Source organism: Esox lucius, chromosome 6 (assembly GCF_011004845.1).
Source record: "Esox lucius isolate fEsoLuc1 chromosome 6, fEsoLuc1.pri, whole genome shotgun sequence".
NCBI lineage: Eukaryota > Metazoa > Chordata > Actinopteri > Esociformes > Esocidae > Esox > Esox lucius.
In genome coordinates, this window is record NC_047574.1 from 15,999,665 (window position 1) to 16,263,905 (window position 264,241).

General features: G+C 38.8%; 5 protein-coding genes across 17 annotated transcripts; 1 reads left to right on the plus strand and 4 right to left on the minus strand.

Moving 5' to 3' along the window:
- Positions 1 to 3,434: 3,434 nt before the first annotated feature.
- LOC105010548 (protein bicaudal C homolog 1-A) lies at positions 3,435 to 78,808 on the minus strand. Of its 10 annotated transcripts, none has more exons than XM_020047678.3 (21): positions 78,268 to 78,808; positions 60,333 to 60,379; positions 49,163 to 49,232; positions 42,051 to 42,130; positions 41,169 to 41,327; positions 39,846 to 39,899; positions 35,437 to 35,619; positions 34,202 to 34,453; positions 31,680 to 31,811; positions 29,399 to 29,591; positions 28,111 to 28,272; positions 26,193 to 26,380; positions 25,944 to 26,085; positions 15,159 to 15,309; positions 14,512 to 14,671; positions 14,353 to 14,392; positions 12,314 to 12,468; positions 10,854 to 11,016; positions 9,705 to 9,862; positions 9,310 to 9,409; positions 3,435 to 6,914 (listed from the first exon to the last, which is right to left on the minus strand). In XM_020047678.3, the coding sequence occupies exons 1-21, from the start codon at positions 78,458 to 78,460 to the stop codon at positions 6,787 to 6,789; spliced, it is 2,910 nt and encodes a 969-aa protein (XP_019903237.2). In that variant the 5' UTR covers positions 78,461 to 78,808; the 3' UTR covers positions 3,435 to 6,786. The 10 variants fall into 10 exon arrangements, with proteins under 10 accessions (XP_019903237.2, XP_010868201.2, XP_010868200.2 ...); XM_010869899.4 differs by having other exon boundaries at positions 9,705 to 9,868; XM_010869898.4 differs by having other exon boundaries at positions 9,295 to 9,409; positions 9,705 to 9,868; positions 78,268 to 78,807.
- An 8,197-nt stretch (positions 78,809 to 87,005) lies between these two features.
- On the minus strand, positions 87,006 to 93,129 carry LOC105010549 (ubiquitin-conjugating enzyme E2 D4-like). 2 transcript variants are annotated; one of them, NM_001303918.1, is made up of 7 exons: positions 91,745 to 91,886; positions 90,697 to 90,760; positions 89,275 to 89,306; positions 88,988 to 89,065; positions 87,932 to 88,037; positions 87,617 to 87,710; positions 87,006 to 87,434 (listed from the first exon to the last, which is right to left on the minus strand). In NM_001303918.1, the coding sequence occupies exons 1-7, from the start codon at positions 91,766 to 91,768 to the stop codon at positions 87,389 to 87,391; spliced, it is 444 nt and encodes a 147-aa protein (NP_001290847.1). In that variant the 5' UTR covers positions 91,769 to 91,886; the 3' UTR covers positions 87,006 to 87,388. The 2 variants fall into 2 exon arrangements, with proteins under 2 accessions (NP_001290847.1, XP_010868203.1); XM_010869901.3 differs by lacking the exon at positions 91,745 to 91,886 and adding an exon at positions 93,064 to 93,129 and having other exon boundaries at positions 87,011 to 87,434.
- Positions 93,130 to 94,932: 1,803 nt separating this feature from the next.
- LOC105010551 (gremlin-2-like) lies at positions 94,933 to 101,404 on the plus strand. Its single transcript, XM_010869903.4, has 2 exons — positions 94,933 to 95,649; positions 100,841 to 101,404. The coding sequence occupies exon 2, from the start codon at positions 100,842 to 100,844 to the stop codon at positions 101,394 to 101,396; it is 555 nt and encodes a 184-aa protein (XP_010868205.1). The 5' UTR covers positions 94,933 to 95,649; position 100,841; the 3' UTR covers positions 101,397 to 101,404.
- On the minus strand, positions 100,359 to 149,395 carry LOC105010587 (formin-2). Its single transcript, XM_010869976.4, has 18 exons — positions 149,350 to 149,395; positions 144,597 to 146,548; positions 141,822 to 141,988; positions 138,479 to 138,595; positions 136,049 to 136,851; positions 134,804 to 134,948; positions 130,471 to 130,558; positions 129,333 to 129,394; positions 122,201 to 122,292; positions 121,970 to 122,099; positions 121,571 to 121,717; positions 121,270 to 121,329; positions 120,485 to 120,605; positions 118,822 to 118,914; positions 109,078 to 109,129; positions 108,412 to 108,561; positions 104,768 to 104,849; positions 100,359 to 104,541 (listed from the first exon to the last, which is right to left on the minus strand). Exons 1-18 carry the CDS (start codon positions 149,379 to 149,381, stop codon positions 104,515 to 104,517), a joined length of 4,320 nt encoding a protein of 1,439 aa, XP_010868278.3. The 5' UTR covers positions 149,382 to 149,395; the 3' UTR covers positions 100,359 to 104,514.
- A 13,009-nt stretch (positions 149,396 to 162,404) lies between these two features.
- chrm3a (cholinergic receptor, muscarinic 3a) lies at positions 162,405 to 243,886 on the minus strand. 3 transcript variants are annotated; one of them, XM_010869978.3, is made up of 3 exons: positions 243,620 to 243,886; positions 212,025 to 212,132; positions 162,405 to 164,677 (listed from the first exon to the last, which is right to left on the minus strand). In XM_010869978.3, the coding sequence occupies exon 3, from the start codon at positions 164,659 to 164,661 to the stop codon at positions 162,811 to 162,813; it is 1,851 nt and encodes a 616-aa protein (XP_010868280.2). In that variant the 5' UTR covers positions 164,662 to 164,677; positions 212,025 to 212,132; positions 243,620 to 243,886; the 3' UTR covers positions 162,405 to 162,810. The 3 variants fall into 3 exon arrangements, with proteins under 3 accessions (XP_010868280.2, XP_034148846.1, XP_019902620.1); XM_034292955.1 differs by lacking the exon at positions 212,025 to 212,132; XM_020047061.2 differs by lacking the exons at positions 212,025 to 212,132; positions 243,620 to 243,886 and adding an exon at positions 166,990 to 167,143.
- Between the last annotated feature and the right edge of the window lie 20,355 nt (positions 243,887 to 264,241).

Here is a 264,241-nt window from a genome sequence, read left to right on the forward strand (position 1 = left end):
TTATTTTATTATTAGGGATATCTATAGGGCTTTTCAAGTACATATTTAGTTTGAACTTTTCGATTGAACCTTTTTTGTACAGCTAAGTCCTTGGTCTGGGTCTCTTTTACATTTGAAGGAAAATAATAGAAATGAAGCACACGTTAAGAAAAATACCCAGAGATATTAATGTTAAGGAAGGACAGGAGGATCATTGGCAGCGTTGTAGGCCTTTTTAAGATCCGGAAAGCTAGCACTGACTATGCTACCTACATGTGGTTTGATATAATGCACTCCATAATAGAGCAATTTGTTTAGGTTGAGTGGTTAGTTTTGAACTGAAACAGCATTTGATGTATTTTTGGCCTGTAATATATCGGTATTGGGGAAGAATCCATATTCCATGGGCAGATGAATCAGATGTATCACCTCAACTAACAGAAATATAAAATATATTCTTTATAACATGTTTGTTACCTCTATCATGTTTCTTGACAATTTCAGCCTTCTAAATCCCTCTCTTGCTTTACTGTCAAATAGAGCTGTGCTCAGCTGGTTCTGGGGAGGAGGAATTTGAGGATAAATGATTCTGCAGCTCTCCAACCTGTGCTCCCTCCCTCCCCCCATCCCTTCTCCCCTATCTATGCTCACCCAAAGGGGAGTCAGGCCGCTTAAACATCAGAGCCGGCTGCAAGAAGGGATCCTCCTGCACGTTTCACTGCCAGTCCCTCTCTCCCCACCTTCTTTGCCAAGGTTCTTACTATGCAGACATGCCTGTGTGTGTGTGTTGTTGTTCATACTGTATTGGCAGTCTCACCGTATAGTTCATTCTGATGCAATTGATTGTAAAAGCTCTATGTGTGGGTGTGTGTTTCTCGGCAGCCTGTTCAGATTTTTCTCTTTTTTGTATTTCTTCATATGTTTTTGTCACTGAATGAATTTTGATCTGATGTTTTTCTTGCCAGCCATAACAGGAACCATGCTGCTAACAAAACTCAATCCACATTTGCCAAAACCCCCCATGAAGCACAAGGCAAGACTTGGCAAGAGTCTCAAATGAATGTTCTATGTACAAATGTGTGAGTGGAGCTTTTTGGACGACATGTCTGGTAAACACTATATTCCACAGGACCGAATCTTTGATATCAAAGGTCAAACAAGGTGATGGTAGTCTGTTTTAGGGATGCATTGGCTTATAAAGATTTGGAAGATTTGCTATCGTAGAAGGAACCATCAATTCTAGAATTCATGAATTCTAAGAAAAGAAGGTCCATACGGGTCAGTTGAATTGGAAAGCACCTTGGTCATGGAGATAGAAAATAATCCTTAACACATAAGCAAAAAAAAACTATAAATGTGCTGTTTTATGTGAATATCCATTATTTTTGGCACTACCTGCTTTGCAACAGGGTCTAAAATGGAAACTGGAACAGAAACTGGAAAACATGCACAAAATCACATTAAAGGGGAATTATGTCAAACATCAAAAATTTGTCTAGGTTTACAAATCCCTTTAAGATATTGTGGGACACCCAAAGTGTGCAGCTCTCTCACTCCAGGGCTCTCCTGGTGTTGAGCTAGTTACACCACAAGTTTATATTGATCCACCCACATCGAACTGACTGAAACAAAGTTTACACCGATATTTACTGGGACCACTCAGCCCACAGAGGTAACACTAAATGAATAAGGATTCTGCAGACCCAGTACAGGTTAGAACCTGTATTCACTTGTAGCCAATGTCATGAATATTGGTGATCTTCAATGTGAAAATGTGAGGAGCCTTATACATTCACTCTCGCTCAACCTCTCTCTTCCTTGGTACAAAAGGTGCATGCCTAAACTTAAAGGGTTCATGTTTTCCGTATATGCTCTTTTCCCCCTAACACTTATCTTACTAATGTCTGTCTCCCCAGGCTGAAAACCTGGCATGTAATGGGGTCACAGTCACCATGGGCCGATGTGTTGTGACAGGGCATAATGGTTTACCAACACACTTGTTCCCTTGGGTGGTAATGTGTTCATGTGTTTGTGTGTGTCTGGGTGAAATGGAGCTTGTAACTGATTTGCGGTGAGGTCAACGTGGGCTGTGTTATTAGGTTAATGTTAAGGTTAAGGTAAGAGAAAAGGAGCTCCTGTGTGACGCAATGGTCCAAGGCCATAATCTCAAATCGGACATCATGAAATTTGGAGGAAAAAAACCAGAGCCTTTTTATCAAGGCTTGGCTATTTCATTGTCAAAAACTGTTGTAAGTGAAAAGTGTAGAAGGGCGGGTGTTTCTGAGGTACTGGAACCAGAGGGCCGGGCACTGAAGATCATACCATGCTCAGAATTGTTTAGGTCTCTTGTTTTGTTCATTCTAGTGTTCATTCATACTAAAACTGGCCACTGAGTGTGTGTGTGTGTGTAGTAGATTTAAACAAAGTGTTACTTTGTGTAACATTAACATACAGGGATTCGGCTTTCTCTCCCCAGAAGTGATCCGATTTAAACAATGATGCTCTATGAGTGGATGCTTTAGAAAACAGTTAAATACAGCCAGTTTCAGCTGTGAAAAAAAATTTGCATCTATATTTGCATTTGAACAAAGCGTTCTAATTCAGAGAGCATAAATCTATTTTGGGAAAGAAAAAAACTAATGAATTTAGAAGATTCCTTACTTCTTATAAATATGAAGACAACAAAGTATGTGAAGTTCAGAGAAAATAAAATTGTTGTAAAATGTGTTGAATCTACTGCAACAACACTGTAAATACTTTACAGAATATCAAATACATTTGAATTTACCATCAACTATAATTAACCCTGAACCTCATCCTATCTCCAAACTTAACCTTTTCGCTAATCTTCACACTAACTCTTTTCATTCTAATCGTAGCAAACATGTATGTCGTTTTTGATAGTTTGTTGATTGTATGAATCTGTGTTCTGTAGTGCATCCACACAAGGTACTACAAGGTCATTTTGACTATTCAAATAAAGAGTCACCTAAAATGTTATTATTTATTAAGTGTACGTAATCTATATGTTGGAGTAAAACATTTTGAATTAGTTATTCAAAATGACTCAAAGTCCAGGTCTCATTAACTACTTTAAGATTTATTTGGCACATTTCTAAAAACGTATTTTTTGCTTTGTCATTATGGGGTATTGTGTGTAAATTAATTGCATGAATATAAATGTAATCAAATATAAATTAAGTTCATAACAACACCGTGGAAAAAGTAAAGAGGTCTGTATATCATACAAGGCACTGTATATCCTGTTTTAAATACTGTAGACCTAGTAGCCTAGTAGCATACTATTCAAGAATCTGCATTTCCTAAAAACAATTGAATGTAAAAACCTAATCAATGTTACTTTACTGCCCCCTGGATGAGATTATTTTTTATTTACAATAGCTTAATTCACAAAGGTAGACACATTTTGGTTTTTGTTTCACAACTTTTTAATTAACGAAAAGTAACTATTAGTGAAAATACACTCCACACATCTCCCATGGAGAGAACAAAGGAGATAACGGCAATTGTCATGCGGTAAAACAAAGGATAAAAAGAAACCAAAATACCACAATAGGGATGTAGGACCTTATTGCTTTATATTATGAATTGAACATGTAGCTACTCTTAATCCACAGCTGGGGCATCTCTGCCTCCCTTCTGCTGCTCTACAGGCCATCTTAGTTAAGATAAAGAACAAATACATCACCCTTGTTAATCAGTGTGTTGAATGATGATGTCAGGATGCTGGGTAGGCCAGTGGGTTTCCCAGTGCTCTGTCTACGGAGTGGATTCATTCTCTTGGATTAGATGGATATAGCCTCTGAGGATTAGTGGGCATCTCAGCTCTGGCATCATTCGGACACATCCAGACCCGGATTTATTTTCCAGATTATGTAAGTGTAGGTCTCAAATAAAAATGTATCAGATTTTTTTGGTAATAATCTTCTATTACTTTCACTCTCTTCACTTGTCATATTTTTGTTCTATATCTTTTCTCACTGTAATAAGTCAAATGTTCAGTATGTGCTACAAACAAAAAACAAAGGAAACATCTTACTGAATACATTTATTAACTTTGCAGTATCACTTATCAAATGTTTTTGCTTATTTCCTCCCAAACAACTTCTATCTGTACTATATTTACAGATATAAAAGGGCTAAAACCATGTCCTGCTCAACAATTGTTTTAACAAAAGCAACAGCAAAGAGCTTAGGCAAGAGGCATTGTCACTCCTTAAATTCGTCTGTGGTGTACCATCCTCAAAACCAGAAATATATACTGCTAACAAGCACTGATGCACATGATACAAAAACAACGCAATACATAACATCCTTTGTGGTTTACATTCATTATAAATGTACCATTTGGTCCAACTCAAAGTTGACCCTTTCAAATGTATCCCTTTAGGAATAACAGGTAAAAAACATTAAAAAGAAAAATTGCATAACAGTTTGGAAAAGAATCGAGGAACAAGAGGCTGGTGGTAAACTTAGATTACAAATGACTCCCCTCATCAAAGAAGATAAAAGGCATCAATAATTCTGACAACATTCACTTGATAGACAACATCTTGATTGCTCTCCAGGCTGACAAATGACAGCAGGCTTAACTTTACAGAAGCAAAACAAACATTGTCTTGTCTGCTGGGTAGATACATTGACTAACATAACTGCACTAACATAATCAATGCTGAACAGCTTCAAAATAGTACCATGATGAAGGATCGAACATATCCCACATTTCTTTGTGAAATAACAAATCCCTTTTTATATCCTGTCTCTTTAAGATTTCAAACATACATCACACTATTGGTCGGTAATGACAACCATGTCAGGATTTCTTAGTGATACAACAATTACATTGAGAATGGCTCAAATCAGTTAGGAAAGTGGTATAGTAAACAAATAATACAACAGATCTTCAAGACAAAGCATGCACAAAGAAAAAGACTTTCACTCTGTGTTTACAGAATGGTCAATGTTAACACTGTAGTCAGTGTTGTTGCTGTTGTGGCAACTACACATTTTAGAAATGTTTCGGCATGTAAGATGCATTGAGTTGTTCTCCCTACAGGTAATTCCACATGCTGTATTTACGTAAATTTAAACTCAAGATTTCATTTTACGGAATAGCCTCACAAACTGGACTCTACATTCAGATCACTGCACTGACACTGAAATACTGTACCATCTACCAATACACTTAGCACATGAAGATGTTGAGTACTTTAAACAGTCTATGACAGAATGCACTAAGACTGCAAATAAGACTGCAAATAACGCACAAATCAACTTCCAAGCTTAATCTTGGGGTTCAATCTATAGCAGTTACAGCAAGAAAAGACACATTTCAGAGCCAAAGATAACCAAAAGGGTTATGGAATACTGTGTTATTACATGAACATAATACACAGCTCAGAATAAGACGGTCCTCTGATAAGCAGCACCACTGCACACATAATCCTGTTACTTCCATCGTATGTAGTTACATCGTAAAAATCCCGGGTCAGATTGCACAACTGATGCTCAATATTATGTGTTTTCGCTTAACTACAATAAATGTTGTGAAGACTTTCATGAGGACACAGTTTTGGTAAATTTAGAAGAAACGTGTCTAGAATAGGCATCTGAAACCAGGTGAAGTTTATGCAGATGGTGGTGTCATGTCTGTCCTAAAATGGAAACTAAAAGTAGCAAAGGCATTGTATACACTAATAGTGGGGAGACCTTCTGTACTGTAGTAGAGTGGAGGCATGCTACATTCTGATTGGTTGCGCTAAAAGCAGTGAAAGTTAATGAAAAATACAACTGACATGACTACAGAGAGAAAAAAAAGACAAGTGACATGACACAGGCTAAGAAAACCACAGGAGGCCAAACAGAATCAGAGGGAGGCCTACTGTTTTGACAGAATGACCAATGTTTTTCTCTCTGCTACTATCTTATGGCACTTGAACTTTCCACAGAGAACGGGCAAAAAAAGACTAACAAAAAAATTACTAACCAATGAAAATAATTATTTCAAAACATACATGTAAACTGATTATCATTTGCAACCCCCACAAACAAAAAGAAAGAAACATTATAATGTCAAGAAAAAAAATAAAAAAGACAAAATATGACAGACTACAGCGTAACTATTGCAGCTGCTGGTGGACACAATCTGATCTTTGTGGTATGTCAATCAATCAAAGCACTGAGGGGTCAAAGGTCCTTCTAGATTCTTTGTTAGGTTGACAAAGTCACTTTGGCACTTAGATATTTAAACTTCATTAACTTCCATACCCCGTCTCACTAAGTGCACTTTTGGCTTGGTACAAATACATTTGTGCTTCGAGTTAATACAAAATGCATAGATATTCCAATATGAGCAATCTGGCAATAACAGGCAAAAGTCTAGTATTGTTAAAGTGCATGTCATTGATACAACAGCATACTACGAATGCAAATGGTATCAATATTATTATTTTGTACTAATCATTCGGCCTGTTCCCTTCAACAAAAATGAACTACTAGACAGTACCTTTCCTTCATAACTAGTAAAATACCCTTCATGCACCACAGATATTGTAGCATTGAACACTGGACTTTTTATAGAGATTTTCCATTGAGATGGATCTCTTTTGGCACATCTTTAACTATGGCTTTTTGTTATGGCCTTTAAAAAAAGGTGAACAATTGTTCAGTGTCAGCTGAAGGATGGAACACAGGGACCCAGAGAGGCTGGAGACTGGGCTACATCAGCCCAGACATAGACACTGCAGGCTGGGTCCCTGTCATGTTTGGTCGTATGCGAGTGGAGCTTTACCACCGGCCACTGACACTGGCCATGTCAGCATGGAACTGACGAGACAAGCGCCCGCTGGCGCCCCCTTCCAAGAACGAGGACCTGATAGGCGGCTCGAACAGCTTCCTTCGGTTCTTGTTTAGTTCTATAAAAGACAAAATAACGGAACAACATCAATTTCCATTCTTACAGGTTTAAATGTTAAAGAACAGAGTGCCTAGTCAATCTCACACAGCAGTCTTAAAGTAATAAAAAAAATATTTTGTTATTATTTTTCTATAGAAGGTTTTGACAAACTTTCCTAATTTGGATTTATGCTTGTGTCAAGGTTGAGATGATTTGGGGCCATGCTTTTGAACATTAGAAAAGGTTTGTTTCAGCATCAGCTAGGGCTGCACGATAATGGTTTACATGTGCAATTACTTTGTGCAATTACTTCATATTTCTAGATTACTTTAATACCTGGACCTGTAATTTAGTTATAATACTTTCAATGTTAGTTTGAGTTCACACAACTGCTGGCAACGAAGTCCGCTTTAAGCAAGCGAGTGGGACCAAGATATTGTACCATAGACACAACAGCATTTTTATCAAGAGTTTTGGTTTCAATATGGGTGCCTGAAAACATACATAATATGTAAGAAAATTCCCCTCAAGTGTTTACAAAGTTTCCCTTCAATGTACACTTCAATGTTTTGACACAGGCTGTACCTTCAAATCCATAATGTGTTAAATGTTTCAAAAGCACGTAACTAACTAACTTTTTTATTCAATTTATTAGCACATTATGTAGGCAATTAGCTCTATTTTGAAGTGAGACCATCTACCCAGTTTGGAAATTGTAAATCAATTGTAATAATAAATCATAATCGTAATAAATCATAATCCGGATAGCAATATTTTATACAAATCGCATCCTTAGCATCAGCCAAAAAATACTGACATTTTCAGATCCTAGAATGCTACAGTGTATCTGGTCTCATCAGATATAACCTGCACAAAGTAGCCCTTTGCTAACCAAATGGAATGTAGGGAGAACATTTTCAATTAAAACTGTTCAACAGCCTATCAAAGAGCAAAATGTTTTGCCCACAAACCAATACAAATTTAAAAAGTAAATTTGTCAACTTGTTTCAACATATTCCACAAGTTAAATGGGAGGACAATGCAACCCAACAGTTTATTGGAGTTTTGAAACAGATAACATTTAATTAACAATGACAAGAAAGATTTGCTTTAAATACCCAAAAGTATTAGACAACAAAACCTATCTTTGTGAGCTACAGTATTGGTTTGCTGGCCCAACTAATGTTTCACAATATGCCAATAAAACAGTTGAACCTCTAAATGATTAATTTAATGCCGGAATAATTATTCCTTCCAGCAAAAACCTGATATGACCATTTGAGACTGGTTACTCCAAAGTTGCTTTGTTTACTGGCTCAAATACAAGAACAGTTGGAGTTGCCTCACTGAGAACAGAGAACGCAATATTGTAATTGTTCAATTATGACAGCTGTGTGAGCTTGGCCGTTGCATAAAAAGGCCATGCACAATTTTTTTTCTGCAAGTACTATGAGTTGGTAAACCAAATTAAAGGGTTCATACTGCCACCTAGAGAGTTGTTTGAACAGATATAAAGCCAGTATTGCTTATCTACTGCCACCTGCAGTTAAGGGACATTTGTATAATGAATTGTCTGGTTCTCTCCTCTCTTTGTAAAGCCCTTCAGCAGAGATGAGAGTTGATCAGAGCATGGACATGGAGCGCAGCAGTCCAAATAACTTTAGCCTTGAGTCTTTCCCTTAACAACAGAACACAAACAAACAGCCCCAAAAGACATTTTGTGCTAGGAATGTTCAACAAATGAGACCAAATGTCTAATTTAAAAATGAATAGAGGCATGTTTTGTAGCAATTATTGTAGCCTTTCAGTTTTGCCGATTGCATGATCACACTAGTGGCGGCAGATAGGTTTGTCCTTGTCCAATGAAGCCATTGGATTTGGATTTCTATTGGCCACGGCATTACAGGTTAACCAGGTGGATATTTTCTCTGGCTTTGTAAAGACTACTGCCTGACAGGAGCATTGTTCCCACCCTCAAAGGTAAACTTTTCAAAACAGGGATGGTACTAGTTTTTTGCTAGCTAACTAGTCTCATTTTGAGATTGCGATTAAAATTACAGAGGATGTGCTTAAACAGCTTCCATGCACATCACTACAGTACCTGCCATTAGTTGTGCCATTTCCTATTAGCTGGCTAGCTATCAGACTGAATGCCATTCGGGCATGTGACATAGCCACAAAAACAGAGGCTAAATGAAAAGCACAGATGCCAATACTTAACACGGCCTCTAATTAAAATAGCTTCTCGAGCATCACTCAAGACCCGCCTTAACTCTTTCTACAGAATTATTATTGGCCCTAATCTGCCAGTATGGCCCAGTAGGATAAGCCTGGGCTTCCACAACATGACACTGGGTTCACAAACACATACACAAATACACACAATGTTTGTACATTACCATAGTCATTCACACCTGAGATGGCAAGCAGCATTTTCCTGCGTGCCCCAAATGTGGTGATGCCCAGCTCTTTCAGGTCTTGGTCCGTCAGAGTGAGGAAGGTCTGGAGATCAATCTGAAAGGAGTGCATATTCACCGTCAATATACTTTAATCACACTATACTATATTTTCTTTGGGGGGGGGGGGGGGTCTATTCCACCTTTGCAACCTGAAGCCTATCACACAATGACATGTTTGCAGCTTGTGTGCTCTGCCTCTGGTTTCAGTACTGGTAAGTATCAGTTTGACATAAATATACTTATAGTGGCATATCTCTCAGATTTAGTAAGCCAATCAGCAGGGATAGATGGAGGCTCCTGCTCACATGTCCATATGGCTAAGCCAAGCTATGGCACCTATAGGTCAGTACCTCCTGTTGTTGGAACACGTCAGTGTATTTTCCCAGGCCAAGCTTGCTGAACAGCTCTGGCAAGTCCGATCCTTTCAGAGAGGACTGGACACTACAGCCGTTGCTCCCGGTGACCGAGGAGATGCAGTCCATGTAGTTACTGCTACTGAGATAGTGATCTGCAGCTGTCAATCAAAAGCATTCACAAGAAGAATTCACTGAAATATTGTTTTGACAAAAGTGTGTTTCTCTAAAGCATCAGGAATGGGGACTCTCTTTGATATACAACATTGTGAAAAGGGTAAGAACACACGGTGGAAACTAGAAAACATTAAGAATAGTAAATGAGATGTGTTCATGTGTATGACTGAAGTGAGATAGCTAAGCAATGTGAAACAATGTTGATTTGGTCACTTTAGCTTGGACGGTTCAAGGTCTCATTAATTAATTCCAATTATGCAAATGCTTTTAATTAGTATAGTCGATGACAGTTTCTACATTTGGATACCCAAGACACCTGATACAAAGGTGGTTTGGTCTTTATAACTTAACTAAATAAAAATTAACTAAGTATATTTCTCTTATCACAATGGTATAGAATTTCAAGGTAGTATAGCCTTAAAGCTTTAAACTTGGTATTATAGCACGACTGGCCATGACCATTTTCAATTAAAACCTCTTTGTTTCTAAACCCATGTTAACTTATGCTTGTCTGAACGCATTAACAATGTTGGTTTGAGTTGATCGCTTGGATTTTGTAGGAGGAAAAACATCTAGAATGTCAGGATTTGTATTCAAGCTTATGGTACTTTTTGTTCTGTTAAAATGCATTGGGAGCTCATTTAAATTGTTATAAAAATTATAAATGACATAGAAAAATATTTTAAAACAAGTTCCAAAAGCAAGCACAACTAAGTATCTGAAACTGGTCTTTTGAACTTTGCAGACATTAATGAAGAAGAAGGAACATTAATGACACATCTACTCTGATTCCAACATTATAACTAATTAAGTTATCTTCTCGCAGCTTCTGCAGTTAAAGGTTATATTTATTCATCACAACATTTTAATCAAAACTTTTGCTGGGAGTGTGTTAATCTAGCCTTTTTGCCTTTCTCTTTCTTTGATATCATACATTTTGATTAGATGTGTATCTGCTAGGTTGCTCACCGGATTTGTTCTGCTTCCTCTTAGGACTGCTAACAGATGCTGGGAATTCAGTGTGGCTGGGAAGACCATTCCCAACCCCATTCCTGTCTCTCCAGTTGTCAGAGTCACTGCCATTGGCCACACCTTCTCTACTGCCAGAGCGGGACAGGGACAGAGGGGAGCCCTGGGGGTGAGATGAAGACATCACGTCAAACGGAAACATGCACGGCTGTTTTAACCTCTCATCAGATCAGACTGAAACATGGACTTCTGTTTTAACCTCTCATCAGATCATATTGAAACATGGACTGCTGTTTTAACATCTCATCAGATCAAACTGAAACATGGGCTGCTGTTTTAACCTCTCATCAGATCATACTGAAACATGGACTGCTGTTTTAACATCTCATCAGATCAAACTGAAACATGGGCTGCTGTTTTAACCTCTCATCAGATCATACTGAAACATGGACTGCTGTTTTAACATCTCATCAGATCAAACTGAAACATGGGCTGCTGTTTTAACCTCTCATCAGATCATACTGAAACATGGGCTGCTGTTTTAACCTCTCATCAGATCAGACTGAAACATGGGCTGCTGTTTTAACATCTCATCAGATCAGACTGAAACATGGGCTGCTGTTTTAACCTCTCATCAGATCATATTGAAACATGGACTGCTGTTTTAACATCTCATCAGATCAAACTGAAACATGGGCTGCTGTTTTAACCTCTCATCAGATCATACTGAAACATGGACTGCTGTTTTAACATCTCATCAGATCAAACTGAAACATGGGCTGCTGTTTTAACCTCTCATCAGATCATACTGAAACATGGGCTGCTGTTTTAACCTCTCATCAGATCAGACTGAAACATGGGCTGCTGTTTTAACATCTCATCAAATCAGACTGAAACATGGGCTGCTGTTTTAACCTCTCATCAGATCATATTGAAACATGGACTGCTGTTTTAACATCTCATCAGATCAAACTGAAACATGGGCTGCTGTTTTAACCTCTCATCAGATCATACTGAAACATGGACTGCTGTTTTAACATCTCATCAGATCAAACTGAAACATGGGCTGCTGTTTTAACCTCTCATCAGATCATACTGAAACATGGGCTGCTGTTTTAACCTCTCATCAGATCAGACTGAAACATGGGCTGCTGTTTTAACCTCTCATCAGATCATACTGAAACATGGGCTGCTGTTTTAACCTCTCATCAGATCATACTGAAACATGGGCTGCTGTTTTAACCTCTCATCAGATCATACTGAAACATGGACTTCTGTTTTAACCTCTCATCAAATCATACTGAAACATGATATGATTTAAGTTCAGAGTAGAATTTAACATACTTTTCTGCTTGTTGTTTTTATTCAACCCATAATTATGGGCATTACTCTTTGCATATTTGGAATGTCAACAGTAGAAATGCTGTTCCATTGGTGTTTACCTCATAGTCAGAGTTTACCTCGTAGGTGGTACTCATGCTGGGTTTGTAGGGCACATGATTAGCCCTGCGAAGCTCCTTAATGGTCTCTGCTGGCATGGATTTGGAGAAACCAAGACCACTCCATGTGTTAGTAGGGGTCCGCACCTCAGTCACAACAGGCTTCTTCAACATGGCTGAAAAGAGAGAAATAAAATTGTTTACGTCTATTGCCCCTAGGTTTGCCTTTGGTACTAGGTAGCTAAATTGCTTCCCATCAACTGGATGCATGCAAACCAGTCCAATCAGCTTCATACCATCCGACTATCAAAAACTCCTTCCGCACTAGTTTAGCAAGGGGAAGACGCACTTGGTTACTCTAAGCTCATCCTCAGGATTTTTCCTGCATATAAAACCCAGAGGCGGCCACCTTCCCAAAATCTTACATGGCCTCTGTGTGTCGGCATGGTAAAACATAATTTTGCGCTCATACGCTAAATAGGCTACCAAAGAAACACTTCAGCAAATGCTGATTGGTAGGTTTCCCCATAATTGGGCTGTTTGATGGGTCTGGGCGGATCAATATACAGACATGGTTGTATTAAAATTTCTCGGTTTACTGTCAATGATCTGGCAACCTTGCATACATGACCTAACAAGTCCTGACATCGCGGAGATGAGTAAAGTCGAAATAACAAGTGGAAAGGAAGGTTTTGAGTGAGGAACCGAAGGGTTAAAATTAAGAGACCACTGCAAATTGAACGCTTCTGTTCCTCACTCAAAACTTTTGGAAAGGAAAGAAAAAGGTGCAGTGGTCTCTTAATTTTGTCCAGAGATGTATACAGCTCATTTGCATTTTTAATGCAAGTCAAATTAACAGGAACATAGTATAACAACGGAAATAGACAACAATAATATTAACTGTGATGAATTATAAAGCTTGATGAGTGATAACAAATTTTTATGCGATTCCTAAATCTTCCAATGAACCTAGTTTAAATGCTCAGTGGGAAAATGTTTTCCGGTGGCCCAGACAAAATGAAGAGAGAATGATATGCTCTGTAAGCTAGACGCATTGTGGAGCCAATGTGTTTGGGGGCTTAGGAAAACAACCAGGCAGAAACTACAGACTGGATGTACTTAAATCCAATAAAATGTCTACTAGTCCTGGACAGGCAGAGGAGAACAAAAAACCTACATACGTAAAATCAAATAGGTAACATGTTAATATGTAAAGAATAGATACATTGTTTGTATTTTGCTTAGGGAAGGATAATATAGTGTGCATTAGCTGCCCTACTAGTCATTGACAACAGGGCAGATTTAACACAGTAATAGTTTTATTGTTTTAAGTGTGTATCCAGATATTATATCAAGTATATCAGCGGGGTGTCTGGTGGAGCGTGGGGTAGCGGGGGTTGCCTAATTCTGAACCTTTGCCTAATTCTGAGCCAGGAAAAACCCTGATCCTTGAATCTGAGAAAAAATGGGAGACACTGGTTTGGCTGAAGCTGGAAACAAGTGGCAGGAAAAATCTGATGAACCTCTACTGCTTTTGCAGAGAGAGAAGAAGGCAAGCGATCCTTTCCAAACAGATTCTCTGTCTGAATAAGCGCCATTAAAAGGGCCCATTTCTTTCATTCCTCAAGTTACCACTATCCGGAAACAAAGCTGAATCTCTAAAATGTAACAGGGCACATTTGGTGATGAAGGAAACAGAAGCATGAACCAAGACGAGACCCAACAGGCAATCTAGCAAGAAATCCATTGAGAGAAATAGTTGAAACAGCATGGCAAAAGACCTGGTTTGGAACGCAAACCCTGCTTTGTACCCTCGTTCCAGCTGGATTGGACCCATTGTCGGAGGCTAACCTGAATACAAGAATGAGCAACATTTCTAGTAAAACACCATACTGTCAGAGCCCCTAGTGACATTACAATGCAGGGTAAGAACACCTTCCCTAAGTGGACAGTTAGCAGACAGAGCAAAGCAGGTTGTAAAGAAAGCTTGTTCTTCAGAAGAGCTTCAGAACATCTGCTCAGGACAATGAAGAGCAAGAGCTGAAAAGAATGACACTTACCTTTGGTTGCTAACAGCTTTTTCTGTTCATATTCAAGTGCCTGAAATTGAAAAGGACAAGGTCAATGTTTTTCTGTCTTTCTATCAGTCAAATTCAAATGATTCTATTGACGTAAGTGGGTGAGAGAGAAAAGTGGAATTGGAATACCTCAAGCTGTACCTGCATGTTGGCAAAGGAAGAATGTGGTGCCAAACGGATCCTGTCCCTCTCATTCTGCTGTGCTGCCCTCTCTGCTGCCCGCTCACTGCCAGGTGCCCTTTTATCAGTCACTGGGCTGTCTGAAGCACTCGACTCGGGGTCTGACAGAAGGCAGTCGGAGCTGTGGGAGGACAACAGAGGAACATTAGACAGACAACATGGTACAAACCCCATTACAACCCAGAAGCCTACAGCTCAGCTCAAAGACAGCACCTTAGGATGTGGCATATCATAATGTTATGACACAGCATGACAGAATGCAGAGTCCCTTGCCATGTCCCCTAATAGCTCATAACCCCAAGCCTCTTTTCAGACTGAAAAAATTGAGTAACTGTATCCTATTCTTGTACAGAGTCATACCAATGGACAAGAGTTATTTATTTGTCAACATTCCTATCCTTTAGGCATGAAAATTGATTACTAACAATACTACATTTTCTTTATATAACAAATAACAAAGACAATTTCAAAGATGCTTTAAAAAAAACTACAATGAATTTAGAGTTCTGGAGACGTCTTGACCTGGTAATGGGCTTCCACAGCAGAGTTAGGACATAACTGAACTCTGTAAGATGTAAATGTCTTACAGCAGCTCTGGACAGACATACTGGAGATGGGAGTTTTTGGTCCCCTGCAGGAGCTCCACTGCCTGCCGTTTCCCTGATGTTTTACAGGAAGCCAGCATTTGCTTCAGCTCGTTGCCGTTGGCTGAGTGAGACGGGCTTCTGGGCATGCCCACTTCCACAAATGTGTCAGAGCCTGGCAGAAAGAAAGTAAAATAGCATTTGTTCAAAACTATTAACAGGTGGGACATAATATTCCTGCATTCACAATGTGATGGTTTTGTTCTAAGTTACACTTAGAATGTGACGTTCATTCAGTCTTTATAATGAGTGTGAGATTCTAATTGGATTACATACTCTGACTGCTATCTTTCGATTACTACTTTTATGCAAATATTGGAACTCTACTATCATTTCATTCTTAACAGAACACATTAGTATCAGTGTCTGAGCAAACATTCCTGGTTGTTGAAGACTAGAGTTGCCATGTTCGGTTTTCAGGCAAAATTCGTCTCCTTTGAAAACAATGCGGGAAACATTTGTTGTGGGTGTTAAGTCTTTGGGCTACTACTACGATTTAACCATGAATGTAATGACATTAAAAGGTATTAATTTCCATTTTCAAATAATTGTTACTGAACTTAGCAAAAAGGTTTTATTGGGCCGTGGTGGGTGTGTGTGTGTAACTGTGTGTGTGTGTTGAAAAAGTGCTGCAGGCAGCTATGCACCAGATTGCGTGCACATCATGACAAGCGACATGGGAATGAAAAACAGATCCATTGAATATGTGCTTTGAATGTAAACATTAGACTGCAGTTTGTTAACATCCTCTGCTCTAAAAAGTTGTTGAAAAAGTAGTTGCATCATTTAAAAAGATCAAAATGCATATTCTGATATAACGGACTGAGTTATATCAGAATATATGGCTTAAACACACAAAAGAAGAATATGTTTCACGATTTACTGTGACCTATTTTGAAAATGAAACACCTAATTTGCAAAAAAAAAGTTTCAATAGTCAATTAATACAAGCCAGGTCCCAAACATTTTTGTCATGTCAACATACTTTTTATTTAAAAACACATTTAGACACCATGTTTTGATGTTACTCAGTAAAGTCACTCCAAATAAATAATATGGTCATGCCTACTACGGCTAACTAATGGTTTATGTTCAACGCTACGATGCGTTGTTGCACAATAGCCAGGGGTGAAGGTTCTTTCAGTATGATTTACTGCCTGGTCTTATCCACTCAGTTTTAAGTGGTTAGTAAGAAAACATAAGACACGCCTGTTCCTAAGAGTCCTATCCACCAGGAATGGAATGAAAATATTTTATTGAGCCCCATTAGGAAGAAAACAGAAACTGCTGTTTATTTCAACCATATCTCTCGTCCATCTGAGGTTTTCTTGTGTAATTCCCACTCAACACCACATGGGGACGTGACCACTACTTTGGAAAATGCTGATGTAGGCATGGGCACACTGAATATTATACATTGTTGATAAAACAATAACCAAAGGAGAAATATACATTTTATAGATGCATTTAGGATGGTAGGGTAGGGAATTACCCCAAGTAAAGGAGTTCAAGTATCTCAGGGGTCTTGTTCGCGAGTGAGGGGACAATGGAGCGGGAGATTGGCCGGAGAATCGGAGCAGCAGGGGCGGTATTGCATTCGCTTTACCGCACCGTTGTGCCGAAAAGGGAGCTGAGCCGGAAGGCAAAGCTCTCGATATACCAGTAAATTTTCCTTCCTACCCTCACCTATGGTCATGAAGGCTGGGTCATGACCGAAAGAAAAAGGTCACGAGTACAAGCAGCTGAAATGGGTTTTCTCAGAAGGGTGGCTGGCTTCTCCCTTAGGGATAGGGTGAGAAGCTCAGCCATCCATGAGGAACTCGGAGTAGAGCCGTTGCTCCTTTGCGTCGAAAGGAGCCAGTTGAGGTGGTTCAGGCATCTGGTAAGGATGCCCCCAGGACGTCTCCCTAGGGAGGTGTTCCAGGCGCGTCCAGCTGGGAGGAAACTTCGGGGTAGGCCCAGGACTAGGTGGAGAGATTATATTTCGACACTGGCCTGGGAACGCCTCGGGATCCCCCAGTCAGAGCTGGCAAATGTGGCTCGTGAAATGGAAGTTTGGGGTCCCCTGCTGGAACTGCTGCCCCCGCGACCCGATACGGATAAGCGGATGAAGATGAGATGAGATTTAGGATGGTAACGATTAGATGAATGTGTGTATTGAGCTAGTTTTCTGGCATTTGGGCTTCTTTTTTGCAATCAGATGTTTTTATTGTATACTCAATCATAACACAAATCATAAATGTATCATTATAGCATCCCCATGACTGAAATAACCAGGAAACTGATTCAGCCATCGAACCAGGTGCTGTGGTATACAGCTCCTGGTTCGAGTGCAGTCTCCCGGCTTTAATTATAAATGTGAAGGTATTCAAATCCATATTGGAGGAAGGGTTTAGGAATCACAGCACTTTAATATGTAGCCCCCTCTTTTTCAAGGGACCAAAAGTAATTGGACAATTGACTCAAAAGCTGTTTCATGGACAGGTGTGGGTTATTCCTTCGTTGTTTCTTCATCAATTAAGCAGGTAAAAGATCTGGAGTTGATTAAAAAACCCCTTCACAACATCCAGCCAATTGAAAAACACTCTCAAGGAGGTAGGCATATCATTATCCATGTCTACCATAAAAAGAAGGACTTCATGAGAGCAAGAGGATGCAGAGGGTTCACCACAAGGTGCAAAACATTCATAAGCCTCAAGAATAAAAAGGCCAGATTAGACCAAAAAACACCTAAAAACAATCCAGCCCAGTTCTGGACCAGCATTCTTTAGACAGATGAAACTAAGATCAACCTGTACCAGAATGATGGAAAGAAAAAAGTATGGAGAAGGCTTGGAACGGCTCATGATCTGAAGCATACCACCTCATCTGTAAAACACGGTGGAGGCAGGTTGATGGCATGGGCATGCATGGCTTCCAATGGCACTGGGTCACTAGTGTTTATTGATGATGTGACAGAAGACAGAAGCAGCCAGATTAATTCTGAAGTGTGTAGGGATATATTGTCTGCTAAGATTCAGCCAAATTCATCAAAGGTGATTGCACTTCACTTTATAGATGGACAATGACCCAAAACATACTGCGAAAGCAATCCAGGAGTTTTTCAAGGCAAAGAAGTGGAATATTCTGCAATGGCCGAGTCTACCACCTGATCTCAACCCGATTGAGCATGCATTTCACTTGCTGAAGACAAAACTTTAGGCAGAAAGACACACAAACAAACATCAACTGAAGACAGCTGCAGTTAAGGCCTAGAAAAGCATCACAAAGGAGGAAACCCAGTGTTTGGTGATGTCCATGCGTTCCAGACATCAAGCGGGCATTGCCTGCAAAGGAATCTCGACAAAGTATTAAAAATGAACATTTTATTTATGATTGTGTTAATTTGACCAACATTTGAGCCCCTGAAATAAGGGGACAGTGTATGAAAATGGTTGCAATTCCTAAACGTTTCATACAATATTTTTGTTCAACCCCAAGAATTAAAGTTGAAAGTCTGCACTTTAATTGCATCTCAGTTGTTTCATTTGAAATTCATTATGGTGGCGTACAGAGCCAAAATTATGAAAATTGCGTCAGTGTCCAAATATTTCTAGACTTACTGTATATATCTACTATTAACCACTACCTATAACAAAGACTTTACATTTTCCACATTTCTTAGCTGCAGTTAAACCAGCTAGCCAAAGCTTTTTTGTTTTGACATAGACAATTATGTGCTATCATTCAGCAATAACGCATCTGGAGAGCAAGGGATATCAAAACCTAATATTTGTGACAAGGATACTGTAATTTCTTTCCAAAAAGTTATAACCTGAGGACAATTCCGCATGGCATGCAAAAAGGAGCCAATTGCATTATGTGAACAAAATAAGCATACAGGGGAGGATGTTAAAGACATTATATTTTGTATGGAGTAGTGTAAGTTCTGTATATAAAGTTAAAATGAATAACTGGATGATTAAGGTTTTGGGATGCTCCACTTATATTACTCCATACTGTTTCCAACTAAATATCTCGCTGTAAAGCAGGCACATCCTTATTCCAAATTTCACAAATATTGTTTGTACATTGTACTATGTTTGCATAGATAAGTGAAACCACACCGTTTGTTTTTGAATATGCATACGTAATATGTAAATTGCCAGCTTCCTATTAGGAGATTATAATTTTGGAATAATGGTGTATGGCAATGCCAGACAACATTGGAATTTGTATGCCTCATTAGTAATTTCCAAATAGATAAAACATTAATAAAACAAATATGTCCATAATGGAGTCGAGCATGCTTAAGGGGGATGTCAGAGTTCGAGATGTCAGAGATCCTGCAACCTGTGAGGGAAAACAAGCTTCTCCTCACTTAAACACCAGGCTACATCATTACAAGGATCTATCCATATAGGAATTAAATACCAGGCTACATCATTATTAGGATCTATCCATATAGGAATTAAACACCAGGTTACATAACTACCAGGATCTAATCAATCAATCAAATTTATTTATTAAGCCCTTTTTACAACAGCAGTTGTCACAAAGTGCTTTACAGAGACACCCGGCCTTAAACCCCAAGGAGCAAACAACAGTAGTGTTGAATTTCAGTGGCTAGGAAAAACTCCCTAAGAAGGTCGAATTTTAGGAAGAAACCTAGAGAGGACCCAGGCTCAGAGAGGTGACCAGTCCTCTTCTGGCTGTGCCGGGTGAGATATTAAGAGTCCAATTGGAATAATAAATACATTTCTCTGGGCTAAATCCAGAGTCTATTTGATTTTAGACTAGGTCAGAAGTATGACCAGGTGGACAAGGACAGGGACAGCAACGGGCCCCCCAAACCAGGTAATCCGCAGGTATGGACCAGGACCTCATCTCCTCCTAAAATTTTAAACTGGAGGAGACTGAGAAAAGTTAGTAGTGCATTCCTCATATCCCCCAGCACAATAATATAGCAGCGTAACACCTTGGAACTGAGACGGGGGGGGGGGGGGTCCAGTGACAATGTGGCCCTACCCGGGGGAGGCCCCAGACAGGGCCCAACAGGCATGAAATCAATCCACCCACACTGCCAGGCATCAACCAAAGGGACACCCATCTAACCATATAGGAATTAAACACCAGGCTACATCATTACTAGGATCTATCCATATAGGAATTAAACACCAGGTTACATAACTACCAGGATCTAACCATACAGGAATTGCTCGTAACACAAAAGACCAGTATTCCAGCTCAAGTACTAACAAGTACTAATGGTAGATATTGTGGAGTGTTGTCTAAAACAAAAGGATACCATTCGCATGCAGTGAAATATGATGTGGTTCATCAGTAATTGTTATACGTTAAACCATGTTTGATTGTCGTACTGCTTGTGCAAGAGGCCCTGGTGCAAGAATAAAAAGTATGCTGGATCTAGTAATTGAAAGGTAAGGTGAGCAGGTGGACCTCATAGCCAGGACCTGACAGAGAGCTTCTGAAGCTTGAGACTGTTAAGAAACTCCTGGCAGCTCGCTATATCTAGGTCCTGCTCAGTCATTCTTTTTATCATAAAAGATTATGATAGTAATCAGTAAGAATTTAATTGATTATGATGGGATTAGTGACAATATAACCATGAGATGAGATGCGACTACCATTAAAATAATGATTTTCTCTTGACCTCTGGATTCAAAACTCAACTTGGAGTCTGAGAAGTGAATTCCTTTCACTTTTAATGGTCGTTGGGCTAAAAACAAATCCCAGACCTGGAATGTCTGGTCCAGACAAAACCAAACTTTCCCAAACTAAATATGTATCACAGTTCCATTTGAAACTTCATTTTAGCATTCATTTTAAAACTCTGAATACAACTTGCATAGCTAACATCTGAATGTTTGTTTTGACTGTGGTTATACTACTATATTATACATTTGTGGAGAAATTAGCTAAAGATGAATTACAATTGTTAATGTTTCATAGTATTTATTTTAACCTAGTACAGTGACAAATGAAATACGAAGAATGGCTACATACTTATACTATTCTTATTAGACAACCAAGTTTTTAGCAACCATTTCTTAAGTGCTATGTTTCTCAGATGTCCATTGTGCCATGCATGAAGTAAAGAATTATCTTTGCACCTGTATGTCACTCTACAGGATGGCAGGAGCATGTGTGAAATGTAACTGCTAAACCTCAAAGTTGGCATCTATGTTAATTAAATACAGAAGCTCTCTTCAAGGCGGCAACCCTCCTGCAGAACAGGATCTGTATGTGTGTGTGCAGTGTAATATAATATGTCAGTCACTTTAATTAACATCTCCAGATATTTCTGTTCGGTTGATTCTCCCTGGGCTCGGTCATACGGAGCAGAGCCAGCTGGAACGAGCTGGGGAACACAGTAGGCGGGCAGGGAGGGGAAAACAGTCACTACTGTGACCCACCATGCTGGGGCCCAGACTGAGAAGACCACTGAGCACCAGCTCCAAAAACATGGGAACGTGAGGAGCGTGAGAGCTGGCCTACACTTAAACCAGCCATGTTCGAGACACAGGAAATTATGGACCTCAACCACTGGAATACCAGCCATCAATGTCACCTGGATGCAACCTTATGAAAGTGGTTTGAGAATATGAACTGGACTGCCTACTGCACAACGTAAGGAAGAACCCACAAGGAAGAAAACAAACGTATTGAGGTATGAATTAATTTAGCTATTAATAAAGAACCTAGCAGGTTCTCTAAAACCTCAAACATTGCCTTACATTTTTATTTGGATAGTGAAGGTAATCCTTTTCATTTGGCTCTAGGATTTGTGATCAAATCTTTCACACAGGGCCATTATTTGAGGGTATTTTCAAACAAATGTTTGGCCATTTAAAAGTTAAAGGATTTTAACTTCTGTTTGGCCATTTGAAAGTGTCCTGACTCTTGTGTAACCATGGGTTCCTGTGTTTGGAGGTACTGTTTTAGTCATTTGGAACTCTAAAACTAGGTGAACTGGACCACTTTCTTTTACAGTGGCTCTCCAAAGTACACCCCCCCCCCCCCGGACATTTCCACATTTTATTGTATTACAACATGAAATCAAAAATGTATTTATTTTGTCACTGATCAACACAAAAGTCTACAATGTCAAAGTGAATAAAACAAATCGACAATGTTATAAATGATTTACATATTCAAATGAAAAAATTATTGATGGCCTAAGTATTCACCGCATTTAATCAATATTTGGCACCTTCGGCAGCAATTACTGCCATGACTCTATTTGAATAAGTGTCTACCATCTTTGCACATCTGGACAGAAGATTTTGCCCAATCTTCTTTGCAAACTTACCCAAGGACCATTAAGTTGGAGAATGATCTGTGGTGAACTGCAATTTTCAAATCTTTCCACATATTCTCAATTGGATGGAGGTCTGGCTTTGACTGTTTCACTCCAGGACATTGACAGTTCTGTTTTTTAACCACTCCAGTGTGACTTTGGGTGTATGTTTGGGATCTTTGCCCTGAAAGAAGGTGAATCTCTCCCTAGTCCCAAGTCTCTTGCAGACTTCAGCAGGTTTTCTTCCAGGATTTCTCTGCACTTTGCTGCATCCATTTTGCCATCTCTCTATAAGTCCCTGACACAGAGAAACATCCCCATAGCATGACGCTGCCACCACCCTGCTTCCCAGTTGAGATAATGTAGAGATAAGAGATAATGATGTGCGTTGTAAGGCTTGCGCAAAAACAGTGCTTATCATTGAGGCTAAACAGCTCTTTTGGTCTTATCAGACCATATAATGATATTCCATGTGGTCTGAGTCTCTCTAGCTGAGATTTGATTTGTTTTATTTTTTTCACTCATAAAGACCACTTTTGTGAAACACCTGGGCTATTGCTGCACTACACACAGTGTCTCCCAGCTCAGCTGTGGAAAACTAACTCCTTTACAACTGCCATATGGCTCTTGGTGGCCTCCCAGACTTTGTGCTTGTGATGTTGTTTTTGTAAGAAATTATACTAACCAAATGGGGGACCTCCCAGTGTCAGGTGTACTTAACTTGAAATCATGTGAAACACCTTGATTACACACAGGAAGACTCTATTCAATTAACCACAGGGCTTATAAAGCACCACAGCTCATTCATCTGTGTCACAGCAAAGGGGGTGAATACTAATGCAATCAACTATTTTTTGATTAACTTGTAATTAATTTAGAAAACAATGCTGATTTTATTTTTGCCTTTCACATTATATACCTATTGTGTTGATCAGTGTCAAAAACTTATTTTATTTAATGTCATAACACAGTGTTGGGGGTAAAAAGTGGGGTAAATACATTTCTGAGCCACTGTATGTTTGACTGATTGTGGTTAAGACATCATGATGGGTTCTCTCATTCTATTGTATTGCTGGTGGCACTTTCAAGCTCAGAAATTGTTAGCTAGCTAATTAGGCTAAATACTGAATGGTTGCTTGATTTAATGTGAATGCTTTTTAGACAGTTTACTCAATTTACTCCTACTACTGTTCCTTCCTGACATGTCCTGTATTATTCACATTAATATTCATGAGGGATGTGAATTCTGTTACTAGGGCAGAAATATCCACCCTCTCCGCAGGGACCCCTCAGCGTTCCATGTGAATCATTCAGCAGCTAGCCCCCCAGATTACATTTTCAGAAAATTATTAAGGCCATAAGATGGTATTCAGGTGAAGTACACCTCCAAACTTTTTTTTGGATACTGGTTGTGAAAATGGAACCATCAAGCAAAAACGGCCCCCGAAAATTGTGTATTATGTTATGTACGTGCCAATTTGTGCCCCATGTCATCAAAACCAGTCACTTTCGATATTGAAATGGCTAACTGAGGTATAGTTATAAATATTGTATTTGTAGATTATGTACATATAGAAAATACAGGACACATCTAGTCCGAAATGTTCGGTTGAAAAATATTATTGGGTTCATTGCAAAGGTGTCATTGTTTAGTACATTTAAATTAGGATTTATACTGCAATTATCTACATGCTGTACTTCAAACTTTTAAGGGGACTGTTATTTTGAAAGACAATTACAAAGTTAAATCAAAAACTGAAATATCAAAATGACCTAACCCCAAGATCTGAAACCTTGTGGAAGCACCACTGGCAGTAATTACAACTGTGGGTCTGTTGGGATATGTCTCCAACCAAGATTCGAAAATACTATACCATTTTCCTTTACAAAACTGTTCAAGCTCTGTCAAGTTCCTGCTGGAGCCTTGATAGACCGCAATATTCATGCCTCAAAGGCAACTCAACGGGCATGTAACTTTTAATTCCTTAGCCACTGCAGCTTTGTCTGTGTACTTCAGGTCATTGAAGGTGACAAGGTTTTTTCTGTACATGATTCTCTATTCATTTTCCCTTCAATCCTGACAAGGATAATATGATGATGCCACCAACATGCTTCACATTAAGGATAGTGATCCTTGGTTGATGTGCTTTGTTGGTTTTGAAAAAAATATGCATTTAGGCCAAAAAGTAAAATGTTTTGTCAGACCACAAAACCTTTTCACCACATGAGTACAGAATCTCTAGATTTTTTCATGCTTCAAAGGGGATTCAGGTGGTCTTTCTTGAATAACGGCTTATTTCTTGCCACTCTACCATGGACAGATTTGTGGTGTGCTTGTGATATTGTTGTCACATTTTGACCAGTCTTGGCCATAAACTACTGTTCAAAGGTTTGGGGTCACTTAGAAATGTCCTTGTTTTTGAAAGAAAAGCAAACTGTTTGTCCATTAAAATAGCATCAAACTGATCACAAATACAGTGCATATATTGCTAACGTTTCAATGGAATATCTACATAGGCTTAAAGAGGCCTGTTATCAGCAATCATCAGTCCTGTGTTCCAATGGCACATTGGATTTGCTATTCCAAACTAATCATTTTAAAAGGCTAATTTATCATTAGAAAACCCTTTTGGTTAGGTTAGCCCTGTGGAAAACTGTTTTGCTGATTAAAGAACAATAAAAAACTGTCCGTCTTAGACTAGTTGAGTATCAATAACATTAGCAATTATGGGTTCGATTACAAAGAACTTTCTTCTGAAACTCATCAGCGTATTCTTGTTCTGGCTATTCCATGTGAGAAAATGCCAAGAAACTGATGATTTCATACAAGCTGTGTACTACTCCCTTCAAAGAACAGCGCAAACTGGCTCTAACCAGAATAATAAGAGGAATGGTAGGCCCCAGCGCACAACTGAGCAAGAGGACGAATACATTAGTGTCTAGTTGGAGAAACAGATGCCACACAGTTCCTCAACTGGCAGCTTCATTAAATAGTACCTGCAAAACACAAGTCACAACTTCAACAGTGAAGATGTGACTACAGGATGTTGATCTTCTAAGCAGAGTTGCAAAGAAGAAGCCATAGCTCAGACTGACCAATAAAAAGGAAAGATGAATATGGGCAAAAGAACACAGACACTTGACAGAGGAAGAACTCTGCCTAGAAGGCCAGCATCCTGGAGTCACCTCAAAATGCTTTTGAAAGTGGGGAGCAGTGTCTAGATAATTGAGAAAATACATCTGAATATTTGTAAGGGGGTGTGAACTTCCTCTAGGAATTGTATGAAGCGCTTTTTATCTCTGTGAACTGTGAAACTGTACCACCGTCTCATGAGAAGCATTTGATGAAATCCTAAATATTGGACAGAACCAAATATAAATGTGTGATAATTTCAACGACACATACAGTAGTTTACTTCCAAGACACTGGTGCACTGTGTACATGGTACCTTCATCTTGGTTGGACTTGCTGGAACGGGGTTCTGACTGGTTGTGTCCACTGGAATCCTGGACCGTGTCACACTGGTTAGGGTTCAGCACTGTGTCTGACAGTGACCCACTGGACATCCTCCCATAGACTGAGCCAGGGTGCTATACACAAACACACACTATATAGCTCATACAGAATATTTCACATAGGTATGTATATTTACATTCAAGCTAAACATGACTAGACTGTGTTTATTCAAGTGACTTACCTTGACATGTCCATTGAGGGTACAAGGTCCTTTGGAACAGTCAGGGATGCCATTGGTCTGCTTGTCGATGGGGGCAAGGCCTGGGGGAGGCGAAGGGGTGTTCTGGGTGTATCCCTGGACCCCAGACAGCAGGATGCTGCTCAGAGTGGCCTGGGCAGCAGGGTGCATCATCAACTGAGACGAGAAGCCTGGACACATGAGGGAGAAAAATCATATCTATCAAAACACTTTCATCACATATCAATTACAGTTATATCTACCCCTTAGAGTAAAAGTCTCTACCGTAGACTTCCCCTACTCGCTCGCATTATGGGCCAGAGCTGCCACCAACCATCACTGCTCATGAGGATCTGAGACACTGGATGAACACATTAGCTGTCTGTAGAATGGGGGAAAAAACTCTAGCAGGGACTTGGTTTCATGGGAGAGAATGATTAGAGTGCTCTGTAAAATTGGATGAAGCATTTTGTTTACCTTGTCAGATATCTCGGTATTCAAGTGCCACTGTTGACTCAGTGTTTACAATAAAGGGTCCACTGCAGTTGGAAACACGCCATGGAAACAACCAAGGGCTTTCACAAGCAGCTACTTCCAAAGAGCTTCTGAACTGTGAGGCCGTATGGAGGGAGCCACAAAAACAGAGCAATGTATAACGGCCGGCCACGGCCTGTGCCATGCCATTTTAGTTCTAGTTTTCCTGTTTCTATGTTCAGTCTTGTTAGTTCATTGCTTTCACCTGTGTCTCGTTAACCCCTTGTTTAGTCCCCATTTCTTGTTGGTCATTGTTGCTGTTGCGGTTCCATTGCCTTGTTTCAGTTCACATTTGTTCTTGGATATTCTTGGATTAAACAAGCTTTATTGGAAGAACCTCTGTCGGTGTCCGGCACTCGCGTTATTGTGACACAACGCCCAAAAGCACATTTCCACCCACCAATTAAAGAGAAATAAATATTACATTTCCTCCATTTTATATTCAGTTGATTTGCTAACAAAATCAAATAATTAGCCTTAGAGGGGAAAGCAAGATGCATTTGATGGCATGTCAGAGGTGAGAGTGGAATGTTCCTTGGTAAGTTTGAATGCTCTGAAAATACCCAGATTGACAGGTCCATTGATGGATATGAGTTGGTGTGTAATATCAATAATTCTCCAAGGCTTTACATTCTCCCCAAGGCACGTATATCCCCATTTAAAAAAAATGCCTATAGCCCTTGTTCCTCACTCAAAACCTTCCTTTTCAACTTTTTTGGCAAGGAAAGAAAAAGGTGCAGTGGTCTCTTAATTTGTTCTGGAGCTGTATTTTTGTTAACATTGATATTAGTCTAGTAGTCAAATTAAATGTTGAAAACCATTCAGAGACCCACATTGGTAATTGTATGCAAGTTATGTTTTTCTATTTGGTATGCCGATATGCTGGATTGTCATATAATTCATGTTTACAGTGTCTTCAGAAGATACTTAGACCCCTTCACGTTCTTCAATTAATTAATTCAATTCAATTAATTCATAATTGATCAATGTACTTTTTGGACTTCAATATATACACTATACCCCATAACGACATAGTGAAAACAAGTTTTTAGAAATGTGTTCCAATTTATTGAAAATTAAAAACTTAAATATTTCACGTACATGAGTATTCAGATCCTTTGCCATGACACTCCAAATTGAGCTCAGATGCATCCTCAGATCACCCTTGAGATGCAACTCCTGAGTAAAAGGCATATGACATGCCGTATAAAGATCTCTGAGAGCATGCAGAAAAATATTGACTGAAGTCAAACTATTAGGCCTGAATGTCAAGAGTTCTGTCTGGTCTTACAAGGTACTGCTCATCACCATCATCCAATCTGAAAGAGATTGACAAGGGGTCAGAGTTGCCCTCTGCTGATAATTTTCTGCTGCTGGCTATGCTCACCTTGGGTGCTGGTGAGAGAACTGGGCCACAGGGAAGGGGAGGGAGATGGGGTGCTGGGGCTGGGGTTCTGAAGGGGGCTCATGGATGAGTTCAGACTGTTGAGGATCGAGTTTGGAGCCGGAGAGTTGCTAAGGGGATGGGGTGCTGATGTACCAAGGAGGCCTGGAGGAGAGAAAAACACTGTCTCGATATAAAATTACTCTTCAAATATTTTCTTTCCACACCAGCAATATACATTGTCTAATAATACCACCATCACTCATCAATTCTATTCAGTGGTTAGGAAGGAAATAAGAGAGACATTTGAGAAAATTGGGGCTTTGACAAATAGAACTCAACGCAGTCTATAACTATGTAGAATTCTACTAAGGTACACTATTTAAAAAGGATTTGAAGTCAAGCTGGGTTTTAGAAATGACTCATTTGACTCCAGAAATAATGCTAGGATTTCTCTGGCAGGCTGAGCTGTAATCTGATGGAGAGGGATATAGTACTTAAGTGCATGCTGAGATGTGGAGGCCCATATCTTACTCATGGTCCTTTTGGGTTCATAACACGCCCCAGGAAAGGACACTTGAGCAGGACATTCCTTCTCATTGTCAAAGTATTCCCCTTTCTAGACATAAACCTCCTAGGGTGTTACAGTACAGATAGGTTGTGCTGGCTTTCTCTAGATAAGTATTTGCTAAATGTACAGGTATTTGTATGTAATTGGTCAGCACAAGGATTGCAGTTCACTCTCTATGTGAACTTGAATGAATACATTACAAAATATAAAACAGGGCTTATAGGATATGCACATATTGCTTTGTGATTTTAATAACTTTTATGGACACAAAACATCTCAATTGGTTTTCAGCCCCATGATACACTGAAGGAGAAAAATGTACTTGACTAAAAGTCAAACATTTTATATGGACCACAATCTTTTTCTGGGTTAGTTTAGTATCTTTTGCCAATACAAAAATTAACAACAGTAACCGTTCCTGCATATAATTTTCCTGCTTTCCTGAAACCAAATGGTGACCACAAACCAGAATGCTGAGGGTTTGGTGAACCTATACACCCCTATTTGTAAGGGTTTGTCTTCTAATTTCAATTGTATTTAAAAAAAATTCCATTCACAACAATACAGTTTGAATACATGAGACTCCAACCTGTTTTTTTAATCACTGGTCTACAAATGTTTGTAGGAAATAGCCTTGGAATTATATATTTGTAGAAATGCTGAGATAACCTTTGAGCAATCTCATGGTGTAAGAGGTGGATGTAAAGACAACCCCATTACCCAGACTGCTTAGTCCCAGACCAGCTGAGGCCAGGATGTCCAGGCCGACGGGACAGATGAGGGTGGGGGAGGGCCCATTGGTGGAGGGGGACATGGCTGATGATGAAACACCATTGCTCTCCAGACCCAATAGAAACTTCCGGGCTTCGTACATGTTCACTGCATTGCGCTCCACACTCTTTACAATTACAGACTGAGGAAGGGAGAATGGGAGGAAGATAGAGCAGGGGAGATGAAAGAGAGAAAACAAGATGGCATGTTGTTGTCAGCAAAAGATGTAATTAAGCAACATCGGTGGGGGAAATACTAAACATTTGTAACAAAAGTAGTTTTCTTCATTGGAATAAAACAATGGAATCGAGAGGATAGCGTCGTCAAATAAAAATCTTGATACAGTTGTTTTATTTAAATGTTTGTGAGAAATGGAGCTTGAGAGGGATATTCAGCTTTCCACAATTTCAACATTACTATACTTTTTTTTTTTGACATGCATACAAATCATTTATTTTGTCATACACTTGCCAAAAAAGTAATGCTGACAAATCGAGAGCAGTCATTATTTTTTCTTTCCCATGCCATTCTTTATGGAGTAACCAAATAGCCAGAAGCAGAGCAGTGTTTGGATAGCCAGTTGGATTTGTGCTGTCTGTCTTTCCCTCTACCCACATAGCGACAATACAGTTAAGTGGATCGTTTGCTGGATGAGATATCACACCACGGTGAGTCAGTTCCACAACAACTTTCCATATAAATTCCCAACAGCGGAATGGAATACAAATACCAGCTCCTCTATTGATGTTGTTTGGGGTCAAATATGTGAGGGCTGTGGTTATTGTATATTCTCTTTAAAAAGTGTAGGGTAGGTTTCTGTAAGATGCAGAATTTCTATGGCCAACAAAAGCTGAAACAGCACCCTGCCTCTCCATCATCATCATTAAGACACTTGATCACCCAGCCCACATAAGCAAAATCCATCTGTCTTTTTCTGGTTGCATTCATTCTACACAAGTCACCTTTTAGTTCAAGTGAGAAAACAAGCACTGAATAGTGTAGGGAATCATTATGCCATCTAAATGGATGTTTTTACAGTTTTTGTAAGCTGGATAAGCAAATGTAGTACATACTAGCCTTATATGGGGAGAGTTATTGCTGCAAAACTCTCAAAACATTGGGAGCAAATGAAAGACATATTACTGTAAACAGGTTTTAAAATAAAAATTGTTGCTTGTTTTTGTGAAAAATTTCAAACAAAAAGGAATTCTAATGTATATACAAAGTGTGTAGAAAAATAAGTTCAAGAAAGTGAAAGTGCCTGTCAGAACCATGAGCTGTATCTTCTAGCTGACCGAGCCGCTGTGTAACATACTCAGTAAAAAGGCAACGATTTACCATGACTACATATCAACAACACATTAATTACTCATCTATCCAACTTACATTGTCATTTAGCAGACACTTTTACCCAGAATGAAGAAACGGTAATGAGTGCATACATTATATATCATACTGTCCTCCTGTGTCAATTAAAACCATAACCTCACTTTAAGCACCATGATCATATAAGTACTCTCTAAACATATCACGACAAATCTCAACTGCATTTTTTTTTTTATCATTACATGTAAGTGAAATATATCCATCAATAGCAAATTCAAGTCATGTTATACGCTGACAGCATAATATCATCATCATGGCTGTTTTCAAAACTGTGTTTTTGCCATACCAGTGTTTTTAAATATGCCTTATACAAATTGTAAAATAAATGTACAGCCTGTCCTGTACGAGCCCCATTTCACCACTGGGCAGTAAGGATAATTCATTATTACCTTTTTTTCTGACTGTGGTTAGTGGCGCATACAGAGCCTGACAGGGTACATCACAATCAAATTGCGTAGTTCATAACTTTTTTGTCCCAACCTAATAACAGACCCCACTCGCAACACAGATATGATGGTCACACAGGTCTATAACAAATACATTAATGGTTTCCAGATTAATCATATCTAGTAAAACTAAAATCTATTTTTCCTTTAAGACTTCAAGGCTAAAAAGTCAAGAATGAACTGAGAAGGTATAAACTTGATGAAGCAAAGGTCATTTGTACCTTCTCATTCATAGAGAATTGATTAACAACCCCCATCTATCAAAAAAAACATCCAATGGATATATTTCATTGGCCTTTAATACTTTGACAAGAAATGCTTACAGTGCATAGAAAATGTGTTATTGCAGACGTAGTCAAAGTAAATAGTTACCAGATGTTTATGTTATAGTGTCGTACCTTGCTGGGCTGCTTTGGTTTGGGCTTGATGCTAATAAAGACATCCAGCTGCTCCATCAGAGCTGTGATACACTGGGGCTCCACCTCGATGTCCTCTTTAATGTCAAACATCAGCACCAGGGGCAGGCAGCCCTGTGGAACACACACACCATTGGATCCTAGTATACATGATCACAGACAGACTTTTCCTACCCGATCAAACATGACATAACATTTACAGGTCAACAACACGATCATCTACCTGAAATCTCCTTCAATCTTGCAAACAAAACATTGATTTAATAGATTGTGCCAGCCAATTCGAGCCCATTAAAACAGATAGAGAAATGCCTGAACCTAATTTCCATTGGGATTGGTTGTGTCTGAGATAGGGTGACATCACTTTTAAAAGAAGCTTGGCAATTTGAATGGGCTGATCATGTGATTGTTGTTCCCCTTCAATCAGACAGAAGGCTCAGTTGAAAAATAACACTACTTGGGAAATTCTAAAACAATTGACCAAAACAGCCTATTTTGCATGACCCCACCACAACCTCCATTCTAGGTTATTATTTTCAGCTGGGTGATACAGAGGCTTTCCCATTGTGTGTAATTAAATCAGTTTGGGCCAGGCTGGTGGTGACAGGCAGGGACTGGAGCTATAATTTACAGTCTGAGAGATGGTCTAAACATTGCTCTCTGTGGGGGAGGCTCATCTCCTCTTGTCAAATGACTTGGTTTTCCCAAGGCGGACATAGGAGCCTCTACTTGTGTGTCCCACCTCCAGACAAAAAGGTTTACAAATTTACTTTGGTGTTTTTCAAGAGTCTGTAGTCAAGACAGAAACTACAGACAAATTATTCCAATATTGGGTCTCATACAGTAGCTGCAGATATTACACTTAACATTACATTCAGTAAGATGCCTAAACCCATTACATGCAATGTCTCTAGGGCCGCTACATTCAAGAAGTGGGACAGAAACGTGGATGCATACAATAAATCCTGCAAAGAATTGTAGCGTGCCATCAAAAATGGAAAATATCAATACAGCGTTTCAGACTATATCGTATTATAAGGGAAGCCACCCAGCAAGGCTGACCTCCCAGACATGCTAAATGCCATCTATGCACATCTAATACATTCATTCAGGTTAACATTCACAACGATGAAAGACCCAACAGCTGGAAAGTATTTTCACTGACATTTTCAAAGTCTCCCTCTAACGGTCTGTAAAAACAACATTTTTCAAACAGACGACCATTGTCCCAGTGGCCAAAAGCTCCAATGGAACCTGCTTAAATTACTGTCTTCCCATTACTGTCTTCCCAAGACTCATCTGTGGCTGGTCATAGCTCACATCAATTCCATCATCCTGGGCACTAGGGACCTTATCCAATTCACACCTACAGTTAAACAGATGATATAACAAATTTTGCCCTGCACTCTTTCATCTCCGCCCTGAACAAGAGCAACACCTATGTGAGAAGGCTGTTCCTTGACTGCAGCTAAGTGCTCAACGCCATAGTCCCCTGCAATCTCAACATGAAGCATAGGACCCAGGGACTGAATACCATCCGACATGGGACCTCAACAGGATTGTGTGCTTAGTCCCATTCTGTACTCCTTCTTCACCCACAACTGTGTGGCCGGAAACAAATCTGTCAGTTTGTTGACAACAAGGGTAGATCTGATCACCAACGTTGATGAGACAGCCTGCTAGACCAAGCAGTGTGGTGCCAGGACAATAAACTCTCCTTCAATGTCCGCAAGACAAAGTAGCTGACTGTGTACTACAGGAAATAGTGGGGTTTGCTTGCCCCCATCCACATCAACAGGGCTATACTGGAGTGGATCAAGAGCTTTAGGTTCCTCTGTGTCCACATCACTAAGGAATTAACATGGTCTACAGTATCTCTATAGTGTAGACAATGTAAATTCCTTAGATATATAGACACAGAGGAGCTTAAAGCTGTACACACAGTTCAAGAGCCTCACCTCCCAAAAAATGCAATATTCAAACCCATATCCTCTAGGTTATGTCCATAATATTTGGTTTCCTCAGTTAGTTACTTCGGTACGACATATTTGTTATACAGTCACTCCCTAAGCTGGACAGGAGGAATAGTGAATGAGGCAGCACATGGCAACCCACCCAAGAACCGACTTGCACAGCCAAACATTCCCCTAGGGAAATGTAAAATACTCCAATTCACCCATTATAGCCCCTGTTGCCCGGACACTATCGCTAGGCTGGGAGCCCTGACACAGAGGACAGCACATTACAATATGTGGGGGTACGCACAGCTCGCCACAGATTTTAGGTCTGATTTAACATCTTGCTCAGTAAACATTATACACAAATATTATTGAATGACCAAATGTTTTCAAATTTCAACCCACATAACTGATGACATGTCTTGGTCAGAGACAAAAAAACCTATCAAATTGATTTAAAAACCACAGAAATACATATAACGGTTCAATCTTAAACAGAAACAAGGCAATTATTTTCAACAATACAAACCATGCATGGACACATACCATGAGGTACTGGCGTGCCAGGCAGACAGACTCAATGGTACCCTGGATGTAGACCGTAGATTTCTTCTGGGGGCTGTTGGGGTCGGGGAAGTGGATCTGGGCTCCGGTCCTCTGAGTGATGTGCTTAACATTACTGCCGTTGCGGCCCATCATGAAGAGGTGGTGTTGGGGGGCGATGTCCAGGTGGGTACTGACTGAGATGGCACTGGCCAGGCCACCCGCTAGGTGCTCCAACAGCATGGCAGTGCCTCTCTGGATTAAGGAGAATATACACATGTAAATCAATATAGTCAGAAAATCTGCAGCATCTAGCAATATTTTGAGTGTGTGGACTAATGTCAAGACACTATGCTCCAAGGAGCTAGCAAAGATGAGTGTTTGTCTATATGAATAGCACTTCTTACTAAAGTTACCCTCTGCAACCGGAAAAATACAGTTAAATGGAAATTCATTTTGCAAATTCTGGCAGAGAAGGATGAAAAACCAATGATTTCTGTTCGCTCTGTTTGGTTTGCTGAAGAGAAATATTTATTTGAGTTAGTGAAACAACAACATTTCAACCATAGTTTATAACGAAGTACCCACTTTTTTTTTCAATTACACCTGGCAGCCAACAGAATGGTCTGATTACCTGCCTACTCAGTCTCTGCAAACAATCACTGGAGGAATTGGAGGGCCTTCCAATGGAACTCCATCCTTCAGCCACTGAGGCCAGCACGCAGCAATCCATAGTGGTTTTGGCAGACCCCTTTAACAGAGCGAGGTCTTCCACCACATAGCATACATACTCCCCAAAAACCCCAGTCCCGATATGGCCAGCAACCCAAACCAAAACGAACCCTCCACCCGTCATACTCAACCCGGCCTAGGCCATAGTGAGGGTGGGCCAGTGCTAGGTAGGTGGGTGGAGGGGTTGGGGTTGCTGGGTTGAGTGGTGAGCAAGTCCCAAGGGCACAAGCCACAACTCTAGGACCCAGGGGCGGAGGAAGCGGAGAGGAAGAGGGAGCTCCAGACGACCTCTATTAGACATTTACTGAAGATTTACTTACTCAGGGGTTAGAGAACAGTGCTCGGTTTTAAAGGCAACATTACTGTATTTCCTACTTGGGAGCTGACCAAGCAACACTCTGGTCACAGCAGTCTACTTCTCTAACCGCTAGAGCCCGACCCCAGCTGTTCAGTAAGTACTGCGGTGTGTTCATGGGTAGGATACGAGTGGGGTTGCCGGGCCTCACCTTGACGGCACTACAGTTGTTCTGAGAACCGCGAACCACCCCGGTGGTCCCGTAGAGGCGTGTGGGGGGTTTGAAGGACACCGTGAGGCTGTAGGTCTGGGAGATGTGCTGCACTGTGGGCGAACCTGGGTCAGGCTGCACAATGGCTGGCAGCTCAAACGACAGAACCAGGGGGAGCAGTTCCTAAGAGAGTTAAAGAGAAAGAGTCGAAGAAAATGCGTGTGAGAAAGTTACTGAGAGGTACAGAGACAAACCGAGAGTGACATATTTATTACCCCCAGGCTGTAGCAATCGTACTATCGCTTTGCAGCATTTATACTATTGCCCTGCAGTACGTAACTCTAGGTTGTGTAATATGACAATATCATGACAGGCAGCCGTCGCTGATGACACAATCACAATCTTTTTAGGACACCTGAACTTGACATATGTTGGATTCTGTCCACTTTTGTTTCATGAACAAAATCATAAAACTGGACGTCAGGGGAGAACTTTATTAAAATGAGTCCAAGATGTTGATCTTCTTTAGGTCTTACATGTCCTCCAATACTTGTGAAGTTAATGCAGTCTTTTATGCCAGGACCCATAGGAGGCGGTCAGTGATCATAGCCAACCATTACAGAGTCTATAATCCTCCAATAAGAAAGGTTAATTCTACATAATACACTTGGTATGGTATGTTCCAACCTACCCTAAGGTCCATCAGTCAGTACTATCATGTATTGTTTCAAGCTTAATTCAATTACCTGTCATGCCCATAATCTCACAGGTAGAGTTGCATACAGCAAGGAAATAAACCAAATAGACATTTACCTGTTTGACATAGCACATGTCCAACACATAATGATGTGGTAGTTAGACTATTAGCACAATGCAAAAGAATCATCTAAAATGTAGAAAGAGCAGAGAGCATCCAAACAGCAAGAAATGTCTTTCTTCTGCGCTCCCGCATGTCAAATGATCATGAATCACAGTAGTGCCACCACAAGATCAGCCCATATAAATTGTTCTTGCTGAAAATCCGTTCTTGCAAACCCAAAACCCATTAGAATAAGATGCAGTTTCACAGTAACTGCATTACAACAACTGGACTCAGTTGCACTGTTAGAGTTAATATTCAATAACTCTAACAGTGCTAGTTTACACTGTTATGTATATTACTGCCATATCTAAATGTTCAATAATATCAACTAGATTGCTGCTAGTTTACAGTACTATTTTCTTTCAACTGCTGCTAGTGCACAGTGCTATGTATATTTTGGCTTTATTTTATTATAATTATCTTTGGCTATATTTTTTTAATATTCTTCTCCTTAACTCTCACTACATACTGTTGTGTGTCATGTCGTAAGAATTTCCTTGTGCAGGATGACGCTGTGTTGTTTGGTGCATTTGACAAATAAACACTGAAACTTGAAACTAACAATGAACCTGAGTGGTACTGATGTAACAAACGGAGCCAGAGTATCACAGTCCAACGACATCATTCGTGTTCAGTAACAGATGTTAAGGTTCATTTCCGGGATGAAAAGAAACATAGTTATTTAAAAGATTTTCTATATGGTTGCTTAACTAGGAGTGCAATGTATACAAAGTTAAGCTTAATGAACAAACTAACAAAACAACCTAGCTAGATCTGACATTAGCCGGCCTAGTAGCACCTCTCACTTAGTACCTCATTTTGTCAGTATAACATCAACAATAGCTACAGTAAATATAATAAGCTATCGTGACCAAATTTTTCCTAATTATTCAACAGGGCTAAGCAAAAATAATCATAACCAGGCTTAACAATTTAACTGAATTCACATGTGAATAGTGAAAGAATAACATAAGTGAGATCTCTTAAACATAGGCATGTGCATATCCACAGAGACATAACATGTTCCACTTCTGCTGGGTGTGGCAAAACATAAAAATATTTCAACTCAATAAAACCACTGCTGTCTATCACAATTTTTACTGTGCCAGTACTTAGTAAGGTCCTAACATAGTACGCCCTTCATCACGCACATGCTAACGCACAACTCCATCGGGAGCTGATTAAACATACAGTGCAATACTGTAGTATAGAATCATGTCTGCTCCTAGACGTTCTGTTGATACTCAGACTGTAAATGTTAAAATCACTAAATTATACATCAAGTCATGCCATCAGAGACCTGACCAAAAAAAGTGGACTCCATCACTCAAATAACAGCAGTCATTCAAACTGCCAGAGACAAGGAGAGGCCATGAAACCCGGCAGAAAAGTTCATACATACACATAAGGTTACTCATGTACATGTGCGCGCACACACACACTTATCCAAACAGTCTATCTTGGGCAGTGTGCCACAGCACAGGCTGCCTCAGAAAGGCAAACGGCATGAATTACTTTGACCAAAGAAATGTGCCCATGATTAATCCCATATGTTTTTGGGCCTACATTTATATCACGTTTCAGGGGTTCCACAATGAAGGCAGAGAATTGTAGGTCAGCATGTAGGGAAACACAGAGCGGACAAACAGTATGAGTCGACAGGGCGTTGAATGAAGAATGGTTCAGACAGAGTTGACATAAGCTTAATAAAATGAGTCTACCTGGCAGATTTAAGGTTCATATGTGTTTAATCTGCAGGTGTGTATGTGGCTCTGTATGAATTAGCATCTGCTAAAGGACTAAAATGTAAATGAACAAAAACAGAAAGGCAAACACTGTATAAATGGTTACGACCACACTAACCTGGGACAAAGCTAAAAACAAAAGCGTTCATCATACAGTACACCATTACGTTTTCAAGAGTCAAGGTACATGTCAAATCTAGCCTGCCCTTCAAAAAAATCATTTAGAACAAAGGTCCAGTACAACAAGAGATTTCCCACATCTGGGAAAACTGATAATATTATTCCAATCATTGTTTTTAGTCACAGGTGGAGAGGCCACCCATGATCATTTAGTGTCAACTCAAACAGTAGAGGCAGGTATTGAGGAAACAAACTAGTAAGGTTATCTTTAACCTCAAACCCATCTCCTGGTATTAAGTAGATATTCCATCTTGCTGTCAATATTATACTATACTTTTGCCCTTATTGCTGACTTTACACATATTCCCTGCTTGAGTAAATAAGATTAACCTTTAAAAGAACCATTAAAATGAGATATGTTTGGACATGGAGAGTGTGTAGAGACCACTGGTGACATGTAGGTTTGTCTGAGCTGTATGTTATCTGAGCAGAAATGCTACTTGGACGCAATTTTGTCAATATGACTTGACCATAATGCTCGTCCATTTAACACTAGTCCTAGGAGTTTAGCATCCTGAACCTGCTCACTCATCCTTGATGCACAACTCATCTTTGATGCACAACTCTGGCTGAGGTTTAGGTCTTATGCAGTGTTTAGAACCTCATATAATGCTCTTAGTTTTAACTTTAAAGAGGACCAGTTTGCTGTTAAGCCACCATTCTGATACTGACTGTATCCGTTTGATAAAAAATATGCTGAATTACTTCCGTCTCCTGTGGACACAGAAATGTCCATTTTGTCATTGATTGAAGGTATGGACAATAGGCTAGTCAATACAGACTGTTCCATTGTAGAGTTTCCCATCAAGGTTGTCTATAAAATGGTGACTTATCATTATTGTCTTTTTGCTCTCAGACTCGTGGGTTTGTCAAGTAGAGTGCAGCTACAGCAGCCTGCAGAGAAAGTAATACTGCATTTAAGCAGTCTTTAATTCAACATAAACATCCACTGGCTGTGTGATTTTTGGATGACAGAATAGGCCATGTGTCTAATCGAGCTTATTTTATAAACTTTTATAAACAATGCTCGAATGCTACTTTAAAATTCCATTTTTATCTAAAGTATTTTGTTTTGTTTTTATCAAGGAAGTGCATGAACTGGGTTGCGCCCTGTTCCCTGTGAAAATACACACTCACGTGCGCTGTTGCGCATTAACTCTCCCTCTCACCCTTGTTCTCTCCTCTCTTTCACTGAGCTTATTTGTCTTGGTCCACCCGGAGAGGAAGCACGTGCGTGCAAAGACTTGAAGAAATGGTTGTGAAATGGTCTGGAAAGGAGAGAATCACACCAACGGAATGGGCCTCCACCCTCTGAGCTGGAACTAGGTCTGGAGCTGGGGTGAGCATACACACTCCTCCAGGCCAAACACAATGGGTGCTGGGTTTGATCCGTTTGCTCGGGGCAGAGCATTACTAGGGAGTTCACAGTTTCCAAAGCAATAACTCGCTGTTATAGGGAAACTAAATTATTATTGTGTCAGAGGCTTACAATAACAGCCTGTTCAGAGAACATAACACATTTAAATCAGGAGTATCTATTTTATGGCCACCTAAGTATTATCATATTGACATATTGTGAGGTCCCGTGGTAATTCCCAGCCGTAATTGAAATGGCAACTTACCCGGATTTTGGCTCGGGCTGCCTCTACCCCTCCTGGCTGGCCTGCAATAGATACCTGTTCAGATGGTGGGAGACAGAATTTGTGATATAGTCAAACCTTTGTCCTAAGCATCATTAAGATTACATCAAAACTGGAATCTAAAGCTCTGAGAAAAAACTGGGCAATAATGAAAGTTCAACATAGCCAAAGCATGCTTTAATTTCCACTTGGTCCTGTCATTCTCAATTCCATAGCTTACATTAGATTTGCCATCGCAACCCAATCGGGAAAGAGAAGAAAAAATGAGGAAGATGGTTTAGTGCGTTTTCCTTTATTTAACCCATGATTTCAGAAATTACCTTTCACCTCTTTACATTTTGACAGTATCCCGCAATAACAATCACTGGAACAAAAATCTATAAAGAACATCTAAGGATGTATTCATATCCTGACTGTGGATTGGTAATCATATGGTTTCCTCCTCTCCAAGCCTTTCATCGGTAACTCACGAGAATGGAGCCAAGCCAGCTCTGGCCCACAGAATCTTAATGCCAGCCAACTATAATCGGCACATCTGCACAAATGAATCTCCAATCTTTGAGACTAGTTGCTACCTGGTTCAGGTCAGCACTACCTCCTCACACACATATGTAAATGCACTGGATTGAGGTAAATGATCTTTGAGGGGATGGATAGCTTGCACAGAGCTAAGTCATGTGAGTGTGATTACATGTAATGCTTACATGAAGTTCAAAAGGTTTATTTGTCATTTGCATTAACAAGTTACGGCAGTGAAAAGCTTGGTTTATAATTTAAAAAAATAACACAATCAATGATGACTATAAGTCTGGATAGCTGTCCTCTAGACCCGCTTACCAATCCAAAATGTTGAGCAGAAGTGAACTAATGCATTGTCAGTGACCAACATAACAGAAAAACTGCTACCGCAAAACCACATTACAAAAGCCCACCTTGTGCAGTACTATTCTAAATCTCAAAAGGAAGTTGAGACACTGACTTTCAAATGATAATTTTTGAGGGAACATGATTTTCAGGCCTACAGAAAAGGATCTGACACCGCCAGATGTCCATCCCTATTTAGTGGCATGTGCTACATTTGAAGTTGCACGTGAAGGTATGTGTAAACAGTTAGGCGCACACATATGTTCGACAAATAGGTTTTTAACAAGGAACTGCACATAATACATTTTTGTTACGTAGCAGGCAAACTAATCAATCAGAGCTTGTGCCAACAGACAGTTAATCTAACTTGTATTGAGTGTCTTGCATAAAAGTGCACACGGTATTCTCTGTCCATACACACAGTAGGCATTCTGTTCCTACCTGGTTGCTCTTCTCTGCCTGGTTATTGCGATTGGAGTCGGGGAAGTGGATGTGGCAGCCCGTGTCCTCCATCACCTTCTTGATGTTGTTCCCTCCCTTCCCGATGACATGGGAGTGCTCCGTGTGGGACACGTCCATCTTAAGGGTCACCCTGTTACTCTGGAGGGAGAGGAAGGAGGAGGGCACAGTCATTTTAACAGAATATATTCAGGCAATGGTTGAGACGCTCGGGGGTTTTCGTATCCGTTTAGATTACAAGGTTTTTGTCCCCAATCTCCTCATATCTAATTATATCTACCGCCCTGTCTCATCATAAAAACTCCCCAAGGATTTATAAGAGTTGAAGATGGCAGCAAACTTCATTCTGAGAAGCAGAGAGTAAATGGCCTACTATCAGATGTAACCAGATGGGCACTTTCAAAGGTCCACGTGCAGGCCTATTCTACAGAGTGATGGGCATAGACCATTTCACCCCACATCCCATTAAATTTTTTCCCCCTATACAATGTAAATAAGAATGCCATTATGAAGCAGTAGACCTCAAATAGTTGATTAAATAGTATTGGCTACAACAGAAAATGCTAAAACCAGAGCTAGCATTCTGTCTTGACTCTCATAGCGCAATAAATAAATATTATTTATACCCCCTTAACGATATTTACGGGGCCTCGTCTCTCTCAGTCCATTTACTTCCATCAAACGATTTTCTCAGTGTGTTATCACACATCTCACATTGAAAAGGAACAAATTAGGAAGTAAACCAACACATTCTAGAGTCACTCATTGGATCCATGTGTCCACCATTCTTGTTAATATTTAGGGATGTCAGTGTTGGCCAAGAGAACAGTGCGAAACAAACACAGTCTCTACATTCATACGCACCTTTGTGTCGAGGACTGACATGATTCGGTCTTTGGCTTCCCTCACGTTGTCTCTCTTTCCACAAACCTTAATGTGCGGATCTGGAGTAAGAATGAAAGGAAATAGGAAGGTTGAGAGAACAACAAAATCTAATAGAAAGTATTTTAACACCATTCCCAAAACTATACCGCAGGGAAATTAGTTAATTAGCATTAGCTATTACATCAGAAAACACACTGTTGGGATATCGCTGATTTCGCATGTTATCCTGCTTTGTCGGATTGAATGTGTTGATCACTATCAGACTACTAAACAGTACTTAACCAGAAAACAGCTATTCATTCAAATAGCCAAGGGATAAAGTTACTCACATCCAGTGAATGAGTGCCAAAGGCACAGTTTCTTTGTATATCTAGTTAAATAAATGATATCGTCCTTCAGCTGTCAAAAAACAAGGTTGTGTCATAATATGGGTCCAGCGAAACTGAATGCAACCTAACTGGCTACTCATGTCCACTACATCATAAGGGTTATGTTAACAGCAGATGTACAACAAATGTAAATAATAATAATACATCATCTGGGAAAATATGCCAATTATTTGAGTAAACTGCACTTGTAGACACCCTCTCATGTCAGCAGTATATAAAATATATACACACTGCTAATACTCATGTACAATATATCATGCTGTGTGTAGTGTCCATCTGGCCAGCAACTAGGAGCCCCAGTGTTAAATGTATTGAGGGGCAGGAAGTCCATTAAGCTCCTTCCAGGAATCTCCCTCCCCACACACTCACCCCAAATAGCTCATATTGACTGAAATACTCCCCATGCCGACAGAAATAGAACTCAGTGAGGTTTGTTTGCTTTATAAGATAATGCAGTTAATGGGGGGGAAAATGCAGGTAAAAGCCTATACTATTATACAGAATAGTAAATGCAAAATGTATCACGGCATGAAAGAGAAGTTTGTGAGAATAGCCATAATGTGCTGAATAGGCCTCACATACCATCAAAACTCGAATTTCACAAACCCAACAGAAACTCCCCATGTGGTCACAAAAGTAAAAGTGAGAGGAAAGCATATGAATTGGCACTGGTCTACTGTGGAGAGATCGGAGTTGGCTGAGCTCTGGAATGTTGCTGCTGGGAAGTGTTTAAGAGCCTCCGTGCTCCACGATTTATGGGACCAGTGGAAGGCTGCATGGATCTCGTCAGTGCGACATGGGACGTCTGCCTTATTTTTGAGGCAAGATCACGGAAGAGCGGAGACCAAAAAAAAAAGAAATACCCCAATGCCTCTGATGTCCACACCGGATTACATCACAGGAGGAGAGGGTGCCATCTGAGGCAGAAAAAAAAACAGTGCAGTGTTGAAAGAGACCCTCAGGGAACGCTGCTGTGACTAGAGAATGTAGATGACTAACTTCCTCTACCGCATCTCACCAGTAGAGGGAGTGTTGGCCTTCCATTGACCTACTCTGTGAACCTTGCACTCAGTTGGGCTAAATTTGTGTTGCTATTTGTAATGTTGAACACATTTCTGAAGTGTCATGTGTACTTATATGATTGATTGTAGAAAATAAGGTATTAGTAAACACATTATGACCCACAAATGAAGCCACGCCCTGCCTCCAATCGGTGTCATTTGGTAAATGTCAGACCTCTATGACAAGACCCATCATTCTTCCACGTATAGTCAAGTTGTATTTTAGCGTTTTTTTTAACCAGGCAAGTTTCTTAAGAGCCAATCCCTATTTACAGCAACGAATGTTAAGGGGTGGTGGAACAATTACGGTTAACTGTCTTGCTCAGGGACCGAAAGACAAAGCTTCTAGACTAGTACCACTACAGTTCTTGTAAGGGATGGTATTATTTAGCAAAACATGATTTAGACTAAACCATAAGTGAAAGTAACATTGTAGTACCATGATAAAGATGTAAGTGCCATAGTTCATCAGCTTAAAAACATTGTACCACAGCATATAAATACATGTTTAACCACAATGTTGGAGTGTTTGGCAGAGATTGAGAATCGTCTAGACAGCTGTCCTAACATCGTTTCAAATCGTAGGCTATATACAGTTTACAGTTATGAGAGTTGCATTCATGGGTGAATATCAATGAAAGTCATTCGTTTGCTGCATTTAAAACCAATAGCCTACCTGTTGGTTACTTGTGAAAAATATGTGTTTATTATTTGACGCTAAGTGCCGTCAACCTGCAAACAAATACACGTTCATTAGAAGTTTTACCTACCTACACTGTGCGTGACAATTTTCCCATCAGCCTTTAAATGCACCATCTGCAAATGTAATACCCAGAGCAAATTTACGGTATATTTAAGACAATTTATGACCTTAATTTCCCTGATTTTATTTTAACACATAAGACTTTATGGAGCCTCGGGAACCCTGCAATTAGACCATACAACTTGTATACTATCGTTTTATATTAGGTATTTGCAATTTCAATGGTCACTCTCAACGGTATGTGTTCGTTTAAACTTGATGAACCGTTTAAACCCTCTCAGCTTACCTGAATTACGAATGGCTTTTCTACAACGGCCTTCCATCCCAAACTATCTGTAATCAAGTGACATTCAAAATATCTGTAAAACTACTGAAATATGAAAAACTATTAAGGAATGAGTGGTGTCTGAATAAACATTGAAAATCGAGCTAAATCGACGTGTTGCGACGCGCACTTTTGAGCTTTTGTCATGACGAATGAAAACAGGATACATGGGATATAATAAAGTCATATTTACCTTTAAGAAAGCATTGCATTTTTGCACTTCCAGAACTGAGTATCAGGACACGTGTAGGCCTATTTTCTAAACTTTACAGGCAAAAAGGTCTTTCACATTAAAGATTAAGCTCCACGCCTTGTAGGTACAGTCAAAGGTTTACATAAACCTTAGCCAAATACATTTAAACTCAATTGTTCAGAATTCCTGACATTTAATACTAGTAAACATTCCCTGTCTTAGGTCAGTTAGGATCACCACTTTATTTTAAGAAAGTGAAATGTCAAAATAATAAGAAAGAATGATTGATTTCAGCTTTTATTTCTTTCCTCACATTCCCTGTTGGTCAGAAGTTTACATGAACTCAATAGGTATTTGGTAGCATTGCCTTTAAATTGGGTCACACGTTTTTGGTAGCCTTCCACAAGCTTCCCACAATAAGTTGTGTGAATTTACACCAGAACTGGTGTAACTGAGTCAGTTTTGTAGGCCTCTTTGCTCGCATACGCTTTTTCATTTTCTAAAGGATTCAGGTCTCCAATACCTTGAATTTGTTGTCCTTAAACAACTTTGGAAGTATTGTCCATTTGAAAGACCCATTTGCGACCAAGCTTTAACTTCCTGACTGATGTCTTGAGATGTTGCTTCAATATATCCACATCATTGTCATTCCTCATGATGCCATCTATTTTTTTAAGTGCACCAGTCCCTCCTGCAGCAAAGCACACTGACAACATGATGCTGCCACCCCCCGTGGGATGGTGTTCTTCAGCTTGCAAGGTTTCCCCTTTTCCCTCCAAACATAACAATAGTTATTTTGGCCCAACAGTTCAATTTTTGTTTCATCAGACCAGAGGACATTTCTCCAAAAGGTACGATCTTGTGCAGTTGCAAACTGTAGTTCTGGCTTTTTATTGCTTTTTATTTTGGAACAGTGGCTTCTTCCTTGCTGAGCAGCGTTTCAGGTATGTCAATATAAGACTTATTTTACTGTGGATATACACTCACCTAAAGGATTATTAGGAACACCATACTAATACTGTGTTTGACCCCCTTTCGCCTTCAGAACTGCCTTAATTCTACGTGGCATTGATTCAACAAGGTGCTGAAAGCATTCTTTAGGATAGCATCTTGCAGTTGATGGAGATTTGTGGGATGCACATCCAGGGCACGAAGCTCCCGTTCCACCACATCCCAAAGATGCTCTATTGGGTTGAGATCTGGTGACTGTGGGGGGCATTTCAGTACAGTGAACTCATTGTCATGTTCAGTGAACTCATTGTCATTGTCAGTCTTCAACTGTCCAATTTTGGTGAGCTCTTGCAAATTGTAGCCTCTTTTTCCTATTTGTAGTGGAGATGAGTGGTACCCGGTGGGGTCTTCTGCTGTTGTAGCCCATCCGCCTCAAGGTTGTGCGTGTTGTGGCTTCACAAATGCTTTGCTGCATACCTCGGTTGTAACGAGTGGTTATTTCAGTCAAAGTTGCTCTTCTATCAACTTGAATCAGTCGGCCCATTCTCCTCTGACCTCTAGCATCAACAAGGCATTTTCGCCCACAGGACTGCCGCATACTGGATGTTTTTCCCTTTTCACACCATTCTTTGTAAACCCTAGAAATGGTTGTGCGTGAAAATCCCAGTAACTGAGCAGATTGTGAAATACTCAGCCCGTCTGGCACCAACAACCATGCCACGCTCAAAATTGCTTAAATCACCTTTCTCTCCCATTCTGACATTCAGTTTGGAGTTCAGGAGATTGTCTTGACCAGGACCACACCCCTAAATGCATTGAAGCAACTGCCATGTGATTGGTTGATTAGATAATTGCATTAATGAGAAATTGAATAGGTGTTCCTAATAATCCTTTAGGTGAGTGTAGATACTTTTGTACTTGTTTTATCCAGCATCTTCACAAGGTCCTTTGCTGTTGATCTGGGACTTATTTGCACATTTCGCACCAGAGTACGTTCATCTCTAGGAGACAGAATGCATCTCCTTCCTGAGCAGTATGAAGGCTGCTTAATCCCATGGTGTTTATACTTGCGTACTATTTTTTGTACAGATGAATGTGGTACCTTCAGGAGTTTGGAAATTGCTCCCAAGGATGAACCAGACTTGTGGAGGTGTACAATTAGTTTTTTGAGGTCTTGGCTGATTTCTTTAAATTTTCCCATGATGTCAAGCAAAGAGGCACTCAGTATGAAGGTAGACCTTGAAATACAACCACAGGTACACCTCCAATTGGTCCAAATTATCTGAAACCTCTAAAGCCATGACATAATTTTCGGCAGTTTAACGGCACAGTCAACTTAGTGTAAACCTCTTACCCACTGGAATTGTAATATAGGGAACCTAAATAAGAACGACTGAATACATATATTTTCTCGTACTGGTCCCCCATTGGAGTCGAACCCATAACCCTGGCGGAGAAAACACCACACTGTACCAACCGAGTTACCCACAGGACCCTAGACTAAACATTATCCATAGTGAGAATAAGGGAAAAAAAATATTTTTTGAAAATGCTTTATAACATTAGCTTGTTCTACTTTCAACAGATATGGGTGTAAGGGAAATTCACATTGCCAACCAATCAGGGGCTCCGCCTCGTCTGGCTCTCGTTTAGACTATTGGTGCCGGACATCAACCTTTGCGGGCCAAGGCCTAATTTATCGAATTGAACGGTTTCATGATTTGTGTTTCTGGGGGTGGATCACCCCTTTAAATGCATATGACTCAAATGAATAGAGCAGACAAATCACTGCCCATAAATACAGGCTCTTGAGTTGTGATTGAGTGCTATCACATGTTCTCAAAAAGATTACCTAACTTGTATTTGCTCTTTAATTAGACAGCAATGCAGTTCTGAATAAGTAAGTTGTTTGTCCATTAACTTTGAAATGTCTTGTATGTTAGATTTTTCACCAGTATCAAATTGTTTCAAATGCAGTTTTTTATATTTTCAATGATTTGTACACCAAAGATTTTTTGTACCTATTCAACATTTGGAATAGCCAGCATGTTGCTGAAATGTTTTTGCAAAAAAACGATTAGCCTGTCACTTCCTCAGACCAATAATCACGAAAAGACTCGTTGACTGGTCCCTTGAGTTTATAGCTAACCTCAGTTAAAACTCACAGGTGTAAGATTTTCAGGAATTCTATGCAGATGTCAGCTCTGATTATTTTACCCAGAAGACAATGTACTTCCCCTGTGGTAGTTAAGTACATGCTCAGAAGTGATTGTGTTTTTCCTCCAAAGGCACAAAAAGCAGTGATATCAGGAAGTCTGAATGCCAACAAATCATTGGGCTGAATTTAAATGGACTAAATGTTCTCCCAATGGAAGTTAGATTTGTGAATGAACTTAGGAGGTTGGGTGGGACACATTCTCTAAATTGACTGGGGGTAGTAGAGCTTCTCAAAAGATTCCAGTGTAAACTCATCAAATGGGAGGAGTTCAGGAAGTTACATAATGTTTTTGGATTTCACATCTGGCATTGAAAACACGCACTGGCATCCCCTGGGGTAAAAAAAAAGGGGTCATGTCAAAACCAACCCCCACAGATGAGCTTTAAATAGCAGTAGTGTTTTATTGGCAGGGGTGACCTGGAACAACTCAGACATTACATGCACATGACTCAACCTCCCTCATAAAAAGTCACAAATGTTTACAAATTCTCATTAGAATTCTAAACTTTAAAATAACCGGCAAAAGATAAGAGTTGTCGTCTTTGATTGATGCACTGTCTTTGATAAACATGTGTTTTTAAAAAAGAGCAAGGATGAACGCTGCTCCAGCCCTCCTAATGGCCTCTAAAGTTACATCATTAAGCCAATTAAGTTACAAATGACTTAGGGCGGTTTTTCTGGGGGTGTGGGGGGGTGTTATGCACTTTTTCATATCATCACCGAGAAACTGTATCTGCAGAATCACATCAAATGGGCCCCCAGGTGGCGTAGAACTCTTAGACCCTGCCTTGCTGTACAGCTCTGTCACTGCGGCCAGAAGTTCGAATCCTGGTTGCGGCATACAGACGATGCCTGGTGTTCCAGCATTGGGCAAAAAAACTTCTGCCCATGTTCTACGGATGGGTGTCGGAACAGTCATGTCATGCTCTAGTGACTCCTTGTGGCAGTGACAGGCCCCTTCAATCTCAATCATGGTTGTAAAACTAGTGAATGTGTAAAAGCTTGTGTACCAACTAAACCCTTCCCGGCTGATCAAACAGTGTTACAACAATCAAAATAGCCTGGTGAGACATCTGTGGAGGAAACATGTCTTGACTTTCCACGTCCTGTACTTGCTATGGTGGTTTTGCAACAAGGCAAGGCAATAATAATGTATTGGACATCATAAATGGGTGAAAAAAGAACAATCACCTTTTTTGGACTTGGCTCCAATCTTCAGTTTGGAAGGCCAGGCAATCTGTGTTTTGGTTTCATCCATAACCTGAAAGAAATATTGGTCATATTCAATAAAATACAACTGAAGATGATAGATAAGTGCATACGTCCCACTGATTCACACAAAACACAGGTGTCATTTGAAACATAACATAAACCCAGCGTTCTTCAGTTCATTGGTTCTACTCCCCTATACTTTCTATGGAGAGCAACTATAGAAAAGGTTTACAATCAAAAAAGAGAGAAGAAATCTGAAAAGTCCTTGAACTCTTAAAGAGAAGAGAATGTGTGCATATGTCATAAACGAAAAACGAAAATGGGGAAATCAACCAGAATGGCGATCTAGCTCAAACCAGCCTTTTGAAACAAATGTTACTTATTTTCTGAAAGTGGACTGGGTGTTGTTGGCCGGCATACATGTGAAACGTGTCGGCTGCAATCTACGTCAGAGGCCTTTGACAAGCCTGCCCATCATAACTAGAAGCATGTGCACAAAACTGAAACAAAAAATAATCCCCCAAAAAAATGTCTAGGTAGAGAAGACAGAGTGTTTTATTCTGAGGTACTACGAACCTCCACACGCTCACCTTCGCCTAACTTCCTGAACATCAACTAGGGATCAAACAGTGCAGCCCTGAAAAACATGAACCATCTGCATCGCCTTATGGAGGCCTGCTGACTGGCCACTCACTAATCTCAGAAAACCTCCTAAGCGTAGAGATCTGTCCTTGTTCTTCAATTTCCTTGTCTTCACAAAGGTCCTGTAGTGATTGTTTGTTTTAACACATACCAGAGGCTTGTGTTTTTAGGTGGTGAAGGAATTAACTCAGACTTGCTTGGACATGTGAGCACCCTATGACTGGTCCCTTATGCACTTTAGTATAAGGCTGCCCCATGTTCTTCATGGGCTTCAGTGGTTATGCAAGGACATCCAAACCTCACATGGGAATGCATGCAGAGAGAGACTACATGCTCAAAACAGATGGCCCCGCCCATGATCAGTGTGGTACACCAGAGGCGTGGCTAGGATCACAATAGATTCGGGGATTGAGCCCACCCCCTGCCCCGCCTCAGGCAGAAAATACAGGGTTTTGAATGTACATCCAGAAAATCTCAATGTACACGCTAGCGGCCTACACGTCTACATTGTCATAATGAGCGATCGGAATTATAGATGAATAGATCAGGGGCTCATTTTATATTATTATTATTTTTGGTCAATTTGAAATCCGGGGCTATTCATAAAAGATCCAGGCCTAACGACGCCACTGTGGTACAGTACTCAGTATAGTAACAGTCCCATCCTATATCGTGTAGATTGTCATCCATTATTTGTCACTGTACTGCATTTTGCAATACAGTTACATGCTGCTTCCATCTTGAAGCAGCACATTATTCATACAGGAAATGTCTGAATTCTTCCGTGTTTGGACAAACTGACTTATACGGATTTTGCAGCGCCAGACTCGAACATCTGTAGGCCAGTGCTAGTTGAACATGTGCATTTTCCATTTGACATAAACTCTTAAAGGCCACTGATGGTAGAGTGGACAGCCCTTCAAACAACATAATCAAACACAATGAAAAGACAAGAGTGGCATCCAAAACAGTATACATAATTTGGGCAATTGTATGCTTCACAGTGTTACCTATGGTCCACAATATGACTGACAAAAATATGGTTATGGTTATTGCAGGGCCATATATAAACTCACATTTGACTGATTGGGTCCTTTGAAATTGCAAAAATATACAAATGCATTAAGCCTGTAAATAAATGCCTTGACAACATAACTCATCTTTTTAGGAGTTGGCTCAGTTAATAATTGCGTGTATACAGACCATAAGGGGTGATGGACTGCCATGCAACCAACATATTTCAGCTTTGCAGCATCGCGGATTGTGATGATGCTCAACAACAATTCAGAAGAAAACAATACCAAGTTATGTACTAGTCAACCTAGTTTTCATGTTTAAGTATTTTCCATTACAGTTTATTTTTTTTAGCTGATTTGGTACTATTCACCCAAGTGTGTGGTCAAATCACAGCTCCTAGTCCAATAAACACTACAGATCATCAAAAAGGCCTTTTTCATAATCACACCTGACATTGACTGAGTACAAACGTGATTCAACATCAGTTTATCAACCATTGAATATACTGTATATATTTTGCACTGTTTATTATACTATATGCAGATTGAAAAGTACAGAATCCCCACCCTAAGGCCATAGATTTGTATGTGACCTCTGTGGGATTCAAACCCACAACCTTGGTGTTGGCAGTGTAAGCCACAAAAGAATACTGCTGTGCCTAAGTACAATACTGTACTGTCAAATACAGGACATGATTGCCATCCATAATTGTAACCACAACTGGAAACCATATAACCATTTAAACCATGTGAACACTGGCAATATTTTTGAAAATGGAGCAGGATAGACGGCAAGGTAGTGGAGAAAAGCCTGATAGCGCCTGGACAGGGTACTACAAACTGAGCTGCTGTGAACCATCATCAGTACATCTTTGTTGATTAATGAGGCTTCTACTTAGCCAAAACCCAACACAGTTTCGGCACAATATCATTGACCAATGAAAAACTGTCCATGCGCTTGGACAACATGGGGAAAAAATATCCATGTGTGCAGTCACATCCGAAGATAGGAGGGTAGGAGATTAGCCCCTTCTTGGGTCTTGCAATGCTGGGGCTGCACACCTCATTAACTTCCTCATTGTAATTGTGTGGGATAATGTTCGACCACTCAGAGGTGATCCAGGAAAGGTTTTGGCCGATTTCTGACCCTACACCTGGCCCCATAATCTAATTTCATTATGGAAGCGAAGGTCTGTGACTGCCATCCCCATGAGCATGTCATCCTCCTTCAGCCTATGGATAAGCCAAGGATGACATCACTGGTGACCAATGTCAGATTAAAATTTGCCATGCCAAAAGTTTTTTTTTCAGCATTGCATGAAACATTAAGATATGAAATGGAAAAGATATCATGCTGAAGACAAAATTGATGCAAATTAGTGTAGTGTGTGCTAAACATTGAGATTTATTTCTGGTAGTATTTGTCACAATTCCTGAGACAAAACCCACGTAGCAGTAAATGTTAGGTTTATGTCTTCATTGATTACAGTTTTGATTATGTAATGTGAAATTATAGAACTTATTTTCAATCAAAGGTGATGGGCTTTAAGAGTTTTATCTAATGTGAAAACTGTGAAATAAACTGTAACAGTGTACCTTTAGCACTTCAAAGAGTAATTTTGAAACACATACAATTATTTGATCTTGGGCTAATTGATAGTTATAATGATTAAACTGAAAGACCATATTATGTTTTGATGACTTAACTAAAACAAAAACCTAGTGGTTGAATCAAAGATCTTCTGATGAAAGATGTTTAAAAACCAAATGAAAGAAAATTCTGTTGTTTTGAATGCAACACAATGAGTTACAAGTGTGATCAGTTTACATACTATTAATAACAGAACCAAAGTGACAGAAAAACTGAAAAAAACATGAAAACAAATCTATTTGTAGCCCAAAAAAACATTACACAATATAGAAAAACAATGTGTCTTCTTGAGTTGCATTTTTCCTTTTCTCACTAAAAACCTTGGCTCATGATGGTCTTGGGTATCATCTTCGTCTAATGGCAGGGAAAGCCTCCGCCAAGTTGGAGTTGTCATGAAAGCCCTTGCTTTGAACAGCAGAGAGCAGTTTGTTTTCTAATTTTGCCAAATACTCATTCTAATACAGGATTCTAACATGCTAGGACTTTATGTGGAAACTCTGTTTTGCTTCCAACTATGAGGACGATATAGTCAACGGTTTACAGTTGACTCTCTTGCACCAGTTCCCAATGTTCCACACCAGGAATGCATCAGAGATTTGGATTTCTGTTCCTCTTTCACTGTTTCTCTTGCACATTTTCAATGTCATGATCACTTACAGTAGTGAGTTAATACATTTTCAAATGTTTATATTAACGTATTTCTATAAACAAAGGCATGTCCATCTTCTCTAACGAATGACTACAACACATCTCTGGGACGTTTTGTTTTTCATTTCATTCAGGAATTTTGTCCCTCACCTCTCCCCCATAGCCTACTCCCTCCCAATTGTATCAGACTTATTTGCCAATAACAAGGTTTCTGGTTTTTGTCACCCAGGCATTCCACCTAATTCCACATAATGATTTTGTCCCATAAAAGAAACCCAACTCGCATTTGTATTCTCTATGGGACTTTTACATTATTCAACTATACCAGAAAAAATATGGTCCAGTCCATCTGTTTCAAATTAATTAATTTCTAACAAAATATTGACATTTACAAAACGACCCACATTCCAGGAAAGGTCACTCAATTGACTATAATCAGATATGATACCACATGATACAATAAATATAGGGGTTTTATACTGTGACAACATGAAAAGCAACATAATATTTGACCATTCCTCATTGTTGCATCCACTAGAAAACATTTGCCTTTGTAAAAGGTGTTTACAAAAGCCCAGAATGATTGCACAGCCAGTTCATAACAATAAAAGAAGCTGAGTATATTCCCCATAATATACAAATTACATTAATAATGAAACCGAGAATGGTATCCAATGGATAGTGAAGGTATTCAAAACAAACCATGCACAGTCTTCACATTTTGATATCTTTCAAAAACAACGTAAAAGAGTATTACATTGGATTTCTCTCCCCAAGATCTAAACAACCTACTCAAGATAATCAAAGAAAACCAATGTTATAAGTCCCTTTGGGCTATCCCTTTATATTTATGTATTTCATCACATAGACCATTACCTGCAGATGTTGCTAATACATACTCACAAAATGCGGATGGGAAGGTTTTTTGTATATTGCCATTATTACTCTTCCAACATTCAAATCAAACATTAAAAATCCATTGAAGTAAAAATAATAGTGTAGGAATCAGGGCAAATGTGGCCACTCAATGTCAATTGGAGGATTTTGGGTCAATCTGAAAAACAACTAGCTTGAAACATATCGACAATGAAGAAACAAGTTTGTGCATAATTGTCTTAGTTTATATATATATATTTTTCCTACTGTCAAGAAACAGTACTACTGGTAAAACTTGAAATGTGTTTTTCAAGATTTCAAACAATATTTGAAACTGGTGTTTTTTTTACATAAATGTATAACCATGTATTCATTTAATACTTGGTAGAGGTCATTAGCCACTATGCATTCCAGTAGCTAGCGTTCTCCTGGCATTCGCCACACCAGAATGTCCGATTGTGAAGCGTGATTCATCATGCCAGAGAACACGTTTCCACTGCTCCGGAGTCCAGTGACGGGGTGCTTTACATTACTTCAGCCGATGCTTGGCATTGTGCATGTTGATGTGAGGCTTGCGTACAGCTGATCAGCCATAGAAAACCATTTCATGAAGCCCCCAACGCACAGCTCTTGTGCTCATGTTGCTTCCAATGGCAGATTGGATCTCTGTGGTGAGTGATGCAACAGATGATAACCAATCTTTACGCGCTACACGCTTCAGCACTCGGTGGCTCCACTCTGTGAGTTTGCACGATCTACCACTTTGTGGAAAGGCTGTTGTTCCTCTCAGATGCTTACACTTCACAATTATCTAGGAGGGCAGAAATGTCCCAAACTGACTTGTAGCAAAGGTGGAATCCTATGACCGTGCCATGTTTAAAGCCACTGAGCTCTTCAGCACAACCTATCAATCATACTGCCAATGTTTGTCTATGTAGATTTCATGGCCATGTGCTGGATGTTATGCACCTGTGAGCAATGGGTGTGGCTGACACACCTGAACTCAATAATTAGTAGGGGTGTCCACATACGTTTGGCCATTGCCAAGATAGTTACTAAAAATAAAACGCATCTTGCTACCCTACCATGAACAACTGAATAAAAACCCTACCATGAACCACACATGACAATCAGAAACATTTACAGTAACCAAAACTAAACCTTCCATGCCTGAATATGCAGAATTCTACTGTCTAAAACAGTACAGACGCTTCTGATGCAGCACTTTATTTAATTGTCTGAAAGGTTATCATTGGTCATTACTGACATGACACTACACCAGCATTACGTCAAAAAAAGGGTTAAGAGTGTCATGCCACCATAAAAATGTTGTAGTCTATGTAAAGGTAAGTAAGCTGCTGGTGTCTGATCCTATAATCCTACAGTCCCCTGCCAGTGTGCTGTTGATGAAGGCACCAAGTAGAATAGCTGCACTGCTATGCTACTGTATAAAGCATATCAGCCCTAAATCTAGAGAGCGTCTGGGTGTCCAGGCATTTGATCCAGGCCTAAATCAAACCTAAGCTGAAGTTTAGGCTACAGTGTGATTAATTATTTTAAAGACTAAGGGCCAACCTGATGCTGAACTGATACCCTCATGCATGAAACACAGGAGGATGCGCCCACACAAACACACGTAAGAAAAGGCACACATGCTCTTGTGCCTCAATACTCTGCTCATTTTCATTAGATAAGAGGGGGGCCTCTGGATTCACAGAGGTGGATAAACAAAGTGAAATCAGAACATTAATATCCATTGCAGATCCTGCCTTCATTCAGCTTTGATCTAAAAATAATGTAAAGCTCTGAGTGAATCTGGGTGGGTGACAAGCAAGACTTTGTGTGGAGTAGCCTGAGCTTATGAATTTAATGAACAAAATGCTATACTGCAGAGCAATCCTGACAGCTCTGGCACAAGTAAAGAGATAAAATGTAAAGTACACCGTTCTTCAAGCAATTGTAGTGCTGCTTTTATCTGTGGATAAACATTAGGAGTTGAGAAACAAATGACAAATTATTGAAGAAGTTCTTGATGAAGTGTCGGCAGCACACTCGTTTGAAGCCAAAGAAACCTGCTACTGTACATCTGCTCTATATTGAAAAAAACTTTAAAAATATTTATTTAAAATTTTATTACTGTATGTACATTATCATTATTATTTCTAAACACCTTCTACTTGGAATTAGTTGTTTACATTCAGACTGGGTTATTTGTTAAAATATTCTTAAAAAATTAAATACCTCAGAGACCCGTCACACAAATTTGGGTTGCAACCCAGCAGTTAAGAAGCACTGTCGTAGACAGCTGCTCCACTTAAATTCTCTTCAGATTTAATTTTAAGGCATTGAAATGTGAAAACTATGCAATGGGTGTGTAGACCTTCACTAAAATCCAAACTTTTTTGACCCATTCACGTTATCCTTCTTTATTTTGCTCTATATGGTTTTATTTCAGGAACTTGCTTCCTCATATAGTTACTGTTCTTGGCGAGGCACTCCAGATGGGAGTGATTTATGACAGACCACACAAAATTTTAAGGGTGGATGGTGTTTATTTTTATGAAGAGGCCAGAAAATACCTCTCAAATGGTTCAGAAATTTGCACAAATTAGGTTAAAAACATTTAACGTTCCACTCCTTTACCCTTTCTGCTACTGCAGCCTTTTCAAATAATGCATATGTTCCTTTAAGAATGATGATGATTGGATCTTGTATGCAGAGCAGTTACATACGCAGAGCTGTAACCCAAATGGAACAGGATATCATTGTGGCAACATCATGAAAAGCCACATGTGCACGTGCACGTGAGTGTGTGTATGTGTGCGTGTGCGCGCATGTGGCACGATGGAAGTCAACATGGATAAGAGTGGACTTCCTGTCTCGCATTGGTGCAGCTGTTGATTCAGCTGGCTTGTGTTTGGGTGTGTGGGTATGCGTGTGTGTGTTTGAGGGAAACAGAGCACGACGGGGTAAAGGGACGTGGGTGGGAGATGCGAGGTAGTTCTACTGTTTCTCCATCAGCTGAGAGGTGAGGATCTTAGTCAGTGATCCATCCTCTGTCGTTATCATCCCATGAGACTGATCGCATTAATTGAACATATGCCAAACATCCCTGTGCTAAGCTCCATTATGTTTATGAAGACATTCACTTTAGACACTCAAATCTGTACCCACTGATGACAGAATTTGGTTAATTACATAGAAATTACATAGATGAAAATATAATTAACAGTTCAAAATATTATCCCAAATTAAGAGCGACTACAGAATATATCTAATATTTAAAAACAACTTATCATAATAAAATGTATTTAAAAAAGGAAAAACCAATCCAACAATGTTTGGATTCTGTGGTTTCCATGATGCCATGAGGCAACCTAGGCACAGAGCTCTGTAAATGCTGTGGAATTGTACTTATGTATAGTGGTTTTGTTGTTTTCAATAGGATACACATTCATAAAAAAGGCTTATCTTAGAATTGGTCAAGATATTTAGTTTTGAACATTCTTATCAGTCCCAATTTGAGTAAAAAAAACTCCCATAATTCCCCTTCTCCCTTTGCGCAAGGGGTGAGTGCATATGGGGAGTGCATATGGGGAGTGCATATGTCAGATTTAAAATAAAAAATGTATTTCTTTATTAAGAATTCGTAGTTTCATAGCGAATGTGTCCCTCAAGTAAAGTTTGGATTTCTCTCATATTTTGAGTTTAAGATTAAAACATTTCCTTTTTTTATAGCCTTTTGGGCTAATCTTTGATAGGCCACTCCATTATAGACAGAACACCAACCGACAACTTCCTCCCTAAATTGTTCTTGCATAGTTTGGAGCTGTGCTTTGGGTCACTGCCTTGTTGTAGGAGGAAATTGGCTTCAATCAATTGCCGTCCACAGGGTATGGAATGGTGTTGCAATATGGAGTGATAGCCTCACTTCTTCAACATCCCTTTTACCCTGTACAAATCTACCACTTCACCACCACCAAAGCACCTCTAGACCATCACCATCACACCACCACTCTCTTTATTGCCCAGATGTGGCTTTTTTTTGCAACTCTACCTAGAAGCCCAGCATCCCAGGGTAACCCCTTCACTGTTGACGTTGAGACTGTTGTTTTGCGGGGTCTATTTAATGAAGAGGCCAGTTGAGGACCTGTATCAGGCGTCCTTCTCAAACTAGACACTATGTATTGGTCCTCTTGTTTAGTTGTGCACTGGGGCCTCCCACTAATCTTTCTATTCTGGTTAGAGACAGTTTGCGCTGTTCTCTGAAGGGAGTAGTACACAGCTTGTACGGGATCTTCAGTTTCTTGGCAATTTCTCGCATGGATCAAATACTCAACTAGTCTAAAGAAGGCCACTTTTATTTCTTCTTTGATCAGCACAACAGTTTTCAGCTGTGCTAACACAATTTTTCTAATGATCAATTAGCTGCTTGAATTGATAAACTTGGACTAGCAAACACAATGTGCCACTGGTACATAGGACTGATGGTTTCTGATAATGGGCCTCTGTACGTTTACATAGATATTCCGCTAAAAAGACTGCTGTTTCCAGATTAATTCACTGATCAATTTCAAATTATTTTAATGGATAAAAAAAAAAAGGCTTTTCTTTCAAAACAAGGTCATCTCTAAGTGACCCTAAATGTTTGAACGGTAGTGTATATCAAAGTGGCACTGTTTACGTAACCACAGCAGAGTGATGAGGAAGGAGGCTCCACTAAAACTTTGTAGTCCATAGTCTACAAGACAGCCCAGCTACCCATGGTTCAATCCAACACATGAAAAGCCATAATGGTCCCTGTCCTAAATGTCCAGTGGTTCTCCATCCAAAAATCTGATGTTCCAACAGCCTGTCACTGTTCAATATCCCATGATCTTTCAATTAAACGGTTAAGCAGTCTCACAAAATAATATACTAGCCTTCACCTAAAGTATGTAAAATACACCATAGATAAAAATCACAATACATTACAAACCTTTGAATACAATGATCTTAATGGGAAACAATGCTTGGCCTCAAAGGAGGGAGGAAAGGGGGTATGGCTCTGAGAGCTGGCCTGAAGACAAGCAGACAGGAAGACAGTGATCTACCACAGGCAAATGCCTGAAAGAGGGTTTTGTTTTTCTTCAGATTTTCTGTTTTGTGAACAACTGATCTCATAAAATCTTGCTGATAATTTCTAAGTGACTGCCTGGACTCCAACCCACAGTGTGGCACTGTGTGCGTGTTTGCAGAAATGTCTATGTAGTGTGTGTGCTGAGGGAAGGAAACAGCCCAATTAAGACCATTGACTTCAAAGTAATCCACACATCTCATACACATCCAGTATTAAACCATAGTTTCAGATCTCTCTTTACAACGTTTATTTCCCTGATATTAATTGGGCTTATGTGGCAGTCATGCTATTAGATAGAAAACCGACCCATTTAAACAGATATTCTTCAGTAAAAAGGCACCACTTATCGCCCTTTTCCTATCGTCACATTCCAAATATAATTAATGCATACAATAACTTACCATTTACCCTTTACTTCTGACAAGCATTTTTTAATAGTGTTGGCATAACGGCAGTTCCATTTAAAGAAAGGGAAGCAGCTTGGGAAAAGCATAGTTGGGAAGTCAAGGCACCACCTACATTTATGTCAGATATGTTTAAGTGAATAAGCTACATATTTAAAGCGCAAAAAAAATTATTAAAACTTGGTAGGGCGTCTGGTTTGCATTTCTTGGTTTTTAAATGACTTTAAGGACAGTTAAATTGCTTCCTGCTTTGACATTTCATTCCCCGTTGCTCAAAACCAAAGATGGAAAATAGACAAAGAAAAATGCTAAAATGAACCACTGTCCATCATTTAGTTAACTATAGTCCATTAATATACAATGGAGGGAGTTCAAACACTTAATTAAAAAGGCATTTTGAAGAAGCATTCAATAAACCTTTACAGGTCCCTTCAAGTTATCATTTGGATTTCAGTGTAATTGCGGTAAGAAATATTAAACCAAAAAGCTCAACTGAGTTTTAAAACAATTTAAACTCAGTTGAGTTCCAACCATTTCATTTCCAACAAAACAGAACTGAAATGGAATGTGTATAACTCTGTTGCCTCCATCTCGGTCTGTACATAGTCTGCAGAATGTCCACAATAGAACACAGGTGCAAACAAATGTAAAAATTATATTAATGTATTTGAAACTTTTAGTTCTGCAGGCAGGACGCTAGAAGGGGAATACCTGAAACTTGCTTTAATTCCATCACCTGGAAGTGCTTTCTGTACAATTTAAACTAATCCAATAATACAAACTTGAGACATACCTTCTGAAAGAAATCCTCGCCACCATTGACTCTTCCTTCAGTGGCAGCTGTAGAGGAGAGCACAAAATACAAATGGATGAAACCACTAAATGCTAAATAACCAAATCATACTTAGATTTTCCAATGTCCTGGAAATGTGGGGATAACAGGACTAAATCCCAAAATGTATGTGGTAAATCCATTTGAATTCAAACATTTTTGCATTCAACATATTTAAACATATTTTTATTTGAAAAGCACCCCATATGATTTGAACAAAACCTTCCATACAGATTATCCAATTGTAGAAGTACTCAGAACAGTATTTTCTTTTTAGAACTAATGCCAAAACATTCAAGAGGTGCTTAAAGTTGATCATATACCATTAAACCTCCACTTATAAATGGTAAAAAATTCATTTTGTTTAAATGTTATAAACAATTTTTTGAATTAAAATAGATTCACTCAATCACTGTCAGACTGGATGGGTAGCATTGGGGAACAATGCCTTACAGATTTCCCCACAGATATTCAATGGACTTTAAGTCTGTTTATTGCCTGGGACATGTAAGGACATACACAGACTAGTCCCAAAGCTGTTCCAGTGTTGTCTTGGCTGAGTGCTTCAGGTGGATGTCGCTTTTTTTCAAGGACCTGTCTCAATTTTGCTCTGTTCATCCTTCCCTCAGTGCTGATCAGTCTATCAGTCATTGCTGCTGAGAAGCATCCCCATAGCATGATGCTCCCACCACCATTCATCAAATAAAAGTATAAGTATCTCTCATCTCTGCAGAGAAACTCTGTTAGTGTGGCCACTGGGGTTGTGGTCACCTCCCTAACCAAGGACTTCTTGACAGTTACTTTGTTTGGCTAGATGATCAACTTTAGGAAGAGTCTTGGTGGCTGCAAACCTCTTCCGTTTCACAATGATGACATGCACTGTGAATTCTGGGATGATATTGTGAGACGAAGGACAGGTGTGCCTCACTAAATCATGTCCAATTAATAAAATTTGCCAACAAACAAGTTCTAGCCACATCTCAATAATTATCATTTTTAATAAATAGGCACACATTTCTAAAAACTTGTTTTCGGTATATAATTATGGGGTAATTTAGGCCGATGGCATAAATTCAGTCAATAACAAAAATAAAATATGGACAAAGTGAAGGGGACTGAATACTTTCCAAAGCAGAGTTTGTTGTAGTTCATTTTATGTCCTCCGATTTTTGTGTTGTGCCCCTAACCGATTGAAACAGGCATTTGATTACAAGGTGGTTATCATGTTCAGGCTAATTAAAAGAGAACAATTGTTTGTTAGTGAAACTGGCCTGACATTTTGCTGAGTCGTAACCCTCTAAAACAATTGATCTCATTTTAGATAATTTCTCTGCTATTTTGGGATGAAGTACAATTACAGAATACACAATATCCACTGGTATTACAAAGACGGTTGGATGTCAACACATTAAAAAGTGAAGAGACTGTAAATACTGCACGTTACAAAAAGTTTCATTCAGCAATGGCTGGACAGGCGGTTATCTTTGTGTTACAGTAGTAATTATAAATGTAAATGTATAATCAATTTAAATGCTATTGGTGTACCAGCTATATTCAAGGGATTAATTGAAAGGATTGGTACATTCAATGAATAAAATGTATATGACACCTGCATTCGAAAGCATGTTGGCAGGCACAACATAAAAACTGCAGATGACACATTGAGTTTAGGCGTTTTTAGAAAGTTAATGTTAAAATAAAAAATTAAAAAGGTAACACATTTGTATTTACAACCTTGTTTCCAAAAAAGTTGGGACGCGGTGTAAAATGCAAATACAAACAGAATGCAATGATGTGCAAATCATTTATCCCAATATTTATTTAAAAATAGTACACATTTATTTATTTTTTAACTTGTAATGGTAGTGAGAATTTGTAGAGAGCTCTGTCTTTTGTAGAGATCTTCCTTCACCAACCAGGCCATTTGCGATTGTTAAGCTCACCACTTGTTTCCTTCTATTAAATTATGTTCCAAACTGTTGTTTTTGGTTAGCCTAAGCTATGTTTCTAATTCATTTTTCCCCCTGTTTTCTTCCAGCCTCATAATTGCTTCCATGACTTTCATTGACACCTTTTTGGTCCCCATGTTGACAGACACCAATAGCCAGATCCAAGAGCATATTGAAATGAAACAATACTAGACGTATGATGTTTTTAGAGAGGATCTGTATAAAAGGTTTTATTAAAATCAAGAGTTGCTATCAAAAAGTGAATCTGATTAGAAATGATTTACCTCCATACCTTCCATTGTCTAGTTGTTGTGATTACATAAAAAATATTCTTGATAATCCTCATAACAAGATAAAGCTTTCTACTACCAGTTGATGAACGTTGAAGTCCCAGTATAATACTACCATGGTGTTGATATGTTTTGGATATTTTCATTGGCCAGAATGCTGAATTGGTAATGTGTCATAAAGCTGGAATAGGAAATGCTAACTGCCAGTGGAAGGACTGAAAAATACCTGGCAGAGCATACCATTTAGTAGTTCTACACTGAATTATAATGAATATTATTTGAACGATTTGCTTGGGGAAAATAATCAAAACCTCTCCTAGTAGTACTGTGTAATATGGCAAGAAACTGTTTTCCAACCACAGTAAATACATCACTATGTTTTGCATGTCCTTTTATCTGGACTGTGACGGTTCTGTTAATGTAAGATACATAGTTGTTTTCTACAGTGCAATCACATTTGGATCCATGTGATCGCACTGTTAAGGTGGTTGATAAAAAGCTGTTAATGTTGCATTCCTGTAGTCTCTTGGTGGATTTAACCAATTACCAGAGAAACTGGGTCAGGACGGGGACACAACAGCACAGGTGTTCAGAAATACATAACGGCCATGGTTTAATGACATGCATTGAGGTATGATTAACCTATTAACTCAATTATCTATTTAGTATCATCTCTGCAGGGAAATGCATGTTCAGAATAGATGAACATTCATAACAGTTTGGTGGTTATAGTCCATGGAAACACATGGAATGTAGCCTACTATGGAAAAGAAAAAGACTGCAGGCCAATTCACCCAGTATGTCAACATGATTTGCAATTGAAATCCAGTACTCCTGCATATAACAATAAAAGAAATGGTTGACAACTCAACAGTATAAATAAGTATGATTGGCAACCTTGATAAAGATGAGCATAAAAGAAAACATGAAATAACTGAAGAATGGTATGGTCATAAATGTGAAAAGTGTTTTACACTATGCTCAAAAACATTCAAACGTTTTATTGTTTTATACTAATACAATAGTTGTTCAGGGTAAGATATTAAGTTTAAAAAACAACAAATATAAGAGCATTTGGGCTATTTAACATGTACATCAGGCATGAGCAAAGGCACATGTACATCAGGCATGAGAAAAGGCACATGTACATCAGGCATGAGCAAAGGCACATGTACATCAGGCATGAGCAAAGGCACATGTACATCAGGCATGAGCAAAGGCACATGTACATCAGGCATGAGCAAAGGCACATGTACATCAGGCATGAGAAAAGGCACATGTACATCAGGCATGAGCAAAGGCACATGTACATCAGGCATGAGCAAAGGCACATGTACATCAGGCATGAGCAAAGGCACATGTACATCAGGCATGAGCAAAGGCACATGTACATTAAGCATGAGCAAAGGCACATGTACATCAAGCATGAGCAAAGGCACATGTACATCAAGCATGAGCAAAGGCACATGTACATCAGGCATGAGCAAAGGCACATGTACATCAAGCATGAGCAAAGGCACATGTACATCAAGCATGAGCAAAGGCACATGTACATCAAGCATGAGCAAAGATACAGCATGTTTAAGGCGCAGTAAAATGCAATACTAGTAGCCTGATATGATTTGATGGGAAACAATTAAGCACAAATGTAAGCAATTTGATAAGTGAAGAAATGACCCAAACTGGTGATGCGTTTTGGTTCCCGACAAACTGGACTGGAGATATATTAAGCCTATATAAAGAACTTTTTACTCTGCTTACACTACCACAAACACAGCAGTTTCACATGAGGGACTGCTTCATCTCGAAAAATGCATTGTATATTAAATACTATTTTTACACAAAGTTCTCAACTAGTTCTCAACAAAGTAGAAAACAATTTACCTTTCTGTCAGAGAATATGAAAGAGGACTTAATTTTTTCACAGAACTTAGGTAAACGCTGTGTACAAGAAAAAGTGTTCTCCAGGGAGTCGGGCTAATACTCAAGGCTACCAATAGTACATCTTTAAGGGCTGGTGAGCTAAAAACTGTTTTTAAAACTGTTGAATCTGTTTCCGTGAAACTGGGCCTAAATATGAGAAAATCCTCAAGTGAGAGAGGACTGGGGTGCCCTGTGGATGACCTGTGGTGGTTGCTGGTCATTGTGGATGAGTGTGTGAATCACACTGTTGACAGGAAGTGGGGTGTTTTTACTAGAGATCCAAGCGATGAGGTGGATACATTGTATTACACACATACACACATTAAATTAAATTCCTAGTGCAAATCCTACTTTTAAAAGTGAATATTTTGTTAACATATAGCCACATAATATTGCTGGCTCATCCTATAATCATATATTATGTGATCAAAGCACGAATTGAAAAAAAACAACTTAACAAAACATCAGATTTAACTTGAATTTCAGACCACGAAGAATGAGCTGGCCAATTAGCATTCTTGAAACGGGTTAGAAGGCCAATATATTTGGTTGCACTATTTGTTGAAACTACTTGGATAGTCAAAACTACCATCTTTAAATGTTTTAAAGATATTTATACTATCAACAAACTGTCAAACAATTATGTAAATGCTTGCTAAGGTTAAGGATAGGTTTAGAATAAGTGATAGGGTTTAGGACAAGATGACATTTACAGTTAGGGTTAGTGTAAGTAGATAGTTAAATGAAACTGATAGTCTGTAAGTCATCTACAAATTGACTATACAAATAAGTGTTACTGACTGTATTGCTCAAATTGCACATAATTAAAGGTCATGTTTCATAAAAATCTGGAAACACTTGGCAGTCAAACCTCTGGAAGTGGGTAGGCCAACATCATTGGTAAAATATAGTATGAAATGGTAAAACAACACAAACTGAAAGGAACACTGTAAAACAATATACACTAATATTGACATTGCTTCACTAATACCAACATTGTCTTTGGTCTGTAGATTGTTATGGGACAGTGAGGACATGAAGAGCACCAGGTGCATTGTAGCCTAGCATGTTTCAATTGAGGGTACAGCTCCTCACAACACAGAAACAAAGAAGCACACAAAACTCTGCTCTGTCACAACTTCAAAAGAGATTTGTTAATCAATACTCAATGCCTATGAGAATTTACAACAGTGGTTAATGTAGGACATAAAAGTTGTTAAATGTCAGTAACAGCAAATGAGATTATATATATATAAAAAACACTCAACAAAGACTACTTTACTATTCCTGAATTAAAAACTGTCAAAAAATAAAGAACAACATGCAACCATTACACTTTGGATGACAACCATCCATACATCACAAGAAAGACCATCAGTCCATGAACATGCAATTTCAACATACATTAGTGGTAAAAATTATTGTAATATTATGTTTTAAAAAATATATTATTTTGCACTAGTTGTCTTCACCTGCACCACAACTGCCTAGCTTGTTCTCCAGCCTATTTTTATACATGGAGCCAACTTGTTTTCTTATACTTATTTCCATGATGGACCAAAACTCAATTTCTCATGGCTCTCTTAGTCCATCTACAGCAAACATGAGCAATATGTCTGGGACATCAAAATGCTAAAGTAATAGTATCGTGAGAATAGAGAGAACCACAATACATTTTCTATTGGCACCTAAGTATCATGATTAATTATTCTGTGGTCCATGGCAATTCCCAACTGTATATCCACTAGAATCTAGATCAGCAGGCCTGTAATCAAGTTTGAAGTTATTGGCAATTGAAATGTACTTCTTTCTGTTATGAGTGGAAGAAACGGAAAAGCTCTGGCATACGATACAATTGTGCATGTTCTGTACTTCATTAACCCAGGTTCACTTAATAAATAAAAAAAACTAACTTTTTGTATTTTTATACAATCCTTAGAAAATTAACAAGTATATGGAATGCAACAGAGAGTCTTCCATTCAAAAGAGCTAAAATGAATGTCCTGGATTCCGAGTGGAGACAGAGTAGTTTAGCAGAAGGGCCAAGTGAAAAGTGAAAAACACCCATTCAGCTGATGCATGGTGTGCAGACGGGCCGCGGGAGAACCGGAGGAGGGATAATACATTACGCCAGAACATAGGGAATGGGGGTGATACACTTCAGCAGAGTCCTATAAATGTATATACATAATGTCAGAATTGCCTGAGTAATCCCGTTGCTTCAGAAAAGCATTTGCAGTCTTGCATCTGTTATGGCATGATACCTGTGACAGCGTGAGGTACAGTACAGAAAAACAAAGCATCTCTTATATATACACTATATTTATATGGATTAGGTTAAATGAGGACTCATGCTTCAGCTTTTTAGAGGAATAATTGGGTTACAACATTGAGACCTCAGGATACAAATGGGATGTGGCAACCAATAGGTCCGGGGCTCTTGTGAAATATGGAGCAAAATGCTAAAAACATTTATTTGTAGAAATCTCACAGTAGTAAAATAAATACAGCAATGGCTAAACAAATCTCACATACCAATTAGTTTAACAATTAGATTTCCTACATATTGACTAATGTTAACCAAGGTATCAGTCCTGTTACTTTAAAACTGTTCCAGGAAGTAGTACGTAGGATGTACCAGGAGCCTGGACAGATACATTTAGTCTGGTATCTGTTATGTGTACTGAAAGAGAGATTCTTACTTGTTGTGAAGGGTTGAGGGCTATGAGGAATGTAAACGGTGTTGGAGCTGTAGAATTAAAGACGTATTCTGAAGACAAACAGAACAAGGGGCAGTATATGGCGCCTTGTGGTTAGTCTAATGTTGTTATGCCCTCGAGAATGGCACTTTACCTTAATTGGTTTATTCGGTTGAGATAAGAAGGTCTGCTAAATGACTAAAATGTAAATAACTACCTTAGTGGGAAGGGAGGCAAAGATGAGAATGAGACTAAAGGGATATGCTATGTTGCACTGCCAAGTCAGAATGAAAAAAAGGCCTCTACAGTCATCAAGACAAGACATCTGACCATAGAAGCCAATTCTAATCAAAGTTCCAGTGACGGTTAGCAAACTCAAGGCAATGACAACTGTGTTCTGATGTGAGTACAGGCTTTCTTCTGGCAAGACATCCAGATAGCCCGCTATTACGGAGCTGGTGATGTCCAATTGTAGTTTTCGAGTCTTTGTGACCCCAAGATTCAACCAACTTCTGCAATCCCACAACTGCAACATGTTTTTACCTCTGAAACCTTCTGACCTTTATTAGAGGAAACATTTTTACATCTATGTTACATCTAGGTTTATCAGAGCTACGTCCTGCTAATTATTGCCCTATCAATAGATTTACAGCATGTATATATTTTTTCAGGTACATGTCCAAAACATGTTCTTAGGCCAGTTTTGTATAATAGCATTTTAGGCCAGGTCTGGATGAACTGCTATCACTTGCCGAACAATTTTCCACCTACTCTCAAATAGAACACTATGTTACATCAACATGGACCTAAAGGTGCCCTTAGGGAAGTCCTTTTTAACATACACACACACACATACACACACACAGAAACATGCATGTGATCGTGTATGGAACTGCACATGTATGAACTCAAGCATGCGCAATTCATTACTTAAAAATGTCTGGTGAAACCGTGTGCAATTTATTATGGTGCTGCATGCAATACTGGAAAACATCCATATATAAAACATGCAAACCAGACTAAACTTTTAAAGAGATTAAAAAAATACTACCCCTCTTGAATCTTGCCATCCCCATATCTCTCTGAGAAATAATTTATGAAACTGAGCAGAATAAGTTCTCTCTCAATACAAAACTAGCATAAAATACTATTTCTTTTCTTTGTAGGACAATGAACAGAAGAACGTGTTGAACACTTGTCAGACTTCTGCCAAACACATATAATGATAACCTTGTTCAAATAAATCCACTCTAAATGAGCAGGATCAAAGATGTGATGTTTCCATCTAGTATATCACCTTTCAACAGACAATTTGCTGGCAGCACTTGTAGGAAAAAACAGACATGAGGCAGCTCAAGGAGTATTTAATCACTCACATACTGTAAGGCAGTTTCTGGGCTCCTCCTCCGCAGGGTCTGAGTTCAACAGTAGCCTATCTTGCAAATTGTAAAGGATATCTAAAATGTCCATGTTCGTCCTTATATCACTGACTGATTGGGCCAATCTTTCTGTAGTCTGTTTGATGAAAGTCCAATCCCAAAACATGGTGGAAGTTTCCAAGTGTCGGGTACATTTTTACTCTGAAATTTAAACCATTGCTTCTCTAACAGGTCTTCAAAATGACATCCTTTCCTTTTGTTATCTCAGTTCCGTTGTCAGCAGTTCGAGTCTCCATTTATGAATTAACATACACCAGGTTTTGCTTGGAAGTACGAGCAGAAAGTGAGTTCGAGGTGCTGATTAGTTTGTTTTATCAGGTTGTTTAGGCTCGCAAGCTAAAGTTAGTGTTCTCATGTCTAGGGATGTGTCAAATTACCGGTATGTATAGAAAAAACCTGCCCAGCATTTCTCTGATCTGTTATTGGAATCAAACTTGATTACAGTAACTTATTTCCAACTTCATAGCCAGTGAAATAGGCCAGAGATGTATAAAAACTATACTACGTCAAATTGAAAAGCACAGATTAATATGAACAGAATTATTTTACTGAAAGAAATAGTCCTTGACAGGTGAATGGGAACCCAGAAATCATGGACACCCTCCTCTGCAGTGTATAGTCTCTTACTCTGTGGTCTTCTGGTGAACCATCACAGGTTGGCATCCATTCAGTTTCTGCGTAGCTCTTATTTCCCAGATTACTAGCACATTAAGCAGTAATCACCAACAACTAACAGTAAACACTAAAAGCTCAACAAAAACTAATATTTCAGTATGCACTAATTTCAATTGGGACTAATATCTCTGTAAGGACCTGGCAAGTATTTTGTAAGAGTTTTTTTATTCGTAACTACCTGTGCAATTTCAAAGGCAACAACTCAGAGAGCCCTTATGGTGTTACTTTCCAGTATGTATACTGACATCATCAAGAAAGTACAGCGGGTGCAGTTACCAGGAGACAGTAAAGTGATAAACAGATGGGTCAATGTGTACTGATGAAGAAGAGTAGACATACTAACCATGACAAATATATTACAGTGCAATCTGGGTCTCTATACCAATAGTGTCTGAATTGTTGAACAGAAAACCCAGAGCTAAATTGACTACTGTTCCATTAAAAGTGAAACAACAGTGAGATTTATAATGCCACGTATATGCACGTTTTCCATTAAAAACAAAGTTGTGTTGTAAAACTTTGAACAATCGTTAAAACCAGCCACGAAAACAGTCCAGCCACTCACTTTGCGAGAAAAGCACCCTCAATTTGCGATGCAACTATTAAAATTAGGCCAAAGAGGTTTCTAAAACCAAGGGCCATTTCATAAAGCTAATTTCTGCAAAGATGTGAGCAGAATGTTTTGATTCTGACAAGACAGTAGGGACCCATGAGGATTAACCAATCTCGTGATAGGAACGAATGTCCTATCTTCGGGGAGAAGATGGTGCAGAGTTGCCTGACTTCATTCCAACAGGTCCTGCACCCACAGTCCCCTACATGGGCTTCCCTCTTGGGCCATGCCTTGCCCTTGAGCACAGCCCATTTTCGGCATCTCCAGTCTGAAGTCCCGCGCTTTGAGACCAATTTTCTGAGCAATGTCTGTCCCTCTAAGTCGTCGAGGCTATTTCGATGGCTTACAGTATCAACCGTACGCTGTCACACTTGTGCCCTCCACCAGGCAGTGTGGGTTTGTCTGTGGCTAAGATATGTGTGGTGAATGTGTTCATTTCCACACACATTTGGGGTTCTGCTTCCTTTATATTAATTCACGTTTGGCTTTAATTTTGGGGGAAAGATGGTCTAGCAGCCTTGCCCATCATTGTCTATTTTTCCTCTAGCCCCTCATCTCAACCTTCGATCTCTGAGGGATGAAATTTGGGTGCCACTCTTCTTGAGCCCCACACTGTTTGAGTCAGGGCAGTAAATCAGTGAATACAGGTGTAGCTGGTTGATGTATAGCATGGGAGGTGGGGTTTCCGGCTGCTACACACCTGTAGGGCCCTATCAGAAATGACTATTTGTTTTCACAGATTTGCTTGACACACGTGTCCCCCATAGTGACAACTTGTTCCCTACCATAAAGTACAAAGATTATATACATAATCCAAGGTTTTTCCATTTTTCATAGACTGGCAAAAAATTCTAAAAGCATATTTTTGCTTTGTCATGATGGGGTAGTATGTAGATTGACGGCCAAACAAAATATTACCAAATAGGCAAATATATGTTTTGCATGCTCCATGTAAACACAATGCATTTTTCATTAATCATTCTATTGCTCCAAAAGAGAAACAGCCAGACTAAGGCATCATTCGAAACGAACTGCCTAAATGCTTCAGTACAGGCTATACATATTATGCAGCTGCAATTTGGGGAATACACATTGATTTGAGCTCGGTGGAAACTATTTTTTATTAAGCTTATGCCATGGATCGAGTTTACAAATGAGATAGATGTCAGTAAACAATCCGAGATTTCAATGGTTGCAGTTTTCCAAAACATTCCAAAACAAGATGATAAATTCAGTCACATAAAAAACACATTTCATGTACCTTTTCAAAATCATACAAAGCACTTTGTGGGAATTCCATATTCGGATGATTTCTATGAACGGCCAGCACACTGACATATCCAATCAGCACAGGCATTCACATGTGTGGACATGTGACATGAGGTAATTCAATTAGGACCTTTCTGTAATGACCATCCAGACCTCTCCGTCAAACTAAACAAGACGACATTTCTGTTCCCTTTGTTTTCGTTTTCCTTTTTCCCAGTGAAGAATATTCCTACAACGGCCAGGACCAGGTCCAAAAAGAGCACTCTCCAATCAGAGCAAGTGGAAAAGGCAGAATGTAGTAAATGTTGAATGAAGAGAGAGAACAAACCACAGAGGTCCTCTAAAGATAAACACGCAGAGCTCTGAAGATGGAGGTGGTGGTGTGTTTCAGTTGGGCGGGGGGGGGGGGGGTCAGCAGAAACCAAAAAAACATTTTAAAATAGAGCCGCAAACCAGACAGAATGTAAATCTGCTCTTTGAAGGAAAAGAAGAAAAAGGTATTTAAGTAAAGAAAAAAAAAAGTATTCATTTCACCTCATTTACAGTTCCAGAAGCAGAGAAATAGGTCAGAGAGCTCGAGTCAAGTTGGACCGTTGAAATACAATTCCAAGTTTTATTTTCTTGAGTAATGAAACACAGGTTTTTCCACAAGACCAGAGCTCAATTATATTAGAACTCTTGAAAGGTTCATCATGTTGGGATGAAGGAATTCAACGCATAAGCAACATTTCATATAATTGTTTAATTGTATCAGCATGTTTCAGAAAACATAGGACAAGGAGAGCTATAGTATAAAAAGGTAACAATCCAGGTGAAGAACTAATATTTTATGATTAGATAAACAAAATGTAACACATTAGGCATGTGAAATATAGAATCTTAATCTTTGGGTTTTCCGTTAAACATTTTATTTTATTTTTGAATGAATTAAAAAATCCACATCGTGCTACCTGAAGGGAGAGAATGTTACTGCTCTAACAGTCATAAAATAAGAGCCTTTGTGTGGCAATTTAATAGGCAATACCTAGGCTAATCAATGCAATGTAAATGAAAAAATGAAGAGCACCTTGGCTGGGCAGGTGTCTAAAACATTGCCTTGGATTTCGACTGGGATTCTAATCCTGATTGTGGTATACAGACGGAGGCCTTTGGCGATCCAAATAACACACATTCGGTAATCCTTCTTTTTGCTCTTCAAGACCACAGTGATTAGGTGGTTTCTCAATGTTTTTTATGAAATAATCTGATAGGATAATCCAGATACCACAATAACTCACCTTAAATATACTGAAAAGTCTTGTTTGTACTGCCTTTCACCTTTCTAAATCCACCCTAAATCCATCCTTCTGATACCAACAAAAATGCTAAATATGACCTACTATCCCTGATTAAAGGTTAGATCAGACTACCAAATTGTTATCCATACCCAAGTTTGCTGACAGTTACTGTGAAGCAAACTTTTTTCACCAAAATGAACATCATGAAATTAGGAGAGGAGAAGAGGGGGCTATAATTGGGAGTTTTGAAAAAGTTAACTGAAAACGACTAGCTATCTGCCTGTAAAAGGAATGTATATACTGCACTGTATAAATGGGTTTGGTTAGAGCAAAAGATACGTCTCAAAAACATCTGAGGTACTCCAGAGTCTTGGGAACATGATCATCTTCGAGGTTTAAGTCTCTCTTTCACAGCTGGTGCAACATAGGAATTTGTTCAGGGTCACCAAAGTTGTCTTTTACAAAATTAACAGTTGGAGCTACAAAATAATAAATACAGTCAGAGTCTTTGGAACACAAGATTCTTTGTGGTTTTGCTGCAAAAAGTAAATTTGCTGTAAAAGTGGCTAACCATGCATATAGTAGAAAACAAAAAAGATTTAATTAAGGAATGTTTATTATATCGCTCAGATTTAGGAAGTACACTTCAATACTATGTTTAGTCTTGTTACGAATGGTTTTATAATTTGTTTCCATGTACTAAAGTAGTAAAGGTAATTTTAACAAAATTTCACCCAATCATTTAAATATACTTATATAGGCGCACCAACTCAAAATTGAATTACTCAATGAAAAAATTGCACTAAATTAATAAACTGAAGTGAGAGTGGAGAAAGCACACAGTTTTAGGCAGGTAATTGCCCGTCTCAATCACCCTGGGTAGCTAAACTAGCTTTGTAAAGTTTGATGCAGTTAAGCCAGTTATATAATCAGATGAAATGATATATAACCAGCAATTAATTAGTCTAGCAGGCCAGTGTGATTAGTTGCCATGGTCATGATCCCCCACTCAGACCTTGCATGCAGTGGTTGCTTGCCATGTCGTCAGTTGTGTCATCGACAAACAGCTATAGAATTTGACATAGTTCAAATGAGATGAAACACTTACCCAGGCATTATAAAACCCATCAGACCTCAACATGGTCTGAGAAGAAGAACGTGCCTCAACTCTCCTGCTCCCTTTTCTTGTAACTTAGACAAACCACACTGCTCCTGCCCATTGCCTGCATAACTTGAGCTGTGTCTTGTGTATTCAGGTTAATAAAGTAGCAACAAGATTAGCTATTTCTTGTTACAGCATTGTTGCAGGATTACTTCAATTGTTATTTTTACCCTTATCAAGACAAATGGCATCTGTCAGTTGTGTTATGGTGAATTTAAATGAACTTTTCTTAACGTTGATGTTCAAATATCCGCACCCCTATTTTGCATAATGTATGCTCCCCATTATGTTAAGAAGCAGTACACAGGGTTGTTAAAGCTACAGTAATGCATGAACACATTTATTCATCATGTTCAATAACAACATTCCATTACATCAGATTTAGCTTGGTTGCAAATGTCCAGATGTAATCCCTAGGTAATTGATTGAAGTTCTACTAAAAGTGTATGCAACATATTGGATTTTGTTCTCCCCCATGATCACCTCCAATAATGTCACCACTTAAAACAGCCCATTAGTATAACTGCATATGACGCTGTATCTTGAATATGGACCCTTTAAAGTTACAAGAGTATGTGGTTATGGAAGTTGAAACAACAAGCCTGTGTTCTCCTGTAGTAGGGAGCATGCCTGCAGCACATTCCACACACAACACTCACTTCCTGTCTGTAGCACTTACTCAGCACCCAGGAGGAAGAGGATGGGGACAATATAGACCATTGGTTGTTTAGCAAAAACAAATTACTTGAACAATCCTATGGGGCAAAATGTATGAAAAGGTAAAGCTACTAAATAATAGTGATTAGTTGTGATCAGAAAAAAAAGAAGAATTAAGGGGGTTAGAGTTGGTCTAACATACTGCACACTGGAGGGAAGGAAGGGAAAACAGTGACCCCAGTAAACAAAGGTATATCAGGCTCTCCAAATCTGCTTCACCGTGCTTGTTATATGGAAACACAACACATGTACACATGCACTCATACACGCACAGTTTGGTAATTGAGAGGAAATGCTTTCCCACACCTTAGTGAAAAAATATCCTAATTTTTATGAGAAACGTAATGGTCGTTTATGTCAACAGAGAACCACAAATAACTATACCACATGCAAGGTTTCCTACAGCACCAACACACAAGCGCTTCCGACATTTCCTGAAAGATCAGACCTTAAGCCATTTCAATTTGATGACGTAATTTTACTTGGAAGCACGGCTCAAACCAATACTGTTAATGTGTGAAAGTATGGGCAACATTTGTTGCAATTTGTTTCAAGGAATAGTAACAAACTGGGAGAAAAAATATGCCGTGTGGATATTTTTTTCTAATGTGGTTATAGTAGACACAATAATGTTTCTAATGGGGTTTCTAGCTAACGTTTTCTATCCGAAAACATTGCCTACTCTTCTTCAACTTAAAATATTCCCGATCACAGGTGACACTAACACTGAAACAATCATATACTCAGACCCACTTACGGTCCACTTTCATCAATTTATTTAAAAAGGAACTATCTATGATAGTTAACAGCCTTTTACATAACACAGACCAATGCGTTGGAAATTGTGGGTGAATATCAGCATATATGCCTGAATGACATCAACACCTTGTGAATATCAGGGAGAACAGATACTGGATTAATGTATTTTGTAAGGTGAAATGGAAAGAACGTACACTGACAAGGCAAGAGCTGACCTATGTATGGCTAAGTAGATATGGATATGTCATTACTACACTCTGAATGGTAATGGCAAAATCTTGCAAAATGACTCCTCAACGCTGAGAGCTGAGATGAGCAAAAAATATATACTGAGGACCTTTTAAGGACAGTTGGTCCTTTCCCTTTTGTATAGTGCAGATTACACAAGTTTCCAAGCAAGGAAAGGCAAAGATAATGTCACAAACAATAAAACCTGTAGTAAAAATATGCTGAAGTTCCCACACAATGATTTCATTATGGGCAAAACTCTGGGCCGTGTCCACTTCAGGACACAGAGTCCCACATCAACAAAGCCCTCTCATTCAATGCAAACAGAGCCAGATGTTACAATGCGGACAGTAACATGCTATGACCAGAGCATCCTAAACAAACGTAGGAAGGTTAAACCATAATTTGGTTAATTATGCATCTGAAAACAACCACACAAGAATACTCTTACTAGTGATAAAGGAAGGAATGTCTTAAAAAAATAAAAAAAGGGCTACAACAACCATGGGACTGAGTACATTCTGTAACACCGCCGATAAACACAAAGTTGATGAACAAAAGGCTATATATGTTTCACAAAAGGGGTTGTATGATCACACCCTGAACCACTCACATTAACTCATCTGACCTCACCTCGCATCCCTTTGAAAAATGTCAAAGGTATTCTTGGAGAGGAGGCATTCATACAAATGTGCTTGTATGAAGTGAGTCTGTCCCTCTCCAATGGCATGTCATTAGGCAATTTACATTTACACAGATTAAGTGTCTAAAGTGTTAAAAGGAAATTTCACTAGTTCTGCTAGACATTTTATAGATTAAAGAATGAGTAATGTTTTTAATACGTGCTTGCTTTTCTCCTACAGAAAAACAACAGCTGGTTTAAAAGGAATGTAGTGGATATCCAAATTATCCTTTTGTAGGATACACTCAAGAACCGTTAATCGATTAAGACATTCATGGCCACTTCTTTGGGTTGCGGAGCAAAGAACAGAAAAGTCATGGACAGAACTGACCTAACTAACTGGGATGATTGACCTTCACACCACGGCTGACTGTTTACATGGAGAACTTCTGCTATGATCATAGAAACCACTAGAAAACAACGTGTTAAGAAAGATGGTCTCTGCAAGCACACATGCGCGCACACACACAACGTGGCATACAGTATGTCCGGGAGACTGGGGTTTAGGGACGGCCTCTGGTTAAGTTGTTTTCCTGGAAAGGCAGGGATGAAATGAAGCTTTAAGGAATGCAGAGCAGTGAAGCAGCCATGGGGCCACAACCAGGAGGAGCCGAGCTGGAACTGTGCGTGCGTGGGGGTGTGAGAAAATGGAGAGGGGGTAACTTTAAAACCAGCTGCCACAATTCCTGTATAGAACACAAACGTCATCTTCCCTCCACCAAACAAAACTAAACAAGGACATTACATTAACAAATGGTGCATCCTCAAGATAATAAAGCTTACTTTAATATCTTGGGGGGGGGGGTCTACTTCAAACACAAAACTTTACTTCACAGCGTGTTTGATAAATGAGCTCCAATTAAACAGGCATGTTTATAATAAAGACCAGGATTATCTTGGGCACACACATACACAGAAGAGAAGGTTGGAGCTTGAAACAACATTAATCAGACGTTAGCTCAGTATAATCAAGACAGTACTGAAATGAAAGAGAAAATAATCAAGGAAGAGTAGAGCAATCAGAATCCCACTGACTACATCCTCCTACCCAACAGGATGAGAAAAATCGGTCAAGACAGAAACCCCTTGTTTTGTATGCTATTAGTTTGGCTTCAAACACTTTTTTTATTGAATAGGTTATCTTGTGTTGTAAATGTTCCCTATGTGGTCTTGTTTGGCATTCTCTAGCTTTAGACCCACTGTCATCTGGTCAGACTGATGAAGTTTTCTTTGATTACATAACTCTGGAATCTCCTATAAGCATGTTTTGCAAAATGTCTTGATCTCATTCTTTTGGCAGTCCAAGGAGATCTCATTAGAGATTTACACACAAAGCTGTTGTTTAACTGTTCACTAACAGGACAGTGACAACTTTATTCCTACCTGGAAAACTGTAAGACTGAATGAATATTCACTTTTTATCTCTGACAAATCATGGACTAAAGTTTTTTAGGCATTGTACTTACAGACTATGACATATTGAGTAAAAACACATTTTTTCATCACATTTAATTAGGTTTATTAACCATAAACAACTTTTCCTGATATTTTGGTCTCACCAAGGAGTTACATAACGAATGTTTTCAACAGCTAACGACAAGGTTGATTAAAACGTTGAGGCACTTTATTACTTTCTCACACACACACACTTGCTCATAGCGACTCTTATTGGTCGAGTTGTGTACACACTTTTCAACTGCCGACCATAGTACAAACGGTACTGATGCATGTCTGGTGAATATGGCTGGATTTGATAAACTACTGTTACATGGACTATTGTACTGTGTAAAGATGTTTTAATGCATTTAATACTGATTGACTCAACTTTCCACCGCGATGTCCATCCTAAAATATGATATTAACTGACATACGCTAGTATCCGTAGCATCCAACCACCAAAATGTATAATTACCTTACTGTGATTAAAAGTTTTATTTTTATTTCTTTTGGACAGAACAATGTCAGCGAAAATAGTAAGTGTAATAGAGTAGCGGAACATCAGATATTACAAAAACAAAAAGGCCCACACATTAGCCTACTGGACAATTAAGTCAAAAGCGAAAAAACTACTTTGCACACACAAAAATTCTAATAGTCTACCATTCAAAGGGAAACCATTTTTAAGCATTGTGTACTGTCATTCTAACGAATACAAACCTTTTCACAAAAGTTTTAAAATTCATCAAAACAATGATTCGGTAATACTGTCTTTACCTAATAACATGATTTCCAGTTTCTTGCGGTCCACTCGAAATCTCTCCTCGGTCCACTCCGGGTCTGGTAAGGCATGGGGTCCATTCAAATCATCCTCGGAGCCGGGTACGGGGGAGTCAGTACTGCGTTCACTATTCGAGCCTTGGTCCGACTGCTGCAAGTATCCGCTCAAGGAGTCACACTGGGCAGCCATTGCGCTGCACAGCAACGTTTCCAGTGGCCACTGCGTTTCGAAATAACTGTAATCTATCAATTTGTGGATTTTAGAAACTAATAAACCTTATTTATAGATCAATTTGAGATTGTGTTCAGACTCATTCTTGCGAAGTGACTTTTTCCTCGACCGATTCCTTGAGCCCCAGTTTTCCCCATTGAGTGGCGCTCTAAAAATAGTCTACGATCACACGGTTTTCTTGCTGGATCTAGAGAACACAAGTAAAAGTTTTACGTGTCAGACTCAAGACTAAGAAGTCTGACTCCTCCCAAATATAGTTTCTAACATCTAGGTCTAGCCTTTTCCTTCCCCTTGTCCCATTGAAACCTTTTCAGATCATAATCATGGTTTATCATCTGTGGTTAAATTGGGATTTGAAAGGTGGGGGTGCCCTAAATTGGGATTCTGGGTGGAAGACAGGAAACGTTTTATTTGCCCTTTAATTACAGGTCATATTAGGCTCCATGAGACCAGAATAATTTGAATAACACACAGGAGGACATCCACAGTCTACTCTGACTGCATTTACACTCTCAGCAAAATGTTTATTTATTGTTAAATCATTTGTAAAACAGTTGATATTGGTCAAGGGGGCAATTAATGGCCTTGAGAATTAGAAAATATTTTTCAAATTGAATTTGCCTACCAATGCAAAGGATCTCCTTGTACCACATGCGTTAAATTTAGTTGACATCTATCTAACCGGCATTGTCACGTTTGGCACAAATCCTTTCCCAATAAAAACAGGAGTGGGAAAATTGAATACTGCTTGTAGGGAGCCATAGCAAGCATGTAGTGAACACTTTGGCCAGGAGATGGGTGTGCAGGGATCAGTTCTCTCCCAACAGTTTTGCAAATTTCCACAAGGTAACCATTGGGTTATGGGTAAACTAGGCAGATGAGGTGCTGTCTCCCCTCACCACTTTCAGGAGGCCGTCAGGGAGTCCAGGACCCAGCTGCACAGGGAAGTGTTCAGTCCTGACTGTAGTAAAGAACACTGGTCTTGAACACCGGAGCTCCAGTGTTGATTAACAACATTGTGACATGGATTTTCTTCTTGTATTGGCCATGTGGACAGAAATCATGATTGCATTGTTTGTCGGTCTGTCGGGGCAGTACGTGAAATGGAATGAAGGCCAGTGTCTAGGATGATGGTATGATGATGTGAGCATTGACTTATTGTGGTTAGCTTATTTTTGGTGCATTGTGAACGCTCCAAAGGAATTCTCCATACTTGAAGGGCTTTTTTCAGTTTTCTTTATATGCAATGTGAATGTAAAGTACAAGGCAACTGAAATAAAATGTTCCCTACCTAAAACCAACACTTTGGTGCCATGAAGTAAAACAACATTTATCTGGCATCTTAAGGATGGGCTTATAGTAATGGCAAAAACTGTACTCTGGACTGTACTGTGGTGTAACCATTTACATGAAGAAATGTTGGTCTTACCAATAACCTAGCTTTACCTTCTAATTCCTTCTATTTATAGTGAGGAAAAAAAAATATTTGATCTCCTACTGATTTTGTACGTTTGCCCAATGAAATTACCAGTTTATAATTTTAATGGTAGATTTATTTGAACAGTGAGAGACAGAACAACAACAACAAAATCCAGAAAAACCAATGTCAAAAATTTTATAAATTGATTTGCATAAGTATTTGATCCCCTTTCAATCAGAAATATTTCTGGCTCCCAGGTGTCTTTTATACAGGTATCGAGCTGAGATTAGGAGCACACTCTTAAAGGGACATTTTTTTCCCTCACTGTATACCAAAGCATCCCAAGCTGAAGCTGGAAGAAACATTCTTGACATTTAAAGGAAGACAGTTGCCAAAACATTGACAGTTCTATTCAGTTGTACTGCAATCATACCAGAAAGGTAAGGCCTCATGCCACTTGAGTATTTGACCTGGCTTATGCTAAAAGTGCAGCAAAAGTATTCTTCTCAACTGTGTGTTTTCTATTCCTACTGGCTCATCTCCTTGTAGTTCTTGCAGACTCTTCCCATCCTATGGTCCCATCCCATCTCTTCCAATATTGTTTTCCCTGCTTGTACAACCCATGTGGAACATCTGGTGTCTTGCAGAATTCGGAACTATCAATCTGCTGAACTATCAACATGGATGAGTTCATCTTGGCCTACACTGTCCTTCTAACTCTCTGCATTATGGCCCTGACGGACCCAAGGATTACACAAGAAAACACTGACACTCCAGCTACTACAGGTGCTGGTCATAAAATTAGAATATCATCAAAAGGTTGATTTATTTCAGTAATTCCATTCAAAAAGTGAAACTTGTATATTATATTCATTCATTACACACAGACTGATATATTTCAAATGTTAATTTATTTTAATTGTGATGATTATAACTGACAACTAATAAAAAACCCAAATTCAGTATCTCAGAAAATTTGAATATTGTGAAAAGGTTCAATATTGAAGACACCTGGTGCCACACTCTAATAAGCTAATTAACCAAAAATACCTGCAAAGGCCTTTAAATGGTCTCTCAGTCTAGTTCTGTAGGCAACACAATCATGGGGAAGACTGCTGACTTGACAGCTGTCCAAAAGACGACCATTGACACCTTGCACAAGGAGGGCAGGACACAAAAGGTCATAGCTAAAGAGGCTGGCTGTTCACAGAGCTCTGTGTCCAAGCACATTAATAGAGAGGTGAAGGGAAGGAAAAGATGTGGTAGAAAAAAGTGTACAATCAATAGGGTTAACAGCACCCTGGAGAGGATTGTGAAACAAAACAAAGAGTGGACTGCAGCTGGACTCAGTGCTTCAAGAACCACCACGCACAGACGTATGCAAGACATGGGTTTCAGCTGTCGCATTCCTTGTGTCAAAGCCACTCTTGAACAAGACACAGCGTCAGAAGCATCTCACCAGGGCTAAAGACAAAAACGACTGGTTTTCAATTATAATCATCAAAATTAAAAGAAATAAACACTTGAAATATATCAGTCTGTGTGTAATGAATGTATAAAATATACAAGTTTCTCTTTTCAAATGGAATTACTGAAATAAATCAACTTTTTGATGATATTCTAATGTTATGACCAGCACCATGTGTTCCCATAGTCCAAGAGCATCAGGTTGTCGTTGGGATGGCACCGAACTACTCATCCCAGCAAAATGTTTTTCTCCCCACCCTTTGCTTATCTTTCTTTTGTGTCTTTTCAATACAATTACGTCAATGTCACGTCTACATTCAAATGTCATCTGTCGTCCAACAGGTTACTATCGAGACTTGCTGAATGAGCTTTACACCTCGATAAACTTATTCCAGGAGCAGGTTTGAGAAACACTGATCTAGATGATGTCTGTCGATTAATCTCCCTGCAATCCTCATCCAGGTCTCTGATCACTAATTTGTCCCCTATCTCCCTCTTTCCACCCTACATGCGCACCAGATGTTTTTGCGCTATGACAATATTCATTCTTTGTCTACTACTCTCCTAGGGATGGGCGATAACCCTGGTTTTCTTTTCAACGTAATACCAAGGCTAGTACCCCAATTCCAATACTTATACCTTTAAAAGTCTTCTTGGGTATACAAAAAGGGAATATTTGCTAGCATTCGCTCACCCTCCTCTGAACTCTTATGTACCTGATTTTTATGCATTACATGTTTCATCTTGCAGGTTTATTTACACAATATTGTAAAGTTGTTTGACACATCACATTTTGCTTCACTGCTGTTTGGTGGAGTGAAATAACTCCAAATGATGTGTCCTCTTCTTTCTGTCTTCCTTCTTTTTGATTGAAGCATAGCACTGGCAACCATGTTTGTTCAGTCCATCTCATTGTCTGACTGCATGATTCTCTTTCTCTGCAAACCTCAGTATAGACTATATGAACAGTGGAAAGACAGGGCAGTAAGAGAAGTACTGCTACATTTCATTTTTTTTCTATCCACTTGTATCATGTCTGATACAAATTCAAGTTCATAAAAGAAAAGGTTAAAGAAAGCACCTTGAATCGATATTTTTACATTAGCTCCCATATGCTAAATCCTTGTCACTGATTCTGCCTTAATTACATTACACAGACTTTCTGACATTGTTTAGAATAATTTTTTAATTGACAGTCATTTTATTAAAATGTCTTCCCTGGTTGACAGAGACCTGTCAGGCTGCCTCCAACCTATAAAGATTTCCAGTATGTCCAGTTCTAAATACATTAAGATGTAAAATATGTTTGCCCATGATAAACAATGTAAATAAAACTGAATGCAGTACATAGTTAAATATAACATAAATAAAGGGTTGTTCTGTCACATGACAAAAAGTTCCTTTTACATATATATGTATATGAGGATGTGTTTTCAGACATAAATGAACAATTCCAGGTAAAAGTCCAAGGACATAGATTTCTTAGGAGGGGAACCTCTACTTGATAACTAACATCGCCCTCTTGTTAGGTTGATGATTGCAGCCATAGCTTCAGCGTATCAAGTATTAGAATACCAAGTTTCACAATTGTATCATAAAAATCACCATTGTGCTGATATTTATTTGGTTCTTAACCACTAAATTAAGGGAAATTACTAAAACAAAACAAGAAACGCTGCTAACCATGAGCATCATGGTTTGAAATAATAGATTTGCAATCACGTGTTTGTTACAATATTACCGGATGTGTCGGATATGTGATTGGACAATACAAATGCATGGTATTATTGAGTACTATCATATGTTTACTATCAACATTTCTTCCATCTTTAATTCGAAATGCTGTAATTCCAGACCGCAATGCCCTCTGGAATGAGAAATTTGTTTGATTGTTTGGTGTGCCTAAATCCAAAGTGACACTTCATGCTAGTAAATTCAAATTAAGCAGAAATAACACTGGTGGAGTTCTATTTAGAAACCTATATTTTAACAGGGTAAAGACCCATTACGTCATCTGGGGGATAGGAGGACCCTTTTTTACGTGAAACAAAAACAAATCTGTGCGGGCGGGCGGCTTGTACACAACAAAGAGTAACCCACATAATAGTACACCCACATGAAAAAGCAGCCCTGAAATGAGCCTTGGGGACACTGCTGTCTCACGACTGATGTTTGAGCACCATAGCCCAGATTCCTCTGCATCATCAATTCAAACATCAAACATCCATAACCCTTGACCTAAAAAGGAGAAAAAGAACCACAACCCTAACCTTAAAATAGGCAGCTTTGCAATGCAAATGTTGGCTAATTTGCATTAAATATAACATTTTACACAGGACATTTTTTAGGGCTTTAGCACAGTCTTTTCCATAGTAACTTAGATATTTTAGGTAAGTGTTATGCTCAGTATATCTTTTTAATTATGTAAGAGTATTCAGAAATGTTTGTTAACTGCATTTGCACTTTAGGCCTATGGAGTATTAACTGAACTCTCCCTGCTGTGAGGGGAACAGTCATTTGATCACCCCCATTGAAATAACCATGCTCTTTCAAAGACACCGTTCTTTCTTTAAAATGGACTCTACCGGTCTCTACCTTTCCTACCAGCAGAAAGAAAATGAAGTTAAGGTGCAGCAGGTGAGTTGGGGAGGGGGATGCAATGCTCTCTGTTTAAGAGTTTTTTTTGTCAGGCATTTATCATGCTTCATTTGACAGATATGTGTGAAAAACAGAGTTGTAGCAGAGCAGTGGGCCAGATTCAAACCCTCGCTGGACCCCACCTAGGTCATCGGCTCTAACAGTTTAAATAGCCTAACATTTGTAATTTTCTCTTCTGAAACTGTACAATTTGACAAAGATTTCTGCAGGATGATCACATGACTGAAATTTCTCATCGTTACCATCATAGGTCTTTCTGTGCATGGAGTCAAGTTGAATGCTTAGACTCAAGTCAGTATGTCTTTTCAAATAATTGGGAACTACAGTAGCAAGCAGAGAAGAATAAATTAAGCATTGCACCAGGCCATTATCTGAGCAGGTATTGATTTGAAAAAAAAAAAAAACAACAAGCAATCCTTTGGCACATCCGGTCAGATTAGCATCCTTTTTCAGATTTGGATTGAACTGAGCAAGGCTCTTCTGTATAGGTGTGAAGAGACATTCTGCCATCTAGTGGTGATGACAGAAAAAGCATCTGACCTTTTCAAAATGATGCTGTCCAGACCAGAATAAGCTTGAGCACAAACCTCCAGACCGTAATGTAGATCTGAAAGAATCTCTTTGGTAAAAAGAAATAAAATACAACTAACATTTAGTTAATACTGTTTAAATAAAACCCAAACATTATTTGACTAGTCCACAAGCTTTCTGATTTTGTCATGACACAAACAACTACATCGTTTGGGGTCTGCTCACACCATGCCAAGACATAAAGCTGCTTTTCAATACTTCATTTTTTTTATTCAAAGAAAAAGAAAACATTTCATTCATATTGTATGTATATATTTCATAGAAATCTGAGTCTAATTTGCCAAAGGCGTGCACACAGACTAAAACTTTCATGCACCAAATTTCACCTTTCCTGCAAAGTTTGGCATTTAGTGTACAGTACTCCACATAAAGCTCAGATCATGCGTGCGTACAAACTCAAGCGGTTGAAGTAGTGTTGAAAGCCCAAATTGGGAAAAACTGAGCCATTTGATCAATGGGAATTGCAATGGTCATCGGAACATGGAAATAAAGGCTAGCCCTCTTGGTAGAATATATGCTTTTAACATTCAAAAAGAGATTGCATAGGAACATAAATCAATGTGGTTTCTTTTATTGAATTAACTGGTTTATACCTGCTACTAGACCTACAACAAATATCACCATTAAACCACGGCTCATTCAGCCAATCAAAATCAAATAGATTAGTAGCATCAACCTATGCCTGTTGGACAACTGGACGACTACACCATGTTATCCTATTCAATCTAAGAGTCCAAATTTGAAGATACTGTGCCTCCGTTATTATTGGCGCAGTAAACAATCTTCATTCGGCTGTGTATTCCAAAACTTTGGATAATAAATAAAATAATTATCAGTGTAGATTTTCAGATTTATTTGAGGAGATCTGTAGTACACAATGGTTCCATCATCTAGAAATGCCAAATCTTTCATACATATTCACCTAAATGCATAAAAAGTACTGGGACAACATAACAGAGCATTCAATGTCAATTCTTGATACTACACGTAGAATTTACTTTTGGAGTCTGCTATTGTCTGTCAACACAAAGACCAATGAAGTGTCAATAAATGTCAAAGAAGCCATTACTAGGCAGAATAAAATCCAAGTAATCTTTCCAACATGAAAGCTTACCAAAAAATACATTTGGAACATCATTAAAAAAAGAGGGAAAAAGCACTTTTGACCTCAGTAATCACAAACCTGATAAGCCAAGGAAGACCTGCAAAGGTATTGTTGACCGTTAAGACTAGGATGAACCAGGTAGATTGTAAGATGAGAAAAAAAGCAACAGCCAAATATCAGCAAAATTCCTGATCAGTAAAATATTTTGGACAGGGTGTAATGGGTGCCACTGGAACTCGCTCAGTTGTATAGTTTTATAGATGTTCCTACTGATTAGACAATAGCTGAAAACAACATCATGGCCTCTAGGCAGTTTTTTAAGGCTAAAAACTAAATAGCGGTTGACCGGTCAAATTGAGATCTTATTGAATATGCCTTGCTGAGACTTCAGGCAAATTTTTTTTACTCTAAACAAATTATTGAAGAGCGCAGCAGTTCAGGCCTGGCAGAGCACCACCAGTGAAGGCACCTAGCGTCTGATCTAGTAAACGGGTTGCAGACTTCAGGCAATTGCAGAATACGCAACAAAACAAAAAACAATTGCTTCATTTGGACACAATATTAATCTGTCCTATTAAGTTTGTTGCCCTGAAATGTAGAGACTGCGCATAAAAACGTATTTTAAATGGTTAAACCAATATGCATACAAAGAATTATATAAAAGCTGAAAATCTAAACTTTAACAACACTGTAATCGTTTGATAAAAAAAAAAATTGCTTTCTGTCCCAATAAGTAGAGTACAATAATCTTTCAATAATCAAAATATTGAGGAACAATTAAAACTGTCCATAGAGTTGAGTAGGATTATTAACTTAAAACCGTTCAAATTGTCAGTCAGTCATAGAAAATGCATGGCCAGTGCTTGGCAATAGAAGTGTCATACATGTTGACTCACAGCAAGATCAAAACCTTCTGGCCACACCACTACATAAACTTGAGTTTGTCATTGCTCCTTCTTTGAGAAACAGGATAGGGCAAGATTCTAACACTACAAAATCACACAGCAAATGAGAACATTGGTTACCATAAAAGGTAAATGAAGGTAAATTAAGTGGGGATGTACCACTCATTCAAATGAGACCCCTCAAAACACAGGGCAGTAACTAGAAAGAAATCGATAGGTAGAAGAAACAATGTGGTAGTGTCTATAATTTACCCACTGATTTGCTAAGAGTAATTGGTGCCATAAAGCTTTCAATAAATATCGTAATTCCCTAAACCCCTAAACGGCCCAGGGGAGGAACTCAAAATACATTGTATTATGTCTAAGATAATCAAGACAAATATTTATTGTTTCACTTTTTAATGCAAAATAATAAAAATAGATTCAGTATAGCTTTATACTATACAATAAAAATCTCTAAAAGGAAAAAAGAATGTACCTATACGATGGGAGAATGGATTCAGAATTGGTCTGTTCTTTCTTTATGGGCCATCTCAGCAATAAATGAATAATAATTTATATAACATTGGGAATGTCAAACAAAAGAAAATAATGAGGGCAAAGCATAAAACCAGTTAATGTGGGCATAGAATGTGCTTCCCATGTAAAACACTTCTTCAACCGTAAGGATGGGGGGTAGCAACAGTACTTTCAGAGGTGTCCAGGAAACTTGCTTAAGCCTTTTCTCAAACTTCAGTCCTTTACATTGCATACTTTTGAGTCCAATCTCTTGCTAATCTGTTGTACCTGTATAAACAAAACAAGACATTGTAAACCAGGATTATCAAAGACTCATAGCAAGTTACTCCAATCAAATTCAACTAGCAGGTTTAACGTGGCCAAAGTATTAGACCGTAGATGTGTGGTATGTTTCAACTTTGTGAAGAAATGTTCATTCTATGACATTTTATTTTTGTGAGTCCACTTACTTTTCTTTATCCTGCTTGTAGATGTGTGCTATGTCTGGAACTAGGGGATCATCTGGGTTTGGGTCACACAGCAATGAGCATATGGACAATAAAACTGCAAGAACACAAATGGTGATAGTCAGGATAAGTTTACTTTAACATTAAACCAACACATTTCCATTGTCAAAACAACGCATCAGACTGAAAATGTAAAAAAAAAAATCTGACAGACGGATTTTGCAAAGGTTTATATCTGAAAATGCTACTAACTGCAATGCTTGTATGAGATAAAAGGCATGTATGCTTACAAAGCGCAAAGGTCAACAAGTTTCTTACCTTTCGAAACTGTAAGCGCTGGAGACCACTGTGACCTCAGAATGTCCAGACAGATGCTACCATTACTGTTTATGTTTGGGTGATAGATTTTTGTTGTGAAGGCTACCTATTGAAAGAAAAAGCATGCAAAGAAAAAATCTCTGTTGAAGGTTCTGTAGATTAGGGCTGGACAAGAATTCATTAAACATCGTTATTGAGTTTAAATAATTAAATAACGAAGATAAGGATATATCGCAATATTGCTTATTTCGCTTTGTGCATATTTGATACAGAAAGCTTTCCCAAGCTTTATCCGGTAATCGTGCTTTTATAGTCCATTTTTAAAAACATCCGGGCAGATAACCAGAGGACAATATGGGCAAACCCATTAGCAGCTCCCTACTAGCTTTCACACCTAGCTGTGTTATATGGTTCATATGAGGACTACTAGTGAAGGAGTCTGCCATGACCAATACTGGAGTCGTTTCTACAGACAGAGGTTCAAGCCTCTCCTGGCCCCCCAGCCCCCCAATTAGTTAATAAATTGATTCAGGTATGCTAGCTCTGGGATTCATCTAATTGATGGAATGGCGGGGGGTTCCCCAGGAGAAGGTTGAAGGTCTACGGATTAAGCAATTGACACCAAGAGGGGAACTACCACTTCTGAAATATGGAACAGGTTCTTTCGTTTTTTCCTGCTGTTTTTTAAAGAGCAGGACAAAACTGTCGGCCAAATATGCCGAAAAGCAGTACAGACAAAGACTGGCGATACCACCAAAATTGTTTCTCATCTGAAACATTTTCATCCAGTTGAGTAAACAGACATGACTCTGGCACTTCTGGCACATCCGAAACAAAAACAAACCATAATAACAGTATATAAAGAAAAGAAAAGGTTGTGTTTTTGTAGAGTATATTTTAAGATAATGACGGCATAGATATACAAATGAATATATAGTCATTAATATAATATCAACAAAAAGTAAAGGAACATTTTGGGCCATATCGACCAGCTCTACTGCACATACAGGGAGGAATTCTGGAGAACAAGGGCCAGTGAGGTAAGGTGTATCTAACCTTTGGTGGTTTGAAGGGATAATCTGTGGGAAAGTGGATGGTGAGGAAAAATACCCCTCCCTGGTATGGACTGTCAGTCTGAAAGAGGTGTTAAAGATTAAAACAGTACTGTGAACCATAAAAATAAGAAAAAGCATTGTAAAAGCAAACATCTAAGCCTAGTTAACTTGGATTCCAATGTGTTATGTCATAAGGTGCAAAAAGGTTAATCTAATCCATCAGGCTAATGAGCTTAATTTACTAAATCACATTTAGAAACAACAGTGATAACCTAGAAAATGGCTTACAGGTCCCATGATGGTGGCTTGCCAATGAAACACTAAAGGAAAGATGACAAATTAGAACACATCATATTAAACCATTATTGACAGTAACAAAATGTAAAAGGCAAACAACCAGGAGTGGACTGAGGTCAATACCCCTGAATCTCATCTGGACAACATCTATCTGCGTGTGGAACGGACAGCATTTGAACTATTTTGCAGATATGAAGCAAAGGAGGATATAGCAATGTACAAATATTTGCTCAATTTTTATGCTCCAAATCAGTTTTAAACATAGCATTCCATGAGAGAGTAAGGCATTTTTGGCAGAATAAACTGATGTAGTCAAATTAAGAATATTACCCACCAATGTATTGCACGGTAGTCAAATAAAGATATCTGGTTGTAGATTAACGACTGGGACATTGTTTGCTTCCTCTAGCCATCTATCGTTATGCACTTATTCAATCTTTTACAAAAAAAATACAAGATATGTCTCTAGAAATGGCACAGTTCAACTAGTGATGATCATCAGTGATAACAAGGCTAGGAAATGTAAATTTGGTGCATGATAACTATTTATTTAGTTAAGACCACAACCTAGATAGTGATAGGATGGGCATATTTTTTTCCTTTTCCCTATTTTGCATATAGATATGCAATAGCTTTTACTGATTGCCCAGAGCATAAACATTGGGTGCAGGCACCATTTGGCTTGTAAACGTGCAAGACACTTATTTACAGTAGCACCTGGCTTATCTTATGTGGAATTTAACTCGCATTATCCACATGTAACCTCTCATTTTAAATCAAATCCATTGATTAAAATGGCGCTGAGGTCAGACAGAGAAGTTCCAGTTGCCATGAGTAGGCTACAGAAGAGTGCAATTTAGACTTGCTGAATAACTTTGCAGTGTAAATACATTCCCCTCATTAGATTTTCATCACACTGGCTAGTGGATGTTCTTGTGATGTTGGTATGTGCTACGAAGGGAGAGATATCTTATCAGTTAATGTAATTGGATGAGGACTAGTATGCTCCCAAAATGTCACATTACCCCTGTAGTATTAACAAGTGTTGTTTTCTTACTGTCTGTAAACAGTTCAGCGAATGAGATGGCATTTGCATTAGCCTACTGTGCACTGTCCTGCATAGGGTTTGACTGCCTACAGTGTCTGTTTTATTCTGTCTTAATACACATGCATTAAACCACTCTCCATTGCTATAGAAAAGACTACTAGAAAGACTACTCTACCTCCTTCCCCCAAAATTCTCTGAAAGTATGGAAGCTTGAAAATGACCACATCTACATGAATGCATGTCAGACCATGTTACAAAAGGTATCATACTGTGTGTATTATAATCTTCTAATATGATTTAGCGTAGGTTAAAATACTGTCAGATGCATTGCATTTCAGTTAATTTGAAGTTCTTGTGGAACTTACGGTCCTCTCCAACTGGTCCAGCTGAACATTGAGCTGGAGGGTCCCTTTGCAAGTCATGTAACTCCTGTCAAAAAAGAACAGGGTAGCACAGTGAATTCTGTTGAGAGAAAATTCTATACATATAGTGCATTGTTCATCTAACAATGTGGCTACTTTGAAAAGAAAGTGTGGTGGTCTATGGCTTCATGAAAATACAAGAATACCATAGCTATATCTGTAGATAGTAATTGGCCTCAATGAATCACAGTGCTCAATAGCACGAATACATAAATAAATACTATTTGTATTTTATGTTAGAAGATAAAGTTACACTGAAAAGTAGAACAGAAACATAAGTCTACTCCATGATGGTTGTTCCAGAAGCGTTTGTATTCAGGCCTGCAACACTGATCATCATTGTTAGACCGGAATAACTAGAACAGCAACATAGCTAAAGTTTACATTTCCAGTTAGCTACTGCAGCTGCCAAGTGTATCGTGTTGACAACAATAACTTTAATGGCGATTCCTATTTTGGTAACAAACGTTTGCAGTTAAACAGAACACACCGAGAACGTTAGAGTTAGCTATTTTAACATTTGCCAGCATGTGACATGTTAATAACAGTTATTGTTAGTTATAGTAGCCACACTTGCCGCGATGAAAATGTAGTTAGTATTTTTCAGCAAGCGACAGCTAACAAGTTAAACCAGGGCTGTTCAATTCCGGTCCAAAGTCAGGGCCGAAAAACTTAGATACGATTTGTTTGTTTTCTAATGTGTATCGAACGAGATACTACTGTAACATCGTTAGCTAACGTTAAATGCGCTCACTCATTTCTCACAGATCAGATTAGTCCCGGCATTATCAAAATAAGAGGATGAATATCAGAAATGTTTCGGCCCTCCTCCGGGACCGAAAGCCCGGAGTTAAACCATTGTTGACAAACTAGGTAGCTACACAGCTAACATTAATAGCCACAGCTAGCGAGCCGTATTGTGGAATTTCGTCAGGACACCGACCAACCTCTTATTAAGATGACGGCGACATTTTGTTATGTAAACACTCACCTTCTGTATTCTTTTCAAAGCCATGTCAACCCTCCTGCTGTAGGTATATGAATTTGCAATTGGAATCGGTCAGTTGTATGCCTGTTTCTCGGCGCAACTCACCAAAAATTGTTTAGAGAAATTTGCGATTTCTTTTGTTTCCGCTTTTTGTTCGAGGAAACAGACGAAACGTATTCTGGGGATTGTCGTTTTTACTTCGATCATTCTCACTTTAAAGTGACAGTACGTTTAAGGCAAGCCGTTTTAACGTAATCGTGTTCCAGCCTAAACGATAAAAGCTATGAGAACATGAGACAAACTCTTGAATTCCAGACTCAGGTAGCTTGAGTGGTGGTTGTTATATCATTAATCGTTTTAAAAAATAATGTCGATATTTATTTAAGCCCTTAATGCATTTAAATGCAAAAAAGTTACACAGTTAACCCTAAAACTGTTTATATTCTGTTATTTCTGGTAAAAAAAAATATATTAAGACATTCAAAACACGTCTTCAACTTATTTTTCTCTGTGTTTATTTAGTCACTGCCACAATTTTCTTTTGACTAGTTCAAATTATTATAGTCTCCAATCTAACTTCACTCGTCATAATGTAATTGTTATATAAATGAGTTCTCATTCAACATTTTATTATTCTTAATATAAAATGGTGGTTGGTATCAAAATCTTACTTTTTTACAAGCAGGCCTAAATTATTACATTTCTTTACTTGTAATTATTATTTTAATTTGCGAAAACCTTTGGCGTTATTTGGCGTCAAACATACATACATTTATCAAAATCATTGCTGCATACAGCCTAAATTCAAGAGGTTCAGGAAGTAAACGAAAATTCAGTTAGTGGACTTTTCTTCACCTGGTAGGCAGCACATTTTTGCCATGTTAGCAGAGTTAGCTAGGTTTAGGTGGATGTCGAGGAAGTGCTACTGACTTTTTAGATACTTATAGTCACACCGTCCGCAGCAGCTCTGGACGTTTTTTTAGGTACTACCGCTGTGACGTTTGTTTTTTACGGTATCATTTTGATTTGCGCGTGTGCATTTTGCGGCCAGTGCATAACGGCTAGCTCTGACGTTGTCGATGATCGACAGTCGATCGTGAGAAGACGAAGGCAGCAGTAGACAGGATTACAGGATCATTCCTAAAGATTAGAGCAGTGTTCCAGGTTAAGCAAAAAACAAAATAATAAAAAACATTGCTCAAAACCAGCACAAAATGCTTGAAAACTAGCCTAACTTGGTGCACAAAATGGCCTATTTTACAAGTGAACCCCCCGGAAACGAAAAGGTATATAGGCTATGCATGTGAAGCCGCGGATCCTACCTTAGCTGACGTCTGACTGTGAAAACAGCATAGAAACCCACAATACAGCATGTAAAGACAGAAATGGTGCGGCCGCGGTGAAGTTCAGAAGTAGCCAAAAAACCCGCCACCCGCGACCAATCAATTTTCACCCGCGACATTGTTTGAAAAGTAGACCAATTTGCATGAATACCGCGGATATGGCAACCATGGATTAGAGGGATGTGAGTGAGACGCTGAGGTGATTGATTAAAGGGAAATGATAGAATGGACAAAAAGCTTAGGTTGTCTATTATGTAGACTCCTACAATTTGTTTGTCTCATGTTCATTGGATATTTTATATCCAGTCAATTGTTTTATATTACAACATGTTAGACATACTTTTTGTACTGTTCTACATGAGACAACCATGGCAGGAATAGATCAAGTGCAATGTCCACACTCCACAGTACTTTTCTGAATGTTTTATCTGCCGTTAAACTAGCAGACTAAATACGTCAAGTGATGTAGAATCACAGAATAGTGTGTTTTATGATTCATCCTATACCCCTCCACATTTGCCTCCCACATTCTTTGTTGTCTCCTTGTTTTCACAGAAAAGTTAGAACTTGTTTTGAAGTATGAAGAATGAAATAATAGTGCCATAGTACATTGCGTTTTAAAATAAATTTAAATTGGTTGCTTGTTGTTCACCTCACTTTCTTTCCTCTGTGTGTGTTTTCTAACACTGTTGCATGGAGACTTGATGTAAACTGAATTAATTTACATTTCTGACATGTAAAGCAATAATCAAGCATGAAGCAATATCATGTTGTACACATGATGCCCATACGGTGTCAGTATAATCCAAAAATTACATGAGCTTTACGTTTAGAGAGTTGGGCCAACGTTTTACAATGGAAACTACATTAGTTCCTTTAAGCATCCATCATCTATTCTTGATTTGTACGTAGGATTGTTTTAAATTAAGAAAATGTGTCAATGTTTCCCATGGGGAATTAGCATGGCTGCCTTGAAATGTAATGCAAATGCATCATCATGCAGAAACCTCTGTCCTTAATCTGTATATCAAATATTTGACTATGGACCTTACCTGCTTTGTATTTCCATATTTCTTACAGGTACAACTCTTTCTTCCTCTTCTGATATATCTGACATTTTCAAACGCTTTGATTACAAATTGGTATTATGATGGATCTTTGATTACGGTTCATCTTAATTTTTCTCATTCTCTTCATGCATTCTCTTCTCACCTTCTTGGGCAAATCCCTTACACAAAAAATTTGAGTGTCTTTCTACCATTGAACTGAAACACAATGACTCATATCATTCCTAGGACACCAGCACCCGTGTCTCTATTACACCTACTGGGGTCACCTGTTAATTACCATTTTAATTACATGTCAAAAACATGGTAAAATGTGTTATTTGTTACCAGTTTTCTCATATTATTCTGTACAAAATTACCTCTACATTTAAGGTCAGATTACTCATGTCAATATCAGAGTTTCTAAAACCATGGCCATGTAATATATTGTGTTTATTACATGGGAAACATAGCAGGGACAAATGTCCAAGACTCAAGCAAGAATTTTGCTGCAATGGTGTTGTGACATTATCTACTGTTATGCTACAAATCTTTATTTGTACATGACACTCAGTGTTTTTTCTCAGCTTTTGATGGTATTGAATCTGTACCACACACAAAAGCATTGTTGTCTTTCTTATTTATGCCTTAACCAAAAGAAAGAGAATGTCAATTTCAAAGGGTCCCATCCATGTGTGAGTAGGCAGGAGTATGAATAATTAAAAGAATGTGTAATTTCACACACCCATATTGTTGAAAGGCAACAATGTGTTGTTATATAAACGTCTCAGAGAAACTTTATTCAGAGTGAGATAAACATTTGATTTGTTGATGGTGTGTTCAAGGCTAATTGGAACATCTAATCATTGAGCTCAGCTCATGGATCGGTGAGAGAAAAGGTGCATGGATTTGGAAAGAGAGAGATTAATATGAAATTAGAAAGAGATGCTAAAAGGGGGCGATAGTGGGAGATGAACAGGGATTTGGGGCAGCAGAGTAAGAGAGAGTAACTGAAGAAGGGAAGAGGGAGGGAGAGAGCACAAGATTAATAAAGGATTCCAAGAGTGGAGTAAGCAGTGAGTATGTGTATGAAAAAGAAGGAGGTTATTTATATTGAAAGAGAGAGGGGAAGGGAAAGGTGTAGCTTGGTTTGATTCTTGCAGTGATCAGCGCTGATAGAGCCCCCGTCAGTAGGAGGAAGTGAGACTTAAAACCCATGAGAAGACACCCAGAGGCACAGGGACACAGAAGCTCCCAAGCATAGTAAAAACAAATACTGAGAAAAGAGAGAATATATGTGCATCTTTGTTTTAGATGGATATGGAAAATTATTAAACAGACTCATCAGAGAACAACAGGACCCCAGATCTGGGGACGCTCAACTGATCATCTACCTGGGCAACATCTGCGGTTCCCATGGAAACCAGCACTAGGAATTCCTCTCCAGGACCAGTAAGGGTGGAAAACTACTCCTAACGGAGAAAGGAGCACCCCGCTGCCCGGGACACTGTGGCAAAAGGTACAGTCATTGTCCTCCCCCTGCTGAACTGATGCATTGTTCCCTGGCTTGTGTTCTGTTATTAAGGCTACAGATGAGTATGGAGGGTGAGATTTAATCACAAAAAGCATTTTCCTAAAAGTTAATTAGATTGAGTGTTGTCAGTTAGTTAATGGTTGTGTTGGTGAATGTTGATTTGGCTCATGAAGGAAATAAACAAGACGCAAAATGTGGTGTTGCAGATGCTATAGGTATGACTGTAACTTGTTTGAATCCATCAGTGTGCATATGTTCATAAATGACAATGTGAATATCTGAGATGCAATAATTATGTGTCTGGATCAGAGTTTATGCACCTGAGTGTTGTGTGGAATCTTCTGATCCAACCACTCTGGTGGCTGAGCCATCTTGAACTGATTAGTTTCTGTATGTTAGACATGTATTTGCAAAAAGATTTGCTACATCCAATCTTGGACTTATAAATGAATGATATATGTATACCTGTTCATTCTTGAAGAACATAACTTGCCATAACCATCTCAACCCAAAACACACATTTGTTTTACTCTAATCATTGTAAATAATGTTAATGTAAACAAACTCTGCATAGCCACATATTGTCTCTGAATTTGTTTTTCAATAATGATACTTTTAATATAATTGAATGTCTGTGCATGCATCCACAGCCCAGTCTATTAAAAAAGAGAATGACTACATTTGTCCTGGGCCAGCTTTTTACCAAAACACAGCCAAAGTGACCATTTTGTTATTGTTTCAATTAAGGATTCTAGCTTTGAGCACACTGGCTTTAAACACACTGGGTCTATTACAACAAAGCTTGACCATTTGATTATCGCCAGCTGTTGTCTGGGTGAACATCAGTATTTGCTAAATTCACAGACAAAACTGACCTCACCTGAAACCACCGATGTCCAACCCTGGCAAAAGTCAGCATTATGTTTTAGTCTTCATTACAAACATGTTATTGGATGATAAGTTTGCCCTTTGGTGGGTTTTTATCATTTGACCATTTTTATATGGAAAATAACTGGCTAAATCATTGAATTTAATTACAAATCGTTCTGTAAATAAAGCATTCAATTGTTTATTTCAGCAAATAGTGTGGTAAATTAGCCAACTATACAAATTCTTTGAATAGAAAAATCAAGTGTGAATTATTTTAGGAAAATAAATTGTTCTAGAGAAGTACTACTGAGTATACTGTACATACACTGTGTACATAATATACTGTATATACACAGATCAGGCATAACATTATGACCACCTGCCTAGTAATGTGTTTTGGTGGCTGTTTTGCCACCAAAACAGCCCTGACCTGTCAATTCATGGGTTTACCTCTGAATGTGGGCTGTTGTATCTGGCACCAAGACATGAGCAGCAGATTCTTTGAGTGAGTTGCAAGGTGGGGCCTCCATGGATCGGACTTGTTTGTCCAGCACATCCCACAGATGCTCGATTGGATTGAGATCTGGGGAATTTGGAGGCCAAGTCAACACCTCGAACTTGTTGTGTTCCTCAAACCATTCCTGAACCTTTTTGGCTTTGTGACAGAGCGCATTATCCTGCTGAAAGAGGCCAATGCCATCAGTGAATACTGTTGCCATGAAAGGGTGCAAATGGTCTGCAACAATGCTTAGGTAGGTGGTACATGTCAAAGTAGCATCCCGGTGAATGGCAGGACCCAAGGTTTCCCAGAAGAACATTGCCCAAAGCATCACACTGCCTCCGCTGGCTTGCTTCCCATAGTGCATCCTGTGTTCTTCAGATAAGCGACGCACACACACCTGGCCATCCATGTGATGTAAAATACCAGGCCACCTTCTTCCATTACTCTGTGGTCCAGTTCTGATGCTCACATGCCCACTGTAGGCGCTTTTGGCAGTGGACAGGGGTCAGCATGGGTACCCCGACTGGTTTGTGGCTATGCAGCCCCATACATAACAAAATGTGATGCACTGTGTGTTCTGACACCATTCTAGCAGTACCAGCATTAACCTTTTCAGCAAATTGAGCTACAGTAGCTCGTTTGTTGGATTGGACCACACGGGCCAGCCTTCACTCCCCACGTGCATCAATGAGCCTTGGCCCGCCCATGACCCTGTCGCTGGTTCACCGCTTTTCCTTCCTTGGACCACTTTTGATAGGTACTGACCACTGCAGACCGGGAACACCCCACAAGGGCTACAGTTTTGGAGATGCTCTGACCCAGTCGTCTAGCCATCACAATTTGGCCGTTGTCAAAGTCGCTCAGATCCTTACACTTGCCCATTTTTCCTGCTTCATCTTCCTTCATCTTCAAAACACATCTTTGAGGACAGAATGTTCACTTGCTGCCTAATATATCCCACCCACTGACAGGTGCCATGATGAGATTATGAGTGTTATTCACTTCACGTGTCAGTGGTCATAATATTACCACTGATCGGTGTATATACAGTGCTGTAAATATGGTGAAACCTCTCCGATTTAGCAAAGACAATATAATACTTTGATAATTAGTGATATATTTGTTATTTTCTATTTTGCAATTAACACATGCTTAATAATTTGTTTCTATGGGCCATAGCATTAATGGCTAAAATTGTTTCATTTTTAAATAATTTATTGATATATTTGTAAGCATCTACAGAGTCCTAAAACAAAGCAGTAGTCACCAAAGTATCAAGGACATCCAAGATTTCCGACCAATAGTTGAGCAGCGTAAAGCACATGGCAAATCAGTGGAACAGAAGGCCCTCTGTAGGTGGATGCTTGCCATCTAAAATATTTCCAGAAATATCTTATTTAATTTGACATTGGATTAGTGTAATGTGTTTAGAACCCTGAATTGTATGAGACAGTATCTAGAGTTGAATGAACATGTGTGAATTTATTACAGGCTATCCTCCAAGTCTTTTATGGATGGGTCAATGCCTAGCTTCTCCTTCCACCTTGCCCTGATGGCATCTGTTTAGGGTGGTTTAGCAGATAAGAATGTATCTGACCAATGGGATATAAGTTCAGTACATATGGGGCACATTTTGAAACACCCATCAAAATGAAGGGAAAAACAGTAGCATAAGTGATGCTTCTGTTGTTCTGTCCTAGATCAAGGCAGGTAAATCCTAATTTCTCAGAGGTCGTTGCTGAAAATGACAATGTGCTCTCAGTCACACTTTGAAAAATTTTAGGATTTTTAAATACAGGAAGATGTCTCTAACATAGAATCTGTAAGTTATTTCTGGAAAGCAGAAAACTCATAGGCTAAAAAGTCCTTTAATTTACACATCCACGACAGTGTGATTACCTATGTTTCTCCATTCTAAGGTTGAAATTACCTTTGTTTTAGGTCCAGATATTTAGTGTGCTATGTATAAATGAATTGTAATTTTGAAGAGATTACTCAAGATTGATAGTGGATGTGATCAAGGTACCAATAATGAAGGGGTTGAAATTGTAATGCCGCATCAGAAACTAACTAGTCAAAGTAGGAGTGGCATAGCAAGAGCATCATCAAGCAAGACTAAGGCAACGTGGATGTTAGCGACATCATTAAGGTACCACATTCAGGAGAAACAGTCCATTAAATCAATGTGAGGGGGCAGTAGCTCTTCCCTGCCAAAACCACATTGTCCCCCAAACTCAAACTTTATGAACATTGGTAGGAGACAGTGGAATCGGTTATATTAGCACATAGTTTTCTCTCTGTACACTTAACTCCCCTCCTCCCCAACCAGCAAACCGCAATTGGTCTTGCCGAGATATTGATGACGATAGCTGGCAGGGTTGGCTGTATCACACTTATGTAGTGTTTGGAATTCGAGAGTCTGAAGCAGTGAGTGTATAACATATCTGTCATCTATTGTATACACAGTCAGGATGTCCCTGCAGGGCATAATAACTCACCAGACCTGGGGTAGTCTTCTTTACTGAGGGGGAATAGAGAGACAGCACTTTCCAAGTAGCCTGCTGTGTTGGACTGCCTTCATTTATTGTGGTTGGTAGTCACTCAACATTTTTAGGGACCATGTTGTGTTTGTTTGAATAATGGAAAAGAATCACAACATTGAAATGCAGTAGGGAAAGAAGAAATTGTTTTGGGGGTTTTAAAATTCTAGTGACTTTCACCAAATTCCCTATTTTTCCAGATATCCTAGTTGTAAAATTCAAGAGGGTATAGGCTGGACGTCTGGAAGAATTTTGAGGAAAAAACTATAACTTTAGCAATACTTGTAATTGTAAGTTTTTGTCAACATATTATGTACCTTTCATATGTCAGCATAGCTGTGGATTTTTGCAATGATGCTTGGCCATAAGAGGTAATTGAATTTCAGAAAACTGGGAAGGGACAAAAATGGGGTAAATAATAATCTTCCTTTAGATTGTATATGCAAGTGTAGAACCACATTGGTTGAAATATTCACAAGTGATTGACAACTTGTTTTGGCATTTACACAGTAAGTGGTACAGGCCTGCAAAGATTGAAAGTAGTCCTAACAAAAGTATTATGAAGGTATTCCATTTAATGGGGAAATTATTTTTAAAATGATCACCAATGTGTGTCTGTGAGTATACGTAGGTATTCATATGTTTGTGTGTGTGTGTGTGTGTGTGTGTAGGGCTTGTTCACAGAGTGAGGTTAGAAACCCACAGCGTACTGTTCTCCTTCACTAACGACATTCAGATGGGTAGCTAATACATGTTTACATATCAGCTGCATACTTCATGACTAGAGTAAGCAAAGCTTTAATTATTTTACCCGGGGACGGGACCAATACAATGAACTTATTTTTCTCGTGACGGGTGTTTACGGGTGTCCTTTGATGACCAGACATGTTTATTTTTGTAACAATCCTATAGCTGACAAGAAAGCAAAGAAAAGTAATGACACATAGACATTGACAAATGGAGGTGGACATGGTAAATTAATTTCCAGAATAATGCCTGAAAGGCCAAACTGAATGGGAGGGGGCAATTAAATAGAACAATATCACATGCATACACACATACTTGAGGCCATACCATAAAGAATACAAATACTTCTGGAGTTGTGTTACAATGGAATAGGATTGAAATATGATATCTTGTTACCTGTTACCTCGTTACTAAACAGCTTTTTCTGGTAGTATTCTATTGATAATGCAATCAAGGATCAAGGCTTGATGTTCAATTAGTAGCACTCTAACTAACCTTTCTGTATTGTCATTCCCAGAATGTTTTGGAGAATCACTCTCACGGTCCTATTAGTTGGGTTCCTCTGTGTAGGCACAGAGACCAGAAAACCCCGCCCCCAGGGCTCCATCCCCTCACCTTCCAAGTCCAAAGTAAACCTATCAGTGAGCCAGCGCCTGTTGCCATGGAAACCTGAAGTCCTTTCTTCAAGTCGGGAGGCCCTGGTGGTCACAGAGAGCCGCTACCTCCGACGTGACTGGTGCAAGACACAACCACTTCGTCAGACGGTGAGCGAGGAAGGCTGCCGGAGTCGAACGGTGGTCAACCGCTTCTGCTACGGCCAGTGTAACTCCTTCTACATCCCCCGCCACATGAGCACTAGCTCAAATCGAGGACCAGGTTCTGCCCGGAAAAAAAACAACAAGGCAGAGGAGCCCTTCCTGTCCTGTTCCTTCTGCAGGCCACACCGTGTCACCCAGCTCACTGTTCAGCTTGACTGTCCAGGTCTGCAGCCAAACTTTCGCCACCGCAAAGTGCAGCACGTGAAACAGTGTCGCTGCATGTCGGTGGATGTAAGTGATAGCAGGAAACTCTAAGGAATTATTTTTAGACAGGTGATAACCGTCACAGTGAACACTAATGTGAACGTCAAAGTGAACGTTAACATGAACATGAATACCATTGACATACCAGGGGATAGCTAGTGTTTCTCCCTTATATTGGATTATTCTGCATCATCCCTTTATACATTGTTTAATTGGTCACACACAATGAACCTTTAATATACAGACAGTAGAGTTGCCCATGAATGACTTTTGACGACATTGACAGCTATGGGTGAGTTATAGCTACAAAGTTCTGTCAAAAATGGATGCATAGCACAGCATACAAAAGTAAAGACATATTTAAGTCAAATTTAGTCAACTGGATCTTTCCACTCAAATGTATACAGTTTGTGATATTACCTTATCTATTGCCATGCACTGATGTCCCTTTTCAGCTAATGTTTGGCTCTAGGACATGCTGTACATGGGTGAGCTATCCATAAGATCTGGAATATGCTCCGCCTGTGTTTAAAATGTCCAAATGTGAAATTATTCACACAAATACCAAGCTAACCAGTAAATAAGTTATGTTATTATATTTTGTATTGTCCTAACTGCTCCTCTATGAATATATATGTAAATGACAATGGAAAAAGTGATTATGAATATACTTTATATTGAATCTATTTCATGTGAATATCAAGTGAATGTAAACAATGTTGTGTCATTAAAGGATACGGTAGACTGATGGTTAAGAATAGGTTGAAAAATTATTGTTGTCAATAAATAGTAATTTATCTGGACAAAGAGATTATTGCACCTAGAGACATAGTCACCAACAGTTAAATAAAGCTTCAACAGCACACCAATCAGGACAGCAAATATACAAATAAAAAGGATATGTCCATTACAGTTTGCATAACATTTTACATGTAACATAGATAACACTTAGATAAACCTCATCTTTACATCAAACATCAACCATTTATGAAAAGCAGTGGACAAAAAACCCAAGATTGCTACAACGCAGGCTGTCACTAAGGAAGATTCATTTCCAAAAAAGTTGTATTGTAAGAGTAATTTGGCCTAAGGGCATTGGCTTACTGGCCAGAACTAAATTAGTGTGCTAAAGGCACTTGCTGTCTGGTAGGCAAATATAAGCCAATGTTGTGCTCTGTTTTTTTTTACTGCAAGATTTACTGCAAGATCCCACATGGTTCAATTAAGAGTACAGCATACCAGGGTTTGATTTGCACAAAGAGTATTAAAATATATGCAGCCTTTAACTGTATGTTAACTGTATGTTACTCTGGATGTTGTTTCAATTGGATATTACATTTAAATGACGTTACATCAGTAAAACTCTCTAGGAGGTAGTCATATGAGTTAAATACCTAACCATAGACAGTATATTACACCAGCTGAACTTTAGAAGTGTCCTTGATAAACATGATTGTCTTAAGTGGATTATTCTATCAAATGCTACAGGGAATACCACAACATGTCTGTGACTTCTAAATTATGTATTACTCATTATTGTCATCTGTCTAAAATAAACAATTTTATTCAGTATTAAATACTTTGCTAAATACTTTCCTTGGACGTGGGGGAAATCTCTCTGACTGACGCTGCCAAATCATGGTACTGTATTTTTACAGTGAACTCCAAAAGTATATGAATATTGACACGCTTTATTGATTTTGTTTTTTAGGTTCAGTATTCCACAATAGATAAAAGATTTACAATAACCACAGAGAAGGCATAAACTGTCACCTTTAACTTTAGGCTATTTCCACTCATTTCGAAAGAACCATTTAAATATGAGAGCACGTTTTATACATTGTCACCCCATTTTAGGATAGACACCAAATGCACTTGGACAACCTGCTTTACAGAGGTTTCTTATTAAACAGGTATGTTTTTTTTCATGCACAAGAGAGCTGACAACGTCTATTCTTGGTTTTGCATTTGGAGTCTGTTGCTGGTGTCTGACAACACAAAGAGGGGTCAATGCAAGTCAAGCTGCACATCATTTGACAGCTAAATCAAATTAAATGAATCAGAGACATAGACAAATCATTAGGCGTGCCAAAATCAGCAGCTCTTTGGTACATCAGCATATGCAAACAACCTGGTAGAAAAAGGACCATGAAAATAGGTGATGAAGAATACTTTAAATGGTGACTTAAAAAGATTAACAGTCCAACAGATCAAGAAAACTCTCCAGGAGGTAGTAATTCATGAGTAAATACTCGCATAGACAGAAGAGTGCACCAGCTGTACTTTAGAAGGCACACTACAAGATGCAAACAAATATTAAGCTCCAAGAACAGAACTGCAAGGCTACAGTTTACTAAAACGTAGTTAAAGAAGCCTGTAGAGTTCTCGACCAAGTGTTATGGACAGATGAGATGGAACATAACCTGTACTTGAGCGACGGAAAGAGGAACGTTTGAAGAAGAAAGTGACTGTCCATGATTCAAAGTATACCACCAGACCTGTGAAACAGGGTGGAGTTGGTGGCATGCCAGGGCATGTATGGCTCTGAATTCTAAAGTGGACAGCGACACATGAAAGCAAATGCCCTCACCAGGGAAGATGCCCAGCGTCTGGTGAAGTTTATAAGCCTCTCAGACATACGCATGCAAAGGAAATGCAAGGGTTCTTACTTTTTGTTGTTCAGTAGGACTGTTTTTCCTGATTTAGTTTTTCCTATTTTAGTTTTTCACATTTATTTTCTGTAGTTGTAAAATAGACCTATTCCTCAGACTGACTCTGTATAAGAAAAAGTTTAAATAAAAAAGTGCTAATCATGAGAACATGATATTAATCAGTCCAAATACTATTGGTAACCTAAAATCGTGGGGACAATGTACAAAATGTGTGGTTGTTTTTAAATGGTTCATACAATATTGTTGAAAAGCCCTCACATGAAAACACTTCAACCCCATGGTCATTGGATCATTTCAAATTCAAAGTGTTGGAATACAGAGACAAAAAACAGTGTCACTGTCCAAATACTGTAATAGTTTACTGCATTGCACTTTCCAATAAGGCGACACTGTTTGTGGCATATAAGGATGATGGAAATGAACAATAACAACAAACACAATAGCAAAACAAGTTCTGTTCAAACTTCCCCTTGATAAGAATTCTCCAGTAGATTGTCTTAGATTTTCTGACTCAGTTTGGCCTTCTGTGAAACACAAAATAGAAGGTAATTACAGGCATTACAATGTTTCATGTGAATCAATTCATCACTGCATTTTCAAAATAAAATAATGTGTGTTAGAATTCTATACACACTTACTGATGACAAGTGGGAGGAGCAATTTATACAGATGTTAAAAAAGGGGTGAGAAAAGCTTGAAATACAAAGAATATGGTGTTAGAAAGTAGACAGAAAGGCGTTCAAAACATACTATTCCAGAGGACTGTTTGGGTTTAACACTGTACGAAGCCTTCTCTCTAGCTTGTTTAAAGACCTCCTCTGCCATTTTCAGTCTGAAAAGACAACAATAGTTTCAACCATACATACGTAATATACACATACATATTTGCTTATGAAATGCAAAAAAAAGGAAAAATTATAGATACACAGATGTTTGCAGTGGAAAAAGGACAGACAATTCAGCAGTTAGTTTCTACAGGAAAGATTTGTTGCCTATCCTGTTAACACAGCAGAAAGTTGTGTGACCAGCAGTGCTGAATTTGTAAATTAAGAGATTACAAAATGGAGGTGGATCGTACAAGTCTTTGGAAGAAACCAGGTCTATAACAAGATATAACAACAGTGTGGTGTTGAAATAACTGTGATAAAGCCTTATGTACTTGCTGTCAAAAAAGAATGTGACAGATAAATAAGTTGAACAGATAAATGTAATACACAAAATGCCTTAACACCTCCATAACTGTCACCACTGCCAAAACTGGTCTGTGCCCACATTATTAAATTAAGGGGACTGCACAGAAAAGCAAACCCATCTCTTACTATAATTCAAGCATTGCACCCAATCCATAGATAAGCCTACTTATACCATAATCAAAATCATCGTCATTGTCATCAAATCTACCACCATTGCAAATGCGTAGAATGTAGAAAATGTATTCCCCTCTTGCATTCTGCGTTGGACAATTGTATGGAGTTGACTACTGCCAAGAATTCTTTCAGACCATGTGGAACTACTGTTTCCTTGTTTTCACAGTATCCCCTTAAGGCCTGAATAGTACTCCTTGCACTATACATGTGAAACTGCTGGAAGAGAGACTTCACTTCTTGTTCCCCATACAATCTCCTCTCATCCTGGGGTCATTATTGACAGAAAATCACTTTTAAATATCGTCAATGAGCTTGCTGTAACCAGTCCGGCCTTGTGTGACAGCATATGTGACAGCAATCAGATTTTTAGGTTTCTCAACTGACTCCTAAAGAACTCTCACTGGTCCATGAAGACCCTGTCATTGGTTGTCCAGCATGCAATGGAACATGTTGAATTTTTTTTTCTTGAATTGCCCTCTGGGTCACTTCGGTATGACAACATAGTTGCTCACTCATGCCTCAAAAACTCTTGCCTGGTGACAAATTAGCTCTTTGTGCACATGTGCAGTCTCACTTTTGAAGAACCATTGACAGCTCAGCCAGTTCATGAAGAGCATCATACATAAGGCCCCAATTTTGTATGAAGGCGTGTATAGATGCTTAGCAAGTCCTGTGTAGCTCTCGCGGTAAGCGCTGTCGTGTGAACCAACATCCGCTGCCTGAATAAAATCTTTCTAGAGAGCAGGATAATATTTCCATACAGGTTGGATGGTTCTAAAACTAGAAGCTACCCAGCTATTCTCCCGAATTTGGCCAATTTTACAAAACTGGATGTCTAAACTGTCAGCACATTCTTTCATTTCTGTACTGTTCTAATTTGTGTGCTGCTTAACAAATACAGTTTATCCAAGATCATCTTTAAATGGTTGACTCATTCATTACATTGTTGGCAGCAAGTTCGATGTGCAGAGCAATGACACCCAATGATGTTGAGAAATGGCAGCTTTAGCCTGGATGCCACCTCACTCTTTGGCCCAAGCATAACAAATACACCATCACATGACAATCCAATAAGTGTTTCAGTTAGAAAGACCTGCATAAAGTTTACCGGTTCTTGTGCAAGTAAAAGTTGATTGACGATTCCTTCAGCACTTGAATTGTCAAGTTCAATTATTTCAATAACAGTGTTCTCAGGCGATTCCATCTGCAGTTGAAGTTTTACAATAGTTAATCAATGTTAGACTAGTGGCATCATTAAGAATTAGGCCACGTTTGGTCGCACATTCAACAATCTGCTCAAATCATTTCCTTTTCCGTTCTGTTGATATGTGCTGTTTAATATTTGAACATGCCACATTGGAGTGGAGAATTCAACCTATGTCAAAATCATTCAGCTCCTGACAATATATTTGCTTCTCCAAGCCATAACCTGCCCTGTGGCTTTTTGCATCATTGGAAGCTATGTGAAAAACGTGTTGTTGTCTTGATCATTTTCTGTGTAATAGAATTCTGTTTTACTTTATCCACAATATCAGCCAATGCTATGTGTGCCTTGATCTTTGCATGTTCAAACACTTTATTTCCTCAGAACCTGTTGTTTTTTGGGGATATCTGGTGTGAGGTGACTGAACACTACAGCCATTCTTTAGCCAGCTTCCTCCCAGCAGTCTTGTCTAGTCCCAGTGACCCAGCCTTTTTACAAACGACACAGCCCAGATGTGACTTATCAATGACTTGCCAAGGATAGCAGGTTATTACATTTTTTTTACCTCTGCTACTGTCTCAGAATTCCCAACTTCATCCCTGTCGTCCTCCTGTACATCCCAAGTATTACTGGTTTAATCATCTTCTCCTCCTGAATCAGTCAAGAAACCTGTGTCCTGTCCCTGCTGCTCACTAATGATGCTAACTTCAGACCCTGCTTCACAAGTATTAGCGCAAGTTACAAGATTACTATCATCTGAAATCTCTTCAGAAACTACATTGACTCTGGGCTGTTTTGGTGCCGACTGAACCACTAATTTAAAGAAGTAAAATTTATTAGATTGTCTTTCTATAGATTATTTCTAATGATAGCTAGCAAGCATTAATCCACCAGAGCTGGTTCATACGCACCCTTTTTACCACCCTGTTTGTTTTGTTTTCTTCTCATGTTTTATAATTGTTGAAGACAGATAACCTTATCTGTCAAATTAAGTGCAGGTCCCAATAAGCGAGATACCAGATAGTAGTAGCCAAGTTTCGGATCTGGATGTCCCGGACAAATTATGCACTGGAGACCAGTAACAAGCACCTTTTTAAGTGCTAAACCCTTCTGGGAAAATTAATCTCAGACTGAACTGGGGGTAGGGAGGGCTTAGGAAACTTTTCCTACCAGATTGATCAGATGAGGGAGCGTGGTTGAAGTTGACCAGTCAGTTGACAATCTTAATGTGTTTTCCGGGACTAAATGTTCCATCATCGTCTGGTTTTTACTTCAACACAGTGCAAAATAAAAATAAAAACTGTGGTCTAAATTTAGGAAAATAATGTTGGGGTTGGGATGAGAAAATGACCCATGGAATCTTAAAAAAATGTCTGATGAGGAAGTCTGATGCAATAGACAGACAACAGACTTCCTATAGCTCAATGCAGGAGACATGCTTGATTAGATGGAATTTGAGCTACCAATTCATATGCGAAGGGGAGAAGAATTGGTCTTCATCGAACTTTAACAAATTATTTGTTTAGAACAAGGTGTATTTAATTTGCCCTTGGTCAAGGAGCTTTATTTTACATATTAAGACGACATATTACTTTCTTTGGCTTGACAAGATTATGTGCTTTGTATGTATAAAGATTATTGTAAAACAGCAAGTCCACCGGGTTTACACACAGGGTGAGATAATCTGTGATAGGTCTTTTGATGGTGAGAAAAAACTCTACATTGGAAAACATCCTGCAATTTTAACCCTGTAAATAGTGTCTTTCATTGAATAGAACAGTCTTAACAAACACAAAAAGACTGAAAAACACCTCAATCCTTACCGGTCCTGTAAAATCAGTTTGTTTTCCTTCTTCCAAACTTCTTTGAAATCTGTGGAAAACTCATGCCATACAGAAAACAGTGTGTTGGGAGAAACCTCCTTCTCCCCTGACTTGGCCTTCACTGAAAAGAACACACTTAACTCCAAGAAACTGGGGATAGAAGGCACAAAAACATTACCTGTAGATACAGGAAATAAACAAATGTCATTATGACATTAAAATCATTCAAATAAATGATTAAAATAGTGCAAATTGTGAAAGGTAATCTTAGTAAAACAATTCAGATTTTACACAAAGTACTTGTTAGATTAGAATATGTTTTCAAAATCCAGGTACAAAATATTTTAAGGAAAGTAAAGCTGCTGTGGACAAATCTAAGAAAGACAAACATACAAAAACAGAGTATATGATTAAGAAAGCATGTGATAATTGCCCTGGTTTTGTGTCTGATCAATTCTCTGGACAAGTTGGGGACACTGTTTGGCGTTCAGAGAGAACACATTCCTGTCTGGTGTTAACAGAAGCCTGGAGCCAAGGCTGTCTACACTGGCTCTGCTTAGATCAACAACAGAGAACCTGCAGTAAAGGCCATCTAGAGGTACATGCACATCTTCTATTGTAGCCTTGGGACCTAATCATTGAAAATATAATCAAGTTTGTTCTTACATCTTATGAGTGTTCTCTAGCTGTTTTTCTTGTGCCTCCATATCACTTTTTGCTGTAAAAGAAAACCCAGAATAAGCATACACAAAACAGGTAAACATAAGACATTAATTAATCAACCAGAAATATATTTTCTATGTCCTTCGTTCAATGGGAAAGAAGTAAGGTGTGTACAATATCCATGCATCATTATAGAAACATGCGCCAATCCAGTCCATGATTTAGTCACTCGTTAGGATATTAAAAAAAACAAAGCTACATAGCAATGATAACAAATCTGATTACACATAAATTGTGGAACAAGGTAGTGTTATCGTTAGTACTGATTGATTAAACAATTCTCATATATGCTGAATTCCAGTCTTTTCCCTATACAAACGGTTTACACTGGATTTCACACATCACATGAACTTGCTGTCAATTTCAGGGTTAGTTCATGTTCACTGAACACCGTGTTCCTTTGGAATAGTGTTATTTGTGTACATTTTGTCTAACTGTAAAATGTCCTCAAACTCTGCAAAAACAATTGATATGAGTGAACAGTATCAAATTAGCAAACCCTCAAAGAGAGGAGTTAGGGTTTTATTTGCTTTAAAAGGGTACTTTTCACAAATCCAACTTTCATGAAGGTAAAAATAAATCTGGTTTACTGTAAAATAGCTGGCTTGGTGATCAATCTTTGTGTGAGGCCTAATCTCTCATGGGCAGATTCTTTTAGAAAAATAAATTGCAAGAATCTGTCAGGGCCCAGCTGGAATTAGGTGATTTTGAGCAGCAATAATTCCTGGTTATCCTTTTTACGTTTTCACACTGCAAAAAAAGCAACATATTTGGTAAGGGACACCTAACGCAGCATATATTGAACACACTATAATCCCTTTGCCTGTATGTTGTCTACTAGCAGCAGTTTTACACCAAATACACCTGTATGTATGTGTGAAGTGGATAGAAAAAGTCTACACACCCCTGTCAAAATGCCAGGTTCTTATGATGTAAAAGACAAAGATAAATCATGTCAGAACGTTTTCCACCTTTAATGTGACCTATAATGTGAACAATTCAATTGAAAAATAAACTGAAATCTATGAAGGGGATAAATAAAACTCACAATTACCTGGTTGCATAAGTGTGCACACCCTTAAACTAACACTTTGTTGAAGCACCTTTAGATTTTATTACAGCATTCAGTTTTTTGGGGTTGGAGTCTATTAGCATGGCACATCTTGATGTGGCAATATCTGCCCACTCTTCTTTGCAAAAGTTCTCCAAATCTGTCCGATTGCGAGGACATCTCCTGTGCACAGCCCTCTTCAGATCACCCCACAGATGTTAAATTGAATTCAGGTCTTGGCTCTGGCTCATTCCAAAGCGTAAATCTTCTTCTGGTGAAGCCATGCATTTGTGGATTTGGTTTCATCAGACCATAACACATTTTCCCACGTGCTTCTGGGCGACTTGATGTTTGTTTTTGCTAACTTCCGCCAGGCTTGGATGTTTTTCTTTGTAAGAAAAGGCTTCCGTCTTGCCACCCTACCCCATAGCCAGTTCATATGAAGAATACGGGAGATTGTCACATGTAGTACACAGCCAGTACTTGCCCGAAATTCCAGCAGTTCCTTTAATGTTGCTGTAGGCCTCTTGGAAGCCTCCCTGACCAGTTTTCTTCTCATATTTTCATCAATTTTGAAGGGACGGCCAATTCTTGGTAATGTCTCTGTTGTGCCATATTTTCTCCACTTGATGAGGACTGTCTTCACTGTGTTCCATGGTATATCTATTGCTTTGGAAATTATTTTATTACCCTTCTCCTGACTGATATCTTTCAACAATGATATCCCTCTGATGCTTTGGAAGCTCTGCTGACCATGGCTTTTGCTCTGAGATGCAACTTAGAAAATGTCAGGAAAATCCTACTAGAACAGCTGAACTGTATTTGTGATTAATCAGAATTATTTTAAATGATGGCAGGTGTGTAATTACTTCTATTTAACATGAGTTTGAATGTGATTGGTTAATTCTGAACACAACCACATCCCCAGTTATAAGATGGTGTGCACACTTATTCAACCAGGTTATTGTAAGATTTTTATTTGAAGATTTTAGTTTTTTTTTTCACATTATAGTTCACATTAAAAGTGGAAAAAGTTCTGACATGATTTATCTATGTCTCGTTCTTTACATCACAAAAACTTGTGTAGATGTGTAGACATTTATATCCACTGTAATCAGCAAATTAAGGTAATTCTGATCTATGTACAGCTATTCAAGCTTGTTTATCCCAAACTAGCCTCTTACCCCTACCCAGAAGAGTGGTTAGGGAATCAATAAACCCATGAACTTTGGGACACTGTTAAAATTCATTTTCCACTGTTAAATAATAAAGAAAGCATAAAATTATTCAATCAGAAAATCTCATCTGCCCTTTTAACTGTGAGCTCTGCTTCGATTGGTTCAAAGATTTTTAAGGACCATCAATAAACTGCAATAATGTTAAAGATTTTCTAAATTACGTCACTAAAATGACTCTAAATGTTTCTAATACGATTACAGTATTACAGGCCTGGATGCATGTTTTAATGTTTTGAAATACTATGAGACTTTAAAGATTGTAGCACCTTTATCCTCAAATTAACCATGCATAGAATGCTTATATCATGCTGAGCAGACATCACATTACTCACCTCCTGTTCCTGAGTGAAAATGCAAATTTGTTTGCAATAACAAAATGCAGTGCAAAATGCATGTTATATTAGGCTGTGTGAGATTACATATTGACTTATGGGCAGCCCTACTTCCAGCAATGTATAAATCGCTTGGGTGAGTTATGTTGCTATTGAGAAATTCATATAAGCTATTGCTTCACTGATGTTAACTTCTCTTTATCAAGACACACTCCCAGGGCAATACCAATCAAACCATGCTGTTGATAATATGAAAGTATGCTCGTATTGTGAAATTTATAAAAACATGAACACAGAATATATATAAAAACATTTAGGCATGGGAATATTTGGACACTGACGCAATATTCATACTTTTGTCTCTGTATTCCACTACAATGGATATGAAATGAAACAACAAACAAGATGCAATTAAAGTGCAGACTTTCAGCTTTAATTCAAGTCGTTGAACAAAAATATCAATTCCCAATCACATCGTTTAGGAATTGCAAAAAAAATTATACACAGTCCCGTTATTTCAGGGGCTCAAATGTAATTGGACAAATTAACACAATCATAAATAAAATTTTTGTTTGTAATCATTTGCAGGCAATGACTGCTTGAAATCTGGAACGCATTGGACTTCAAACACTGGGTTTCCTTCTATGTGAGGCCTTTTTGTGTTGCAGAGCTTACCAGTGCGTTCTTTTCTTCTCAAAATGTACCGAACTGTTGATGTGGCCACTCCTAATGTTCCTGCTATCTCTCTGATGGATTTTTGTTTTTTGCGGCCTATGGATGGCCTGTTTCACTTGCATTGAGAGCTCCTTTGACCGCATGTTGTGGGTTCCCAGCAACAGCTTCCAAATGCGGATGCCACACCTGGAATCAACTCCAGACTTTTTTCTGCTTAATTGATGAAGAAATAATGAAGGAATAGCCCAAACCTGTCCATGAAACAGCTTTTGAGTCAACTGTCCAATTAATTTTGGTCACTTAAAAAAGAGGGGGTTACATATTAAAGAGCCGTAATTTCTAAACCCTTCCACCAATTTGGATGTGAATCACCTCAAATAAAATGTGGCTACCAAGAAGCAAAAAGCAGATAATTTACTGTGGTAAATTAAATGAATTTACCACAGTCCAGTCTTCAGAAGTTATAATTTAAATGTGACTTTCTGACTTTAACAATGTTTAATATTTCTTGAGTGTCAACTCTTTTGATAAAAAGCATTTAGATAGAGTACATTACTAAATTAATAAAAATATTTAAACAACACAGTCTTATGGCACTCAGCCAACCCAGCCAATCACATCGAGGTGCCTCTTCAGCGATACTTGTTTTACCTAAAATTCTATACAGTAAATACCATATGAAGCATTGCCAGTTAGTAGCCTTCAAGAGCAGATTCCAACAATTTAATGGTCTAAAATTACCTATAACATTTTCATAGCTTTCTAAGATGTCCCATAAAGCAGATGGGCTGGAATCTTTACTGAATGGATCTCCAAATCACTGCTTATGGAAGCCAGTGCAGCATATAAGAAACTCTATATCTAATACTATATTCTGAGTGGGCATCATTGAGCGATGAGGGAGGCGCTTCCATGAGACACTCAAACTTTGTTTTGGGGGGTGGGGGGGTATTTTATTATTTTCATGACAGTTGGAAGCTGAAGATAGAAACACAGGTGTGTTGAGGGAGACATATATAAAGGCACAGACAGTTGGCCGAGGCCTGACAGATAGTTGGTTTGGAGTTTCTGTCTCTTTCCTTTAAAGCATGATTTCCATAACATGAGTAGGTGTTCAAACGTCATGCTGACTTGAACTTGGCTCTTGTCAAGATAAATACCAACTAAGGTGCAGCTTTACAGTAGACTAACTTGATCCGTTCACGTTTTCCTCCATTGTTTCCCCAGTCTGATGATATAGACATCCTTCTGCCTGGTGTCGCTGGCTGAAGTGTAATGTCGTCTCCAGGGTTTAACTTATTGTCTCTCTGGCGCATCAGCCCACACAACGGCTGTGATGCTGGCCCTGAAGATAAACCTCATAGTGGTCTCCCCAGCGCATCAGCATGACAACCTTCTGGATTGAGGTGAGGAGGGTACATAACCGGGGTTTTCAAGTGGGCACCTTCCGTGCTTGGTGTTTCATTGACTAGCCCACAACACCTTAAGAGGGTTCAACGGTGAATCTCGCGTCCCAAAACCACCCCCGCCCCCTCTCACCTCAGCCCAACTTCCCCATACACCAGCCTGATTTCCTTCCTATTGTGCCTGAGGTCACCATCCAGAATCCCTTTGTCACCACCACAACTAGCTGCTATGCCTCTCTGCTGCTTCTGACAAGCTCTTTACTGTGTGAAGCAAGGCTTGACCACTGAACCCAACGTCTCTGAGAAACCGGGTTGAAGAATGTGCTACTAAGCCTCTGCATCCCACTTCCACTGGGTATACCTGGACTTTCCATCCTCGGAAAAATGAGCCGTTGGCCAATATTTTCCAGTCTCTAGCTGATTCCAATTGTCCATTTTTGGAAGCTTAGTTGTATTTCCTTTCATTGGAGGTTCTTCCATTGAACAGAAGAATTATGTGCATGTGCTGTTTTAATGGAACTTGGTGCAACTTGTTGATCGTGTTACTCTTGCCTTCTAACGGCCTTCTAATGTGCCTTCATGTTGCTGGTGATGAGCACAGAGGACACAATGGATCCTCTCCAACCCAGAGGTGTAGGTTCTGTTGTGATGGGAGCACGTCATATGTTGACCTGAAGAGAACGCTACTCTGTTCCCTTATCCATAGGTCTTGCCAGCCAAGCTTGCACTGTTCCACACTCTCCCATTTCATCTATTGTCCCAGCTTGACCTGGGAAACTGCCTTCATGCACCTCATCCTTTCCTCCTGACTTTTCACTTCGTTGACTACCAGCTCCCCCTGTTGAGCTGGGCCTAACTGTCAGAACATGTTCTTATACATTATTTGACAGCTGAGAATGAATGTAGCTTCAGTGGGGCACGTCTTGATGCAATGACATGATAATTGTGTTTTGGGCAACTATGGACTGTCATTCCATACTAGCTGAAGACCTAGCTATCCAGAAAATTGCATACAACAGACCCAAATAAAAGCACAAACCTCAGTTTTTTGTGCTAAAAAGGGGAAACTATAATTCCAGAGAAATTACAGTTACATTTTGTCATCAGAAGACTAGCTGCGTAGCTATGTAAAGCGTGCCCCTTTGTGAACACTGGTTTGGCAATGTTGTAACGACTAGGATTATGAAGTGATTTCTCTACACACTGACATGGAAGATGACGTCAAAAATGCAAAAAGGTTAGGTAGTCAAAGCAGGAGAGTTCCAAGCCAGAATACGATGCAATTGTTAGCTGCCCTAGAGCAAGATACAACATTTGGGAGCCAATACGCCCTCAATCTTTGATTTACAGAAGTGCCCGTTTTATAACCCAAAATGAACGGGTTGTTGATTGAGTCCAGTTGTGTAGGAAAGTATTTAGGTATAAACCAGAGGATAATCTGGAAATGGCAAATCATTCCAGGAGGAAAATCCTTTTAATGGTATTAATTCTTTCCAGCTGGGATATTAGGAATATAAATGTCTAAACATATCTGGAGGGGTCTTAAGGAAGCTGTTCTGACCCACAGTCTTTTGTAATAGCAATAATAACACATGGGATTTATTTGATATTGATAGTCGTGAATGGTTGGTTGGGAGTTCCAGAGCCAAGGAACTCAGACCTGGGGATTGTGAGGTGGCCTGCTGCATAGGAATGGAGTGAGGAAGCTTCTTATATTCATGGATCTAGTATTCAATGCGTTGGGAGACAGGAAGCCATTGGAGTTCTTGTATAGGGAGTATAGGGACGAGGTGCTGCCAGGACTCCGTTTGGGTGAGAACGTGATGGAATGAAATGGATCAAGACTTGTCATTTTGAGCTTTGGCAATGGCAACATTGTTTTCTGGGGTCATTCAAACAACTTTCAAGGAGATTGTCTTTGAACATCTGGTGAGAGATATACAGTTTTTGGATGGCACTATTGGGGATTCTCATGTTTCTAGATTTTGGTATTATTCAATTGGGATTTTGCTGCCTTTGTCTCTTGTTGTTCTCTTTTTTCTCTTTTTTTCTGTCTGCTTTTTATCTAGTCTACATGAAATCCACAGCTTATCTACCTGTTTTGAGGAGTAAATGGCAAAAGCATTATAAAATGGAATCAGGTTCCCCTGTGAGGATCTCTAATGGTATTAAGCACTTGAATAACTTTTTTTCGCTTTATGTGGATACAGAACACATTTCAGAGTAAACTGAGGTCCCTTTACACTGTTAGAATACATGAAATTCCATTAACTTTTGTTGGGATTAGTCTATATGTAATACCTTTTGCAAAAATATGAAAATTACATTAGTTCTTTCCTATAAACCAAGATTAAAATGTTATCAAACAACATATTTATATAAAAGGTTTAGATTCATAGTAGTTCTTGTTAGTCTTATGTAAATTGCCCACTGGAGTGTTTTCATGCTCTCTTATGTTAACTGAACGATTCATCCCGACTGCATTTTATAGTTTACTCACATTTATCTTCACCCCTGGCCTACAGCTTAGAAACAAGGCACTTCTCGAAAGAGAATTTTAGAATATGATACAGGAGATTTTGAAGGATAAGCCATAATCTGACACAGTGTGAGTAGGCCTACTTCTGGAGACATTACTGCTAGCCAATGCAGTAGTCAGTCCCGTGAAGAGTGCATGCAGCCAGTATAACTAATCTTGATTTTCATCAGAAACAGATTATCACATGGCCAGTGTTCGGTTCAGAGGCAAAGAGGCTCCATCAAAGGCATCTCATGCATGAGAATTTGTGAAATGAACAGGGAAAAACAAGCTAGACCAAACAGTGCCGTTCCTACAAGTCCGCCTCCACTGTTATTCTGTGGTTAGTTTCATGGTCAGAAAATAAACAAGAGTGGTCAAAACTATGGAGCCAGAAACTGTTTAACCCCGGGGTCTGAAATTATAGAAATAACACAAATAAGACATTGCTGTTGATGCTCTTTTTTTTCCACAGTGGAGGCACCAAGCAAATTTTGTCTGGAGCCTTCCAAGTCACATGTCAGTTTTACACCGAACATTCCTCTCTCTGAGGACAACCTCGTCATTTGCATCAAAGGGAAAAACCAACATTTCTTTCGGAGAGACGCTTTCATCCAGCTTCCTTTAAAGTTGGACTCAAGGACAGTGAGTTATATAGCAGAAGAACATGTGCTTTAGATTACCTACTCTTATTTGAATACAAAAGCACTTGAGAAGGGACCAATGACCTCATTCTTACAACAATAATGGGAATAGTTTGCTAGAAATAGCATGCCCAAAGTCTATGTAAAGCTGCCAAGACCTCCAATGTGCATGTTATATGAACAGACAGTTCCTTACACTTAATACTGAACAGTGAAAAATAGACAAAAGGTTGGTGTTTCTCTTTTATGACGATAAAAACCATTATTATAATAGATTTAGATCTTGTTGTTGAGATGCTGGGCCGAGGCACTGTACTCTTTCAAGGGAAGTTGTGGAAAGGTTATGGGAGGCAGGGTGATAACAGAGACTCTGGTCAAACCAAAATAAACAGAACTGATCGCATAGGGAAGGTACAAGGTGGATTCATCACCAGCGCTCGCTCCACTGGCTAATTCATCATCCTGTTTTAACTGCTCCCAGGCTAAACAACTCCCTCCAAGTGTTTATTTGATTTCCTAATATGACAGAGGGAGGAATGGAGAGAATGAGAGTTTAAACGAGTTAGATTAAGAGGGAGGAGGCTCTCCAAAAAGGCGCTACAGTAAAAAAATATCTGGGCTGGGGAAGGGGCTTCTTCAACAGGCAAACAGAGAGTGATGGTTGTGAGGGAAAATGATGAAGACGAGTTGAAATTGGGATTTGGATCAAGGACTGGACAAGAAAAAGGAAGAGCGGGGAGGAAAAAGAGGACAAGAATGAACTAAAAGATGAAGGACAAATTTCCTCTGCAAAACAGTTGCATTATTTACCCAGTCACTGTCCAATCCTGCAGTAAGATTTCATTATTACTGGGTGCATACGTGGCACAAGTCTGCTCTTGAAATGCCAGAAAGGTAAAAAGCTCGGCTAGCAAGCACTGCCGCAGCCCATCAGAACAGAAGGCCATTGTTACAACTTTTTTCATGGGTTATTCAATACGGCCTGGGATAATCAGAGGTCCCCATAGACACTGTGTTGAAAGATTGCCTCTACACATCTTCCTTCCAAACACTACATTACCCAAAAGAGCAGCTGGAAAGCTTCAGTAAAGTCTTACCAAGGGTTAGCATGATCACTATCCCCTAACACAAAATCAAGATGGCTCCCGCATGTCAGGGATTCGGACACTTTTGGACTGATACAGTTTAAGTGGTCAGTTTTAGTGTAGCAACTACATGTAAATAATTAGCAAAGGATTAATATTTGCTATTAAGTTAATAGCTGGTGCAGTTATAATATAATACATGCTGATAATTAAATACATTTCTATTAATTCTATAAATATGGTACGCAAAAAAGTGCTATTTTATATGTTGGTTATTACAATATACAGCATAAAAAAATGAATATAATAATATAATGTAAAACACGAATGCAATAATAACCTAAAATCTGTGTTTCTGTTAACTCATCCTCCACAGGTATGCAGTGACCCCGTCCCTCCGTCATAGACTCAGCTCCCCCTGGCCAGATCTCATCATTTAGTTTGGCGCTTGGTGCGTCCGTTGCAGATGGGCGCACAGCAATACTGCCAACTCGCGCTCGGCCATTTTTAGCAACCCCCTGATCAAAACATCTTTCCACGGTGTGCTTAACCCTTATCCTCATTCCAGCAGGGGTGGAACAGAAACCCATCTCAAAGCTCAGCACTTATAATGACCAGTGTCCCATTTCTGTTGCACACAGTCGCAATATCCACCATAACTGTTGATACATTTGTCAAGTAATTATAACTGGGACACTTTAAATCTTGCCTGCCTGCACTCTGTGTTTGCAAACTCACCTTGGCTTAGAAACTCCTCCATCTTGTCCTTAAAGGGCTGCAGGTGCTCTTCAGAAGAGAACTGGCAGACTTTCTCGGTTTCCACAGAACATGCTTGAGTCAGAGAGAGAAAGAAGGAGGCGGAAGAAGAACGTGGCTTAATGAGATGTTCTGTCAACAATCTAAAATAAGTAGCTTTTAAATCATATAAGTATTCTTTATATTTCAGTATACACTACCTGCTGGTGCAATTAAGGTAAAGGACCATACATTAGGGGTCTGTTGGGGAACCTAACCAGTAACGATGCATTCCAATTTGCTCTAACACTTTTTTCGTCAATAATATGAGATACTTTGGAATCGGCAGCATCCCCTGGAATACCCCTGGAAGGCAATAATCCATCGGTGAACATAACGAATACAAAACGTGCATGCCAGCGTTCTCAGATGTAAATTGGTTAACCACATGGCTCCCTATGTGGAGGTAGCTAACTGTTGTCATTAGGGCCATTCAAGCTGGGCTTGGACTTTTACTTAACCTAACCCCCAGGCAACTGTTACATCTGTTACAGCAGTCAGCATGTCCCTCTAAAGTAAAGAGAACATATAGTGTGTGATGAAGCAATGACGTACGCTACTATGTAGATATGAAATAAAGCACCCACTTGTCATAAATCAATACAATTGAGTAACAATACATTTACAGTAAGAAGCACATTATTTTATTTAGGAATAGGAATATGGTGAGGTAAAAATAAAAGTTGTGAAAAATAGAAATACTATAGTATCATATACAGAGACCGAAACCTTTAGTAGTACTAATATTATTATATTATATTATGTTATTTACTTCACACCACTGGTGTTATGGTAGTTACAGAGCAAATCAATATCCTCATAGGTCTGGAAAAATTTACTTGATCTTCAAACTTTACAAATAATAACAAGATAAAAAAAAAAAAGGTTTTGGGGGTTTCATCGCACAGCAGCATCAAAAGTGTGTCTCATAAACTTGAATGGTAATATGCAAATGGTTTGTCTTTCGTGGAATTCTCTCTACCTCTGTAGAGCATTGAGGAGAATTCAAAAATGTCTATGTTAAAATTATTTCACACAGATTTACAAAATATATTCTGTCAACTGGATGGCCCACCCAGTACACCGATGGTTTTAATAGTTATATTATGGGATATTCAGTTGTAATGGTTTGTAATGTGAATGTGGGGGTGCTGCATAAATGATGTTGCTCATCCACCCACACTGAGGGAACTAAGCTGGAGAACACAGGTAGGGGAATCCCCCTGAACCTGGTTTGTTTGTAGCCATGTGTTGTTGTGAGGACAGTACAAACACGCCTACAGGATTTGGCAGATGTCTACTCTTGACACTCCATCTGATTCCGGTTTGGTAGACGGTATGACAAACACATGCTGTCTTTTGACCTGGTCCGAGATCAAAACGTCTGTATGGCTGGGCACGCTTAGAAAGATTTTCCATTACAGAGATAGAGAGATACATTTTATTTGCATCATATTTTCATAAATCCCACACAGTGGTAAAATAAACATGATCAGACACCATGGCTGTCATAATTAACATTCAATGTAAATGCCCGGGTAATGGAAAAATACAGTTCAAGCTTTGTCAATTGAGAAAAATATATATGTGTGGGAGCCAGTCTCACCATTGAGGTCTTTCCTCAGCTTTCGTAAGTCTCTCTGAAAGTCCTCAAACTTCATCTGAGATGCCTGGAAAAGGTCCTGGGGTTCAGGAAGTGGGTAGACACAAGTCTCTTTACCGGCGTCCTAACAACAACACATACACACACAAACACACACAGACACACGCAAACACACACAGACCCACGCAAACAAACATAGACACACGCAAACACACAGACACACACAAACACACACAGACACACAGACACACGCAAAGAGACATACACAGTCAATCTTCTTTAAAGACCAGAGAAGCCTACTCCAGCATGGATCCCAGGTAAGACTGGGATTGATGTCCCGACCATCAGCCGTCCAATCATTGCCCCCAAAATAAGGCTGCATGGTGGCAATGGAGCTAGAGAGGAGACACTGTAATCAAAGCACACATTTATCCTGTCCATCAATATTACCAGGGAGCCATTAGGATCCCAGAACAATGGTGTATAGGCTGATTTTGGCTACATACTCCAGGCTGAGTTAATCTCATCTGGCTAAACTAATTATTTACAATAGTCGTCCTTGGATCCTTAGCCAGCTAACACACTACAGGTCCAGCCGAACTATGTGGGAGACTTTCATTTTCATTGTAAATGAGGAAATCAAAAATAAATAACTTGATTAAAAAAAGAAACCACTCTATCCTCTGGCAAGAGATGAAAAGATTTTTTTTAGTTTTTTTTAATTAAGATATCTAAGCAAAATCAGAGTAAATAAAAAAGGGAATCATATAAATAGGAACTAAACTTACCTCATCAAAGTGCCTTAGATAGTAAGAAACGATGTATGACAAAAGACTCTGAGAGTTATCCTGAAACAGAGAAGAAAAATAATCGAATAAATGAACAGTATATTCCTGTCAATAATGTAATTATTTTAGAGCAGAATATGTTGGTTTGCATGGAGAAAACACCAATGCATAAACTACAATGTGAAGTCTGCTTGGGAAACTTAGGGTTGGCACTTCCTCTAATTTTCTTTATGGGCAATTGGGGACAAAGACATTCCTTAAGCACTGTATATATTACAGTTATAGCTCAACTGATACTCACACTGCTCTTAACATCCTTGAGTTTGGGCAGGATGTCTAGAGCAAAGCCGTCGGCCTGCCCTCGCGATCTGTTCCCTCCATTCATGAAGTTCCCAAAAGCTAAAACCAAGCCAAGTACCTGCATCAATTTCTGACCACTCTTCAGAGTCTGATGGGAAAAGACATTGAATAGAGTTAAGCAATTAAGCAGAGAGAAAAGAGAGAGACTATTAAAGTGGGGTGAAAAACTGAATATGGAGAAATAAAGAGAAGACTTTTGAAATAGTTCAGTTCAGTGCATTGCATCAATGAGGCATATGTATGGCGATTATTTCTTATGTACTCAACACTCTCACTGGATGGCTGTACATTGAATTGTCCACAACATGTTGTTCTGAGTGGGGGCTTACAGGGGACGTACCATACACACTTTCTGAAGGATTTCTACTTTCCGGAGGATGGAAGAGATACATTCAACAAAGGTTGATTGAAAGATGATGCAAAACACCCTTCCTGAGAAATTGGGGATTTGGGACAACTGGAAGAGAAACCTTGAGGTAGGGGAAAGTAAAATAACAAAAATACATTACGTTAAAAGAAAACTAGGAACCATTTTGAATTTTAGGTTTTACTGTCCCACATATATTCTTACTGTTCCGGCTTGTCCAATGGCTTTGCGTCATCCTTGACTTTGGATGACTTGATATGCTGCTCAATCTTCTCCATTTCATCTTGCTGAGCTCTCTGAAGTAGGTAAAGAATGTGATATTAAGTAAATAGTAAATAAATAATATACTTGCACTTCAGATATAATATACACCTGGGGGGGAATATAGCCATGGTAGATTTTTTTTTTAAAACACCACAGTAATATACATTATAGTATGGTTTCTATTTAAAAATTATTGTTTATTTCTTAGAAACCAAACAACTATTTTATGCAGAAACACTATAGCATTGTTTCTATTTAAAACATTGTTCTTTTTTTTTAGACACCAAAGCTGGTTAAACAAAGAAGACCAGGCCAATGATCCCCTCTCATTTCCCAAAGGCAAAGGGAATAGAGTATGACAGGCCTAATGCAGGTATTAAAAAAAAAACGGCCAACAAAGAGAAATGTTAACCCCGCAGGACTCTTATGACTGGGCTTGTCTGAGATGCAGGATCTAAGATTGACTCCAGGGCCTGGCCCGGGCCTAACATAGCAGCACACATTATATGTGGGCATGAAACACATGGTGATTAGTATTCAAAAAGCTCTTCCATGACATGCTCTGGTTTTTATTAAGCACTCTGGTTCTTGTTTTAAAATGGAATTACTTGATACATTTCAGACAGATCCTTTTTCAAGGTGACATTGAACCAATTTGAGGAATCATTTGGTGCCCACAGGATATGATGTAAGACATTCTGCTGTGATAGTATAAAAGATAGTTGCATCTCTCATTACAGAGAAAAGTGAGCTTTTGGAAAAGAAAATCGGACAAAAGGTCACTGCTATGTTAACACTGCTATATTGCTGGTAATCACTGTTTTTTCTGAACCTCTCATGTATGGTCATACCCATCATATCAATGTTGTATTATGATGACCACATTTTCTGAACCCATGTCACTATCATCAAAATTTTATTTATCCATACAAAGCAATATAATATGTCTTTCAACCCATGTTTTCACAGCCTATGAGTATGTCGTCAGCCTGAGTGCTGAAGTATGTCATTATTTATCATGTGTAATGTGGTGCTGGGAGGTGTTCCCTGAACTTCTAAGTGTGGGGTCATTTGGTTACGACTCCTGATTTTTCTGGGTACGAGTACCACAGTGACTCCTTCCTGCCTTTTGGTTTGTTTTCTGAGAGTAGAACTGGTTTTATTCTCAAAGCCCCAGACAGGGTGACTCCAATTCTTACTGTGAAGTGAGGAATGATCTTATCCATGGCTCTGTGTCAATGTGTGTGTTTTACAGTTTTTTTCAGTTGCTTACACACTAAAATGTAAACTTTCCCACAATTAGTAAAACCTTACACTCAAGGAGCAAAACACCGACCCAGATTTGCACAACTGTAAGCACATTATCAGCTTCACACTTTTTGCAAAACATTACACACAGTGATTTGCAAAACACAAAACACACTTATGCATTTGACACAGAAATGTATCATGATGTCATTTCCTTGCAGTTTCAAAGCTTTCAAATGAACACACCCATGAACCAATTGGTTAAACACAGCCACCAGGTGTGCACACACACTGGTGCTTAATTGTAGACACACCAATCAGGTTTAAGCACCATAAAATGCAACTGGTGTCTCCTGTCTTCAAAATATTTTTACAGAGTCAGAGGAGGAGGGAGAGTGCAGATGAGAGGGGTAATTCGGAGAGAAAAAGGTGGAGGAAGAGAAAGAGGGAGAGGAAGACCTGGAGGAGGGGCAGGACATGCACAAAGAATATGACAACCAAATCAGTGTAAAGAAATTTGGGCTACAATTGTGGACCATGTAATAAACCACGGACTAACACTGAGGGAGGCTGGGCTGAGAGTACAGACTAACACTGAGGGAGGCTGGGCTGAGAGTACAGACTAACACTTAGGGAGGCTGGGCTGAGAGTACAGACTAACACTGAGGGAGGCTGGACTGAGAGTACAGACTAACACTGAGGGAGGCTGGACTGAGAGTACAGACTAACACTGAGGGAGGCTGGACTGAGAGTACAGACTAACACTGAGGGAGGCTGGGCTGAGAGTACAGACTAACACTGAGGGAGGCTGGGCTGAGAGTACAGACTAACACTGAGGGAGGCTGGGCTGAGAGTACAGACTAACACTGAGGGAGGCTGGGCTGAGAGTACAGACTAACACTGAGGGAGGCTGGGCTGAGAGTACAGACTAACACTGAGGGAGGCTGGGCTGAGAGTACAGCCTAACCTAAGCAGATACACGGTGGCATCAATTGTTCAGACATTTCGTCAAGAGCACAGGCGAGAAACGTATGTTCTGTCAACAGAAAATCCATAGCTTACTGCATGTACTATATCAACAGATTTGGTATCTATTCCTGTATCATTTTACAGTAAGCTACATGTATTTTGTTTGGCCAACATAGGATTGAACGTTGAGAACACCAAGGAGGGAGGGGCCCCATATTAACACAGGAGCAAAAAATCATAAACCTTGTTTTGGCCAATAATGCGATCAGACTTAGATACATTCAAGCCCATATTGTCAGTGATCACCCAAGTTTCAATAATGTCCAACAGGTCTCTCTGTCAACAACAGCCTGTATCGTTAAAAAACATCAAGTTCTGATGAAACAACTGTATAAAGTGCAATTTGAAAGAAAATCAGACAGGGTGGAAAGTCCTGCGGCGTGAATATGTAGTGGTATGTTTTGTTCACTGACTGTAGTATTGTGTACTGCACACATAACCTTTTCGCTATACATGTAATTTTACTGTATAGCAGACCTATAGTAAATTGATATACAAAATGTAATCTTTAGCTGTATTTCAGAGAGTTTTGCAAATGGATGCAGAGGAAGTCCTGCATGTGTTAAATACATTGATGAGGCTGGATTTAACCTGATAACAGTACGAAGAAGGGGAAGAAACATAATTGGCCACAGGGCTATTGTCAATGTACCAGGGCAACATGGGGGTAACATTACCCTTTGTTCTGCCATTACACAGAATGGGGTCCTCCACCGCCATTCCAACTTGGGTGCTTACAACACTGACCTCATTCTTACATTTTTAGACAGATTGCACAATATTATCACAGCAGCAAACCATAGGGACCAGATGCAATACATTGTTGTCTGGGACAATGTAGCTTTCCATCGTTCTGCTCTGGTCCAAAACTGGTTTCATCAACACCCACAATTTACAGTTGAATACCTTCCACCATACTCCCCCTTCCTAAACCCCATTGAGGACTTCCTCATAAACCCCAGATGGCCCTCATTCAAGCTATGGAGGAAGCATGTGATCAAATTGAAGCAGCATCCATACAAAGGTGGATTCGTCACTCCAAAAGATTCTTCCCACGTTGCCTTGCAAATGAAATATAGCCGGCGATGTTGACTAGGCCCTATGGCCAGATCCAGCTAGGCGGAGAGATGTTATTTATTTATTTTTGGTACTGAACTGGATATGTAATTTATGTTACAGTATTCCTGTAGGCTTACAGTACAATGGTACAAAACTGGAAAATGTTGTGTTATGAATGTTTTGTTGAAATGTTCAGTATTGACTGACTTGAGTACATGAAAATAAATACATATTTTCATTAGTCTGCCCAATTGGTGTCATGTGGTGTTGGTGAATTTATGTTTCCCGTTTCTCTGTGTAAATGCTAAAAGTGTTTTAAGTCGAGCACAGCAGTGTTTGACTGATTCAAACAGAATCAGACCATATGAAGGGTGGGTTTATGTTATAACAACAAAATAACGTTCTTATAAGACATTGTATAGTTTTGACAAAAGTGTTCAATTTTGCAAATGTTCTGAGGTGTTGTGCTACTTTGGTGTAGTGTTGTGCTAATTGTGTGAAGGGGTTTGAAAAACCGGACCCTGTTTTCCAAATTGTGCTTAAGCAATTGAAAAAAACTGTAAAACTATGAGGCTGTAACCATTAGAAGCCATCATTCCTAAGTCAGGGTGGCTACACTGCCAACTGTGGTTCGGGGTTTCAGACTGGGAGACAGGACGGAGTCTCCCAATACAAAAGAGAAACCATTCAGCTCTTTAACTCAATAACACACCCTCCAGCAAGAGGAATGAGGCAAGGGAACAGGGTGGGATGGAGATGAGGGTGGGTTGAGAAGACTCTTTTGATCCTTTGTTATGACACATTTCCTCAGAACTACACCTCTCACAGTCCTTACGCCATTATCAATATTATTAATGCTGCTCTGGTGGTCATAAGAAAGCCATCTGTCTCTGCCAAAGGCTCCCCAGGAATTTTCATTGCATCTATAAACTGTAATACAGTTGAAATCAAGCTCCTAATTTTGTTAACACTGAAAGAAAGACATTATTACATTTTTCATTTAAGATGAACAGTAATCCAGAACGATGTGCCTATTCAAGGGCGAACGCAGATGTTTCAATTTGTCATTTTCTGGATTCAAACCAGCAACTTCTCATTTATTTGTCCAATGTTCTAACCAGCACCCCTCTGGATTTCAGTTGCACATGTAACCCTGCACCTTCACTTTGCCTTCATTTGTATTGCCAGTTGTACTTGCATTTGCCTTCATTGTACGTTTATAACATACATTGCTCTTAATTGTTTCACTTGTAAAGTTTCTGCACCCTTCTACTTGCCTTTCTGGTAGATGCTAGCTGCATTACATATTACTGTACTTGGACTATGAGAATAAAGTTTAATCTAATCTAATCTAATCAGTAGCTTATAGTGACTAAGAGGCTCAGTGTTTACCCAGTTTCAACTATTTATCCCACTGGTCAACTATTTGTCCCATGTGTAACATACACTATATTTAATACTTGTACATTTTTCTGCCCTCTATTTCCCTTTGCACATTTGTACTGCATTTGCCTTCATTGCACATCTATGTAAAATACATATACTTAATACTGGACATTTCTGCCCTCTTCTATTTGCAGTTCTGGTTAGATGCTAACTGCATTTCGTTGTACTGTACTTGTACAATAAACTTTTATCTAATCTAAATCTAATCTAATATGCTTCTCCCACACACCATACCCAAATAACCAGGGCTGGGCACCAAACCGTTAATCCTTTAATCGTTAATTAATTAAGTCAACATTTTCGTTAACGATTTAATGTTTAAATTAACAGTCAAAATCATTAGCGGGTTTATCAACTTCCATTATTTAACCTCCGTTAATTAAAATCTGCTAATCCTAAAATACCTTTATTGGGCATTTTTAAGGGCTTGCATTAGTTATTTTTTTAACTGTGTGTGCTAGAAACTCGCGTTTTTTCCCATTGGATTCCTGACTTCTTGACTAAATCAAATGACACTACATTCCTTCTTTTACTCCGTTTTTGGAAGGTCTCATCCCAGCATAATAATGAATAGCCAATCCTGATACTGATAGCCATTCGTTGTTGGCCAATTACAGATTGGATTTACAACACTTGAATCTGCTTTCAATTAATACAAGGATTCCCAAGTGTTTTTTTCACTCTTGACCTTCATACTGTTGCTTGAGGCTTACGCGTAATCTTACTGCAGAGAAATACATTTTTGACTTTGTAAAGAACATCTAGATATTCTGAACAGTAAGCATTGGATTTGGTCTCGTTCCCCATTCCGAACTGAAGCAAAAATGTACTTAGACTCTAGAGGGTATTAACGTTTATCACTAACTTCCATTGATTAATGCTTATCAATTTATTTTTTGATGAACTGTGCCCAGCTATGATATGATACTGGGCACAGTATGATATGAAATGATGCTGAAACAAGCACTTGGCATCATGAATTTTTATATTTCCAATGCTCCCACCTGAGCGTTGGAGAGATTATTATAAATCAGGTAAACTAGCAATATTTTCGCAAAAATTTTATCCAGGCAGAGAGCCGGCTTAACAAACATGTATTTGACACTGGTGCCTGCTAAACACCAAAAACCGAGCCCTTGATCTAAAGCAATTAAATAATAAAAAACTCTATGGAGATGAGAAAACGTCACTACTCCTTTTGTATTGTATTGTACTACTCCAAAAGAGGAGTAATGAAAATAATGTATGTTTATTTGATGTTGACTAGGGAATAAAATGTCCCCTTCCAGCAGACATACTGCACCCAGAGCTGACACCACACATACTGTACTACTAGGGATTGAGGTTTCCATGTTTGTTTTGGTATTTAATGCATATATATCCTTAAGTTTGCCTTTTAAGTGGACAACATGGAATATGAATTCCAGATACTGAAAAAAGGCATGTTTGGAGCACACACTGTGGACTGAAGATCTGCATCAATTTTTTCCACTTGTAAATGTTTACAGAAATGGACCCAATCATCCATTAATCAGTTTTCTTGAAGACACTGTACCACACTTCTGCTACTTGTAAACACTGCTAGCAAAAACATTACTAAGTTAACATTTCCCATTTCATTCATATACTGTAGTACAATGACAATTATGATTGTGCAATGACAAACCTGAAAACAATATACTTACTTACTTTGTTTTCTAGTTGTGTTCTAACATGGACAGGTTTTATACTTCATAGTTGAACATTTCTAAAACAAATAGATCTAAAAACAAATCATACCATTCTAAAGAGAGCGATTATTATGCATGCTATGACCTTGTGTAAGTGAATTTTGGCAATTTTGTTTTTCACTTTGTCATTATGGGGCATGGTGTGTAGATTGATGGCAAAATAACTTAATATATTATGAATTAAGTATTTATAACAACAAAATGTGGAGAAAAGTGAGTGGTCTGAATACTTTCCAAAAGTACTATATTAGAAAAAAATATAAATATGCATGCCGGCAATAATAGTAATTGCCTTTTAGCTAGCAGTGGCTAAGATAAGATGTATGGTTGTGTGTTTGTTTATGCTTTTTGGAATGTTCTTACTAAATATTGTGAGTATATACAGTATATTTTTGGAATATAGGGAAATGTAGGCAGTACATTAATAAAAAGAATACAGCCAGTGCCCAGGAACAACATACCACTGAAAGGCAGTTTCCCAAAACCTATTTGTTTCTTCAATGAATGCTTGTGTCACAAAAAGCACAGTATATAGTAATGATCAGTTTAAATCAACTTACATTGTCATACAGTGATTGCAATGTCTCAAGATCCACCACAGTGTTGTCCATGTTCAGAATGGCTGTAAAGGAGGTGAAATAATTATGAAAGATTATTATGGGTTCAACACAAAAAATAACTACTGTAGTAATTACAAGAAAAACAATAAATGCATTTCAATCTTTGGCAATGTGATGACAAATATTTAGCCCCCTGAGTCAGACTAAAATAGCTATCATTTGTGTTAGACAAAAAAATAATACAATGTGAAGATTGGTAATAGTCATGTGAAGTATCTGTGGAGACATTTATTCAGAATGTTCCTGTTGACAGATCAATTATAAGAACCCATATAACCTTTAGGGCCCTGTCAAACTGATCCATGGAAAACGGACACCAGATGAGAATGGATGACTTTGGACGGATTGCTTTTGGGCCTTGGCCCCTTGCACGTGTCCACTTTTCTAATTGGCTAACTTGTTCAGGACATCAAAAGTTACATTCAGGGAAACTTCTGGGAATACGTATTGTGGACGAGACCAAGATTATGAGACCAAAATGATCGTCTTATTAAATTATTAAAAATGTATTCACAGCATGCACCTTTATCTGTTAAATATGGTGGACGGATATTATGTACAAGTTAATAGCGCTAATTTCACTGAGCGGCACTTCATCATGCAGCACGACAATGACCCCAAACATACTACCCAAATAGACTAACATAGTTTTTCAGGGCCAAAAATTTGAACGTTCTTGACTGACCAAATAAATCTCCACATGGAAATCCAATTTAGCATGCCTTTCATTCATTGACAATTAACTTTTAAGACAAAGAAAAATCAAAACTAACTGAAAACTTGTTAATATGAGCTTTATCTAATCAACAGACATTTACAGAGAATGTAGACTGGATCAAAAACCCACCTACTGGCCTGCATTATACACACATTTGTGGAAGGTGCATCAAATTCCAACATCTACCTAAGGAACCGCCTCAAAACCGTGGCACACAGTGCAACACTATAGACGTTGTAGAAGAGTGATTGATGTTTTGTCTTTTGTAATTGAAAACATGTTTTCCTGATGTCATTAAGTTGTGTTGAGTAAGGTGCATGGGGTGAGTTGCATCAGCATTCATGGATAATCACCCCTCACCATTCTGGATGTCCTTCATGTCCAAGTGGATACTGGACATGAGGATCCCCACATTCTGGGATCGTTTGTTGTTTAACAGCTTAACTACCTGAAAGAGAAAGTGAAAGAAAGAACACAAGAGAGATGTATTGAGAAGAAAGAAAAAGGAATAGAGAGCAGTGATTGTACGTATTACTGGCCAGGTACCACAGGGTGAGTTTACACATACAGCATGTGAGAACACAAGATGTTCAGCATGTTCCACAGGCTTTTTCCTTTCAGATGATGCAATATACTTTTTTTTATATATCAAACAGTTGAAGAACTACAGATGTTTTCTGTGACTTTTCCTGATCTGTTTACTCTCATGACACACAGCAAACAGGCAGGGGTGGACTAAGTGATATGGAAGCCTAAGGCTGAGGCCTGTGTGAAACAAAAAAAGATTAATATTTATATCAAATAATACAATAATCCCTGGTTGATCATATACATCAATATGAATTATGAACCCTGCTTGTCTGAAAGGTTTGGTAAATGAAACTATACATCACAGGTACAACAAAAACTAACTCCCTGTTCTAAATGCAAATTCCTTGTTGTAAGTGACAAACACAAAATAATTAGCACAGTCACTGAAAACCCTGTGTCTGTCCTGAAATCACATCAAATGATTCTATAAAGGTAGGACTTATTCAGCACGCTTAATCAATGTCATTCCCACCTATGTAACACCTATGTGTCTGTCTTTTTCTGGTGTTCCCTAAATTTGGTTTGACTATTTTAGGAGCAATAGAAAAAGCAATCTGTTGATCTAGACTCTGGATAGACGTCTGTGAGAGAGTGTGGAGTGTTAGACGGGAAATAGTGTTTGTGAGGCTGGGAGACAGTATGTATCTGAAAGTTATCTGAAAACTAAGGGGGGAAATGGTTTTCCATTTACTGACACATTTAAATGATATTCTTGAAAATCAAAGGTAGGCCTTTGGATACAGACAAATAAAAAGGAAATGCTGTATCCTATTGTGTTACAGTAAACCCTGTCAAGTTAAATTTCATGTGTTGTAATGAGTTGAAGAATGTCAGGGACATTTTCAAGAGCAGAATATATCAAAAGCAATAATAGGCCTAAACATTTTATTAGCAGCCCTTTGCTGGACTGGAAATATTTTCTTACAAAGACAAAATATTTCAGACACTTCATTTCATTTTCTAAATCTGATGTGGCCCTCAGGCCAAAAAGTTTGCAAAACCCTGACCTTGAGTCATAATACACAGTTCTAGACTCTAGAGTGAACATACAAATATAATCTAAAACACCTTGTCAAAGCTGATAAACACTTTAGCCTAGGGTGGTACTATGGTCACAGCAGCTGCAACCGGTGTCCACCAAAATATGAATCTTTCTCCACTTTCTCTACCCAATAAGTAAAGAATCCCTGAAAATATACAAAGAAATTAAAAACAATGTAACCCATATACTGTAGTAAAGAAAAACTCTCCTTAATCCTAGAATGCTATACAAGAATACGATTCTGTAATGATGACAACTGACTTACGGTGGAACTGCAATGCAGTGGAATGCAATGGTTTTACTGCTGTCACTACCATGAGTGTTCTCAGTGCAACTTTAGCTCTATTGTTCACAAACTGTACAACCCCCACACAATTTCTTCTTAAGTTTCAGTATTCAGCTTAGACTCTCTGTGTATGTTTGGATTTGATAATAAACCACTCTCTATACATATTCTATCTATAATTCATACCCTAGTATGAATGCAATGCATTATACATGTTTTTGTGTCCATATTATAGACTGTTCTTAGCGAAACCATTTGAAAACCAACTGCATTTGAAAATTATCAGAGATAATGAATTGTGGCTCGAGCCTGTGAAAATAATTATTTAAAAAGAATGCCAAAAGCACAATACTCCCTGAGCTAAAAGCGTCACACAGAATGATTTCCCAGCCTCGAGTGGAGTAATTGTGTTTTTTTATTTTTATTAACTGTGCCAAGGTCTATAGGCCCATGATGGTGTGAGGACTGAGGTAGTTGCTCCTTCTGCTTCATGGTAATTCTGACCCCGGAAACAGGGCATTCTTAGCAACGCAATACATGATTGCCTTAAATTGCCTTAAAGGCTGATTAAAAAATGCCATTCCTACCACAAACACAAAAACAAAATCTGATGTTATACCATCTCGCCCACAAGACCACTGACTTTAAATGTTTTAGAATATTTTTCATTCATATTGATGTAACATTTTTTAGTTTGTATAATACATATCCATCATCATGTGTCACAATAATATAGTGTTGTAATACACAAATACAGAAATCCAGTTCAAATTTTCAGGACATGTGAGTGGACTGACCATTAATGATTTGGACTTGGACTCGAATTTGATTGGACAATTTGCAGACTCAAATCATAAACAATGAATCAACCTTAATAAATCTGCCATATTAGGCCATGTAGATCATACCTGCATATTGAACATCTATTCAAGATGAATTACATTGATAAACCAACAACCATGTCCTCATGTATAATTCACAGTACAGTCTCACAGTTAGGCTGAGTGAGTGGCTGTTGGTTAATGACGTGTTGCGTAGAGTGTAGATAGTAAAATTTTGCCTCAGACAAACTACTTCCATGATCATACAAACCACAGTGTGTAAAAAGTAAAAACAGAATGTGGAGTCAGTTACATCACTGAACCCCTTGCCTCTCCCTCCTGCAACAACCAAAACAAGTTTACACATCCAGCTAAATTGTTTCTCATTACAGTATGGATTTAGAATGTACTTCCAATGCAAAAAAGACAGATATAACTTATATTAACATTTTGGTCATTTAGCAGATGCTCTTATCCAGAGTGAATAGCCTATCAGTTGATGTGGGCATGATGCCATTAAAACATGGTGTTCTTTGTTTAGCTGGCTAGTGAGCTATACTACTGTACATGTACTCAATTTTATATCAATTATGTCATTATCCATTAACTTAGCCATCTATCAATCACTAACATTAATTTTATGAAGCACTTTACTCTTTTGAAAGCATTTTTTATAGTTTTATTAAACTGCTTGTACCTTACCTAAAATTCCAAAGAACCAAACATAAATTTTGACAGGACTATAATGAATTATCTCAGTATGGATATGAAAGGTTTGTATGTAAATCCCTGGCTTTTAAAGATCTTAATTTTACAGTAATTATCAATTGAAGTTGTACTTGCTTCTCCTCCCTGTGATGAATCAATCATTGCAATAACATAATTTTTGGTCAACACATATTTCTGCGAAACCCACAAAGTTCTGTGTCACATGCCAGGAATAAACCCTTTGAGCAAATGTGTTTTTCATTAGTACATACAAGAGAATACCTAAAGGAAATTGAAACAACATATGTTGTACTGAAAAGGGCACAGGGGCAGAAGATAACCATGTTATACATACTTGAGGGTTAAGTATGATACTGTAGTTTTTCTTTACAGTTTCATGACATTAATGATTGTTAAGTTAAATGAATACATTGACCAAGACACGTTATTTAACCAGTTCTTTTGAAAGTCTGGGACAGGAAAATATCTAATAGTCTAGCATGTTTATACATTTATTAAAAAATATTTACACTTTTCTATTATTACTATGAAAGTAATAAATAATATTGAAATGATGAATGTTGTATGGTCGTTTGGTTGATTCAATCCAGGCATAAAGAGCAATGACTGAGAGCGAGTATGAAATGGCAGTCAGCCTATTTGTTTTCTCTTCATCAATCACCAAGTGTGTCTCTGCTGAATGCACAGAGAAAGTCCCTCCTGTACTGGAGAGAAGCGCTTACACAAGGATCTGTCCCAATACTGTACTTAACACTTTGATCATTCTTTCCCCTGATCACTTGAGCTAAAGTAGTTGGCTAGTATTCCACGATGGTACCTTAATGTACACAATTATTTTAGATCAGTGGCATGGTCACAAAAGGACAGTAGACACTTGGTAAGAGATGCTATGTAAGACTATTGGGTGAGAGCCACAGATCAGTGGCCTAAGGACAGGAAGCACATGACATTGAGGTTGCCACAGTGTCTCTCAGCCATCAGTGTGGTTAAACTCACAGCATGCCACTTACTGGCACCGCACCTCCCTGGGACTGGGAACCAGGGGGAGCTAAACCTCCACCCACATAATCTGTGGTGTCTGGCTGTATCGCTTCCGCATTTCATTTACAGGCAAGGAATTAAAGTGATGGAGAGAGGGAAAGCAAGGGGGAGAAACAGGGACAGGACCAACAAAGCGCAGACAGGCAGAAGCATGCATGCAGCAAACATGTGCATGTACACTACCTGTTTGGCCTTAGACTTCATGATGGTGTCTGATATTGGCTTCTTTTTTTCCTTCACAGCACTTTTAGAGAACAGCTCAACAAATTCATCAAAATCCACTGACGGCTCATTGATCTTCTCCCAAACCAGATAACAACTTGAGTCCCTGGAGTAAAAGAGAGAAAGGTCTGTTAACATCTCTAGAATGAATCTTTAGCCTATTGTTGAGCAGTGCCCTCAGTAAGCATTGAGACTGAATATATTTTGTGTACATGGTTTCACCATTTAGACATGACAATACTTTCTATACACAGGCCACACTAGATGAAGTCTGAAGACGGCTTATCTTGAAAAGATTATAATAAACTGTTGGGTTTGTCAGCCAAGTTCCAATTTAATCTCCATATGTAAATGATTTCATTTTCTGAAGATGAGATATAAGTCAAAAACAAACAAACTATTATAAGTTGGCTATAGTACAGGCCTGGCAAAGCACCACCAACAAAACTCAGAGTATGGTTGTAATTACCCACGAATGTAATTGATGAATCTCTATTTCAATCACATGTTCTAATTTATTTGTAATATTTATGGCATGTGACATATAGTTCTACATGGCTCTACATGTAGTTCTACCATACACAGTGCTCTCAAGAATGAATGCCTATCTCGGTAAGCATGAGCACAAAAAGCTATGAAAAAACACACTTGCATTAAAAAATATGGGCCAAATCTAATATTTTTTTAGGTCAAATTGAAGAGACAAATATTGTAATAAATAAATGCAAATGTATTGGCACCACTAGAAATTCTTATTAACCAAATCGAGTAGTGATACCCTGAAACTATTTATTTAATAATCTTAAGTGGCTTAATGACTTCCTGTTTTATTGGGTTATAAATATGAGGTGACACACAGATTAGAGAGAATCAAATTAAATGAAATGAGAAGAAAGTTTGCTGACATTCAAACATTAACTAATGTTGAATGTCACACACCTACAAATACCCATCTCCACTGTTATAGTAATAATTTTGAACTGTAAATGAACTAAATCTGTGACAAATCTTGCCAGAAGAAAGCCAGTACTATCATCGAGACAACACATATAACCATGTAACCAGGTTTCAATCAAAGTTTAAGTGATGTTGAGACAAGATCCTTTCTTCTGGCAAAAAGCTAAACTTGGCATTTTTTGTTTATTAGGGAGCCAGTAATAATGGAGGGCGCTGTATATCCACAGACTGAAGGGGACTAGTAATTACTTCTTAGTATGCAGCTGGATCCTGGTCCAGTAAAGAGGCTTCATGGGCTTCGGGGGCTCAATGGGTGCCTTCTTGAGACAAGCCTCCTGGGACATGGAGGAACCAATGGAAGGAGGTCCAAAGCCTGAAAGAGGTGTGGGACCACTGCCAGGAGGTGGTGGTGGAGGAGGGGGACCCAAACCCGATGCAGAGGGTGGGGGTGGTGGACCAAAGCCTGGAAGGGGAGGGGGTGGTGGTGGAGGACAGGGTCCCCCCATACCTGGTAAAGGAGGAGGGGGTGGAGGAGGACCACATCCACCAGGGAGAAAGGGTGGAGGCGGTGGGGGTCCCCCAACGAACTGAGGTAGAGGAGGAGGGGGTGGAGGAGGACCACATCCACCAGGGAGAAGGGGTGGAGGCAGTGGGGGTCCCCCATCAAGCTGAGGTAGAGGCGGAGGGGGTGGAGGTGCAATTTGCTGCTGATATTGACAGGTGCAGACAAAGCCAGGTTTGGGGAGGGAAACGGAGGAGGCTGAGGAGGGGATTGATCCTTCCTTGAAAGGGAATTTAAATCTAGATCTCTCCTCCACTGGTGATGTCTGTACAGCTAAATCTCTCCTATGTGTCCCTGTTTGGTTGACATCCCCCTGGGCCACAGTATTGTTCACATCCCCCCTCTCTTTAGAGTGGATCTCCATCTCCAGGGATGCATGCTGGATTTCCAGAGCTGCAATCTTTATCCTTAGGTCATTGATGGTCTGCTCCAGCCCTGACATTTCACTGCCATTTTCCTCTTGGGACAGCTTCCCTGACATTGCTGAATTCTGCCAGAAGAAAAATAAATATTTTGAATGGTTACTCATACTTTTAACCTTTTGGATGTGACAGCCCACACCCTAAGTGAATAAGTTAAACACCCAGAACTGAGCCTGGCAGCGTTCATGGTTATGGACCACAATAAGGTAAGTATAAGGTCAGAGTCAGAGAAGGCCACATGGGAGTTACAACAGTGATGGGGAAGTGGTTTGAAGATTTGACCCTTGAGACGTTAGCCCAGAGTTAGATGCACATATTCCAGCAACATCTAAAGTTATTCTAGAAATTGTTTTTAGATTACAGTTTGAGTATTTCTGGATGACTTTCAGGCTCCAAGCGCAGGACATGCCTGCCCTAAAATTCCTCCTTAACCATTTAAATAAAAAACATGTTTGAATAAAATGTGTTTGTTGCTACAAAAGTCTGATATTTAGCCAATTTGAAAATTACATTGTTACATTAAAACTTTACGGATTAAAGACACAGTATGCGATTCTTGGCCACTAGTTTTAAAAGTGGTGCTGTCGAGCCAAAAAAACCCACTCACTTTCAAACCTGGAATTTCATGAGGTTATAAAGTGATTCTACTTATAGGTTATGTACATTCAGCCATTACACATCCAGGTGAAAATGAGAGTTTAAAAATATGCTCACTGCAAATGTCCCAGATTGAGTCTTTAAATATATTTTTGGTAAAAAGCAAGTATTTCTATTGTTGTTCATGTTTGAAGAGAGTTTCAGCTTAGTTTGATCCCACACGTTGTTAGAAGATAAATAATATTAGCTAAAGTTGCAATTTGAAGATTAGTATGTAAGCTTTTCTCCTTGATGGCTCTCATAGATGAATTTAAGATGAGCATATTGCACTTGTTTGAATGACTTGCAAGCACATATTTGTCTGACGAAAATCGAACAAATCGAGGCAATAATGCTTAGTGGTTCAAAAATGTAGTCTGCAGTATGTCTATTTAAAGAAAGGAAAAAGCATTTACCTATTTAAATTGTGTTGTTTTACAGAATCATGTATCTTCCTTATCTTGAGGACAAGTATACTCTCATGAATTCATCTTGCTTTTTTTTGCAAATGCATTTAAAAAAAAATATTATAAAGAAGCTGTGGTTCGAAACATATGTTTTTTAACAAACTGCTCCAAATTTAATTAAATAACTCTTCACCATACTATTTTTATTGCATTGAAGTAGGGAATGTTATTTCCCTGAAAAAGGAACGAAAACGCTCTGGTGCCGAGATTCAGGAGACCACTGCACGGTAAGAAGGTCAAAATGAATTGAAGAGTTTACCGGGTTATATAAATGACCTGAGTTATCATAGAAATGTAAGCAAAGCCTGACCTCTATCGGAAGAATGGGTGTTATAAATATCCACATGCTCTGTCATTATGTAAAATGAATAAAATATCACCACAAGAGGGAAGTATTGTAACAAGTGAATGTGTGGTTGTTCACTCACTTATAAGACTACCCAGATCTGTTATCCTCCAGAGCAACAAGGAGTAATTTTCCCTTAGACTTACAATTGGATTGCACTATTTTTAGCAAATGTTCTACTCTGCAGGTCCTCTAGTTTGAGTGGCACACTAGTGGCATGAGATGAACCCAGTGTTGACAACCCACCTGAGCTGGCTTTGGAGGGGGCCATTGGGCCAGGAGACGGCCTGGAGTACTACCTTCATTAAGCTCACAAATGTAGGAGGGATGGCCGAAAATGGCCCAGGTATACAGCTGGTTTGCCTGGGGGATAGAAGATAATGAACAAGTTTATTTTTCAGGAGCACTTCTATATCAAAATGTTATTCACAGTATATAGTATATAGTAACACCAGACTGTATACAAACAGGGGAATACCACAGCCTATCATATCTGGACAATTTGACCTACTTTTTTTTTGTGGACGATAATTGATTTGGTTGACTTATTCATAAAGAAAATATAGGGCAAAACATGCCACACTCAAACAAACATGTATGTAATGTAGAGGAAATTGCAGATAGAGAATTCATATTTAATCAGACTTATTATGAAGGAATAAATCAATTTAGCAACCCAGACAACATATTGCATGTACCACTGTTAATTTAATCTCAGATGACATCCACAAACACTACACAGAAAGAACTTTCACTGCACTAATCAAATGAGGAAAAGTGGCTACCCAACTGAGGTAAGTTGTTTGCTTGAAACAAGACTCTATTGTATATTGCATTGTATGACAGGCTAAACTGAGGCATGTCAATGAATCATTCCCAGTGTATATTCCAATAGTTCACTTTAGGCATGTTTTCTCTTCTATATCAACTGAATAAAATATTGGTAAATTAATGTTTCTACTGCAGCAGGTATAATATTATATTGAATTCATAACTTTAAGCAATTGGGCAACTCTTAAAGCTACATTTAATGTAAGACAATCTGAAAATTCAGACATTGTGGTTATAATGCAGGAAACAAAGTACCAAAATACCAACAATTTGCATGTCAAGTCTGTTTGTGTTTGCGTGTAAGCGTATGTGAGATTGGGTGAGCAAATATTCAATTGGATTCAGTCTGAGCGCTGACCTGAGGCATTGTTTTCCCTGTGTAGTTAATCCCACAACAACAACCTGAATTTTGACATGAGCTGAATACAGAATCACAACCAGAGTAAATACTGTACACTACAACATGGTCAGTCATAGCCCCAGATCACATACACTGCCTTGAAAAGTAATCAAACTCCTGACCAATTTTTTATTTTAAGTAGTACATTAACATTTCATTCTGTTTATTGTTTTAATTTAACAGGTGATATCAGTTTTATGTTGGGAAATATAACAAAACAAAAATATGTTGCTTGCCTAAGTACTGTATTTAACCCCTGTACTGTGGAAGTTTCCAGCTTCCCCTGATGAATGAAATAAGGACACTATTACCTTACTATTCTCCTCCACCTTTGAACCATGAAAGTTGCTGTAATATTGCAGTATCATTGGTCAGGCTGTAAATCAGACAATAAAGGACCATAAAGAATTCCACAGAAGTTTTACAGAAATAATACAAGTGCATAGATTTGAAAAAGCGAACAAAACAAGTTTACAAGTGTTTGGGTATCCCAGAGAGCACAGTTGAGTAATCAGGAAGTGGAAGCTAAATAACACCACAAAGAGTGTGGCTTCTCTCTTGCGAGAGAAGCCACAAAGGGGTCAGTAAGCACTTTGAAGGAGACATAGTTTGGAAGTAATAGTAATAGTTATAGTACACCGGTCAACTACATCAAGAGCTAAGTGTTGCGAGGACCTAGCACTGTCAATGTCTCAATGAACACTATCCCTACTGTGTAGTATGGTGTTGGAAGCATCATGTAGTGAGGATGCTTCTCATCAGCAGGGGCTGGGCATCTTGTTAAATTGAAGAAGGAATGGTTGGAGCAAAACAAAGGCAAAATAACCTGATTCAGTGCATTGAACAAGTGAAGCTTGGGAAGAAATTCACCTTTCTGCCAGAACATTACACCAAGCACAAGACCAAAGTGCACAAGTGTCATGCAAATAAAGATGGTACATACCAAAATACTTAAAGATATTGTTGCGGTGAAAGGTGGCTCTACCAAATGTTTATGTTTAGTGGTTAAAAATATATATATATTTTTTTTATATTTCCCAACATAAAACAAATGTCACCTTACAAGAATTGAATTTAAGTGTCAGCATTTTAAAATGAAATATTAAACACAATGACATTTTTATGTACAAATTAAATACAATAACATTTGGCTATAGGTCTGGGGGATGAATTTGTTTTCAAACAATGTAATAAAACAATTATACACAATTTTGTCCCCGTAAAGGAAATGCTGGGTCACTAGAAGGGATTACATCTCAGGTCAAATGAGGCTTTCTATTTTTAAAGGGGAAAGAGGAGGAAGAGAGTAGGGGAATAGAAAGAGAGAATAAAAAAGTAGCATGACAAAAAACAAGAAGGTCAAGAGAATGAGTAAGAGAAAGCAGGACAGCTGGTGAGAGAGCACGATTGTCAGTAAACACAGGGATAGGATATCTCTGGCAAAGCTGAATAATGCAGGGCTGCGGGTCTCACCCCAGAACCAGGTAGAGACATTGGGTTAGTACAACATGCTCTAACCAACTCAGGCACAATGAACCTTTTGCTGGGGTAAAACAGCATGAGTCCTGGGCACGTGGGGAGCTCTTATGCAACGCAGTCAACAGATGGCCTATGCAAGCAAATGTGTGTGTCTGAGTCACAGTTTATAAGGTGCACAACCATAAATATACATATATATGTGTGTGTGTGTGTGTGTGTATACTGCATTAATCAAAGCATGTGCAAATTGGCAAGCCTGTTTGTAGGAAATTATATTTTGTCTGCATGCAATGCAGGGACACACTCAATGTGATGTTTGTGGACATGTTATGTTATGTTATGAGTATTTGTGACAATGTATTTATGTGAGTGTGTTTAAGTGGTAGATGCACAGAGAAGCCAACGCCAAATGCCTGTCTGTTCACAAATACAGATCCTTTGCATTGTTTATAGTAATGTAAATTATTTTTAGGATGAGTAAATAACTTAGCAATCATTTATGAATCTTTACAACATCTTAAATATTTAATAAAAGTTTCTTTTATTAATCAAAAGTTACGTATTTTGTGTGACATAATCTAAAGTGTGGGCTATTTATACGTTATAATATTTTTTAAATATTTTGTGTGATGGGTGTTATTTCTCACAAAAAGATGAACATGCCCTTGGTAGATATTCCAGCAGTGCCTGATGCTCCGTAATGTCTCAAAATCCCAATGGCTAAACCGGGACGTTTGTCAACCTCACCAATGTAAACTAATCGTAAAATAGGGTAATGAGGCATTCCTCGACTGAAAGTCTAGATGCCGTTCCCTCACTACTGAACAAATGGGGGATATTTGTTGACAAAGCCTCAGTAAGTAAGGAATATGTTCTCACATTGAATGCGGCAGTGACTGGAATGACACTGTCACCAGGATGCTTCCTGAAAACCTCACTGAGGGGCTGCAGCAAGCCCAGGCCCAACAAAGAACAGCACAGCCTCGCTGCCTCCTCTGTTGCTCCTTCCTCTTGCTGCCGACATAGATAATCCAACAGTGTGTGACCTTGGGAACAGGGAGAAGAGAGAGATGATATAGGAAAACCCCAGCAACAACAGCATATGTCATTTTTCTCAACAAACTGCGTTCATTGGGAAATGATGTGTCACATGGTTTACTTTTATCTCGATATATTGCATTTTTTCAAGACGGAATGGGTTGTGGTCACATGGAAATCTTTGAAAACGTGGGTGCCATTGGTTTCTGGGATCTCAGGTGGTTTGATTATTTTTGCAACTGTTGAGTCATCTGGGAGGAGCTCAGGCTCCCAGTGGAGGAGACCTAGAGTTAATGTACATGTGCTTTTGGGAGATATCAGCAGAATAGTTGAGACTACAAAGGCCTTTCTTCAATAAAAATCTAAAGATCTCAACAGATTTGTTAAAAGGTTTCCAAAGTGGCATGTGGTTTCAGAAAGTATTTTGCCATGGCAGCAGCTACTCTTTCTGGGGTCCAAACAGGGTTTGAAATACATAATACATACAGTTACAATATGTACAGCTGTACAATTTACTCAATTTACTAATTTCAAGACATCCAGAGTAGACATCTAAACATTGTGATGTAAATTGGTGGTCACTGGATGGTTCTGAAGCATTAATAAAAATCCCTAATCTTTTCTATTTGGGATCCAGGGACTGTCATGATGCAGCATATAACAATCAATCAGATTATCTTGTATTTTTTTTTTTTTTTATTGGTCTGTGAAAGGATATGCCTGTCTGTCTCTCTGTTAGTGGATAGGGCTGTCTCTCTTTGACTGCGAGTAGATATGTCTGTCTGTCTCTCTGTGAGTGGATAGGGCTGTCTCTCTTTGACTGCGAGTAGATATGTATGTCTGTCTCTCTGTGAGTGGATAGGGCTGTCTCTCTTTGACTGCGAGTAGATATGTATGTCTGTCTCTCTGTGAGTGGATAGGGCTGTCTCTCTTTGACTGCGAGTAGATATGTCTGTCTGTCTCTCTGTGAGTGGATAGGGCTGTCTCTCTTTGACTGCGAGTAGATATGTCTGTCTGTCTCTCTGTGAGTGGATAGGGCTGTCTCTCTTTGACTGTGAGTAGATAAGTCTGTCTGTCTCTCTGTGAGTGGATAGGGCTGTCTCTATTTGACTGCGAGTAGATATGTCTGTCTGTCTCTCTGTGAGTGGATAGGGCTGTCTCTCTTTGACTGCGAGTAGAGAAGTCTGTCTGTCTCTGTCTGTGGATATGCCGGCCTGACTCTGTCTGAGTGGATATTCTGCATCTGTTCGTCTCTCTGTCCATCCATGAGTGGATACGACTGCCTCTGTATATTTCCATATGTAGCTGGGTAATACTTTTGTTTTGGCCTGTCAGTGAGCGGGTGTCTATCTGTCCATCCATCAGTGGAAATGCCTGCCTGCCTTTCTATCTGTCTCTCTGTCTGGGAGTGAAGGGTTAGTACTAGGAAGGTGGAAGGAGGGTGAAGGAGGAAAGGGAGACCAACAATTAACCAGAACATGGAAAACAAATTCAAATTGCAGTATGTAATTCAATTACATAGTGTACATAACCATGAAAGATATTTGATGGTAGAAACCTCATATTAAATGCCAGTGGTGATCACCTCTTTATCACAGATTGTGGTATGTGGTAGTACACAAACTTGTCAATAGATGTTTTCTGATTATTTTACAGATGGCATGAAAGCCCTTGCTATATCTGGTAAACAATGAAAGTTCTCAATAATATACCATACAAACAAACAAATTGGCTACTAGTATAAAAACGAATTGAATTCAAACAATAGTATTCATGCCAATATTTAATTGGCTGTGCAAAGATTGGTACTCTAAAAACATCATAAACAGACTAGGCTCTTGTAGTATATTATGGTGTTGTGAAAGTCAATACAATGACCTTTGTCAAGAAGATAGTTATACTGTAGTCCCATACATACAAAAATTAATATTAAAATGTTCAATACATTTTGTGATATATTGCCAAAATACCACCGGTTAATGCCGTGTCCAGGCATACTGCGATGCATCTTGCCTAAGAAAAGCTCTTAGTCGTGGTATATTGGTAATATACTATACCCACTTGTTCCTTATTGCTTATAGGTTCTCCCCAGTGCCAATGACCAATGCACTCAATCCAGTAACATTAGCCCATCAAAATGAAATTTAATAACCTTTGCAAAAATATAAAATGTGTGGCTACAATTTGTTCTCTTTTATAGTATTTAGAAAGAGTTTACTTTATGTGTATTCAGACAGGAGTAAAATGTTTAGTTGTGATGTTTCTTTTTTAAATATAATTTTGGATAATATTTCACAGAAATATAAGGCGGGTATTAAGTGATAAACACTTCCATAATTGCAAACACTACAGTTATGGGGCTCTTATTAATTGTTATATTTTGTGTAATTACATCATTTAACCCACAGTCAGTGTGAGGAAAACAGTGATTATTTTTAATAATCAAAGTGAAACCAAACCAGCCACAACATTTTTTTTCTCTCAGAGCACTAATTGCTGATTGGCCAGCCTCCATGGACTCCTTGCCATAATTGGCTAATTATTTAATAAAATGTAATCAGCTTCTCCGAGTGCTATCCTATTTGTAACAAAGAACCCCTATGCGTAGTCACTTACCAGAGAAGACACAGTGGGAGGCCCCTGTGCTGCTGGTTTGGACACCTGAGAGTGTGAGACTAGCCCCGGGGAAGACCCTATGTGACTCCCCTTGCTCCTGTAGGTCCATACTGCCCTCATGTCTAGCCTGGAGGCCTTCCAGGTCGTTGTTCCAGTCTGAAGAATGACTTAGAGGACCGGCGATACTGCAGGACCTCTGCCTGCTGGACCTCCACTCATGGGGCCTACTCTTGTGACCCCCATACCCTGTGCCTGGCCCCATCCTACGGGGGATAACGGGGCTCTGGCTGGGAGACCCTACCGGTGATGTTAGCTGCCTGGTGGTGGTCTTCACGTAAGAAGGGTTTATGGGAGGATAGGGCTTTACAGTGGATGTACTGGAGGATGTCCTTCTAGTGAGTGAGTCCTTGGAACTGTCAGCCATCAGCAGAGAGACAGAATAGCTACTCTTTCTCCTTCTCAGGGACTGGAAGTCTCTCCCCTTGTCCCTCTGTTCCTCCTGCTCCACAGTCAGGTCCATGTTACTCACACTTCGGGCTGAGACTGATCCTGTGGCCTTTCCCAACCTCATGCACCTAACCCCTTCAGTGGCGCAAACCCCTTCATCAGAGTTCCGGTTCTCAGTGAGGTGGAAGCTCAGCAATGGACTTTCCAGGTCATCCTGGGGCTCCTCAGCGCTCTCATAGGATGTGGTGGTGGTGTCTGGGAAGCTGTATGTGCTGGTGGTCCTCGGTATAGGGCTGCTGCTGCTGCTCTCCTTGTCTGGGGAAGCAGAGGAAGGGCAGCTGCCAAGCAACGAACCGAGGTCTGAATCCCCCCCACATGCAACACCTCTATCTGTCTCGGATTTTCCACACTTGGCACTTTGGTCTGGATCTACGGTATCAGTAGCAACAGCTGTCTCATCCATCTGTCCCTTGTCCAGGTTTGGATTCTGAGCAGAGTCTATCTGATGTTGGTTAATGGGTCCAGGGGGCAGAGGTTGAACATCTCTATCTGAGGTTGGGGAGGTGACCCCCAAAGGGACAGTGACCCTGTCCAGGACCTGATCTGTGGCTCGATGCTGCTCCTTGATAGCTTGTTGGATGTCTGACAGAAGGTCCTCATGCTCAGCCATCGCTGAGTGGAAGCTGTAAAGGTCCTCATCTGAACCTGAGCTCGTCCTCTGGCTCTCATCTTCGAGCCCCGATGTTGTCCCGAGGCCTTGCTCAGGCTCACTATCCGACATCATCCCCAGCTCGTCGGCAGCCACCTCCAGCTGAGAGCCCTTGACGTCCAGGATGTCCTCCTTGGACAGTCCCTTCGCCGTAGACAGACTCTTCCTCATCAGCATATTGGAAAACAAGGAGCTTTTAGATTCGGATTTGGATATCCTCTTGCCACCATCTCCCCCTTTAGGCTTCCTGCCTTTTTTGGAGGTCTCAGGTTCCCTGACCTTGCAGGGGGTGTTTCCCCCCGCCGCCTTCCTCTGCTTAGCCTCCTGGTTACCCATGTTCCTAAGCAGGCGGAACCCTTTGGCAATCAGGCCATGCTGCTGGGGCGGCTCTGGCGTTGTTGACCTGGCTCCCCGACAGCTCAACACTAATCCCTGCCTGCTCGCCGGCGTCAGGAGCAGCTGTGTGGATGCCGCTGCTGAGATGAGGCTGACACTGCCTTCCTCCCCCTCTCTCCTCATATCTACTCGCTCTGTTTTGTTGCATAACGGGCTGCTGGATGACCGACTCAGTCGAGCATGCTCAATACAGACATCCTCCCCGGCCAGAGAAGGCGAAGGTGGATTGTGAGGGTGATTTTGTTGCTGCTGTTGCTGCCTGCGGAGTAGGTTGGTCACACTACTCTTTCTCCGGTCTTTAAAGGATGTGGTGAAGAAGCTCTCCTTCAGGAAAGGCACCTGGGTCTCGACAGTTTGAATGGTCTGCATCCCGATTGCAGCAGGCTGAGTGCTAGACTGCCTAAATTAAGAGAGAGTGGAAGTATTCAGTAAGCATTCATTCAGTTTTTAGTTCAACTACAGCTGTCAAACAATATGAGAATGCAAAAAAGCTTCAGGCCTTTGTATGTTGTGTTCTTACAATTTCTGGTTGAAAGGTTGGTTACATAAAAGCAACCGGACTCTATGGATACAAAGAGCATTTAAATTGTCCCATGTTATGAATTCCACAGAAGACAATAACAGATCTAGCAGTTCTGAGTTCATATAATACAATGATTATTTTGAGCCTATGCTACGTATTCAAGCTTATCAACATTCCCTCACAAGCTGCTACTACTGGAAGCAGGATAACTGACAAAAACTGTTTGACCTGAAAAGAAAAATGTTGCTAAATGGAATTGATTTCCTGTTGTGTTTTAGATAATAATGTAAGTTATTTCAGGACGCATTGAGCCATGGCATTGCAATGGTTATTTACCTACTTCAGTACAAATACATTTTTTGCTGTAATCTGAATACATGCCTTTTGCTCTACGATGAGGATGTTACCACAACAATAGATACAGACAGCGCAAGTTACATAACAGCAGCTGCCACTGTGTCAATTGGTCTGAATGCACACTGTGTTGTGTGTTATGGTTAATGGACCCATACAAAAACATGTGATCAAAGGTGTCAGCATTTCGTATGATAATAAATCATTTTAAGATGTTATTCACAAGATCCCTTTTATAACACTGATGTAAACATTGTTCTTAACAATCAAATGACCCGATTTTGTCATATGCCATGCTATCTAAGGCCATGTCTCATCACGTTCAACACCCAACAGATTTAAAGAGCTCAAGATCACAATAATCCGCGTCAAAGCATCTGTGCCAAGATGCTGGCCACTATTTACATCACTACAGGGGCTTCCCCGCCATTCATCAACTAAAAGCACTGATGGGGCTCTAACCTAGGCTGTGGTGGTGAGCTTGATGCAATGAACTGGTTCCTGAGACTGCTGCCCCACCTGTGAGGACTGACACTGTGTTGGTGTCAATGGAGGCTGGCGGTAATGACTGAAAACAACCACCGGAGAAAATGTATGCCATTTAGTAGAAATTATTTTGAATGAAGTTGTGTATACATATACATATGGGTGACCCCAGGAATCAGACCCACAATCCATAGGGCATGCTCTATGCTTTACACAATGTGCCATACAGGATGAAAGTTGCTGCTATCTTTTATTCTCTTAAGTGAACAGTGTTTATTTCCACTCTATTATCTTATAATTGCTGGTTGACAATACAATCTAAACAGGACATTCAAAACCACATCATGTGGCAGATGGGTTAAAATATCAATAACAATGAGTTCCAAAAATCTTGACCAATATGAATATATTTTGAGTTTTCTACTTCATAAAGTTCTGTATGTCTAATAAAAATTCCTGCTTTAAATTTTGTTTTTACTTAACACCTAATGTTTTCATATAGAAAAAGCTAAATTACAGCAACAGCACATTCCGGGACAAGTTATATTTTCAACTTTGGTCAACCCGCATACAAAAGCTGTAAAATCATAATTTGTGGACAGTTTAAAATGTCAAAAAGTGATTTAGGTGGTACAATAATTGCCTACACTGTTCTGTGCTTGTTTTCTCATCTAAACAGAAATTGGATGAACTGGGTTAAATTTTAGCAATCAGGAAATCTCAGAGTGGTTTCACTTACCACCGTATGCCATTTCTCATTTTATTAAAGGTAATTGTGAGTCTTAGTCGCACCAATGGAAAAATGGACGGTGCCACTATTCCATCAGACAATGGTGAATCAACGCATGTTCTGTTGACCGACAGAAGGTTTTCTGCACTTTAAATCATTTCTGGTGAATGAATGTCGTCACACCTCTATTACAACAGACATGTTGAACATCTTACATTCTTATGCACAAATTATACATAATGCCCCTTTAATTATTTAATATTTACATTAAAACAGCGGCATTGAATCTTTAAAATGGTAAAAAGAGATGTCGGCAAAATATAAATGACATTCTTGGTTCCATTCCAGCACTTTAGATTTGAAAGTGCTTTAGTGGAGACTGTCAGCATTTATTTGAGGGTATATAAATTCATATTCAAATGAACCACTTTTAGGGTACCAAAATGATTTGGACAAATGGCTTTACAGCTGTTTCTTATTAGACAGATGTGTTTGTTTGCATGCACAAGAAAGCTGTCAAAGTCGATTTGGGATTCTATGCTTTGCATTTGGATTTCCAAGTCTGTTGCTTACTTATTTATATTCTGAAATTCATAGTACTGGAAAAAAAATACAAATATGTCACTGTCCAAATACGTTTGAAGTTACAATGTATTTTCAATATTTGCTTGCTGGAGAAATATTATTTACTCTCATGAGAGAAATTTTACTACACCAAGACTCTTATAAAACATGTTGTCATGTAACCACATGTGATGTTATGTAATTTATATAACACACATTGATTAAATACAACTGCATATCTGAACATTTGAAATGTTATATGAAATCATGATTCAAGTTTCTGATTATTCAAGTTTGAAGTCATTTACTTTCTTCATAGTAATATAACCATTAGGCTTACTGAATGATTGTGCAAGCAGTATAACCCAACTAATAAAATAATTAAACTGTTAATTGTGTACTATCTATAACCAACCAACTTTCTGGCAGTAGGCTATTGTTCATCTTCCAGCATAGAACAACATACATTGTAACAATGGCCTAAAGGAAAATGTATTACACAGTTCAAGGAAATAATACACAATATAACACAATATATACATACCTTCTGTATAGTAGCAGTCCTGCGACTAACATAGGAGAGGAGAAAGACAGCCTGGGTCTGAATGGTTTCTGTCTAGTACAGAGTTGAACACAATCAAGTCTTTGTAACCTCCACCAAGCTGTTACTCTTCCTCAGTCACATGAAGACGTGATGTTCATCATCACATGTCCTGATCCTGGTCATACTCACCATTCAGCTCTGTTTCCCCAACACAACAACATCCTGCCGTTACTTGGAACGGTCTATTGACAGGCAAACTATTTAATTACATTATAATCACTAATACTGTTTAGTCCAATTTTCTATTCAAACCCTTTTTTATATCTCAAGTGGGTTTTGGTGATAAATCACGTGGCAAAGGATCTGAGACCATTCATCCATGCAGATTTTCTTAAGATTTTTCAGACAGAATGCTAAGTCCATCGTTGCGGGCTACACTCTTCAGCTTACCCAACAGGTTTTCAAAGAAGTTTACGTCATGGAACTGGGATGGTCCTCGTAAAAGCTTGATTTTGTGGGGAGGGAGACATTTTTGTTTGAATCTGGTGGATTGCTTTGGACCATTGCAATGACTGGAAGATGCAATGATGACACAGTTTTTGCCTCTGCTCAAAAGCAGACCCATGGAATAAAATCTCCTGGTAGTTGAAAATCATTATACAGGTGCTGGTCATAAAATTAGAATATCATCAAAAAGTTGATGTATTTCAGCAATTCCCTTTCAAAAAGTGAAACTTGTAAAATGCATACATTCATTACACACAGACTGATATATTTCAAGTATTTATTACTTTCAATTTTGATGATTATAACTGACAACTAATGAAAACCCCAAATACACAATATTGTGCAAGCTAATTCATTCTTGTTGACAAGTCCTTAAAGTTTGATAAACATATCACTTCTGTAATCAGTTCCGGTTTCTACCAACTTCGTTTACTATCTAAATTCAATGGCTTTCTCACTCCAATTACTCTGGAAATTGAGTTTCCAATTACTCATGCTTTCATCACGTGTCGGCTAGATTATTGCAACTCACTATATTGCAGTATATCAGATTCTCAAATTTCCTGTCTTCAGTTAGTCCAAAATGCTGCGGTCAGACTCATCCTTAATTGTCGCAAATATGATCATACCTCTCTTATCCTCAGATCTTTACACTGGCTACCAGTTCGGCAGAGAATAGATTTTAAAATCCTCCTCTTTGTCTACAAATCTTTACACAACATAGCTCCGGTTTATCTCTCTGAACTTATTCATCCGTACATTCCGTCCAGAAGTCTCAGATCCTATGACCAGGTGTTGCTGGTAGTCCCTCTTGTCAGACTAAAGCGTAGAGGGATGCGTGCTTTTGCGGTGGCAGGGCCTCGTCTGTGGAACCTACCTCTAGAGATCAGAACGGCTCCCAACCTCTGCTTTTAAGTCTTTGGTTAAAACATACCTGTTCTCTTTAGCATATTGATTACTTTTCTTGGGCTGTTTTTACTATTTTACATTTGTGTCTTTGTTTTAAAGTTAATATTAGCTTAGATGTTCTCTATGTGTTTATGGGTTGTTCTGCTGCTTTTATTTTTATATGCTCTGTAAAGCACTTTGGTCTGTATAGCGGCAGTTTAAATGTGCTATATAAATAAATTAACTTGAACTTGATTCAACAAGGTGCTGAAAGCATTCTTTAGAAATGTTGGCCCATATTGATAGGATAGCATCTTGCAGTTGATGGAGATTTGTGGGATGCACATCCAGGGCACGAAGCTCCCGTTCCACCACATCCCTAAGATGCTCTATTGGGTTGAGATCTGGTGACTGTAGGGGCCATTTCAGTACAGTGAACTCATTGTCATGTTCAAGAAACCAATTTGAAATGATTCCAGCTTTGTGACATTATCCTGCTGGAAGTAGCCATCAGAGGATGGTCATAAAGGGATAGACATGGTCAGAAACAATGCTCAGGTAGGCCGTGGCATTTAAACGATGCCCAATTGGCACTAAGGGGCCTAAAGTGTGCCAAGAAAACATCCCCCACACCATTACACCACCACCACCAGCCTGCACAGTGGTAACAAGGCATGATGGAGCCATGTTCTCATTCTGTTTCCGCCAAATTCTGACTCTACTATCTGAATGTCTCAACAGAAATCGTGACTCATCAGACCAGGCAACATTCTTCCAGTCTTCAACTGTCCAATTTTGGTGAGCTCTTGCAAATTGTAGCCTCTTTTTCATATTTGTAGTGGAGATGAGTGGTACCCGGTGGGGTCTTCTGCTGTTGTAGCCCATCCGCTTCAAGGTTGTGCGTGTTGTGGCTTCACAAATGCTTTGCTGCATACCTCGGTTGTAACGAGTGGTTATTTCAGTCAAAGTTGCTCTTCTATCAGCTTGAATCAGTCGGCCCATTCTCCTCTGACCTCTAGCATCAACAAGGCATTTTCGCCCACAGGACTGCCGCATACTGGATGTTTTTCCCTTTTCACACCATACTTTGTAAACCCTAGAAATGGTTGTGCGTGAAAATCCCAGTATCTGAGCAGATTGTGAAATACTCAGACCGGCCCGTCTGGCACCAACAACCATGCCACGCTCAAAATTGCTTAAATCACCTTTCTTTCCCATTCTGACATTCAGTTTGGAGTTCAGGAGATTGTCTTGACCAGGACCACACCGCTAAATGCATTGAAGCAACTACCATGTGATTGGTTGATTAGATAATTGCATTAATGAGAAATTGAACAGGTGTTCCTAATAATCCTTTAGGTGAGTGTATGTTTGGTGTTGTCCATGTTTGATTATTTGGTAATTTCTTTTAGATGATGATAGCACCCCTGTCGTGATAATTTCATAGTCGAGTACATCACTTATTATGAATTATTCATATACGGAAACTGCCACATCTGCTTGCCACAGCTAACTATTTCTTAATTATATAAATAAAACTGTTTCATTCTTTTTTTTTTATTGTTTTCACGTACAATAATAGACAGTTTTGTAAATAAAAATATGTATTTTATTCACTTATAAAGAGGGTACGATGACATATGTAGTTGCAATTAATTTGAGAATTTTACAAACATAAAACTTCACTTCAGGAATATAAAACACTGGAGCATGTGGTGTGGAAAGAAATATCCACTGGCAATTCAAACATCTCATATCTTTATCAGGCATGCACCCCATTGGTTAGCACTTTATAATAATGTTAATAATAAACCATTATGAGACATTTGCAATCAATTTTTATTCATCATTACTTCCACTTTGCAAATGTTAATAACCAAGTTACTCACACTAATGAAGAACTTTTAACCTCCTGGATTGGATACCAAAACATTAATTATAATGTACACAAAGCTCCCTCAGTGTTGATAAAAGATCCTTTTTTCACAGTGACTGTCACCAAATAAGGAATCTGCTAATTTATGGCATATGTGCACTGCAATTTTAAAGATGCTTTCTGAAATCTGATTGCATTCAAATCATAATGTTATTTTTTTATACATACAGGCAAGGCCGTAGCTAACGCGATGAAAGGTGGGTATCTATATGTTTGGGGTCCCAGGCATAAATCTTAAGGCTCAGAGGGCCCAGGATTTCTGGCAATGGCCCTGTCTACAAGCAATATAGACCAAATAAATGGTAAAAAAAACATAATTAACAATTTTATATTTAAAAGTTGGTAAAAAGCTGAAATTATGGGGAAGAGAAATTTAAGGGCTAAATTATTACATAATATTTTTTCAATAAAATGTTAAATAGGTCCTTCCAACCCATTTACCAATAATTTGCCATTTTGCAGCCTCTAATTCTGGTCCTTAAGTGACAGATTAAAATATTAAAACCGGGATGACTGCAATTAAAAGATAAATAGGCTACATTAGCCTCTATTGCAATCATATTGACATACATTGCATTTCAACTAGGCAACTGTGTGAAAATCTTTCCCTAATATATGTGACATCTTGTGTTCAATGACATACTAGATCTCTGATTTACTCCCTTATTATTTGGCAGCCTAAGCATTTTATAAAATTTCTCTAGAACGTGATCTGTAGTCAGTATTGTGGAGTAAGGACAGGGTAAGATGAATACCCTATCAATACACGGATCACATGATGGAATGATGCACTCATATGAAAATTGCCCTATCTATATGCAATGGATCTTTGGCTGTTTTAGGAAAGCTGCATTGTTAAAACACATGTACGTTTGAGTCCCATTACTATCAGGAAACTGGGCTAAAGTTAATGTATTACAATACATGGACATGTTATTGGCAAATAATACAGCAGTACCTGATGTCCTAGAACAGGGGTGGATCTGCAAGCTAATTCATTCCAACCCAAGGTAGGTCTGAGTGTGAAATAAAATAAAATATTGGGGGGTTAAAAAAACTAAACTTCAGCCCTATCTAGAAAATGAATACAACTAGATGGAAAGTATGTGGATATTATTATGACCCTATAAATGTTTTTGTAACTGCTATTTTCCTGCAATTCAATTTTGACGAACACATTTCTAAATGTGGCCATAAAATGTGCCCACCTTTATCCTAAAACATAGACAAATTATTTTTAAGGAAACATTTACAATGTACATTTCAACCAGACAACATAGCTTTCAACCCATCTACTCAATGTCACATGCTACTTTCACTGTGACAATCTACAAACCAAATTTTTCTTTTCTATTTGCAGTGTGTTTCAATTTGTTGTTGAGAAATCACTATAACACTGTTTGTATAGTCAATGAACTTGATGTACAATATACATATTTACTACTTTTGAAAAATACTTTAGTCACTGGCTAAATATGTATATGAAATTAACACCACTTTCTGGTCCATATGTCATGTAGTTGGGTAATGCTAATCATACCATTCTCTGGTCCATTGTATCTATTGTCAGCTATGGGAAGCGGGCCAATGTACCCTCAACAGAATTTCCTTGATATAAGCATGAAGTAACTTGAGTGTAGAACTCCAATCATCCAGCAGATACTGCTGTGGCACCACTAAATCTGCTAGGTGGGATTTTATCTAGGTACCACAGACCAATATCATCCTTATAAAATTATTTTGGACAGCATGTAAGAAGAAATAGAAAAACTTTTTCAAATATATTCTAATAGTCAAAACAATACAACTATTATACCATGATTCAATAGGTATCAAGGACAAAATATCAAAATGTACACAAAATATACCATTATTCTCTTATATACTCTCAACATAAAACTTCAGGTACATGAACAGCAATTTAATAACTTTTTTGTCGCCACCATTTAAACAACTCACACTGAACAAATCACAGTAAAATAGACACAAGTCATTACATTATTTTCAGACTGGCTCAGAATCTAAAGTGGAAAGTCAGTTCACGGGTTGCAGATTTCATCACAATATTGTTTATTTTACAACTGTTGTCCAACTAAGCATTATACTCAACGCATCCTCTTGGCGCTTAGAAGAGTTGATATGTTGAAGAGTTGATATGTGCATATATTGTGGCTTGAAAACACAATGCAAATTTTTTTGAAGGCAAACTTCAGATTGATTTTAGATTAAGTATACTGTTAAACAGCAAAATAAGATTTAACAGAGCCAAACAAATTTGAGCAAGCTAACTTTTTCTAGCTAATCTAGCGAAAAAGTTTTCTTTTTTTTAAAATAATTTAATAGTCTAATGTACTTGCCCAAAACCAATTTCTTCTGTTAATGGTACCTTCAAATTATCCTACTTCTATAAACAATATCTGCACTTTGTAGTCGTACAAATACCTTATTCAATGAAGTAGCTACTGTATCAGCAAAGCCAGTTCTAGAAGGAAGGGGCAAACTAATAATATTGATGTTCAGGTGCAATGGCACCTGAAAAAAGCCCTGAGTGGGCTGAGCAGGAGCGGCTCTCTTATAGGGGTTCCTCCTGGTCCTCCCAGTTTAGCCCTCCTTTTCAATTAAAATCTGTCAAAAGAAAATTAGATGACCAGTTGATGATGGCAAGGTATTTAAAAAGTTGTTTGCCAACTGTGGCACGATAATCGTGTTTCAAAGCGTAATTTAAATGAAACTGTTGTCATTGACCAAATTTAATTACATCCTATTCAACTTATGGCCATCAATTAGTCTGAGGATTCTGTACATTGTGGATAACAATGGCAACGACACGTGATGGAGGTGCAGCCCAAGAAGAGACCTATTACTTACACAATTGATAAAAGAAAATAACTGTTGTCACAAATATGACAATATTTAGTTTTAAATCCTCTCATTTCAAAAGACACAAGAAAACTATATTGTAATGAAGTGGAAAGACAATTTACAGTTTCAGATTAAAACAGAACAAAAGAACAAAGAAATCCAAATCAATACACCGCTATCTATTTACACATAATGTCACAGCCTCAGCTATCATTGCTACATCACAGTTTACTTTGTAACCCAAAATGTTGTCGGCCTCGTTTCCCAGTTGTGATGTAACTTCAGCATAATAATTGTGCAAGCTACATCAGCAATTAATGACCAACATTTTAAGTGTTTCCAAAACAAAATAAAAATATGACTGTTATTCTGACTTCCCCGAAGAAGGGAATGAGGTATGACATGCTATGTGTTGGGGGTGTGGGGGGGGGCAGTCCACCGTACTTTTAACACCTGAACACACTCTACAATCAAGCCCTTCAAGGCCAAAAAGGTCTTGAGCTCATTGATATTCCCACCTTCCCAGGTGATATAATCAGGTCTCAGCTCTTATTTTCTGATTCAAAACTTGGTCTTACAGGGAACGGTGTTACAGTAATAATTGTGGGATAGTGTCATTGCTTTTGTCTGAAGTTTTCTGCGGCCACCATGAAGAGAGTTGCTTCCTTGGCAAAAGCTAATGGGGATCCAAAATAAGCAAACAGTGCCACACACTTTGCTTAGCTTTGGAAGTGGTATTGCAGTGAGTGTTTGGGAAAGGAATCTGAGCCATTGCTCCTCTGCATGCTCACCTTTGCCATGGAAGAAAACCAGTGTTAATGCCTCTTTGGGAGACATCCACCATTTACACCATGTGTACTGGCATTGCACACATGGTGTCGGCTTAGTTTGACACGAGGATGGAGAACACAGATGTCTGAGAAGCTCAGACTGGTGGAACACCCGCTTTAGTGCCAAAGGTGGCACTGTGCCACCATCTCACCACCCTGCTCTTCCTGAGCACCAGCACTCTGCCCCTGGACATGCAGAGAATTTCTTTACCTAGAAATTCTGCTTGGGGCCAATGGTGATAATGAAGAAAGAACACACTCATCATTATCACCAACACAAAGATTATTGGAATATCTTGGCAGCATTTCAACGCAATCCCTATCCTGTCCTCTCCACCTGCATCCATCTACTCACTATTCTGGCAAGTCATTTGTGTCAGGACCGTGTAGCAATACTGATAAGATTGAATGAACGCAGTGCTGCTTTCCTGATCTGTTTTTCTCTCACTGCAATTATATTACGATTACTTGACAAAACTGATGACAGATCAGCTCCTAAAGGGATACTACCACCTAAGTATTGCCGCAAACATTTTGAGGGGCAGCTTATTATGCTTACCCAACTACATCACAGACTCTGCATAGTGCACACGTTGACACACATCATGAAACATACTGAGGCAAAATAATTACTGGTTGTCACAATAGCCTAATGGCAGAACAGAACTCAAATGATTCCCTTAAAATAGCAGGTGGTTAAAGATATGTCTAAAACCAGATCCCTAATACTCTTGACCAGAAGAGAAAACAATTTCCGGGATGTTCTCTTCTACATTTCTCAACCAGCAGTCTAAATGTGGTGGAACAGTTAAGGTGGAGTGACATCCTAAGTGATGGTCTGCTCTCTTTCCATTTCTCTTGAGAACATCCTTCAGTCCAGCATGCCATTGACTCATGCAATTGATTGAAGAAATTTGTTGAAAAGCCTATATCTTTGTAGTCTGTCTTTTAATGAATTCATTGCAGTTCTGTTTTGAATGATTATTTTACCGTTTGGAAGAAATGCAAATACTGTACAGCCTATACATCTTGTTTCTACAGTGTATATCAGAACACCTAATAAACACCTTTTTATGCAACCTTTGTTTGTGTTAAAGCTGAAATTAGCAAAGGAATGGAAGATCAATGTCCTGGAATGGCTCAGTAAGAGCCCAAACCTCAATCCTATGGAAAATATGTTGACATACTTGAACTCTTCTGCAAAGAAGGGTGGGAAAAAATTGCATTATCAAAAATTAACTATCCAAACAGATACTGCTGTAATCCAAGCAAAAGGTGCTTCCACCAAATATTAGCTTTGCACACATATGCAACCAATTCATTTACCTTTTCTGTTTTTAATCATTCACAGTTTTTTAAATTAAATATTGTTGATTATAATATTTTTCTAATGTGTGTTGTTACTACTTTGAAAGGTGGGTTCCAATTTTTTTTTATAGCCACAGAGTTTCTGGGAAACGAGGCACAGTATGCTACACATCAACAGAGTGATTTCAGTGCCTTCAAAAATTGTATTTGATCTCATAATGGTGGACATGCATACAATATATTTAAATTAACATTAATACATGGAACTCATTACAGGATTTTCTTTTTAATTTGTGGTCCTCCTTGGCCAGGATGTGCAGCAACTTTCGTCCTTGTTAGTCATTACAATTTTCACATGTGCGGGAACATTCAGGTTCTGCTGGCATAGTGCTTCATGAAGGATGAGAGATGTTGTAAGAGGTCCAGGTTCCAAGTTCTTAACAAAGTTGTTTATCTTGTTTCTGCTTTGTTTGGTTAGCTCCATTATTATTGGTGTTCTTTATTCTTTATAAATCTATGTCAATGGACACCTGCCTATTAACTCCTTTGCTAGTTCCCTTTTCAAGGTAACACAATATCTGGTTTGTTTTTAGAGTCCATACTTTTTTTTGTTTTATTATTTGAGGCAGAACTTAATACATATTGAATTCATTTTTGTAATGTAATTTAATTGAATATTCATTAAATGTATATTTATCAAACTATAATTTCAAGTTTTTCAAAGATTTACATGTTTCAACTTCCAGATGCATTCAGATTCAGTTTTCAAATAAAAACCAGGAAATGTAGAGAAGAATGATATCTCTGTTAAACAGAAGCAAGCAGATTTTTCATTCATGGTCCAATTCCAAAAATGTAACACTAAATGGAATATGGATGTGGCCATGCAGAACGTTAGAAAGGAGTGTGAGAAAAACAGAATATGGCTTCCATAATGATGAGGTTAAGTAGCCCTGTCATAGCACTTCTAAGGACATTTCCACTCACTATTTAATATTGTGCTTGCCCTTTTTACATTGGCAGTTGTCACAAAGTGCTTTTTTAGATACCCAGCCTGAAAGCCCAAAGAATATGTGCACAAGTAGGGTACAAAATTTGGATGAAACCAGGAGAGGAACCAGACTTTTAGGGGGGGGCAGTTCTCTTCTGGCTGTGCCTGGTGAAGATGATAAAAGTAACTGACTCGTTCTCCTGCATGTCACAAAGTCCATTAGGATACGTTCAAGCCTAGATAGTACTGCTGCCCATTGAGATTCAGCTTATACCAAGACTCAAACTCAGAACCTCTGCCTAACAAACATGTGACCATTGTTCTAAAGCCATCATACTTTTGAAAGATGCAGAGTGGGAATATTGGTTTTTAAACTCCCACTTTGGGCAGAATGTGCAATATGGTGTTCATAATAGGTGCATAATCTGTAAATAAAATCTTTAGCATACCTCAGTTAACCATGTATGCAAGCAAATGGTTTTGATTGGCACATACAAGACACATTTGAGGACAATTGGCACAAATTGGCACATTCAGGACACTTTGTGGCTTGATATAGCCACCTCTACAAACAGTGGCGCAAAATCTCAGACTGCATCTTTAAAAAGGCCTAAATTGAATAAGGGAAGACTCTACAAGTGGTTAGGTACATTTTACAGTTTCACTCTCTGTTATATTCAATTGACAACATGAAGGCTATAACGCTTGTTGATTAGCATACTGTTTCCCCTCGACTCATACTGAGACTCAATCTCCTGTCTCTCAAAAATGTGACCACTCCCCTCAAGTGTTACAACTATGGGGTCCTATTTTCCTGAAAATGTAACAAATATTCTTATTATATTTGTTATATTTTATTAAGAATATGCCCGACAACCACACCAAAGCCAAAAATGCTACTTAGGATTAAAAAGGTTATACATACAATATTATGGTGTCTTATTGGATTTGCTGAGATTTTATCAATACAGTTCTGTCAGTCACATGACTATGTAAATAATGTAACAGAGTTTTATCTGAAGTGAACAAAGCACAGTTGGCTATGTGGTACAATATCATGAGCATATTACTATTTTGTGGAAAATATATTTGATTTAGAGAGTTTCTGAAATGTATACAATTGGTACCTGGAAAATGGGAAAGGGCTTTTTAATTTTAGTCAGGAGTATTAGTATTTTTTTTAGAGAATGATTGTTGATTATTTAATCTCAAAGTGTGCACTGTTATAACTATAATGTTGTGCTTGCCCCTTCTTAACTATTTATTGTAAGAATGACATTCATTTACATAATCTCCCTTCCCAGTAAGACATATTTATCAGTAAGAAATATATCAGCATAGTTCATCCTAAATTACTGCCTTGCTGTGTTTAATCCAGTCACCAAAGCATGTACCATAGGAATCATGCTGTAAAACATTCCAGCCAAACTAGGCCTGTTTCAAATAGAAACTTGGGAATACGCCGGTTGTAAGACAAATGGCAAATGGGGAAAAAAGAGAAGACTCATTTGTAATATTGCTACTAAAATATTTTAGTAACTTCAAATTAGGTATTTTGAGCAATGTACATAGTAAAAGGCTTTAGATATTGCCAGTGACCGAGAATATGACAAATCTAAAAGGGGAAAGCTTTTTTACAAGGACAAAAGTATAATTTCTCCCCATACAACTAGGCCAATGATAATAATGGAGCCAAGACATGGTCATTTTCATTTGGGCAGTATTAAAAGAAAGGCTCCAGTCACGTAAAATGCCCTAACTTTGCATGAAATGCATTTACAAAAGGTCATATTTTCCCCAAACCCTATAGGCATGTGTGCTACTTCCGACAGCTCCTGTATGGTCTATGCCACCATGCAAATACCATGCATTATTGTAAAAAAATATTTATTCCAGTACCTCAGAGCCTCCCCCAAAGTATACCCATTGCATTCATTGTTTTCTTTCAGACAGCTCACAATTTTTAAATGAACCACTGGTTTAAATTAATATTTAACATATAAGAGATATGGGTCACTTTTATAAGTGCTCAGGAAGGGTCACGTTTTCCTGAGCATGTGACCCTTCAAACCATAATCTCATCTCATCTTCATCCGCTTATCCGTATCGGGTCGCGGGGGCAGCAGCTCCAGCAGGGGACCCCAAACTTCCCTTTCACGAGCCACATTTGCCAGCTCTGACTGGGGGATCCCGAGGCGTTCCCAGGCCAGTGTCGAAATATAATCTCTCCACCTGGTCCTGGGCCTACCCCGAGGTCTCCTCCCAGCTGGACGTGCCTGGAACACCTCCCTAGGGAGATGTCCTGGGGGCATCCTTACCAGATGCCCGAACCACCTCAACTGGCTCCTTTCGACGCAAAGGAGCAGCGGCTCTACTCCGAGGTCCTCACGGATGGCTGAGCTTCTCACCCTATCCCTTCAAACCATTTCAGAGAAATCTGGCTTTACCAGATATTCTTCTTTATAAATAATATATACTTTGTTAGCCTACCTTTACCTGACAGTATTCAGACAGTTAGTTGGCATTTTTCTCACTTTGCACCCATCTGGGGAATTTTTTGAGAATGTAGCTGTTTTTGGGCTGCTCTATGACAAGGCCAACCTGGTTGTGAGGTGACCTTGTGAGGTGAAAAATCTGAATATCAGCTAAAGAAATACTTGTAAATTAATAGTAAGAGTTTTGGAACTTTGATACTAGCTTGATGAATGGTCTTACATACCTTATGCATGTAGCCAGAGAGTTAATATTTCACACAAGCATATTTCATAATATTTTTGGATGTGAGTCAATTTACTTCTCTACCAGTTGTGATTTGTTTGAAGGATTCTGGGGGAGGGAAGTCTATGGCCATCATTCTTGAGTCCTGAACTGATGCAATCTGAAGGCCTAGTCTACTTTCTCTTTTCAATGTTAGAACCTGCAAATAGACTTCAACTATGCATTTCATTTCATGCTATTAATTGAAAGATTGCCCTGTTAAATATTTATTACCTGGTTCCCACTCTTAAATTGTACCTCCAAACTCAAGATTCAGCAATGTGCTTTTCCAAAATAAAAATATTAAATGTTTTAAAACAAGACACTGGCATTCAGAGTATTTAAACCCGGTTTCAACCCTGTCAAACTAACACATGCCTTCAGGTGTTTGGTAAGGTAGCTCAACATATTTCTGTAATCTCTGAATATGAGTTGGGTGAAATGTGTTGAATGCAACAACCTCTGTTAATGAGTTGTCTTGCTTTAGACCAGGGGTGTCCAAACCATTCCACGGAGGGCCGTGCATCTGCAGGTTTTTGGTTTTTCCTATAAATTGGTTCCCAGTTCACAGCTAAACAACCAGGTGAGGGTAGAAACTAACCAATTAGTAACCTAATTAGTCAATCAAGTACAAGGAGAGAGCGAAAACCTTATGGCAGCTAATCTCAAAATGTTTTTCAGGAATGGGGATTTAATGCTAGAGTCAAATTAGAAACTGATTAGAATTGAGTTTTAAAACTTAATCAGAATGCATCTGCAAAGTTGAATATTAATCTTTGGAAAAATTTTTCCACATTTGGCACAGAGACAATGAATACAATATGTTCCATATTAAAATAGAGTACATTGTTCATAAAATGTTGTTTGATTTTCGAATTCAGTGATGACATGTTAGCATTACTACTTAAAAATATTAAAGTAAAATAAAAAATCTCTAGTAGGAAAATGATGGAATTAAAATACAAATTTGAAATGACTCAATACTCAATAAAGTATCACTGTGAAAGAAATGATGAGAATTGAAACTCCTAAATCAATATTAAATGTTATGTAAACTTCTAGGTATCAATTTCACTCGATATGTCCCTACTATCTGTTTGTCTCCCCCTTCAAAGCCCTTGTTCTATTGGTTTTTGTGACACAACTCTGAAATACAGAGCGCTCCAATAATCAAAATGAAACTTTCACCACGGGAGCTCAACTCAAGAAACAGAGGAACACATCTCCGGGGAGGTTCGGCCATCACAGCAAAAACATGGCCGCAATTCCTGGGAACATCTATGCTAATAAAACAACACAGAGCCGTAGGATGCCTCATCCATTCACTGAGAATTCAAATCTGAGACTTCACCAGAATCCCACTGGGTCTACAGAACATCCCTCTACGTTGAGTCTCTGGGAATTCTGCGGTGGAACACAACAGACTGCCGCTCCTGGATCTGCTGCTTCCGCCGGCGTTTGCGCTGGTCCCAACGGCAGAGCAGTATCATCTTGAATGTGGTGCGGAAGGTCTTGTTGCACAGGGCATAGCACATGGGGTTGACAGTGCTGTTGACATAGCACAGCCAGTATCCCAGCGCCCACAGAGCCTGGGGGATGCAGCCAATACAGAAGGTATTGACCAGAACCATGATGTTGTACGGAGTCCATGTGATGATGAAGGCAAACAGGATGGCGCTGAGGGTCTGTGCTGCTTTTTTTTCTTTAATCAGAGACATGCGCTTGCGCTTTGTGATCTGTGTCCGTGCCCTGGAAGCAAATTTCTTGGCAAGGGCTGCCTCTTTAAAGGAGATGGATGATTTAGTGGTGGTAGTGGTGGAGCTAGAGAGTGGCCCCTCTTTGGTGGCCTCGATGGAAGGCATTGTTTGGACTTTGGAGATGGAAGAGGGGAAGCGTTGGTGGTAGCTGTTGGTGTCTGGGTTGACCCCATCAGGGCTGGTGGTTGGGGTGATGTTGGTGGTGGTGCTAGGGAGGCTATCCCGACTGTCTTCCTCCCCCCTCAGCGGCTTCTCGTCCGTGGCTCCTTCGAGGTCCTCACAGGATGTGAGGTGGGAACTGACAGCTGCCTTTATCCCTGGGAGGTTAAGGACTATGGAGAAGATGGCATGGCCCTGGGGCAATATACCTCCGCCGTTTCCCTCCTCCTCCTCAGACGAGCCAGAGTGATCGACTGACATCCTGGCGTTGTTGTTGTTCCAGCTGTTGGTGCTGCTGTGGCGGGTGTTTCCCTCCCCGGGGCGGGTGCTTCCTGGCCGCCACGAGTGCATCATGGGCAAGCCATGGAAGGTAGCGGCAAATGCCTGGCCAGGACTTGTCCTCTCTGAGGACTGGGTTAGCTCATACCGGCTGCAGTTCCTGGCGCTCCCAACCTGGTGGTGAACAAAGTGAGCCCTCTCCCCTCCCCCGCCTCGGGCCCCAGAGCCCTGTAAGCCCGCCAGCTCCTGTGCTCGTTTTTGTGTCTCTCTGTAGATACGCCAGTAGAGTATACTCATAATAGTGACAGGTAGATAGAAGGCAGCCATAGCCGTGCAGAATGTAATGATGGGCTCTGAGAGAAACTGGATGTAACACTTATCCGGTGGCACAGTGCGCTCTCCCACAAAGTACTGCCAGAACAGGATGGCTGGGGCCCACAGGACCAGAGACACAAACCAGGCCAGGCCAATCATTAGGCCGGCCCGCCGAGTGGTCCGCTTGGCCCGATAAGTGAGTGGCCGAGTAATAGAGAAATAGCGGTCAAAGCTGATGACAAGCAGGTTCATGACTGATGCATTACTTGCCACATAGTCAATAGCTAGCCATAGGTCACAGGCCCAGTTCCCTAGGGCCCAATGGCCCATTATGATGTAGGTGGTATAGAGGTTCATGGAGATCACTCCAATGATGAGGTCAGCCACGGCCAGGCTGAGCAGGAAGTAATTGTTGACAGTCTTAAGTTGGCGGTTCACCTTGAAGGACACCACCACTAGGATATTGCCGATGATTGTGACCAGTGACAGAAGGCCTGTGAAGAGGATGATGAGGACCACCTGCCACACAGTGTGACCCCCCAGAGGGTCATGGGTCGGAGAGGTCACAGTCTCGTTGAGTGAGCCTGTGAGGTTGAAGAGGCTACTGAGGAAAGAATTGTTGTCATTCAGGTTAATTAGCTCTGACCAGGGGTAGACAATTCCCATTCCCGGGGAGCTGAGAGCCATGTAGAGGCCAGGGTCGGTACTGTTGGAGCTCATCATCAAGTCCTGGCATATTCTGATAAGAGAGAAAGAAAATAGATTACTAAAATATATTGTACAGTTTGATAGACAACCCAGTAGGTGAGGCTAACAGTGGCGTTTTATATTTATTGTAAATGGACTCAGAGTTCATGCGGTAAGAGTTACGTAGTTTAGTGAAACTGTCTTGTTTTTCAAAATAAATCAAGAGTTAAATGCACATTTCCCCAGTTACAGACAATGAGTAATACATTTTCAAACATTCTTTTAAGACAATGAGTCCCAATTTCCAAACCTCACAGTGTTTAAACAGTTTAAATGTCTATATGACATACTGTATGGGTTTTACCATTGAATTTGTCTAGGTCTTCCCCATGCATGCATACCTATAAATTAGTCTTTGTGACTTGGGCTGAGCTAGCAATTTATGTGAAAAGGTAGTTCTTTGCAAACACATCAATCCAAGTGGTTTGAGTTCAAAACGACTGATAGGTATATACAGCTACGAAGACATAGAAAAACAATTAAGAGACCACTGCACCTTTTTCTTTCCTTTCCAAAAAAGTTGAAAAGGAAAGTTTTGAGTGAGGAACAGAAGCGTTCAATTTGCAGTGGTCTCTTAATTTTAACCCTTCTGTTCCTCACTCAAAACCTTCCTTTTCGACTTTTTTTTCTGCAGTGGTCACATAACTCTATGACGCTTATAAGAGTTGTTTGAATAAAAAGAGATATTCTAAGTAAAAGAAACGTAAAGAAAATTCAAGGACTTAGTATATATTGCACTCTACTCACATCAAATATTTGCAAATGACTTACACCAGACAATTGTTTTGGAAGGTCGATTATGAAAACACATTTCTGTGATGATCTTCCAAATTGCCAGGGCAGCATATCAGCACAACATGTCATCCTTTGATGAATGCAGAGCCTCAATATGATCGTGAAGAGCAAATTTGAAAACACTAATGACATAAACAACACCAAGGCTTGGACATGTCTCAGGTCAGACTGTTTGACTTAGCATAAAGATGGTGGCCTTTATTTCAATTATGCTCCTGTCTCAGTGAAATAAAACATGGCCCATCCGTTAATCTCAATGATAACGTACAAAATATTACATTACTGGCTCTTGCCCAAGGACAGTAGTAGCCAGTGAGGGTTAGAAGATATCCGTCCCCGGACTGGATCACACAAGGACGCACACAAACACACACACAGACACACACAGACTAATTATATTTCAAGAGATATGAAAATATTGTCAAACCTGACCTTTACAGGTCTAACAAAAAAAAAAACATGTCAGAGAAAAATCAAAAAGCCTCCAAATGAAAGTTATCAACAACAAAAAAAAAATATCTGTTTGCTATAACTTTTCGAAAGAAAATGAGCTGAGACATGGGGTCTGGTGGAAAGTATACAAGAAACGAACATCGTCTCAGAACCCAATGCCAAGGACTGAATCCAAGTGAGAATTAAGTTATTAGCTAGCTACAGCACTCTGCAGTCCATCACATTATGTGCTCACTCTCAAACAACAATGTCTACATCTGGATCTCTCTGGTAAACCAAGTATGGCCTTGAATCGAGAAAAACGAATGGGGGAAGCATTCCCACTCCCAGTCCTGTCTCCAAGTCTGAATCTCACCATTTCACAGTCTGAAAACTCCCAAGAATGGTTTGTTATCCAGAAGATATTTCCTTAAGTGTTTTTGCTGCTTTGCTGCTACAATGTCCCACTAGGTAAGAAACACTGAATGTTTTAACGATAAAAAAATACCTGATTATGGCCATGCCTCACCACAGCAACTCTCAGCAGGCTCGGCAGTTTCGATCAGGACACGTGGCCACCCAAGCACATCATGCCGAGCCCCTCTGCTTCTAATCAAACCACTAGGTCAACCAAGAGGTTTCCACTGGAAAGATGAAAAATGTAATTGATTACAATTCTAAACCTCAGTTTGAGTATGTTGAACTATCTCTGATGTCTTTTCTTGAATGACTTTCAGCTGCAACCCTGGGCCAGACTAGGTTGACAAGGCCCCAGTGGGATCACCTGTCCCCCCCCCAACCGCACCCCTGTTTCAGCTCCGCCTTTGATGCCAGGCCCATAGCCTGACAGAATACCAAACTACACCCTAGCGGCCCCCAGCGGCAATCAGCCATCTGTGACAACGGAACGAAGAGCAAAGGAGAGTAAAGGAGAGGACCCGTGCACACAAACACTCACACACAGATGTAAGAGTGACACACCTCAATGCAGGGAAATTCAAACACAAATCTAGTCCGAAACACGTAGTAGAATACTACACTACACACTGTTGTATCCCTTGTTGGTACATTGCTTACCGTAAAATGTTACTGTCCATATCACACTCATAATGCTTCTCCCACTACTACTATAACTAAAAATAACAAGTTCTTTGCTCTCTCCCAAGGAACTGATTCAATTTCATGAAACAATAAAACAATCCAAAACATTCCATAGTAAAAAGACAACCACCAGAGCTATATCCAGATTTAGCATACAGGAGAATACAAGTAACAAAGGTCATTTACAGCAGCCTTGAACAACTGATTAACTAACCATAACCAGATACTATGTAGCACTCTGAAAAAGAATTCCACAGCCGAAGAGCCACTTAAGTCTGGCAATAACACCTCCTCCACACTGCCTCTTAACATTAGAGACCCCAGGAGTATCCCCTCAGCCCTTTGCTTTACTCCCTGCTCACCTACATGTCAGCATGCTTGTAGGCATCTGTCAGAAATATTGAAATGTTGTATTTTTAGAACAAGTCAGCAGAAATCTTTTGTATTGACTACAGTCTTGAATCGTAGTTGTCTTAGTTGCAATGCTTCAAGCTGCAACTTGAGGAATTTTAGTAGCTGTTATATATACATGTTTTGGGGATATAGATATACAAAGATGTAGATATTATTAAAGTTGGTTGAAAAATCTGTTGATAAAAAAAAAGAAAATAGATATAATTTTTTAAATAGTGTTCTTATTTTCTTTACGTGTTAATATGTATTCCGAAAGTATAGATGACATCTATATTGAAAATCTAATTAATTACAGGTAAAAACAGTGTATTAAAATTCTAAGTTGATTTTAATGTGTCGGCTGTATTTGTGAAGGAGGTCAGAGAGAGATAGGGTAAAGCACCGGTGGACATGGTCTCACTTAACAGTGAAAAAGGAGAACTGTCCATGTCCTGAAGAGTGATCCATCCCTCTCTTTTCACAGAAATACAATAACGTGTTGTTGCTCTCTGTACAAGGGGAGTTCTCCAAGAGTTTCTTGTGCAGATTCCTAGCCAACATCTAAAGAAACCTGTCCTTGTGCAAAGACATGTTTATATTCGAGTGAGTATGTTTTCTCTCTCCCTCAAGTGTCTGTTCAATAGACAAATGGCCGCACTGCCTTTTAAGGATAGATCCTGAAAGTCTATCGATAATAACTTAAGTTCAGTCGTACGTTTCATCATATGTACAGGTTATGCAATGTATAAACGGTCCACCAAAAAGAGATTCCCTTACAACAGCGCTACAACTATGAAAATAATGTAAAATAATATGAATAAGAGATAAGAACACAACTAAAATATGAGTGTGAACATGAAGTGAATTACTAATTTTTAAATGTGTATTGGGTAAAGGAAGATTGTTTTTAAATAGTTGCAGCAGAAATGTTTGTCTGTAGCAATGCAGTCACAAATGTTTGACATCAGGATTAACATTTCTAAATAGATTTAAATAGATTTAAATATATATTTTCTTTTGCAGCTTCAAAAATTATTAAGGCCATAACTTCTCTGAGCCACAACAAAACATCTACCTGTCATTCAAAACATCCAATGAAACATTGCATAAACACTGCATGTTTTTTGTCATGGTTAGTAGCCAGGTTTGTTTGTTGTTTAGTCAACTTCTCTGTCATTTTTAGTCATGTTAGATGTTCCTGAACAATGGCAGAAATCAACAATATAATTATCATATTTTTAATAGTCAATATAATAACATACATAATTACAAAAATATATTACAAAGGGTTCATTAGAACACAGTTTACTACAATAATCAATGATGAAATTAATAATCAGTGTTACATACATGATATACTGTTTATAGCCCATTATAGTAATATATGTATTTATCCACTCTATTGGCCAATTCCTAAGGCTCCTACTGCTGTCCTTCCACAGCACTGTGCATCACAAGACATTGAACTACATTGGATTTGTAAAGGATCAACAAGTCAAAAATCACTTTGAAGAAACTGTAGTGGAAAAATGCATGGATGAGTTATATCAAGACTTAAACTAGCCTGTATTGGAGGGTGGCAAGAATGAAGCCATAACTCAAAAACTACAGTGGGGATTTTGCAGAGTATCAAATACTTTTCCCACTTACAAAGCATGTAGAAGTCTGTAATTTTTATCATAGGTACTATTCAACTGTGAGTGACAGAAAATCACATTGTATGATATTTAAGTAATTCATTTTCATTTTATTGCATGACATAAGTATTTGATACATCAGAAAAGCAGAGCTTAATATTTGGTACAGAAACATTTGTTTCCAATTACAGAGATCATACATTTCCTGTAGTTCTTGACCAGGTTTGCACACACTGCAGCAGGGATTTTGGCCCACTCCTCCATACAGACCTTCTCAAGATCCTTCAGGTTTCGGGGCTGTCGAGTGGAGTTTAGACCAAAAGGCTCTATTTTTGTTTCATCAGACCACATGTCTCTCACAGCTGAAGTGTACCTATGATAAAAATTACAGACCTCTACATGCTTTGTAAGTAGGAAAATCTGCAAAATCTGCAGTGTATCAAATACTTGTTCTCCTCTATGTAAAAAAGCATATCTTGAGATTCCCAAAAAACATGATTGTTGCGTTGTGGGTTGCATGCTCATATGAGAAGATTGATAATTTTTGAACAAAATTGCTAAAGTCGCGCAGACCTAACACTGCCCATGTCTCATGACACACCATCCATACGTTGATGGCCCAGTCAAAGTTCCCAGTCTTAAACCTACTGAAAATCTGTGGCACTATTTGAAAGTTGCAATCAACAAGCATCTTTTAACCAACATCAACAAACTGGAGCACATCTGCCAAAACACTATATTACAGGGCTCATAACATTTGTGTTAATGTGTGTTGGTTGAAACCATTTCAGTATTATTATTTTTATTGAGCTCTTCTCTAGAGAGAAATAATAAATGAGATGGAACTACAGAATAAACTAACTGGGATTCGAGTCTTTAGGGATTTTTGTTTCATTAGGCAAAAAATCTAGTTTAGTACAGGCAGTGTGGCAATTATTTACAATAACAATAATCCATAACACACTGGGACACAGAGAGAGGATAAATTAACCATGACACAGCAAGTAAAACAGAAGGTAGCTAGCTCTAATAATTAAATGATAGTTACTTAAAAGTAAGATTTGAACATTTTCCATTCCAAGCTATAATGCATCCAATCAAGAGGACCAAAGATGACATGTCAAATTTCTTCAGGTGCTTTAAGCAGTAAAGGTGCTATTCTGCCTTTGTGACGAGTGGTGATGTTGTTGACCTATGTAAGGTCCTTGCAACTCTATAGGGCAGATTTGGTGTTCACGCAAAACCTTCTGAAACCATTCTTTATGTCTAATTGTTGCTTCAACTTGTGTATTAACATTGTTTGAAAATGTTGTTATCAGCAAAAATTCCACAACAGGCTATGGATGTTCAACCTATTGGCTGAATGTTGTTTATTCATTAAAACATAAAGTGAGCTATGCAGTTCTAAACCAAGGCTATAGACTGCCCAGTTATAATTCATGACTATTTAGTATAAAAGAAGTGAACTCTAAAAGTGAATCACAAAACGTGTAAATAGTGTCCTACATTGCTTCCATAATTCAAAATGGCAATGCATGCCTGAACCATCGACATGCTTACCAAAAAATTTAAAAATAATAATACTGTCAACTGATGTGAGCTACATAGTGGGGGTAAACAAAAAGTTGCAACATGTGGGGTAAACAAAAAAAAACTCATACTGTATCAACACAGATTGGCATTTTTATTCATAATGAATCTTCTGAGCAAGATCTGCCCCCTATGCAGGATTTATGTGATTGGTTTTCTAATTTTTGAGGATGGAGCGTACATTTAATACAGATTGCTGGTTATAAGAGGATTATAATTATAATTTTGACTTCTTCAACTTTAATTCTGTCATTGCAGAAGTAATGTGCAGGATAGTGTCTCCTCCAAAAGCACATCTCGCCAAGCCAATGTGTTTCTTATCATACTACTTCCTCAATCAGAAAGTAGCCCAGTCAGCACCCAGGCACTGGAAGCACCATAATTATGGTTCCAGGACACTCGCCCACCACAAGGAGTTGCTAAAGCATTACAGGGCAAGGCAAACTTTGTCAGACACCAACTCCTACCATCCAACTCCTACCATCCAATTTCCACCACCGCATGTGAGGTCCTGGGCATTGTTATTCTGAAACCACTAATCACTAATGATTCAGCTGTATTGCATGGCACTGAATAAGAATACCGCGCCACACAGGACACTGAGAAGACTTTTGGCCAGGGTTAATGCTTGTCTCTACCCTAACCTTAACCCTTAATCACTTTAAATGAATTCCTCAATTAAAAGACTTCAGAGTTTAGCCGTAAGCGCCCCCTCATTGTTAAGTCAACCAATCACATAATTACTGCCTTCTGACAAATGTGGGTCATTCCAAGGAATTGGGATTGCGTATTTTAATCAAGTCATTGAAGGTAAGACTAAGCCAATTAAAGTGTTTGATACAATGAAGACAAGGTCAATTAGACAGTATCAATGACTACACCACATACATAGTGGCCAAAAACAATCTAATTTCACACTGAAACAAGGACATTGGCCTTGTAGTTTTGGTTGTAAGTTTGGTTGAATGTACTTACTAATTCCATGTCATATATAAGTAGTAGGGGCTCTCCCTGTAGGGACTGATTATACTACATGTATATATATGTATGTATATGTGACAGAGTGGTTTTACACATTTTATTAGTATATACTGTAGTCAGTTTAAAACTACCTAATGACATGCTACACCTCTATCATGCAGTTGAGCCAGGATGAGGACAGATGAGACCACAGGCTAGTGGAGCACTTAGAACAGCATCAGCCAGAGGCAAGAGACAGGAACGAGGACGATTTAGGTGATCAAGACCCAGAGAAAACCATATCCACTATAGCTGAGCCCTGACAGTATCTGCTGTGGCGGGTTGAAAAACAAGTTATCTGCCTACATACAGAAGAATTATGATCTGAACAAAATATACAGAAAATATGACAAGCGAAGATACTGTATTTGTTTTCCTATGACCCAGAGTTCTGGGGAAAATTATTCCAAACTACAAATATAAACTTTCAAAGGTCTAATGTCTCAATTCTCTTAAAAAATGCCTGCCAATTTATTAAATAAAGAACACTCGTGTATATATCTTGTGTGCATAAGTATTCAGACCATTCTTGCTACCAAATTCATAAATTTTGCTTTGGAAACCCCTGTGTTTTTAAATCCTATAAATTCTCTTGACACGAAGTAGGACTACCTCTACAGTTAGGGTAATTTCTTCAAGTCTCTCACATAAGGTCTCAGACTGAGGACTGAGTTACGCCCAGACCTTGGTGTCCTCATACTAAAAACATCCCTATCTGTTTATAAGTGTGAAAGTCATGAGCTTGATTATGCAAACTGAAAATGAATAAAGAAATGGAACATCAAAAGGCCGGGGGCTTCTCCATAAAGACCAAAGGCAGAAACCCCCAAAGCGCAGGCCCAACACCAATGCTGTTTTATGGACAGAGACAGCCCACAATTTTCTGATTAACATTAGTGCATATTCACACTGGCAGAATAAGTTGAACTGCCCGGACTCAGTTTTGCATTAACATGTATCATGTCAAGAACAGTCTGTGTTTGGTACTATAATTGGACTGATATAGTTACGGTTGGAAAAACAATTCCAGTCAAGGGTTATTACATAAACTATTATGTACTTCAATAAAATTGTATCATATACAGTTCATGGTTTGGAATTATTCTATAATTTCTCCTAGGTGCACTTATGTTCTGAACTTTAAATCACAAAAAAGCATCTCACAAGAAAGGTGTTATACATCCCCCATTCAAAGTGAAAATGTTCTTCTTATTTCCTCTATTGATTTATGCCGTCTTAAGTATAACACAAACAGATATGGCCCAGATTTGTGCATTAGATTGTTGAGATTAGTCCCTTTTTACAGAGATTGATGTTTCTCATCACGCAGTGAAAAATGCTTCAAAATGTAAAAGAACAAGAATTGATTACCTACAGTGGGTATAGAAAGTCACCACCCCATTTCAATCTGTTCACCCTTTGTTGACTTACAGCCGGAAATGCACAAATAAAAAATCTGATTTTCCACAATCAAACAGTAACTCACAATTTCCAAGTTAATCTTTTTTTAAACTGGTAAAATACCTACAATTACCCACAATTCATGTCTAGCAACAGCTTGTTAGCTGCAGTCAGGTTTGGGTAGGTTACTTTTAAATGTAATCCGTTACAGTTACAAGTTACCTGTCCACATTTGTAATCAGTAACGTAATCTGATTACTTATAATTACTTTTAGATTACTTCCATATTAAGAGGCATTGGAAAACAAATGGGAATAGTCTATAACCAACTGAACACCTTTTGCGGGATCAGTCATTGTTAGAGTTTATATAGCTGGCCAAAAACGGAATTTGCATTTTACCTTATCGTAGGCTACAGCGGCTTTGGAAATGGGTTTCTAAACCATTGCTTTTTACTTTAATATGATTGGGCTACATCTCTACATTACAAGCTAAAGGACTGTCAACTATTCAGTCATTCCAATTATTCCAATAAACTTCGATCTTCCAGAATCTGACTTTTTATTTGAACATAACCCAAAATCTAATGATGCTTAAGCCTGTTCTGTTATTTGTGTTTCATTCATGTTTTTAATTGCTTCAAAAGTAAATGGCAATTACTCGAAAAGGGTATTGACATTGTTGTATATAAAATTTAGATATCAGTAGCATAAACTAAATCTGCGGTGGTCTGATGATTTGCTTCACAACCAACATTGTGAAAATGTTGCAGAAACCCCCGGCACGCGAATGCACGTCTGCAATCATGAACACATGGATAGAAATAAGATTTCCCCACGCAAACGTAACCTGCGATTATTATGTCCACCAGTGATGGATTTCAAAACACAAATGAAAGAAATAAACTGTGATTATAAACCTGCACTCTTAGCTAAAAGTAAATGACATCAGCAGCCAATGAACACAAGTGAACAACATTTTCAGAGATGCAAAGCAAGCAGAATCACATAGCCTACCTGTATGGACCGAGTTGATGTGTCAAATGCAAATAATCATCCTTTGGCAGAGTGCTTTCCAAAACAACTTTTCTCCTCAAATGTTGTGGTAAATTCCATTTGTTTTATCTTGACGGAAGCGCCATGTTACAACTATCTAACAAATAGCTGCCTAATCTATTAAATAATTCCTGTAAAAGTTCTTAGTTGCAACTCGTGTAATAACTAAAAGCCATCTTCTTTAACTTTCCCCACTGCCTCAACAGCAAATCATAAACAACTACTGAAAACTACTTGAAAAACCATAACTAAACATTAATATTATTATATACAGTAAATCCGGAAATAATTGGACAATGACACAAGCTTTGTTATTTTGTGTGTTTAACATAATATATTCAAGTTACAGTTAAATAATGAATATTGGCTTAAAGTGCAGCCTCTCAGCTTTAATTTGAGGGTATTTGAGGGGCTCTTTAATATGTGGGCCACTCTTTTTCAAGAGACCAAAAGTAATTGGACAATTGACTCAAATGCTGTTTGAACAGGTGTGGGCTATTCCTTCATTATTTCTTTTTTTTCTGCAGATAAAAGGTCTGGAGTTTTTGGAAGCTGTAGCTGTGAACCCACAACATGCGGTCAAAGGAGTTCTTAATGCAAGTGAAACAGGCCAACCTTAGGCTTAAAAAATAAATAATCAGAGAGATAGCAGGAACATTAGGAGTGGCCAATTAACAGTTTGATACATTCTGAGAAAAACACAAAAAGGCCTGGACGTCCACAGAAGACAACAGTGGTGAACATCCTTTCCATGGTAAAGAAAAACCCCTTCACAACATCCAGCCAAGAGAAGAATACTCTCCAGGAGGTAGGCATATCATTATCCAAGTCCAAGTTCACCACAAGGTGCAAACCAGATCACAAGGCTTAAGAATAAAAAGGCCAGATTAGACTTTGCCAAAAAACATCTAAAAAGGCCAGCCCAGTTCTAGACCAGCATTCCTTGGACAGATGAAACTAAGATCTTAACCTGTACCAGAATGATTTGAAGAAAAAAGTATGGAGAAGACTTGGAATGGCTCATGATCAGAAGCATACCACATCATCTGTAAAACACAGTGAAGGCAGTGTGATGGCATGGGCATGCATAACTTTGAATGGCACTGGGTCACTAGTGTTTGTTGATGATGTGACAGAAGACAGAAGCAGCCGGATGAATTCTGAAGTGTATAAGGATCTATTGTCTGCTCAGATTCAGCCCAATTCTGTGAAGTTGATTGCATGGTGCTTCACTTTACAGATGGACAATGACCCATAAAATACTGCGAAAGCAACCCAGTAGTTTTTATAGCCCAAGAAGTGGAATATTCTGCAATGGCTGAGTCAATCACCTGATCTCAACCAGATCGAGCATGCATTTCACTTGCTGAAGACAAAAAGACCCACAAACAAACAACAACGGAAGACAGCTGCAGTAAAGGCCTGGCAAAGCATCACAAAGGAGGAAACCCAGCGTTTGGTTATGTCCATGTGTTCCAGACTTCAAGCAGTCATTGCCTGCAGAGGATTTTGACTTAGTATTAAAAATGAAAATTGTATTCATGATTGTGTTAATTCGTCCAATTACATTTGAGCCCCTGAAATAAGGGGACTGTGTCTGAAAATGGTAACAAGTCCTAAACGTTTCATACAATATTATTTTTCAACCCCTTGAATTAAAGCTGAAAATCTGCACCTCAATTACATCTTGGTTGTTTCATCCGTATCATTACAAATAGCTATTATTAAACTAATAAGATGCAAATACAAATATAAATCTATATTATTGCAAATGAATAAAGGGTGCAAATGTGGTGAGTACAGTATTTGCAGCATTTATACCTGTATTATGTGGGGGAGTGTGGATATTTCTATTGTGTAGTAGGAATAGTAACTGACTGTATGAGTCCAGGCAATAATGAATAGGAAAAAGGAGGCTGGTTGCCTGTCCAAGCGTGTGCATGGCATGACATATGAGTTTGTGTGTGTGTGTGTGTGTGTGTGTGAGTGAGTGCGTGTGTAAGGTCAGTTATTCAAGTGTTGAGCATTCTAATGACTTGTAAATAGAAGCTGCCTCTGAGACTGGGATCAAATGCTTTGAAACAGACCTCTTCTGTCCAATGGGAAGCAGATCAATTGCTCGTGGCTGTGATGTGTGTGGTCCCTGTTAATGATGTAGGCCTTCACCAGGCACTTTCCGTTATACAGTATTTCGTTGATGGGTGGGAGTATGGCCTCAGTAATGTCCTGGCCCGTCTTACTGACTCCTCGCTGTAGGGTCTTGCATTGTGTACGGAGCAATTCACATACCTAGCCATGATGCTGCAATGTTGCGGCTGTAGTATTTGGAGAAGACCCAGGGTGGCAAGACAAATGCTTTTAGTCGCCTTAAAAAGTAGTGGCTTTTACACTGTCTTGACATCACTGGTGGTGTTGATGGTTCATTAAAAGTCCTCGGCTACTTGAATGCTGAAGGACATAAGCTACTATAATCTTGGTTTGGTTAGGTACTACAACCTAAGTTGTTGATGTACATGAAGAAAATAAATTGGTGACTTGACCGCAAATATCAATATTGAAACTCTCCATAGACATCTGAGATCTGTGTCAATGCATTGATATGAAAAAGGTTTAAAAAATTGCTACACCTAGAAGGATGGCACGCCTGAGTAATCATCATATGACATGACATTTGAAGGAGCAAAAGGAAAAAGTTGATCTGGTCTGATGAGATCAAAATCAGACTATTAGCCCATCCATACAATGAAGCATGGTGGAAGAATTATGCTATAAGAATAGTTGTCAGCCACAGGGACTGAGAGACTGGTCAGGATTGGAGCAAAATACAGAGAGTTCCATGTAGAAACCTGATCCAGAGTGCACAGAACCTCAGACTGGGGGTGAAGGTTATACTTTCTGCATGACAACTTGAAGAACACAGACAAAAGACAACGATGGAGTGATTTTGGGACTAGTATGTGAATGTACTTGAGTGGCCCAGCCAAAGCCTGCACATGAACCCCATTGAACATCTGTTGAAAGACCTGAAGATCACAGTTTACCAACACTACCTATTCAGTCTGAGAGAGCTTAAGACCTTCTACAAGGAAACATTTGAGAAACTCCCCAAATCCAAGGTGTGCAAAGCTAGTAAATGCATACCCAAACAGAGGTGAAGCTGCGATCAGCTGTGATGTCAAATGCGAATCTAAACAATATCTACTAAAGGGTCTGAGTACTTATATACATGATATACACTCACCTAAAGGATTATTAGGAACACCATACTAATACTGTGTTTGACCCCATTTCGCCTTCAGAACTGCCTTAATTCTACGTGGCATTGATTCAACAAGGTGCTGAAAGCATTCTTTTGAAATGTTGGCGCATATTGATTGGATAGCATCTTGCAGTTGATGGAGATTTGTGGGATGCACATCCAGGGCACGAAGCTCCCGTTCCACCACATCCCAAAGATGCTCTATTGGGTTGAGATCTGGTGACTGTGGGGGCCATTTCAGTACAGTGAACTCATTGTCATGTTCAAGAAACCAATTTGAAATTATTCAAGCTTTGTGACATGGTGCATTATCCTGCTGGAAGTAGCCATCAGAGGATGGGTACATGGTGGTCATAAAGGGATGGACATGGTCAGAAACAATGCTCAGGTAGGCCGTGGCATTTAAACAATGCCCAATTGGCACTAAGGGGCCTAAAGTGTGCCAAGAAAACATCCCCCACACCATTACACCACCACCAGCCTGCACAGTGGTAACAAGGCATGATGGATCCATGTTCTCATTCTGTTTACGCCAAATTCTGACTCTACCATCTGAATGTCTCAACAGAAATCGAGACTCATCAGACCAGGCAACATTCTTCCAGTCTTCAACTGTCCAATTTTGGTGAGCTCGTGCAAATTGTAGCCTCTTTTTCATATTTGTAGTGGAGATGAGTGGTACCCTATTAATTTATTTTTTGATTGGGACAGTGCATGTTAATGAACAAGACATGGAGTACATGCATGTAAACATGCCGGATTATAGCCAAGGGCTAATCTCCATCCGTAATCCCACGGATACCCGGTGGGGTCTTCTGCTGTTGTAGCCCATCCGCCTCAAGGTTGTGCGTGTTGTGGCTTCACAAATGCTTTGCTGCATACTTCGGTTGTAACGAGTGGTTATTTCAGTCAAAGTTGCTCTTCTATCAGCATGAATCAGTCGGCCCATTCTCCTCTGACCTCTAGCATCAACAAGGCATTTTCACCCACAGGACTGCCGCATACTGGATGTTTTTCCCTATTCACAACATTCTTTGTAAACCCTAGAAATGGTTGTGCGTGAAAACCCCGTAACTGAGCAGATTGTGAAATACTCAGACCGGCCCGTCTGGCACCAATAACCATGCTACGCTCAAAATTGCTTAAATCACCTTTCTTTCCCATTCTGACATTCAGTTTGGAGTTCAGGAGAATGTCTTGACCAGGACCACACCCCTAAATGCATTGAAGCAACTGCCATGTGATTGGTTGATTAGATAATTGCATTAATGAGAAATTGAACAGGTGTTCCTAATAATCCTTTAGGTAAGTGTATATATAGATATAGAAATATATGTGTTCTTTATTTAATAAAATGCCTTGTCATCATGTTCTAACATGTCTAGATTGATGGCAAAAAACTATATTTTTATAATTTATAAAGTATAACCCTATAACATCAAAATGTCGAGAAGGTGCAAGGGTCTGAATACTTTCCGTAGGCACTGTAGATTCTATTACCTGTGTTGTTTATTTTACACCACATTTCTGCTCATCATTATCAAGGTGCCAATCATTTTGGCGGTGACTGTATCTTGCAATATAATGTTTATGCCAGCCTAATCACAGGCCATATTTGAAAATGATTGTGTGTTAGAGTGTGACATAACAGCAACTTCAGGAGCGTAATGGCAGAGCAGTGAAGGGTCTGCTCTTGTTATCTGGCTGCCAAAATAGTATATATAATAGTATAATGACATGGTTCCTCATGAGTCATTTTTGATATTTCAGATTTCAGGGCATTTTTAAAGCATCAGACACACTTAAGGCATATAGTTAACCCTTGCGTTATGTTAACCTTTTGGTTAAACACATTATGTCCAATATTCACTATTGATATTTTAGCCCCCAACAAATGTTTTTGACATCCATAACCAAATCATTACTCACATAAATTATAACATTGACCTTTCTTTTTTAAGACCACATTTACCTTATTATAAACACTCATTTTATTATCCCTAAAAACTAAATGTATCTATATTTGCTATGATGGACAAAATGAACCCATACAATGTTCTGCTTAGTAATATGTCTAGATATTATGACCATAGTGACAACTTCTATGTTTCGGGTGAAAACATATTACACACAAATCAAAGGTTAGGGAATCAGATGGAGCAGGGTGGGTCATCTGCACGATAAGCCATGGCAATGTTTGTAGAGGCTATGTTTCTGGCAACGCACTGCCTTCTGCAAATACGGGTGTTGCAAGAGATTAAGCCAGCTCTTGAAGAAATACATTTCTCCTTTAACATTTTCCAGTGTTCCATCTGGGCTTGATCTCAGACCAGAGTACAAATTCATTGTATGCATATTGCATGTCCAGCATGATGTAGAACCGGACAAAAGGCCGGACTTCGGTCATGTCTAGCACCACCACCATGCCCTGGTTCTTCTCAGGGCTAACAACAGCTAGCTTTCCAGGTGCAAACCTGCATATTCCAAGCATAACAGATTTTTGGATCACGTCATATATTTATTCAATATTTAGAAGGCTTGTTTGGCATATATTGTCAAAAAGAAAAATTACCCATGAAAGGGACTAGCCATCTATCAACCATGACTTAAGGTCCAGGATTGTAGAGAAATGGAAATCTCTCTACCCACTTGTCCCAAACATCTCGAATGGCAGCAAGTTTCTCTCTCACATGGCATGCTGGTCTTGTGTCACAGTTATCCAAGAAAACTACTCTAGAGAATATATGAAATCACTAAAGTGACATAGTTGCACAGAATACATCTTGCCCTGTCTTTGTATCCCTCAAGATATCAAATCAATCAATCAAATTTATTTATAAAGCCCTTTTTACAACAACAGTTGTCACAAAGTCCTTTACAGAGACACCCGGCCTTAAACCCCAAGGAGCAAACAACAGTAGTGTTGGATTTCAGTGGCTAGGAAAAACTCCCTAAGAAGGCCGAATTTTAGGAAGAAACCAAGAGAGGACCCAGGCTCAGAGGGGTGACCAGTCCTCTTCTGGCTGTGCCGGGTGAGATATTAAAAGTCCAATTGGAATAATAAATAAATTGCTCTGGGCTAAATCCAGAGTCTATTTGATTCTAGACTAGGTCAAAAGTATGACCAGATGGACAAGGACAGGGACAGCAACGGGCCCCCCAAACCAGGTACTCCGCAGGTGTGGACCAGGACCTCATCTCCTCCTAAAAGGTAAAACTGGAGGAGACTGAGAAAAGTTAGAAGTGCATTCCTCATATCCCCCAGCACAATAATATAGCAGCGTAACACCTTGGAACTGTGTCGGGGGGGCCGGCAACACTGTGGCCCTACCTGGGGGAGGCCCCGGACAGGGCCCAACAGGCAGGAAATCAATCCACCTACATTGGATTAGCCCCTGATCCTTAGCAAGCCCTATAAGTAAAATCACCTTGAGAAAGTTATGAACAGAACTTATTTGTCCCTCCCAGACACTACACAACAAAACCTTTCCCACAAAGAAAAGTTCAGTTCCAATAATTATATCAAAATAACAATAGCTTGTGTTTGTGTTTGACATTGGGCTTGAGTGGCTGAAATGTCTAAATGTCTGTGACAGTTCTTCACCTCATATGTCCTGTAAAGAAGTACTGAAACAAACACTGACCATGGCAGGCATAGTTTGTGTGTGTGTGTGTGTGCGTTTGTGTGTGTGTGTGTGTTTGTATGTGTGTGTTCTGAGGTGTAGTGAGACAGTTTCCACTTTATATATGCACTCATTGGGAAATCGTCTGACTGGCCATAGATTTCATAAAAAGTTTCCAAACATAGTAAAATAAATACAGTAAATGCACAAGATTACTTGGACAGACACATCAAAGTGATAAAATTCTTATGGAGGTGCTGTGATAATTTTTTGAGAATATTGTCAGCTGTCATCCGGTGGGTGCTTCTGTCAGCCAACACAACACTGATTGGAATGCAGCTTTGTATCTGGGATCCAGACAATCAGTTTTCTAACTGATTTCAGTAAACCATAGGGTTGTGTCAAGCACATAGAAAACTACACATTTTGAAATGTCAACCAATCAATTTGTTGAGAGAATTGTCCACAAGTATTAATTCATTTTTGCTGGACTGCATAAGCGTAGCCGACTAAGAAGAGAATGTCTCTGAGTGAGTGAGTGAGTGAGTGACTGAAACTTTGCTGGCTGAAACTGTTAGTATCTACATTATGGTAAGCATGAAATAAAACCATTTACGGTTATATTGCGACTGTTTCTGGTGGATTTTCGAAGTAGGCATTCGTGCATGCGTTTTGGGTCAGGATTGACAAACACATTTGCTGGCTTAACAACGTAGTTACGATATCTTAAGCCTTAACTGAAACTGTATATGGTTATATTGCAACTGTTTCGGGCATGGAATAGTTCATCTTCAGTCTCGCTAGCAATTTCTCAATTCTTATGATTATTCCTAGGAAGTTGGTAGAAACTAGTAAGCCTATTTAACACAATCCTCAATGGAGTCTAGCGACTGCTGAAACTTGCCGTGGCGTAGTGATTAACGACAGTTTCTCTCATATGGAAGAGCTACGTTCAAATCTATTGAGAGCAACAACATTTATACATTTTTTATGGTAAATTCCACAATTCTCTTGTCTTTTCACTTGATAAAAAAGTGAGTTATTGTCACCTTTATTGATAGTTATTGTATAAATGTCATTCACGAATGAAAGGAAAAAGTATGTTGTTTTGCCATGAAAGAAAAAAATATGTTCCTATGCCAGGAAAAGAAATAGCTTTGGTAGACTTGCTAGCAAATACTAAATTCTTATGACTATTCCAGTGAATTAGTAGATACCGGTAAAGCTTATAACTGGCTAATACACTGTTAAAAGCCGCTATTTGTGGTGGAGGTAAATTTAGTAAGAAACATTAGTCAATTTAACTGTATCAATTTAATTCATGAATGGACCTTATGAAGATAGCAGGTTATGATTCCTCTTTATTGTTATCACAGCATTCCATCAGTATGACAGGTGCTGGTACTGCCTTTATATTGTATCATTAGTTTACCAGCTAAGTGCACTAATTTAACAAATTATTATTAAAAGCAACAACCTCTGAGCAATTAGGGTGTAACTGTCTTGTTCAGGGTTTTTCACCTATGCCCAATGGTCTTGACCACAAGCCGACCCTACTGTTGGCGTCTATCGCAAGTTGAGCTTGTATTCATCAGAACTATATATAAACACATATGATATATTTAACACTATCCTCTATGTCACACTCACACTCAATTCTGATAAGGGTTAAATGAACCAAAGCTGCATTGACAGAAACTCACCAGACATCTCACACCCAAAATGTTTTTTTTATTTGTTCACGATAGTAGATTCAAAAATGTCAACATTGGAATGTCCAATCTTAGTAAAAGAAATTATTTGTGTGCCCCTAGCAGTTTAGCTCAAGTTGAAGGCTCTTTTTCAACTTAAGAGGCCCCCTAGTCACTCTTCTGCAACATCCTAACTGATCAACAGGGAACTTAGTAGCTCTTAAACCTCTTTAACACTAGGACCACAAAATGCCAACAGGAATTGGCATTTGAGTTTGTAATTATAATAAAACTGCCATTTTGAAAGCTACACCCTCCACTTTCCATGACTATTTCTACATAGTTGTATATTACATTGTTCCGTTGTTAGAATTCTAAACTCACAAACTGAACTTTTTACCCTGTTTTCCAACTTAGTTGGCCAACAGCCCACGGCACTTAGAGTTGGTACCAGCCAGCCCACTAATTGTACCCAGGTGCTAATCACCCCTCACTGTAAGCATGATGTCAATGGATGAATGCACGATACTCCCAGATTAATGATTGAGTCTTGGTTGAATTTGAATGAACTTAAAAATGAAATACATTTCCATGACCATTCAACAACTTAATTAGTCTTTTATTAAAACATAATATAAACAATACAGGCTACTTGACAATTCAACAAATGTACCACATGTTACAGTTTTTTCAGTTTTCAAGGTAGGCTACTTTAAATCATTCTTTGAAATTGTGTACATGTTGTTTACATTCTTTTTCTGTTATTAAATGTACATGTCTACCTCGAGAACCTCAATGCCGCTATCCCTGCATTTCAGCTGCACATGGCAACTTGCGCCTTCAATTTGCACATGTATACATCCCACAAACATACATTGTTCTTAATTGTTTCACTTGTAATTTTTTTGTACTCTACTATTTGCACTTCTGGTTTGATGCTAACTGCATTTTGTTATACTGCACTTGTACAATGACAATGAAGTAGAATCTAATCTAATCTAATGAATAGCAATGAAATAGCAATGACGTCAATGGATGAATGGGCGATTACCCCCTGATCAACCCAGACACACCTATGCATGACGGAAGTGTAATGATGAAGAATGATGATGAGGTTTGAAATTGTATATAATCTGAACTTGGAGAGTAAGTCAGACACAACTCAGACACAATTTACAGCGTTTAGCTCACAAGGGCAAACTGAACCCGACAATTCGACTTCCTGACAGCATTGCAGATGCTACAAAATTCTGTCTGATGGAGGATCAGAAATAGATCCCGAAATCAATGACTGGGATGTCGGATGTCTTCATCTGATTCTGATAATGAGCCGCCACTTCCAACGCCTGAGCCTCTTTGCAAAAAACAAAACAAACAAACCAACAGTGACTGCAAATATGATCTGACTCTCCATTAGCTGGAAAACGTATGTACAGTCCTGTACATGCAAGTCTTTGCATTAGGATCTGATCCTTTAGGGTAACTCATTGCCATCACATGATCGTGTGTACAATACTACCACAATAACATACCTTTGATATTATATATGCCCAAGGAACACAGAACAGCTGAAGGCAGAGGTGGTGGGTGGATGTGCATGCTAGTACGAGCTCAACACCAACTGACTGAGTACCCTGATGTTTATATATACAGGTCTACAATCTGACATGTGATTAGGGCGATGCATAGCTGACCAATTACCACTTGGGTTTCCTGGCTGAACTGGCTACGCTAATAAATAATCGTTCCATGTATTTTAAATTTTTTTTGTTATGATAAGACCTTCAATACAAACACATTAACCATTTAAAACAAACAAATTCCAAATTTTTTAGACTATTCTATATAGTTTGATGACAACCCAGTAGATGAACTGATGCTCTGGCTGGATGGTGATGCTGCGGAGGAGAATGTGTATGTTAATAGGGCCGATTGGTATGCTAATGACGAGAAATGGTGTGGCTCTAGCTGACACTTTTGGTCTGAAAGGCATGGCAGTTGTAGTTTTAAACAGCTTACAGTGTCGGTGTATTACTCATTGGGGAGATTCGTGCATTAACATAGTAGGCTTTAAAGGTGGACAACAGTCACATAATCTCGGCCAGAAATCTTATTAAAATAAAGAAAGCAGTGTGACCTGCAGCACAGATAGTGAGTGTAGGTGATGTGTCAAGAGACAGGAGGAGATAACTTTTAGAATAATATGAGATCATCTTATGGTGTAATAAAAGTGCTTGACAATCATTGGGTGATCATGTGACTGAGGGCACCATTAGGTGCTCAGGTTTGGCAGCCCCACGGAGAGCAGTGGGCGTTCTGTATGAAACAATATGCCTACACTACGAATTTTTTTTCTCTCTCAGTCACCTCCTGCTTTGTCATGTATATAGCAAGGAAAGTTTGCATAAGGCTGAATCCCCTTAAAGGGACCCCAAACCATTATAGGTTTATCTTTTGCCTGGAAAAACCTCATGCTGGAATGAAAGGGTTTCATGCCAAATTGTCATCTAGGACCTCACTGATACCATCTCCTAGTCTTGTGGACTCACTGAATGTGAATTATGTTTAAGATGAGCTCTGCTCTACATTACTTGTATTGAGTTCATTTCTTCCAAAGGCCTGTCTTTTGAAGTGTTTATACAGCTATAAGAACCAACACCATGACTGAAGACAACAACCGTCCACTGTATATATTCTAGTTCCAATGTCAATAAGTGTATACATTTTGTTACCAGTATGACTAAGTTTTGAAAAAGCAGTTCAGGTTAAAGCAGAAATGACTTACAACTGAGTTAGAAAAACGTACATTACAAATGAACTGTGATGATTCTTCCATTAAGGCACTGCAAAACCAAAAATAGGTTAAGTAACTTATTTAGGAATGCTTGCATTAAATTTATTTTTTATTTAAATAAGAGCTCATTTGGAGAAGGCCAAAACAATAACTATCTTGATAAATGTTTGACATTATAAAATGACTAAAATAACACATAACCCTGTTTCCAAAAAAGTAGGGACACTGTGTAAAATGCAAATAAATACAGAATGCATCATTTGCCACACAAAGACAAATTAGCAAATGTTGAAACTGAGAAATGTAATTGTTTGTGGAACAATACATGTCTGTTTTGAATTTGATGCCAGCAACACGTTTAAAATAAATTGGGACACGGGCATGTTTACCACTATTTTGCATCACCTCGTCTTTTAACAACAATCAACGTAAGCATTTGGGAACTGAGGAGACCAATTGCCGTATTTTTGAATGTGAAATATCTTGTAGTCATGCTTGATATAGGATTTCAGCTTTCTCAAAAGGTCAGGGTCTCCTTTGTCGTATTTTTTATTTCATGATGCGCCAAATGTTTTTAATGGGTGAGAGGTCTGGACAACATACAGGCCAGTTAAGCACTGAGACTTTTTTACGGAGCCATACTGTTGCATTACATGCAGAATGTGGTTTGTCATTGTCTTGCTGAAAGAAACAAGGCCTTCCCTGAAAATAAATCATCTGGATGGCAGAATATGTTGCTCCAAATCCTGTATATATTGTTCAGCATGTTTTTTTTTTTTTTTGCATGGTAAAGTTTTACTTGCATTTGTGGATGCAGTGACGTACTGTGTTCACAGACAGGTTTTTCTGAGTCCATGCAGTGATTTTCACTACAGAATCTGTTTTTATAACAATCCAGTATTAGTTTCCGGCCTTGTCCCTTGTGTACAGAGATTCCTCCGGATTCTTTAAATCTTTTAATGATATTATGTACAGTAGGTGATGAGATCCTTTCACAGTGTGGTGAACCCCTTCCCATCCTCACTTTTGAAAGACTCATCCTCTCTGTGATGCTCATTTTATACCCAATCATGTTACAGACCTGTTGCAAATTTACCTGATTAGTTGTGAGATGTTCCACAATTTTTCTTAGCATTACACAACTTTTCCAGTCTTTTGTTGCCCCTGTCCCAACTTTTTTAAAACATGTTGCTGGCATCAAATTCAAATTGGCCAAATATTTTTCATGAAACAATAACTGTTTCAACATTCGACATGTCGTCTTTGTACTATTTTCTATTGAATATAAGCTTTAAATGATTTGTACATTATTGCCTTCTGTTCTTCTTCACATTTTACACAGCATTCCAACTTTTTTGGAAATGGGGTTGTACATAAAATTATAACAAATTATATATAGGTCCTTGTCTCACCAAAGGTGAAATCAAATATTTGAAAGGAATATTCTCTATTCATCAAGACCATTTCTATTATAATATGCTCCAAAAAATAATGTTTAAACAAAATGTAATGTTAAACAGACAATTAAAATACTTTGGTACACTGACTAACACTGACTAATTGGTTTTTATAAAATATTACCTACATATTAAAAGTGACTTTTATAGTTTAATTAAACCATTCTTCTGATAACTAAATTAATCCATGAAATGTTATTCTTTCACAAGAAAATTATAGTTTGGACTATCAAAAGTGTTTGCCGTTCCTGCTGGCTTCACTTGCTAGCTTTGCTAGCCAACTTTAGCGAACTCAGTCATGTCCAAAAAAGGAACTGGAATGACAGTGGCTAGCTACATTTTTGTTTGTGTTATAGCTCTTATATTGGCATTTATTTGGATGTGTCTGTGATGATAATAATAACAGTGATGCCAGATTTTGCCTCGTATGCACAGTGTGCATCTTTCAATCATGACAGCCAGTATTTATTGAATATAAATAGGAAACAAATCATCCAAATTCAGACAGGTATAAAGCTAGGATTAAATGACCCCTGCAGTACCAAACTAAATGCTTGGTTAGAAACAAGGGAAATTATCTTCAGACTGGATAAATACAATAGAAGATTCAGACAGCAACGTGAACATCATCAAATTCTCATGGAGTTGTATTAGACATTTTCAGCTGCAATGGTTAGCAGGCATAGTTATGTGTGTAATCGCCATTACAATAACGTGGCATGCTGCTCAGTATCCAGTATTTACAGACCCAGTTTTATAGTGCTCATAAATAAATAAATGCCAGTAAATGGAAATAAATGTCTTACATACACATGAAAAGAGAAAAGACCGAAGCAGGGGGCAGTAATAATAACCTTCCTAAAACAGTTCCTAATATTGGCAAAAACTCTATTGCTTAAAGAATAAAAGTAACTACAGACAATATTCATCATAATCAAACCGTTTATCGGAAAGGAAGATAGCATTAGAGACAAAATTCGACCAGAACACATTACCAGCGCATAAAGATCTTGGACCGCTGCAAAATTCCAAACAACATAAACGTTGTAGTCACATATGTAACATGGTTGCTGCCTTTGTTCATTCTGAAAATAAGGGTCTCAGCCAATGAAGAAAACTAAAAAAAAAATTGAGAAAGATCATTGGGACCCTTTGAGTTTCACTGAGATGAATAATGTTGACATTCCTCAGCATGAGAGGTGCAATTCTCATACAGTGAAGTTCACAATAAAACATTTCCTAAAGGCTGCTCATATTATATCGATGTATTAACTTACTACTTAGGCATCAAATCTCTAAGAAGTTGTGAAATTTAGGGTGGACAAAACTGTTATATCCAACCAATGGGGAGGACTAATTAAAGTCATATCTCCGGATATTGGTAATTTGACATCCAATTATCAGTTTATAGGTGGCTATATAGAGTATATCTTACTTATGTCAGCAATCAACACATGATTGGTTAACTGGGAATATAAAACATAGTGGGTAAAATGTATTCTAATTGTTTGGAATAAAAACAGAGCACAAGAGCAAACAAGCATTCAAAGCTGAATAAATCAATGTTCTACTTGACGAGGTAGTGGCACCAGCACCTATCCATCAAAGACAGTACCAGTACAACGCAAGGTTTCAGTCTTGTGATATTGAATACTTTTTCTGAGTTATTCCTTGATTCATGTACGTTTTTCTTTACCCTCAGTTGTCCCATTGCATTCAATTATATTTACATCCACTCACACACTTATTATATAATTAGTCTTAATCAAAACAGTTTTGATAATTTTTAATTGTTCTATTGCCTTAATATTAACTGTTTGTGATCACTCCTCACATACTGAGGGCGGCACTATTTTACAAAAACAGTAAAGTGCCTGTTATGATGGACTAACGAGTGCGGAACCCTCGTTAATTAACAGGCAATGTTACGTACCACTTAAGTAACGATGCTTTCGGAAAATGCACCGATGAGATAACGAGGCATTTATGTGCACCTTACAATCATCTTACAGTTTTGGGAACCGGGCCAATGTCAGTTGCAGATGAGGTCAAGCAGGGCCGGCTTCAGGCATGAGCGACATAAACGGTTACTTAGGGCCCCCAACCTCTAGGGGGCCTCCAACTGCTAGGGATCCCCGACCTATAGGGTAGTGGAGGCCCCAAATGTAATTCTGCTCAGGGGCCCCAAAAGGCTAGAGCTGGCAATGAGGACAAGTTAAAAACACTACCTGTCTGCAAACTTTCATTATGACATCTTCAGTGATGCAGTGTGTAAATCCTTACTCTCTTTAGGATTGCTACAAATTGTGCACAGCGTCACATTGTACATAATCCCATGTATCAAGGAGGTTTTGAATCACTTTGGCTTCTGTTATTTAAAATATGACAGTAAACTTATGAAAGCCACAGAGAAGCAACTAAGAAGTACCTAGCTTGTTACCACAAGAAAAAGCTTTTCCAAATTGCCTCCATCCTGGATCCATCCTTCCAGGTGGTATCGTGTACTGCTACTGTGTACAGAAATCTTTCCTCCTGTGAATGTCCTGGAAGCCCTCGGGGTAAACGCTTTGGCTATTATGAATCAGTCATGCAGGGTTCCTAAGGAATCGTTAAACATTGAAGACTACCTCTCCACACCTCATCTTCCACCATCTCTGATCATCTTTAGTTCTGGAAGTCTAATGCCGGGTATGTTCCATGCATCTTTTAATGCTGTGAAGCATCTTTTCAGTATAGATAAGTGTGTCTTCAGTCCAGACTGCTGCTTAATGTCAGATTAACTGTGTATTAATGTAACATTTTCATTCTAGTGATTTATATGTTTATTGCTATTTGGATATTTAAACAAACATTAGTAAGGCCTATAATTGTGCAGATAACTTTATTCACAGTCAAGGTACTAGTTGTACTTCTAGAAAATTGTTAAACTTGCACACATCACACACACGTTTAGTCATAACTATTCATAATACTGTACTGTAAAAAGTGTAACTACAACACAAACGTGGCCAAAACATAAGAAAGAATGTAGAGACATATGGAAAGCAACATTTACTTTCAACTGGAGTCTGGATGTGTTGGTAATTGTATATCATCTTTGTTATTGTTCTGAGTTTGTTATAGTTAACCCAATACAAATAATTTAAAACATTCTTAAAAATAGAAAACATAAAACATTCTTTTGGAAATACATATTTGAAGGATTGCAAATGCATATCAAAATGTTTAAAAGTATTTTAAATATGTTCAACTAAACCTTATAAAACAAAATACAATGTGAAGTATAATTATTTGACCCAGGTTTGATTAAAATGTGTGCACATTGTGTTTGGATCTCACAATTCCTTCCCATTTATGGAGATAAGTTTGTAGTTGAAAGTTTTTTGTTTAACACAGGTCCATTATTTACCAATCCCCATCTTATAAGGCAACCCTTGAAATTGGCATGACTACAATTTGGGCACAGCTAGCTAATTAATCTATTTGAGCAATGGGTCGGCAGACATGCCTAAGCGCTGATGTCAAATACAATTGTGTTTTTAACAAAGCTATGCATTTAAGCATTCAAATAATAGCCATGCAATAAGGAGTAACACAGGCTGTTATGTGTAGCACAATTGGTTAAGTTCATTAATTGATTAAATTGAATAAACATGGTCTCTCACGTTTGTGCTAAACCCTGACCCCTGTCCTGCATATTTCTAGGAACTGGGTTGCTTACACTTCTTCTCCATCTTCTTAAAATGGCCAACAATTTTGTGAGATTGCTTTGGTAAGGTAATTCAACAATTCAACTTATTAGTTATTTATGAAAATCTCTCAGCCTGAACAGTATGTCCCCAAAGATGTAGAAAAGTGTGCAGAGTATGATATTGCATCAAGGAAGTTAAAGGTAGTTTGGAATCCAATATTAACTAATCCCTGGACAATGGTCTCATGTCAACATTAAACCTGTGGCTCTTCTGAAATCAATGTGTATACTGTATGAGGGATGGGTCAATCGGAATGGTCCTGTCAACCATGACCGGTACAAAAAACAGAAATCCGTATCGACCTGTACGATACAAAGGCCATTGCTGAGTAAAAGGAGTGAACACTGAGAAAAACATTGGACTTATCAGAGTAATTGTTCTCCATCTTTGTATTTTAATTTCCCAGGAGGGACTAGATGGAGTATAGCCAATCAATCCTATGAGAGAGAGACTTTAAATACTTCAGTCATTTTGTTTGTTATGTATTGTCGGCAACTGACTCCAATGAACACAATTTCCGAAGGTCCGCGATGGCCACCATAATGGCTGATGGAAGGAAATTTTACATTCAGGTTGTTCCTATTTCAGCCCAAGGGATAAGCTACCATGGAAATGAATTCCAGTTTCCCATGCATGTTCCACATTTCAGATTCCCATCTCCCCTACCCAGCCTCCCTGGTATTCAGCGTTGTCCAATAGCATCTAAATTGTGAACATGCCTAGTTAAATCAAGCATTTTTTACTTTCCGTCTGAAAATGATTTTAGATTCATAGCATTATGAGCATAGTTGATCGTTGTCCTCCTGAGAAATATGATGCTTGTTTTGATCATCACTTCCGGCTGACAACGCATCATCTGTGATCAACGAATCTCTAATGTCATTAGAAAGGCTGCATATGTTGCATCTCCCACTTTGAAATACTAAAAGGAAAACAGATTGAAATGTAGCAAGCTTTACTTAAATGTGTAACTACTATTGCCCAATAACAAGCGGATACAGTGTGTCGAACCAAAAATCAATATCATCAAATCTCCACATTATCATATCTGCTTGAGGGCACCATATTGAAGATGAACTTGCCCTCACAGTAATTTATACTCAGTAGCATTCGGACTCGTTGCTCATCCCCTAGATGGAACTCAATATTTATAATGGTCAGCCAGTCAGGAAGTGTGACAACGTGACACCATGTTTGTCCTCTGTGAAAAAGCTCAGACAAATAGCAATGTAAACTGGACACTTTCCCCACATTATACGCCCTGTTACATCCAGATACTGTATATGGCATACACAAAGTTATTTGTCTTGTCTTAGTGTGATGTGAAAGGCGCCCAACCTACTAAGGACTGGAGTAAGAGGGACAGCTATAGAAATATTAAGTAGGCAACAGGCAGTATGGGGTACAGCGAGGGGACAGACTAGGGCAATCGCTGGTCAGTCACACCCGATCAATGCTATTTTACAAAACCAACTCTTCTTTCCTCCAGCTCCTTCTTACCTCCAGATCTTTCCTTGCTCTCATGTTTCCTTTTTTCAAGTCAAAACCCGGGACTAAGTCAATTGTTCCCCACTTCTTCTATGAATTTTCCATGGGCAGCAACAATTAGATTAGAAAGGGGGAAGCATCTCACAAGGAACAAAAGAGCAAAAACTTCTTCAGAAAAGTGTCTCACGGCCTTAACTTAATTCACGCTACTCTACTCTGGAATCATTGGGGGCTACAGCGAGTCATCTGAATGGACTTCATTGCTTTATAATGATAATTCCATCATAGAATAAACCAAATCATCATGAGGCTATTCCATTCTGGTTAGTGATTGTCCAGAAACACAAAACATTCATTTCCAATCATCAAGTCACTGAGATGTAACTACGACTCCCAGCACAGAAACATTTTACAATGTCAGTGCACCCGCATTTTAGTACGACCACGGCAACGCTAAATGTGCAATAAGGCAAATAGAGGAGGGCAGACATTTTACAGTATTAAATACAGTGTATGTTACAAGTGGAATAATAGGTGTTCAGATACAAATGGCAATTTCAAAATGTAATTCAAGATGTGCAAATGTAGGAGTGATGTAGTAAGGTAGCATGTGCACCCGGGATGCAGAGATAGCAGCAGTGACGTCCCGAAATAGACAAAATAATACATAAAACAGGACAACAATGAAATCAGTAAAATATGAGAATTGGTCAAGGTTTGAATACTTTAGCAAGGTGTTTTGTGAATTGCACATTCACACTAGTAGATGTCAATATTATTGCCCTTGTTTAATAGAATCATTTGACTCATGACGTTTGTTGTGACTGTTGAAGGAACTGAATAATGTATTAGATTTCCTCTTGGCCGACAGACTTATTTTATGGTGAGGAACCATTTAAAATCAAGTTGCTCAAATTTGATAAGCATCCAGAGCCAAAGAGAAATAGTAGACATCTCAACCATGATGCAATCTTTCAACTTTCATTTGTTTTTATTAAACAATCAATATCAAAAACTCAGCCTGGCTAAACTATTGGTTGTAATAAAGTGGAACAGTCCATATCTGCTGAATATCTGGAGCTCCATCACAATTTTAAATTGACTAATAAGCAACCTTAATCATTTGAATGTAGTTTCTATTAAATTATGGACACAATTAATTAAGTTTCACATTGCTGCCCTCTCAATGCTCACATAAAACCACCCCAGTATATTTTATTGGGAATGTGATTTCTTCTCTTTGCAATCAAATACATTTTCCTCCCAATGTTTGTTATTGTTGAGGTTCTGACAGATTTTTTGTATGTGAAGGAGTTCCCACAAATGTTATTTGTCAAATTGGGACAAACCATATAAAACTATGAGGTTAAAGGCCAGACTGACAGTGTTAATTTCAGAGCAATTTCATCTGTATAGGATTAAAAATTTTGAAATTACAGCAAACAGTCCCCTGATTTTAGGGTACCAAAATATTTGGACTATTGGCTTCACAGCATGTAGTTTTTAGGCAAGTGTGTTTGTTTGCATCATTAGTGCATGAGCAAGAGAGCTGTCATTGGCTGGTTAACGGCCAGACTGACAGCTTTAAATTCAGAGCAATTTCATCTGTATAGGATTAAACATTCAGAAATTACAGCAAACAGTCCCCTGATTTTAGGTTACAAAAATATTTGAACAACTGCCTTCACAGTTGGTTGTTAACAGGCAAGTGTGTTTGTTTGCATCATTAGCACATTAGCAAGAGAGCTGTAATTGGCTGGATTTGATTCAAGGTTTTGCATATGCATTGTGTCGGTGCAAGTCAAACCTATCATGTGTAAATCGATCAGAGATAGACAAAATCCACTGTTTGTTACTGTAGTAATTTGCCAAGGAATGACTACCATGTTTCACTCTTAATATTCCTTTATTTACAACGTACTAAAAGGTACTGTATACAGTAGGGCTATTCAATTCCGATCCCGGAGGGCTGAAACATTTCTGGCTTTATCCTCTACTAATAATATGGGGCTGCTTCAGACCTGAGATGCCAGGTGAAGGCAATCAACTAGCAGGTAGAACCAAAAACCAGAAGAGTTTCGGCCCTCCAGGACCGGATTAGAATAGCCCGGTTATACAGTGATACATAACAGTGACAACGTGAGCGAATATTAAGTAGCCGTCAGTCAAGTCTGCACTAGAAGAATGGTGTCATTCAGGGGGTAAAGGTCATGCCGCCCTGGCCTACGTAGAGTAACTGAGGCTGAGGCCATTCGTAAAATATTTTGGTATCTGCTTTCAAAATAAAGAAGTACACATGAATTTGCTTAGGACAAGAAACATCAAGTCAACCCATTCACATAAAATATTCAATCATACCGTATAAAGTGCACAGCGGTCATCTCCAGAGATGAGATCTAGTTCTTAACTCTTGAGAGTTATATATTCACATGGCTTATCAATGGGGTAATTCTTTGACAAATTTCCACACTTCTGTGTGATGGATGTACTTTTGCTATCACGATGCAGCATAATTTGGGGAAAGAGGGTTTTTGTTATATAAAATGTCTTGCTACTGGCAAAGTGACATCTTGATGTTTGATGGCAGATGTATGTATACCAATCTGCAATCAGATTGGTATAACCTAATTGTTTCTCTATAATTGTAATTTGTATATTGGTAAGTACAAGCCATACTGTTGATTGGCAGATGACTGACAACCAAGATTGCAAGCACCTGTTGTCCATAGGTGCTATGGAAAATGCTGTGCTGTAAAGCAAAACAAACTATGAAAGCCAAAACATTTGGGCATGCATCCTGATGTATGTTTTACCTTATCAAAAAAGGAAGTAAGCCTTGTATGAAACACTTTTTTCCCAGCATGCTATTTTCTATTGCTCTGAATATCATTTTATTACCCATTTAAAAAATTTAGGAGAGCATTCAGGTCTTCTTTTTGAATATATTTAATTACATGTATATGTATTTCAAATAATGATTGTTGAATAAACGATGTAATGAATGAAAAATTATCCAGACTGATCAGAAACTAAATTACGCTTTCAAAGGATGTAACATTGGTGCATTTTCCTGAAGAGCCTATAGACCAAAACCAACTAATGGGAAAAATAAGAAGTGTCTCCTTCAAACACTCAGGAGGCAGATGTCAATTACAAATGCCTCATTAACTAACTTATGCTCCTAATTTGGCTACAGTGCTGTGTGAAATTACGGCTGCCTGTTTCTAGGCAATGCATTTCAGTGTTAGAGGTGGGATCTTTCTAACATAGTGATAATACATTTTTCTTTACCTTGAAGTTATGTGTGTGATGGATAGCAAGTCTGTACTTACAGAACTATAGTTGATAATCACATAACATATACAGTTGTGCTCAAAAGTTTGCATACCCTTGAAGAATTGGTAATATATAGCTCCAGAAAAAAATTAAGAGACCACTGCACTTTTTTCTTTCCTTTCCCAAAAAGTTGAAAAGGAAAGTTTTGAGTGAAGAACCACCTGCAACCTCCTCAGCTTGGGTCATGCTTTTGCTGCTATTGTCCATCCCAGTTTGTGAAATTACTGTCACCAGCTGTGCCCAGTTACACTCGACAGTAGAGTTGCATTCCTGAAAAGGTTGAGGTCCACCATGAGTTCCTTTGCCATCCCAAGGCTTTGACTTCATTCAAGTCAGGTGTTACAGGAAATGCTGAAAGGGAATGGCCAGACAATGAGGAATCACAATGAAGATGTTGTCTCATTGGATCTGGGGCCTCCTGATTGATGAATCTGAGATTCTTTCCCTCCCTGACCCTAGTTTTCCATGGGCTTACTAAACTGTCACAGTCTTTTGATCTCTGCTGCAGGGCAGATGATCACAAACTGCTTGGCACTATCCAGCCATTCCTTCCAAATATTAATGTTTGTTGGCAGAAAAGCTCCAGGCAGTGTATCATGCTGAGGTTGATGCAGTGACAAGTCAGTTCACCAAACTGAACAGAAAGGCATACAATTTGCTAAATAGTACATAAAATCACCGGATACTGGAGCAAAGTCCTATGGATAGACGAGACAAAGATTAACCTGTACCAGAGTGATTTAAAATGGAAATTGTTGAAAAACTGTTCATGATCCAAAGCATGTCACCTCATCTGTGAATGGTTTGGATATGTAGGGCTTCAACTGGAAAAGTCTCACTTGTCTTTATTGATGATATGTCAACTGACAGAAGGAGCAACATTCATTTTGAAGTGCACACAAGCATTTTATCGGCTTAGATCCAATTGTTCAAATTGATCCAATGTTTTTCAGGGCAAGCAAAGGGAATGTTTTTTAATTGGCCAGAAACCAATTGAGCATTATTTTCAATTGAGCATGACAAGACTAAGACTAAAGGCAAAAATGTCCTAATACATACCGGTTGTAAATTCAATGGATTGGATCTGATTTGGAAAGGCACACATCCAAAGTTTTGAACCACCAAATACTCTTCTTACGACTGTTTGTCTGGCCAAACTGAGCAAGGGTGAGGGAGGTGAACCTGATGGTCACTCTGCCAGAGCTCCACAGTTCCTGTGTGGAGATGGGAGAACATTCCAGAACGACAACCATCTCTGCATTGCAACATTATTCAGGCTTTTATAGTACAGTGGCTAGAAGGAAGCCATTCATCAGCCCAATTGTATTCTAAAGATTGTCAGACTATAAGAAACAAGATTAACTGGTCTGATTAAACCAATATTGAACTCTTTAGCGTCACGTCTGGTGGAAACAAGGCACAGATCATCACCTGACCAATAACATCCCCACAGTGAAGCATAGGGGTGGCAGCATAATGCTGTGGGGGTGTTTTTCAATGGCAGCAACTGGGAGACTAGTCAGGAACAGAGGAAAGATGAACGGAGCAAAGTACAGACAGATCCTACATGAAAACCTCCAGACTTCTCAGGCTCTCAAACTGGGGTGAAGGCTAACTTGGATGAGCAGTGACATTCATCTTCTAACCTAACAGAGCTTGAAAGGATTTGCAGAGAAGAATGGGAAGTGCTACCCAAATACTGGTGAGCCAAGCTTGTGCTTACCCTTAAAGACTTGAGGCTGTAATCACTGCCAAAGATACTTTAACTAACTACTGAGTACATGGATCTTAGTACTTAATATAATCTGATATTTCAGGATATTTTACATACATTTGGAGAAATACAGTATCTCACAAAAGTGAGTACACCCCTCACATTTTTGTAAATATTTGATTATATCTTTTCATGTGACAACACTGAAGAAATGACACGTTGCTACAAAGTAAAGTAGTAAGTGTACAGCTTGTATAACAGTGTAAATTTGCTGTCTCTTCAAAATAACACAACACACAGCCATTAATGTATAAACCGCTGGCATCAAAAGTGAGTACATCCCTAAGTGAAAATGTCCAAATTGAGCCCAAAGTTTCAATATTTTGTGTGGCCACCCTTATTTTCCAGCACTGCCTTAACCCTCTTGGGCATGGAATTTACCAGAGCTTCACAGGTTGCAACTGGAGTCCTCTTCCACTCCTCCATGACGAGATCACAGAGCTGGTCGATGTTAGAGACCATGCACTCCTCCACCTTCCGTTTGAGGGTTTAGGTCTGGAGACATGCTTGGCCAGTCCATCGCCTTCAACTTCAGCTTCTTTAGCAAGGCAGTGGTTGTCTTAGTGGTGTGTTTGGGGTCATTATCATGTTGGAATATTGCCCAGCGGCCCTGTCTCCAAAGGGAGGGGATCATGGTCTGCTTCAGTATGTCACAGTACATGTTGGCATTCACGGTTCCCTCAATGAACTGTAGCTCCCCAGTGCCCGCAGCACTCATGCAGCCCCAGAACATGACACTCCCACCACCATTCTTGACTGTAGGCAAGACACACTTGACACCATCTAAACCAAATCTACGTCCTTAGTCTGCTTGTCTTCCGCAAACTGTTTGCAGGCTTTCTTGTGCATCATCTTTAGATCCCCTTCTGGGATGACAGCCATGCAGACCAATTTGATGCAGAGTGCGGCGTATGGTCTGAGAACTGACAAGCTGACCCCCCACCCCTTCAACCTCTGCAGCAATGCTGGCAGCATTCACACATCTATTTCCCAAAGACAACCTCCAGATATGACGCTGAGCACGTGCACTCCACTTCTTTGGTCGACCACGGCAAGGCCTGTTCTGAGTGGAACCTTTCCTGTTGAACCGCTGTATGGTCTTGGCCACCATGCTGCAGCTCAGTTTAGGGTCTTGGCAATCTTCAAATAGCCTAGGCCATCTTTATGTAGAGCAACAATAATTTTTTTCAGATCCTCAGAGAGGTCTTTGCCATGAGGTGCCATGTTGAACCTCCAGCGACCAGTATGAGGGAGTGTGAAAGCGTTAACACCACATTTTACACACCTGTTCCCCATTCACACCTGAGACCTTGTAACACTAGTGAGTCACATGACACTGGGCAGGGAAAATGGCTAATTGGGCCCAATTTGAACATTTTCACTTAGGGGTGTACTCAGTTTTGTTGCCAGCAGTTTAGACATTAATGGCTGTGTGTTGAGTTATTTTGAGGGGACAGCAAATTTACACTGTTATACAAGCTGTACATTCAATACTTTACATTGTAGCAAAGTGTCATTTCTTCAGTGTTGTCCCATGAAAATATATAATCAAATCTTAGCAAAAATGTGAGGGGTGTATACGTATACTGTATATATAAACCTGTTTTTGCTTGGTCATTATGGGGTATTATATGTAGATTGATGTAGATTTTCTTTCGAATAAGACTTTAAAATAAAATGAAATATGGAAAAAGTAAAGGGGTCGGTATACTATCTGAACACACTGTAATATAGTAGACTACGTACATTTATATGACCATGAAAAACAGACAAGTCATGGATCGGCTACTCCCTTTCACCCCTCACGAGTGCAGTTATGCTCGAATATGACAGCTCAGAATGTGCTGTGGGCATGTCATGCCTCAATTGGCTAATCTTTTTAAATAAAATAATAAAGCATTGAGTTGATTTTGGTTTTCTTTTACAAAACATGCATTCTGTTCATCTTTTGTATTTGTTGGGTAAGGCAGTGTCATGTTTTTTATAATTATTAAACTTCCACTAAATGCATGTAATGTCAGGTGCCAGGATATTTTCCATTTGAATTAAAATGTTAGCTCCTTTGGCTTATTTTCTATTTTGTAAAATATAACTAGCCAACTATGTAATTGGAAAAAATAACTATCATTTAAAAATTTCCCTGAAGCAAAAATGATCAGCCTAGCATAGAACATATTGCCATGGTGAATCCATTACAGCACATTTAGTTATTTAGCCTTACATGAACTAATCCCATTAAAAAAAGTGGTTACACACATCTCAAATTAATTATAAATTATAAGATTTACAGACTCTAGATTACAAATCTAATATTAATTTCAACCATGTTGAAACAACTCCAATGTCTTCATATTTGCAATAAGTTTATATAATTTCAGGGTGAACAAGATGGACCTTTTCTGCTTTTCTCCTTTCCAATTGTTGCATCCCATTGTTTATCTATGGTCCTGTTTAATAAAAACAACTGCAAAAGGAGATTTCAAGATCCCAACAAGCTTTCCTCATAGGCATCTGTTCTAAGCCATTTAGCTTTTTTCCACACGGTCGATCAAATTGGAATTCACGTGCGTCAAAACTTGAGGGCATGCTCACTCAGCAGTTGACCTCCATTAAGCTTTGCAGTTTAGTGACCTTAGATTAACTAATCCAGGTTTGAAAGTTTGAAAGTTTGACACAACTGATTAAACAGAAACTAATTCTTGGTCCTTTTTTGAGAGAGTGCGATGTGACTGGGAAGTCCCTGCTGAAACTGCCTTCCTGGCTCCCCAGGCAATTCTTGCGAATTTGCATCTCCTGTGGGAATTTTCAGCCACTAGTCAGTTAGCAGCGAGTCAAAGCTTGAACCAAAACTGTTGTGGCCAGCTTGGTCCTACGAGAGAGTGGTGTATGCCTTCACAATAAAATATATTTATTTATAATGTATGTCCTTATCACACAATCTTGTTCTGATACTGGTTGGACAAGTGTACATGTCAGTCTGTCTGGAGATCTCATTTATTTATTTAACAAATTGCTGTATGACCTTTTCATTTCAGACAGGAGAAATACATTATTGCTTAAGGAAATAATATGTTTCCGTTTCTGTTACTTTTTCTCATTTTGTTTTCGCAAATCTTTAGCAAAACAAAAAAGCCTGAAAAAGGGGTTAGGCAGGTAACTTCCTGTTGATGGATCGTAGCAGCATTGAAGAAAGTGAAACAAAGTTTGGAAAATGTCAAAGTATGTTGAAAATGTAACAAACTCAAATTTTAACTGCTAATGAAAGAAAGTCTCAAATCACTGATGGGAAGTGAGGGTGATTATGCATGGATAGCAATTGCTTGTGTTGCTGTTGATATATTCTATTTTCAAATTTAAAATATAAAAAAAAAAATGTTTACATGGAATACTATTCACGTCAAAACCCAAGAAGTTCACCTTAGCATTATGCAGGGATGTTACATGCCTTGATATTTATAATAGTCTCACAGTCAAATATTTAAACCATCACAATTTCCCTAGGATAACAAAACTATGGGAATGTGAAAGAGTATACTTCGAATTACTGGGATACATTTCCCTCCTTCAATTAATGTAACAATGTGCTGAACTACACACCTCACCAACCAATACACGTAACCTCTCTCATTACACATTCCTAATATAAATACACATATTCCCTTGAACAATGACATTCAAAGGGACACTGTGCACCTGATTTTATTCTGACCAATGGCAAGAAACACTTCCTCTCTAATGCAGATGGTAGGCTTTCTTTGCCATATGGCAACTCTGTTTAGGGGTTATTTATTGGCCCCATGAAATATACAGTGAGAGGGCAGAGCAAAAGAGAGGCCTTGAGAGAGGGAAAGGTGTGTGACCAAGTAACCTTCAGTATCTTAATTCCCAGTAATCACTTGGCATAAGATAAACGGGGAGCACAGCAAAGCTAACAATAGATGCACTTTATATTATGTCAGAGGTTTTTAATCACCCTTTTGAAATCCAATTGGGCCACAAAATAACCCCATCTGCGTAAATAGAATTGGCTAATTCATTAATTGACTAATTTAGATGAAGTCCAAGGGTAAAATATATAGGTTTATGGATTCCCAGCGGTATTCATTAGAATTAATAAATATTCAGATCTGCCTGCATTATCTCACTAACATTGAGATAGCTAACGGCTGTAGTTAGTATAAACGCCTACGCCTTTTACTAAGTGCAAATTGAAAAAGTTTGCTGTTAAAAATGTAATTAAATTAAAGCAAGGATCCCAAAGGGGCTAAATTCTTTTAATACCTTTTTTCCTTCAAATGATACCACTAAATAGATGGACTTTCATTGATTGCAGTGTTGGTTAGTAATGCACATGAGTGTTTTTGCACTTTTCAAATTACGATAACGGTTATTTCAACTGATGTACAAAAAACAACAAAGCCTAAATGGGAATAGTAAAGAACAAGAAAACATGCTGTATAGTAATGGTTAATTAACATCTATTCCACACTGCCAGATATTCTGCACAATGAATGCACTCTCCTCCAACACACCAAAACATACTGCACCAACCAAGCAAGGACATGGGCAATTAAAGACCATGAATGTAAGACATTTTAGCTAACATGTCTGCAATCATGAACATTTGCTAAAAAAAAAAACAACTCATGAATTACAGTTGCACACATGATGTATACTGTAATAAAAATAATCTGCAGGCTTCAGCAGGTGATACTCTGCATTGATTCTATTACGCCAAATAGATTCTTTGACCCGTGGTTTGTCTAGAAACAGCACGAAGACTTTAGTTATTGTAAACTGGTCTGAAATAGTGTACTATATTTTATACTTTAAACAATAACAATTTGTATTAAACTGTTTCATCCATTAATGTGATTTCTTAATGTTCTACAAAAGTCCCATTGTCATAAACATAATAATAATAAGTAACATTTTATAGCACATAGTGATTAGAACAACAAGCTGCTATACCTGGAGATAAATCCCACATTTTGAGTAGAAATGACCATACGCATAGTTCATGCAAAGATTTGTACATATGCACACTTGGTCTCTGTTTGACATTTTTTATTTGCTGTGAACAAGGTTGAATTAATGTCAGCCTTTTTCTGCCCTACAAGCCCTTGACATTTTTGGCCTAGCAGAGACAGGGATTACCCCTACCTGCTGTCAGGCAATGCTTTAACCCTAAATCCCTTCCTAAGCTCTTCGTTCCACCACCTCTGGTCTCTTGACCGTCCAGACCCACCGGAAGGAGAACTCCTAATCAACTCTACTATGTGTCCCCCTTTGATGGAACCTTGAATCCTCATGAAGGCAGGAAATCAGAGTCCCTGCCCAGACATTTCAGAGTTAAAAAAAAAATAACTTTACAGAGAAAGACTAGGTTTGAGCCCTGACTGCCACTTGCTCAGAAGCCATGTAGGTGATTGAAATGGTTTAGTATTGCCCGAATGTCCTGATCTAATTTTGCTCTAGTGACTTCATCTAGTCTTTCAGTCCTCCAGTCAGTCGGGCGCCTGCAAAGCTAACTAAGGTCCTTACATGAGTGAATGTGCACTCAAACACTGACACAAGACATGTCCTTGTTGGATGAGCAGTATGAAAAAATGCCCAAATGGCTTCTTAAGAAGAAGGCTTGACAAGATTTGCAGGTACAATAGCTTTTAGAGCATCTGAGCAGTAACCAGAAAGTTACTACATGAAAGTCCTGAGCAGCACCATGAACAATATGTCATACAGTGCCTCATCAAGGTAGTTAACCCTAATTGCTAATAGGTTGTCATTGTAAAAAAAAAAAAAAAAAATCTTCAACTTGCCTGATTCCTTCGGGAATTGCTGCAATAAGAAACAGTTGGATATGATGAAATTAGGGGGAAATGGTGTAAAGCAAATGTAGAAGAGACCAGAATATAATGTAAGGAGCATGACTACAACATATTTTGCTAAAAAAGACTGTACAATACACAAACAAAATTTAAGATATGTCAGTTTGGACCGTAATGTTGCCTTATTATATCATGGTCATAAATAACAACAGGGGACAGCAAGGAGTGGAGAAAGTAAATATAAGGTACTAAGTGCTTTAATTATGATTATTATTATGTTGGAGGAGGCTTAGGTTCTGTGGTGGAAATTCTGAAACCTGATGCATTCTTACAGTTTAAAGGACTGAGTCCCATTGTTTGGATGTGAGAATGAATGAGTTAGTAGTTAGAGATGCTGACAGGGATTTGGTATTTGTCCTAGGGGGGCATCCTTGACCGGCACCAGCAGATTATAGGGTTAATTGTAAATCTGCCCATCTGTATAACCCTTTAGTGTCTCTGTTGTTTGTCCAGGTGCTTAAGGTCCCCCTCAAGGGTTAAGAAAGTTAACCAGATGTGGGAAGACAACATGTGACTTGTTTGAAACCTAGGACATGTGATAGAACAAGGGGAGTGTGTTTCATTGACAAGACAGATGGCTAACAACTTACCACACCCCTTTTCTATGTGATATATACGGTTGAATGAGCTATATTGAGTTAGAGACTCCTCGGATGATTATGTATGTAAGCGTTTGACGCGTCTCTCTTATTTGCAAATAATAAATAAACTGTTAATTTGTGCCAAGAGAATTTTGTCTCTGTTTCTTACTCCTTTAAGAGTGTTGATCGATGGAATTACCATCACAGTTCACCATTTGAAATAATTGCCACAAAAAAACAAAAAAACAATTAAGCATGTAAAGCAATATATCCCCGTTTTCAATCTAAACATAATACAATAAAAAATATGTTCATGTGGCAAATACCTTCAGAATAGCAGGCTGTATCTTGATCACAACATGTGGCAGCATGCTGCATGATATAACCAAAAGCCTGCATTCCCTATTTCACAAAAATAAGAGGAAATTGAAGTTGGTAACTATCTATTCAAATGTTACACACAGCTGTGACTTTTGATATGCTGGTCGTATACAAAATGCACTACTGTTGTCTACATACTGTCATCAATACTGTTACTTGCAGTTTTCAGCCTCACAGAGATAGAAGGAAAATTGGGGATAAAATTGCTCCTGCCATTATGGTTAAAGGAAGGAAGATTGTGATGAGATACTGATATCTACACTGATCATGGAGTTTGTACTGAATGACACACACATAGTTGCAGAATAACCTTGTACCATGTGTAAAAAATCTATACATAGCGTCTTTCTAAGGAATATTTTTTACACTAAAAATCCAAAGTAAAGGTTACAAGGTTGCCTTTATCTATTCTGTTATTCACATTTGAATAGTCAGGCATATGCAAGAAAACAGAATAATTAAATGAAAACTTTGCAGGTACTTTGAATATTGACTGGTGATTTTGTTCATCCCAAGGCATTGATTCTGGCCCAGATTAGCATAGCCTGTAAAGAATTTTTCATCACTAAAACAGGCTATACTAATTAAAACCAGAATCATCATTTCAAATCTTCAGACTCCGGCCCCTAAAGTAAAAACATCCACTTGCACAGGGACACTGCAAAATAAAATGTTGTGTCAGTTAAAATCATTGGATGGTTTGATGGCAACAGATGATTGATGTTAAATCCAGATGACACCGATCATGCATAACATTATAATCACCTGCCTAATATTGTGTAGGTCCCCCTTTTGCCACCAAAACAGCCCTCACCCATCAAGGCATGAACTCCACTAGACCTTTGAAGGTGTGCTGTGGTATCTGGTACCAAGATCTTAGCAGCAGATCCTTTATGTCCTGTAAGATGCGAGGTGGGGCCTCCATGGATCCGACCAGTTTATCCAGCACATCCCACAGATACTTGTTTGGATTGAGATCTGGGGAATTTGGACCATGCCCTGAAGGCATTGGACCTCTAACTCAAACCATTCCTAAACCATTTTTGCTATGTGGCAAGGCGCATTATCTTGCCGAAAGTGGCCAATGCCATCAGGGAATACCATTGCCATGAAAGGGTGCACATGGTCTGCAACAATGCTCAGGTAGGTGGTACATGTCAAAGTAACATCCACATGAATGGCAGGACCCAAGGTTTCCCGGCAGTGCATTGCCCAAAGTATCACACTGCCTCCGTCAGCTTGCATTCTTCCTATAGTGCATCCTGGTGCTATGTGTTCTCCTGGTAAGTGACGCACACGCACCCGGTCATCTATGTGATGTAAAAGAAAACATGATTCATCAGACCAGGCCACCTTCTTCCATTGCTCTGTGGGCCAGTTCTGATGCTCAAGTGACCATTGTAGGCGTTTTCGGCAGTAGACAAATGTCAGCATGGGCACCCTGACTGGTCAGCAGCTACACAGTCCCATATGCAACAAACTGCAATGCACTGTGTGTTCTGACACCTTTCTAGCAGTAATAGCATTAACTTTTTCAGCAATTTGAGCTACAGTAGCTCATCTGTTGGATTGGACCACACGGGTCAGCCTTCGCTCCCTTGGCCATGAAGCTGTCGGCGGTTCACCGTTTTTCCTTCCTTGGACCACTTTTGATAGGTACTGACCACTGCAGACCGGGAGCACCCCACAAGGGCTGTAGTTTTGGAGATGCTCTGACCCAATCCTGTAGCCGTCACAATTTGGCCCTTGTCAAAGTCAATTTGGCCTTAGATAATTTTTTCTGCTTCTAACACATCAACTTTGAAGACAGAATGTTCACTTGCTGCCTAATATATCCCACCCACTGACAGGTGCCCTGATAACGAGATCATCAATAATTTTTATTTCACCTGTCAGTGGTCATAATGTTATGGCAGATCGGTGTATATTCTGGTAAATACAAATCTAAGTTCTAGTTGGTTAAAACAATGCTAAAGGGGGATTATGTATGATTATTTACAAAATTATGTATTTTTTTTACATCAAAATACATGTAAAGGCATTAATAGTGCAATTACACTGTTTCCATATTTTCGAACAATAAATATTTTGGGTGCATTAAAAAGTTGTACACTACCCTTCTTTCATCAGTTATACTAAGTCACAAGATTAACTCTCCTCAAACTAGCATTGGCAGATGGTGCAAGTGACATCCTGTTTGAGAAAATATGCACCGAGTCTGTCATTGTGTTGGATGTTAGGAATACTCTGTGGTGTCGTGTGTGATCTTAGGACCAGAACCCTAGGACTATGCTTCAAGATTACCTGGAATGATGACTCCTAGCTGTCCCTGTCCAAAGTCCACATGGTTGTGCTGCTGTTCTAGATTCTGCAGTGGCCTTTGTGGAAGCCCTGTGTACTGACACTTCGCCGCAACCAGGACTCAAACTCCTAGTTGCAATGACGCAGCTGTATTGTAATACATTGAAGTAGGTCATATTAGACTACTATGCCACAGGCATTTTACAGCAATTTATTGGATAACTTATACTTTAGGGCTTTTCCTTCTCTGTTCCACAACATCTGCCATCTTTTGACACTACAATACATTTGCTTTTGCCGTTTCCAGATATATGCTAACATCATCCCATTTGCGTTTTTTCCGACCGACCAGCACTGGCTTTTTGTTTCCTGACACCATTGTCCATGCCTATAGTTCATGTTAAGTGCTTGCCCTTTCTTCCCTTTTAAACAGTAAGTGAGAGTAATGCCCAAGTTAGGCATATTTTAATCATTATCTTAAGGTGGTAGTATTTACCTGCCAGTTTTGTAATTTTGGATACTCCTATAAAAAATGGTGAGAATTAAAAAATATATTTTTATTTATTTAGTATATTTTTATAGTTTTGCAGTAAAAATTGTATATGTGTCATTTTACATTTTAAAATACTTAAATGTATTATTTTATCTAATAAAAGAAACATATGTGTGTTTACTATAATTACCATGAAGTACAAAATAAACAAATGGAAACTACAAGACTGCAGGTGTTTTTAGCTAACACAGCAGGATATATCAGTGCTCATTTAAGAATGTTTTTTATAGATGTAAAAAAAGCATTGCCTTCCATTTTTACAGTCACTAATAATGGAACACATAGCAAAACACTGTGCGTAATAATCATTATAAAAGACGTTCCCAAAGAATATGTTCTGACAGACCCTTTTATAGCTGGTGTCACACATCATTGCACACTCATTGGTGTATAAAACTTTTTGCTACCAAAGTTAATAACACATTATTATTTTCAATACCATTAGATTTTCTTACACCATTAATCAAATCTCAATTTCTTCGCAGCATCTAACCTACTGTATTGAAGTACACATGTTACTGCAGCCCCTTTGAAGTTCAACACACATCAAGACTCATGGTAAACATAAGTCTTGACATTTGTTAACATAGCATTGATGAAATATTCCCAGTGTAATTTAAGTAATGTGAATAATCACAATGCGTTACAGAAATTGTTTGACCAAATTAATGAATAATAATCCGGTTGAAAAGCTTTGTTCAACTCAAATCTACTGTAGGCAGAATATTAAATAGCAATTTATAATTTATTTAGGATGTCAGTAGTTACCCAGCAAACAGTGGATGTCCTAAAGATGTACAAAGGACCATGACAAACATTTGACATTCCAGTCCTAATTACCTATTTATTTAAAAGCATTTCAGTGTAGGTGAACACAAAATGTTGGGAAATCACAGGAAATCTAACTTTACATCACCCCATGGTGAAAATGTATTTTTTGTTATTTTATCAGGGTCTCCATTACCTGTTGCCCAAGCAGTAGCTACTCTTCCTGAAGTCCACAGAAAACATTATATTCTGTAAGATCAAGGTCTCTGTTTATTTTCTTCATAATTAATAGGATGTTAATCATTTTGATCCAGATACCACAATATCAAGATCGCAGAATCTTGTTCTTTGGAACAGACCTACACCTGCTTTTTTCTGGACAGGTATGTTGTCATAAACAGAAATTAGTAAACTACATAAAGGTACCTTCATTGGAAAATAATAGAGAATTACTACAAGTAGATACATTTATTTAACATTTAATGCAAGACATACCATCCCTATACTGTTGTTAATAATTATACATTTTATTAAACCTCCTTTCATTAGTTACAGTGAAATGTCTCGGTTATACTACATCTCACCATTCAAAATCTAACCTTACATTTCAGTCATTTAGCAAATCCCTTTATCTAGAGTGACAATGTCATTAATGCATTAATTTAATGACATCTAGGACATCCACACATCCGAGTAAGTACACCTTCCTCAATAACGATTCTATCAGCAGCCAGTGCTAAAAGGAACACACAATTGTAGCGGTGTTAAAAAAATCCAGATTTTAGGAATCACTACAGTAAAAACTATAATATTTATTATTTACTACATTTTTAGTTTGGAAAAACACAAACAACCTTAATATACTAATTTTTATCCATACCCGGAGGAGAAAAATGCTAATCAACTCGTCAATGACAGGGTCCTTATCCCTGGATATAGAAAAGGATTAATAAATCCTTTTGCTTAAGTATTGTCTTTTCTCATAATGACCTAAGCATTACAATGTACAACATATGATAAAAGATATTTACAGAGTCCACATATCTTTTTAACTACATAAAAAAAAAAAAAATCAAAAGATGCATTTACCATATAAACACAGGGGACGTAACCACTATCTACCGGCTCTAAAAGTAGTCACAAGTGTGGATAACCAGGTAACTGTTAATGAAACTGAGATTCATTAGCAGAGATTTTTGTATGAGTGTTAAATTCAGTTGGAGAAATGACAAATCTGATGGTTGATCGGTACAGTGTAGTTTTGAAGGCAAAGCTTTGTGAAAATCTCAGTTTCAAGCCACAGTCTTCCAAGGTAGGGCAATGTTCTCATTTTGACAACAAAGAACAAAACCTTGAATGGGCTGAAATAGATAATGACTAAAGAAAACAGCAAGAAAAACATGAAGAACCGACACATTTCTCTAATGCACATCATTTGCTCGCAGCAGCAATGTCAAACCACCTGAGGAGGAGCCCGGCTTACCATCACAGCCAAGCCAGGTACGTTAGCAAAGCTGCTCAGTCTAATTTCCAATCATAATAATAATTTGGAATAATTTGGAATCACTAATAGATTGGAATAATATCTAATCCTAACCCAATACCAACTATAGAGGTAGACCAGGAGGACAAAACCATCACTAAGACAGAGGAAACCATTGGAAATGAGAATTCAGCACAACATACCCCCACAGCCAGGAGCTTAGTGGAGGAAGAGTTTAGGGCACAGTCTAATGAAAAGACAGGTGATGGTGATTATAAAAACAATGTGAATATGAAGGTGAAAAGGCACATTGTAGCAACAGATTCCTCTAACCTTGTTGGATGTTCTGGGACCTAATTGTCCCTTTGTAGAGTGTGTACATGTGTGGTAAGAGATTGACGCCATCTGTCATCAAACATAATGCATTGCGAGACCCCCCAGGTTCATGTGGAAGCCTGTTTGATTGATAAGCAATGGAAGCTATAGATGATGAAATGAAGAGAGGTGTGTGAAATGCAGTCATTTTCTGCAGGCAAGTGTTGGAGTGCATTGTAAATGTTTCTGTAACCTTGGGAACTTGTAATTTAGCATTCCGAAGGCATAAAGAAATTGAACGTATGGCATGCTACAAACCAGTTCTGAAAGACCTTGTGGAAGGGGCTGAAGAATCTATAAAGAATCTGGGCCCTAGTGTCCTAACTAATCTCATATACAACTTAGCCCAGAGGTTGGAGTGTAATATTCAGGTAGAAATACAGATGTATTTATTTATGTAACAGTACTAAGGGATGAGATGATAACTGCCTTACATGATAAACAAAAAGTTTTCATGGTTTTAGATAAACTGCCAAAGCATCATTAAGTGACACTTAAAGAAATATCTTGGGCAGTATGGAGGACAATAGGCTCCAATCTATTAAAAATGTTGCAGGCAAGGGTAAGAGAGTATACCAAATATGAGTAATGTCATTATGGGGTATTGTGTGTAGGAAGAAAATATTAAATCTATTTTAGAATAAGGCTGTAACGTAACAGAATGTGAAAAAAGTAAAGGGTCTGAATACATTCCAAATGTACTGTATACTGAGCCTTGGGGAAAGCATTTTATGTAAAGTCTGGATTGTAATCAATATGTTTTGAGTATTGAGAAGTGTTTTTATAGTTTTCAGAAATGTTTTTATACCTTCAGCAAATGTGTTAGCAGTTATGAAAAAGTGCAATCAATATTTTGACTGGTATACCCCCACCCCATGTTTCTGGAGTATGCCCACGCACAACCCCTATAAGGAAAAGCTGCGGTTCAAAACATTTTATATCTAAAAAGGAAAACAACAGGGCTGTCAGAAAGTATTCAGACCCCTTTACTGTCTACATATTTCTTAGAAATGTGTGCCCATTTACTGAAATTAAAACACAGAAATATCTCACGTTCATAAATATTCAGACCCATTTTTCATTAATTTGTAGAAGAGTTTTTTGCACAAATCCAGTAGCTTTGCACACCTGGATTTGGGAAGTTTCTCAAACATTTCCTTAGTAGATCTTCTCAAACACAGATTGGATGGAAAGCTTTCATCAACTGCAATCTAAGGGTGTCCCCCTTTATGTGGGGTTCAAGTCCTTGATTTGGCTGAGCCACTCAAAGACATTCACAGACAGTCCCAAAACATTGTCTTGTCAGACATCCCGCATTGTCTTGTCAATGTGCTTGCAGGTCATTGTTATGCTGAAAAATGAATTTTTCGCCCCTGTCTGAGGTCCTGTGTTGTCTCAATCCTTCCCTCCATCCTGACCAGTCTCCCAGTCCCTACCACTGAGAAGCATCCCCATAGCATGATGGACCCACCGCCTTGCGTCACCATAGGTACAGTATGCTATTAGCCAGGTGATGAGTGGTACCATTTTTTGGCAGATCTCCGCTTGGGATATAGACCAAAAAGTTTGATTTTGGTCTCATCAAAATTCCATCTAGTCACTTAAGCATAAAAGCCTGATTGATGGAGTGCTGCAGAGATGGTTGTCCTTCAGTCAGGTTTGCCCATCTATTCAGTGAAACTCTGAAGCTCTGTTGGAGACCATTGGGTTCCTGGTCACTTCCCTGACCACGGCCCTTCTTGCCCAGTAACTTAGCCAATCGGCCAGCACTAGGAATAGTGTTGGTGGTTCCAAACGTCTTCCATTTTACAATGATGGAGCGCACAGCACCAGGGAACTTTCAATGCTTCAGTAATTTATTCTTACCTGTCCCAGATCTATGTCTCAACAGAATACTCTGAGGTCTACGCAGAGTTCCTTGGACTTCATGACTTGGTGTTTGGCCTGACATGCATTGTGAAGTGTGGCCTTTCATAGACAGGTGTAAACATGTCTTTCTAAATTGTGAAATTAATAGAATTTGCCACATGTGGACTTGAATCAACTTCTAGAGACAACTCAACAATGATCAAAGGACACAGGATGCACCTGAGCTCAATTTGGGGTTTAATGGCCAAGGGTCTGAATACCATAATTATGTACAGGAGATATTTCAGTTTTTCATTTTCAATGAATTGGCACACCTCCCTGGCACACATTTTTTCTTTGTCAATATGGGGTATTGTGTGTAGACTGGGGGCAAAAAGGAGTCTCAAAACTTTCTCAAGGCACTGTAAATATTCTAAGTACATGAGGTCCTATGTATAAAAGACATTGTATAAAAATTCAAGTAGTAAGTGTTGGGTAAAGGGATGCTTGTGTCTCTTGTTCATCTAAGAAACTGTGAAGGATTCAGTTACTTCAGTACTCACCATTGGTTTGGGGAATGCAAAGTGGCTGGAAGTCACCTTTCAGTGAAGTGCATTTCAGTGTCTGTGCCGTCCACTTGTACATGATTATCCTCTGGCAGGGTCTTTTGTCTGGGGAGAACAGGATAGAGGGGAGCAGTGAAAGATAAAGAGACAGACAGAAATACACAGAGAGTTTTAAAGCCTAGATCAGTCCATGTTGGTACACTGATAAAGCCTTCTTCTTAGCATATACAGCCACAATTAAACACCAATTTTGAATGACTATGAATCAACATCACAACCAACACACAATACTCTATGAACTAAACAAAGAACATAAGAAAACTGTGTTTGAATGCAATAAGAAAAGTTGCTAGAAAGAAATGGACTTGTAATGAGTCATCTCACAACTCTTTCAGAATTTATTTGAGTGTTATGCTAAAGCTCACTTCTAACTGATTCCCCTGCATTGCGTCTGTCCGACATTTCATTTACTTTTATTTATACAGTCAAATCAACTGAGATCAAGGTCTCTTTCACAGCTGAGCCCTGTTTTACCATAATAAAACATATACAAAATGAAATAAAATAAACACAAAACGTTGTTTATCAGACATTTAAATAGCCTCAAAGGCAATGAAGCATTCAAAATGTATTTACTATTTTCTTTGGATTTATCATCAACCTATGACACAGAAGTACAATAGTTGAAAGTCAGACTGCAAGTGTGTAACAGCTTTTGTAAGATAGGGAGCCACAGCTTATGGTACTGTCACCACAGTTACAGATATCCTTTATATAAAGAGTGAATAATGAAGGACCCTCAGTTGAACCCTGTGGAACTCCTTTGTTAACAACGAAAGAAATTCCGATTCAATCTTATCTGTTATAATAGCCTAGGTTCTATCATTGAGGTAGAACCAGACACAAGTATCCTTGGCCAAAAAACAGCTTTTTCAGTAAAACTCAGTGATCAACTACCATCCCTTATAAAAACCTAGTTCTACTTGCTCTGCATTGCTTGGTATGTTGGAAGCATGAATTATTCAGTAAAGATGTGAATTTAAGAGAAAACACTTGTATATATTCTGCCATTGTTCTGACAAATGACAATGTCTACTGGATTTCTATTGCCATATTAACAATATGGCGCATTCCTACAGCAAAGTGTATTTCATTTTAAGATCAGTAACCTCAATTTGCTAATTATATGCAGCTTTTGGCTAAGTAGGCAAAGACAGTCATATGATAACCATAGAAAGGATACGGAGATAGAGTGAGACAATTAACGTTCCCAGCTTCCTTCCTTAATCTGTAGAGAAAGGTTAATGTTGCTCTTAATATGCGTGAAGCACGAATAGGATAGCTTTCCCTCTATAATAAGAAATGGAAATAATCTGACACGGGATTTTGTAACACAAAAGGCCATTTCTAATCTGTGTGTGCATGTGTGTATGTGACAGTGAGTGCGGCTGGGTGAGGGGAGTTTATGTCATTTCATAATAAGGTTATAATATGGACTTAAGTTGAAGTATCTTATTTAAAACTGACCGCAATTGACACAATGAAAAGGTAGGTAGCATTGGTCAGGTATTGGTTTTCAAATGAACTTTAATGACAATCCGTACTCTGGTCGTCAAAACAAGAATGCCTTTCATAGCATGTAACAAAGTACAACTGCTAAAAGTTTTAACTAGAGCAGCTGTGTGTGCCGAGCGACCTGTGAAATTAATTTGACAGTTTGGGGGAGCGTAACATCTACAGGACACAACCTTGGTTTTAATGACGCTCAGGCAAGCCCATTTTCCCCACTTGAAACACATGGCCAGGGAATGCTCAAGCAGGGTCATATTCACGTAAGCTCATGGCATTTTTTAAGGAAAGGCTATCTTGCACACTACTGTATTGGTTCATACCACATTGCTCTGCCATTTCAACATCTCCCTCCATCTCAGATTGGAGGGAGAAAAACTATATAAAAACAAATAGAAAAGTTTAGTGAATTTATTTTCATTGTCAAACTGTGGGTTTTGAGTAATTTAAGAGGTGTGTGATGTACACTACCATTCAAAAGTTTGGGTTCACTTAGACATTTCCTTGTTTTCCATAAACTGAGTTTGAATAGGAAATATAACAAAATGAACTGGAAATATAGTCATTGACGAGGTTTGAAATAACGATATCTAACAGAAATTATAATTGGGTCCTTCAAACTTTGCTTTTTTCAAAGAATGCTCCATTTGCAGCATTTACAGCCTTGAAGACCTTGCATTCTGGTTGTCAATTTGCTGAGGTAATCTGGAAGGAATGCTTTCCTTCTTTGTGATCCGAACACCTCAAACTTAAGATTTGTCTGTCCATAACACTTTTATCCAATCTTCCTCTGTCCAGTGTCTGTGTTCTTTTACCCATCTTAATATTTTATTTCTATTGGCCAGTCTGAGATATGTCTTTTTCTTTGCAACTCTGCCTAAAAGGCCAGCATTCTGGAGTTGCCTCTTCACTGTTGATGTTGAGACTGGTATTTTGTGGTTACTAATTTATGAAGCTGCCTGTTGAGGACCTGTGACACCCTCAAAACAGACAGTCCAATGTATTTGTCCTCTTGCTCAGTTGTGCACCAGGGCCTTCTACTTTCTATTCTGGTTAGAGCCAGTTTGCATTGTTCTGTGAAGGTAATACTACACAGCATTATACGAGATCATCAATCTGGCAACTTGACAATTTCTCACATGGAATAGCCTTCATTTCTCAGAACAAGAATAGACTGATGAGTTTTAAAAGAAAGCTCTTTGTTTCTGGCCATTTTGAGCCTGTATACAAACCCACAATTTCTGATGCTCCAGATACTCAACTAGTTTGAAGAAGGCCTCTTTAATCAGCACAACAGTTTTCTGCAGTGCAAACATATTTGCAAAAGGGTTTTCTAAATTAGCGTTTTAAAATGATAAACTTAGGAAACACAATGTGCCTTTAATTTAACACTACTGTTGTTTGCTCCTTGGGGTTTAAGGCCGGGTGTCTCTGTAAAAGCACTTTGTGACAACTGCTGTTGTAAAAAGGGCTTTATAAATAAATTTGATTGATTGATGGTGGCTGATAATAGGCGCCTATCTCTGTTTGCCAACGTAGATATTCTGTTAAAAAGCTGCTGTTTCCTCCTACAGTAGTCAATTACAACAATAACAATGTCTACGCTGTGTTTCTGATCAATTTGATATTATTTCAATGGACAAAAACAGAGCTTTTCTTTCAAAAACAAGAACCTTTCCAAGTAACCCCAAACATTGGAACTGTAGTGTATGTCTTGATACAATATCAATATATGTGGAAAAACACCTACAAAGATGCTTACTGTTGAAGTGGTTGCTAATGACCCAGATTGGCCAGAGCTTAATTATTGTATAACAAAAACCTCTCTATGATAAAATGGTGGTGTACTTAAGTCTATATTCTGACCAGCTGTGCGAGGAATGTGTGGGAGAGGCAGAGTCATGGAGAAGAGTGTGTTGTGGAATGAAGACCCCGGTTTCCAAGCTCCTCTCTATGCCTGGAAATCAAAGTGTGACAAAATCCATCTGTATGCAGAGATAACACCTACTTAGCATGCCAAAGACACTTCTTTGTCCCATAAGGGAATGTAAAATAAGTAACAAACAGTTATGGACAATCCTTTTTTGAATCCTACTCACCTACAATGAATCAAATATGTACTGAAAGAACTTGCCATTCTCACTGACAGAATCATTTCATACATGGGATGGGGAAAGTCAATAAGTTTGGTGGACAAGGGGCTTGAGTAGAGCCAAATCTCTGAAAAGATCATGTTACAATATAAAGTATAGGGCATTCTGTAATATCAGTATCATTAAGATGTTTACTCCATGGGTGGTGCTTTTTTTATTTCGCCTAAGCTACACATTAATGTTGTTGCCGCTAACCTTTTCACCAACACATATTCAAATAATAGAATTCAAGCTATTCATATTACAGATCTCCCCTGATTATCATCAACACATCTCTCTAGCCACATTGCTTCGAAGTTGCCTACCGTATGCTTTTGGGGAGAATTACTGGGATTTACAATACTGGGTTAAAGGTTTTGAGCTAATGGTTTACCTAGTAGATTTTATGAATTCCAAAAATGTAAACTGTGAGTCAAAGCTTTACAAAAATGAAGGCCATGATGACTGATGCAAAACATGTAAACAAAACATATAATGTACAGCAGGTTTTGCAAACAAAACATAAAATGTACAGCAATCAACTTTTGAAACACGTTGAGTGCGCCATCATTCAGCAGACCTAAAGTGAGGCAAGTGTTCAAGGCTATTTTTATTTAACCAGGAAAATACTTGTTGAGATTAAAAATCTCTTTTTCAAGGGTGTCCTGGCCAAGACAGGAAGCAGTACAACCATACATACAACACAGAATACACAAAAACATAAAACAACTAAATTAGCAAATCCATCAACCACAAATCCTTAAAATATCATGCAGAACAACTACAGCCAGATGTGGCTTCTTCCAAGTCAATTAATATCCTCTTAAAAGCAACCAATGGGACAAGCTTATTAAGTTTCAAATGTTTCTGTAACTTGTTCCATGCAGAGGGAGCAGAAAACTTAAACGCCTTTTTTCCCAGCTCAGTTCTAACATTTGGTACAGACAGAAGGAAAAGATCCTGGGAACGAAGATTGTAAGTCCCAATATTATTTGCACTGATGTAGGTCAGAAGGTAGGATGGAAGAATACCTAAAAAAGCCTTATATATAAAAATATACCAGTGTTGAAGTCTCCGTGTTGATAGAGAAGACCATCCAACACGTTCATAAAGTTCACAGTGGTGAGTGAGAAATTTAAGACCAGTGATGAACCTCAGAGCTCCATGGTATACAGTGTCTAGTGCATGTAAAATTTGAGACGAAGCATGCATATGTAAAACATCACCATAGTCAAGAATAGACAGAATAGTACCAGCAACTAACCTCTTTTTAGATTCGAATGAGAGACAGGATTTGATTCTAAAATAAAACCCCAGTTTAAGTTTTAATCTATTTGCCAGCTGCTGAATATGAGAAGAAAAAGAAAGAGATTCATCTATTAAAATACAGAGATATCTGTATTTAGAAACACATTCAATCTTCTTACCCTGAGAAGTGATGATCGAAGGCAGATTTAATTTGGATTTTGAATTTGAAAAAAGCATGACTTTTAGATCATAAAGTTTTAGATCATAAATGTTCTGTTGAAGCATATTAAAATCAAATTGTAATTGGGAAAGGGCCTGGACTGCTGTAGGTGCTGAGCAATACAGTACAGTGTCATCTGCATAAAAATGAAATTTTCCTTTCGATACGTTATGATTTATGTTATTTATATAGTGGCACGCCTTTTGTTATTTTGAGATAACGAGAGGTGTTGCCGTCCGCCTGCACACACTGAGTGTTGTCTGTAAGGTAATTAACAAACCAACTTACAGTTTGTTCAGAAAGTCCAGCCCTCCACAATCTGTGGTCCACTGTATCAAATGCCTTAGAAAGGTCAATAAAAAGGGCTGCACAATGCTGCTTGTTGTCTATGGATTCAATAAAGTCATTTAAAACTTTAAGAGCTGCAGATGTTGTACTATGCATTTTTCTAAAACCGGATGGAAAGTCAGATAGAACATTTTTACTGTCTAAAAAAATCTTTAATTGATCACTGACAAGAGACTCTAAAACCTTGACCAGGACAGACAATTTTAAAATCAGTCTGTATTTATTTAAGATAGCAGGGTCACCACTTTTAAAAGGGGAACCACAAAAGCTGATTTCCAAATGGACGGAATGACATTTGTGTTCAAGCACCGATTAAAAATATTAGTTAAAATATTAGTTAATATTAGCTGCTAACTTTAAAAAGTAAGGATCCAGTTTGTCAGGGCCTGCAGATTTTGTCATGTCCAAATGTTTGAGGGCTTTATCTACATCTGAAACAGTAATAGGACTAAAACTAAAATACTGAGTAGAGGGTTTGAAACAAACAGTCTCCACTGTAGGGGAACACTCATGTTAGTATTTAGTGACTCAAATAAAAGTCTATGAAATGTACATTGAAACAATCAAGCATTTTGTTTTTATCAGTAATTTTTTGAGAGTCTATCACAAAGAGATGATTTTTCCGGGTTTTTAATGTTTGGCATTAATTTACATTATATTCAGCATGATAGCTTAGGTTTTTGTAACTAGAAGTGTCAGATTTCATAACATTAATTAAAAAAAATATTAAGAGATTATCTTGACTTTTTTAAATTGCATTTATTGTCAGACAACAAAACTATTCCCATAACATAACTCCCACCACCTTGCTTCACTGTAGTATTGGTAAAGTACAGTGGGGCAAAAAAATATTTAGTGAGCCACCAATTGTGCAAGTTCTCCCACTTAAAAATATGTAATTTTCATCATAGGTACACTTCAACTATGAGAGACAAAATTAGGAAAAAAAATCCAGAAAATCACATTGTACGATTTTTAATGAATATATTGGTAAATTATGGTGGAAAATAAGTATTTGGTCAATAACAAAAGTTCATCTCAATACTTTGTTATATACCCTTTGTTGGCAATGACAGAGGTCAAACGTTTTCTGTAAGTCTTCACAAGGTTTTCACACACTGTTGTTGGTATTTTGGCCCATTCCTCCATGCAGATCTCCTCTAGAGCTGTGATGTTTTGGCACTGTCCCTGGGCAACATGGACTTTCAACTCCTTCAAAAGATTTTCTATGGGGTTGAGATCTGGTGTCTGGCTAGGCCACTCCAGGACCTTGAAATGATTCTTACGAAGCCACTCCTTCGTTGCCCGGGCGGTGTGTTTGGGATGATTTTCATGCTGAAAGACCCAGCCACGTTTCATCTTCAATGCCCTTGCTGATGGAAGGAGGTTTTCACTCAAAATCTCACGATACATGGCCCCATTCATTCTTTCCTTTACACGGATCAGTCGTCCTGGTCCCTTTGCAGAAAAACAGCCCCAAAGCAAGATGTTTCCACCCCCATGCTTCACAGTAGGTATGGTGTTCTTTGGCTGCAACTCAGCATTCTTTCTCCTCCAAACATGACGAGTTGAGTTTTTACCAAAAAGTTCTATTTTGGTTTCATTTGACCATATGATATTCTCCATATCCTCTTCTGGACCATCCAAATGCTCTCTAGCAAACCTCAGACAGGCCTGGACATGTACTGGCTTAAGCAGGGGGACACGTCTGGCACTGCAGGATTTGAGTCCCTGGCGTAGTGTGTTATTGATGGTAGCCTTTGTTACTTTGGTCCCAGCTCTCTGCAGGTCATTCACTAGGTCCCCCCGTGTGGTTCTGGGATTTTTGCTCATAGTTCTTGTGATCATTTTGACCCCACGGGGTGAAATTTTGCGTGGAGCCCCGGATCGAGGGAGATTATCAGTGGTCTTGTAAGTCTTCCATTTTCTTATAATTGCTCCCACAGTTGATTTCTTCAAACCAAGCTGCTTACCTATTGCAGATTCAGTCTTCCCAGCCTGGTGCAGGTCTACAATTTTGTTTCTGGTGTCCTTTGCCAGCTCTTTGGTCTTGGCCGTAGTGGAGTTTGGAGTGTGACTGTTTGAGGTTGTGGACAGGTGTCTTTTATACTGATAACAAGTTCAAACAGGTGCCATTAATACAGGTAACGAGTGGAGGCCAGAGGAGCCTCTTAAAGAATAAGTTACAGGTCTGTGAGAGCCAGAAATCTTGCTTGTTTGTAGGTGACCAAATACTTATTTTACCGATAATTTACCAATAAATTCAAAATAAATGTGATTTTCAGATTTTTTTTTTCTCATTTTTTCTCATAGTTGAAGTGTACCTATGATGAAAATTACAGGCCTCTCTCAGCTTTTTAAGTGGGAGAACTTGCACAATTGGTGGCTGACTAAATATTTTTTTGCCCCACTGTAACTACTTAGGCTTGTTGTGCAAGCTTAAATAAATGCAAAAAAAAAATAGTTTTATACTGTGTGGAATTTGTTTCCGCTTCCATTATTGTGGTCTCATTGAGTTTGAATCACCACTTAATTTCCATGCAAGAAAAACTGTTTGGGTATCTATATTTGCTACATTGTTGTTTGAAAACTGTTGTTTGTTTGTTTGACTGTTTGAAACTACAAAAATACAGTTTCTAACTAGCATTAAGTAACTAAAATCATGCATTTCCCCAGTACCATATTAAACACTTCATTTATATCCTGACTGCACGCCTTGTGTATCTCTATGTCATGCTCTGTTGATCTGACTCCCATCAAGGCTTTTATCATTACTGCTTCACGGCACACAACATTCCAACATCCTTTCTAGCTAACTAACTGTGTGTTTGTGTGCGTTCAGCGATCTAAGCTCTCTCATCCATATGTGACTGTCTGAGAGTAGGATACACCGGGGTGACTGGGGGCAGGTGTGACAAGCCAGGGGCAAATTGCTTTTTTATATCACTCCTTTCATCTCTCTCATGTCAGCACCCATGCAGCAAAGAAATGGAAGCATATTGAATACCAGGGAATAGGCCTTTCTACTTCACTGCAGTCAAGTCATTCATGAAAAGTACTCATAATTCAAATGGAGAAAAAAGTTAAATTAATGTCCAAAAAGCTTTTTTTCAAGCTGCAACATATAAATAATATTTTCTCAAAGTCACTGTTAGTGCCAATTCCTACAGAGCAATGATTTAAGTAATCTAGCTGAGTCAATCAAAAGACAAAGACATACTGTCATGTGAAATTTTTTTTTTTTTACATATATATATTTTTATTTTACATGTAAGTACACCCCTAGCATCAATAGCTGGTGTTGCGTCATAGGGCTGAAGTAACTTCATGTAGATGTGTCTTGTAACTCTTTATCAGTTTCTTACCTCGACTAGGAGGAATTTCTGCCCACTATTCTTCAGGGCACTGCTTCAAATGTGTCATGTTCAAAGGTTTTCTTGCATGCACGCCATACTTCAAGGTAAGAAGTACAATGTCTGGACCAGATTGAGATCTGAGCTTTGACTTAACAATTCCATAACCCTCCATTTTTCTGAGAAATTCTGTTGTTGCTTGGTGGTGTGCTTTGGATCACTGTCCTGTTGCAAGATCCATGTTCGGTTCAAATTCAGCTTTTTGACAGAAGGCCTCACATTGTCCTCAGGAATTGTCAAGGATGACAAGTTGGCCATGTTTTGAGGCGGCAAAGCACATAGTGAGGCAGCCTGTGTGTGGTGGATGCTGTTCATTATGTTTAATGTTCTTTTGTAACATTTTGCTGAAACAAATGTGCCAATGCAAGACAAAGGACTCTGGAAACAAGTTGGAATTACAGTCGTGTTTACGGGACTGAAAAGTGGAGGCAGCAGGGTAATCCAGCCAGGGCTCCATTTTACTTCAGCACTGTCATTCAATGTTTTTTCCCTAAAAACATATGCTCACTCGCAAAACAAAAATGGACAGTGATTAAAAAAACACATGGAACTCTAGAAAGATTGAAGAAAAATACATTTTAAGTTTTGGAATTGCCTAGTCCAAGTCCAGGAATAAACCCCATTTTGATGTTGTGTCAGGATCTGAAAAAAGCCAGGATACTCAAAAATGTACAAAGGTAACGTAAATAAAGCAGTTCTGTATAGAATTGGCCAAAATTCCTCCAGGGTGCAAGCAGTTATTAAATGACGCCAGACACAACTGGTACACAATTTCACATCTAGTTCCTTAATTTTTTTTTATAGAAGCTAGTGTAGGGAAATAAAGAGGTGAAGAGAGGTTGTCTCTAGATACAATACAGTTTGAACGATACTTATAATTGGAGTTACCACAGAAATTAGCTTAAATTTAATGAATTAAACTTACATGGTTTTCCTATTCATTTGTGATGAAAGCTAGCGTGTATTCATATGGATGTCACATAGACATGCCAATTATATAACGTCACTGCCCTTGAGAAGCACAATGAAAGCTGAGACAAATTACCCATTAACCAGTGTTGATATGAGGTGATTGCCAACGTGAATTACTTCCTACTGAGAAATTGTATCACAGTGTAACTGGTCAGACACAGTGTCTTCGGTCCTGCTTTGGTTGTGGAAGTAGCTAGGCTATTGTAGCTAAAATCCGGATAACAGTCACAGTATCTCGAGTACACATACTCTATATCACATATAAACGCAGTACACATCTCACTAGTACTTTCAATTAAAATAAAGCATACATTTTATGAACTCAAAATGTACACCCATCCTTTCGCTCCAAGTCAAGCTCTCACAGTTATCCAGAATGTGAGTCTATAGTTTTGTAGAGCACACAAACTATGCCCCACTGTCTGAGATTCTGATGTTGTATGTGAAGCGGCAATTCATTGTTCCCATACATTTTATGAGAAGATTGCTGGTTATAGTGCTTCAAAATGTAGAAAAGAAAAAAAACTCTGGTCTACCAATAGTTCAAGATTAGCATTCACTTGAGAAATGTGTTAGAGAAAAATGTGTGTATTGTTTTGTAACCTTAATTTCTCTCTCTCTTTCTGTCTCTTTCTGTTTCTCTATGTAGATTATCAGTTCATACTGTCATAAAATCTTCTTGAAGACTTGTGTCTACAATAATATAACTCTACATAGTTAAAAGCACAGAAACATGTACTGTGAAGGGAATTAGCAGAAATCCAAAACACCTCGGATGTTTTTTTTTATTTCAGACTGATCTGACTGAGAAAATAATAACGATTCATGTACAACATTTCTAAAAGAAAACCTAAAGAGTAAAATTTAAAGTCATTAATTTCATACTCAGTGACAGGCAAGTAAATAGATACTCATTAATCCTTAAAACAACAGTATTGACTGACAGTTGTGAGAGAGATTTGAGGCCCTCTAATACAAATTAAGCAGGTTGTTTTCTCTGGGTGGACTGAAGGGGATTGAACAGCTGAGTCCTGTCCACTGGAGATGACAGTCAGCAGTGATGAGGACTTATTAGAGAGATTTCCTGCTTGAGACCACAGAGAGGGAACAGAGACATACTAGGCCCTACAAGGAGGGGGCTTTACCGACGATGGGCTAAATGTTTTGCCTGCTGTTAAAGGGGAAGGACACATTTAGAAAACAGGTCTATGTTGCCAAAACCAGTCTGACTTTGTGTTCGACTGTTGGATCTCTGCCAAGAATCTGGAGCCCACTTTAAATGCTCTGCCAATCATTTAAACCCCGAAAATGAAAGATATTATTACTGTAAGATCAGGTGTTTGAATACCATGCAAACTAGGAATTATGTTAATATACAATTAATCTGTACAATATAATTATGGTTAATATCAAAGTGTCACCATGGCTTAACATACCTTTAATGGGCTTTACATTAGAGTACATTCCATTGCAAGTCCATTGCAACAACTAAAAACATCTTGTTACAAATGACAATTAAGGCTTTTGTTAAGGTTAGGATAGGATAGTTCAAGGGTAGGATTTGCAGTACTGAACAAAACAAAACTGAACAAAATCATGTTATACAGATTTGTTTCATAGGAACTGTAATATATATTACTGTTGCTATGAAACTAATCTGTATAACATGATTTTGTTCATGATTTTATATATATATATATAGGAATGACTATGTATACACTAAACAAAAATATAGACGCAACACTTTAGTTTTTGCCTCATGTATCATGAGCTGAACTCAAAGATCTAAGACTATCTCTATGTAAACAAAAGGCCTATTTCTCTCAAATATTGTTAACAAATCTGTCTAAATCTGTGTTAGTGAGCACTTCTCCTTTGCCGAGATAATCCATCCACCTCACAGGTCTGGCATATCAAGATGCTGATTAGACAGCATGATTATTGCACAGGTGTGCCTTAGGCTGGCCACAATAAAAGGCCACTCTAAAATGTGCAGTTCCATCACACAGCACAATGCCACAGATGTCGCAAGTTTTGAGGGAGCGTGCAATTGGCATGCTGACTGCAGGAATGTCCACCTCAGCTGTTGCCCGTGAATTGAATGTTCATTTCTCTACCATAAGCTGTCTCCCGGCGTTTCAGAGAATTTGACAGTACATCCAACCGGCCTCACAACTGCAGACCACTTGTAACCACACCAGCCCAGGACCTCCACATCCAGCATCTTCACCTCCAAGATCATCTGAGACCAGCTACCCCGACAGCTGCTGCAACAATCGGTTTGCATGACCAAAGAATTTCTGCACAAACTGTCAGAAACCATCTCAGGGAAGATCATCTGCATTGCTCGTCGTCCTCATCGGGGTCTCGGCCTGACTGCAGTTTGTCGTCGTAACCGACTTGATTGGGCAAATGCTCCTATTCGATGGCGTCTGGCACTTTGGAGAGGTGTTCTCTTCACGGATGAATCCCGGTTTTCACTGTACAGGGCAGATGGCAGACAGCGTGTATGGTGTTGTGTGGGTGAGCGGTTTGCTGATGTCAACGTTGTGGATCGAGTGGTCCATGGTGGCGGTGGGGTTATGGTATGGGCAGGCTTGTGTTATGGAAGCTGATAACATCCCAGTTCTTGCATGGCCAGCATACTCACCGGACATGTCACCCATTGAGCATGTTTGGGATGCTCTGGATTGGCGTATACGACAGCATGTTTCAGGTCCTGCCAATATCCAGCAACTTCGCACAGCCATTGAAGAGGAGTGGACCAACATTCCACAGGCCACAATCAACAACCTGATCAACTCTATGCGAAGGAGATGTGTTGCACTGCGTGAAGCAAATGGTGGTCTCACCAGATACTGACTGGTTTTTTGACCCCCCAATACAGTGAAACTGCACATTTTAGAGTGGCCTTTAATTGTGGCCAGCCTAAGGCACACCTGTGCAATAATCATGTAGTCTAATCAGCATCTTGATATGCCACACCTGTGAGGTGGATGGATTATCTCGGCAAAGGAGAAGTGCTCACTAACACAGATTTAGACAGATTTGTGAACAATATATGAAAGAAATAGGCCTTTTGTTTACATAGAGATAGTCTTAGATCTTTGAGTTCAGCTCATGATAATTGGGGTCAAAAACAAAAATGTTGCATTTATAATTTTGTTTAGTGTATACATAGTCATTCCTAGGATGCTCGGTTGATACAATGGAATCTCTCCAAGAGATCATCCAGGAAGTCACAAAGAGCCCTAGAACAACATCACAAGGATCTGCAGGCCTGTCACGCCTAAACTACGGTGTGGGTTCATGAATCCACCTTTAGAAAGACACAACAGAAATGGGATTCATGGCAGAGCAGAAAACCACCTCTCACTAAGAAGAACAAGAATACTTATCTTCAGTTTGCCAAAAATCATTTGGATGCTAGTCAAGAGCTCAGGAACAATGTTTTGCAGACAGATGAGTCCAGACATTTTTGGGCAACATAGGCCGCAAACAAGGGCAGAAAAATTAACAGTATATTCCACATTAAGAAACAAAAAGCATAATGGAGGTAATACCATGGTGTTAGGATGTTATGCTGACTCAAGACCTGGACAACTTGCCATCACTGACGAAACCATGAATTCTGCTTTCTATCAGAGAATTCTACAGGAGAATGTCAGGTCATCTGTCCATGAGCTGAAGATGAAGTGTAGCTTGGTTAGGCAACTAGACAGTGATTCAAAAAACACATGGAACTGTAGAAAGATTGAAGAAAAGTCAATTTTAAGTTTTGGAATTGCCTAGTCCAAGTCCAGGCATAAACCCCATTTTGATGTTGTGTCAGGATCTGAAAAAAGCCAGGATACTCAAAAACGTACAAAGGTAACGTAAATAAAGCAGTTCTGCATAGAACTGGCCAAAATCCTCTAGGGTGCTGCAAGTGACTGAACAACAACTACAAGAAGCATTTGGTTGCAGTCATTGCTTATAAAGTAGAGTTATGTTTTTGAATCTAAGAGAGCAAAACATAAAAGATAAACATCAGACAGGGGACAAACACTTTTTCATGGCACTGTATAACTGTATTAATTAATTAAAACCCAACTTTAAAACCAACATCAGCCCTGCACAAATCAATCTTTGTTCTTTAGAGTAAACCCACATGTTTAACCTACAGTACTAACCAATGGTTTAAGATGTATTTCCCATTGGGTTTGGTTTCTTAAATAGAAAAATCTACCTGTAATATTGTGTTCTTCTGGTCAACAGCCTACTATATTAAGCTGATTCAAATGGGCTTTTCCGTCATCGTACACTTGTATTCAAACAAAATAGGGATAATCCAATGTAGAGTTAACATAGTTAACAAGCAACCAAATATAAAATATGTAAATCCCTACAAAGCTGTAGACATCCCAGAGATACTTGTCACACTCAGAAAAAGAATTCCTGTTACAGCCACTGACAGAAATTCCAACCATCGTCCTTGTTGTGCAGACACATACGTTGTGAATGAACGGAAATCATGAAATATATGTTAATTGAAATTCCCATCTTAATTGAAATTGACAGTATCTTGAGCACAGACATTATGGAAACTTTGATACTGATTTTCTGTCTCTTTGCCCTGTCTCTCCAGAATGCTTTCCAGGCCACTAGTTGTAAAAGTGCTACAAAACGGGTTCCCGAAAATTTAATGTACAGAATGTGCTGTTATGTGCCTCATGTCATTATTAAAAACAATTTCAAACTTGGAATTTTATGGCTAACTGAGGTATGGTGGTGATTCCAAATATAGATTATTTACATAATAAAAAACACATTACACCAGCCCAAATCAGGAGGTTTTAAAAAGTTGTTTCTTATTTGTGAAAATCCCAGTCTGTATCTTTAACGTTTCATTATGACCAAGCAAACAGAGACCCTGTGATTGAGCAAAATTAATTTAGGCCTGTCCATGCCAGACATAATGTCAATCATTAAATGTGAAAGGCACCCAGGTATGCATGCGGGAAAAGTAAGTGGATAGATATACATATAATAATACAGTTATGTAATTATTTGAGTACATAACAACAAAATAGGCTTCTTTGATAAATTCATTTTTTTAAGACTTTTGTTTGAGTGACGTAAATGATCTTTGTACGGTAAATGTATCAAAACAATGTACAGCTCCGGAAACAATGAAGAGACCACTGCACCTTTTCTATCCTTTCCAAAAAGGTTGAAAAGGAATCTTTTGAGTGAGGAACAGAAGGGGTAAAATTTAACACTTCTGTTCCTCACTCAAAACCTTATTTTTCAACTTTTTGGGAAAGGAAAGAAAAAGGTGCAGTGGTCTCTTAATGTTTTCAGGGGCTGTATCAAGGCGAGGGACAATGAAGGAATTTGGGTAACGACTCTAAAAGGTTCACTGTAGTTATGTGTTCTTGGCACCTATACTATGGGGTGATTAAGTGTGGCGTCATTTAATCAACATCACGGTATTTTTATACTGAAGAAATCCAGCAAGTATGCAATTAACAACCTAAATGAAACCTAACAACATGAATCTGGAACTTTACTTAATCACATGAACGACACCTAAACTGTGAAACACACCCAAAAATAACATGCCCTAACAATTGATTGGGAATTATGTAAACAAGGCCAGACATCTCCTGATTATGACATAAAGCCATAGTACTCGGTTACAACTCAGTCTGGGCTGCCATGCCATGTCTGGGCTGGAAGAGTCTTCACAGAGGAGAGAGGGAAATGACTCCCTCACACTATCAATAGTGGCTTTATTTATTAATTTATTAATTACACCATATTATATCTTGTAAGTTAATAATAAACATCAAAGGAGCAGCTACACAAAGTCACCCTACTCCCCTGACAACTGGCAGCAGCAAAAGAGTAGGACGTATGAGTTATGATAAGGTTACGTAGAAGTAAGCCCAGTCATTGAGAGTGTAGTTTTTCAACCTCTGTTTTTCATGAAAGAAAAACACATTCAATACACAACATCGGACATATATTTCCTTTATTTTTTTGAACAAATGACCACTGTTATCATCTTTAAGTGGGAACTTTTTTCTTCAAATTACATCAATTGTTTATTGTTTGCATATGCTGTAATTTTGCCTGAATATGATATGTAAATACATTTTATATACTCAATTCTGCTGCATAAAAAAAGATAACCTTTCTCTCTATAACCTTTCACAAACAAGTGAGCAACAAACCAATAAGCATTCTGTCTACCAGTAAGTCTTGGCCTGAAACACATTGGTTTGTGCCTTGCCAAAACATCATCCCCCTCTTGCACAGAAAACATTTTCAATCCATTCACTAATGCAATTTATGATCCTAATTAATGCTTACAATCCATTCATCTTAAATTCCTTCAGAATTTTAGTACCTCAATATTTCCCCACATTCCAATTGATACTTAGAGGAAAATAATAATTTGCAGCGTTGCAATGTTATTTATTTATTTATTTATTTTTGCCAGTATAATATTATCTATATATTATTGTATTCCAGAGATGGTACTGTGAACTAAAAAGATTATCTACAACAAATGTACCATCTTCAGACTTCCATCAGAATGCTTTCATGTCATGCCACATGTCAAAATCCCCTGGGATGTGTTAAATGTTTTTCATAATCTGGCAGTCAAGAGGTTAGAAAATAATGAAAGGGAAACGTGATTCTTCACAAGCCAAACTAATGCCAAAAGAATCTCCCAAATCAGTAACAATTTGTACTGCTAACATCTGATGGTGCCTGGAAAAAGAACATCTAATCTTGCATTAATCCAGAGAGAGACAGTTGATTTATCATTGGCCACTCATCGACCTGCTGGTATTGGAATAATCTGGAGGACCCAGGGTATGTGATGCTCCAATACCCCTGCATGTACAGATAAAACTAAGAACTACAAAGCCTGTAAAATGCACAGTATGGAAATTAACTGACTAGGCCTAAAGGCCTGCCTTTAGATTGAGAATGTTTCAAAGACATCAATGCTCGATTTTAGGGCACCATAAATATTTGGACAATTGCCTTCACAGCTGCTTGTTTTTAGGTAGGTGTTTGTTACATTGTTAGTGCACGAAAAGGAGAGTTATCAACATCTATTCTTCATTCTCCGCTTTGCATTTATCTGAAAATTTGCAGATCAAAAAAGTGTCAATACGAGAAGCAATCGTGAGGCCGATATATTAGAGTAAATGGATTGGAGACAACAGATAATGCACTGGAGAGCTCAGTAACGGCAAACAATCTAGTAGACCAAGAAAGAATGTGATGACTGAAGAATACTTTCAATAGTGAAGAAATTAAGATCAGTAACAGTTCAACAGATAACAAACACTCCAGACGACAGACATAGGGCCTATTCACAATGACAACAGTGTTGACATTTTAATTTAAACAACATTTATATACTATGTAAACACATTTTTTGTAAACACTTGCAATGGGATTTAATCAAAATAAATATGCTCTGGGATAATGTGCACACTGTGCCTTGCCCTTTTAAACTATGATTTATTGCTTTGGGCAACTGGGCTAGTTAGTTGGCTAGCTTGCTTGTTTAGTCCGTAATCTCTATAGGTATTTTCTGTGGGAAAATTGTCCCACATTACCTCGGAAAGTGGCGGCCCACAATTCAATACTGTTTGTCTAGATAAAATGAGTCTAGTGTAAATAGGCCCATAGATGTCTTATTAATGATGTGACTGCTGACAGCAGCACCAGCATGAATTCAGAGGTGTGCAAAAACATCTTGTCTGCTCAGATATAACCACATGCCTCTAAACTAATTGTGTTTCATAATACAGCAGGACAATGTCCCCAAACACACTTCCATAGCTACCAAAACATTTTTTGTCCGGATGAATAGGTGGAACAGTTTCAACTGGCCATGTCAATTACCCGATAAGAATCCAATGGAGCATGCTTTTCACATGTTGAAGATTGAAGGCAAAAATTACTTGAAACAAATACCCAGTGAGCTCCTACAGGAGCTGCAGTACAAGCATGGCACAGCATGACCATGAAAAGCTACCAAGCAAACAAGCTAGCCAACAAACTTGTCTGTACATTTTATGTTTAATTCCAATGTTATTCTTGTCTGTTCTTTTTCACAGAATAGATTGTTATCTATATTGCCATATACATTTCAATTATGGCTTTTATTGTGATAAAGAAATCTGAGTGCTGCCAGCATAATATCCTGCTGCTAAAATAATGCTAATGAAGCCTTGAATGGCCATCACTAGTTATCGTCACCTATATTGATAGTGTATCTATGTCATTCACAAATGGCTAATTAGCTGTTATAACGGCCAGTGGCAAAGGAGGATTTGTTCAGGGTAGATAAAAACCTTGCTGGTTACAACCTTGAGTAGATACGTAATGGGAAGCCTAAAATGAAACTGTTTACGATATTGCGATATTTCTGTTGGATTTTCGAATTATGTCTCAGGACATAGACAAACACTTTCGCTTGCTACACGATTCTCTCGTCTTTTCACTTGATGAAAAAGTATGTTATTGTCACCTATATTGATACAGTAGTTATTGTATCAATGTCATTCACGAATGGCTAATTGGCTGTTAAAGTGGCAAAAGTCATTCAGTTCATAGATACTGTTTGTGGTGGAGGTAAACTTAATAAGAAACATTACACAGTTTTACGCTAGTTAATGGTGTCTAACAAAATATTCAAACTTGGTGTGATGTTAATGTGCATGCGTGCAGTTCGGTGGGGTAGTGGGTAACGACAATGCCTTTCATGGGGGCCACCCGGGCTTGATTCTCGAGAGGTCAGCCACAATTAACACATTTTATTGTGGGCTGGCTGAACTAGGCTTGCCTGCTTTCTTGTTTTTTTATCTAAGTGCCTGAGATATTCCCCCCTTTCTAGCCAGTGTGTCTAGCAGTTTGCGTTAACTTCTGGTCTCCTCATATTGGCTTTAGATACTCACAGTACTTTCCCAACCTAAAAAAAATTAAATAAATGTATGCAGAATGGATAAAACCTACAAAGCTGTAATTTCAATTAACCTGAAATGGATGAAAATTCTTTAAAATTGAAGTCTTAGTCAATGTATAATATCAAATACAAAGTGCTGGATTATAAACCCAAAAAGAAAATGCAAGAGTTCACTAAATCTGAGGAAATCTTCCCACTGTTTTAGATCAATAAATCAATAAAATGTATTAATAAAGCCCTTTTTACAACAGCAGTTGTCATAAAGTGCTTTACAGAGACACCCGGCCTTAAACCCCAAGGAGCAAACAACATTAGTGTTGAATTTCAGTGGCTAGGAAAAACTCCCTAAGAAGGCAGAATTTTAGGAAGAAACCTAGAGAGGACCCAGGCTCAGAGGGGTGACCAGTCCTCTTCTGGCTGTGCCGGGTGAGATATTAAGAGTCCAATTGGAATAATAAATAAATTGCTCTGGGCTAAATCCAGAGTCTATTTGATTTTAGACTAGGTCAGAAGTATGACCAGGTGGACAAGGACAGGGACAGCAACGGGCCCCCCAAACCAGGTAATCCGCAGGTGTGGACCAGGACCTCATATCCTCCTAAAATGTAAAACTCGAGGAAACTGAGAAAAGTTAGAAGTGCATTCCTCATATCACAATAATATAGCAGCGTAACACCTTGGAACTGAAACGGGGGTGTCCGGCGACACTGTGGCCCTACCCGGAGGAGGCCCCAGACAGGGCCCAACAGGCAAACAATATCGAGTATTGCCAGCGAGTATTGCCAGCAGCATACAGCCCAATTGCACAAGTGCGCAACATTGAGTCAACAACAAGCCAGTTACACTTCACTGATAATTTATCAACAAGCCAGATAATTTATTGTACTATCACACATAACCACAATGTTGTTACTATTGTGTTAGTTATACAGAAATTAGTGGTACTTAACTTTTAACCGTTAAATGTCAAGGAAATTACAGATAGCAGGCTATCTATTTAATAATGCAACATTTGAAGTATTTGGTTTATTTATTGTTACAAATTATGCAAAGGAAACTAGTTCCATATGTGCATGTTCAATGTTCAGAGTTTTGGTATCTACTCCCAAGCTAAATGGTACAGTTCTCCCTGTTTATTTCCTGATACAGGAGTTTGCCAGAGGGCTTATTTTCTCTCTACTGATAGATAGAATTGATAGACATTCATGTCTTTGGAGAATCAATGACACAGAGCAAGGGTGAAGTTTCAAAACACGTGTTGGTTGGTGCTCCCAGAGAGAATAATATGTGAGAAGAGCACAGTACCAACTGTGAGTGATATATGGTAGGGACTGTTGTTAGGCAAACATGGAGTGACAACACCATCACAGTCTCTCTTATAGCTCTTACCTCTGAATGGTTGACATTGGACACTCTGACAAGACACCTTGGAGCCGTTGGGGGGAATAGTAATGATCAAATGGTCTGTATGGACTGATCCAATATTGTGGACTTTTCATTTTCGATTTTTTCAGCACCCAAAAAATTATAGACAAACAAATAGGAAATCTTGGGTAGGGCGGGTGTATAAATCAATTACTATCTACAGTATAAACAAAACACTTAACCGCGTTCCACAAAAAAAAACTATGTATGAATGTGAAAACCTGAAGAAATATAAATTTAAGGTGAGCATTCTAGCAGAGTGCCTGAAATTAGGTTTCACAGGTTGAAGATGTGGTTGATGAAGTGTGTCATCAAAGAACCAGGGAGGTGGGGAAACAAAGGCATGCAGTGAATGGGGGAATATTTTGTACTCATTCAATACGCAGCAGACATTTCACCCATCTAAATAAAATCTGTTACAAATTTTTAGTGTTTATTTTACCACGGAATCCAAACAGAAAAGCAAACAATTTACACAACACAATGTTTATGGTATTAGCTACTGGATGTTTGGAATTAGTGGCCTAAGTAATACCACCCTGTATTGAAATATAGAAAATGAACCATTATATTTTTACTTTAAATGACGCCCAGATTCATATATTTCATGCATCAACAGCTTATAGTAAAAATAAACAATGCTAAACTGTGCCCCCTGAATGGTACAGCAGTAAAATCATGCCTTGCAGTGAACTTTGTCATTGCAAGACCAGGGTCCCAGTTCTGCTCTCAGATGAGCCCAGGGGACCTGCAGAGGGCGATGCAATAGCCTGGCACCATCTGAGTTTGGGGGGTGTAGAAGAAAATGTTGGTCTCAAGTCCAATGTTCTATTAGTCTTTTTAATTTTTACATACAGATGGGACATTCGAAATATGGCCATCTATGTATGCACTTCGAGTAATAAGTATTTGGGTTCAACAGGCTAATTTTGTGCATTCTTTGGGCAACAGCCCTAAAATCATAAAATACCTACTTACAGCCCAGTCCCCCTACTCTTTACACATTCAATTACAAACTTAAGAACACAACTACCAACTTAATTTAAAGTACTGAAAACGTCAAAACGTCCACCACTGGAGGTTAATAATTGAATATGGTAACCTTGCCACATTTCTGCCGCATTTTCCTAGTGGTCTCTTTGAGGTTAAAGGTTCTAAAGAGTGTGCATTCCTTCCTGCATGTAAGGTTTATGATGTAGATTATATAGCAACTAACATGATAAGAGCCATAACAGCATCAGAGGTCCTTCAGAAGATATCTCCACAATTGAGTATCCCAAGTCACTGAAAATCCTGCATTGAATCAGGTTCTTCACAAATTCGATAGCACAGATTTGGCAAGAGAAACAGCATAACAAATTCTGAATAATTGAACTGAATAATAAAATCTACTTCATATTAAAGGCTAATTTGGAAAACAATTTTAAATAAAATCCATAATGACAAAACACATTATCGCTGAATAATAAACAACACATCTAATTCAGGGTTAGGAAGAGGGGGACTGATGAATACACACAAAAAAATCAATGCAATTAAGAGTTTGGATGTGGATAGGTCCCTCTGCTGCTGTTTTCCTTCCCTGTCTCTCCCACTCACTCTATACTTCACTCTTCCACCCTCTGCCTGCATCCTATCACTCCACACACAGCCGTGTGGCCCTGGACTCGCCTTGACTTGGCTGGGATGCAAGCTGCTTCGGATCTACAGGCTGTCAAACAAGCACAGGGAACCATAAGACGCTCATATCCACATCTCTCCCTCTCTCTTGCTTTCCTTCGTTCACCCTCTCTCATTCGCCCTTCCTCCCTCTCACAAATGATGGACAGCTAGGCCTTATTGATTTATTTACATAGAACAGACTGAGGGCACGCTCAGAAAAGGGCTTCATATAATAACCATGAATCTAAATTCCCTTGATTTACACAAAGCCTGAAATGGACAAACCCTCAACACTTAGATTAGAGAAATATGAAAAGAACGATGTAGTATGTCCATTTATGGTTAAAACAGCACATGCAAAATGTTGTGATGTTCTCAGATGCATCTGAAGATTTCAACTGAAGGGCAGCATAAGCTATGAAGTGTCCTGATTAACGTCCACTCTCTTGTCATGCCTTTGTTCGCATTTTGCCCAATATTTGCATATTGAACACTAGTCAGTAACTGATTTTAAGAGGGGACCAATAAAAATAATCCAGTGTAGAAACAGAACAGTATGTCAATGCAAGAAGCACATTCAGCAGCTCTCACCAAGGAGCAATAGAAGTAAAGTAACTGCAGGGTTTTTTCTGGATGTACAGTACCAGTCAAAGTTTGACCACACAGACCCAAATGTTTGAGTAGAACTCTACATTAAATATTAGTTTTAATTAAGTTATTTATAGTGCCTTTGGAAAGTATTCAGACCCCTTCCTTTTCTCAGAATGTTGTTGTGTTATAGACTACATTTATAAGTGAATCAATAAATATACACGGAATACCCTACAATTACAAAACAAATATGTTTTTAAAAATGTGTGCCAATGTATGAAAAAAATTTAAATTATCACATGAACACGTATTCAGACGCTTTGCCATGACACCAAAATGAACTTGGATGGATACTGTGTCCTTCAATCATCCTTGAGATGTCTCTAGAACTTCATTGGAGTCCATCTGTGCCAAATTCTATTGACTTGACATGATTTACCAAGGCACACACCTGTCTATTCACTTCACTTCATGGTGAATATTAGAGCAAAAACAAAGTCATAAAGTTCAAGGAACACTCCTTAGACATCTGAGGTAGAACTGTGTTGAGGCAGTGATCTGGGGAAGGTTAAAACAATTACATATTTTTGTGTGGCATTTGTGCCGCCACTCAAAATCCACACCAAAACATTGAATACAATGACACTATGGAATACTCACTGCACAGTGCTGAGAGGAATGTAAAACAGTTTTGTACAAATATATTAATAAACAATCAAAAATCACAAGTCGTTCCACAGTTTCCCATGTGAATTTTGCACTTTGCATGATATTATAGAGTCAAATTATGACTAGAGGGTATGTGGAGTTAGAAGGGTAAGGGAAAATGCTCCAATACCATAACTGTCTGTCATTTTTGTCTGAGGGGTTTGCACTTTAATTTACCAACATTTGAAATGTAGCCCAAGAAGACATGAAGTGTTTTTATAGGGTTTAGGGTTATATTTTCTGACTTCCCTAAATGTTGAAAAAAGGCATTATTTTGAATAATTGTTCCTGACTGGATTTCGATAAACATACAAGGTTATTTTCAACAACAATGTTCACAATGGTTAGTTCATGGGCTACAGAAATAATGCATGATCAACTACCATGAACTGGTATCTCTAAGTTATTCAAAAAGAAGAAAAGCTGTAGGTATGGCTTTAATTAACTTATTTTCATCAAGTATGGCTATACTCTCAACCCAGCTTCGCTCATTGTCATATACAAGGTAATGTACTATACAGTGTCACAAATCTAATTACAGATCATTGTTCTGCTTTCCCTTTCTTTCCCTCTCACACCTCTTATTCTTACTCTTTATCTACATAATTGCTCCAAAACACAGATGGGCTTACCTGTGCCCATTTCTATTTACGTCAACACCATGATTGCTTGTTGACTAATTATGCTTGTTTGTGTTATACCACAAGAACTGTGGGTTACCAGTATTGGAAATGCATTGATTTGAGTTTGATATATTGAATCGCAGTGTTTCATACATAACAAAATGCTATACAAATAGAGTTGAATGTGTGGTTTCCCAAAACGATGTTATGAAACAGATATTTCTGTGACAACAGGTGAAAAGCGCTTATATGGTGTGGGGATAATGACCTTCCTTCTGGAACATTGCACAGTTTTGTATATTGTTCATATAACCAATTTTAGTGCGTTAGTAATCATGAAGAGCTGCAAAGGAGATCCAGAATATTCACCCACCATTTGGAGATCAGCTGAATTACAGCAACAGTGCATTCAAACCAACTCTCTCATCACGTTTGCTCAACAAGGTTACATACGGTGTAAAAAACTATTTTTGCAGTATACAAAATGAAAATAACAATAGGCGGCACAAGAATTCCCTTCACTATTCAGAGCCTGTTTTCTCATTTAAAAAAAAAAACAAATCTACTGTGTAGATTTTTGGCAACCAGGAAATGACTTTGTTAGTCTGAGGAGAGATAATCGCATTTCTCAGTAAGGACGATGGAAGAGATGAGGGTGCCGTTTTCCAGAAGTCGGTGTGCCTTCTGTTGACCACTTCACTGGCTTTGTGAGATCAAATTTCATCATGGGACTGTCCTCTCGAATGTCTTCTTACAAAACTGTTGAAGCCAAATAATTTGGCCTAGAAATGAATGATTACCTGATTCTTTTGCACAAACGCTATAGAAGAGACAATTTATGGTAGGCCTGTTCTGTTGGTTTTTAATGAAAGGGTTAATTTTCTGATAAGTGGGTAACAATAGGAATATAGTCAAATATGGGTGTAGAGAACTACATTATTTGGAAAAAATTTATATATATATATATATATATATATATATATATATATATGTAAAACAAATATTCCCAGACAGAAAATATCATTCACCACCTTAATTGTACAGTGCCCTTCAAAATAATTGGGACAGTAAAGAAAAAATTGCTTTGATTTTGCTGCGCACTCTAGGTTTTGGGGAGGTTCTAACAGCAAGTGAAATACATGTCCAATCGGATTTAAACCCAGAGATGGACTTGGCCAGTCTAAAACATCCCAGTTTTTCCCATGAAGAACTCCTTGACTCTGTTGGCAGTGTTTTGGGTCATTGTCCTGTAGCATTGTGAAGGGCCATCCATTGAATCAGGTGGCACTTTCTTGTACATCAGTAGCCAAGAGGCCTTTGTACCCTTTTGAATTCATTCAGCAGCTGCTATCATTTGTTATATAATCAATAAAGGTGAGTGAGCCCATTCCCAAGACAGACGTGCATGCCCGTGCCATTACACTGCGCACCAGCCATGGAGGCACAGGACCTTGGAGAGTGCTTACCGGGAGCCGGAATGTTCCAGAAACGGTGCAGTGCACAGCAAGCAGGCACGGTGGGGTGCAGGAACATTCGAGAGGCAGCTGGGAGGGCCAGTTCCAACCCTCCACACCTGCCTCTCTTTATGGGTAATCCATGCGGCTATATAGGGGACACTAAAAGCTGCCTGAGGTGAGACAGAACGAGGCTATTGTCTAATGTGGCGTGTGTTTGTTGTGTTTATGTTACAGACTGTGACAGAGCTAAAGGAGCACTAATATTCCATCCGCACAGAGGAGCTGCTGCGCCGTTGTCTTTAAGTTGCCAGTTTATTCATCCTTTAGTACATTTTTACGTTCTGTTCCCCCTTCTTTCTCTTTTGTTGTGTTTAATAGATCACCCTAAGGCCGTGAACAGCTGTCATGGGTGCTTGCTGTGCCCCGCTACAATATTTAATACCTACAAGGAGTTTAGAATTAGAAAATGATATTTAAAATGATCCAGACAATGAAAATTGTAAAACAACTGGATACATTCACTTAATACAAATTGGAAAAGTAAAAGACTTTAATCATTAACCTGGAGAACACATGTATTTTACAGTATATTTTTGTCCTTGGGTGCTCCTGTTAGGTTCATTGGTATGGAGGTGCCAAGGGGTAGCATCTTTTTCTATTCATGACATCAACAGACATGTATTAGGGGTGTGTCATAGTTGTATACGTTTGAACCCTTTTGATACTGGTAATCAAATGTAATTGTAATTGGAAAACACTCCTGATGTGACTGCAATACAATTTTTTTTAATTTAAGAATAAATTATACAAGAATACAGTCCAGCTTTTGTTTGATGTGCCTTTTATAAATGGACTTTCAATAAATGCACTGCACAAATTTAAAATGAACAACTCCTTTAAATAAAAATCTGGGATCTCTGATTCATTGGTTTCCTCATCTTCTTAGCTCAAAAGTAAAAAATAAATTGACAATCAAGTCTCTTCAACAATTGTCTCCCAGGAAAAAAATAAACGCTGTATTTTGAACTGGGTAGCCACACAGCAATGTTATACAGTGTATTGATTGCCTCCATCCTTAAGCTGATTTCTTAAAGTGAATGTCTGGTTCCTTCAAGGGTCAGCCTTTTAAATTGTGCTTTTAATAGTAAATCTACACATTGACTTATCGCTGACTCTGGATGCACACTTTGTTGAGTAGTACATTGAGCAAAACAGAATGTGAAGAAAGCATTGAATCTTGTTTCACTTTTAAGGCAGAAGTATCAGCTGATGTAGGCCTTACAGGGAATAAGGCTTGGTTTATTTCGGAAAAGTGGATGTGCTGATTCCGATGCAGTGACTTGGTCTAGATACTTTGAGAGACTTGAAGTTTATTTTTCCTCTCTTTACTATTTCATTCAGGGAGAGAGATGGAACCATACGTTTAGTTCTACACAAGAATAGAAAATAGTTGCAGTGATATGAAAACCAAAAAATGAGCGAAAACAAACACTAGGGAGGAAGGAACTTCAATAGGGACAGAGATCAAGAACACAGGTGGGGGCAATAAAGACAAACAGCCACCCAGAAACCCAACAACGTGCTGTTGTCTTCAGCATTGCTTGGGCATTACAACCCAGAGCGTCCGCTTATGATCATAAGTGGCGCCTCCCCATACGAGATCTCATAAGATGGAATGCACAGAAAATAGATATTCTCAACTGGATCATTTTTGCTGTTAAGAAATGTCACCAGTGTGCATACAGATGCCACCTCACCATCCAAATCAACTGCAAATATGGTCTGTTAGTGTTAGGGTCTATAAACTAAGTTGTATCAAGCAGGTTTCCATTCCCAGATAAAGATCCAAAGATCCCAAAATATCCCCTGTAACTTGATGAGGTAGCTCCAACTGACCATAACCAACTGAAGAAATGAACTGTAAAAGACCCTTCCCAAAAGTCACCAGGTTTAGTGTGGACAGCCTATTAAGCAGTTGCAGACATATTTCAAAAAGGAGAGACAATCTCCCGGTGGAGGCCAGAATTGCACCACAAACAAGTCACACTGTATTGGAAGAACTCCACGAGTCGCACCCAGGTGTTTGTAAAAGAACATCAACAGTGAGAGCGCCCATGTGGTGGCAGGGTTAGGGCAAAGTGGTGGAAAAGCAGATACAATCATGTGTTACTTTCCAGTCGGTAAGAATGCTTCAGCACCAGCTCCCATCAGTCACAAGCTCCAAACACCAAATGGGTTGAAGATTTCCCAGTTTGCCATGCAAACTCAGCAACAACAACTTGGCATCTCAGGGAAGTGTTCAGTAATCTGGGTCTTCCCCATTCTGTGGTGTCAGACGATGCAGACATTTTTACAAGCATGGAGTTCAAGGCCTTTCTGACAACCAATGCCGTTTTCCACATTACCTCTGCTCCCTCCAACCCCACCTCAAATGGCTTATCAGAACGGTATTCCCGACATCAAAAACAGCCTTGAAAGAGGCAACAGGAGCCATATTGAAAACCAGCGTTTCTCGCCTCCTATCAGCCTATGGCTTTACTCCTCACACCAAAACCTCTCCAGCTTAAATAATGTTTCTTCAGACAGTCGGCAAACCCCCAGAAAAATTATACTTACAGTTAGTCACTGAGTAGTACACTTTCGGCCATCCCCAGTGGAGCGGTTTAGTTCACCACCTTGACACTGTTTAGATAAATCCTGTCCCCATTTTGTTGTTTAATTCTTTGGGTTTGGTTTAGTATTTTCAGACTATGGGTGGAGGTGGGAACATAAGTATGGGCAAGTTAAATGGGAGTTCCTTATGGTGCGGTAAGAGCCGCAACATTGTAACCAGGAAATAAAGTTGTGCAGATTCACCCTGAGATGAGTGCCGATTCATGTCCACACTTCCTTCTTTGAGTTGGGTAAAAAATGTAATCTCTTATATACCCAGACCACACATCAGGCTTCTAAACCTTATAAATCTAGCACTATAACTGCCTAACTCATACGACTCTCCACTTTCCCTAGTATTTTAACTTCCAGTTTTATTTGTACTTTTTACATCAATGTCATCACCAACTGATTTTATACCCCAAAATAAAAATAAAATTACATTATTTTGTTTGTTTGAATCCTGGATACTGATTGCATAGTAGCAGGGACACATTCACTGCAAACCCTAAGTTCAACAGGTAGCAAGTACCTGAAGTTCCATTTTAATTATCAACACACAGCCTAGTAGTCAAGTTATTAAAGTTGTCCACAGACAATATCCCTTCGTGCCATTAGTCTTGAATGTGGTTTGCAACCGGAGTTTGTCTAAAGACCCTGATGTCTGGTCTATCTGCTGTGTACAAAATGCAGGCTTTTGAAATTATTATTTTTACAACCATTCTCTCTGTGCCATATTAAAGCAAAGAAACTGTCAGCTTTTCTGACCAAGGCAAATGAATTAATCAAGATCCGGACCACTGCCTAACGATGGCTTCACACTGTGTATCACAAGTAAAAAAAAATTCTAAATATTACCAGACTAATACCAAATAAGGGATGGGCACTAGATTAAATCCCCCCCCCCCCCAGGCCAATTTCTCTGAAACTAAGCAAGCATTGTGGGTGCAGAACAGCAGCAGTTAGTACAAACAGCACCCAGTCACCATATTCTACCCTTTCTAGGCAAATCCCCTACAGGGAAAAGGCTAAACTACACTAAAATGATTTTATCCCCTTCAAAACAGGCAATATATACCTTAGATCACTGTTTATAAAATCTGCAGAAAATACATTAAGGACCAGCAAGTTGAAGGGATATGTTTGGGTCAGTCAGTTTCATATTTGTTGACACTATTCTCAGCATAAATATCAAAATGACCATACATAAACATGCTCAGATTTGAACTTGGTGATATGGTGCTGCTAGTGAAATACAACATTCAGAGACTGAATACAGACAGAGGAGTTTGGTTCCACACAATTTGAATTATTTACATACAAAAAGAAAGTGAGCATTGAGCTGTACTACAACGAGATATTCATCCATTACGCCAACAGGGATTATTCCATAGACTTTCATGAATCTGGATCGCATGCTTGATTCCTTGGGAACTATGGTACCACTCTGCGTTGATGAAGCACCCACCATGTTTTTACATTGGAGGAATCAACTGCAGAAACGTCAAAAACCTACTCTAATACTAAACAGGTACAGTAACAATACCATATGTTCTCTCCATTCTCTTCCCATTGAGCCATTCATCTAGTAGTATTCAATCATAGTACTTCTGCCCTTACTTGAAAATGATATCAGAGGGTTAGGGTGAGGAGTACTCAAAAGGAATATCCCCTTATAGCTAAGGAGTTTTCCAACACAGCATGATTCCCATAGATAGCAAGCATTTCTCAAAAGAGATGTCATTAACAAAAGCTCTGGCATGAACATTTAATTTGAATGCAATGGAAATGTGGTTCACAGTCTAAAGATAGCCACTCTGTTCTGGAGTCCTGTGAAAGTGGATTTAAATGGATTCAACATAAAGATGAGGACTAATGAATCTCAATGAGTGAGATTACCACAACTGTTGCTCTAAAAGTACACAGAGCTTCCTACTCTAAAATACTGTGAAAGAATTGGCACATGAATAAAACCTTTCCTCAAGTTAGGCTATCCTTAAGCATCACATGATGAAAACAAGTAAATAATAATAATCTTTGGCTGTCACAACCTTCCCATGCGACCATCCATCAAAAGGACATACCCACAAGAGACTTTACAGCATACTGACTGCAACAGATACCAAACCACAAAACCTGTACCTCTAATGTTCATGCAACTGGCTTAGCGTCTGCTTGGAAAGACTTGGACATGGAGACATGAAGAATATGTTTGTACACCATTGCTGTATAAATGACTAACAAATAAAAGGAAAGACATTGAGAATTTGTATTACTTTTTACCCCCACCTCGCAAAACATTTGTTCACATAATTTAATTTCAAATCTATCATCATCACTGGTGTGCAAGGTAAAATTACGTATTTTCATGTCATCCAAAAATTTAAAGGTCTGGAATTTGTTAACAGCATTGGCACTTGGTCTTTGAATCACTGTGTTTTTTCAGTTGACATGAAAATAGAGCTCTTTGTTCTTTACACCATGTGTGGTTTTGTCGTCAAAATAACAAAGCATGAGCAGAAAAGAAAGAAACTGTACAATATGACGGTTGATCAATAGTACTACGTGTCTATTTTTCTTCCACTGGTCCTGTGGCCCTTGTTAAGGTCAGCAAAATCATAAATTTTACAGAGCCCAAGGATATATTTGCCAAAATCCTGGTTGCCTCTGTCAGCCAGACAATAAACCAAAGCACACTATAGTTAATTGGCAACAAAAATCTACATTTTGCAATTGCCAAGTCAACAGATATCTAATGCTTGAAAACCGTTGTTTTTATTGAAGAGGGCATTCCATAACTGCAGGCAGTGTTCTGGTTTGAATGTGCCCCAATATGTTATTACTTGATTAATAAATATTATGTTCATACTATGTTTTTAATTAACAATGCATTCAATAAAGCAAATCTCTTTAATTATTTTTTCAGGTCAATGGTAAACAACATTTTTCACCGGCTGTATTTTTCCAATTTATTTTCCAAATTCCAGGTACAACTCACACAATGTGCTCATCATGGAACAATTCCCAAATAATGGCAAGCATGTATTTAAGCCTCCAAACACAAGGGAAACAGCTGGCACAGAAAGATGTCAGAATCTTTGAAACAAAAGCTTTGATATTACAGTTACACCAGAGAGAAGTCTGTATATTGCATTATTACTTACCATACAGTCTTGACATTATCCGAGTCTGACAAAGTGCCCTCAATAAAAAATGAACATGCTTTTTCTTTTCTTTTTTCATGAAGCAAAGTTAGTTCAATCGTTTTCAAGTACTAGTTTGTTGGCGATGATGCTGATGACATTTAAATAACAACTATATACTGTCACAAGCTTCTGCGTACTTTGAAAAGAGCGTAATAAAAAATATATTCTACATATAAAAAGGTTGGTCACTGTAACAAACAAAACGACATAATGTCCTAATGCTATATTTAACATTTCTGTAATCTTGGAACATATGGCAATGGTGAAATGTAACATTAATTAGCGACAGTGCAAAAAAAAAAACGCAGTTAATTAGTCCACATAAATTTAAGCTACTGTGAGCAAGAGGAAATATATAAAACGCACATTGCTCACAAATGTGTACCTACCTCACAAATTTCAGTAGCTTCATTGATGGGTGACGCCAAGAAGGATACATAAGGCGCAACGAAACAGTCCATTTAAATGTGCCACAGTTTCCTACAATATGTAGTCCAAACTAAGTGGTTGAAGCCCTCTCTGACCGTGGGCGCACCCTCGTAGCAACCATCTGGATTTACCGTTGTCGCTTATCGGTCAGCGAACCATCAAGATCCGGACACAATTACAGAAGGGCTGTGGAATCTCCAGGGTCTTTCTCAAAATCATTCATCGCGTCCTCGCTCCTCACATCCTTTTCAAAACTCAGTCCAGGGAGGGTCAGAGGAGCGGGACCTCTGCAGAGAGGACGCTATGATTATGATATTGAGAAAAGGCCCACGAGCGCATGGGATGCATCTCTCTGGGTACATTAGTGTGATTGGCCAGGAGAACAATGACGCACCACCAGGTGGCACAACGTTGTTTTATCCAGTGCCACGTACAGTTGCTAAATATTCTCGAACAATGATATTATGGAAATCCCTGGTTTTGAGTTAATGTGACTCCCAATTTGTACATGTCGACTAGGTATTTTTGTATACACACCGAGCACCTATATGATACAAACTACTGTCAAGCTGGGCAGAGCCACAGTACTTTTGGTTATATTTACTCCGCCTAACAATATCGGATTAAAATCGAATCAGTATATTATCACATCTCATTAAGCATTCTGGAAAAAAGAACATATATTTTGTTTACCAGTTTCGCAATATAGTCGAAATAAGGGTTGGTTACATTTTTTACAGGTTGGCTACGCCCAACAATCTGTGTTAGGCTGTAATAGAAATTCATACAATAACTATACTGTGTATTCATTTAGCAGCCTATTAACATGCGCCTATAGTCCTACTTGACATATGTTATAACGCATGACCTTGTAAAGAATAAAAACAACGATGTGTTCAGAGTGTGAAACAATCACTTTGTATGACACTGTTGATGGCTCTTCGTACGTTTTTCCACTCACGAAATAGTGAATTTTGTTTACTATTCAACTTCAATTTGATGAATTAAAATATACGTCTGTTCACGTGTAAATTTCATCCAAATCAGGACCGCGCTTGCAGCCTGAAATAATGCGTCCACTGCTTCATGCGCCCGTTAGCCTCATCATATAGCTGACATGCTGTGATGTTAAATAATGGTGCAAATGCATAGTTTTGTTTTTCCATTTTCTATTAATTATTTTTGCAGCTTTACCAGTATGGCATACCTATGGAATTATCTTTGATTCAATAAGAGCAAACAAAAGTATTAGTTTTGCAAATACTGGTACTGAAAGCAAAACATTAACCACAATTATTGTGATCACAAAAATACGTAAATATATTGCAATTAAAATATATAAAATATGTAAATATATAGCTTTTTTTTAATGTGAGAATTGATGATTTTTTATTTTTTATTTTATCATTTTCAGGAATTTCAACAAATGTTCTTGCAAGCTTAGGACACACGATTTCAAAAGTGTCAGAGTGATTTTGGCCCACTCTTTTTTGTCAGATTTGCTCCAGGTTGTTCAGGTTAGTTGTAGGATGTCTGGACCAATTTTCCAATAGTTTGACCTTGTGCTTGGGATCATTGCCCCGCTGAACTGTGAATTTCCCCCTAAGCTCCAATTTTTTTTTTATCAAATTCTTTCAGCGTTTTTTTCAGCCATTGAACCATTGCAATGTTTCATTAAAAGAAGCAAATAGAACAAAATGTGGAGCAGTCTACTTTTTTCTAATTGTAATTTCACAGCACAGAGCAAAACAAGCCATTTCCTATCTTGGCTCATCAAATTAAATAGTTTCACTGAGGTGTGATACAGTCCATTTCATAATCTCTTATACTCTCATTAGGTATTAGAACATAATAGGTCTACTTGTGTAACTCGATTTTCTTTGTCTCCACTTGTTCTTCCTTTAAAGTAAATTACTGATGGAGAACAAATGTCACTGCAAAGATGCACAAGGACAGTGCAACCATGTAATAAGCCATAGCTTGTTGCACCAACAAAAAAACGAAATATCCTTGCCCCAAATATGGCACATTAACCAGCTGCAAGTAGAAAGAAAGACATTATACTGATTGGTGACATCTTTGAATAAATTATTTAAATTACTTGAATTTGATGTTTCTAATTACAATAACATGATTGTAGCTTTAACTTTCATAAATACCTTTTATATTCATGAGTAAAACTTGATCAAAAATACCTATGAAATAACTGACACTGGGAATTGTATTTTTGATAACTGTATTGTTTGGAAAACATTTTGTCATGGCATTCTTTAAGGGTATAAATGGAAATAGATGAATAAATGTTACTTAACAGAAATGGGTGTCTGCTCTGTCTTGTAAACTTTACAGTTGAATCCAAGTAGAGTGAGATAAACAAGGATGCCCTAAAAGCCAATATTTATTTGATTTTGAAGCCCTTATCCACCATGACCTCATCACCTTCCGGTTAAGCTTTTCATGATGTTCCACATTTGGGGTGCAATGATTTTGACCGGGAAGATCAGGAGCCAAATGTGGCGAAACAAATATCTTGGGTAGGGATCCAGGTGTTGAGCACTGCGTTTCTTAGGCAAGAACAATGATTATGTAGAAGATGCGAGCTTTAACAGGAAGCCAGTGTAATGAGTGGAGGAGCAGGATGACATTGTTACCTTGGGAAGGTTGAAGAGCAGGTTGAACACAAAAGCTTGAGGTGGTGGCTAATAAGCGCAGGATTTTAGCAAGGCACACATCTGGGTATCAGATGGTGGGAAGGAGAAAAATAGTGTCATCTACACAGGAATGGAAGTTGAAACCAAGTGAGCATGTGATTGAGATGTGTGATGGTGTATAGAGGAGAGAAGGCCCAGAACAGAACCCTGGGGGATACCGGTAGTTACACCGCTCGGAACAGATAAAGATCCTCTCCACATTACCTGGCGGGAGTGGCCTGCCAGGTATGATTCAATCCAAGAGTTGGCAGAACCTGAGTCAACCAGTCCTGAGAGGGTAGAAAGGAGGATCTGATTGTTCATAGTGTTGAAAGCAGAGGAGACAACTTGGACGACGAGAACAGAGAGTTAACAGAGATGAAAATGGTCTTGTTCGAGTGGTTTGTCTTGAAACCTGAATGTGTAAGGGTCAAGGAGATCAATTTGAGAGCGATAACAGAAGAGCCAATATGGTCAAGATTTAGGGAAAGGAAGAACATTGTTAGTGGCCTGTCAGAAGGGTCAAATATTGGTTTCTTGAGGAAGGGAGCTACTAATGCCACTCTATACTCAGTGGGGACACATTGTCCGGGATGCATTGTTGAGGTAGGTCTCCAGAGAATATTTCATCTGGAGTGCTGGGACACAGTGGTTAATAAATAGACAAGTTTGGTGTGTCAGGGATCAGTGGACACAAAAGGTAGTGTGAATGAGGTGCAGATGTCATCAACCTTTTCAAAGTGGTTGACAAAGTAATCTGCAGACAGAAGATAAAAGGTGAAGAAGTGAGCAGAGACCTGGTGGGGAGATTAATCTGCAGACAGTTTCTACTAAAGATGAGGCCAAGCGCATAACCTGCCTAGTAAGTGGGAGGAGCACGGGTGACATGGAAAGAAATTAATCAAAGGCAGACGTTCAACAGGAGGTTGAAGTTGTCCAGTATTATGAGCGGTGAGCCATCAGGTAATACTCGTTCATTGACCAGATATTACAGACAAGTAGCATGCTATTCTGAAATATATGATTAACTAGTCTTGCCAGAAATGCTATTTCAGTAGTGTGCTAACGGTTATGAATGTGATGAGAGCGGGTGGGCTCATATCTATTAGGAGTGACCTAAATGACAGGAAGGGACATCACTACATTGATAGCAAGCCCCAACCCTAATCGAAAAATGGAGAGAGAGACAAAAGAGAGGTGTGTGCATGTGTGTGAGTGAAACAGGAGGAATGTTTGCATCTCTTGTTGACTGCAAACCCCAAACCCGGAGTGTGTGTGTGTGTGAGTGAATTAAGGAGGTGTATGTTCTTGTTGTTAGCAACCAACCTTTTTGCCGGACCACGTACGCAGAGCCAACCAAGAGGAGCGAAATGTCTCTGACTGAGTGAGTGTCTAGCCATTGTTAAATAGCGTAGAGACGTGGACTGCCACCCAGTAGACCAGTTATTGAATCTGGCCAGGGACCAGAAAGATTAGCTGAGGACAAGCAGGCTACAAACATCAGTAGCTCCTTACAGTAAACTAAGCGAACAAGCCAAAAGAAAAATATTACCCACATTGGCTGAACTGTCAAAGACAAGAAATTCACCACAACTGTGGTCCTGTTTACAAGACTTTGAAATGCAGAGTATGGAACGCTGTTTGGGTCATTGCGTCTCAAAATGATTGTGTTAAGTAACACTATTTAATGCATTGAATAGACCTATTGACCAATCAGCTCTTGAATATGAGCTAGCTTGACTTAATTCTTTACATTTACATTTCTTTTTTACACAGCGGGATTACAGTATCATTTTTAATGTGTATGTCACAGTTATTCATTGGTACGGATGTAATGATGCTTCCCTGGACAGTAGTGTTGCACACCGGTCATTGCAGGAAAGGCAGCCTGCAGTACTTCAGAACTGTACAGTACTGCCGGAGCGAGCAGTTGAAAAGACATGGTTAACCCCCTCAAATACGTTCCGGTAGCTCCATGCCCGCCTAAACCATCTCTTGGGCATGTCCAATATGTGCCAGGACCTCCTGATTTACAAATTAAGCACTTCCTATAAGTGTGCTGAAAGTTGCAAAAAAAAATTACAAATTGTGAAGTTTACCCAACTGATAATATACAATGGATATAAAAAGTCTGACATGATTTATCTTTGTCTCATTCTTTTACATCACAAGAACCTGGCATTTGAACAAGGGTGTGTAGGCTTTTTTATATCCACTGTATACTGTACAACTACAATATGTTGATACTGTAGCTGACTCCAATTCCTACTCTGCTAGAGCAGCCGTTCACATCGATGCCAAGTGCCACAGCACTGTAAACTGCGGCATAATGAAGCATATGATTTGTCATGATTGGATAGTTTTGTAGGGATGCATGTAGCCTACTAAATGTATTTATTTCGTGTGGTCCACTAATTCAGTGCTTGGCATTTTGCAGGCTAAATTAGGGGGAACAGCAGACCTTACTGTATTCAGTTGGGTGGATGCTCCACGTTGGTTTCAGAATGGTGTATTCACTCCGCCCAAAATAAAGTTGGAGTTTTAAAACGTTTAGTAAAAAGTATCTATTTGGTAAATTCATTAATTGAAATAGTAAACTAATTATTCTTCTCTTGACTAATTGAATTACATATTGTTTGTTTGCGTTAGTACTACATAGCTGATTCAAATGTCAAACCGTCATCTATAATTTAATGGTACAGTATTGCTTTCTCCCATTGAGCTCCATTAGTGTGGAATTATCTGCGGATTCATGTGAGAGATGAAGATTCAGTTTCAACATTTAAGTCTTTACTGAAGACTAATTTCTTCAGTAGGGTGTTGTCTGGCCCAGGGGCGTGAAGGTGAACGGCAAGGCACGGAACTGATGAAACATCCTAGCTGTCTTTGCCTGGTGGGCTCCCATGTCTCCATTGGGATATCCTCTCTCCAAAGCTATTATCAATCAATCAATCAATCAAATGTATTTTATAAAGCCTTTTTTTACATCAACTGTTGGCACAAAGTGCTTTTACAAAACAGCCTGAATTACTTGTGTTACCCCATGCCATTCTTAATGCTCATGCAATGAAACAGAACTTGGACTGTGGACTATACTTGGCCAAGGTTTGCGGTTGGTTAGCTCCCTTTCGAGGTCTGACACTTGGCAAAGTAGGTGGAGCTACAGTATTTCTTGCCAGGTTGACCCTGTCCAGGGTTATCTTCGGACAGGGCTACAGTTTCTTGTGAATTATGTGTATTGTGAAAGCTAGTTTAATGCTGGTTTAATTAAAGAAACAATAGATGACTATTAGCAAGGCTCCAGGAGATATGTAGTAATAGTATGCTAGCAAGTTAGCTAGCTCAAGTTAGATTGCCTCAGGCAGCTTCTTTTCTGCTGTGTGTGTAGATGTTGAAGTGATGAGAATTTCTTTTGACGGAATTGTATAAATCTTCAATGTTCAGTGGCCAGTGCAACTCCATCAGTCGAAACTCTTGTGCTGACTCCAGTCATATCGGGGAGGTACTACATACTGAAATCGCTTTGAACTGTATATTGTGGTTTTCTTGAAATCATTCCAACGCTACACTTCTACATTAGATTAATATTAAAGGTATGTATACTGCAACAGAGAAGCAGTGGATTGATCTTTTAAATAATGCAACAAAATCAATATTTGGCAATCACATGTTTGAAAATAGTGTAATGTTATATAGACCCAAAAGAATCCACCAAACTTGTGGATGAGTAGACCAGTGGCTACAGAAAAGAGAGCTGAGGACTGAGAAAGGTCAGGTCCCTTATAATAGTCAAACCTGCATATCCCCCACTAGTAGGCCTACTACAAAACTTGTCTGCCAGCAAAATGACCTTTACTGAGACCAGGCAACTTCTGAAGCAGACTAAATACTTGTGTTCCTTTATCAAAAATTTTTCTGCTTTTTTGTCTGTGAACTGCAATTCAGGTTTTAGCTGTGCATGTGACAAGTCTAACTAGTTTATATTTTTAATAAAAGTTCATATGTACGTTAATGTGAATAAGTGTGTTTTGACACAAGCCTATGAGCAAAACCAAATGTTTAATTGATTGATTGAAAACACAAATAAGAAGTGAATTTTAATCCTCAGTGGAATGCATAAGCCAATTAGAAGTATTGTCAGAGACTTCAAACCTGGGTTTTTTCTCTCTACTTACTTTTCCAGGACAGACTGCTTCCCAGCTCCCAGTCACATTTCCCATTCTAACGTCTGTATTTATTTGACAGGCAAAATGCTGTATGGCCCAGGTAAAATAAAATAAAATGTACATTAACGGTCCTGATTAACACCACATTAGAAAGAGATGACAGTAGTGTACAGTAAGTGAGCGGAATGACTCTTCAGGTCATTGAGCAGCGTATAGCTCTGGTTGAGCAGTGCACACCATGTGAACAGATAATCCTTAGCCTTTAGGTCAATCCTGTGAGAGTGTTGTCGAGATTTTTTAAAGCAATATCAGGAAGAAGGTACAATACATGTGAAGGGGGCCCTCTAAAAAGAAGCTTAAACTGACACTTCCAGGGGAAATCAAAGCAAGGACTTCATTTAAATATAAAAGGGAATGGTCTAAAACAACAGAAAAAAATACTTTATTAATAGAAAGCAATGAACGCCAGGCTAGTTTTGCACTGCAGTAATGACTAAGAAGTAGTGAATTCTGGATGGTATTACACAGAAATGCAAGATGCAAAAAAGACATTTGTAAATGTTACAGTTTTTACCGTAATTTTGCAGATGCTCTGATGTAGCTAGGAGGGACAACCTCAAAACCCTGTAGTAGCAGTATACTTTATTCAAGGAAGTGGCTATCATTCAGTGCAGAATATTAATACTAAAACTAAAAAATACTAATTAAATCTGCTAACAAGGCAAAGTTTGGGGGAAGCTACAACTAATTGAAATATTCTTAAAAAGTTAGGGTTTCAGATATTTTAAGGCAAGAATTTTGGTTTCCTAGCTTCAAGGGAAACCTAATGCTTAAACCATTAGGATGCCAGGGCAGAGAAGAGCTTTGCCATGTCTGAGCGGTTGCTGCCATCCCACAGGGGTAGTATGGCCAAGAGACCAGAGGTGACAGAATAAAGAGCTCAGGTAGGGATTTAGTGTTTGAGCACTGCCTGAATCTAGGTAGGGGCAGGTTTAACTGGAGCCCAGTGGTCTGTGTGGAGGAGCGGGTCGGCTTTGGAGAATATGGGAAGGTTAAAGAACAGACAGGCTATTTGAGTGGATGGAGATTGAGGGTGATTGAGGGCGAGTCCTTCCAAAAGTGAGTTGCAGTAGTCCAGACATGATACGACAAGTCCTTGGATTAGTACCTGAGCTGCTTTCTGTGTGGGTTAAGGTCGTACTCTGCAAATGTTGTACAGCATAATCCTGTAAGATCGAGTCACCGGGCTTGATGTGACAGGGTGTTGTCCAGGGTTACACCAACCATATATTACAGAAATAATACTACCATATATAGCATTTTGTGTCTGAGAAATGAAAGTACACATCTTCCCTTATGTTTGAGACCAAAATATGAGTCAATGTTTGTATTGCTTAATTTTTTTGCATTCATTTTTGCTCAATATCATTGAGGATGCCAATACTTGACTGTATTCCGAGAGAGCGGGGAAATTTTTTTTTTGCATAGACAAGTTTGTTGTGTGAGAAACCAGTGGACTCAATGGACTGAATAAGTCAGGTGCATCTGTCGTCAACCTTCAAATAATTGAGAAAGTCACCTGCAAAGAAAAAATATTCAGTGGGCGGACTGAGGAAAGAGATGAATGTGGCAAAGAGTTTTACGCAGTTAGTAGATGATGCTTGAAATTCCAAGTGATACAACTTTTTTTTCAAGTGATATAACTCTCTGCAGGAAACAGAGAGGACAAAAAGGTAGTGAGGACGGAGTGAAAGGAAAAAAGGATCATCCAACCCTGCTCTCTGAGCTAGGAGTCACAGAACAGAATACTGGGCTGGCCTGGAGGAAGGGGGATGAGGGAGGAGATGGATGTGGAGATGGAGGAGCGTTGGGTAAAAGATTCAGGAGACAAAACAGCAAAGGATTTAGAAAGAAAATAAAGAGCACAATAGGGGATAGAGAATCAAGTCTCTGTCAGAGTGTAAAAGTTAATCTATGTCTCAATCAAAGGTTAAGGGCCTGAGGGGCCTGTGACATTTGTTAAGTTGAACTCTGCCTTGTTAACAGATGCTTTGACAATTGCAAATGCTTCCAGAGACCAGACATTCCTCATGGGTAGGCTATAAAACTTCAAGGAGAAAATAAGGATAGAAAAGTACAATTTAAGATCAGATTTTTGTAATCTGCCCAGGTAAGAAACTATGTGCAATAGTGTTGTGCGGTCTTCCTTCTTTTTTCTTCTTTTAATAATTCTGTTGAATAACAGCAGATAGCCTAGTGGTAAGGGAATTTAATCATTAACTGAAAACCTGCAAAATGTCATCACTGAAACGGCAAGCTAAGAAATCTATTGTTTTATCCATGAGCAAATCAGTTAGCCCTAATTGCTCCCATGTTGTTTCTGCAAATGGGAATGTTTTCAGTCATCCTACTTGGTTAAATAAGGGACAACAAAAAGAAAAACTGCCATTGACTACTGCAAGTAAATTTGAAATAAACTTTAGATTCATCTTAATAACCAATCTGGTTATTCTCTCAGATTCCAAGGTGGAAAGTAGTTACTGTATTTAAATTGGGATTCCCCTTGCATCGAAAAATATATTTTACCATCAGTGTTCCCTATTGTTGAGCTGAGGATTGTGAGCCCACCATTCATTCATTTCACACTACATTTCCAGAGGTTCTCCCATGTCAGGCTTGGCAGTTAATACTGCTAGAGGCAAACATTTTGGACAAGTAATGTTCCTACCATTTATTTACACACTCTTGAAGAGCGCAACAGTCTCAATATTTATTTTCTGAAACCTCAACATTCAGGAGCTTCCTCTCCATCAAGACGGTTAGGGTTTCCTCAACGGTGGATTTAATTGCATACCCCACTAATTAATCTGTAAAGAATAATACATGCAAATATGGGGGGCATTCATTTTCACCTTTACGGTGTTATTATAAGACACAGACCAGGAAACCAGGTAATATGACCTTCCCACTGTAATGGCAAACATAATTCCCTCACCTGGGAATTTTACCCTTTTCATCTTGGAGAATGTTTTCACTATTCATAGAGAATGTAGCTCTGTATCACAGATTTTTGTGATATCTGCATAACTGAGAAAATTGTGTCCAGTACGCAAATTTCTTTAGCAAAAACTGTGCCCTGTGTATGAAAAAGTCTCTTTTCACATCCATGTCAAGAATTTATAATAATAACTTGTGTAAATTAACGAACACCAGTTATACTGTGTTGGCATGACCACACTGCTAATCAGCTTGTTCAGGGGCCCTATAACCAACCCTTACAGAATCAATCACAATTATTCAATGTCAAGTGACAAGAAATTCCATAAAACCTATGGGCTAAACAATATTCAGGATCTCTTTCATCAACAGCAAATGCCTTGAAACCTCGTTCATAATGCAGATTATTTTCAAAATGTGTTATTGTAACAAAACAATGTCACAAAACATTTTTGTATTGTTGGAAATCAAAACGAATAACAAATAATATAATATGAAATTACTGGGGCATATTAAATTTTTGGCCTGATATTGTTATACATTTTTACCAAATTACTTTTCCAGTATTTTTCAAGTATTGTTTTTAATTAAGGACACACTTAATGAAGATAACCAAAATCAATTTGTTCTAAATCCACAATAATTGCTTCAACTAAATCTGGAAACTCTAAACAAAATTCTAAGCAAATCTGAGACATTTCAATTTTTTGGGGCATATTTACCTTTTAATTAATGCCCAGCAAGATTCTGTTGTTTTACAGTGTTCTGTAACTCTCATATCGTTACCCTGTTACCTCCACCCAAATGCACTGAAGTTCTGGTGAAACAATCAGTCATACTTGGCCTTCATTAGCCAACAAGACCATTAGGATAATTTCCTAGGTCGATACGCATTGGCTTAATTAGCTTGGTCTACCAACCAATCATATTCAAGATCACTTTTCTCGTCTTGTCTTGTTTATCCAAGTACCGAGTGCTTAAAATACAGTTGTGGGAAAGCTGAGTGAACAATGCAGCAGAACCTTATTGATAGTAACATACTGCACTGGAAGAAGAACAAGGCATGTACTGCTTCAATTTATTGTGTACGTTGTGATCGAATTATGCTACTAGAGTAGCTATCTATCTAATTGAAGGAACAGTGCTTTTGATGTTTTAGGATGCTGACTGTTTGCTTCTCTTTTGTAATACAAAGTGGCTGGCTCAGGCTAGACTGGATGTTATGCATAGTGTTTGTTTACATTATCAAATTTCAGAAACACCACTCCATGTGGAGCCATGACTCACAGCATTTTGATTTGTTAAAATCCTAAGATGACACATACTTCACTTAGAACGCTCACTCCCAGAGAACCTCCAATGAGGTCATCTTTAAATTATTTTTGTGCCAGACTTCAGTGCATTGTGCACAATAGTCTGGTGACAAAGTTACTGTAGGGTCTGAAACAATTAAGAATTAATTTAGATTTTCTTTAGAAGACTACCAGATTGATTGCTAACGACTAATTGTGCACTGCACAAAAACAGCATACACACAGAAACATTCTTGTAGCCTCTCCAGAAAGTATGAATATAAATTCCTAATCCATTCTGTTTGTCTTATGGGCAAATACATACATGTTGAATACATTGAGATCATTCACTGTATAAGTTTAATATATACAGTGACTCTCAAAATGATCCCCCTTGGTAGTAGCCTAAAACAGGAAATGAAAATTCATTTAATTAGGAGTTTTGGCCACTGATTAATTCAAAAAAGGTCATCATGTCAAAGTTAAATATAAAATCTGCCAATACTTCTAAATGAACTGCTGATGAAACAGAAAATAATTGAGTGCATAAGAGTCACCTCCTTGGCTATGCCACACCTGAATGAACTCTTGTGCAACTAATTGTCTTTGAAAGTAAGGATGAATGGTGTCATGGGCATTTAATGTGTTTCACATGATTTCATGTTAAATACACCTGTCCCTGGGAAGTCCTACATTTGGTTTAAATAATTTCTAACAAAAACTATATAATGAAAACAAAGGAACCTTCAAAGCAAATCCGTAATAAAGTTCTTCAAAAGCACCAATCAGGGGTAGGATATAAGAACATTTCCAAGTTGGAGAATATCCCCCACAGCACATTAAAGTTCATTGTGAAGAAATGGAGAGAATATGGCACAAATATGAATCGGTCTAGAACAGGCTGTCCTCAGAAACAAACTATCCATTAGTCAGGTCTTGTGACAACTTGTCAAGGTGTAGTGTTGGAGGGAACCAGGCGCAGGCAGTACTCTCGTTCGTGGGATTTATTAAAACAACAAACAAACCAAACACGAACGGAAAAACAATACTAATGACTGAATGAAATAAAAGTGCGCAACATGCGTCTTAACAATTAACATTCAAACAGTACATTCAATAACACTCACCAATTAAATGCGCACACACAGCAACAATGACAGCGACAGCAACAATGATCCACAATGTGGGGAGCAGAGGGGAAACATATATACACATACAAACGAGCTAGATTGGGACCTGGTGTGGAAGATTGGAAACATGTGACAGTCCGGGATGTGTTCGTGAGAATATGGGAACTTGTGGAAATATGGCACGGTGGCGCTGCTGCTCACCGCACCATGACAGGTCTGGCCACCAAGATGTGGGAGGGAGACACTGCGCATTCTGCAATAATAGCCTGGACCACAAAAGTAGCCTTCATGCAAGAGTGGAAATAAGAATCTCTGGTAGACTTTGACAGAAAGCATGTGGGAGAGTCTGAGAACAAGTGGAATAAGATTCAATGAGCTGATAAGAGCCAAATAGAGCTTTTTAAAGCACTATGTTCAGCACAAGCCTTACGCCAAACATCCTAAGTACACCATCCGTGATGCACGGTGGTGGCAGCATCATGCTATGGGGATCCTTCTCAGCAGCAGGGATTGGGAGACTGGTCAGGATTGAAGGAAAGAGGAAGAGAGCAAAATACAGAGGTCCTTAAATGAAACCTAATGCACATGAGCTCAAATTTAGGGGGAAGATGAATGTTTCAGTATGACATCGACCAACAGCACATTGCCAATACAATGCTGGAGTGGCTTGGGACAAATATGTGAATGTCTTTTTGTGGCAAGTCTGGACCTTAATCCAATTGAGAATATGTGGAAAGACTTGAACATTTCTGTTCACCAGAAGTCCACAACCCACAAAGAAAAAGAGTAGAATGGGCAAAAAATGCTGTGTTTAAATGTGCAAAGCTGGTAGTAACATATCCAAATAGATTCATGGTTGTAATTGCTGCCAATGGCGCCTCTATTAAATATAGCCTGAAAGGGGTTGAATACTTCTGCAATACATTTTTTTCTGTTTTGTATACATAATAAATGTACAACAATTTGGAGACTGCATTTTTCATGTGTATGTAGAATTGTATTGATCAGTGACAAAAATTCCAAATTAAATCCATGTTGTAACAATAAAATGCAGACCAAGGAGGATGAATACTTTTGAGAGCCACTGCACTGTAAGTTCTTAACAATTAATTTGTACACAACATATTCTTCAGATTTCTCTAAATCATTCTTCGGTAGTTCCCTATATGTGAAGCGACTGTAAAGTGCTCTGCATGTTCTGCATTACGTAACTGTTAATGTAATACCCTTTTATCACATGCTCCTTCACTTTCTTCTAACTTCCCCAACCACAGCATTCCTTACACTATCTCCTGATTATAGAGACAGCTACAACTGATTATCTAGTCTTCATTGGGAACACATCAAACGACCAAGTGAACCAAATTGATAACGTGTATATGCAGTGCCCTTGGAAAGTACTTTATATTTTAGAAATTTGTGCCAATTTATTGAAAATTGAAAATGTAAATGAATGGTGTTAGAAATCTCTTTCATAATGCTCACAGCTTGGAATATTCTTAGTTGTGCCTCCTGACAGCTTTGCACACTTAGATTTAGGTTTTTCCCATTCTTAGTTGTGGATGAATGGGAGGCTCTGTCAGATTGGAAGGGGAGTGTTGGTGAACTGAGATCTTCAGGTCTCCCCAGAGATCGGTTTAAGTCCAGGCTTCAAGTGGGCCACTTAAGGATAGTCACAAACCTGTCCCAAAACCACTGCAGTGTTTTGTTGGCCATGTAGGGTCATTGTTAGGCTGAAATATAAATCTCCACCCCATTCTGAAGTCCTGTGTGCTCAGGATCAGGTTTCCCTCAAGTGTATTTTACCTCTGTGTATTTTCCTTCATTCATACTTTCATCAGTCCTGACCAGTCTACGAGTCTCTGTCACTAAAAAGCATCCCCATAGCATGATGCTGCCATCTCGCTTCCATGAGGATACTATTCGCCAGTCATAGCACTTGGTATTCAGGTCTTATACTTATATTTTGGTCTCATGAGACCAGAGAATAATTTTTACTCATGTTCTCAAGATTCCTTCAGGTGGCATGTCAAATGCCTTTCACTTAGGAGTGGCTTCCATCTAGCCACTCTTCCATAAAGGCCGAATTGATGGAGTGCTGCAGAGATAGTTGCCCTTCTGGCATGTTCTCCCATCCCAGAGAAGCTTTGAAACTGTATATACAGTAATACATATTATGACCTTACCCAAATCTACACCTTAACACAATTCTATCTCTGAGATTTATGGAGATTTACTTTGACTTCATGGCTGGCTGGGATTTGGTCTGACATACATTGTGATGAGGACTATACATCCCAGAACTACATGGGAGGATCTTGTCATTGATCTCAAGGCAGCTGGGACCACAGTCACCAACAAAACAATTGCTAACACATTACGCTGTGAAGGACTGAAATCCTACAGCGCCCGCAAGGTCCCCCTGCTCAAGAAAGCACATGTACAGGTCCGTCTGAAGTTTGCCAATGAACATCTGAATGATTCAGAGGAGAACTGGGTGAAAGTGTTGTGGTCAGATGAGACCAATATCGAGCTCTTTGGCATCAACTCAACTCAACATGACATTTGGAGGAGGAGGAATGCTGCCTATGACCCCAAGAACACCACCCCCACCGTCAAACATGGAGGTGGAAACATTATGCTTTGGGGGTGTTTTTCTGCTAAGGGGACAGGACAACTTTACCGCATCAAAGGGATGATGGACAGGGCCATGTACCGTCAAATCTTGGGTGAAAACCACCTTCCCTCAGCCAGGTCATTGAAAATGGGTCATGGATGGGTATTCCACCAGGACAATGACCCAAAACACACAGTCAAGGTAACAAAGGAGTGGCTCAAGAAGAAGCACATTAAGGTCCTGGAGTGGCCTAGCCAGTCTCCAGACCTTAATCCCATAGAAAATCTGTGGAGGGAGCTGAAGGTTCGAGTTGCCAAACGTCAGCCTCGAAACCGTAATGACTTGGAGAAGATCTGCAAAGAGGAGTGGGACAAAATCCCTCCTGCGATGTGTGCAAACATGGTGGCCAACTACAAGAAATGTTTGACCTCTGTGATTGCCAACGAGGGTTTTGCCACCAAGTACTAATATATGTTTTACAGAGGGGTCGAATACTTACTTCACTCATTAAAATGCAAATCAATTTCTAACATTTTTGACATGGGTTTTTCTGGATTTTTTTGTTGTTATTCTGTCTCTCACTGTTCAAATAAACCTACCATTAAAATTATAGACTGATCATTTCTTTTGTCATTGGGCAAACAGAAAAAAGTATTTGATCCCCTGCTGATTTTATATCTCACTGTAATAATGCAACAAAATGTGGAGAACATGATAGTGTTTGAATACTTTCCAATGGTAGTGTATGTTATAGAGAATGTAGGACTCAAAACAACCATTTCTCATAGATTTTTCTTTATTTTAAAAGATAGATGGTTAGCTTAAATGACTAAACACATGGATTTTCAATCTTTCTCTTTACAGAAAAGATTCTTGTCTTTTTATTCATTCCAAATTGGACATCCAGACAAGGGGATGAGGAGCAAGCAGATGTTGTGGATATTAGAACGATCTGAGAAATTGAAGGAGTTATCAAGACTGGCAAGTAAGGGGGTGTTTGGTAATTGTGTGTATGTGCATGTGTGTGAATATAAAATCAAGGACGTGTATGTGTGCGTGTGTTCTACTATTTCACATTTTAGTCATTTAGCAGGTCTTATCCAGAGTAAATTACAGTAGTTCTAGGGAAATAAATGTTAGGAAGGTGAATACGTTGCAGCTAACAGCCTGTTGAACCCATTAAACTCCTTTGGGATTCAAAACTGTAGCTGTTTTTTGAACTCATATTAGTAGTCCATGTAGGTATAATCACATAATAATTCAGCCAAGCACAGAGCTCAATGGTGAATAAAAAGGCCTCTGGCAACAACAGTTCATGGTGTTACTTGTATGTAGGAATGCAGCTTCTAAAGCATTACAGTTTCCCACAATCACTAAAGCTAGTTCTGTGAACAACCTACACTAAACCATTCTGCAAAGGTCTGGATCATTTACACCTATCCATATGTACTGTTCAAATGTCTCTTCCATTCAATATTTTTTGCAAAACTCTATTTACAATTCTTGTAAAGCACAGTTGACACAATGTTGTCATGTAGAAAATACTGCCATTTAATACCACACTCAAAATCATCAAAATTACGAAACTTAACAGTTTTCGTGGTGTAAACATTAACATGCGCACTTAGTGACAAAGCAGTCAGGATGGCATAGAAAGGGATACAAGGGTATGCTCACCTGTGTTTTGGGACACTGGATGACAACATCAGAGACAGAGTTAGAGAACTGACCACTGTGCTGACTTACATTTACTGTTTACTATAATCTCAAACAGGTGCGCATTACCACAAGCAGGACAATACAAAGACAATCAGACATGTATTTATACTTTATGAAATGTATCTACGTTTTTATGTCAGCCAGTGAAACCTTTTCTTATTTCTTCCAGAACTGAGAGATGGTGGTGGACCATGCATGATTTTTAAGGTAGCTGAAACAACCTTACACTCACCTAAAGGATTACTAGGAACACCTGTTCAATTTCTCATGAATGCAATAATCTAATCAACCAATCACATGGCAGTTGCTTCAATGCATTTAGGGGTGTGGTCCTGGTCAAGACATTCTCCTGATCTCCAAACTGAATGTCAGAATGGGAAAGAAAGGTGATTTAAGCAATTTTGAGCGTGGCATGGTTGTTGGTGCCAGACGGGCTGAGTATTTCACAGTCTGCTTAGTTACTGGGATTTTCATGCACAACCATTTCTAGGGTTTACAAAGAATGGTGTGAAAAGGGAAAAACATCCAGTATGCGGCAGTCCTGTGGGCGAAAATGCCTTGTTGATGCTAGAGGTCAGAGGAGAATGGGCCGACTGATTCAAGCTGATAGAAGAGCAACTTTGACTGAAATAACCACTCGCTACAACCGAGGTATGCAGCAAAGCATTTGTGAAGCCACAACACGCACAACCTTGAGGCGGATGGGCTACAACAGCAGAAGACCCCACCAGGTACCACTCATCTCCACTACAAATAGGAAAAAGAGGCTACAATTTGCACGAGCTCACCAAAATTGGACAGTTGAAGACTGGAAGAATGTTGCCTGGTCTGATGAGTCTCAATTTCTGTTGAGAAATTCAGATGGTAGAGTCAGAATTTGGCGTAAACAGAATGAGAACATGGATCCATCATGACTTGTTACCACTGTGCAGGCTGGTGGTTGTGGTGTAATGGTGTGGGGGATGTTTTCTTGGCACACTTTAGGCCCCTTTGTGCCAATTGGGCATCGTTTAAATGCCACGGCCTACCTGAGCATTGTTTCTGACCATGTCCATCCCTTTATGATCACCATGTACCCATCCTCTGATGGCTACTTCCAGCAGGATAATGCACCATGTCACAAAGCTGGAATCATTTCAAATTGGTTTCTTGAACATGACAATGAGTTCACTGTACTGAAATGGCCCCCACAGTCACCAGATCTCAACCCAATAGAGCATCTTTGGGATGTGGTGGAACGGGAGCTTCGTGCCCTGGATGTGCATCCCACAAATCTCCATCAACTGCAAGATGCTATCCTATCAATATGGGCCAACATTTCTAAAGAATGCTTTCAGCACCTTGTTAAATCAATGCAACGTAGAATTAAGGCAGTTCTGAAGGCGAAATGGGTCAAACACAGTATTAGTATGGTGTGCCTAATAATCCTTTAGGTGACTGTATATGGCTCAGAGAATTCCAGTCAATAATAAGGAGAGAAGATACAGAAGATATAGTCAGAATTAACAGTCTGTAGAATAGTCCAACTGCAAAATTCGTAGGGAAAACTGTGGAACACCTAAATTCAGAAGCCTTCTGGAAAAAGCTGACATGACCTACCCCATTCCTATACAGACATATCCAATCAGGACCAATTGGGAAGGCTATAAAGTGGGAGCATAAGCTTGGAACGAAGCTCCACCTGTCTTGTGTTTGTCTCTCCACAGAAGACGATGACAAATACGAGCAGCCCGCCGTGCCAGCTGAGAATCCATCGCAAGCTACAAAAGATGCCTGAGCACTTATGTTGTTTTGCTCTAGTTACGCTTGGTCTCTTATATCCTGTGTTTTAATTAAATACCCTCTGGCCTCGCAACTACCGACTGTCCCCTTGCTCTTCCCTTGCTATTCTACTAATCTGCTAGGTTTTGATATGTCATTTAAAACAGTGTTTCTGTACAGGTCATGGTAAAATTAAAATTGAAGTCTGTTTGAATATGTGACACCAATCCATTCATGTTTTATGGGTAGGCCTACTATCACTGTGTTTAAGATCATATCCTGTGTTAAAGTGATTTATGTAATAGCCACATAGCAGATGTCCTTGATACAATGCGAATGCAGTAGATGATGTTTGGCTATGACGTAAGTCGAACTACAAGCAGAGAGAAACTCTCTGTCATAGGCTAAATAGACCATCTGAGACAATAACACCCTGAATAGTGAACAGTTAGGCCTACGCACAGCACAGTAACAAAATCAATGAGACGAGAATTCAGGGTGCTACAATGTAAAAAGATGGAACACGTTGTGAAGAAAGGTGAACATACATTTTGGAGTGTGGGACCTTGAGGAATTATAATGCATTAGTGTAGCTGGCTGTATCTTCTGGGAAATTAGTATCTTAGATACATTTTATATTGCCTAGCAGTTACTGTACTGTTTATCCTTTCTACTCTGCTTTTCCATTAGTTGTTTATGCAATTAATCAGCCGTGAGGGGGATACATATTTTATCAAGTGATGATAATAGGCTACGGCGGTTCTTGTTGGGATCAGAATCACTAGAGAAGAAACTAATTTCCTCATCTTGAAGTATTTGCTATTCTCAAGTGGATAACTAGCAAACATAGCAGAGCCATACAGTTACCATTGGCTTGACATTGGATGAGAAAGCTGGCTAAGATAAGGTGGATAAACATTAGAGCTTCCCCCACTGGTTTTATTCCTATTAATAAAGCATTCACTTCCCATTAACAGGATAATGCAATCTGGTTACCAGCAGCTCAGATAAATTGTAAACATAAACAACTACAGAAAAAATTAAAATGAATAAAAACTTGGTATATCAACTTCTTGCTAGGGGAAAGAATAAAAAAATTTCAGGAATATTCTACAGACATAAAACATATGGTATCATAAATAATATCCAATACAAATACAATCCACAATTCCACAACATCATGCTAGGGAAACTGTCAGGAGCTTGCCCCCTTATGGCTCCAGATGAACCCACAAAACATCCAGAGACGGATCCACAACTAGCCCATTCACCTGAAAAAATAAACAATCATGACAATCACGTGTTGAGTTTCTCTAAATCCCCAGCAGAGTTCATAGTGAATCATCCCAAAGCACTTAACACCTATATACATTAAATTGGATAAGGCAACCTGCAGCTCAGAAATTCACATGACAACGTTATTGGTAAAAGAAAAACTAAGGGGATCATCCCGTGGCACTTATTGCAGTGCGAGTGATGACACGTCGACCGCTACATAGGTTTGAGCCTTGTGGACATGTATAGGACAGAAAGGTGTTTTGGCCAGCATCAATTAAATGTGCAGTATATTAAGTTCTCATATACTGCAGATACCCAGTCTGACATTCTAATAAGTTAGCAATACAATGTTGCGCACCAAGTCAAGGACAAGGGCGCAAGTAAGGATGCCAACTAGGAAGAAATCTAGAGAGGATCCAGACTCTAGGGGGTGGACAGTCCTCTTCTGGCTGTGCCTGGTAGAGATTCTAAGAGTACGTTACATTTTAAGGGCACACCGTTCATCAATATATTAAACGTTCAGATGACCAGTGAATCAATAAATAGATGTGGGAACAGGTGGGCTTGTTGCCAGTAATAGCAGGAGTCTTTGGTTTCAATCAGTATCAATAACACGTCCTGTGTTATAGCTCAAACAGTTGGGAAATGACAGATGTTATATCCATTGCCACTTCACTTCACTATCAAAAACACAGAAAACAGCTTATTCTATGCAAAGCATTACATTCATTTCATATTGGTGGAGTCAGACTGACACAGTACAAATCATAGAATGCAGCTGTTTTGTTCCAAAAACATGGCTAACCCATCTCAATAGAATGAGTAGGTTGTTCACGCTAAACTTACTAATAATCATATTTGAAACAACAGAAATGATAAATAATTGTTAATGGCTGTAATATTTGTGATATGCTTTGATCTGTGGCAGTAAA

Coding starts and splice junctions, on each gene's coding strand:
- LOC105010548 (XM_010869892.4), bottom strand. CDS start 78,460: ATGGCTGCCCAGTGTGACTCCTTGAGCGGATACTTGCAGCAGTCGGAC. Junction 34,454..35,436: donor ACAACTGTAGTGCCGTCAAG/GTGAGGCCCGGC, acceptor TCCTTAATCCAG/AGAGGCACTGCCATGCTGTT. Junction 14,393..14,499: donor ACATGCAGGTACAGCTTGAG/GTATTCCAATTC, acceptor TTTCAATTTCAG/GCACTTGAATATGAACAGAA.
- LOC105010549 (XM_010869901.3), bottom strand. CDS start 93,114: ATGCTGTATTGTGGGTTTCTATGCTGTTTTCACAGTCAGACGTCAGCT. Junction 89,307..90,696: donor TGGACCAGTTGGAGAGGACC/GTAAGTTCCACA, acceptor TCTTTCCTTTAG/TGTTTCATTGGCAAGCCACC. Junction 88,038..88,987: donor ATCCCTTCAAACCACCAAAG/GTTAGATACACC, acceptor TTCTTTCAATAG/GTAGCCTTCACAACAAAAAT.
- LOC105010551 (XM_010869903.4), top strand. CDS start 100,842: ATGTTTTGGAGAATCACTCTCACGGTCCTATTAGTTGGGTTCCTCTGT.
- LOC105010587 (XM_010869976.4), bottom strand. CDS start 149,381: ATGTTAGTCGCAGGACTGCTACTATACAGAAG. Junction 121,330..121,570: donor TCAAGGATGTTAAGAGCAGT/GTGAGTATCAGT, acceptor TCTCTGTTTCAG/GATAACTCTCAGAGTCTTTT. Junction 108,562..109,077: donor CTAGAGAACACTCATAAGAT/GTAAGAACAAAC, acceptor TTCTATCCCCAG/TTTCTTGGAGTTAAGTGTGT.
- chrm3a (XM_034292955.1), bottom strand. CDS start 243,669: ATGTATCCTTCTTGGCGTCACCCATCAATGAAGCTACTGAAATTTGTG. Junction 164,678..243,619: donor AAGCTACTGAAATTTGTGAG/GTAGGTACACAT, acceptor CTCTCTTATCAG/AATATGCCAGGACTTGATGA.